At 53.2% G+C, this 277,926-nt stretch overlaps 8 protein-coding genes across 16 annotated transcripts in view; 6 read left to right on the top strand and 2 right to left on the bottom strand.

Moving 5' to 3' along the window:
* PAK6 (p21 (RAC1) activated kinase 6) overlaps nt 1-31,600 on the top strand; it is a 40,136-nt gene extending 8,536 nt beyond the window's left edge. Inside the window, exons 1-11 of one of the 5 annotated variants that reach the window (XM_057430598.1) lie at nt 5,299-5,493; nt 6,099-6,163; nt 6,668-6,749; nt 15,628-15,836; nt 20,696-21,313; nt 24,648-25,139; nt 25,796-25,929; nt 28,318-28,444; nt 28,652-28,777; nt 29,393-29,527; nt 31,382-31,600. In XM_057430598.1, coding sequence (XP_057286581.1) covers nt 15,633-15,836; nt 20,696-21,313; nt 24,648-25,139; nt 25,796-25,929; nt 28,318-28,444; nt 28,652-28,777; nt 29,393-29,527; nt 31,382-31,549 — 2,004 coding nt within the window. In that variant the 5' untranslated portion in view covers nt 5,299-5,493; nt 6,099-6,163; nt 6,668-6,749; nt 15,628-15,632 and the 3' untranslated portion in view covers nt 31,550-31,600. Of the gene's footprint in view, nt 1-5,298; nt 5,494-6,098; nt 6,164-6,667; nt 6,750-10,983; nt 11,128-15,627; nt 15,837-20,695; nt 21,314-24,647; nt 25,140-25,795; nt 25,930-28,317; nt 28,445-28,651; nt 28,778-29,392; nt 29,528-31,381 lie in introns of those variants that run through there. The other 4 variants (XM_057430597.1, XM_057430601.1, XM_057430596.1 and 1 more) reach the window with 4 other exon arrangements.
* Nucleotides 31,601-39,123: 7,523 nt separating this feature from the next.
* PLCB2 (phospholipase C beta 2) lies at nt 39,124-83,080 on the bottom strand. Of its 3 annotated transcripts, XM_057430588.1 has the most exons (32): nt 82,667-83,075; nt 78,260-78,337; nt 75,890-75,958; nt 66,050-66,190; nt 65,237-65,316; nt 64,567-64,620; nt 62,279-62,354; nt 61,545-61,645; nt 60,956-61,122; nt 60,630-60,776; nt 60,203-60,360; nt 58,215-58,297; nt 57,743-57,827; nt 56,329-56,500; nt 55,619-55,716; nt 54,400-54,496; nt 53,450-53,534; nt 52,820-52,944; nt 51,690-51,844; nt 51,105-51,269; nt 49,679-49,778; nt 49,094-49,198; nt 48,058-48,143; nt 47,867-47,960; nt 47,308-47,361; nt 45,124-45,334; nt 44,772-44,940; nt 42,697-42,773; nt 40,965-41,060; nt 40,446-40,503; nt 40,010-40,096; nt 39,124-39,435 (listed from the first exon to the last, which is right to left on the bottom strand). In XM_057430588.1, exons 1-32 carry the CDS (start codon nt 82,748-82,750, stop codon nt 39,163-39,165), a joined length of 3,630 nt encoding a protein of 1,209 aa, XP_057286571.1. In that variant the 5' UTR covers nt 82,751-83,075; the 3' UTR covers nt 39,124-39,162. The 3 variants fall into 3 exon arrangements, 2 of the variants coding, with proteins under 2 accessions (XP_057286571.1, XP_057286572.1); XM_057430589.1 differs by lacking the exons at nt 39,124-39,435; nt 40,010-40,096; nt 40,446-40,503; nt 40,965-41,060; nt 42,697-42,773 and having other exon boundaries at nt 44,798-44,960; nt 82,667-83,079; XR_008975076.1 differs by lacking the exons at nt 39,124-39,435; nt 40,010-40,096; nt 40,446-40,503; ... (1 more) ...; nt 42,697-42,773; nt 44,772-44,940 and having other exon boundaries at nt 45,294-45,334; nt 47,867-47,958; nt 82,667-83,080.
* Nucleotides 83,081-94,962: 11,882 nt separating this feature from the next.
* On the top strand, nt 94,963-95,538 carry INAFM2 (InaF motif containing 2). The gene has a single exon (XM_057430579.1). The coding sequence runs from the start codon at nt 95,068-95,070 to the stop codon at nt 95,464-95,466; it is 399 nt and encodes a 132-aa protein (XP_057286562.1). The 5' UTR covers nt 94,963-95,067; the 3' UTR covers nt 95,467-95,538.
* A 5,967-nt stretch (nt 95,539-101,505) lies between these two features.
* Nucleotides 101,506-165,062, bottom strand: CCDC9B (coiled-coil domain containing 9B). Of its 3 annotated transcripts, none has more exons than XM_057430559.1 (14): nt 164,892-165,062; nt 151,747-151,912; nt 142,327-142,440; nt 140,693-140,797; nt 139,377-139,541; nt 130,593-130,742; nt 122,153-122,227; nt 119,222-119,406; nt 117,853-117,902; nt 117,293-117,346; nt 116,761-116,854; nt 112,195-112,252; nt 111,046-111,848; nt 101,506-102,911 (listed from the first exon to the last, which is right to left on the bottom strand). In XM_057430559.1, exons 2-13 carry the CDS (start codon nt 151,819-151,821, stop codon nt 111,078-111,080), a joined length of 1,896 nt encoding a protein of 631 aa, XP_057286542.1. In that variant the 5' UTR covers nt 151,822-151,912; nt 164,892-165,062; the 3' UTR covers nt 101,506-102,911; nt 111,046-111,077. The 3 variants fall into 3 exon arrangements, with proteins under 3 accessions (XP_057286542.1, XP_057286544.1, XP_057286543.1); XM_057430561.1 differs by lacking the exons at nt 151,747-151,912; nt 164,892-165,062 and adding exons at nt 139,933-139,995; nt 146,902-147,125; XM_057430560.1 differs by lacking the exons at nt 151,747-151,912; nt 164,892-165,062 and adding an exon at nt 146,902-147,123.
* On the top strand, nt 164,234-183,027 carry DISP2 (dispatched RND transporter family member 2). The gene is made up of 8 exons (XM_057430553.1): nt 164,234-164,388; nt 170,618-171,064; nt 173,842-173,871; nt 175,885-176,008; nt 176,671-176,786; nt 177,255-177,373; nt 178,255-178,352; nt 179,221-183,027. The coding sequence occupies exons 1-8, from the start codon at nt 164,309-164,311 to the stop codon at nt 182,638-182,640; spliced, it is 4,434 nt and encodes a 1,477-aa protein (XP_057286536.1). The 5' UTR covers nt 164,234-164,308; the 3' UTR covers nt 182,641-183,027.
* Nucleotides 183,028-185,869: 2,842 nt separating this feature from the next.
* KNSTRN (kinetochore localized astrin (SPAG5) binding protein) lies at nt 185,870-189,858 on the top strand. Its single transcript, XM_057430573.1, has 7 exons — nt 185,870-186,002; nt 186,153-186,209; nt 186,364-186,463; nt 188,107-188,221; nt 188,542-188,603; nt 188,739-188,813; nt 189,693-189,858. The coding sequence occupies exons 1-7, from the start codon at nt 185,872-185,874 to the stop codon at nt 189,822-189,824; spliced, it is 672 nt and encodes a 223-aa protein (XP_057286556.1). The 5' UTR covers nt 185,870-185,871; the 3' UTR covers nt 189,825-189,858.
* A 1,971-nt stretch (nt 189,859-191,829) lies between these two features.
* IVD (isovaleryl-CoA dehydrogenase) lies at nt 191,830-206,682 on the top strand. Its single transcript, XM_057430572.1, has 11 exons — nt 191,830-191,937; nt 193,867-193,918; nt 196,581-196,750; nt 198,945-199,038; nt 199,502-199,638; nt 200,725-200,821; nt 203,792-203,885; nt 204,893-204,974; nt 205,313-205,417; nt 206,220-206,292; nt 206,415-206,682. The coding sequence occupies exons 1-11, from the start codon at nt 191,860-191,862 to the stop codon at nt 206,546-206,548; spliced, it is 1,116 nt and encodes a 371-aa protein (XP_057286555.1). The 5' UTR covers nt 191,830-191,859; the 3' UTR covers nt 206,549-206,682.
* Nucleotides 206,683-231,252: 24,570 nt separating this feature from the next.
* Nucleotides 231,253-272,021, top strand: BAHD1 (bromo adjacent homology domain containing 1). Its single transcript, XM_057430556.1, has 7 exons — nt 231,253-231,482; nt 259,251-260,891; nt 264,710-265,071; nt 267,497-267,656; nt 268,639-268,715; nt 270,049-270,140; nt 271,577-272,021. The coding sequence occupies exons 2-7, from the start codon at nt 259,268-259,270 to the stop codon at nt 271,764-271,766; spliced, it is 2,505 nt and encodes an 834-aa protein (XP_057286539.1). The 5' UTR covers nt 231,253-231,482; nt 259,251-259,267; the 3' UTR covers nt 271,767-272,021.
* Nucleotides 272,022-277,926: the final 5,905 nt, after the last annotated feature.

Raw genomic sequence — 277,926 nt, 5'->3', positions numbered from 1 at the left:
GAGGAAGTTTAGATTGGATCTAAGGAGGAAATCCTTTCCTGTGAGGGTGCTGAGGCACTGGAATGGGTTGCCCAGGGAGGCTGTGAATGCTCCATCCCTGGCAGTGTTCAAGGCCAGGTTGGACAGAGCCTTGGGTGCCATGGTTTAGTGTGAGGTGTCCCTGCCCATGGCAGGGGGCTGGAACTGGATGATCTTGGGGTCCTTTCCAACCCAACTGTCCTATGATTCTCTGATTCTTGCCTGTGTTCTCAGCTCTCTGCTCCAGCCCTGAGGCCTCAGCCTGGCAGAATCTGCTCGTCCCAGCGCTGGCTCTACTTGGCTCCCCCATTGGAGTCGCTGGGTCGAGCAGAGCCTGGCTGTGGTTCTTGGTGCCACAAGAGCCTGAAGCAGCACAAACTTCCTTCTCTCATGTGACCCAGTGTGGGTTGCACTGGGTGATGTGCACATGGTGGAAAGGGGCTCTGAGCTCTCCACTGCCCCACCAGGGTTGAGTGCAGGAACGTGCCCTCGTCTCGTGGAGCCTGCGGTGCCCTGGCAGAGGTGATGGAGTGGCTAAAGAGACCTCCAGGTCTTCATGCTTGGGGCATTTGTTTCTCGTTTTGAATTGGACCAAAAGAAACGGGAGCTGGCTCGGTCTGTAAACCTTGAGCCACTTCCCAGCACACCGAAGCAGCTCGTGCAGATGCAGCTCTGCCACAAAATCACAGCATCCCAGCCTGGTTTGGGTTGGAAGGGACCTTAAAGCTCCTCTGGCTCCAAGCCCAACCCCTTCCACTGGAGCAGCTTGCTCCAAGCCCCTGTGGCCAACCTGGCCTTGAGCACTGCCAGGGATGGGGCAGCCACAGCTTCTCTGGGCACCCTGTGCCAGCGCCTCAGCACCCTCCCAGGGAAGAGCTTCTGCCTAAGAGCTCATCTCAGTCTCCCCTCGGGCAGGTTCAAGCCATTCCCCTTGGCCTGTCCCTACAGGCCCTTGTCCCAAGCCCCTCTCCAGGTTCCCTGCAGCCCCTTCAGGCACTGGAGCTGCTCTCAGGTCCCCCCTTCATGCAGCAGAAGGGGAGAATTCCCTCCCTGACCTCACGCTCTGGGGTTGCAGCCCTGCAGACAGGGGGGTTCTGGGCTGCTGCTGGCTCATGCTGAGCTTCCCATCCAGCAGGACCTAGTGGATCCTACTGGGATCTCCAGGACACTGCCTCCGTACTGGCAGCAATGCACCGTAAGCAGGAGGATAACCTGAACATGACAGCTAGCAAGTCAAATAGCACTCCCTCAAAATGCTCTTCCCACCTCTGCAGGCAGCAGCCTTGGGGAAGGCAGCTGAGCTGTAAGCACTTATTTAAAGTGAAACTGCCTCTGGATTGCTCCCTCCTTATCTCCAGTCCTGGCTAATGTCATGTGTTTGATTAGGAGACTTGCAGGCTTGATTCCTATCTCGTGCTTCTTCCCACCAGCCGATGCTGATGCTCTGTGGAGTTGCAACACAGCCCAAGTCCCAGTCCTTGGTGTATTTTTAACCTTCCCTGGCCAGCTTGCTCTGGACCTCAGGAGTTCTGAACGAGAAGAGGGACCACACTCCTTTGATGGAAGTGCATTTGTGCTTCCTGGCGAAGCCCAGCGCTTGGAGGAGCCCGGCTGGGAGGTCTGGCTCTGAACCACAGCCCATCTCCAGCGGATGAAATTGCCTTAGATCTTACTGGGACTTCCTGCCTGCCTCGGATTTGCTGTGCTTTGGTATTAGGCTTCTCTGGAAGCTTTGGTGAAGCAGGATTCCTTTTTCCTAACAGTTTGCCCGGGTCCCACAAGCTCCAAAGGGTGCCCAAGGACATTTCTCCTGACTGAGGTAGCAGAAAGGCTTTTTGTAGATGGTAGAATTGGTGGGGCTGTTCAGGCTGGAGAAGAGAAGGCTGCGGGGAGACCTCAGAGCAGCTTCCAGTGTCTGAAGGGGGCCTATAGGGATGCTGGGGAGGGACTCTTCATTAGGGACTGCAGTGACAGGACAAGGGGTAACGGGTTCAAACTGAAACAGGGGAAGTTTAGATTGGATCTAAGGAGGAAATTCTTTCCTGTGAGGGTGCTGAGGCACTGGAATGGGTTGCCCAGGGAGGTTGTGAATGCTCCGTCCCTGGCAGTGTTCAAGGCCAGGTTGGGCAGAGCCTTGGGTGCCATGGTTTAGTGTGAGGTGTCCCTGCCCATGGCAGGGGGCTGGAACTGGATGATGTTAAGGTCCTTTCCAACCCTGACTATTCTATGGTTCTATGATTCTGTCTGAAGATTGGAAGTGCCTGTTGGCACGTTAAAATGTTGAAAAGGGTTTCCTTTTCCCTCACAAAATTCTGTTCCAGTAGAGAGGAAATGGGTTGAAGGGGAATCAGTAACAGCAACAGCCCAGGACATGAGGTCCTGGTGCCTTCCTGGTGCAGGGACATGAATGGGCAGGGTGAGGAAGGAGGTGAGGTTTGCAGTTCTGATCTGAATTGGCTGTGCTTGGTGTCTGGGGAGGGGACGTGGAGCACGGAATAGCCTTTGCTGTGCACGCAGATAAATCAGGCAGTCTGCAGTGCAAGCAGTTAGTCAATGTACCCTGCAGCACTTCTTGCTTGCCAATTCTGGCTGCCATAGCCCAGGCAGACAGGACCTGAATGAGCAGCATGGAGCAGAGCAGCCGTAGGAGGAGCGGGGTGTGCGTGTGTGTGGTTATAGAGATGTGTGAGTAGCATTACTTACATCATCTCGTGCAGCTCCCGAGGTAAGAAGGGAGCAGTGGGCAGGGAAATGTTTAATATTGGGCAGTTGCTAAAGAGGAAACTTAGAAATGCATCACTTTTGACTGGGAAATTTTTCTTCGCAGAGTGTAGGACTGCTGGGACCAAACCTGTGAACAGAAACACTGGGAAGTGTCCTCGTTTTTCATTCAGACCGTAGGCAGCGGAGGTTCACACCAACTCAAAGCTGCCTTGGTTTCGTCTAAACTTGGGTCTTGACGAGTAAAAATCAGGCTCTTCCGTTTATAAAGCACTCGTGTCTTGCTCTAGAAGGCTGTCTTAGCATGTAAGCCCATGAAATGTAATCCTTATGCAAATGTGAAGCCGGTTCCAAGCCTGGCTGACTCCTTGTAGCATACAAATGGCATTTCTTTGTGATGCTCCCAAAGCTATGGTGGTGTAGACGTCTCCTCACTGACTGGCGCATCAGCAAAGCAGAGATGCAACAGATGACAGCGACTTTGCCCTCTCCTCCACACCTAGCAGGATTATGCTCTGTTTCCTCATCTCTGATCCGCCACCAGGCTGCTTCTGCCTTGCAAGTTCCAGTCTTCTAGAGAAAGAATGTGGCCCCCTCTCTTGACTGTAGTTTATCTACTGCTATTAACGTGGACTTCTGATTACATCTGTGCACAGGGCCTGCCCTGTGGGAGACAAGCTCATCCCCAGACAGAAAGGAACCTGGCTACCTCTATTTCCTATAGCCTAGGGATGCTGCTGTGAGGTAACAGGCAGGAAACCTTGGTCTCTTTGGCAGGCTCTGGCAGGCAGGGACCTGCTGGGTAACGTCGTAGTGGTGACAGCACTTTCAGGAAGCAGCTTTCCACAGCTCAGCAGGTCTGGAGATGGGGATTAGGAACCTCAGATCACCAGCTACAATGCCAGGCTTCCCTTTATGTTCTCTATACGAAACCCAGTCCTGTTCCGTCCCTGTGATACTGCTAGGCCTGCGTTCCCAACCCACAGATCTGCATCCCCAGTAGATCTGTGACTCTGGCTGCTGTACAAAGACACCACAGCCTAGTTAGGTGGGATGAACAGGTAGGGAGGAAAATGGGAATGGGGAAACACGGCTGAAAGGCCGCTGGGCTGGCCTGCCTCTGATGGACAAACCTCTGCCCGCAGAAGTGGCGACAGCCTCCTGCTTATTTGTAGCATGCCCTTTATTTACTTTAAGGGTGGTTCAGCAAAGGTGGATTTTTAGGGCTTTTATCTCTGCTCTTTGGACCTAAGAGTATCCGAGGGTTAAGCCAGCATTGTCAGTTGTTTGCAGAGGCCCAGAACCCTCTCTGTTTGCAGTGGAGCACTGATGGCTTTGCTGACACGCACCCTGACCTCTCCCGGGTTGTAATCCCCCCCGTGTCCCCTAACGATGCCCCTTTGCAGCCCTGCCCATCCCTCAGCGCTGGCGGTGGAGCTGGTGTCCCACGGACCACGAGCTGCTCGCTGGAACTGGCTGCTTCCAGGAGCTGGCGAGCCCCGGGGCACGGCATCGGGCTTGCAGGGTGATGCCAGACTTCAGCCCTCGCAGCACTGTCTCACGCCAGGCAGCGACAGGGGAGAAGTAAAAAGCACCAGGTCCTGCGCTGCTCATCTGCGATGCAAACACATGGGTGAACTCCCCTATAGCCCGGCCACAGAGCAAGAAATCAAAGCCTTCCTGCCGGGCACGACAAGGGGATCGGGGCAGGTCCTCGAGTCTGCAGCCAGGCAACGCTGGCGGAGATGCTGGGTTCGTTCGAAGCCGCAGCAGCTCCAGGCCCTGGGGCTGTGGAGCAGAGAGGGAAGAGCTGACGAGCTTTAATAAGCGAGCAGCGAAGCGGGGCTGTGCAGAAAGGATGGAGGGGAACAGGAGGTGATCTCCGCAAGGCTCCAGCAGGACCTCAGTGCCCAGGTGTGACTCTGAGCTCTTTCTCATCCCCTCTAGGGACCAGAGAAGGAGAAGACGATGCGAAGGAGGCAGGGGGGTCCCGAGAGGCTCTGCTGCCGGCGCCTGTCGTTTGCCTTGCAAGAGGGACCTGAGGCTTCCCGGCGCTAGGAGCTGCTGCGTCCCATCTGCTACCACGCCCTGAACTCAAACCGGGCAGCGTAGGTGAAGCAGGCACTGTACAAACATGTCAGACTTGCCTCCACCCCTTTTCCTCCTCCCGCTCGCTCCCGCCGCCTTTCCCCCGCCACCTTAGCGGCGTGTCAGCGGATCCCGGTGGCGGAGCGCCCGCACCTCAGCCCTGCCTGCGGAGCGATGAGGAGCCGGGGGTAAGCTCCCTCCTGCAGCTCTGGGGCTCAACACCGGCTTGCTCGCTGCGGAGCAGGAACCGCCCGTGCCCCGATGGCTGCTCTTCCTCTGTTTACAGAGGACTGGGTTTGTCAGTTTGAGCTAACGTCTTCGCTCCCCGGTGGCTGTGCTGCTACGGCTTAACCCCTTCCCTCCGGAGCTAAGCCCCTGCCAAGCGTCAGCCTGCGCTGGCAGCGCCAGGCTAGGGCAGAGCGAGAGGGGAATGGTTTCAGGGGGTCATGACATTTCTTCTCTCAAGGGATGGTCCTGGAAGGGGAGAAAAGCCGGGAGCTGGATTCCTTTGGGAAGGACTTTACTTCGTCTTTACTCCTATAGCCCAGCAACACCGTCCTCCAATCGGCTTTGCTGCATGACAGTGGGAGAGGTTCCCCTCCGGACCCTTCTTTCTCCTCTCACTTGGAGTTGTCCTCTACCGGCATTGTTGCAGCAGGACTGCCAGTAAGATCTTGTGTTTCTTTACTTCCCGGTGTCTTGTAGGTGGACCAGCGTTTGGGTCTGTGGTGCCCGGGGTTTAGAGCCTATCGCCCCTCAAGACTATGGGGAATATGGAGAGGAACATGCATTGCTGAATCTTGCGGGGTGATGCTCTTAAACCACCGCGATAAAGGAGGGGTTAAAAATGACTCTGGATGATGCTTGGGAAAGCAGACAGCATGTCAGGAACATGCATGCTCATTGCCTTTATGGGAGACGTAGCAGCATCTCCTCCGAGATCTCTTGTATCTGAAGGACCGTCATCGTATCTCGTGAGGTCTTATTGACTCCCTGATTAAAGCCTGCATGTCTGTACTCCTGACCTCTGGCTGCTGTGCCCGCCAGGAGCCTTTCAGCACACCCACTAAAACTCACCCGTAGTACTCATGTGGGTATGGGCACGTGAGCGGATTTTGGCTACCTGAAAGCTGCCTCACCTCCTCCTGGTTAAGCTACCCTGGGCATTTGTGCTTCATTATTTGTGCCAGGTAGTAACCAACATAAAGAGCAAGGTATTTACAGCTGCAGAAAGGAGGTTGGCTGATGCTTTTGCTTTTTCTCTTTGCCAGGACATTAATGCTTTAATGTGTTTGGGGACAGAGTACTGACAAACCAGAAGAGAAGTTTGTGGCTGGTGAGTGTGAGCTCTCGGGTGAGGTGGAGGGCGATGTACATAGAGTAAATGATATTTGCTGAGTCTTCCTCTGCTTTTATGAGTTCTGTGCTTGGGTAAAACCTGAATCAGCCCCTACACTGGGGGAAGGATCCCTGCTGCATGACTCTCTCTGAACCCCTGTCCCACTGAAAAGTCTCATTCTCGACAGCGTGATGAACACTCTACACTGCCTTGGTATGTACATCCTTTGTGCTAAGTGTGAGCAATGGTTTATGTATCTAGTAGCAAAGCTGATCAAATAGCAGAAAGAGCTCTCAGTAACCCTGCTTCTGGTCTGCTCCTTGTACAGGGCTATGTGTGTACCCGGGTCCTGCTGCCTAGGCTTGCAGGAGTGAGAACCATCTCTCTTGCTTGGTCACAAAATGGTTTTGGTTGCCAGGGAGAAGCAACTATAAAAGTTTTGCTGTCCTGCCTCCAATCAGAAGAAGAGCACTTCCTAACCTACTTCTCTAATGTGCTTAGGGAAATTCGCAAGCAGAGGAAGGAGCGAAATACTTAGTGCAAATGGCTTAAAGCAGCTTGGACTTACCTACACCAACTGCAAGTAAAAACCCAGGCAGGTTCTGAAATGCGCATCGTGGTTTCTTGAGGGTGCTAATAGAGATGCTGAAGTCTGGTCACATCCAGAGCTGTGCATCAGTACATGGACAGGAGCAGCAGCTCTGAGGTCACCAAGAGCAGCTGAAGGCTGACTAGCAGGTTGTGCTGCACAGCACTGATAGCTTGAGAGAGGACAGGAAGCTTGCAGGGAGGTTTTGGATAGGAGACCTGCTTTCTTCCTGTTCTACTAACCCTGCTCCTGCACCAGTGTCACTGGCTTTGAAGTTACTATGGACGCAGCACAGTGGTGTACAGAAGTGGGACTCGGCTGATGCAGGTCTGGTTTAAAGGGTTTTCTCAGTATGGTTTGAGAACTGATGCACTGACGTTTGGTCGTTAGTGATGATGTCGTTTTGAGACCCATCTTCCGTTTGCCTGGCATAAGAGAGCAATGTGAATGTAGGGTGCTGAAAGAGGTTTGAACTTCGAGTTCAGAAAGTGCCTCCAAAATCTCAGGGAATTCCATTTCCCCCCAGGCTGAGCCATTTTAACTTACAGTGTTAGTAATGAGATTCCTTTGGAATTAAGTGATGCACAGTGTAACTGCAGACAACAGGTATTTATCTTTACTTGGGTTCTAAGTGCACTCAGGTTTTAATGTCTGAAGCGCCCTGTGAACACTCGTACTGATGGTGATGCTCTTCCTTTCCAAGCAGAACAGAAAACCCGATACTCCCAGGGAGAAGACTTGTCTGATTTCCCTCTCGGGGTTGACAGCAGTGAGGAGGAAGGCACTGAGTGTCAGCCAGGTTGTGGGGTCTGAGCTCGTCTGTCTCCTCCGCGTTTGGGGCACACTGCCTGGGCTGCAGTTTTCCCATCAATCATCCGGTGGGAATAGCAGGAGTAAACTGCCTCGCAGGCTGTTGACAGCAGTGAAACGTGTCCATATCACTTTGAGTGAACACGGTGATCATAAATAAGGACTCGGATTGCTTAGTGTGGTTTGGAAGGCAGTTTAACTCTTGCGTCTCGGTACTCGGGTGCTCCAGGGCATCACTGAGGTGTCTCTTCCAGCCCTTTGCCATGCTGCTGGAGTGAGGACTGTGTGTGGGCACCAGTGCCTCTGCTGGGACAGGTCCGGGTGCAAGCCATCGGCCGTGCTTGCTGAGTGTGCCGCTCTTGCTCGGGTCCCGCCTGGTGCTTCCCCACTGTAAGGTTTGTGCCATGGATATTAGCAGCTTCCCCCCATAACCCAGCGTTCCAGAGGCAGCCCGCTCTGTGACCCATGGTGTGGTAGGGGGGTTACAGGGCTCGGACAGAACCGCAGACCGTGGCAGCCAGCATTTCAAAGTGCTTTGCTGGAAGGAGCGTGTTCACCAGCTGCAGCCCAGCGCCTTGGCTGGCCAAGAGCCAGCATGCCAGATGTGGCCCCTTGCACTTGTCCCAACATAACCTCCTATCTGATACGTAAGATGTTGCTATTCACGTGATTTTTTTAGAAGCAGAACCTTAAATGTTCTTACTCTAATCTTGGTGGTATTTTCATGCTCACTTTGAATGGATCTGTCACACAAGACAGTGGAGAGTGAAGCCCCACAGCCTTTAATCCCTGTCTTGAAGCTTTCTGATATTCAGGATTAACAGCCAAATACAGCCACTTGTTTTTAACCCTAACGCATCCTTCATGGCACAATGATGCCAGTAAGCCCATTGGAAATGATGTCAGTAAACCCATCTGAAGCAATGCAGATACTCTTTGGACGTGGAACAGTGAAGCACGCATGGGTAAGACTCGTGTCAAAAGGTGATGTGTTGCACGGGTTTTTGTCTCCAGAACAGCTCACAGCCGCATTTAAAGGCATTTGAAAGGTGGAGGAAAAGGGTCATTGTTGTTTTAATGGCTTCTGCCTCAGCTTTATGCCTGCAGCACTCATCTCGCTGGCTGTGGGTGAGGAGGCTGTGAGCTGCAGCCCTCCCTGGGTGCCGCGGTGGTATCTGTTAGCTGCAACCCTCCGAACACCCAAACGCAGATGGCAGAGGCTGATCTCATAATGAAGGCAGCGGCTTGCACTCGAGGTTTGGGTGTGATTCCTGGTTTCTGTCACCGTGTCGAGCCCTGCGTGCTGGTGTCGAGGTGAAACGCGTGGTCAGAGCATCTCTTGGCTCCCCCCCGTGCTGCGCACCCATGTTTTCTCCCCGTGGAAGCCAGGGGGTGTTGGGCCTGGATCTGGCCTTGCTATGGAGTTAAAAAGCAGCCAGGAGCCATCCCTAGAAGCTCTTTTTGCTCTGCTGATCGAGACATAGCTGGGAAGAAACTGAGCTACTCCTTGTTGTCCTGTCTCGCCTGCAAATGGGGATAATAATAATTCCTTTTCCTTACCTTTTGTCTGGTCAGATGAAACCTCTGCAGGGTGGGGCCCAGCTTCAGAGACTGGCGAGATGGGACAGTGACTTTGAGCTGGGATTTGGAAGGGGCTGGAAAGAATGGGAAAACTGGGATTTGCCAAGGGAGAAAGCCCATTAGCATTTGGGACGCGCCTGTACTGGTTTGTGAAAGTTCGAGAGGTCTTTGCAAGTGCTTTTCTATGTCCCAGAATGGATTTGGTCTAAAAACACACCTAAAAGTATGTCACTGAGCAGCGTCCAAAACAGGCTTTGCAAATAGGCGTTCACTGCGTTCCAGGCTTTACTCCTAATTTATGAGCAAGGAAATGGAGCAGGAGGAAAAGAGGCAGCACCGTGGCCTTCAGAGCTTGTTGAGAGTGAGCACAGCAAAGGCCATCCAGCAGCTGTGTTCTCTTTCTCATTTGTCAAGCAGAACCCCCCCGATATAACAAATACATCTGCCCCGAAGCTCATTTCTAATGTAATATTAATCTGTGCCCTCGTGTGTGTGTTTGGGCAGGATTTAGAGCATTGCATCAGTTTGCTGCGCTGCTGCTTTGCTCTAACACTGGTGGGGGCTGAGAGAGGAGGGAAAGGAAAGGACTCGAAATTGGGGATGTGGCAGCACAACAAGCAAATATCCACTCTTCCTTGAGGAGAAATTGAAGTTCCTAACCCAGAATTGCACACCAATGTGGAAGGTGCCATCGTGCCAAGCTCCCTGCTCTTAGCTCCCGTTTCCGACATCAGCTCATTCGCTTTCCCCCTTTTGCTCACCCTCTGCTGCCATCCCTCGCTGTGGGAAGTGGCACTGAGGTCCTTAACTCCCCAGGGAATTAACCTGCATTTCCCTTGGCCTCCCGACTGCTCTGGACCTTTATGGCTTGTCATAAACAGGAGCCACATCAGAAACCACAGGAGGGCAAGCAGTAGGGTCTGGGAGGTACCAAACACAGTGAAGTACCCCGGGTGCACGCTCAGCCGTACGTATGCGGGAGCGCGTGCAGCGACAGCAGCCTGTTTAACTTGTGCTGCGTTTGAAATGCAGTACGTGACAGTGACCCGTGGCACAGTATGCAACGGGTTTCCCTTTTCATCGCTGGGTTCTTCGGGATCTTCATCTTCCCCCTCCGAACCCAGCCTGCAGGTTGCCGTTCCCCAGGTCCTGTAGGAAGGGTTGTCCTCCTCTCCCCCTCCTCCCGTAGCTGTCCTGAGCGGTCTGATCCATCAGCTGAGGAAGCACTTAGAAATCAGGGGAACGGCTCGCTGCAGCCCGGGGACCAACGTTATCTGCTGCGTGGGGAGGGAGGAATGTGGAGAGCGGCATCCAGATCCGCGGTAGCAGAGCCACAGGCACGGAGGAGCGCGGTGGGTTGCTGCAGTGAGCAGGGGGAGGGAAAGCAGCTTATTTTTAACTGGGAACTACCCAAGTGAGACCGGAGTAGCTCTGCTGTCTTGCTGCCATCGAGTGTAGGTGTGGGTGAACGCGGACGTGGATAAGTACAGTGCATCTCTACTAATGGTGTATGGGGGGAGGCAAGTCGGGTGCAATGACAGTGCATGCTGCTCTGTGAGCTTGAACTCGGCTGGCTCACCGGGTGATTCCTGCCAACGTTTGCCTACTTCTGTTTTGCAGCGGGGTTGGCTCTTCCCCGTGCCCTGCTCCTCGGGTTGCCTGGCTCCCAGCCATTCCTCTTTCCCTTCCTAACTCCCATTCCCCTTGCCCTCTTTCCACCCTTATCTTCCCACCCCTTCCTCTCCTCTGAGCCTGACCCTTCTCTCCTCCTGCCCCTCCTTCCCAGCCGATCCCTCCCTCTGCTCTGGATGTGCTGGCTGGGGAGGGGGGGTTTCTCATGTTCCCTGGCAGCTGTGACAGCTCTCGGAACTGTATCCTCTAGGAGCAGCTCTGCGCGGAGCTGGAAAGCCTAACGTGGTTTCCCAGGCAGCAGGAATGGATCGCTGAGAGAATTCCAATCTCCGCCTGCTTTTGTCTCGTGGTAGTGACTTTCCTTCTTTATGTTTGTGCCATGTCGTTTGGTGCCGTTGTCAGCAGTGAATGGAAGCCTCAAGTCTAGGGGATGGTTATAAAGTCAGTGTCACTGGATTTGGGCTGTTGTATGGAAGGGATGCTGTCTGCGTTCAAATACAGGTTTGGCTTGATGTGCAAAACCTCCTCTGCATCAAATGCTGTTCTGCTGAATGAGAAAAGGCCAGTTTTATGTATTGTATTGCAACATGCTTTAGCCGGCTATTGGAAATACAAGTAAAGAGCTTGTGCGTGAAAACCACAAGTGAAAGCAGGCTGCTTAAACCCAGACCTCCTCAATGAAAGGCAAAGCCTACACCGATTACTGCAACCCGTTGCCTTTCAAGTAACTATTTTTAGCGTATTCCTTCCATTTGCTCTCAGTGCAGCGGTACCTTTAAACCACCTGTCTGATACAGCAGCGTCTGTGTAAGCAAAGATTGATGCTGACTCTATAAAGGAAATGTCAGTGGCTACCCTGGGGTATGTTGGGTTTGGAGCTGATTACATTTTGCTGGTTTTAAGATGTCTGTTATAGGCAGAAGGGAGAGTCAGGCCATGTCAGCTCCTCACTCTCAAACTGACCGTGACCTTAGTAGATGCTTCTGGCTGGGTTTAGGAAGCATGCTTTGTATAGAGGATCTAGGTGGAGTCTAGGTGTTGACTGAATGGAAGGACACAAATGTAGTGCTTGTGCTTATGCAAACTGACGTGCTGGCATAGAGCCACTGCTCTCTTTGAGGCCAAAATATCACCTGGGCTTTCCAGATCTGCATCTCGAGTTAGTTGAGCTGGAATCGTTCTCCTTCAGGGGAGATGACTGAAATGTGCAGAAAAGGATGCTACAAGTGCTAATGGTCGTAACACCGCATTTTACTGGCCACCTGAAGCAGATAAAGAGCAAACTTGTAAGACACTGTGTGTTGTGCCCTGAATAGCTTCTCCTTATGGAGATGAGGACTAGAGCTATGAGAGTTAGGAGCGAGAGAAGGGAGGGTACTGGTTGAAACGGTACCATTTCTCTGTCTGGAAATACCCCTGTTCTGGTGGATCAAGGAGCTGTCAGGACTGACATGTAGTCAATGATTCAGAACTGAAGCACTTGATATAATACTACAGAGATATTTCCTGCTTTCCTTGGAGGCTGTGAAAGCTCCTCAGTAGCACCAGCTGTGGGTTTGAATAGTGCTAACACCGTGAGCTATTAGAATACCTTTCCTTTCCACTTGGGTTTCCATACAGAATTGACCTCTGTGTGTTCAAGGCCAGGCTGGACAGGGCTTGGAACAGCCTGACCTAATGGAAGGTGTCCCTGCCCATGGCAGGGGGTTGGAGCTGGAGGAGCTTTAAGTTCCCTTCCAATACAAACCACTCTGTGACTCTGATGCTATGAATCACTGTGAGTAGCTGCAATCCAGACCTGGAGCACAGAGGCAGTTCCCATAATCTCTCCATTAAGATGTAGTTGGGTTTTCATTGGAACATATTTTAAGCAAAGATTACCCTGGCTGTGAAAGCTCTCCTGGGCAGAGCAGTTGCTTCCAGCATCTTCTCTAAGTGCTTTTTTACTTGCCTAACCTTTTGCTTTCCTTTCCAACTCTAAGGTATCTTTAGTAGGCTTCCGGATCTAGTAGTGCAATGGGCATTGCCAGTGTGTGAAGTCTGTACTTTACCAAGGGGGTTTAGATGGTGTAAAGGTCCTTCTGCAACACACAAGACTTCCCATCGCAGTCACTGCAGGCTCACGGCAACCGAACGTTAAGCCAGGGTGTCCGGGTGTTCCCAGGATCCCAGCCCGGCACTAGGAAGCAAAGTTGGCATTGACCTGGTGCCTGCGCTTTGCTCCTTAAGCAAGGTTGAAGTGGAGCAACCTGGAAAATACTGGACAGATTTCAGCGTGGGGTAAAACCCGCGAGGTTTGCTGGGTTTTGAGCCCAGTGTCCTCTGGAGGTGGGCGCGCATCTCCGCAGCGCGTTCTCTCTGTGCGTGTTCTGGGTCTCTGAGCCCTGTAAATCTTCACTGAGCACAAACAGTGAGGTCCTGTGCAGGGGAGGAGTGACCGCTGCGGTGCTGAACGTTACAGAGCTGAAGTGACAAATATTCTCTATATCTGATGTCAAGGAGGAGCCAACGTTCAGGGCTTTAAGAGTACGAGTGAGAAGCAAGTGCTAATGTTAAAGCTGCCAGTGGGAAGGGAAGAGCACGTACAGTTTTCCCCTTACTGGTGGATATGATTGAAAGAAACCTGTCCAGGTTCTTCCCAAACTAGAGAGCTTTAGCACTGCACTACCTAAAAGCATTTTGGCACCGAGTCTGTTTTGTCCCATCTCTGTGATGGCTCCCATTGCCCAGTTCATCCTGTGCACTGACAGCATCTTGGAGAGGAGGTGAAGAGCTGGGGCACACCACTTCCACTGCATCCATAGAACAGTAACACAGCAATCTGCCCATTAAATATGTTTCTTCAACAGCAAGCAGGAAAATGTAACTTGGACTACTTGTAACTTCAAAGCCATCAAACCAGGTGGTAGAATAGAGAACAACTCGGGGGAGAAGGGACCTCAAGAGACCTGGAGTTGGACCCACTGCTCAAAGCAGGGTCTTCTTGGAGAGTCACACCAGGTTGTTCAGGGCTTTGCCTGCAAGGGGAAGCTTGCTCTTGAAAAACCTCTAAGGATGGAGGCTGCACAGCCTGTCCTGCTCAATGCTGGCCTGTCCTGTTCCTGGAGCAAAGGTGTTCTCCCTTCTAGCCACGTGGGACCTCTCTTGTTATGCCTCATCTCTGACTTCTACCACTCTCCCACTGAAAAGCCTGACTCTTCATAGACAATCTCCCTACATCCGAGCGGGTCCTTCATGGGAAGGGTAACTTCCCTTCACCCCATCTTCCCTCTCTGTCTTTTAGGAAGAGATTGTGCCTATCCATCCCAGCCCTCCAGTTACTCCAGCTTCCCCACCTCTGTGATTGCCTGCGAAGCTCCGGTTCTTCCTTTTCCTTTGTATCCTCAAAAAGCTCCAAACCTTTTGGTTTTCTAGCCATCTGCATCTCTTTTTTGGGCTATAAAGTCTAAACGCAGGGTTTTCTTGTCTCTTGTGTTGGGGTATATTTAAGCCTAGCTCCTTTGGCTTGTTGCAGTTGTAATGGCTCTTCACACAAACCGTCTCCCTCAGCCCCCGAGGGAAAGGAGTCTTTGGTGTTAATTTTAGCTTCTTCAGCTACCTGCTGACAGGTTTGATTTCCACCTCCCACCTCCTCCCTCTCCCAGGCCCTCTGCCTTAGCTAGAAATAGCACGAGCCAGAAACCACTCCTGTTGCCAAAGGAAGAGCTGCCCAACCCGGTTGTCTTTAAATGGGAATTCAACATACTTTACTTAACTGGGGTAACCAGGGAGCAGATACCCTGAGCCATGATCATAACCACTCTGCATTGCACGCTTGTGGTGGAATTAACACCGTTTAACTGGCTGGCCTCTAAAGCCATTTAACCCAGGTTCATATCACAGAATCATAGAAAGGTTTGGCTTGAAAGATCATCTCGTTCCAACCGTCCTGCAACGGGCATGGAGAACACCTTATCTCTAACAGATATTTAAAATGCTTATATTGGGTAATATGAATTTGCAGAAGTAAAGGAAGCCAAGTGTAGGAGTTCAGACACAGATAAAGGTCTCTGTTCCTTTTCTGAAATGGGAGCACGGCTTCACAGTGGGCAGAGCATGAGAAAGGTCACTCTAAGTCATAGAATCATAGAATAGGTAGGGTTGGAAAGGACCTTAAGATCATCCAGTTCCAACCCCCTGCCATGGGCAGGGACACCTCACACTAAACCATGGCACCCAAGGCTCTGTCCAACCTGGCCTTGAACACTGCCAGGGACGGAGCATTCACAACCTCCCTGGGCAACCCATTCCAGTGCCTCAGCACCCTCACAGGAAAGAATTTCCTCCTTAGATCCAATCTAAACTTCCCCTGTTTCAGTTTGAACCCGTTACCCCTTGTCCTGTCACTACAGTCCCTAATGAAGAGTCCCTCCCCAGCATCCCTATAGACCCCCTTCAGATACTGGAAGCTGCTCTGAGGTCTCCCCGCAGCCTTCTCTTCTCCAGGTTTACAGCCCCAACTTCCTCAGCCTGTCTTCACGCGGGAGGTGCTCCAGCCCCTGAGCATCCTCGTGGCCTCCTCTGGCCTTGTTCCAACAGTTCCATGTCCTTTTTATGTTGAGGACCCCAGAACTGCACACAATGCTCCAGGTGAGGTCTCACGAGAGCAGAGTAAAGGGGCAAGCCATTGCTCTCTTGTTGTCTCTATTTCCTCACCTGTAAAAACAGCTGATCACGTCTGTCCTTAAAGCGCTTGTCACTGGAGAGCGTTCTTAATATAACGTAATTAAGTGATACAGTTGATACTGATATTGCTGAAGGGCCTGTCGGAGCTGGACGTGCACTGATGGCGTTGCCCTCTCTGCTTCAGGCACCATGTTCCGCAAGAAAAAGAAGAAACGCCCGGAGATCTCTGCTCCGCAGAACTTTGAGCACCGCGTCCACACTTCCTTTGACCCAAAGGAGGGCAAGTTTGTGGGCCTGCCGCCTCAATGGCAGAACATTCTCGACACCCTAAGGCGCCCCAAGCCGGTGGTAGACCCGTCGAGGATCACAAGGATGCAACTCCAGCCTATGAAGGTAAGGAAGAACGCCTACTCTTCCCTGTCCCTTGGGCTTCCCGGCTCCTTGGGGAGGCACTATGCATTTATATGGGGCTAAGGGTGGGATCAGTAAGGAATTCAGTGGATAGCCAGGGCTGGGCTTGGATAACACCGTCCTGAGGCAATAGTAACCAAGGTGTCAGTGCTGTCCTTAGCTGGCATAGTGTCACTGTTCAACCGACCAGCCGGCTGCCTGTCACCGCAACAAGGACCTGTGAAAGCTCCCCCGGTAGCTGCCAGGGCCTGGGATGTGTTCAGCTGTTGCCCATGGAAGCAAAGAGGAGGATTCATGGAGAGAGCCGCTTAGCAAGCGTGTCGTTGTCGTGGGTGAGCCAATCTGGCTGGTAGTGAAGATAACAGGAAGCCCGAGTGGGAGAGAGCGGGGCAGCACTAGCTGGCTGCCCATGGGTGGTGAAGTGAATGAGACCCAACGGGGAGCAGGGCTAAACTGAGGTTTAGGCAAAAAGGGCTTATAAAGCGGGACATAGTAAATAGGAGAACGTCCTTCAAGCCAGTCCTTCAGGAAGGAGAAACCAGCTCCTGATCCCTGCATTGGTACGGGTGGGTTTAGATGGCTGTTACAATGGCACCGGGAGGCTGTGTGCTCCTAAGTGACTGCCGTGTGAGGAGAGGCAGAGTCGTGATGCCCTCTTGGGACCCGAAATGAGAGATTGTGGCAGAGTTATTGCGCTTCCAGTCCTGCTAGCTTGAGGGAAGGGTTTGTTCCTGGTTAATAAAAACCCTACAGGGGCCTCAAATCTGAGTGGCAAGTTGTAAAACGGAGATGATACTACTTGGATTTTAGGAGGGACATAAAAGAAAGTAGGTTTCTGATGAATGTGTAGCGTTTTGTGTGCAGAGGCTCAAGACATAGGGAATAAATGGGAGTACCTTTTGGTATCACGCAAGCATGAATGCAAAATCAAACCTGCAATTCAAATGGCACACCAGGACCTCTGAGCAAAACGCTGGTTTCGAAAGGAAAAACTTACCCAGGAAGAGCAGGTAGAAGAAAAGAGGGAGGAGGTATTGCCTTCTGGTTTCTGGTGTCCTGAATGTGCTTTGAGGTTCAAATGGAGTAGATAGGACCACAGTCCAGAGAAGAGAGAAACTGTGTAATAAGAGGCCAACTTGGTTGGATCAGGAGCTCTCTAATGAGCTTAAACTGCAGGAGGATTGCTCAGAAGGGTGGAAACTAGGTCAAGTTCTAAAGGGCAGATAGAAATGTATGTAGGAACAAAACTGGAAGGCCAAGGCACAAAAAGAGATGCTCTTCTCAGGGAACATAAAGGGCACTATGGAGACATGGTAAGTGCACAGAGGAGGAGAAGGAGGGTGAAGGAAAGACCTTGTCCCTGCTCATTTTGGAAGGAAGTTAATAACAGATGACACTGTGAAGGATCTTCACACACATTGAAGAAGTCTCCCTTAAATGTTTAATGCTTTTTCTTCAGCCTGTTGAAAAGGTTAACTGTGATCAGTGGGGGTAACACAATTAACACGGGCATGATGTGGTGGGGATGCAGGCTGGAGCAAATACATGAACAGAACTGAGACTCCCTAGATGAGTGCCATGTTTTGGAGGCAGCTGGGCCTAATGAAATTCAAGGATCAGTCGGAATAATTTCCATTTCCAGAAAAAGACTGGAACAAATAAGCAAGTAATCTCTTTGCAACCACTTCCTGAGAGCTAGCAGGGCAATAGCCAGGAGCCAGCATGGAGTTATTAAGAGCAAATCATGTCAAGCAACCCAATTTCCATCAATCACAGGGTATCAGGCTTTGGGTCAGGGAGAAATGAGAGCTCTCTCCTGTACCTTGGCTTCACTTAGGCTCTTGATACTGTACCTATGGCATTCCCAGAGTAAACTGAGGACATTTCCTCATGTATTAGGAAAAGTCTGCTCGGAAGGGCGAGCTGTAACTGTCAGAATAGAAACGGATACAAAGAGATTGACTGGAGTTCAGTCAGAGTTTAACACCAGTCAGTACTTTCATGTCTGACTTCTTAAACCTGTGGATGGTAAAAGCTGAGGGGAGGTGAGAATCTTTGAGAGCAGAGATGGAATACCAACAGTGTTGAAAAACTAGAGAAGGATCTTAACCTGATACTGGGGTTTTTTACCCCACTGAGTCCAAGTGCAAATACTCTCCTAGACTGCATAGCTTAGTTGCTTATTTCTGCTGAACTCCATTTGAACAAATTCCTGTTGAATGATACCAATGAATTTCAGATTCTCTATTTATCATTTATTTGAAGTGTTAATTGGCCCTATTAGGCGAAGCCCTTATACAGAGAGTCCTGGATAAAACTATCACAGAATCCCAGCCTGGTTTGGGTTGGAAAGGACCTTAAAGCTCACCCAGCTCCAACCCGTGCCATGGGCAGGGACTCCTTCCACTGGAGCAGCTTGCTCCAAGCCCCTGTGTCCAATCTGGCCTTGAACACTGCCAGGGATGGGGCAGCCACAGCTTCTCTGGGCACCCTGTGCCAGCGCCTCAGCACCCTCCCAGGGAAGAGCTTTTGCCTTATCTCCAACCTGAACTTCCCCTGTTTCAGTTTGAACCCATCACCCCTTGGCCTATTGCTCCGGTCCCTGATGAAAACCCCTCTCCAGCATCCTTGTAGCCTTTAAACACAGCTGCAAAGCACAGCCAGCTCCTGTCCCCTCTGCCCACTGAGGACCGGCTTGATGGACTAGGAGGCAACAGGAGTGACTACAGCCTCATTTAGGAAGGTTTTAGCTAGGAGCTGAGGTGAGCACTGGAGTGGATTTCCTATAAGAGGCCCTGGAGACTCCTTACTTTGAGAGCGCATTAGATATAGGTCTTTATGGAAGGACTTTTGTCCATGTACTCTGGATTAACCGGCTCTGGGTATTTCTTCCCACTTCATTTCGAGCTATCCTTTGTCCCAGTTTGTCGAAACACAGCCTCGTCAGTTGGAGGAGGGCCTCTTTTCTCTCCCATCTGCCCATGCAAGCATGAGCAGGGCTGTGGAGGCATCTTGCTGGGTGTCCTGTGACTTGGGGGTGTGCATATCACGTTTGTCAGGCTCGTTTCGGAGTTAGTGCTCCTAATGGAGTGGGTTATTGATGTAATGGGTACCTCTGGCATATCTAATGGGTGAATTAGAACTGACAGAAGACTCTTCTCACCCCACTGATGGATGTCAGAGGCAGGGTTTCTGACCATTTACTTTTGCTATTACTTTCCCTTCTCAAGTCTGGTGCAGAAGTGATGGAAACAGTTTAGGGAGCAGCGTCCTCAGTTTGCTGTTTGCTTGACAGCAGCCACGGAGGTAGGTAGACATATGGGGTGAAGGAGGCAGATTGCTACAACGGGACTGAAGGGAGAGCTGCATTCCCTGCTGCAGGTGATGGTGTGTATGCAGTGGTAGGAGTTGGACGGTCCTTTCTTCACCTTGTTTGACAGCATCTTCCATTCTGCCTGTCGCTCTCGGGCACTGATGCAGTGGCATTCTATTGAACTTACTGGAGCTGCTGTTTTGCACCAGCTAAGCATTAGGCTCCATGTAATTAATTCAGCATCTTTAGAAGGTCCCTGGAGCTCAGTTAGCAAACAGGAGCTTGCCATCCCTCTAGGGAAGGACTTTCTTCAGGCAGAGATTCAGGAAAGTGTAGGAGTGATCTTATGCTGTGAATTTCTATGAAGAAACGAAGCATTTTGGTTCCCAGCGCCAAAAAAAGCTTCTGTAAGCTTTTCAGTTCCAGAATAAACAAGGTAGAGCAGTGCATAGTACACCGGCAGGTTCAAGTGTCCTACTTGTATTGTGCTGCTGCTTGCTTGGATGGAAGCCTTGCTCTTCATGGCTTGCTTACAAAGCAGTCGTGAGCCGCTGTGACCCTTTGCTCATCACTGTTAATGCTAATAGCTTGGCGGAGCAGAGGAGGATGCAGTGCTGGAACAGCGTGGTCCTCACCGGTGAGGATGAGGATGCATTAGCAAAAAATTGTCGAGAACCAGACTAAGGGAAGCGGATTACAGCACTGTTGAGAGTGCTTCAGGGCAGAGCTGAGCCTCGTGTTGGAATAGCAAGGGGATTTTTGCAGGTAGAGCTTACAACGTGCTGCAGCTTCTGAGAACTCACGTCCTCGGGAGCTTGGTGAGCCCAGGTTAGTGATGTGGCGTAGCACGATCTCGGCCCAGAAGAGTCAGGAGTGCTGAAATAACCCTGGTTAATGCTTTTAGAAGCGGTGTCCTTTACAATGTGACTGCAGCAGCAGAACTCCCTGTTCCAGCTGAAAGCTCCGCTGCCCCTGACAGAAGGATGTAACCCAGAGATGCCTGGGTTTAATTCCCCTCAGTAAAGGACAGGCTGAAAAAGACAGAAGAAGAAGAGAAGCTGCGGGGAGAGCTCAGAGCAGCTTCCAGTGTCTAAAGGGGTCTATGAGGATGCTGGAGAGGGACTCATCAGGGAGTGGAGCAATAGGTGATGGGTTCAGACTGAAACAGGGGAATTTCAGGTTAGATATAAGGCAGAAGCTCTTCCCTGGGAGGGTGCTGAGGTGCTGGCACAGAGAAGCTGTGGCTGCCCCATCCCTGGCAGTGCTCAAGGCCAGGTTGGACACAGGGGCTTGGAGCAAGCTGCTCTAGTGGAAGGGGTCCCTGTCCGTGGCAGGGGTTGGAGCTGGAGGAGCTTTGAGGTCCCTTCCAACCCAACCCATCCCATGTTTCTATGAAAATTCTCTCTTTTTTTTCCTATATTCCTCGAGTCTTCTTTGGCCAGACAAACAAAATCCAACCTTTGCCAACATAAACTGAGCCTGGTTTTCCAGCTCTCACTTTCCCCCCCCCTCCCTATGTGTTTCACAGACCGTGGTGAGGGGCAGCACAGTGGAAGTGGAAGGGTATATCTCCGGGATACTCAACGACATCCAGAAGCTTTCTGCCATCAGCTCCAACACCCTGAGGGGAAGGAGCCCCACCAGCAGGAGGAGAGCGCAGTCCCTGGGGCTGCTGGGGGAGGACAGACCCCCCGACATGTATCTTCAGAGTCCTGAAGCAGACTGGGCGGACAAGTACGGAAACTACCTCAATTGCAACGGCGGGAGCAAGGTGACCCGGAGGCAGACGATGTGGCCCGATTACAAAGCCCGGTTGGAAGGGCAGGCTCATCCCAACGGCATGGTGATGAAAGCCCAGTCCCTCGGGCCCTCCGAGTTCCAGGGTGCTGACGGCAGCTGCCTGCAGCGTGCCTCTGGGTTGCAGCACATGCCGACCGTGCCGGGGGACAGCGAGAAGGCAGGAAGGAAGAGCTCGGATGAGTGCTGGCCTCAGCCTTGTCTGCTCCGACAGGCAAGCTCCAGGCCCGCAGGGGAGGGCAGCCCCAGCTCCAAATCAAGGGAGAACAGCTTGAAGAGGAGGCTCCTGCGCAGCGTGTTCCCCTCATCGAGTGGCTCCAACAAGCCAGGCCCTTCCCTGCAGATGAAGGTAGGGTGATGCAGTGGGGTTTGAGTGAGTGCCGTGTTGACTTCCCAGTTCCAGAGGTTACTTACACGGCTGCACGAATCTGCTTGCAACATCTATTGTTGTTGTGATTGATGCTGGAATCAAACCAGACCTGGTCAAGGGGAACGTGTAAGGTTGCCTGAGTGTCACAGAATAGGCTGAGCCCAAAGTGGCAACCAGATCTACATGAGAAAGGCTTGTCAGTGGAGCTGTGCTTGCAGGAGGTCGGGGACCTCCTCGGTTTTGCCCCTCTATGTAGTAAAGGCATCACTTAGATGCATTGTATGGGTGTAAATGTGCTTTTGCCATTTGGGAAATTGCCATCATTTACCAGAGTAATGCATTCTTCTGCCTTTGCAAAACAGAACTGCCTCAGGAGAGCTTGTTGGCTGGAGCTCCATCTGCCAAGCTGCCTACAATAGGACTCTCAAATGGGATATCTGACCGTTGGGTTTTGGTGAGGATGGGACAGCTCATAGCTCCATCTCCCCCAGGACAGCTATCCTGAAGGAGTGACTCACTTGAACTAGGAGAAAACCTCTGGTTCCTGTTACTGGATGGGAAATGCAGCCCTTGAGGCCACTGTTCTAATCCATCCCAGTCTAACCCAGCACTCCCTGTCCTTGCAGAGCTGGTGGGTGGTTTCAGAGGTTGGGCTGGTGCTTGGCCAGGCTCATTTCTAACAGATGTGGAGTTCCTGAACTCGGAGAGAGACAACAGGAACCGCTGGTCCAGCAACACTGCGTGTTCCAAAGTGCATCGTGGGGTGGGACTTGCCCTGACCTGGCTTCTTGCAGTGTGCGTAAGGATCAGGCTCAAGGCTTTCAGGCACAGCCTTCTCCCTGCTCATCCCCTTTCTGAGTGAGTGGGGTTTAAAGGACTGCGGTTCTTGCGTAGCACAGACTGCACTCGTTGCTCTCTCGGTGTCTCTGGGCTGATCTATGCTGCTCGGAGGCCAGCCCTGAGTACGCAGGAGAACTGACCCCTTCTGTCTTCTCTACAAGAGTGCCTTTGCCTCAGCACTTCCATGAGGAAGAGCAGAGGTTGCCAGTCAAAGGGGGCGGGCTCCGGGATGGTTGGATTCAACTGGTTGTGGGAGGAGAGGCGTAGGAAAGACCTTGAGGTTTTCCAAACCATTTCCCCGCTCCAGTGAAGGATCTGTGCTGTCACTGGCAATTGTTTGTCCAAGCTGCTCTGATGGAAACCTTATTCTCCCTCCCAAACGGAGGCGGTGACATGTAATTGTGAGGTACGAGGAACGCGTCACCGGAGAGGAAACGCATGGGGGATACAGCCGGCTGAAAGCGGGGCGGTGGGTGCCTTGACGCGCTGCTTGTAGTCACCATGGGAAGGTCGGATGCTCTTTCCTTCCAACTTAACACGAGGGAGGAGGAGTAGGAGGCTCTGAGACACCTCCGAATGCCCAGAGACTGTGTCGACGCAAGGGCGGTCAACTGACAGGCGCAGGAAACAACGCTCGCACGTGGTTAGGCCAACGTGTGTCAGCGCGCACGGGTGTTGTGTGCCCTCTGCGTGCTCTAGGTTACATAAACCCTTCTTTTCTTCCCCTCCTTCTCTTTTCTTCCCCTCCCTCCCGAGACAAAACAAGAGCTGGGAAATAAAGCCCTTGTTGCCGTGAGCGTGTCTGTGCAGGCTGCCGGGGTGTTGCTGCTGGAGGAGGAGGAAGGAAGTTCTGACAGGCACGTTGTGCCTGTGCCCTCCCAGGCCCCTGTGTGCCCGGGGAGCAGGAGCCCTGTGCGAGGCTTGACGCAGATTTCAGTGTCCACAGGAATCCTGATTAAACCCGAAGTGCCCGGAATGAAACGCTCTACAGTGATTTTCTGTCTGAGGCGGGCGCAATGAGAGCCCTTGAAAGGCTTTATCTGTTGGTAGGGCTCAGTGCCCGTGTGCATATCGTTAACTTTATTAAGAACCTGTCTCAATTGTGAGAGAGGAAAAGCTGCTGCTTTGAAGTTTTTATTTTGCCCTCTAACATGAATGCTCGGCTGGCTCCTCCTGAAGTTGCTACTTTGGCAGACCCACCATTACTTTGCATAGAGCTAAGGAGATAATGTAATTTAAAGCTGCTCCACGATGTTGGATTTATTTCCAGCACTCCAAGATCTATCCTCCTTAGGAGCCCTGTGCATAGCGTTAGCATGGGAATGTGTATCCCGAAGCCACATTGCTGCAGGCTGGGATCTTACTGCATCTCGTCAACTAAGCAGGGCTGGGCCAGGTCGGTGCTTGAGTGGGAGGTCTCCAACAGCCCGGAGTGCTTTGGGAAGGAGCACGGGTAACCAGCATTCATCACCACCGCTCGGTGCAGAGCCAACGGAGGTGGATAGTCCTCGGTGGCTGAAGTCTCACCCTGGACACACACAGAGCTATCCTGATTGAAGGCGCTTTCCCAAACCCCAGGGTGAATTCCATGCCTGATCGACACGGATGCTCTGCAGGTACCAGTGGAAGGTGCAGTAGGCAGAGCAGAGTTACCCAAAGGGAATTAGGCCAAGACATCAAAGTGATTTACAGCTTTGGCACGAATCCTTTTATATACAGGAAGATCAGAGGCGCAGAGGGATAAAGGCTTCCTGCACTCTCTGCAGTACAGGTTGCCCTGCGTTCTGGTGGCACGCTCGGAATGCTTTAGAGCAGCTGGCTCTTTCTGGGTTCATTTGGTATTTATTTTTAAAGCATGTGTTTTAAAAGGTCCCTTTTAAACTGCCTCCATCTGGGGGCCCTTAAAGCACAGAACCCGTCCTGTAACTGATCCCTGAAAACCTGCATCCATGGGGCTTCCCCTCGTCATGCAGTGTGCGTTCATAGACTCATAGAATGCCTTGGGTTGGAAAGGACCTTAAGGTCATCCAGTTCCAACCCCCTGCCATGGGCAGAGACCCCCCACGCTAGACCATATTGCCCAATGTTCAACCTGCCTTGAACGTTGTCATGTCCTTAGGCTGAGGATGTCAGACCTGCACACAGTGCTCCAAGAGAGGTCTCAAGAACAGAGCAGAGGGGGAGAATCCCCTCCCTTGACCTGCTGGCTGTGCTCTGGAGATGCAGCCCAGCACATGGGTGGTTTCTTGGCCGTGAGTGCACACTGAAGCCAGGTCGTGCTCAGGTTCTCGTTGACCAAATGTTGGGCAGAGCCCAACAGAGAGAAAAGAGCCCAGAGCTCTTGACTCCAGTCTGCCACAAAACGTGCCAGGCCAGAGCGGGATAACGCACAGCTGGCTCCTGACACTTCTTCCTTCTCGTGAATCTAACCATTGCTTTTTCCTTCCTTCCACTTCACTTGCTCTCCTCAAAGCCGAACGCCTTCTTCAGGCCCCAGCAATGGGGTTCCCCGCGCAGCCCCGCAGCCAAGGCCCAGTCTCTTCCACCGGAGCAGCCTGCATCCGATTTCCCCAGGGTGATCTCAGAAGCTGGGAGCCCGCACAAGTCCCCACCGGTGGAGAAGGCGACGGCAGCGCCGCAGGGCCGGCCCTCCCCTGCCGGCTCTCCTCGGAACAGGCAGACTCAGACGAGCTCCAGCAACCTCCACCTTCCCCAGGACTCCTCTGCGAAGGGGCCGCCGGCCGGAGAGGACCCGGTGGTGGTGACTCACGAGCAGTTCAAGGCTGCCCTGAGGATGGTCGTGGACCAAGGCGACCCGCGGACGTTGCTGGAGAACTACGTGAAGATCGGCGAAGGCTCCACGGGCATTGTGTGCATCGCTCGAGAGAAGCACTCGGGGAGGCAAGTGGCTGTGAAAATGATGGACCTGAGGAAGCAGCAGCGCCGCGAGCTCCTTTTTAATGAGGTGAGGGGAGAGATGAGAGGGGCTCTGCTGCCCACCATGAAGCCATGGTGAAGCCGGTGTGGGAAAGAGAAGGGGAGAGCAGGAGGCATCTCCTTGTGATGGCAGGGGACTGGAGCACCTCCTGTATGAAGACAGGCTGAGGAAGTTGGGGCTGTTCAGCCTGGAGAAGAGAAGCTGCATAGAGACCTCAGAGCAGCTTCCAGTGTCTGAAGGGGGCCTATAGGGATGCTGGGGAGGGACTCTTCATTAGGGACTGCAGTGACAGGACAAGGGGTAACGGGTTCAAACTGAAACAGGGGAAGTTTAGGTTGGATCTAAGGAGGAAATTCTTTCCTGTGAGGGTGCTGAGGCACTGGAATGGGTTGCCCAGGGAGGTTGTGAATGCTCCATCCCTGGCAGTGTTCAAGGCCAGGTTGGACAGAGCCTTGGGTGCCATGGTTTAGTGTGAGGTGTCCCTGCCCATGGCAGGGGGTTGGAACTGGATGATCTTAAGCTCCTTTCCAACCCTGACTATTCTATGATTCTAAGAGAAATGACTGGGGAATGGAGGCTACTGCATTGTACGCGTAGGGTTGTGCATACTTGCTTTGTTAGATAAGACTAGATGTCGTTAGGGATTTGGTGGTGGTGGTGAAGTGTTCACTGTGTTTTTACAGGTGGTGATAATGAGGGACTACCAACACGTCAACGTAGTGGAGATGTACAAGAGCTACCTGGTGGGAGAGGAGCTCTGGGTGCTGATGGAGTTCCTACAGGGGGGAGCCCTCACAGACATCGTGTCTCAGATCAGGTATGAAGCTAAATCCGATGCATCAATGCTTGTGTTCCCCCCTGACAGGGAAAAGCAGGAGAGTGGAGAGCTCTAGGAAGAAGAGTTTCTCTCTGATCTTGTGTCTGCAGTGCCCTGAAACTACTGCACTTCTTAATTGTCATTCATTTGAAGTATGTGATAATACTTCTGATGTGGAAGGGACCTCATTTACGGGACTGATCCCTTTCGATACTTGCTGTTTATCTACTTGATAACCTTCCCTGTAAAATACAGTACTCATAAAGAGGATTATTTACCATTTCCATTGAATTCTGGCCAGGAAGCTCACTGAATAAGTATTAAAGAGCGTACAGAAACAGTGTTCAGTGGTCCAACCTCAGTGAGATTGAATTTGTGGCGAACTCCTCTGGAGAAGCGCAGCAGAGCCTGGAGACCTGGACTCCTTCCCAAATTTCATTGCCTAAAGATAGCAACCACCGGACACTCTCCTAAATGTGTTTTCTCATCCACACCACTTCATATTCATTAAGGCCCCAAGTATTTCTGTAGGGCAAAGAAGCTGTTCTCAGGTGGCCTTCAGAGTCCCAACCACAGGGACTCTACACCCAATGAGGGTGTTCTGGTGCTGCAGTTATGATGGTTGTGTCTTACATTGACCCCGGAGCACCCTTCTCCTGCTCCCAAGCAGTCCTTGCAAGACTGGTGCAGGGAATGCTGATGGGAAGACTGACCAAGGGAGTCTGTAAAATGAATCTGAACGGGATTACAGGTAGGCAGTAGTGCTCACACTAATGGTGTTTACTTCTTTTTCGTCACAGTATGCCTCTCATTCGCTTACGTGCTTTGACTGGCCTTTGCTGAGCCTGGGGTGGGTTTAAGGCCCAGCTCTTGCTCTGTTGGGTTTTGTTTGAAGTGTATGTGTGATGTGTCTGGGAGCCGTGCAAAGCACATTGTCCTCTGTAGCCTCTGCAATCCCCTGGATAAGGAGTGTCTTGGGCACTCGGAGCTGGCCAGGCCCTGCGGCATTGAGTTCAGAGCCACGTCTCCGGCTTTGAGAAGCAAAGTGGAAGCCTGAAGAGTGCTGAGTTGTGGCATTGCAGAGCCAGTGAAACTCTTGCAGCGCTCAGCTGGCATTAGGAGCAAAGGAAGGAAAGATAAACGTCCTGAAGAGGTTTATGGAGGGCCTGTGCAGTTTATACCCGCCAATGAGACTGAATTCCATTGCGGGACCTCAGCCTAGATGTGAGTTATGAAGCCTTCCTTCAAGGCTCTTAATGAATGCTTGTTTTTCCACATAGTGGAAACAGGATCTGTCCTAACCCCAGCATTTATCAAAGGTAAGCTGCAAGCCTTTCTCGGTTTTTCACCGGGAGGAAAATGCCCTCATTCCACTCATTAAGCATTTGCTGAGGCTGATAACTGATTTGCATCTCCAGGAGTGAGGTAATCCTCTAGTAACCTGGTTCACACTATGTAAGCACTTGACTGAAACCAAATGCCATACGTGACAAACTGAAAGCACACTTCTTGTTACCTTCTGGAACCACAGAGCTCAGACGTGCATCAGCTTCTCTCACAGCTCACTGTGAAATGAAAAGCACTGTTTCTACATAGGTTACATTCTTTGTTAGGGTAGTCCCTCCCTTAGCCTTTGCCCTTCTCCCTTTACAAGCTAAATGGAAAGCAGCCCCTGCCACCCTCCAGATGTACTTGCCATCAGCGTGGCACTGTGCGGCTACACGTAATTGTCCTGGTGGGATGGTCAGCTCGGTAGAGTAAGATACGGAATACCAACCAACCAATGGAAGCATACATCTGTCACTGCTTGTACTCAGCGTGTGCTAACAGAGAGAGTGGGAACGTTCAGGGGTGTCCTCCCTGCTTGTAGCCTGTGCTGCCTTTAGTTGGGTATAAGAGCATCCCAAGTGTCTGGCTGCACGACACCTGTAAAGGATCCCCCTATTCCCTCTCAAATGATGTGTTTAGATGCTTTCTGGATAAAGTTGCACAATGAGCCCTGTGAACAATGGCTTTAATGCACTGGCTTAAGAAAAAGCTGTCTCAACAGTTCCTGTGGCACCTTGGCACAAAGAAGCAGGCTTTCCTATCAGAACTGCTTGAAACAGCATCTTACAGAATGAATTGAGAGGCCAGACTTTAAATGCAATTTCTCTCTATTAGACTTATGAAAACTTAAAATTGCTAACCACTGGGGCAGAAATGTTTTCCACAGTAAAAGGCAGTCCTGGAAGAACAGTAAAAGTGAGACAGTCATGGCCACGGGGACCCAAAACGTGTCTGCAGCTCAACTTCAACGTTGCATTGTGCCTCCAAGGAGGACCTGTGGACGAGCACTGTCAACTGCCCAGCGCAATGCAGTTAACCCTCTGTGTCCTTTCCTTTCAGGCTAAATGAGGAGCAAATTGCCACAGTGTGTGAATCAGTGCTGCAGGCTCTGACCTATCTTCACTCCCAGGGGGTCATTCACCGAGACATTAAGAGCGACTCCATCCTTTTGACGCTGGATGGAAGGGTATGTTCCTCAGACAGACGGTTTCCTGCCGCCTGCTGCTGCAGCCTCGGCCTGCCTCCTTATTTCCTTTCTGTTCACAGCCCCTTGTTTGTGAACAAGAGGCTCCCAAACCTCTTTCTCCCTCCCTTTGTCTGCTTCGTCTCTGCTGTTCCCCTCCATGTTGCTTCAGGAGTATTTTGAAGCTTGGCTCCTTTTCTGTTTGTCCAGGTCAAGCTCTCGGATTTTGGCTTCTGTGCTCAGATCAGTAAAGATGTACCCAAGAGGAAGTCCCTCGTAGGTACTCCCTACTGGATGGCTCCAGAAGTTATCGCAAGGATACCATACACTACCGAGGTAAGGGACCACTTCCCCCATGCCAGAGGAGGTAGGAGATCCAATTCTGAAGTGTCACAGGCAAACAACTGCTGGCTTTTCTAGGAAGAGCCTCTCGAGCCTCTTTAAAATACAAATGCAATCATGACTCCACGCTTGATTGGGACGATACCAACATTTCTGGACACAGGAGAAGAACAGGTTGTTCTGCTTCCGGGAACAAGGCTCTATTCTTATCCCTGCAGCCTGGCCTAGGCTTGTACGTGCTCTCGTGTGGACAGATGTTGGCAGGGAGCAGCCTGCGGCACGATATGGATCAGTAAATCAGTGCCATCAAGGGAGGGGAGGGGAGAAGGCACAGATGGGAGCTCTGGTTTTACAGGCAGTGGCAGCAGAATGACTGGTGCTGCTCAGCAAGCAGCCAGGAGCAGCACAAGCAGTCACTTGCAGACCTTTCTGCGTTGCAACATCAGCGTGGCTCAGTCCTAGGTGGAAAGCTCTCTTTGTTAATAGTCCGACAGCAGCCAAGCAGGTTAATGTTTTACTCTCATCGGTCACGGGTGGGTTGTTGTGGAAGCAGCAAAGCGAGGACCTGTTGCTCTGAATCGTGTGTTGACGTGATGTTGGCCTCCACAGGTGGATATCTGGTCTCTGGGGATCATGGTGATAGAGATGGTGGATGGAGAACCCCCCTATTTCAGTGACTCTCCAGTCCAGGCAATGAAGAGACTCCGTGACAGCCCTCCTCCCAAGCTGAAGAACTTCCACAGGGTGAGCATACTGCCATGTGAACCCGATAGTGCTCACGGGGAAACGTCCCTATCAGATCAGATGTTCCCAGTAAAGCCGGTGGGAAAGTCATCTTGCTAGCACAGGTTTCTTGGTGAACTTCTTCGGCCCTGCTGCCTCGGTGGATGCAAGCTGGTGCTGACAGCTAGTGGCTGCTCTGGGGAGCAGCCCTGATAATGTAAGGTCACCTGGGCATCAACCTGGTAATGCCAATCAGACTGCTTCAGGCAGACCCAGCAGTTAACGTCTTGCTGATGTTGATAGAGCAACTCATCTTCTAAGGAAGCGAAGAGGAGGATGCTTGCTCTTGAGAGTTTCCAGCTTCATGGCTTTCAGGACTGCAAAGGCTGCGTTATGGTTTGAGCAGGAGAGCTCAGTGCAGGCAGTAGCTCATGGAGATACTGCAGCCACTCTGAAGAAGAGCTCAGCTTCATGATTCCATAGGCCAAAGTAGCGGTGACGTACGAAACACAGCGATTAGCTTTCAGCCACCACTTAGAGCCAGTCCTCCTTTCATTTGAGCCCAAGGCTCTCAGATCAAACAGCTCTGCAGCATCCCGAGCCGTTGGGCCTTTCCAGTTCCTCAGAGGATCTGCAGCTGCTAGAAGTGAATTATTCAGCAGAGCAGAGTGCAGGACTAACAGCAGACACTCACGCATCCACAGCTGCACTTCCCTCTTCCCAACATGAATCTGCATTTCAAGGTCGGTCACACTCCGGACCCAGTGCTTGCACTCCTTAGCTGCACAGCCTGCGCTGGCTGGGATCACACCCCTTAGGTGGTGAGGTGACCCTGCACGGGCTGTGAAAGCCAAACGTGTTTATGGGTTTGCCCTGCTCCACTTTGTCCTGGGAAGCAAACTGGCACCCAGCACGACCAATGGCCGTGGTCCCCCCATCTCCCTGCTGTCCGAGCAGGATCCCTCCTGATTGCTCACTGTGGTCAACGACTCTAGAACCGGGTACACCAGGTTGAACAGACAGCACTGGGGGCAATCCATGCTGCTTTTCTACAGCAGAACTTGATTTATGGGCAGTGATAAATCCGGGCGCCCGTCCTGAGCTGCGTTGGGCCTCCTGCCTCTGGCAGTCACAGTGAAACCGTTCAAAGCAGTGGCTCAGTGTGAAGAGCATTTCAGGATCTACCTCCACGTTAATCAGAGCTGGGAAAATACCCCCAGTCTAAAGTGGGGGGAATTAGTGGCATTAAAGTCAATACATGCCAGGCTGATGTTTTATTCCATTTTAATGATGCAGAGGATTACCACCAGCAAGAGACGCACAGCCTGCGAGTGGCTCTTGCCTCTGGCTGCCCAGTGGGCTTTGGTGCCTCTTGCAAGGCACAGACCCGCTGAGGTTTCTTGGTACGCTGTACTTCAGCTTCTTGTACTGCACTGAGGTTTCTTGGTACACTGTGCTTCAGCTTCTTCTACTGCAGCATCAGGGCTCCGGGCTGCCAGCACCTCTTTGGAACCCTGTTGAACTGCTCTTTTCCCACAGTCTGCAGCCCATAAAGGACTGAACCCCTCTCACCCAAGGGATGTGCACGGGGTGGGGGGGAGGGACCTGTTGTATTTTTGAGTTTAGAGGCAGAAAAGATTAAATAACAAACTGGGAACTGCACTTAACTGAGATGGAAGGATTTGGGTGGTGTGTGTTGGCTTGCTGTGCCCCGCTACAAACAAACCAGTGACAGAAAGGCGCTGCTGCAGCACGGGCGCATGCTTCCTCATGCTGCGTCTCTATACAGAAGCAGGGCTGGAAGCACCAAAGCCACCTCAGCAGCCCGTTGTTGCACGCTTCCTTGACGGCCTTGCCTTGCTTGCTTTTTCACAGACCTCCCCAGTCCTAAGAGACTTCTTGGAGAGGATGCTGACCCGGGATCCGCTGGAAAGAGCAACGGCGCAAGAGCTGCTGGATCACCCCTTTCTGCTCCAGACAGGACTTCCCGAGTGCCTGGTCCCCCTCATCCAACAGTACAGGAAGAGAACGTCTACCTGCTGACCTGCCCAAGGGAAACGGCAGGGAAAACGATGTTTATTGAACCCGGATTCACCAAGAGCCAGAGGTTTTGTTACTCCCGACCCGTGAACAGGCAGTCTGTCATGGTGCTTGGAACTCGTCACCGGCTGAATGGGAATTGCGCCCTTGCATTCTCAGCCTGCCGTGGCTCCTCTTTCGCTGAAGACAATCAATAGAGACTGCATCCGAACGACAGCAAGTGTGTCTCAAGAGCCGAGCAGGTGTTGGATGGCTTGTGGATGGCTGCTGCTGAAGAGCGGCCTCTTGAAGCTGCGTGTCTGGATGTCTGCGGGCTCCTGCAGACCTTGGCTGCTGACTACTGACGTGGAACAGTATTTCCCCGTGACAAATGTGATCTTTGTTTCCTTGCTTGTACACTGGAGCCCCGAGCTGACTCAGCTGTACCCTGTGGGGCGCAGACCCCTCGAACCCCTCGCACAACGCCCCAGGACTTGACAGGTTTTCGCCTCCGAGACCTTTTGGCAGATGATTTTCCTTTCCTTGCGTGAGATGTGGCCCTCCAAAGCTGTACCCACATTCCTAAGGAGCAGATGTGATACGTGTACCTTTGTTTCTAAATGGCTTTCTTGCATCACCGTGCTTCTCTTTTGAGGAATAGGTGTGGTTTAGTGGTCAATCCCGAATCCATTTCATGATCGTTAACTTTTGGAGGGGGGAACCCTCGGATGCAGGCTTCAACGCAGACTCTGACAACAGGGCTTCCTACCACCAGGAGCTCGTGGTTGGAAGGTCGCTATGTGCAACACCTCCAAGTGCTGCTTGGACTGGGGGGGGAGCTGTGCGAGCTGGTTCCTGTGTTTGCTTTCTCTCCCAGCCCTTACCCAGGGACAGTCACTGGGGAGCACCTTAAGGATGCTCAAGGAGACTGAATGGAAAAGTTTCAGCTCTCCTGCGCACCCCGCGAGGGAGTTTTGTGTTCACATGAGGTGCTTTTTGGAGCCTCTGTCTCCCCCCTCGCTACTGCAGACAACGGGGAGCCGAGAATCCTTTGCTCTATGTTCCGTTCTTGGTGTGCCCCTTCCCCACCATCCCCCTTGCCGCCGCATTTGGAAGGTTACCGGCTGTCGAAACTGCTCTTTTAGCTCTTTTCCAATAGATGTAGCTGTTTGGTATGATACCCCTTCTGATCAGTGAGCTAGCCAAGGGTCGTCGGGCTCGAGGTCAGGACGTGACGTTGTTCAGTAACGGTGCGTGGTGTTGTGAGGTCTCAAGAGTGTAACCTTACACGTGGAGCTCGGATCCTCTTTGGAGGATACAGATTTACTGGGATTCAAGTTATTCCTGGGGCAGTTGTTGTGTCTCAAACTAAACCTCGGAGTCGCAGAGGATGTCCCTAAGCTCTGTCCTCTGCTCCTGACTCCGGTTACAGATCCTGCTTCAGAATTGAAGCCGCGGTTGATTACTTGAAGTAATTTGGGGTGGAATTCATCTGCACTGCTGCCAGCCAGCAAACGGAGGGCACCCAGTCTGCGAGGCACACAGCTTGGCTCTATAGACCGTGGTGAGGGGAGCACCTCAGAGGTGGCTCATCTCTGCTGGCCCAGATACCCGCTGAGGGACCATCGCTGTCTCTCCCACCACTCTGCCTGTGGCCAGTACAGGGATGGGGCTGGTTTGTCTAGACTGGATGTCTGCGTTTGGGGCTGATGAAGTTGGTTGGAATGAATTCATCTGGCTCCTCTTTAGCTGCACTGGAAGGTTTTGATGTAAAATGTTTCTGTATTCCAGATATCTGCTTTTTTTTTAATGCCAAAGAGCAGGGCTTTGAGAAGATTTCTAATTTGAAACAAAGGACCCTGCTCGCCTGTAGTTGTGAATCCTTTGCACTCGTGTTTTAAATTAAAGTAGATCTTGATTTATTCATAACCCTGTTGCGGTGCTGAGATGCTTTAAAATACGTCTGTACTTCAGAGCTGTGAAGGGAATCACAGAACCAACCAGGCTGGAAAAGACCTTTAAGATCATCAAGTGGGAACCTCCGAGGTTGGGCTGACTTGTCTGTTCTGTGGTTATGTGGCTTTTAAAGCAAGAAGGGGCTGTAGCAGGAGCCTGGATCCTGAAACAAACAGTTCTTGGAGTGACAGATTTAACATTTAACACTGGTTTACACCTTGGCTCAAGCCTGAGCGAGCCCAGCCAGGGCCCTGCATTCAAATAGCTTACGAAGTCTTAAACCTCATCATCGTATTAGTGAAGGATGCAGGAAGTCTCCATCCTTCTGCCCAACGTACCGCCAAACACCTGCCTCTTGTGTTTCTCTCTTCACAGTCCGTGCACGGCACATCATCATGGGCTTCAACCCCAAAGCCTGAGATAAGCTTAGATCAGGGAAAAGGCTGAGGATGCATCTCCAGGGCCAGCAGCTCCTTCCCCAGGAGCAGGCAGGCAGGAGGAGCGGAGCGGGGCTGTGATCCGCAGCGCAGCGCACTCGGGAGGGAGAGGTGGCGGGACTGAGCGGTACCCAAGCGCCCAGCAAAAGGCAGCCCCTGCCCTGCGGAGCTCAGAGCCTGCTCCAGGGGCGCTCCCGCTCCGCGTTTCTTCGCGTACCCGCTTCCAGCAAGCTCGCACTCGGGGGCTCTGTTGGTTCGGGCCGAGTTTCACCGGCATCCTCCCCTTTTACGTTCCCTTCCCTCGGCCCCGCAGCTCTCGGGGCTCCTGCCCGCTGCCGCAGCCCTCTCCTGGCGCCAGGGCTCTCTGCTGCCCGCCGCAGCAGTTTATTGGCCCCTCTATCTCGGAACAGCCCCAGTCTGCCTCCGGAGGCTCCCGTCTTTTAAGCAGTGCTCACAGAAGGGCCCTGCATCAAATGAGCCTCCTGACTTCTCATTGTTCCACCCGCTGAGCAGGAGCCTGCGCTTCCCCTGCAGCCTGGAGGCACCGTTCTGCCCAGTCTATAGATGGGGCAATAACAAGTAGGGACTCTTGCCCATGGGGGGGTATGTGAGGGGCAGGGAGAGGGCTCTGAAATACAGTAGCTGCAGCGTGTGTAGCAATGGTTGCGTGTGCATTGCTTATCTTTATTAATGGAGGTGGAAGGTAATTGTGGTGCGTTCAGGACAAACTGAGCCCGAGCTGTAGCTCTCACCTGGCTACGGTGTGTAGGAATATGTAAAGCAGCTCCTGGTACAGCAGAGCGGCAGCTGAACGAATGAAGGCAAGGTTTCCTCCAACGGCAGGGAAGGGAGCAGAGAACTGTCCCCATTGACCATTCCTCACCTAAAGGCTCAGGCGTCGTGGTTGCACAGACTGGAGGGGAATGAGTTACTGCTTACAAAGGAGGAAAGCACGGCCAGGCATCGGTGAGGAGCCATCAAAGGCTTCTAAGTCCCTGACTGCCTTGGGAGTGATGATGGAAACAAAGCTACAGCAACAGCCACATGCGTTTTGTGGGGATTTGCCTCTCAGGGTTTGGTTGGCAGCATCCCACTCACAGCGATCTGCATCTGTCGAAGGAGGTGATCCTGCCCCTCTGCTCTGCTCTTGTGAGACCTCACCTGGAGCATTGTGTGCAGTTCTGGGGTCCTCAACATAAAAAGGACATGGAACTGTTGGAACAAGTCCAGAGGAGGCCACGAGGATGCTCAGGGGCTGGAGCAGCTCCTGTATGAAGACAGGCTGAGAAAGCTGGGGCTGTTCAGCCTGGAGAAGAGAAGGCTGCGGGGAGACCTCAGAGCAGCTTCCAGTGTCTGAAGGGGGCCTATAGGGATGCTGGGGAGGGACTCTTCATTAGGGACTGCAGTGACAGGACAAGGGGTAACGGGTTCAAACTGAAACAGGGGAAGTTTAGATTGGATCTAAGGAGGAAATTCTTTCCTGTGAGGGTGCTGAGGCACTGGAATGGGTTGCCCAGGGAGGTTGTGAATGCTCCATCCCTGGCAGTGTTCAAGGCCAGGTTGGACAGAGCCTTGGGTGCCATGGTTTAGTGTGAGGTGTCCCTGCCCACGGCAGGGGGTTGGAACTGGATGATCTTAAGGTCCTTTCCAACCCTGACTATTCTATGATTCTATTCACTGCAGCAAGCTGCTTTGCTTTAGCAATGACCTCCAGGCTTCCATTGTGTCTGTAAAGATCCCGGTGATGCCAAAGGGGCCAACAGCAAGGCAGGCCCAGGGGAGAGCTGTGATCCCAGTGGCATGGATGTTCCCACTCCCACCAGTTCCCACTGGATTGGTACGAGGCACCAAGGGGAAGCTTTCCCCTGGCCTGAGCTTCTCACCCAAGGGTGGCAATGGCTGCCTATGGGGGTTTTAGAAGGAGTTTCCCTCTCTGCCAGTGCTCAGTTTTCCTCCACGGAATCAGAACAGAGCTCACCTGCTCTTTGTTAGCAATGCTCTTGTGTCAGACAGTCCCCAGCCCAGTCCTCCAGGGCCAGTGCCTGGTGTTTGTGCTCGGAGTCCTTTATGGTTTTAAGAACAAGTTGGGGCTCAAGAACAGAAGCATTTGGGGCAAGAGAATGAGGTGGTGGAGAGTGAGCTTTAGGACGTGGCAGATGAAAGAAGAAAACGTGGGAAGGACCTGAGGTTGTGCCTGACCCTGGTGCTGCTCCAGGCGTGACCAGGCACTGTCGTTGTCCTGTTCAATTTGGTTTCTGTAGGTTGTAACAGCCTTGTTGCAGGGTCCTGTCTGATCCAGCTGCCAGATCACCCTGTGGTCAGCAAGTATCCTATGGGAAGTAAAGCACAGCCATGGGAAGAGATGGAATCATGGAATGGTTTGGGTTGGAAGGGAGCTTAAAGCTCACCCAGCTCCAACCCCTTCCACAGGCAGGGACCCCTTCCACTGGAGCAGCTTGCTCCAAGCCCCTGTGTCCAACCTGGCCTTGAGCACTGGCAGGGATAGGGCAGCCACAGCTTCTCTGGGCACCCTGTGCCAGCGCCTCAGCACCCTCCCAGGGAAGAGCTTCTGCCTAAGAGCTCATCTCAGTCTCCCCTCGGGCAGGTTCAAGCCATTCCCCTTGGCCTGTCCCTGCAGGTCCTGACACAGAGTCCCTCTCCAGCACCTTTGTAGCCCCTTTCAGCTACTGGAAGGCCTCTGTATGTTGGAAGATCATGGAATCATAGAGCAGTCAGGGTTGGAAAGGACCCCAAGATCATCCAGTTCCAACCCCCTGCCATGGGCAGGGACACCTCACACTAAACCATGGCACCCAAGGCTCTGTCCAACCTGGCCTTGAACACTGCCAGGGATGGAGCATTCACAACCTCCCTGGGCAACCCATTCCAGTGCCTCAGCACCCTCACAGTGAAGAAATTCCTCCTTAGACCCAATCTAAACTTCCCCTGTTTCAGTTTGAACCCGTTACCCCTTGTCCTGTCGCTCCAGTCCCTAATGAAGAGTCCCTCCCCAGCATCCCTATAGGCCCCCTTCAGACACTGGAAGCTGCTACGCTCTTTAAGGATGTCTGCGTTCTGTGGGAAGCAGCAGTGCTGGAAGATCAGTGCTGGCATTTCTGCTCCCGAGCAGGTACGTGACCAAGCCCTGGTGCTGGCGGTGAGCCCCGGCGCCGCAGGGGGGGGGCTCCGTTACCCTGCAGCACGGCCTGTTCCGTGCCACGAGTTCCTTCTGTCCACGGCTCCTCTTCCACAGGCGGCACCGCAGTTTGTGTGGGGACAGAGGAGGCACCCGGAGGCTGCTTCCCTTTGGAGGGAGCCGTGGGGATGCAGAACATGGGCTCTGCCCCTCCGAGATGGGGCTTTGGTTACAGTGACTCCTCTGCATGCGCTCGGAGCAGCACACTTGGAAGATGAGGCTTGGGCACGGAGATGGACTCTGGGTGAAACGTTCCACCCGTTTGCCGTGCAGTTCTGCCCAAATCTGCTAGAGCTGGGCCAGGGCTTTGTTTAAGGGCTGCACAACAGCAGCTGCTGGGGGGGAAAGGCTACGAGTCGTCCTGGGGTGTTTCCTGCCTCAAGCTCCAGCCCTCAGAGGGTATTGCCACCATGAATCCCATGCGCCAAAGGCAGTTTTCTCCCCTCTGTGTCCTCCTAGAGCTGAGCTGTGATTGCTTCCTGAAGTGCCCACACCTATAAAAGAGCCTTGGGAAGAGAGCTTTACTCTGGCACTGCTTCAGCCCTTGCTTTGGCCAACCTGTTTGTACAGCCCAAAGGCTGCCGGGGGGTGATGATCTGACTGGAGGTGGTGCAGAGAGAGCTGAGGAGGGCAGAAAAGGTGAGCACTGGGTTGAGGTGAGCCCGGAGTGCTCACAGGCAGCATGGGGGCTCCTACCAAAGGGTGCTGCTGGAGAGCTGGCACAGGCAGCGAGGAGAGGGGCTGGGGGCTGGAGATAGAGGGAATGGGGCTTTGGGAGAGGCAGTGCTGGGTACAGGCTGGAGGGAAGGGGCTGCAGTGGTGGTGCTCTGTGCTAGATGGGCTGCAGGTTGTGCCAGTGCTGTAGGTGGGAGCAGCCCGGTGGGGAGACCGAATGTGCCAGACCTGGCTCAGAGTATTCCTCCTGTCCTGTGCTGTGTGGAGGAAGGGAGCATCCTTGCAGTCACTGCAACTGCTGTTAGGGCCGGACCCTGGCCCTGTGAAATGGGATCTTTGGGTGATGGTGTCGGGGCAGAGAGGAGTGAAAACATCCCTGGGGCAGGCCCTGCTGCTCTGCCTGGGCTTTACCCGTGTGAAATCATCACCATGAGGAGCTTTGACCCCTGTTGAGGGCACTTCTGACCTGTGCTCCAGAGCAGGAGGCAGCTGCTGTGTTAGAGTGAGGCAACGTCACCCATGATGAGGGGGATCGGGAGCAGCATCTGGACTGTGGGTAATGGGTGTGCTGGATCTGGGTATTACACACAGTAAGGAATGGAATGAAGTAGTGCAGAGGAGAGTGTGTGAGAGGGATGCTGTGTCTGAGACCTCTCACTGGGTATTTAATAGCTGTATTTGAGAACTGGGAGCACAGATGATGGAGAACTTGGGTGCCCAACATCCCTCCTGACCCATGGGTGCGCTGGGCACCAGCTGGGACTCGTGCCCCTCCCCACTAACTGCAGCTACCCAAAGGTGAGCAGATGGTTAAGAAATGCATTGCTTTATTGGTTTAGAAAATAAATAAGTCAGAAATGTACAGTCCCTAATTCCAGTATCATGGCAACAGCACGGTGCCAGACCAGGCTCGGAGCATCGTGTCCCTCAGACCCACTTGAGCTGGCTTTGTTTCCTCTAGCAGCACTTCATGCGTTGGCAGTGCAGGTTCCAGGTGTAACTGCTCTTGCAGATCAATCACCATCTGCCATAGGTTTGCCCTGACTCAGCTCACTTTTCCAGCAGCCAGAAACCCGAAGGACAAGCTCAGGAGTGAGGGGGACTTCAGGTGAAGACACCTACAGCTCTGGGGAGAGGAGCACAGCTCTGGTGCTGTCTCAAAGGGCAAAGATTGTACTGACAAGAGGATGGAAGATGCTCCTGGTTTAGACCCTGGTCTCACCCATTTCTCTCCTATGGCTGGGTTAAAGACTCCCTCTCCTGAAGGACTTCAGGGGCTCCCCAGAGAGGGAAGGCACAGCAGTACTTTGTGAAGCTGGTCTTTAACTCCTCCAGGAACCCTGACCCGGCAGGGTAAGTGAGGGAAGTGTCTCTCACAGTACACTTTCTTCAATCTCAACCTCTGCTTCAGCTCGGGGGGGCCCACGTGCGGCTGTTGTCAGCCTCGACACCTCTCCCACTGGAGCCTTTTCTTCCCGTTGTTGTGTAGAGCCTTGCTCTGCCTCGGGAACGCTCTGAACTGGCTCCTTCGGCGGCTCTGGCTCCCCAGGAAAACCAGCTTTCACGTAGCTCTTCACCATCTCCTGCACCTCCGTGTTCAGACTCTTCAGCTTCTCCTCATACTCAGCCCGTGCCTCCTGCTGGAGCTGCAAAGAGACCTCAGTTACCTCCAGACACTGAGGCTGAGCAGATGGGAGGCTGAGGAGGGTACAAAAACCTGCTCTGAGGGAGGAGACCAAGGGGCTGGTGAGACGCTGGTGCCGCACAGGTTGGTCTCAACCTGTTCAGAATGCTTTGCCTGCAGCCCCAGGCAATCCCTGGCGTCCCCAAAGGTGAGAGTGGGGAGGACTCCTGCTTTATAACATCGTGATGGGCGCTGCAGCTTGATGGGCTGAGCCTGCCTGCTCCCATCAGCCTGGGAAGAACGGGAATGTCTGCGCTGTGAGAGCTCAGGGATGAGACTCGTCTCCTCCAGAGACTCATTCCCATCACTCTTTAAATGCAGGGGTTCGTATGATGAGCTGAACGCTGGCGCAGGGGTGCAGCACCTCTGACTTCCAGCAGTGCGGCTCCCGCAGAGCCACCTCCTCAGTCATTCACTTCCTCAGCAGTCTGAGGGGTGGGTGAAGTGGGCGTGGGGGATGAGCGCAGGGATTGATGCTCCGGGAGGGCTGATCCCTGCACTGTGCTGCATTTACCGAGCTCCCTCTTTGCCTTTACCTGGCTTTCCTTCGCCTTGATTGTCCTCAGGTTATCCGCCTGCTTCTCCTCCAGTTTCTGCTGGTACCTGGCTGTCTTCTCTGTCACCTTTCACAAGAACAAATCACACACACACACCCCCCCACCTCGAATTTAAGCTTCTCTAAGCAAAAGCTTTGCAGCAGCAAGTCCCAGGCTTGCAGAGCCCGTGCCACACTGCCACTCCCTCCTTCCCAGGCCTGAGCAGTGTCTGCTGGCTCCCAAGGACTCTCCACACCCTCACAGACCTGTGGTTTAGTTAAGGGGAGCAGCTGCCTTCAGCTGCTCTTTGGCAGCCTGAGGCCCTCAGAGCCTATATAATGGCATTTAAATGGAACTCAGGCTCTGGGAGCCCCACAGATGCTGGACATGAGGCACCCCCACTGCACAGAGAACAGAGAGTCAGGGCCAAACTCACCAGCTTGATGGTCTGCACCACTTCCTGAATGTGGGAGTTGTTGATTTCTTTCTTCAACCTTTAAAAAAAGGAAATGCTCAGGCACCAAAACCCATCTGTTCTCTTTACCCAAAACCTGTCTATCAGTCCTCAAAAGCACCACAGACGAGGCCAGGGCTGCTCTGCCCACCCAGCACAGGTGAGTTACCCTCTCAGCCTCCTCCCACACGGAGAGGCTGCTGTAATTGAACACAGGGAAGTAACACCCTTCAGTTCAAACTGAAGACATAAGCCAAGTGACTGGGTGCAAAATGCTGTCCTCCAGTTACCAGACAGCAGAAGGACCTTGCTGTGAGCTGGAAGCACAGGAGGTGCCGTGCCCTCCCCTGCACCTAGAGGAGGTGAAGCTGTCACAGCTGTGCAGTACTTGATGACACAGGCTCAGCAGCAGGGTATTGCATTGTAACAGCACATCATGTGTCTGGGGCAGGCCAGCTCATGTCCTGCACAGCCACAGCTCAGTACCAGCACCCCCAGTACCTCTCCTGAGCTGCCTTGTCACTGGTATTCCTCATCATGGTCTGGATTCGCTCCACTCTCTTTGCCTCCAGCCTCTTCTTAATGTCCTTGATGTTGCTGGGGAGAGAAGGGAGGAGGCCTGGGTACAACCCTGAGACCAAAGCAGCCCCAGTGGGTGCTCTCAGAAAAGCCCAGTCTGAGCGAGGGTGCTGCAGAGAGCGGGCCAGGAGGAGGCACGTGCCATGGAACTGGGCTGTGTCCCTGCACTGGGCTGCTCTGGAGCAGCAAGAAGCCTGCTGGAAGTGCTGACACTGCTGAAGCAAACAGGGTGAAGGAGCTCCATGGTTGGCAGAGCTGAGCCAAGCACCTGAAGCCAGCAGAGAGGTGCATGAGCTGTGGGATGGGACTTGCAAAGCAGAAACCACAAACATTTTTCCCTCCTCCACCCTCCCAGTTCCTCCTCCAGCCTCTGCATTTCTCTGCCATGAATGGCTCCAGTTCAGTTTTCCTTTTGGACTCCAAAGCTCCCTGCTCTGAGAGGCCAAGAACTGAACTCTGCTGCGTGGCACAAGAGCACCCATAGGGAGAAGCTCACTGTGGTGCCCACATTGGTCTTCTGAGAAGCAGCGAGTAATCACTTCCCTGTTCTTCTCCACAGCAGTCATGGGTTTACACACCTGTGGCACATCCCCCTCTAGCATCTGCTCCCTGAGCTGAGCCCCACTGCACTGCTTCCATGCAGGAATGCCTCCTCACTGCTATCTGCCACCCCCTGCTTGCTCTCTGAAGGCTCAGGATCTTCCCTGGTGCCAGAGCTCAGCCCAGGCACCACTGACCCATGGCTGACTTCTTCCATTCACATTATTCCCTCCATTATTTATTCAGTCTCAATTTAACTGCCTTTTTTATTGCCCGTTGCTCAAGAGCTTTAAATCCTGCTGCAGCTCCTCGCAGCCAGCTGGAGCTGTGACTGGAGCAAAGGCCATTGTATGGTGAGCAAACCATTAACCAGCTACTCAACCTGTTTCTCTTCGTCTTGTCTGCATGTGCTGATAGCTGAGCAAGAGTCTGTCTTGGTGGGGGACATGAAAAGGGGAAGTTGTGGCTGAGTTAGCAGCTAAAGACTGAGAGAGGATACAATGGGCAGGAGGAGTGAGTGAGGATTTAGCTTCAGGACAAAGTTATTACAAGAACAACTGGATAAACGCCTGCCTAGAGACTGGTGAGTTGATTCTGCCACTTCATTCAAGTACTGAAGCCAAGATGCTCAATTCACTCAGGAGCCTGAGCTCATCAGTGCCTGGAAGGGATTATGTGTGATGTGATGCACCGACTGCAGCAGGGGCAGCACCCAGTGCCCAGCAGCTCTTACTGACTTAGTCAAGGCTCCTTCCTGCAGCTTGAACTCGTGTCCTGTTTGTGCCTGGTGGCAGGACCACCGTTCTGGAGATGACAAGAGCTGGCTTCTTGCCCCTGGGCAACTGTGAGACCCTGTGTCACATCCTCCTGCCTCCACTTCTCACCAAAGCAGAATCAGGACCAACCAGGTTGGAAAAGAGCTTTAAGCTCATCCAGTCCAACCGTTCCCCAGCACTGCCAAGGCTGGGCATCTTGACTAACCCATGTCAAGAGCTGTTTCTCTTGCCCTGTATTCACTCCCTGGCTGTAGTCCAATGCTGTGAGAGGTAGCAGCAAAAGCAACCCCAGACCAGAGCCATCCATTAGCAATTTGTTACCCAAATCCTAACTTTACCTTTCTGATGTCTCCTTCAGTGCCTTCAGCTCTGCTGTCTGCTTCTCTCGGGCCAGCTCTGTTATCTTGGTGACTTGCTGGTCAAGGGATGAACACAAGATCAGAACCAAACCAACCAAGCTGGGCTGCAGCACACAGAATCATAGAACCATGGAATAGTTTGGGTTGGAAGGGACCTTAAGCTCATCCAGTTCCACCCCCCCTGCCATGGGCAGGGACACCTCACACTAAACCATGGCACCCAAGGCTCATCATCCAGATCTCATCCCACCAGCTCAGCCTCAGCCCTCCCTACACTGAGGTGCAGGGCCAGCTCATCCCTGAAGCTTTGTGCAAACCTGTGCACCACAGTGGTGAGTTCAGCCGTGCACACAGGGAACACCAGAGCTCCGTGAGCCATGTCACACATTCCAGGTTATCCCCATGGACAGCTTCCCAGCTCTGTGTTGCAGGAGGCAGCACTGGATTCACTGTGCTTGGGGGTAGGTGGGGAACAGCAGTTACCTTCTAAACAAGAGGGGCTGCAGCAAGAGGATGGGACTTGTGCCTCGTGTCTCCTCCTGCTCCTGCAGGTCAGTGTGGTCAGCCCTGCACTGCTGCCTCAGGGGGAGTCCCTGGCTGCTGCTCTGTGAGGCTGTGATTTCCTTCTCACTAAACCTCAGTCTTTGAGAGTTTGAGACAAGAATGTTTCATTCCTTCAGCTTCTCTCTGGTGATGAGCCTCCTTCCAGGTAAGTGACTGCTCCAGAGGCAGGTTTTGTCTCCCCTCAGGGGTGGGACAGGCTGGAGCAGCCAGTCCTGCAGACAGCTTGCAAGGTGCTTGGCAAGCCAAAGTGCACCAGGGAACTTTGGATTTCACACACGTGATGCAAACTGCTCTGGAAAATACCGATAGGAAAAGGCCTCCCAGTCCTGGATCATCGCCCTCCCCTGGGGACAGAGGGTGTACACTCTGTTTGTCACCACCACCTCCTGGACAGCACGTTGCCTCCAGGCCTTACCGTGTCTCTTGCTGGTGTTTGCTTAAGGTGGGGAGGGCACTGATGCACTTGCAGGACTCCTTACAAGGACACTCACTTCCAGTATCTGAAAGGGGCCTATAGGGATGCTGGGGAGGGACTCTTCATTAGGGACTGCAGTGACAGGACAAGGGGTAACGGGTTCAAACTGAAACAGGGAAGTTTAGATTGGATCTAAGGAGGAAATTCTTTCCTGTGAGGGTGCTGAGGCACTGGAATGGGTTGCCCAGGGAGGTTGTGAATGCTCCATCCCTGGCAGTGTTCAAGGCCAGGTTGGATGAGGCCTTGGGTGCCATGGTTTAGTGTGAGGTGTCCCTGCCCATGGCAGGGGGGTTGGAACTTGATGATCTTAAGGTTCTTTCCAACCCTAACTGTTCTATGATTCTATGATTCTATGGCTTCCACTGAGTCAAACGCCAAAACCCTTCCCAGAGTTGAAGAGGAAGGAGATCCTGCCCTGCTGGTGCTGCTGTGGGGTGGTTCTATGAGTACAGTCCCTCACAAGGCTTTCATTTTCTTAGCACCATAGGTACTGTGGGGCTGCTCTGTGTCCCCTGTCCTGGCCGAGTGACAGTGGTGAGTGTAGCTGTCCCCACTGTGTGTCCCCAGTGAACCTGCAGGGCTCCAACACGCACTCGTGTGCCACCTGAGCTCTGAGGGCACAGCATCAAGCAGGGAGCTGTGAGAAGCTGGTACAGCCCCACGCACCCTGCTCCTGGAGGTGGCACCTGGGGTGCATGAAGCCAGTAAACACCACGTTCAAGCCAAGCTGAGCTATCAGGAGAGCTGAAGCAGATGGAGCCTGGTGTGCTCCAGGGCAGTCCTCAATTCCTTTTCAATTGCAACCTATACAAGTGTTTGTGCTGGACTTTCATAGCTTCTAACAAACAAGCACCGCTACCTCCACCCTCCCTCCCCTCACACAGCCCTGACCCTTGCTCTGAGGGGTGTTTCCTGCCCTGAGGCCACATTTCCAAGCTCATGGTCTAGTGAAGAACTTGGGTTTCAGGCAGGGGCTCTCCCAGGCTACATCATCTACTGCCACCGTGGCCCTTACCTCTGCGGCGTGCTGCTCCTTCTTCCTTCGGATGCCCTCGTGGTGTTCCTCCCCCAGGAGCACGAGGTCCATCTCCAGCCGCTCCCTCAGCTCCACAGCTTGGCTGTCAGCACTCTCTGCCGTGTCTATAGGATCTGCACAGGTACCAGCATCACCTCCTGTCAAGCTCCTGCAGAACAGATACAGCGGCTGTGCTGCTTCCAGAGCTGCGGGTGCAATCCTGCCCTTCCTGCCCGCCCCGCAGTGGGAACACTGGGAGCACTCCGTAAGCCCAGGGAGATGGGGCTGCCTGCACCACTCCATGCTACCCCCAGAGAAGGGGAGCCCCTGGTCCTCTTGGCCAGGCCCTTACCTCTTCTTCAGGGTTTTCCTGTTGTGCACCATCCTTTTCTTGCCTCCGTAGCAGGCAGACTCTGAGAAGAGCACAGAGTATTTCTGCAGCAGCTCCTCCCTCCTTTTACTTCCTTTCCTCTCCAGCTCCCTCAGCTCCTTCTCCTGCTTCTTCAGCAGCTTGAGGAAGAGCTTCATCTGCTGCAGTTCGGTGAGGCTGGCTGTCTCTGGCTCTAAAACACAAAGGCAAGAGCCTGTTTTCTCTCCGGCAGCGTATCTGTACCTGTTGTGATGGGGTCACCCAGGCTTTTCCAGCACTGCCTTTGTTCAGCACCACATGGAGCTCAGGTCTCCATCTGGGGGATGTGTGGCTTGGGGGTGGCCACAAGAACTGCTGCCTTTTGGCCAGAGGAAGCCCTGGAGGTGATGTGCCACTCTCTGTCTGATGCCCTGCAGCCCTTCCCACAATTCCAAGCATCCCAACTGCCAAGGCAGTGGCAGCTCCAATGATAAGGGAAAGCTTTGTTATTTCCTTGCTGATTTTTCTGCAGAGCTGAGTTAATGGCAGGCACTTTCATCCCATTCCAGGTCACATTTCTGCAGTTGTGAGGAACAAACAAAAGGGCTTTTGAGGTGAATGGAAGTGAGGGGGACGACGCCTGGAACTGGTGGGGAACGGGTTATCTGGCAGCAGCACGCCAGGCAGATGAGCTTATCTGGGGCACAAAGGCCACAGGGAGTTGTCTGCTCAGGGGGTTCTTTTTGCTTGGAAGATGTAAAACTGAACAGCACTCGGGGGTTGTCTCTGCAGCTCAGCGCTGGGCTGGGTCAGCTCCTGCTCAGGGGCTGATGCTGAGGACAGGGAAGGGTACTGCTGGAATGCGAGGAGTCTGCTCCCAAACCAGAGCCCTCTGTGCCTCCATCCCTTGTGATGCCTCTTACCCGAGCTACAGCAACCACAGCCTGTCCTGGGGAATGTTTTCTTTAGGAGTAACTGTTAAGAACAAAACGCAATGTACACAACAGTTACTTGGCAGCATGTCCTGAGTGCAGCAGTTTGCTCCTGTGCCTTTGGTTCAGCTTTGTGGCACACTGGTTACTAGCTGTTTGTATTGGTTTGTGTCCCACTGCACTAACATGCAGCTCTGGGGTCCTCAACATAAAAAGGACATGGAACTGTTGGAACAAGTCCAGAGGAGGCCACGAGGATGCTCAGGGGCTGGAGCACCTCCTGTATGAAGACAGGCTGAGAAAGCTGGGGCTGTTCAGCCTGGAGAAGAGAAGGCTGCGGGGAGACCTCAGAGCAGCTTCCAGTGTGTGAAGGGGGGCTATAGGGATGCTGGGGAGGGACTCTTCATTAGGGACTGCAGTGACAGGACAAGGGGTAACGGGTTCAAACTGAAACAGGGGAAGTTTAGATTGGATCTAAGGAGGAAATTCTTTCCTGTGAGGGTGCTGAGGCACTGGAATGGGTTGCCCAGGGAGGTTGTGAATGCTCCATCCCTGGCAGTGTTCAAGACCAGGTTGGACAGAGCCTTGGGTGCCATGGTTTAGTGTGAGGTGTCCCTGCCCATGGCAGGGGGTTGGAACTGGATGATCTTAAGGTCCTTTCCAACCCTAACTATTGTATGATTCTATGCAAAGCGGGTGAACACCACTTACTACAAAGGGCACACGTGTGCTGAGGGCTCCGTGTGGCCACATCACCTCTGCTTTAGTCAGCTCCTCAGTAAAGGACCCATCAAACCTGGCCAGAGCAGAACTCACGTGGCAGCTCCAGCCTCCTCCCCTGCTATGAAGCTGCCCTGCTGCAGTCCTGCTGCAGCCAGTGCCCTCAGAGGGCTAAAAGCTCCCCTGCCCTACCCACGCAGGTGACAGTGGCCCAGCTTGCCTAAGCTGTGGGCCACAACTCCAAGCCTCTGCTCCCCTGAGACCTGCTGTGAGCTCCATCCCAGCCTGGTGCTGAGCACACACCACGGCACTTGTCAAACACCTAAATGGTGCTGCAGGCAGGGAACCAGCTCCCTGAGCCCAGAGGTTCCTGTGCTGTGTGTGCAGTGCTGCCTGCCACAGGCAGGGGTGGCTCAGGTCTGATCTATTCGCAAGCAGGCTTCATCTCTATCATATCCCAGTGAGAAACTGGGCAGAGGGGGAATATAAGATGCCTGACAGGGCCTCAGCCCACGTGAACAGCACGAGCAGTTACCTGCCATCTGCAGCACCTCCACCACGTTCTCATCCTTGGCAAATGCTGCTGCTCCTGGAATCACAAAAGAGGTTCCTGTTCATCTGGGATCTTCAGGTTGAAAACAGGCAGGGTAAGAGCTCACCAAGAACATGGGCCACATGTAGGATGTTGGTGTGAACACAAAGGCATTAATTAAGCTGCTGAGATGATTAAGTGCTTGGGAACACTTGTGCTTGTGTTAACAGGCACAGCAGAAAGGGAACAGGCTTCTCTGCCTTGCCAGAGATAAAGGGCATTTGCTGTGTGTTAGGCTGAACGTTGCTGGTGAGAATTTGGCACGTGCAAGGCTGCTTTGACCAGGTGAGAAGGGTGTTCTGGTCTGAAACAGGAGAAAACTGATTTGTTTTGATACCAACACATTTGAAAGGACACGAATCCCTTGATACATATGGAAGAAATAACTGATGAGTTATCAAGTACTGTAACACACATGTGAAGAGAATGAGCCCATCTAAGGGTACGGTAGGGTGCAGAGCTTCCCTTTTGCTTTCAGCTCAGCCCACACCCACAGCTTTACCTGCAGGCCCGTTGGAATGAGGCAGGCTGAATTTCCCACTGGAGTCTGGCATCCCATTCATTTCAGCAGACACGTTCCTCTGTGCGCCCAGCCTCTAAAACAAAGATCAGAAGTAAATCAAAGCTCAGTTATTCCAGGCTGGAGCCATGGGACGTGTTTCAGAGTCAGTGACAGAACGTGGTAAAACTCACCTCCACTGAGCCATCTTTCAACTTTACTGATCTCTTGTCTTGCAGGCTGAAGAACTTGATGGGGTTGGAGAGAGCAATAGTCAGATCTAGAAACAAGGAGGAAATCTTTGCTTGGATTATCACACAACTCACTGTAATCCGATTTCCTTTGCCTTCTGGCTCCCTTCTGGCCAAGGACAGGAAATGGTGGAGAAGGGAAGTTTTGCAGTCTCTATTTGGACCAAGGGATGGGAGTGTTTTCAGTCCCATTCTGAGGGGACAGCTCACGACTGATGCTCAGGGCAGCTGCATGAAGGTGAAAAGTGCACACTGCTCCCAGACTCCAAAGCCAGGTCAAGACTTTCCTAATCTGCACAGCTCCCTGCTCCAGTTCCAGTCCAGTCTGTATAAACCTGGTCTGTTTTAGGAGCATGTGTTTAAACCATCAATTTAATGGGGTTTTCCCCATAAATAAGGTTCATTTGTATGAACACAGAGAAGAGAGACTAAACAGGACCAGTACTCACGAGAATTTCTATTACATTCTGCATGGCTTTGTGCACAACTGTTTAAAGGCTTTGCTGTTCACCTCCAGTGGGGCTTCTTTTCCGATTCACCTCTCACTGTTTGAATATCCCCTTTTTAAAGGAAGATCCCTGAATCTCAGTGTGAGGAAGCACCTCCTGCTCTTCAAACAGGGCAGAAGAACGCTCCTATGCTCCCTAAACCCCTACTGTTGCCAGTCCCTGATAGTTGTCAACTCTTTACTCACAGGGACCTCACTCTGCCTCTGAGTAGAAGCAATAAAAAGACTGACCCGGAGCCCCTTATGTGAGCACTGCACATCAGGCATGTGTGCCTCAGTCCATATGGGACCCACGTGCTTCTGGTGAAAGCAAGGGTGTGACAGGATGCTGGCACCAACTCAAGGCCCATCCTGACAAGGAATTAAGGGTGCAGCAGGAAAGCACACACACACACACCCCCCCCCAGGCTGGAAAAGCACTTCTGGATCCCAGTTTGGCCAAAGCCAGAGCACCCCCCATGTGCATTCTACCTGCCCAAGCATCAGGAACGTAGTCCTTGATCTCCAGGTACACGAACAGGGAGGGCATGGTGAGGGGCATGTTGCTCTCGCTGCGGAGACAGATGTGGTGATAGCCTGAGAACAGAGAGCAGAAGAGGTGAGTTGGATGCTCCAGCACAAACCCAGGAGGGCATGGTGAACACATCATGGAATTAAGCCAAGGCTGTAACAGGACGAATTTGAAGGCTCTACTGCCTCCAGGAATGGTGATTAAGTAGCAAAACATACAAATCATAGAGCCACAGCCTGGTTTGGGTTGGAAGGGGCCTTAAAGCCCATCCAGTCCCAAACCTTGCCATGGGCAGGGACCCCTTCCACTGGAGCAGCTTGCTCCAAGCCCCTGTGTCCAACCTGGCCTTGAACACTGCCAGGGATGGGGCAGCCACAGCTTCTCTGGGCACCCTGTGCCAGCGCCTCAGCACCCTCCCAGGGAAGAGCTTCTGCCTTCTACCTAACCTGAAATGTTTGATAAGAAAAGATGCTTGTGGCTTCCTTTCAGCCTCCAGAGGATGGGTCTCAGGGCACAAAAGCCAAAGGAACCTCCACAAAACTTACCTGAGTGCACTGCAATGACGGGAATGATGCGGTGACCAATGAACTTCCCTCCTTCCTCCCAGGCCACAATTCTGAGAGATGCCAACTCGGGCATCATGATCTAAGGGAAAAACAGAGGAAGTCACCAGTGTCCTCACCTCCACCTCAAACAGCATATTAGCTTCGCTAAGTAGGACCTTACTCTCTCCTCCTTCCAGCAAACCAGTGCCATGCATCCAAGGCTACAGTTTCTCACAGACACAAGTGAAGTCTCAGAAATTAGAACCAGAGAATCCACCAGGTTGGAAAAGCCCTTCAAGCTCATCAAACCCAACCATTGCCCAGCACTGCCAAGGCCACCACTGACCCATGGCACTGAGGGCCTTGTCTATAGGGTTTGTGAACACTTGCAGAGCCGGTGCCTGCAGCCCTGCCCTGGGCAGCCTGTTCCAATGCCTGAGCACCCTCTGGGGCAGGAATTGTTCCTCAGCTCCATCTAAACCTGCCCTGGTGCAGCTTGAGGCCGTTTCCTCTTGTCCCATCCCTTGTTCCTTGGGAGCAGAGCCCAGCCCCTCCAGGCTCCATCCTCCTCTCAGGCAGTTGTAGGCAGCCATCAGGTCCTCCCTGAGCCTTCTCTTCTCCACACTGAACAGCCCCAAGCTCCACAAAACAGGGGCTTCCCAGAGGAGAGGCTGCTCAGGATCACAGGAGGGCAGTTACCTCAACAGGGCAACAAACCCTCCAAACCACAGCTTCCAGGAAGCAATTCCCCAGGGGAGGGAATGAACTCTGAAGGCCAATTTGGCAAACATGGAAACTTTGCCATAAGGGCTCCTGTCTCCCTCCTCCCCCATTCCGACATGACAGAAACTAAGGATTATTCTGCCAGAACTGAAGCCTGAAAAGTGTTTCCTGAAATGAGGACAATATTTATCTGCCACTTCCCAACAGCCTGCAGATACCTGCTGCCATTTCAGTGTGCTTAACAGAGATGAATCCTGTAACGTGTGTTTTGCCTTTGTGACCTGCTGCAGAAAGGCCAAACACTCTCATGACCTTTATCTTAACTGTAGGTGGATCGGTGACTATGGAATTCTTGTGGACCAACAGAGCAGTCTGCCATATCCTGGCACCACCGCCAACCTCCCACTGGTGCCATCACTTCTCTAGTTTGTGTTTCCCCTTTACAGTTTAACCACAGACATTCAGTTCCTGGGGCTCCATCAGTCAGCTCAGCCCGAAGTGCACCGCAAACAGGAGGCTTTTGGTGCCTGTGATTTCCAGGAATGTTCCAGCTGCCCCTTGTCTGTCCGGGGAGATAGCCATGGGGAGCTGGTTTGGATACTGCTGCTTGGATTCCGTTGTCACTGACCTCTCAAGAGGCAGTGCTCGCGTCCAACAGGATCTTTAGGGATTCTCTGTCTAAATTCCAACCAAGTGTTGTTACCTTTTCGAAAACAAAAGCCTCCTCTTTCCACACAGGGTTAATGGAGTTGGCCGTGGAGGTCAGCTTGGTTCTGTACTTGCGCTTCGTGTCCTTTGGCAACCCAAAGAGCTCCACTTCCACGTACGTCTTCACGCTGCGGTCAGAGAGGAACTGACCAGAGAGTATCTACGACGAGCAGAAACACAGTGAGCAGCTGCTGAAGGGAACGGAAGAGCTCAACCACCCCCACCTGCACCCTAGGGTCACCCTCCCACCCCAAAACACCTTTCCTGCAGCAGCAGCTTCCACCCATGTTCCTTGCTCCGGCACTTCCTCCAGCCTCCTCCCTCCCTCCCCATCATCACAGCTTTGGCTTCTGCAGGGGAGCAGATGCTGATTTTTCATTTTCATGCGATTATGATTAATCTGAAGCAGTGAAAAGCCTGGGGGTTGCCATGGAAACCCGCTCCCACAGGACTCCCCAGGTTCATTTGCCACTAAGAACCCTACTGGGTAATACAACAGTGGGGACAGAGATGCCAGTTGGTGCTCGTGGTGCCAGGAGCTGGCTGGCAGGGCAGGGGCTGCCCCGTGGTCTGTACTTGCCGTGACTGAGAGGGTACTGGCCACCACCACGTCAATGCGGTCCACGGAGAAGGGGTCGAACTGCTTGTCTGCCCGCCGCATGAACTCATGCTTGAGCAGATACCCACACTGGCCATTGAACTCAAACAGAGCCATGTTCTGCTGCATGGGGCCATCTGAGACGCAGAGGAACACAGTGAGAAACATCTCTGTGGGACCTCCTCAGGTGCTCGTGTGCTATGAGCGAGCTGAAGGATGCTGTTACAGCCCCTGCGAGCCAAAGGCTCGCAAATCAATTCCAGAAACTAATTACAGCCTCTCAGCACCCTCCAGGGAAAGATATTACAGCAGCTGCTGTAAGAAAGGAGAGTGCTTTGCTTGTAATTGCACCCCAAGTCTTGGGCAGAACTAAATTAAAGCCTCCTCTGAAGTACCCACTGTTTCTGGTGTGAAGTAAACAGTTGTCTGAGCCCCCCTGCTCCTTCTGGGCCTCCTCTCAATCCATCTTCTCCTCTGCCACTGCTTTGAGAACACTGCCTGGTGGTTTCTGTGCCTGTCTCCAATACAATGCCCTCTTCAGAGCCAGCCTTTCACCCTCTCCCTTTTAAAGTGGCTTTGCTTTTTCTCCTCCCGACCCTACAGCTAGTCTCCTACACTCTCTCTCTACTCCTCTGAGGAAGAAAGAGGGGTAAAGGATAGCATTCTCTGGAGGCTTTTCTTCCCTTCTCATGCTGGTTGTGCAGCAAGGGAAAGGCTCTTCTTCCCTGCCCAGGAAACAATAGCATAGAGAGGCCAGCCCTGCAGCCAGGTGGAGCGCTGCCCCTGCCTGGCAAAAGAGGAAGCAGCTTAGGGAAGTGGCAGCCTGTGATGGATTTGTGCACAGTAGTTTAGTCTGACACCATGTGACAGGACAGCCAGAGATGGTACCCAGGCACTGAGTGACAGCAAGCCCCTGTCTGTGTGTATGCAGACAGGTGTGTGCTGGGCCTAGAAAAGTGCTTTTGGCCTGTGGGAGATGGATTCAAAGATGAGCATCACTCTGGAGAAGGCCCATGGAATAAACACACACACGGAGAGAGCAGCAAAGGAAGAGCCAGTGAACACACACAGAGCCTCACCCCTCAGGGGCTGGGGGACAATGTGACACTCACCCATGGTCTGGAAGTTGAGTGCCACCATCTGACAGCCCACGTTCCAGAACATCTGGGGCATGTAATTGGAGGAGTCCATCCGGGTGCCTTTGGGGTAAATCCGGCTCATCTGCCGCTTGTTGTATCTACAGATGTGCTATTGGAAACAAGTCTGAGCCCTCCGTGTGCACCCCGGGGCTACCTCGTGTATCCAGGCTATGAGAACTAAGTGGGAGGTGTCCCTGCCCATGGCAGGGGGGTTGGAACTGGATGATCTTAAGGGCTTTTCCAACCCTAACTGTTCTATGATCCTATGAAGTTCTGCTACCAAATGCCCACAGCCTTCCAGACAAGAAGTGAGAGAGGCCCTGGCAACATCAGGCTCCTCTCCCATACCCTTTCCACTTAAGGACAAGCATCTGGCAGCCGTGGTGTTCACTACAGCCCTATGCATCCTGTCAAGAACCCCTCTGGAGAGCTTCCAAGCCCCCCTGGAAGATCCCACCTGCACGCTTTGTATCTCTGATGAATGGTTTACAAGGTGCTGAACTCGCCAACTAGCTGGAGATGCCTCAGCCTTACCCAAGCTTCAGGTTACTCCTCACACCCCGTACCACCAACTGCTCTGGACAAAGGCTGCCAAAAGGATACTCCACAAACTGCACGGGGAACTTGGTCAGGAGATCATAAGCCTTCAGCTCCGTGAAGGAGGAGATGACATAACTCCGGTTCTTCTCTGGAAACAGATCAAAAAGCATCCAGGAGAAAGGCATTCCCAGCCCCTTCCCATGTGTGAGGATCAGTGGACCCACGTAGCCCTTGTCCTCATCCATTTTCTACCAAGGCAATTTCCCTTTCCCTGGTCCCTTGAAAAGGGACTGAAGAATAGGTGATAAAAGGTGATTTATGTTTACCAGGGAGACAGTGCTTCTGTAGTGCAGGACAGGATGGGTTCCCAACGCTTAACTGGCAATCACTGTGCCCATCTCTGTCTGGATGTCAGTGACATTTAGAGAACAGCTCCTGCCTGGGGTTTTAGTCCCAATAATCCAAATATTCAAAGCTCTTTATTTTGTCAGGTTTCCCTTTCTTCACTCTCCTATTTTCTTCTTTTTCTTTTCTTTCTTCGTCAATCAAATCAGCTCACTCAAAGCCAGACCCAAATGTGGGAAGTGTTCAGAAGAACCCATTCTGTGCCCAGAAATGGAGTGCATTTTCAGTGTTTCACACGTTTCTGTGTCCAATCCCCACAGAAGAGGGAGGCCAGGCATATATATTAAGGAATGCTGGGCTCAATTCTGCCCCCAGAAGCAGCAAAGCAAGCTCAGAGATGACACTGGCTTCTACGCTGCTGCTTTTCATTCTCACTTGTATAACTGGGAGCACTATCTGACATCTCCCTGTCTTCTCCGTACCAATACCTTACTACAGGGAGGAGAGCAGAAGGGAACTGTTTGAGACCATGCATTGTGAGAGAGACTGAACACAACAGGAAGTGGGTGAAGGCAAGTCCCAAAGGCAGGTGGAAGAGCAGCTGAAAGCACTGCTCTCCTGGTGGAATGCAGATACTTGGCATTCTGAAAGGATTCACTCTGACTTACGGGCAGAGACTTCAAAGGAGTCAAACTTGATGGGCTGGATGTAGTTGACCAGGCTGGACATTTCCTCATAGGCTGTCACTTCCAAACCAGCAGTGCCCTGGGGACAAAACAACATCCAAGAGACAGCAGATGAAGAGACCTCGCCTGGAGGTGCAGCAAACCCCACCTGGGCTTCACAGACAGCTCCAGTGCCTGCTCTGATCAGGGCACTTTGATCAGGCTTTGGCTTTCTGGTCCTGCAGCTGCATTGTGAGCAGCATAGCCAGGGGCACAGAGTTCCAGGAGCTTGGCAAAAGCTGACACTGAGGCACAGTGAGAGGCATCAGTCAGTGTGTGAGAAGCCCAGGCACTCCTTAACCTCTCAAAGCATCAAGTGTGGGACAAACAGGGACGTTGCTTTCCCTCCTCTCTGAGTGGCCCCAGGGAGATGGAAATGGAGTTTTTATTCAAGGGATGCTGATCACATTTCCCCTTCAGCAGCAGCACTTCAGGTTTCGGTAACAACTTTTATCAGACTAAGGCTAAGCCTCTCCAAACACCCCGAAGGCAAATGACTACCTTCATATCATGCAGAATATCAAAGGCAGAGTCTAACTCTTCTGCCATACCCTGTGCTTGCAATGTAATTTCTCTTATTCAGTTTCTCCTGCAAAAATCTTCTTGCATGGAGGAAGGATTGATCATAGCACAGCTCATTCTCCTTTACATTTTGGGTTCATCTCTATTCAGTTCCTATAAAGACAAGCTGAGAAAGCTGGGCTGGTTCAGCCTGGAGGATGCTCTGGGGAGACCTTAGAGCAGCTCCAGTGCCTAAAGGGGCTGCAGGAAAGCTGGAGAGGGGCTTGGGACAAGGGCCTGTAGGGACAGGCCAAGGGGAATGGCTTGAACCTGCCCGAGGGGAGACTGAGATGAGCTCTTAGGCAGAAGCTCTTCCCTGGGAGGGTGCTGAGGCGCTGGCACAGGGTGCCCAGAGAAGCTGTGGCTGCCCCATCCCTGGCAGTGTTCAAGGGCAGGTTGGACACAGGGGCTTGGAGCAAGCTGCTGCAGTGGAAGGGGTCCCTGCCTGTGGCACGGGGTTGGAAATGGAGGAGCTTTAAGGCCCCTTCAAATCCAAACCACTCTGGGATTCTATGGATATGGTGAGGCCCTAGAGAAAACTTGAGGCTAGATAAAGACCCAGGCAAACCCCGAACAGGGACAGAACCAGCAGTGACAGTACCTCATCCGACTGCATCTTTTTAATTTCCTCTTCATCCAGGTTTCCGAGATGTTCATCCTCTTCCTCTGGTTCCTCTTCAGCCACATCACCTGCCCAGACTGAGCACACACAGCCCACATCAGCAGCACCCACAGCAGCGCACTGAGACAAGACATTGCAGATTGCTGGCCATGGAGAGCTCTGCAAACCCTCACAATCACCAGGAGCAGTAAGTGGAAGAACAATGGACTTCATGTGCTCCTACCATGACAGGGACTGAAAATTCACTGCTCTACCACAAGTGCCCTGAGCCCAAGAGGTGACAGGCTTGAGGAAGGGAGAAGAGTGGGGCTGAAGGTTCAATAAACCTTCAAGAAGCTCACAGTGAAGAACTAGGCCATGGTGAATTTGTGGTCATGAGAGAGCTACAAGCAGTAAAAGCTGCTTCCCTTCCATCAAAGGAGTGTGTATCAATGAATGACTCATGGAGCCATATGGCTCAGTAGGCAGAAGAGCTGACTGATGGGCAGGGCACAAGTGGGTTGTCTATTTTGGTTGAAGTGTTTGAAAATATTCTGAGGATTTAATTTCTCTTCCAAGCTTGTGCTGCTTCTTGTGATGAGTGAATTAATGACTAGCACTCGCTTGCCTCAAGCTAGTGCTGGTGGTTTGGAAGGTCTCCAGTGGGCCAGACTTGCTCATCTAGCTATACTAGTCCCCTTCAGACATACCAGTATCTTCAGCATCCGTAGGGGTTGGCAGCTCGATGATTTCTGGTTCCACATTCCTCCCTTTCTTCAAAGAGTTCTGCCTCTTCCCACATACAGATTGGTTCTTTTTGTTCTTAATCAGGATCTTCCCTAAGAGATCCTTAGGACTTGGCAGAGGAACTCCTGGCTTCAGCTGCAACAGATCACCTTTCCTCACAAAGGGTTCAAACACTCACCTCTCCTGTCCCTCCCAGTACCATTCCTACGGCCATTTACTGGTGCATGGACCCATCTCTCACCCACTGTACGCTTTATTTTCGCCATCCATCCCACTATATGCAGATTTGTTTTAAGACTTCACCTTTTATTCCAGAGCAGCATTTTGCACCTTACACATCTGCTACCTACAGACACCAGCCTGTTCCCAGCCACCTATCCTGCGCCTCAGCTAAAACCCCATCTACATGGCCTGAAGCATCCACACACCTCTGGCTTTCACATGCCACCTACTTCTCTCATTATCCCAGAGCCTCAGGCCTGGATCAGCACTCAGCCCATATTCAAACCCTCTGCCTGCAGCAGATCTGAAGAGGATCCCAGAGGAGGTGGCTCAAGACAAGGACGTGTGACTCAGACTCTGCTTCCAGACCCACACTCCCTCTACAGACAGCAACAAGACTCAGCCAATGCCCTGAACTGCTTCTCCCCACACACGGCCCCTGTTTCTCCCTGTTGCCTGGACAAGGACCTGGGTCTGGGCAGTGGCAACTGCTGCTTTGCCCACTGCTTCTTTTCAGCTCTTCTTTTGATCTCAGTGCTTTAAAACACGGGCACTGCCTGGTATTTGTAAATGCACGTGCATTCACAAGGCTGCTGGAGCAGCAATGGGCATGGAGACCACCAAGGAGGTCACTGTGTCCACAGAAATACCTGTTGTACAAGTAAGCTGACAACCAGGGTCAAGCAGATCAGGACATTTACTCAGCTATTCTGAGCACAAAGCTTTGTGTGTCACTGTCCTGCCTGTGCCTGAAAGGGAATATTTCCAGGGTGGAAGTAGGAAGTGAGAAGCATTGGTAGGAAGAGCCTGAAATGCTGCTAAGCCCTTGTTCCTGTTTCGTTCCAAAGCAAGTGCTGGCAGAGATCCGAAACAGTACCATGTACAGAAATACACTTGGCTACCTAGAGCCCAGTTTCCCAAGTCACTGAAGTCACAGTGTTAAACAAGAGCAGAGCCAGCAAGTGCTTAGGAAAACCTCTGTGACTGAGAGATCTTCCATCCACTTACTATTTGCTTACCCCTATGAACCAAGCTTATTTGTCCATAGCATCATCTTCTCTTTCACTCTCCCTGTTTGCACCCTCCTAGCCCCAGGAGTGACTGATTCCTTCAGAAAGACCTCTCCACTAAACCTCCCTCCCCAGCTTCACTTACTGGGTATTTCTCCAGTGGCTCTGTCAGCAGCATATCTCCAAATATAGTTCTGCAGTACTCAGCCATCTTCGCCTGCTGCTTGGGCCTGATGAACAAAGAGACCAAATCAGGAGTGAACAGGAAAAGAGATGCCCAAATCCAGACCTTAACATGAACAACCATCCCAAGACCCATGTATGCTACCCAGGAAATCATCTCTTGCCCTCACTCACTATGCAGGCCTTAAAGTCCCTTCCCAGGCTGACTCCCATTTGTCCATACTCTGCCATCCCAAGCTAGAAGGCTGCACAAGTGTGGTCACTCTCACTCTGCAGCTCCGGGCTCATCTTTCAGCTCTGCCCCACCTCCACTTGCTTGAGAAACCTCCAGTGATGTTTCAGATCTCAGGCACTCACAAACCCAGCAGCTCTTGCCTGCACACTTTGTGCTCTGGACAAGAAGAACACAGCTCTCCCGGTCACCGGGTACTCACGAGTCCACGTGGTTCTCAAAGGACAGGATGACAGGGTAGAGAGATGTTTTAAAAGCACTTTCTGCAATGGCCTCAATGGCGTCCTGAATGAGAGGCAATGGGCAGAGAAAAGATGAGCACTGGTTAGTAACAGAGGAATGCAGCTCAGCTCCCACTGAAGAGACTCCAAACTGATCACTGTCAAGGGCTTCTCGTTAAAGTAACTTCTCCCAGTAAGAAGGTGGGAAGTATTTTTTTCCTACCTGCCTGTATTCCAGCTCCAGAGGACACAACATGCACCTAAACTCAACAGACTGCATAGAAAATGAAGCTGAAGATGTAGGAATATGAGTTTTAGAGTTCAGTGTACACATAAAGGAATGTGAAAGCGTCTTGCCAGTGACAAGTCACTGCCACATGCACTTTGAATTGCTAGAGAAAGGTGTCTGCAGTCCCTCATCAAACTGCTTCAAACCCTCTTTAAACTTACCAGTGAACCTGCCCTTTTCTATCATATCACCCACTTATAAAATCCTTCTGTCTAGCAGCAGGGAAAACTGGGATGTTCATAACCAGCAGCACTGACATTCCAATTGCAAACACCATGGAAACCTTCTCAGCATTAATGGTGTAAGAAAAAACAACCATGTTTTCCCTGTTAAACTGCCACAGATTTTCCCCCCATTTTCTCTCCTTGTGCTATCCAACTGACATGGTGAAAAGTGTCATTTGCTCCTTTGCAATTACAGTCCCCCTTGGTCCCCCAAGTCCTGGTTGATCTTAGCACTGAGAGAGTCTTAGCACAGCCACAGCTGCTCCATGGACCACACAGATTCCCTATCACAGAACCCTGCAAGGCTCAGGGGAGGAGAAGCTACAGAAAAAGCTACTAAAAGGCCAGAGGCAATGGCAGGAAAGGGAGAGGTGGAGGGCACGATCCCCATGTTATGTAAAACTAATCCCTGGGCACACGCTGTGTTAACAGGCTCTCATTTCCTGGAGGAACACTCACATGCTGCAGCAGAACTCTGCAATTACAGCACCTCCAGCTGCCATTATGTCTCCTACCTGCAGTGAGCTGCTGTGCAAAGGCAGCAGTGCTGCTGCAGGAGGTGGGGAACCGCTGACAGGGAGTATGACAATAGCTCGCATCTTAACCTTGGGTTTGGGGTTTTTTTCCCATATAAATATGTTAGGAATAGTGAAGCGTGGGAAGAGGGGGAAGAAATGGAACAAGAATAAAGAGCTTTAAAAAGAATCTGAATTGCCTCTGCCTGTTGGCAGCTGCTGAGGAAAGGAGTGCAGGGAAATCGGTGTGATGCATTGCTTTATAACCTGCTGTAACTCCTGTGGTTAAGTGCTCTGGGTTTCCAAAGGAGAAGTAGGCTTTGCCCAGTGCTTCTGAAGCCTGGGAGCTGGATCTTGAGGGAAGCCACCTGCCAAGCTGATCCACTGAGCACATTCCACACCTGTGATGAGGAAGTACCTCAAAGGTGTTCCTGCAAAGCACCACCATGAGGGGCTCTAAGCCACAGAAAGTGCTGCTCACCAGCTAGAAATAAACTCATTTTAACCACCTGTTTTCTAAACCACCATTTGTTTCCTGCTTGTTTCTCTGATGTGCATCTATCCACAGTGCACCTTTCTGTCCATACATCCATCTCACCTCACAGCCCTGTGTATGCAGGCACATCTACTCGACCACCTCTCCATCACTGCTACCTGCCTGCCTGCCTGCCTTTTCTCATTCATTCAGCTTCATGCAGCCAGCAACCTCTCTTCTGGTTCTCCCACGCCAAAAAACTTACACACGCTCCAACCTATTGCATGTTTGTTCATCTTTCACTCTATCTATGTGTTCATTCACTTGTCAGACTGCCATCAGTCTTTTCCTCCCAAACATCTTTGCCCTCAGCCAACCCATCTGACAGCTCCCTCAGCAGCCTCCTCAGAGAGATCAGTCTAAACCCGAGCAGGGGAAGCATGGATGGAGCAAACCCTTTCCGCACCTTGAAGAGGATCTCGGTTGTCATGGTGAAGCCGTGGGTGATGATGGGCTCCTCCTCCGGGGGACGGCCCTTCCAGCAGTCCAGCTCCACGCAGCGGCAGCCGCTCAGCAGCGTCTGCCGGTACATCTCGGGAGAGGAGATGCCAGAGAACTGACCAGCTGGAGGAGGGAGGCTCAGCATCAGCTACACTCAACCTGCGACAGCTTCTGCTGCCCCAGAAACCTCTGGTGCCCTGCCCACGTGGACGGCGCAGACTGACACAGGGTGACACTGCTTCTCACACAGCACTGACAGTGCCAAGCCCCTCAGGGTGTATTACAGCCCTCAGCCCTCTGAACTTCAGGGCATGCATCTGTCAGTATCACCCCTCCACCCCAGGGTGGTACCTACACGTGGGAGCTGAGGCAGCCTCTGGAACTGCCCGTACCTGTTAAATATGTGTTGTGGGACGAGTTGATGAAGTAGTGTGAGAGCGGTTGAGTCATGTCCTGGTACAGCAACAGTTTGTCCAGTGCTATCACATTGTTCTCAGGGCCACAGAGGAACCAGACCATCCCCTCTGGAGACAGCTGCCCTACATGGGAAACAGGGCTGTCAACAGCAGGGAAACAAAGTGGTTCTGACACCTCCTCACCAGGGCACTGCAACACTGGGATTGTGAGGATCAGGCTGATTGCTCCCCATGGGAAGCCAAGGTAGCAGAAGGTGTGAGACCCTCTGCTGTTTTCACACTACCTCTAGAACAAGACTCACCTCTCTGGATGTTAATCCCACTGGGCTCATACTTCTCTATGAGGCTCTGCACCTGCTCGGGTTTGGCTGGAGGGAAGAGGATGTCATTGAGGCGAGAGTCTCGCTGCTTCTTGTTGATGAACTTTGCCAAGTGCTCTTTGGTCATGTAGGGCTTTGCTTTTAAATGGCTGCAGTGAGAGAACGACAGAGGAGCAGAGGTAAGGCCTGTGTATTACCCACAAAACCCATTCACTAAAGAGAGACTGGTCCTTTCCCAGGTCAGCAATGGGTGTCCACAGCCCTGGACCCACAGGTTTCTCTGTTGTCTACATTCCTTCCTGTAAATGATGCTTCCCACTGCTGTGGCCTTTCTTTTTCCTCACCAGTTCAGGGCTGTGAAGAGTTTGTACCGAGGGGAGCACAAAGATTATTTTGAGCCACTGACTCAAACTCTAAAAGGACTTGAACGTCAGTTTTGTGACCTGGTTTCCTGCCCTCCTAAGGCCTGTGGCCAGACAAACCACAGAGCATTAAACCCCCTTGTCCCTCCTTTTGTCTATCTTTTGCCACAAGAGATCAAGTTCTCTGCTATGGCCTGAGGGAAACTTACTGTGAGGTAAATATCTCATCAATCTCAGGCCGTGGACACAGATTCATGAGGAAGGTTTTATAGACGGTCTCAGGGAAGTCCTCTGGGTTGATGGCATCATTCTGATGAATGCAATAAGGACAAGTCAGTACCACAAACCATCATCTCACCTCTCCATTTACAGCCACAGCCCAGCGCTTGTTTGTGACAATGCAAGGAAGAGACTAGAACATCTGGCAAGGTTTTTAGGGAAGAACAGATGGAGTGGAGAAGCAGCACGATGCCCTGCTGCCAAACAGTCATTTAGAATCACCAAATCAACTGGGCTGGAAAAGACCTTTAAGATCATCAAGTCCAACCATTTAAACTGTCCCTCGGTGCCTCCTGTGTGATGGTATAAAGCTGATGCTTGATGCAGTGGTAGGAGCTGTCAGAGGCCTGGACTGTCCTCTGTGGTTGGTAGAAGTGCCCAGATTAACCATCACGTTTGCTGCTTCAAAGAGCAGACAGTGAAACGGGCTGAAGGGAACGTGCTGCTTCTTGTGCCCCACAGTGCAAGGGAGGGAAGTCACAACTGTTACTGCAGTACAGGCAGCAAGAACTGATCCTAGCAGGCCTGCAGCTAAGGCATGGCAGCTAGGGGTAAGGAAAAAAGGTTTCACAGCTGTTAGATGAGCAAGAACACGACAGTCAGGGCAGGCAAAAAGACTGCTGTCAAACAAGTGAGGTCTGTGGCTACCAAGTGAAACCCTTACCTTGCCCTTTGGAAGGTGACAGGCACTTAATGCTGCTTCCACCCTCTTCCTGTCTGCAGGAAACATCTGAAAAATACTGAGCACACAGGGAAAGGACATCAGCAGGGTGCTGCAGGAGTCAGGAAAGTCTGAGTTTGGGTGCTGGGAGCTGCAGCCAGAGCGCAAGACACTCCAAATGCACAGTGGAGGAGGCTCCAGGAGGCTGCAAACATGAACCACATAAAGCACGGATCCCATGTGGTAGCTGGCATGAGCAGGGAATAACTCTGTAGTCAAGACAACATTCAAAACAAGCAAACAAATATGGTGCATATTTGCTGCTTTGAAAGAAGGCAGCATTTTCTGGAACCAAAGGATTGCCATGAGTTCAAGGAACAAAGTCATTACACGGGCAAAGAACCAGGTGTGCTGCCTGATGGAAGCACTGAAGTCTGTGGTGCAGACACCAAAGCTCAGCTCCTATTTAGGAAGCTGGGTAGTGATCTGCAGGGCAGGGAGCACTCAGTCAAGGCTTCAGCCTAAAGCAGCCCCTTTGCTGCACTATGGAACAGTAACAACTGCACTCGCCCTGCTTTCAGAATACCCCAGTCAGCAGCTCTGAGGTCTCCTCATGGATAAACGTGGATGTCAGCTCTGCCAGCTCCTGGCATTCCATCCCAGCTGCTCACAGCCAGAAAGGGGAGCAAAGAGTGCCCAATGTGCCAGGAGGGAAAGTGTTCTGCTGCAGGGGACTTATGCAAACTCAGGGCACATCAGCTCCCTTTGCAAGGCAAAACTGCAGCACCCTTGTTATGATTCAAAGAGGATTTAAATGTCTAAAGGCAGATGCTCAGGGGAATTTTCAGCAGGATTCAGACATGGAGCTTTGAAAGCCTGACATACACCTGCACCTGGAGAAAGGGAACGGGTTTATACATCTGGCTCTTAACCTGCACTATTTAATGGTCTAATGCTGTACACAGTGGAGCATTTTACCACTCTGCAGGACAGACAGGGCAGGGCATTGCAGAGGTACAGCCTGTACCAGGTATTTTTTCCTAGCCTGTTTCAGAAGAATAAGCTGCTTTGCCTCTGCAGCAATGCCACCTTGCTTGCATTTAAAGAGCAATTCAAAGCACTCTTCCCTAGTGTGAGTTATTAAAGCCCTATCCATTTTTAAAAGCCCTTTGATGAATACTCTGGTTTCTGCTGGTTGGTGGTTTCCAAAGCAAACAACAAAAAACATGTTGTTGAGTAAGGCTCAACGAGCCAGGAGCCCATTGAGCCAGCACAGGCTTCATCTAGACCCATTATGCAGTATAACACACAGTAGGGAGTGTACTTATTACCGGTGATTAGTGCTTGCCTCTTGTGATGCTGTAACACAGCAGAAACTAGAAGCAGAGTGGTTCAAAGCTTCCCAGTAAATACCCAAGTCCTTCTTACAAAGGGAGGTGATGTGTGTGCCCAAAGGGAATTCAACATGGCACAGCAGCCTTGGGTCACCCTCTGAGCTGAATCAACGTGGAGGAGACACAGCATCAGCCATGGAGTGATTTTACTGGGTGTCCTGGGTACAGCAGTAGCAGTGGTTCTGGGTTGCCGGCTGGGCTTAAACCATGACACTGGGGAAGACTTTGAGTGGCACAAAAGCAATTCCAGATTGATGCCATGCAGCACAGGGGAGAAGTAACAGGCAGGTCTCAGCTTCAGCAAAGCAGCCTTGGCTTACTGATGCACAAGGCCAACCCTGGGGACAGGGAAGGGCGAATCCCCACTGTTCTGTACATGTACAGCACTAACCCTGGCCCAGAGCTCTGCTCTCAAAGGCTGGTTCCCTCTCATACACACCCAGAGCAAAGACTGAGGAATTGCACCAGTGGAGAAAGGAGCCAAGCGAGAGCGAGGGACCCCTATGTCAGTTTAGCTGAGGAGTCAGGCAAAAAGCTCTCCACAGTTTCTGTATGTGAAAGGTACAATGAGTCCTACACCTGCTGCACCTTTCAATGTAGGTTGCAAATGAAGCTGTGATCAGAACTGCACCAAGGTTGGTTGGTTTTGTTGGCAACAGCCAGGAAGTTAAAGCCATGGCTGTTCATGGCCACAAAAGGTCTCCTTTCAAGACCCAAATTATGTCCCAGGCCCTTCCCTGGTGCAGCAGAGTCCTTTCATGGCCTGAATCCAGAATGATCTCTACCTCTTAGGTGCAGTGAGAGCAGGCAGCTGAAGCCACTGGGCAAGCATCCTCTCACCAGCTGCTCTGCCTTTAGTCTGACTGAACACACAATGAAACAATTATATGGACTCACTTCCTGACAGGAATCTTCCCCTCTGCATTAAGCTGCATCTTCAGCTTCACCAGGCTGGGAAAAAAAGAAAGAGAACATGAAAGTGCACTTGTATAACCCCAGATCTCCTATTAAGTAAAGAGAAAGAAAAAAACATGCCATTTGGAAAACAAGCTTAACAGTTAACAGAATCAGGGTCCTACAGACCATCAGCTCAACCTCAGACAGAACCTCTTCCTGTTTCTTGGAAAGGAGAAACAGGCAGACTGTAAGAGCTTAGATATCAGAAAGATTCCTCTGAAACATAGGATACAGAGACGAGATAATGGCATCCCCTATTATTTAGCATTCCTCAGTGATTCCAGGCTGCCAACCATGCAGTATTAGAGAGCACAGAGAGCAGCGCTTTGCTGGGGTGAGCTCTGTGACTGTGGAGGGAGACCCGTCTCAGGCACAGCAGCTCAGTTTGCCCCATGCCACGTGTGTGTTTGGCCCCAGCAGTCCTGTGCCAGCCAGATGGCCTGCAGCACCTGAGCCAACTACCAAAGCCCCTGGGGCTCCTGAGCTGACACACGACTTGCTTTGGAGGCTGCCAGAGGACCTGGGTGCTAAAAGGCTTTTCTTTCTAGGACAGACAGAAGGGGCAGCACATGAACGTGTCAGAGAACAGCACCTGTCAGAAATCACTCACATTTTCTCTAGGAAGGTGTACCGAGAGGCGTTGTATGTGAGCGGGTTCCGAACGATGGCCATAATATCCTCAGCCCAGCTCTGGGAACGAACACACACACAGGGCAGAGGCAGTTGGGCATTATGGAACTGCACCAAGAAGTACACAGCAACAAACGTGGAAAGGGCAAAGAACCACAGACTGCTTTGGGTTGGAAGGGACCTGAAAGCTCCTCCAGCTCCAACCCCTGCCACGGGCAGGGACCCCTTCCACTGGAGCAGCTTGCTCCAAGCCCCTGTGTCCAACCTGGCCTTGAGCACTGCCAGGGATGGGGCAGCCACAGCTTCTCTGGGCACCCTGTGCCTCAGCACCCCCATAGTAAAAAACCTCTTTATATCCCCTCTAAATCTACCCTTTTCCAGTTTAAAGCCATGCCCCCTTGTCCTGGTAGAAAGGCCTGTCCTGACACTGCGAGGCTCCAGATCCCAATAACTGTGCCCTGGGCTTGGCTCTATCACATTCCTACTGCCTATATATATCAGGAGCTAAAACTCTTCCCCTGAGTCTTCTCAGCTCTGTGTTTATCCACACAAAGCACATGAAGGACAGAAATGATGGACTACATTTCTTCCATTGGTCCTCCTCCACGCAGGGCAGAAGCTTCTAGAACTGTGGAGGTACCACACCTCACTGGAACACAAACCTGCTTGTTTCATACCGTGTCAGCTACACTGACAGGGTTCAGGTTTCCTTTCTTCCCCCCTGCTTTCCTGCTCCCCACTTGATGCCCCAGTCCTGTGTTCCCAGTGCTTCCCTGTCCTCAGGACCCGTTACCTTTCCAACATTCTCCTTGTAGGACACAAAGTTATGGAAAGTGAGGTCAACCATGTCAGGGCCAGACACGATGGTCAGAGTCTTAAGCAGGAAGGTGCTGTGAGGGTAATCCAGGTTAAACACCTCCCGGAGCTTCTGGCACTGCAAAAGAAATTAAACAGATGGGGATGAAGGGAGAATGAAGCAAAACGTACCTGGAAACACCAGGACCCAGTCCAAACATTGACCCAAATCCCCAGCAAGCTTCTCAAGGGTTGCAATTTGCTTAATGCAATCTTCCTTTGCTTGGCTTTCCTGATGTTTCATCTGTGTCCTGGAGCCTGCATCCCCCGGATCCTCCATGGAACAAGACATCGTGACTAACATCACTGCACAGGAGTGCTGTTTGGGTCTGAAAACGTCCAAGTTGGAACAGACAGGAAATTCCTTCTGGAAGTTCAGCCTAAACGTGCAGACAAGTCAAGAGGAGCATCAGAGGTGCACACACCAGAGGTGCACAACCAGGTTCCTGAAGAGCCCTTTGTCAGAACACAGAAAGAAAGTCTTTTAGATTAGTGTGATACCTTTTGCTGTAACCTCTCTGCACCACAAGGAAGACGTTGTTTGGGGCCTGCAATGCCTACCAGCTCTAGAGCTGGGTCACTGGGGAGATGGGCTCCCTCCCTCCAAGCCACACTTCCTGCTGGTTGCCAGTTGCTCTAAGTGGGTTTTTCCACAGCAATCACAGCATCCTCCAGCAATGGCTCACCAGAAGTCTAAGGCTCATCCCATTAGTGGTACTCGATTTCATCACCATCAAAGTATTTCTAGAATCCCTGTAAATGATTTAGCATTTAGTGTGTTCCTCCACAAGGCATCGCTAAGCTGAGCTCTCCTGGAGCTGCTGCTGTTCAGCATGAAAAGATACAATTCCCCCATCCTGGAATGAAGCACAGCAATTCATTACCTAAAGCACAGGCTAAATCCACATCAAAGCAAAGAGGGAGGCTGCCAGAGCACCTGCTCCTTCCCACACTAAGGGCAGAGCTCAGGATGGGGGACTGCTGGCACCGCAGGTCAGACCCAGAACCTGAAGTGGGGCTGGAGTTGAGCTCTCCTGTATGCACAAACCTACAGGCAGACCCAGGGGTGAGTCCCTGCCTCTGAACAGCTTTAAAACCTTACTAACGCTGTAACACAGCCCCCATTAATGCCACCCAAAGAGGTTTTAGCCCAATGACTTCACGTTTGTGTTTGCTATAGACACACATTTCTCTACATTTGGACTCCAACAGCCCCCGATGCTCTTACACCAGCCCCATGTCACAAGCAGAGCTGCAGATGTATTTTATACCAAAGTCCACAGATTTTTCCAATGGAGCATCTGTGATTTTGGCACACCTGTAGCAAACCCCTTTAGGAAGAACTGGATGGGCTGGATCCTAACCCAACATCATTTGACTCCTGTCTCTCCCTTCATGAAAGCCACTCTCCTCGGGGGTTAACTGAAACATGTCTAATCCAAGGGCATTTGGAGGGAGAGAAGGGGAAAGCAGTCACCTGCCCAGGGGATTTGCCTGTTTTCTAATAGGGAACTTCTAAGATGGTTCATTCCTGCTTTGTGAGTAACCTTCCTCTGCAGATGGGAGCACCACGTACCCACACCTTTCTGTGCTCACAGCAACTTCTGGCTGGAGCTTGAGTTTTCACTACGAGTGGCAAAGTGTTCGGATTTCAACTTCAAACTTAACTTCATCTTGCAAAGCCACTGGTGTTTGTTCAGCTTCCTTACCTCCACTGTTGTGAATCAGACCAAGCTGAGACAATAGAGAACTTGTGGTTTATGCTGAACTCATTTCCTGTATTTGTTACAGAAGGCTCCTCCCAGCCCTTCCTTCTCTGCATGCTGGTGTCTCTTGGCTCACCACGTCCCAACGAGATGGAGATCAGAGCCTTTGCCTTTCCTTAGCTGTGCCCCACCAGCCAAACCTGATACCTGTTACCTGTTGGTAACAGCCTGAGAGCTCATCACTTTCTCAGAAGCTTGTTCACCATTAGCCTTTGCTTGTGCTGCTTTTTCCATGCCATGACCTTCATCAGCATTAACTTATGATGCCTCCTAACACCACAGTGAAGCTGATGGCTCCGTGTCAGGAGAAGCAAACAGCAGCAGGGGAAGGATGCTCTTTTAGAGCCCAAGTGTGATGGGGAAGGGCTGAGGGAGCTGGGGGGTTCAGTGTGGAGAAGAGAAGGCTCAGGGGGGACCTGATGGCTGCCTACAAGTGCCTGAGAGGAGGATGGAGCCAGGAGGGGCTGGGCTCTGCTCCCAAGGAACAAGGGATGGGACAAGAGGAAACGGCCTCAAGCTGCACCAGGGCAGGTTTAGATGGAGCTGAGGAGCCAGAGGGTGCTCAGGCATTGGAACAGGCTGCCCAGGGCAGGGCCCTGTGAGTGCTCACACCCTGTGGAGACGAGGCCTCAGTGCCATGGCTCAGTGGTGGTCTTGGCAGTGCTGGGCAATGGTTGGACTGGATGAGCTTGAAGGGCTTTTCCAGCCTGGCTGATTCTCTGCTCTTGTCAGGGATCTAAACTGGGTCATATTTTCCCAGTGACTGATTTCCTGCCTGGCATTAAGCGAGTCACTCGCCTGCTCCACGCTGCCTACTCCACATGGGGATCACGTCCCTTGTGGGATGAACGCAGTGCTGATGGTGCAACACTGAGTGAAGGGTGCTGAGAGGCAACCAAGGACTGTGTCCAAGAGCACGGAACCTGCTGCCACATCTTGGCTCTTTCACAACCTGCACTCCTTCAGCACCTCCTGCTGCAGCTTCCCTGTGTCATTACTCAGTGTCATGTTGTGGGTGGCCATAAAGGAAAAATAGGAATTGCTGTGTGAAAAGCAGGACAACCGTATTAGCCATGCAAATCCACAGGGAAACCATGCTTAGCAAATCCACCTGAACCCCCCAAACACACAACAAGCCACGGGCAGAGCGGCTGACATGCAGCTGCAGCTTATATTTCACTTCTCACCTTCCTCATTTCCCTAAAATCCTCATCTGGCCAAACAAGATCCACAGTCCAGAGAGAAGCAAATTCTCATGCAAAGAGAAACAAAGAGCCAGGCCTAAAGCAAGAGACAGAGGCAGTCCTTTCACTGCCTGGAATGGGATACAGCCAAACTCGAGCTGGGATTTGCCACGCTCACTGCACCCTGACGGCTTTGTATCTTTATGAAACACGGTACATGATGTGCTGCCTGTGCTAAGAGAAGACAGGATGTGACCACAAACCTTCTCTTTTGGAGAAGAAAAGGCTTGTCTGGTTGCCACAAGGGAAAAGGAGCACTAAGTTTATCCAAGCACCTTTGGCTCTGCAGGTAACGCTCGTGTCCTCATTAGCACTGCTCGGTGGTGGGATTCAGCAGGGAGAGGCAGGAAAACCCCAGGCAGCTGAAGCACTCTCAGCTCTCACTGCTGCCTTACTAAAGGCACCGGAAAATGCAGCAGCACAGAGATTCACAGGCACAGAACAAGCTGCAGGCTCTGGAATCAAGCCGGAACTGACTGAGGGAGAGATGCAGGCTCTGCACCCGCAGTTCCTTCTGTCCCTCTGGCCTAAGAGCTCACACTGCTGTGGGAGGATGGAAGAGGCAGAAGGAGGGCCCAGCTCGGTGTTATTCGTATGTGATGCTCCCTTTGCAGGCCACAAGCTTCTACCTGCTTTTCTGCTGCACACACACGTACCAGTTTGTCTCCATACAGCTTCTTGTGATCACTGTTTTATTTGGAGGTCTGGACATCAGACTTTCTTTAGCTCCATCCTGTGCTCAGGCACGTTGCTGGGTCCATGGCATATCACTGAGATGATGCTCCAGCCCCCGAGCTGCTGCCTTCCCCCTGCAAAGCACCAGAGCCACTGACCACCCATGCTGTGTTTAGAGTCCATGGCCCAGCCCTGGCTCTGAGGGTGCTCTCTGCGCTGTTCCTAAACACCACTCACCCCTGCTTTATCACCTCGCTGTTATCATGACATGTGGAATACTCTGGTGTCATTTCCTCCCTTGTACACGTCCAGAGTCTGCATCTCTGGCTCCTATAACAACAGAACGCATGTGAAGGATGAAGCTGGTTTATGATCATGACAGAAAACACAGCTTCTGGGTTTATGAATAATGCTGGTGTCAAAGCCACCGCCTGCTGCTGTGGCTAAACAAACCCCGAGATGAAGCCAACAGCCCAGCCTGGCCTCAACCATCGCGTATTTTGGGCTCAGTTATCCCATTCTGTGTCAGTGCTCTTGGGTCCTGGTGCATCAGAAAAACAACAGTGGAGCAGCCATTGCTGCTCAGAGTTACTGGGAGGGAAACACAGGATTGTGCTGTAAATAACCTCTTGATGTGCTGAGGCAGGCTGCTGAGCTACGTTCAACAGCTCTTTATCTTGCCTCATTTATGTCCAAAGTCTTATCTTTATGACTCCTGACCATGTGCCCAAGCTCATTCTGTTCTGTCTCGCAAAAACATTGCCATGGGGAAGAAACACTGCAGGACACTGAGCAGCTCCCAGAGAAACTAAAGCAAAGGGGGTGAGAAGGGGAAACCCGGACAGGCACAGAGGAGGTCACAGGCTGTGTGCATGCTCCGCGCTCACATGGCCGTCAGCAAAGGCTCGGGAGATGGGCAGAAGAGAGAGGAGAGTGCTCACAGGGAGAGCACAGCAGTGCCTGACTCCAGGCAGGGTCAGTTCCAGGAATCATTCCCTACTGAGCAAACAGCTGTGGCCCTCCTCATCCCCCTGTGCTGGGCTCTGGTGGGGCTGCAGCTTGTGTCCTGGGCTCAGCTCTGGGCCCCTCACTGCAAGAGAGACCTTGAGGTGCTGGAGCAGGGCCAGAGAAGGGCAATGGAGCTGGGGCAGGGCCTGGAGGCCAAGTGTGATGGGGAAGGGCTGAGGGACCTGGGGGGTTCAGTGTGGAGAAGAGAAGGCTCAGGGGGGACCTGATGGCTGCCTCCAAGTGCCTGAGAGGAGGATGGAGCCAGGAGGGGCTGGGCTCTGCTCCCAAGGAACAAGGGATGGGACAAGAGGAAACGGCCTCAAGCTGCACCAGGGCAGGTTTAGATGGAGCTGAGGAACAATTCCTGCCCCAGAGGGTGCTCAGGCATTGGAACAGGCTGCCCAGGGCAGGGCTGCAGGCACCGGCCCTGGGGGTGCTTAGAGGATGTGTGGATGTGGCTCTTGGAGACATGGGTTAATGGTGGCCTTGGCAGTGCTGGGCAATGGTTGGACTGGATGAGCTTAAAGGTCTTTTCCAACCTGGTTGAGTCTATGATTCAGAGGTGGCTCCTACTGCTGCCAGCCCTTAGTGACTTGTCCCTTATTCAGTGTCCCACTCTCTGGGCATTACAGGCTGACTATTACTCGCTAAACACTTGCTGCTCAGGAAGGACATCCCACTGCACGCTGCCTCCCAGCTCGCAGGGACAACGCTGTGACAACACAGGAGTGCGTATGACAGCAGGTCTTTACAGAAGAGGCTTTTAGTGTGGGTGCTGTGGTGTTATTCTTGCTGTCTAGAGAGAGGTTACAAAACCAAACTCCAAACCTCTTGCTTTGCAGCAGTAGGAAGGTGCTACTGAGAGTGGGTAACTCCCAGCATCCACACGACAAGCACCCATTAGCAAGGAGACTCCTTTCACCTACATTGGTCTGAAAAGCTCTCAGCATGGTCCACCCTGAAGAGCCAGAAAGGGCTCTGTACCTTGCAGAGGAGAGGAGCAGGGCACATACTCTCAATAAAGCATTTCCATGTTAATTCCTTCAGCCACAATTCAGGGTGAAAAGCAGAACAAGCTCTGCCCCCCAGAAACAGTGGATTTACTGTGCCATCACTTGCAAAGAAGCAGAGGGGGGGAAAGGATGTGGAGAAGGGGAACAGGATGCACAATTTGCTATTGGTACTGGCTAAAGCTCCCCACAGCTGAGATCTTTTTACTGTCTTAAATACCACCCACTAACCCCTTCTCCTCCATTTCTAGCCAACAAAACAGCAGTTTGTGTTCATCTCAGCAGTTATATCCCACAAGCATCCCAAGCCATTGTTTTGTGATGGGAGGCAGCACCTTTTCATTCTTCCCCCCCCCCCCCCCCCCAGCCTCTAACAAATCTGTGTTTGCTTCATCACATCAGTTTTTCATATTCATACCCTCTGTAATGGCACACGAGACACAGCTGCCCTGCCTGGAGATGTGAGTCATGGGAACAACTTTCCCCTGCCTTCTGCATCCCTTTCAGCAAGTTCTGCTCCCAGGAAAGCCAGCTGGATGCACAGGTGAGGGCAGGAGCATCCTGGAAAGCTCAGCCATGTGTAAGTAAGACATTCCCAGCACATCTCTCCCACCATTTTGGTGCCCACATAACACCTCCCCATCATCCCAGAAGAGAATCATCAAATCCCAGCCTGGTTTGGGTTGGAAGGGACCTTAAAGCTCCTCCAGCTCCAACCCCTGCCACGGGCAGGGACCCCTTCCACTGGAGCAGCTTGCTCCAAGCCCCTGTGTCCAACCTGGCCTTGAACACTGCCAGGGATGGGGCAGCCACAGCTTCTCTGGGCACCCTGTGCCAGCGCCTCAGCACCCTCCCAGGGAAGAGCTTCTGCCTTATCTCCAACCTGAACTTCCCCTGTTTCAGTCTGAACCCAGCACCCCTCGTCCTGTCAGTACAATCCCTGATGAAGAGCTCCTCTCTAGCATGGATAGGATGGATAAGGAGCCAGCTCAGTGCATTTGAGTACGTGTTGTCATAGAAATGCCAGAAAACTGCCTGAAAGGAAAAGGGAAATAAAACTTGTGTTAAAAGGGTCTCTGTGAAATGCAGAATGCAGAAAGCACTCGGGATTTGCACAGCAGAGGCTGTCATCAAGAGCATCGCTCTGCCTGTGGAGAATGCTTAATAAATCACTTGGTGCTTGACCTTTGTCTCTCTGGACAAAATGAGCTGTAGCCAATTCCCAGGACTGTAAAACACTGTCTCTGGGCTATGGCAAAGGATAGAACACAGCAGCTACCCCAGGGCAGACCATGGATCCAACCAGATGCCTGGGGAAAAGTATGACAGGGCAAACAGTGATACGTCCCTGGCACATTTCTGCAGCTTCCTAAAGCAGAGGCATTATCTTGCCTTCAGTCACCCTCAAAGGGCAATTCCTTCTTGTCCTGACTTTCTAACTCCCATGTTCTGGGACTTGTGCATCCCACAGCACAGTGACACGAGGTGTAAACCAGCAGCTCCTCCTCTGCTTGTGCTCAACCTGCCTTTGGAAAATTCCACTTGATGTGGAGCTCTCACACTGGAAGAAACTCTGAGTAACTGCTTTGTGCTCACCTTCTCCATCACCTCCTGATCTTACAGCACAGCACTCTTCCACATCCCCCTCATCTTTCAGTATTTGCAGGCTCCAATCCCAACCCACTCAGATCTCTTCCCACAGTAGCCATCCCATGCTCTCCTTATTCTTGCTGCTCTTCCCTACCTGTTCCAGCACTTGCCTCATTTGACATGAGGACACTAGAGATGCACAGAAATATGGGTGCATTCAGTCTCCGCAGTAAGACTTCCTAATTTCCTTCTAATTCCTAACATAAAACTTACTCTTTTGAGCAAACCTTGCTCTGTTGATATTTTACCACATCCTTATGATGTTGTTTTTGAATAGCAACAGTCAGCTCGGGGCCTGTTATTACACAAGGTTAGGATTGGGTTTTTCCTGTGTGCATTGCCTGATTTCATCTGTGTTAAACTGTATCACTTATTAGACGATGCAGTCAATGAGTGCAAAGCAGCGAGTCCTCATTTTATGACCCCAAATAACTAGGTACCATTGGTCTTGCCTGGTCTCTCCACATCTCCTGTAGGTCACCCATGAACACCCCTTGGGATGCCACAGGCCCAAGCACTGGCAGACTGCTGGTTCTCTCTCTCAAGACACCCAGCAGTAAATTTTCTATGCAAAGATGCCCCTTTTACTCTGTTCTTTAAGACCCTTTGCTTATGATGGGAATCATAGGGGCCACTTTCCAGTTTCACTGACAAGATTCAGAGCTAACTATGGCCCACAGCCACTGCTTCCCCTCTCTGCTTTTTGATACCTGCTGCTGCTCATCCATTTCCCCATTCTTTTCACAAACATCTTTGTGGTTTCATTAAAAACCTCTTTTAAGAGGCCATCATAGTTTCTCCTCTGCACATGGAATGTGGTCACCCCCAAACTGTGGCTCACTCTTTAAAACTGGGGTTGGTCTTGTGAGTAGGGGCTCCTCACAGGAAGATGCTGGTGGAGGAGCAGTTCCTCTGTCTAGAGGCAGCTCTGACACTGTTTGTGCCAATATGTTTCTCTTGGAAGTCTCCAATTAGTCTTCCTTAACCAATTGCTCCAACCCAGGAGATTTTTCTCTGGCCTGCCCGTAGCCACCAGAAGTATCTCCACCTATGGCCTCAGCACCCACTTACACCATCAAGTTATAACCCATATCAAAGCTGAATTCATTCTGTAAACAGGTTATTCCTGCAACTTCAACACCCTAGAAAACAGTGTTGCATGTCTCTCCCTTACGTTGGTCTTCCCCTCAGTGCATTCCGCCTTGACTGCAGCACCCAGCTCTACCAGCTCCAAATGTTTTATTCTCTCAAGTGAAAAACCCAAAGCTTCCAAGAAGGTTTCTCGAACATTATTCCCACAAACCCAATTGCAGGCAAAGTCTGAGGCTGTTGAACCATTTGAGTTTTCATTTCAGTGCATTTCCAAGAAGGAAAACAGTTCTCAGAAGGAATGATGACTTCTAAGAGTTGTATGAGCTGGGGGCTGTTCTGGAACTCCCTGTGCCTTGAGCACCTACTTCATTATGGCCCTTTGAGAACCACGAGGCTCAGGGAGCTCAGAATAGACATTTGCAGAGCAGTATTGAGCAAACACTCATCCTACTTACGCAAAGAGGCTGCTTGAGCCTCTCATTGCAAAACCGTCCCCTTTTGCATTAATCACCTGTGTTACCATGCACAGCCATTATCTGTACTCCCTTGTTTCCTTTTCATGCTCCAGTTTTCCTCTGGTTTTCTCCTTGCCTTTTTGCCATACATGGAAAAGTTAAAAACAACCAAAAACAGATGCAGAAAAAAGTCCTAACAAGGACAACTTTGCTGCAGGAAGCTTGAATTACAACTGAAAGCAAGAACAAAGCCATACTCATGTTCCTCCCTCAGTCTGCCCCCTGCAAGCAGACAACTGGAATTATTTGGACAGAAAAAGATAAAGAAACACTGTTTTTTCTGAAAGTGCATTTTCTTCCCTTTAAAGGGAAAAAATCCCCACCACACACTGTGCTGAAATGTCACTAACTACAGGTTTGTAGCTGCCTTGACTGGGTCTGGGCATCCTCACACAAGAGAGAAGCTCCGATGACTCAATGGAGAAGCATCACAAGTCTCCTGCAGGGCTTCCCAGTGTCCCAGGCCCACATCAAAGCTGGGCAGATGCAGGCCAGGGAGAGAATACAGCTGCTGTGTGCAAGAGAACCGAGCCTTTGGGCAGGCTTTTGGAAGGGGAGCTGTTGTGCACATTGTTCTCCCACAGCTCATACACCACAGTCTGGAAGTACCTTTCTTTTGGGTGCACAAGAGGACCCCTGGGGGGGTCATGGACAAGAGTAAAGACTGCTGATCTATATTTACGTAGTTGTGATGGCAGAAGACAGGGGCCTCTCCACCTTCTTGTAGCAGAAAGGCAGGTAAACTGCCTCAGCTTGTGCCAAAGGCAGCCTTGCCTTTCCCACATGAGCAAGCAGCAGAAGTGAAGCCATGCACTCACCTTGGGGATCTTGGCAAATCGCCCTACTCGAGTATCTCGGATGCTGGTTAGATCCAAAATCTCCATCTCCTACAACAGAACAAGGACAAGGAAGATGAGGAAAGAAAAAGCAGGGAAGACACCCACTGCAGAGCCCCCAGAACCTGCAAAGCAAGTCTCAGTCAGCGCTGCTCACCGGGGAAGAGCTCTCCCACCAGCACAGGGCAGGCAGGGACGCGTCAGCCACTGATGTCCAAGCTGGCCTGGGTGAAGATGACAGTGGCCTGCAGCCCTGTCCTCTTCAGGGTGAGGCCAGAGGCTTGGTGTGGATCACCATGAGAGGGAGTGCATGACATGTATGTGGGTTTATACAGGGGAACATTACCCCAGCTCCAAGTCCACATGCTCATGCAACCCACCCCTGTTCTTAGCCTGTCTTTTGCCTCCAACTTTGAACCCGGAGCAGCTGAGCTGGAAGGCAGACAGGAGCACTCTGCCCAGCTCACTCCCAGCAGACCTTCACCTCATCTGGTCCAAAGCAGCTCCCATGGAGGACATTCCCCAGCCTTCTCCAGGCAGCCCACTCCATGTCCTCGCTGCTGGCTACTTGTCCTGTTTGTGTTGCTTGTTCTTTTAATATCCAACCTGAATTTCCTTCCTCTGTTACTAATGTGCCTCCTCACCATGGATCTGGAGAACAAATTATACTTGTTGCAGCAGGCAATATTTTCCAAGATCACAATAAGGAACAATGTGGATACCAAGTCTTCTGGCTGTAGCAACACTTTATTGTCAAGCAGGATGGAAGTTTTACTCCCAATCCCACTCCTTTCCGAATCCTTAGTGCAAAAGAGGTGCAGTTTGTGTCCTGCTGTTCATGCCAAGCAGATCTTAGGATGAGTCAGCCAAAGATTAATAAAGCCACACAAACTCAACAGACAAGCTGTTGAGTATACCACATCATTCTCTGTATGAGCCCATCTCTTATCCCTGACAAGGCTCATGCCAGCCTGCACAAGACCTCCACAAGCGTTCCCTAGCCCCCCATGATTGCCACCAGTTGCCCCCCACTCCTGCTAGCTCACCCTGCCTGCAGATCCCCTCAGAGGATGGAAAAGATGCCAGACACGTTCTTCTCCAAGGATGTAAAGCAAGCTGCTGCTCCAGTGCACCTCTCTAATGTGTTAACAGTTTAGTTTAGATGATGATCAATGGCACTGCCAGGAAGATGAGACCCCTCAAGTGTGGATTTCCTCATGTGAGCTTTGCTTCCTTACCCCAGCCCCTTTCCCTTGTACCACCAACCTAGGGAAATATCCCACTTTTGAGGGTGATAACAGCTCCTCTTGTCCCATTTTGTGCACCTCCTCCAGTGCTACCACTTCCCACTGTCTGCTGGAAGCTGCACAGCAAAAATCCTACTGCCAGGAGTGGATCTTGAGAGAGGAATGAGAGTGATGGAGATGGCTGAAAAGAGAACACATCTTCTAGAGGATGTGGCAGTCCCCAGCCTCAGGACAATGTTCTTGCACTGGGGCACATCTCCAGCAAAAGCAGAGCTCACCAAACCACGTCAGGTCTCCTGGCCAGGGTGCTGGACAGGACTAATGTCTCTGTCTCTTTATCTCCCATGCCTCTTGAGCATGTAGGTCACAAGGAGGAAGTAGAGCTGAACCACAGCCCTGCTCTGGAAAGCAGAAGTAAACCCAGCCTTCCATCTCCAGGCAGCCAGATCTCTCCACCACCCATTGCTACTCATCACTGAGGAACTGAATTCTCTTTCCTGCATTTGTTGCCTCCCTCTCTCCTCCAGCATCCTGTGGTTTACACATCACCCTGCCCCGAGAGGAGCACAACTCGCTCTCTACACTTGCTGCAGTCTCTGTAGCACTATGCTCACTACCCTTTGCTAAATTAAAATGCCTAAAACCCCCAAGAAATCAGTTAATTATAACACAGGCAGCATGAGGTACACATCAGCTGAAGCTGCATACATGTAATTGCATGTCTTGCCATGATCTTTCCAACTGTACCACTGAACTGGACGGGAGAACCCTTCAGGGTACTGGGTAACGGGATACCAACTCTTCTGACCTCCGAAGTCCTTGGAAGCACATCTAGTGAACTTTGCAAGTACAAGATGCCAGCATGACAAGCACAGAAAGGCCACACATCTCTCTGGCATGACAGCTTAATCTCCTGCTCTTTTCTGGATATCTGAAGACAAGACAAATCTGCCATGGAGGAAGCACAGGACTCCCAGCTCCTCTGTAGGTGGAATGAGTGTGGCAGTCTGCTCTGGAGTGCAGAACTCAAGCACTGAAAGCGTTTCAATCTTACACAAACCTGACCTGGCTATTTGGAGACCAAGTGTGAAGCCTTAGCACTTACCTTATTCTGATAGGTCCAGTATAAGTAAAAGCCCTTTGGATCCACTCGAAGAATCACAGGGGAAGCACTTCCTGTTTCCTGACAAAAAAGGCAAACAGAAGGAAGCAGGTTAACACCTTACCTGACCTGGAAAGCCCATCATGGGGTGCAAGTTTCCAGTTCAGATCTAGACCCCGTTGGGTGAATCATCCTCTGGCTTATGGAAATGAACCAGATGATTTTAGTTCGCCTCCATGTGAGGCTATGGAACCTGATCTCTGCTGAAGCCTGAGTCTCACCTAACACCACCCGTTTAGCTAAAAACTCTCTTGAAGCCTTCTGTACAATGAATTAAGAGAAGAAAGTAGCTGTGGATGCAATTAACTGTTTCATTTGAACTGCCTTATCCCCCAAGGCACTGACTGGGTTCTACAAGCTCCAGGAGTAGCCCAGGCAAAGCAGAGATACCATTCACCAGGGGCACCTTCACACGAGTTATCTGGGCTCTCTTTACAGGGAAGGACCTGAGCCAGGAAGGGTTCAAGGATGAGTCCATCTAATACAGCAGATGAGGCTGCTTTAGGCAATGATTCAAACTCCAAGGACGAGCTCTACACAGACTAGGAAAAGCAGCAGTTGTTTAAACACCCACACCACAGGAGCAAAATTAGATGGAATTATTCAGCGCCAATCCTGACCCCGATACAACAGGGAGCTGAGGCATGTACTGCACATGAGGCCGTGCACTTCACCTCTGGATGATTGCTCTGCCTCTGCATTTTCAGTTAAAGCAGCTTCACAGCTATTCTCAAGGCAACACCCGTTCCCATCTCACATGCAAGCCTGTGGGAAGAGATGAATTAACACGAGCGCTTTGGAGAATGAGATGAAGGATGCTTGGTGCTCTGCCTGGGTCCCAGCCCATTTGCTCATTCAGTCTAGATAACTCCTCACTGCACTTGACCTCTGGTGCAACACAAGACAGGATCACAAGGTCTACCATCCATTGCTGGGAAAGCTTCAAATGCAATCTGTGAAGCTGAAATACCCAGCTACTGAGATGAAACCAGCAGTGGAATTTGGAAGTTGTATCTGTTACTTGCCCTGGGGTTCTCCGGTTTGTTACTGAACTCATACTTTGCTCCAGAGTGCATCTGTATTTCTCAGTTTTCAGACTGAGGATTCTCCACTACAGCAAACTACCCACGGAACAAAGCACTCTATGTTCTACTTTTACCCCCTGCTGCCTTTCTCATGCTGTACCAGGGACACTGTTGACCTGTTTGATCCTGCCCCTCTGCTCTGCTCTCGTGAGACCTCACCTGGAGCACTGTGTGCAGTTCTGGTGTCATCAACATAAAAAGGACATGGAACTGTTGGAACAAGTCCAGAGGAGGCCACGAGGATGCTCAGGGGCTGGAGCACCTCCTGTATGAAGACAGGCTGAGAAAGTTGGGGCTGTTCAGCCTGGAGTAGAGAAGGCTGCGGGGAGACCTCAGAGCAGCTTCCAGTGTCTGAAGGGGGCCTATAGGGATGCTGGGGAGGGACTCTTCATTAGGGACTGCAGTGACAAGACAAGGGGTAACGGGTTCAAACTGAAACAGGGGAAGTTTAGATTGGATCTAAGGAGAAATTCTTTCCTGTGAGGGTGCTGAGGCACTGGAATGGGTTGCCCAGGGAGGTTGTGAATGCTCCATCCCTGGCAGTGTTCAAGGCCAGGTTGGACAGAGCCTTGGGTGCCATGGTTTAGTGTGAGGTGTCCCTGCCCATGGCAGGGGGTTGGAACTGGATGATCTTAAGGTCCTTTCCAACTGAAACCATTCTATGATGTCCATGTTCCCAGAGCTCCTGGTTAGCTCCCTGAGCACATGGCCACAAAAGCAGAACAGGCACTGCAGTACTGCCACCAAGTACTGGGCCATGCTCTAGATTAACCTTATCTCCTGTAAAGCAGCTTTCTTGAAAGCAAGTGAGGCTGCAGTAAGGACTGGCGGGAGCTGATCAGGGTGTCCCCCCTCCTGAGCAGGCACATGGATGGCTGTGGGGTACAGGTGGGCTCTGCTATGGGGAGGCTCCTGTAACAAAGGAAATAGGGAATTCTATAGAAGATGGTCTGGCAGCCAAACTGGCTGCTGCTCACACTGTAGAGTTCAAGTCCAGGGCAGAAAGCAAGCACTGTGTGGTAAAGTCATGTAATCCATAACCTCTGAGAGACAGAAACATTTTTGCTTCTACTATGAGGGCTGAGAGGCAGCACAGAGCCAAATCCACATATAACTGCTCTGCTTAAGAGGTCAGCTACTATCCTGTGCCCTATCTGAGGTGTGAAAGTGTTCCCAAGCTGGTCCTTCAGATACATTATCACACACGTGGTAGGACTTCACCTCTTTAGCCTGCTCAGCAGCCCCAGCTTGGTGGCTGCTCAACAAAGCACAGCAGAGCTGCTCCTTACCCCGAGATGTTGGGGTAACTCCGTGGGACAGGTGAGAACAGCCCCACTGCACTCTGCTCTAAGCAGCACACTGCAGATGCTGCACGAAGTGAAGGCACTACACAAGGTGGCTTTGGTCAAGAAGCTGTCGGGTACAGTGAAGGCTCCACTCCAGTCCCAAACTGTACAGAGGGATGTAAGGAGCCAGGCTCATCTCCCTGCATTCCTTGCCTCTCATACTGTGGAAGGAGTTCAAACCCGTTACCTATGGTAATATGGCCAGGTCAATTCAAAAGGTGGGACAAACCCCACAGGCCTGTGACCCCTAAAGAGCAGCAATCCCACAGCCTGGAGCTCTTACACCATCCTCTGTAGCTTGCCCTAACTGTGGAGTGGGAAAGCATGAGGAGACGGAGCAATGCGATCAGAACAGAACGCTTGTGGAGAAGGCTTTCCTCATTGTTGGAGCTCAGGTCTGTAAAGGACTAAGTCATCAGACAACCTTTGAGGAACACTTAAAAATCCTTACGCTGTAGCAAAAACCCCACACAGGACTGGAGCTCCCTCAATCCTATCGTTGAAGCAGCAGCAAATAAAACACCTGGGGCTTGGAAGCCCAAGTTAACTCACCTTGGGTTTCAAGGGAGCCTCCCTGCCACTGAATTCCCCGTGTAGGACTTAACAGCTTCAAGCTTTTGGGAAGGTGGTCCCCAAGGACTGGGCACAGAAAGTCAGCAGCAATTGTAGATGTTTGGCTGCTGCTGTTCTCAGAAACCAAATCCCTGTTCAAATCCAAAGCAGCCACACATGCACTCTCCAGGCAGTGGGAGACTGGAAAGAATGGGAGGGCTGCACTTTTCACCATGCCCTGGTGTCCTCCTGTTCCTGTACAGCCAGTGCAGTAAGTGCCTGGCGATATCCCATCTGTATCCCCCAGCATCCACCCTTTCTGCTAGCTGTATATGACACTGCTTTATGTCTCTGGACCGCCTCTGCTTACTGTGCACACAAGTGACTGACATCCCCCACACACACTGCCTTGGGACTTAAAACTCTGTTCCAGCTTCACACCCACAAAAGTAGGCACTAATCCCTCCTATTTCTACTGAAGGCTCCTTCTAACACATCTCAGCTGCAATACCACATCACATGTTTCCCCCTGAGCTTGGTGAATAATCATAACCTGGCATGCCCCCGTTTTATCAGCTCATGCTCCACAGCAGACAATTCACACTGCAGACAGAATGGATGGGCAGCTGCTGTGCCCTTGCTCAGGTATGTGGGGACTGGGGTAAATACTCTTTTGCCTTCTTAGAAAGTGAGGAGGGGGCTATCCCACTCTGCTGTTCCCACTTTCTGCTCCTCACAATGAAAGGCAAACAGAGACTGCAGAGACAGATGAAGACACTGAGTTGGAAAGAAGCAGCTTCTTGCAGCACCCTCCGAGGCTCTGGCCCTTTGCTACTCGGCCACTGCACACTTGGTAGCTCACAGACCCACAGCCAGCAGGCACAGGAGGACATGGCTCTCTCACTGTCCACTCCAACAGGGCCATAAGAGGAAGCAACCTGGAGCCTGATTTCCTCTCTGTCTGCAAAGCACGGAGAGTCCTCTCAGTAAATCCTGCCCCTCAGGCTCCTCTGGACAGGTCCGAATGTGCCATTTGCCTCTCACCCCAAAGAAGCTGCAGGCAGTGACACCTTCCCAAGGGCTGGGACCCTGAGGTCCTACACCAGACCCAGTGGCACACTCCATCTACTTCCACCCTCCACAGTAACAAGAGGTGCAGGAGCCACATCACCAACCCCTAACACATACACCCATTGGTTTTCCCCTCAGCTCTCATCCAGACATCATTGCTCTCAGGTACAACACACCATGTCCCAACCCCAGCACTGAATACACGCTCCCAGCCTCCCCATAACCCCTGACCAAAACACAGTGTCTGCCCCATCACCATACATAAAACACAGTGAAGGAAAACCTGTAGTACTCACATCATCCCATTTGATGAAGCGCTCACCCTTGGACAGATACTCCTTCACCTCCGGCGGCTGCAGGACAGGGGTAAGCATTGACATCCTGCCCTGCAGATGTGCTCCTCAGCCACCAGAAGCAATAGCTGCTGCACAGTTTGCTCCTCCTTGGCCCCCTCTGCTCTATCTCTGCCTCTCACGTGGCAGGGCTCTCTGCCATGGCCACTGTTGGCATCAGAAAGCAAACAGCCTCTTATATCCCAGCCAAATTCAGGAGGGGCAGGGACAGGCAGGCGAGGACCGATGAATCTGCATTGTAAATCAACAGCTCTCCAAGCAAGCGGGAGAAGCTGAGCCCAAGGTCACCTAGAGGAAAGCCTGTGATGGGTTGGGATGCCCGTGTGGGCAGCCCTGCATGCACGCTGCTGCTCCAGGAGGGAGCTACTCCTCAGAGTTGTGCTGGTGAAGCTCACGCTCCGTAGTACTTCCGCAGCTGAACTTCCTTAACTGTTGTCTTGACGAAGTGCAGACATCACCAGCCAACACTCAAACTAGTTCAGCAGATGTGCTTACAGAAGAAGTCAGGCTTTGGCTACAAGCAGACTGCCCCCTTCATGCAACAGCCCAAATATCACGTGAAACAAACTCATTCTTTGCTCCCTACAGCCGCCGTTTCTGGGGCCACTTGTTGCGCTTCCAGTCTTTAACCTCCTTCCTTTCTCTCATGGGTTCTTCTGAATGTCAACCTGGAAAGTGCAGCAGAGGGAAATCCCCCAGAGAGATGCAATAAAGCATTGACAGGAGTCCCGAGGACTGAATTATCCCCCAGACTCACTTGGGTCTACTGCGGGAGCATGGAATGGGAGAGATGAGTTAAGGTGAGAGAATGCTGAAGCTGCAGGGAAGTGACAGAAGCAGAACAGAAGGTTAATGGCAAAGAGGGCAAAACCGAATCCCTGCGCTTGACCTTGGTTCAAAGGAACTTACATGTGGGCAGCAGAGGAGAAAAGGGGCTCTGGTGGCAGATGTGGCTAACCAGGGGGAGAGTGGCTTGTGAAGAGGACTGACACTGGCAAGGTTAATTTTAGTCAAGAAGGCAGAGGCCCACATCTAATTAGAAGTGGCAGTAACTGTGTTAGCCCTGCTGTAACTGGATTCCCAGCCACATGGTGGGATTTCAGCCTTGTCTCCCTATGAAGGAGACAAGGTATCAAGGGATGGCACTTGCCATTGCTCAAGAGGGACAAGACAGTGTCAGAAGCAGTGCAGATTCTCCAAGAAGGGTGGACAAAGCCTCCTGCTGTACAAAGGGAGGCAGCTGCAGGGAATACTTCCCAAGAACTGGCTATCCAGGCTAAGGCTGTCAGCTCTATTTTACTGGGGCAGTGAACTGAGGTGGCTTACCCAAGGCTGTGGCTGCTCAGGGCCAAGACCAAGGACATGGAAACCCATCACCCCTGTTCTGATAACCAAGCCATGCTTGCGGTACTAAGCTCCCTTTGCATGTGTGACACGTGCTGCCAGAGCAGCCAACTGACAGAGCACTGGAGTATTCCAGGCCCAGCAGAGCCTCACCAGGAACACCACCCCCTCTCCCCCCTGTAGGGACTGCTGTTATTCCCAAGCAGCAGATGACAGCATCTGCCCAGATCTCACCATCTGAGCTGGAAGCGCTCAGGGATGTCAGCAGCAGCCCAGCATTTGGCATAAATGCCAGTGAAATGCCAGGCTCTGCAGGGCAGGTTTTGTTCTCTGTGCTCTTCTAAGGAACAAACCCTGAGGCCCAGGTATGTACCAAGAGAGGCCACAGGAGCCTGCAGTGAGGGGTGGAAGTTTTCTCTGCCCTTACCTGATCCCTTCTCTAAGCCAGAGCAGTTTTCGTGCTTAGCTTTAACTTAGGGAATAGCTGTGTAAAGGATAAGGAGCATCAATCCCGCTCAGAAGTGCTGCACTCCTCCCATCCTCCATTGCACAGAAAGCACCAAAGGGAAGCCATGGGGGTCACAGGGAGAAGTGAAAGGTGGGATGAGCTTTGCCACCTGGAACTGCCAAGAGCAGGGGGCCTGCAGGGGAGATCAGTCACAGCTACTGGTGCCAGGGGCCCAAATGGAATTTACCACAGTTAATACTGCTTTGTGAACTGTGCCTGCTTCCTGTCACAACCAGGGCCTCACAGACAGGCTGCTTCTGTCCTGCATTCTCTCACACCTGGCTATTCAATACTTTCTCCATGTCTCATCAACAAAGCTAGAGCAAGCATGAATCCTGCCAGAGCTCCACTCCCTTGTCGCTCAAAGTCAGCTTTCCCTAAGGCATAAATCAGGGAACTGCAAATAAAGCCACCATGAAGAGCAGCACCCAAGCCAGAGCTGTCCTGTGAGGCCGCACGGTGCTGCACAGCACCAACGGCCAAGATGCCTGCTTGCATAAAGCTGGTCACAAAAGCTGAAGCTCGCTTCCTTTTGCATAACCCAACCTCCTTATCTTTCATTTCACACTCCTTGTGCTATGTGGGAGCTTCTGCCCCTTGCATGAAGAGATGGCTGACGGAACAGTGATAGAAGAGAGCAGCAGTCCTGCCCTCTGCTGAGAGCTCTGCTATCACAGCAGGCAGCAGCAGCACGTTGAGCAGTATTTACTCTACCACCCTTTATTTTCTCTCTCCTGCAAGGCCCATCACCCCATGTACACTCATGCTATAGCCCCTCTGAGCAGGGCCCTGCACCTCCTTTGCTTCCAGCCCTTCACCGTGCACCCACCACCCTCTATAAGGGTTTTGATAGGCAAAACCTGCCATTTTTTACCTTTTTTTTTCCTGAAGACTTCCTTCTCTCCCTGCCCTGCCTCTTCAGCAGCCCCTACCTGCCACAGAGCCCATGCAGCAGCACAGCAGTCAGCATTACCCTTCCGAGGTTGGCCAAGGCAGGGTCTGTGGACAGTAATTTAAGCCCCGCTTTCCTGACCAGCCTTCACTGGATGGCTCCTGAGTTCTAGCACATTATTGTGTAGCCTCAACCCCAACCTGTTCCCAGCACACACGAATGTGTAAGGAGCCCCTTCCAGCACTGTTCCAGGGGAATTGTGGCTTGCAGTGTGAAATGCTGTCCTCTAGTGAACAGCGATGACACTGCACACACAGCCTTGGGCACTGCCCTCCAACGCCAGCGGGGAATTCACAGCTAAGCTAAGCTGAGGTCACCCCCTGCTCCTTTTCCTGTTGTGCCCTCTGAGCCCCGGCTATCCTGAAAGGATTAATGGCACCATTAGGACCACAAAGGCCAATTTTCTCACCACGCTGCAGAGAAGAAGCGCTGAGGGTGTGGGTCAGGGCATCTTGTGCCCGACTTTGAGCCCAAACCACATAGCCACAGATTTATGACAGCATGACTCCAACTTGACCTGCAAAAGTCAGAGGGCAGTGCACTACAGCACAGAAAGGCAAGCGGCCACAGATGCCACAATACCGTATGAATCCCTCAGAGAGGGCCAGGCCAAAGGGAATGGCTTGAACCTGCCAGAGGGGAGACTGAGCTGAGCTCTTAGGCAGAAGCTCTTCCCTGGGAGGGTGCTGAGGTGCTGGCACAGGGTGCCCAGAGAAGCTGTGGCTGCCCCATCCCTGGCAGTGCTCAAGGCCAGGTTGGACACAGGGGCTTGGAGCAAGCTGCTCCAGTGGAAGGGGTCCCTGCCTGTGGCAGGGGTTGGAATTGCGTGAGCTTTAAGGCCCTTTCCAATACAAACCAGGCTGGGATTCTGATGCTATGAAAAGCAGTGAGGTTTTGTGTAATACAAGTCCCCAAAACTCTGATCAAGCTCTGAGGCACGGCTAGGTCACTATTAACTGCTCACTGCACAGGAATACACAGCAGGAGTATGCTCCACTCCCGGCTCTGACGGCTTTCTGGGCACATCCAGACTGCACAGGCGACTGACGGGAACAGGCTCATGCACTGGTTAAACACCCTACACATCACTGCAGTACAAAGTAACTGCTGCCCAGGGATGACTGAACCATGCAGCTCCTACTTGCTAGCAAAGGAACAAAACTTTCCAAGCTGGGCCATTAACAGAAGAGGAAGGAGGATGAAGGGCAGCAGCACACCAGACCACGTGCCCATCTCATGCTACCTCACAGTAACAGCAGCAGGGGCAGCAAAGAGACTTCTACCAAACCATGGATCCATCCGACTGCCCACTGTGTTTACCCTAACTGGAAAGCAGGATACTGGGGAGGAAGACCCATTTAGCTCCTGACCTCAACTTTTTCTTCCTGCTCTATTAGCCCAACTTATTCCAACCATAAGCTGTCTTCTGTGGATGCACTGGCTGCTGCCACAGCAGATTCCGAGTCCTGGCTGAGCCCCTGATCTTGTCCTTGGGGCAGGATTGAATCCCTGCTTCCCTGAGATAGGCATGTCCACACGTGCAGGTCGGGGAAGATGAGAGCTCTGCTCCTCAGCTCTCCTGGCTGAGAAGCAAAGGGTATCAGCTTGGTTCCAGCACCCCATTAAAGTGGATAATGCGGCCATCCACCCACAACAGCTTTTTGTCAGCACAAATGCACCAAGTTTTCTATGCGGATTTATATAACTGTGTCCATATACATGAGCCCCAGTGCACTGACTTTGAAAGGCAACGCACTCCAGTGAATCCCATTCCAGAGACAGAGGCTCCCACTGCTGACTGCACCCTGCTGCAGCACTATTCAGAGTCACGGATGAAAGAGCAATAAAATCTAAACCAGGCTTCTTTGCATTGTCCCTGCATGCCAATTCCCACTTCCAGCAGCCTCAGACTGCGGCCCAGGAACCACTCTGCCTACTCACTAATGGAGCTGAACAGCTTTCAGCCATGGTCTCCAGTTCTCCAGGTGCTAGGCCAAGAATCTGCACTTGTAATATCCAGCTTCAACCTTCCAGGCATCCTGCTCCTCACTGCAAAGGTCTTTGTGCATCATATTCCAAACTCTGCACCTCCTGGAGGTGAAATGCAGTTGTGAAGCAGTGATGTGTTCAAGTTTGGGTCTGCAGGAAAGAAGGCATTTTCCAACAGGCTGCAAAGGAAATGTCATGTAGGTTTTCAGGTAGGTCGACAGACTCCACAGTTTTAGTGAACAGTGCAAAATCAGACATTCACAAGCTTTTCAAGCTAAGGACCACTTTCAACCTCCACGAGTTTCTCATTAACCTCCATTTAGATCATGGAAGCTATTGCTGACAAATCTCAAAAGGCAGAAAGGCTCCACAGCCCATGGAAGGCACCAAATGGAGCTGATGTGCACCAGCTGATAGCCCCAGCAACTGGAAATATGAAGCTGAAGGGGAGAGATCTTATCTCAGCATTGTCCTTTGACATGGTCTAGTGTGAGTCATCCCTGCCCATGGCAGGGAGTTGGAACTGGATGATATTAGGGTCCTTTCCAACCCAAACCGTTCTATGATTCATGATAATCACCTGTGGGTGGGACGAAGGTTTTATATCAGACCCTAAAAAGATGATGAAACCCGGTTTTGTTCACTTTTGCTCTACTGATACATCACTGCTGCGGCAATATTGCCACGTACACAGGCAGCTGGAGTCAGCCCTGTGCCTTTAACTAACGGGCACACACATACACACACGGCCTGGCCATTGCTTCTCTCCACTGCCACTCTCCAAGAGACTCATCTCACCAGAAAAGGCTCTTCTTGTTACCTTGGTTATGGTTATTTGTCACTTTGACATAGTTCTTCTAGCCCTGATGAGTGCAATCAGTGCAGGATATTTTAAATCATCTCCTGTCCTTCCAGAGGTCAAAATTAGATCTTGAAAATGATTTCTGCCAGCACATTATCAAGCAGGGAACATACACCACACAAACACACAAGGACTACAGACTCTTCGAGAAGAGCTCTCTAGGAAATATTTAACCCTGCTGCAACTCCAGCCATTCTTTTGTTTTCAGAACAGGGAAAAGCAGCAAGTGCGATGGAAATAGCTACTGGAACCACAGAATCAGCCAAGTTGGAAAAGACCCTCAACAAACAGCCTCTCTCCAAGGACTTCACAGCTTCCTTTCCAGTCGCAGCCTGAAGCAGGATGGCAGAAGTGTGAACGCAGTCAGATATGACAAGAAAGAACCAGCTCCAGCAGAGCTGGAAGAGGTTTCAGGCTGCTCTTTTAACTCGGTTAAACAGCCCTCCCTTGCACAGAGGTACCAGGATGAGGCCTGCTGCAAAGCCAAGCACACACAAGCGGAGGAAGTCAAAAACTAACAGATCAGGAAGCATTACCACATCCAAAGCTCCATTATTTTAACTAAGGTGAAACCCCACACCGACCTCATAAAAGAATCTATTTGCATCTTTAAAGCAGTTAAGCTTCGTGTTGCCTTAGTGTACCTCAGCAAGGCCCCAGACCTAAGCTGAGTCAAGCTCACTTTGAAACAAACACATTGGTTGGTCTCATCAAGAGCGTGGCTGCATTAAGAGCCTGGAGCCGTCACAAAATGAACTACTGAATAAACACCCTTCCCCATCCAGAGGGGGAGAAAACTACTGAAACTATCCCAGCCTGAAACCCAGCAGCAACCCAGACCAAACCAGGATCACTCTGGCTTCAGGGCTGCATCATGAGAGTGTGAACAAGGCTTTCCAAGGAAATCCTCTCCCAGTGCTTGTAAGGACAATCACAAGTTGGTGCAACTCTTTATTTGAGCTGCCAGTCTGCAAACACTACAGGTTGTGTTTTCAGACAACCTATGTCAGTGCTCTCCCACACAGACCTGGGAGCAAATACTATATATATATGAATCTGTGCGCAGAAGGGAGAAGCACAACACACTCATTTTCCACATAAAGGTGAGATCAGCTTCTTCACACCATGAAAACCAGGAGCAAAGATGCACTCAGACATCACAGTCATCAATCACCGTTGTCCCATCGCTTCAGAAGTGGTGGTTATGTTTGAAATACAGCCCTCAGAACCCCACCTGGGTGTTCAGGGTGTGAAGGTGCACATTTCCTCCTTGCACGACGAACAATGCAGTGCTGATTTCTGACTCCAGATTCCTGCAGAGCCTGTGACTAGCCACAGCCACAGACAGCCCAGGCTCACAGCCACAAAGAAACTTCTCATTAAACCCCACAATATCCACCCTCTTGCCATTCTGCACGCAGTGAAACAACTCTCCGCAACCTGATGTGAGAACCCTACAGCTCAGGGTGCTGGGAACCTCTGGATTAGAGCAAATGGCAAAGAACCACTCTCCCCACTGCAGTCTGAACCAGTATCTACTTACTGGAGTTTCTGAACATTAACACCAAACCAGTAAATCCTTTTCAGACATACTTTTCACTCTCAAGAGTTTTCCCACAGTGTGCAAGGCTCTCCTGAAGGAAGGACACACTCTTTATACTATGCAGTTAGTTCACAGGATAAGATGATGGCTCAAAATGAGCCTCACCAAACTGGTGATACAAAGATTGAAGCTGATGCACCACCCTATCAGAAGCTTTCTGCCCAAGGCCTCTGTCCTGAGCGAACCAGACCTTGCTGTTACATCTCCAATTCAGCATCACTTTCGCTGTCTCCCCCACCCACCCCATAATCTCTGCAGATCACTTTCCAAGTCAGCGCAAGACAGTGGGTTGTGCAAACTTCACTACCATCGCTAAGTCAGAAACTGAAGGAATTAAAAGAACATCCCCAACCTCCCCCATCTGTTACTGGATTAACAAGAGAGACAGCACCTTCCCACGTATGACAGAGAAGACTGCAAAGCGTAAGAGGGAAGTGCCAGAGAAGAAGAGAATCCGCTTCCCTCAGGCTCCAAAGAGGAGACCAGAACAACAGTGTGGAATAAGGCATATTTCCTTTAGGAAAGCAGACAGGAGAGCACGAGAGACCGTCCCCTGTCGAGAGCAGAGACATCCTCTATGATAGAAGACTCCAGCCTAGCAAAGCTCAAGGACTTCAGCCAAGAGAGAGAGAGAGATGAATTTCTCATAGTACCTATTCCACCCTTTGAACATTAGGAGGCAGGTGGAAAGAACCCATCCAGCTCCCCCCTCCCCAGCACCAAGGAGACACTATAAAAGGTCAGAAAGCAACACACAGCTAATAAAGAACTTACAATTCTTTATAAGGTCCATAAGCTGCCCACAGAGGTCACGCTGCTGGAGGCAGCCACAAAGAACAAAAACCAGGGTTCAGACAAGGCACTGTAGGGCCCCATGGCAGTGAGTTATGAGCTTGAGAGTTACACAGACTAACCCAAGTGGAGTAATCAAACCACACACCTCGTGGAATGCCCTGCTCATTTGTAGAGTGTCACATGGAATTGCCTCCTAATGACAGGGCACAGGAAGGAAAGGCCGAGTAGCTGCCTTTGCTGAATCACAGCAGGGAGGCAATGGGACTGAGGGAATCCATCCAGCCCACCCCATCCCAGGGCAGGATGAGCTGTGACATGCCAGCTCTGACAGACAGCAGTCCAGAGAGCCTCAGGAGGATCAAACAGGAGGGACTTGGCCACCTCCCAGGCAATGCAATCCAGCATCTCACTCCGAGAAGCAAGGGCTGCACAGAGGTAATGTCTTAGGCCAATAATCTTCTTTTAATTAAGTCTTCTCTGTCCTGAAGCACTGGATGCTCTACTCACTCCAAACATGGGAAATCAATAACACAGGTTTATTTAGCTCCATCCTTCAGGGGCCCTTGGAGAGCAAGCAAACATCCCACTGCAACAGGTAACAGCAGAATTCAAGCAGTGCTGTTGTCAGCGGGCAGAACACCCAATCTTCAACAATCTGCCTCAGCACTTGGGTTTTCAGCTACACACAGGGGTAAGGCAGGAACTAGCAGGCTCATAAGTTTTCTAGCAGACCTTCAAGCCAAAGTTTATTAACAATAGGACCCTGAAGAGTACAGTGTTTGCACAACTGCAGGAGGAAGGCTAGATGTTAAAGGGCTATACAGCTCCCCTTTGCTGGCAGGCCTGTGGTGCATCGTGTGCCCTCAACTGCATTTGTCTCAGGTGAGCTATCTCCTTTGTGCTCTTTAGGAATGGAGTCTCCAAGAGGCCCAGTTGGCAAGCTCTGTTTAGTGTGTGACACGTTCAGTGGCTCTACAAGACCTCTGAGCTCTGCACCCCAGAGCTCTATTTCTGCACCACAGGAGCCTACTCAACACACAGCTTGGTATTTCTACTAAAACCCAGATGACAAAGGAAATATCCTTACTGCAGCTCTGGTTTCCTAGCTCTCATTTGCCTTTATGGGTGGTTGTTAGCAAAGCACTAAGTTTAGGAACAGAAGGCACACATGCTCTGGCAGCTGCCTGCACGTGAACAAAAGGACCTGCAGAGAAACACCCATCTGCTTGATCACAGTAGAAAGAAAAGCTTGTACCTCCCTTTAGCAAAAGCCAACGAGACTTAGCAGTTAATGAGTCTTGTCTGAAGACTCTGAATGTCTTTAATACCACCACAGAATTGTCTTCTACAAAGGGTAAGTCTACACCACAGCCAGGAGGCACACTGCAGCCCAAATAAGCAATTAGTAAGTGCAACAGGGAGATGAAGATGAAGGCAGAATGTCTCTAGAATGGCACAGTTCAGTTTTGACAGCTACAGATCTGTAGTGCTGAGGATTAAAGGGGAGGGAGCAAGAGACCTGCGAAGGAAGGAAGGAAGGAAGGAGAGGAACTCGTGCAATCAGCTACTACCACATTTTGTAGTTGGAGCATCTTTAGCTGCTCCTAGAGTTCAAATGGCACGAGGTGTAGTGGGCTCTCAGCCAGACCACACTCACTACCTTTGCTGGGACCATTTCTACACCTCCAGTGCAAGCCCTCAGTCCCCCCAGACTGCCAGGACTCCACTGGTGCAAAGGAGTGCTATGAACTGTTGGATTTATCAACAACGCTTTGGTGAGCAGAGATAAAGGCAGCACCATGAAAGAGCAGCAGAGATTAAGAAGGATCGGTTTCCTTCCCAGGAGAGGGGAAACTAATTTGGGGAACACAGGACTGAGATCTTCAGCTATAATGGCTTTTTATCATATTGATCCCTATCAGCTCCCGTTCCCTTCCGTGCCTATTTCCTGTATTGACTTGCTGACTCTTTTAAACACCCTTTACCAAACTCCTCATAACACCCATGTGAACACCGAGCAGCACCAGAGCTCTCATTCTGTCTGCCACCTTCTAGACACTACAACAGGGTAGAGTTCAGCAATAAAGGACACAGCATTCCCAAGCACAGACTTTAAATGTGGGAAACCAGCAGGGACACACAGCACCAGGCAGAAACTGTCAAGACCTCATTCAACCCCAGAGGAACTGCCTATACATGTCAATCCCCCAAAATCCCAGAACGGGCATTGGGGAAGAGCACAGGGAAGGGCTTGTGGGAGGTAGGAATTCATCATCCTTCAACCACAGACCATGATAAATTGTACCAGGGGCGACATCAGAGAGCACAAACAGCAGAAGGGTCTGCAAGGAGCCCATTTCTGCAGAGACGATCGGAGGCAGAGCTGAGAGCAGACACGCAGCAGCCAGCAAGGCTCTGCCTGCCCTGGCAGGAAAACCAAGGCCAGCGAGAATACGACTGCAGACCTGGAATATCAGTAGGAAATCCATTTTGCTGGAGTTGCTACAAATCCACACATACCACTTCACTCACACATGTACCGCCCAAGGGCATTTGGGTATAGAATCCCTAGACCCCCAAACAAAATGCCTTCCTCTGACTCAGGAAGGCTTTGTCAGTGGGATGCCATCTGCTCACGCGGCTCAGGTGTGTGACTTCAGTGAGTGCAGTCACCTGCAATTCATCAGGCCAAGGGATAAGGGGCAGCTCATGCTGTTCAGAGGCGTGAAACCTGACTCCAGCAAGAATGCAGTCAGCTGTAATTAATGAGGGTAGAGATTTAAGGGGGGGGGGGGGCACAGGAAGGTGGGAATACCTACTAACAAATACTTCCATGATACACAGTCACAGCAATATTTCATGAAAATGGAGTATTTCAGGAGGACAGAGCATGGCATTGCCTGTAGCTCACAATCATTCGGATGGGGAACGACCCTTAAGTCCAATTTCTCTACTGTGGAAAATAATCCCCCCCCCCGCCTTAAAGAAGCAATGAAATCCCTGCTACCCTTACCAGTGTTGGCCACAGCATCACAAAGGGATGCATTCACTATATACATATATAAGCATGATGAACCTATAGATGAGGCTTGTGCCGAGGCCAAAATCCAGAGCACCTCCAACAGTGGCTGGCACCACAGTGTCGCACCCTTCAGCCCTTCCCTCCAGGCAAGGGCAGATCTGGCTTCCTAACATCCCACATGGGAACGGCTGCCCTTAGTCCCCCAGATTCCTCTGCCCTTGGAGGAACAACCAGCCAGGAGCTCCTCGTAGCCCCTTGCAGAAGAGAGCGCCCTGCTCTGCCACAGCATCCAGCAGCCCTGGAGCCTTCAGCCACCACAATCCACCTTTCCCAAGGGCTACGGCTCTTCCAGAGTCACTCCATTTTATTCCCCCTCAGAGCTGCAAGCTCCATAAATCCTCCTGCAAATCTCAGAGCTTTTCCCCCTTCTCTCCCACATTCTTCCTGCTATTGAGAGCCAAACCAGACGGTGACTGAGGCCTCCATCACTCACTTCCTCTGCCGCCCGTGCGGGTGACGGTCATTCCTGCACTGCTCCGGGCCTCCTCCTCAACTGCAGCTCCTTGCTTACGAGAGGCTTCCTGCTGCAGCACACCTGAGATGGAAGGGAAGGAGAAAACGGCTGTACACGGAGACACTAAACCGCTCTCCAAAGGAAACACCTTGCACCGCAAGCGGAGGCTAACCCAGCCTCTGGAACAGCGTTTTCGATGCTTGCTGTGTTAGATGCAGTGCCCTCGGGGGACACTCGCACACAGGGAATCACATCACCCCCTTCCCTAAAGGCTGCTTTAGGGAGGTCGGGATCGGCCCGATGTGAAGGGAATTAAACCCTTTGTTTTGCGAGGGCACCCCCGAGCTCCACGGGCGTTTCCAGCACGGCCGACGACAGAGGCGAGGCCCAGGAGCAGCGGGGACAGCGCCGACCCCTCCTCCGGGAGCCTTCCTCGCCGCCTCCCGCCCCGCGGCGCCAGGGAGGCCCCTGGGGGGCCGCCAGCCCCGTGCCCAGCGCGGCGCTGCCGGCTCCAGGACCCGGAGCCATCGCGGCCCCTCACGGCCGCCGCGCGCCCCCTCAGGAGCGGCCCCCGCGCCGCGCATGCGCGGGGTCGCCCCTCTCGCTCAGCGCCGCCCCTCGCCCCGCGGCACGAGGCGCTCGCTGGCGGCATGTCCTGAGGCGGCGGCGGCGGCGGCGCGGAGCCGGGCCCGCAGCCGGGCCGCAGCACGGAGGGCTCGGTGGAGCAGCGGGCCAAGGGCCGGGCCCCGGCCCCCATGAAGGACAAGGAGGCGGGGGCGGAGCGGGGCAAGCCCGCCACTTACACCGGCGAGAAGAAGGCGCGCATGGCGGCCAAGACCAACAAGAAGTGGGTGCGCCTGGCCACCGTGCTGGCCTACGTCCTCTCCGTGTCGCTGGCCGCCATCGTCCTCGCCGTCTACTACAGCCTCATCTGGCAGCCGGTGCGCGGCGGCTCCGGCCCCGCCGCCGCCACCGCCTCGCAGCCCCGCGCCGCGCCGCCGGGCCCCGCCGCCAGCCCCGCGCCCGGCCCCCCGCGGGACGCGCCGCCGCCGAGACCCGCACCCGGCCCCGGCCCCACGGACATGGACTCGGAGCGTCCGGACGCGTCGCCGCCGCCTCCCGGGGCCGAGGCGGGCGCTGCGGGCGGCCCCTGAGGCGGGGCCGGGCTCGGCCAGGCCGGGCGGACGGGGCTGGAGGCCGGCGGTGGCGGCACCGGGACCCCCGTGGCGGAGGAGCCCCGAAGAGCTCGGGCCGGGACTGTACGCGCTGGTCGGACTGCGGTATCTCCTCCCCACCCCCGTTTTTCCTCAACAGGGAATTCTGTGGCTTCGGTTTTCCCCTCACCAGGGCTAGCGTCTCCCGTGGAACCCGCATCGAATTCCTGCGTTATTTATGCCCGTCTGTTACCTAGGAAGGGATCTCGGTGTCCGGAGCTCCTCGCTGTTGACGGGATCAGCTGGGAACAATACGACTTTAGAAGCTGTAACCCATTGTTTGAGTAACCCCCGTTTTGTTTAACAACGAGCATAAACTTATTTAAAACCATGTGGCAGGTAAATTGACTTGTTTACTATATTAAAGTATTTTCCCAATATGAAAGTCTCTGTAAGGCAGTATGTTTGCGGGGCTGGGGGGATGAGCTGGGCCCGCTGGGTAGCAGAAACGGTTTGGTCACTGTAACGGGTCTGATGGTGATGGTTAATGTTGGTTGGTCTCCGTAGGTGATGCTGGAGAAGCCTCCGTACGTGCTGAACTCCTGGCGATGGTGGTCACTAAGCACTAGGGAGGTTTGAGCTCTGGGGACAAGCAGGTGAAGTGCTGGTGCTGATGGTGTGTGGTGCTCATGGCTTGTTCCCCTCTGCTCCTGCCCATGAGGGATGGCAGAGCTCACAGACCATCCTTGGTGGCCTCTTGGGGCTGGTGCTGCAGGTGCATCCATGCCAGCCCTGATGTGACCCAGGGAGACTGCTCCCAGCTCAGTGTTCTTGTCCCTTGGAGCCTTTGGAGATGTTCTGCGTAGCAAAGACCTGGCCTTCGGTGGCTGTGGGCTGCAGGCGCTGAGCTAGGAGCCATAAGCCTTGTGTCCTCTTGAGCAGCTGCTTGTCAGGTTGATGCTTTCGGTTGAACGCCTTAACTGGGAGGCTGCTGGGCTGTTCTGTCCTGGTGAAATGACCCTGGGAGGGTCAGATTGCCCCTGCTGAGGGATAAAATGTGCTCTGACACAGTGTGCGTGCTTCAGTGGTGCGCATCATGAACGTATTGTAACACACAGCCTTGACTTGTTTAAAGGTGGGGGGGGAATAGGTGTTTCATAGCTAAATCAGCTGCTTTGGACTGGTGGTGGCATGTGAAGCTTGGGTCATCAGCTGAGCGTAGCCTCTGTTAAAGGTACAAACCAGGAGCAGGCTCCCAGAAGGAAGTTAGGAGAAAGGAGAGGGTGGTTTGGATGTGATCTTCCACCCTCTTTTCCAGTGGTCTGGAGAGCACACGGGATCCTGTGTGTTCTCAATGTAGTGCAGAGGAAAGCTGGTGGTGTCTGTTGTGTAGCAGTGGGCGATTTTGTGCTCTTGGTGGATCTGCCTGCAGCTCATGGGGCTGCCACGTACCTGCAGTAGGTGCTCTTGCTGTCCGCAGCGTACGCCTCTGCTTGTAGGGGGAGAGTCCTGCAGCTCTCTGAGGGAGGAATGAGTAAGAGAAACCAGGCTCACTGTTTGGTGCCAGCTGAGTTTAGGCTGTGTCTTGGCTCTGGTACTAAATGCAGAACCAGTTGGGCAGTGTCTCTGGGAGGGAGTTTCACTCCTAAAAGCTTTGAGGATAAATAGAAGCCAGGAGGAGCTGCAGGTATTTCTGTGCCCCTGGCCTCAGCTCAGACCGGGTGAGCCCACGGTGGCTTTGGTAGCACATCCCGTGTGTGCTGGTGTGCATTTGTCACTGTCAATACAATTGCTCTCAGAAGACTAATAGAGCATGGCTGCGTGGAGCAGATGGGAGAGGAAGTGAATTGAATTAAATGGGCTGCATGGCCCTCTTCCAGCCTCTCATGTAACTGCGGCGAGACGTCTCGTCTTTGGGAGCAGCAGCAGCCTCAAGCTCCTTGCCTGAGCTGGGGGTTTGGTGGCAGAGGCTCCCTGGGACAGTGACCGAGTTGTCCAAGGGAACAGACCCGCGGCTGATGGTCGCCTCCCTTTCTGCTGCTAAAAATAGCTGATGAGCCCATCGGAAGAGGGTTGTGGCTGTCTTCAGTCCTGTAGGAGCGCGCAGGCTTGAGGAGTTCCCAGGCTCTGCTGCTGCATCTTCTCCTCTGCTTCCACTGAGGCTGACATGAAACCCTTCTGTGGCTGCACCTGTCACAGCTGGCTGTGGAGCATCCTGGCACTGCGCTGCTGCGGTACTGAGTGTGCCAGGAAGGGGAAACTTCAGCTTGTAAAGATGCAGAAGGGTCGTGGGCTGCTGGGCCTCACTGTGATGTGAGCGCCTTGTTTTCCAGAGCCCTTGCGGAGCTCCATCCTCAGCTAAAATCCCTTGTACATCCCTTCCCTAGCCAGGAATCCCAGTCCTCCAGAGGAAGATGTTTCCTCTGAGATACTGATGCCTGCCTGTAAGAAGCCAGTCCCTGTGCTTGTTACTGTCTTTGTGGCAGACCACAGGAAATCAGTGACCACGTGCACTCTGCAAACACTTCTGGTAACTAAACTAGCTCATCTGGACTGTTGGAGGTGTAACTGGCTTTAAAATTCAGGGATTCCTTGGACAGTAGGTTGGCTGCAACAGGTAACGGCTGGATTGTCATCTCGGGCTGTCACGTTAGGCACTATGATGCTGTCATCTGCATCTGAACATCATCTTTTAGTGCCCTGAAATGGTGCGGTCCCCGGCCTCGGGTAAACCTGAGGTTTAAGAGGCAGACTTTGTTCGCTCCTGTGTTACTTCAGCTCCAGTTCAGCCTTCCTCTTCATTGCTCCTCAGGAAAACAACTCAGTTCGCTTAGTGTCATTGCATCAGGCAGGATGTTGTGTTGCTTCCTAGATAGAAATCACTGTAACCACGATTCCTAATGTTCCTTCGTAGAACCACAGAATAGTTAGGGTTGGAAAGGACCTTAAGATCATCCAGTTCCAAACCCCCCTGCCATGGGCAGGGAAAACTCCTTCCTTGGAGTTGGTGGTGAGGAGGTTGTGAGTGCAGTATCTTAGGCCCTTGCCTTTGCGTCTCAAACCTTCCAGCTGTGGGATGCTCCCAGAAAAGCATGATCATTGTAAGAATAGAGCTGGAATAGTGGCATAGTGCTTCTATCTTTTCATAGCAGTTTTTTACTGATAAAACATGCTCACAATTCTGCGATGCCAAGTTTCCCCCCAAGCTTTGAGTCCCTGTATCAGTTAGGGCCTGGGGTCCAGAAGTTGATGTACATCAGCTTTGAGTTTTCCACTCCTAATCACGGTAACCACTTGAGAGGATGGAGAGAGGACCAGGCCATGTTCTGCTTCTCCTTTCTGACTGAGGAGAGTCTTGGGGAGGAATTCCAATTCCTCCTTCTTGTGAGAAGCTTGGTGCTGATGCTGCCTTGTCCAGCTCTCATGACAAGGGTGACCCTCCAGCCCTGTGTAATGTGGCCTCTGCTTAGATCATAGAATCCCAGCCTTATTTGAGAGGGAAGGGATCCCAAAGCTCCTCCAGCTCCAACCCCTGCCACAGGCAGGGACCCCTTCCACCGGAGCAGCTTGCTCCAAGCCCCTGTGTCCAACCTGGCCTTGAACACTGCCAGGGATGGGGCAGCCACAGCTTCTCTGGGCACCCTGTGCCAGCGCCTCAGCACCCTCACAGGGAAGAGCTTCTGCCTTATAGATCCTGACAAGAGGATTTGAGCTGCAAGCTCTGTCCATGGGAAGCATTCCCTAAACAGAATAAGGTGAGGACTTAACTGATGTCCAGTCAAAGGTGTACCTGGATCAGAGAAACCTTGGTTCTTTCATGTAGGTGCCTCTGGGCTTACACCTATTTACTGACACACACCACTTGCCCTCTGCCTGCACGCGCTGGTCTTGTCGCACTGAGCTCAGTGAGTGCATGTGGTGTACCTCACGTGCAGAGGGATCAGAAGGAAGGGAAATAGCTGGAAAAGTTACTGGAGCATGTAATGCACTCCAGCAGCTGGCTCCTGCTTTCAGCTTCTAAAAGGCACCTTTTCCCCCTGCAGGTTCTCGCGTGGGTTCCACTGATGTTGTGCGACCCCTCTTCATCCTGGAATCCTGGGGTCATGCACAGGGGCCTGAGTCCTGCAGGTACCAAGTGTGTGCAGAGGGGAAAGGGGTGAGAAACAGTCGTACCTGAGCTGGAGCATCAAGGTGATGCTGGGCTGTGAGCTGGGCAGAGCGCAGACCTGGGCTGCTCTGGGGTCGCTGCACTAAGCCGGTGTGAGCCGGGAATGGCTGCGGCATTCCCATGCACGAGCTCTGCACCAGTCGCTGTACAGTGAAGGCAGCAGGCAACACCTGGAACTTCCCCGCAGTCCTGTGCCTCTGGGTGACTTCGGAAGCTTTCACCCAACATAAAAAGCACCAACTGCTGTACCGTGTGCTTTAAATACAGACATTCCTGACTAAATGCCGGTTTAGATTCAGGCTCCTGGGCCATTAGCAACCACCTGAGCTGGAGGGGAGCTGGTGTGGAAAGCAGGGCATGCTGCTGTTCTTTCTGCTTCCAGAAAGGCCCTGTATAGGGCCTGCCTGTGGTCTGCTGCTGGAGGGATGAGACTGCTGAGACAGGGCTGGCACCGCTGAGAAGCTCTTGTGTGGTTGCCTCCTGCAGTGATTGTCTTGGTACAGCTTTGGAAACTGAAGTATCTCCAACTTTATCCGGATGTGTTCTTTGTCCTTGGCTTGAGGGTTTTTAAACGGCTCTCGTTACACAAGAGTTGATTTCGCTGGTATTGAAACCCATTTTGATAGGAGCATCCGCTGCAGAGCTGCTGCGCTCAACCTGATGCTGAATTGTGCCAAGCAGAGGGGTGTCCAGCAGCAAGCGTTCATCTGCTGCAAAGAACAAGGTGTTCTGGGTGCGGTGCTGCCGCTTGCCTGTTGTCTGGAAGAGGGGGAATGACTTCCACCACATCCCTGAGCTCCCCACTGCTGCTGGGAGCAATCAGGTGCCTCTGCAGGCAGATGACTCTGCACTCTGCAAGCTGCCATCATCGCATCTGCCTGCAAGGAGAAGTGCAGGTTGGGAGCTCCTGGGGTGGGTTCGGCCCTTCCCTAAGGGGGGAGCGGTCTGAATTGGAGCTGCTGCTCTAAAAGGCAGGGATTACTGATTCAGGGCAGAAAACTCGACGGGCGGGACAGAGACGTGAAGAAACTGGAGCTTTTCCCTCATTACGACTTTTATTCCATATAAATAATCCCTCTACATCAGCTTTCCAACCTTGCAGTCTTACTGTCAAGAAGAAGCAGCCCCAGTTCTCTGTGAAAACGCCAACCCAGGCACCAGCCAAAGTGCACTGAGCAAAGTAGGAACAAGCAGGAAAAAGCCACTTGGAACAGGCACTGCCTGTGCAGTCCCAGCCCTGGAGCTTGGTACAGACTTCCTAGGTGTCATTATATGCAAAGTTACTTGGATTTGTGGGGGGAAAGGGGGCAAAGGGGGAAAAGTGATGGTTTTCCTTTCAGAAAGGAGCCTAGGGCAGTGAAGAGCAGCAGGGCTGGACCAGGGCAGTGTCAGTACCTATCTACCTGACTGTGTATCCAACTGTTGCCAAGGGGCAACAAACTCTTCATCCGAGACTGTGTTTTGTGTGGACCACGAGGCAAACCAGTTCTGGTGTGTGCTGGTAAGGACTCGCTCTGTCGGGACCAGGCTGAGGTCGGGGCCTGATGTAGAAATGAATAGTAAAATATATAAGCAATCTAAGCAGGTTTTTGAGCCAATCAGATAAGGAAAAGCAGCCTTTACCAGTGATGGAGCATCTCCAGGACCTGGAGCGGGTCTGCAATCTGTCTTCTGTCTATCTGTGCTTTTATCTGTTGGGTAGGTCCAAATAAACCCAGTCTGGATGAAGATGTTTCTGCTGGAAACGCTGTTTCTTGATACTACCTGGTCTGAAGCCAGTAACCTCCCCTGAATTTGACACGTCCAGGAAGTTCCCATTGTCCTTCCTGAGACAGGTGCTGTGGCTCTCAGGTACGTGGAAAACCAGAACGTTTATCTGTGCAAACATTAGTTTATTAAACCAGCATACAGTGTTTCAGTCCACACGTGCCAGCCTTACCCCGAGGTCAGCAGATGCATCCTGCAGTGAACCCCAGTAAATCTCTGCATGTGTTTGCTCCTGCATCAAGCTTTAGAGCAGCATTTCCAAGAGAGGGTAAGAGCCTGCTGTCTATATTACATTGTGTTATTCCGTGTGCCTGGCTTCTGCCTTCTCCTTAATCAGTAACCTTATTTCAGGTAGGACCCAGTTTGCTGGGAATCTCTTAGCTCGGAAATCCAAGCAGCTGGGATTCTTGCACGTTTATGTTGGTTAATTCTCATCCAGACCCTTCCTCTGAAAGGTATCTTTTAAGGCCAGGTCAAAACCGATGCCCTCTTAATTCAAGCACAAGGCTATGAAAGGCACAACCAGGAAGGTGAAAGCATTTGATTGGAAGCCTCAGACCTTCAGCTCCAGCTTGGCCTGGGCCCTGCTGCCATCTCCTTTGTGCAGGGTGGAGAAGGAAGATGATTGTGTTTGTGCTGTCCTCCTCCCAGCCCTGCCTGGCACAAAGAGCTGCAGGTACTGCAGCCTGCCTGACGTTAGGAAGCAGGCACAGGGCTGTGCTGAGCTGCCTATGAGCCCTGCTCCATCTAGCAGCAGCTTCCCTTAGCAAAATCAGTCTCCTGATGTGCTGCTTCAGCCTCGCTGCCTTTGCCCTGCTACATCTAAGAGGAGGAGGGGGAAAGTGAGCCCTTAAAGGCTGATGCTGTGGTTGATGTGTGCTTGTCGAAAGCACCCCCCCCTCAAGAACGCTCCGTCCCCCTTGTGCCCCGCGGCCCACGCCACCGTCACACATCTCTGCCAACACTTCAACCACATACAAACCTCTAGCACAGGAGCTGCTCTGAACACTACTTGATCACCCACCTACGAACTACAACGTAACGCCCTTCACCCTGTCTCCTAAGGCCTTGCTTTGTCAGTCACCCACTCCCTGCCTGGCTGTCCTGGTACCCGCAGTGCCCTGCCAGCCTCGGCAGGGAGAAAGGGGTGGTGTGCCCAGAAACCTAAATCTTAGCTCTAAACACAATTAGTTAAATAAGATAAAGTGCATCCAGTAGACATGTCATTGGCTTGCCACACAGCTGCGGGAGAGGCAAAATAAATACAGAAGGGAAGTGATGGTGTTTTCTTTGTTGCTCGGGAGCATGTGTGTCCTTCCCTGCCCTTTGGTGTACGGCTGGGAACGGGTGATGCCAAACCTGGGAGCAGGGAGTGCTGATGGGGACCCCGTGTGTTGTGACTGGGTGCTGAGGGGCCCAGGGCAGGTGCTGAAAGCTGATTTCATAGAAGGTAAAAGAGGGAGGACAAACTCGTGCTCCTCTTCTCATCCACCACCTTCAGCACGTTCTCCTGTGGAGCAAGAGCAGAGACAGCAGCGGGATTATGAGCCTTTAGGGAACTGCTGAGCAGTAAATTAAAGATGTCTGAGTTTCAGCCTGCCCTTCCTGCACTGCTGGGACTGCTCCAGAGGCACCACTGCACCACAGCCATGCAACCACCTGACAAATCCAATGGGAGCTGAATGTGTGAGTCTGAGTTACACTGGAATACTTTCCTCTTGTCCCAGACCCCATCCTTACGTGTTTTCCTGTGTGCCTGAGCAGCACCTGGAGCAAGAGGAGAAGGGGCTGATCTGGGACAGGGCTCTGTGGTCCTCTCCTGTGTCGGGGGTGCAGCACTTCTGTTCTCCAAGGGCAAGCGGGTGCATCAGCTTTTCTCTAGTGAAGAAACCAAGCCCTGAGCAGAGCTGCCCTGTGGCTGCATCCAGACCCAGATATGTTGGGTTTAACTGAGAAAAGCAGACCTGTTTTCCCCTCTAGCTGCCATATGCCTGGGTGCTGCTCAGAACTGCTGAGCTGGCATTTTCCTGCATCCATGTTTAAGGCCACAGAGCTGTCTTTTGCTGGTGCACATTTTCTGCACCCAAAGCTCCCAAGAAAGGGCAGAGGGAGGATATGAAGTGGAAAACAGATGAAATACCACAAAGCAGGCGAGGTGATAGCAAGCGTGGCTTGCACAGAAAGGACACCTCTAAAGGAATCATTCCAGGGCACAGCCAGAGTTATCCAATGTGGAACTGCACTAAAATCATACCTGACGTACTGAAGATTCCAAGGCTGTTCCTGAAGACATCTTTCATTGTCCTTATGTGTGCAATGGATGGGGCTGGCCGTATCCTGCTGCTGAGGGGTGCTCAGTGCTGCTGCAGCACACTGCTGAGATTTAATACTACTGGAAGCACCAGCACTACAGAGCTGCAGGTGGGGTACAAACCATGTAATGTCCTCTGGTTTACAAGTCTGACCCGGCTCCAGAGCAGCTCTATGTGGATTGCTGATGGCTTCAAGGGGCTGTTTGACAGCCCTGTGCTCTCAGTGCTGGTACCCAGCTCCTGGTTTGCACTATCCCTATGCAGTGCACATCTTGCACTGCAGACACCTTCTCTCTGTGCAGGATGACAAGACACTGGTGGGCTTTAAAGTAATTTTAAACTTCCTCCTAAGAGCTCATCTCAGTCTTCCCTCGGGCAGGTTCAAGCCATTCCCCTTGGCCTGTCCCTACAGACCCTTGTCCCAAGCCCCTCTCCAGCTTTCCTGCAGCCCCTTTAGGCACTGGAGCTGCTCTCAGGTCTCCCCTTAAGGAGCCTTCTCTTCTCCAGGCTGAACCAGCCCAGCTCTCTTCAATACATTCTCTCTTCAACGCACTGATTCTTGCTCCATCACTTTCTGCCTTCATTTGCTAGACTAAACAACCATTCCCTGAACATTCCTGGAGTCCTTCCCCGCGTTCCTTCAGTCCAAGTACATTTCTCTTCATCCTTTCTCACATAATCCCTCTCTTTTCCAATGTTAACAGTATTTGGCCATGTCGTGCCAGGCAAAGGCTTTCCATCACTCCAGAGGTATGAAGACAACTGTGTCGAGTCCTATATTAAGGCACTAATTCTGCATGAGGACTAAACTCCCTGTTTTGGTGGTACTAAGATGTGCACTGAGGATCTGAGTTGCCCATAGCATGATGGTGGGCTCCACTTGTGGGTTGCAGGAAGGACCAGGGAGGACGATGCTATTCAAGTCAAGCCCTTGGGACCTCACCTTGCCAATCCAAGGCCAACTTCCAATGTAACAGCAGAGCATAGAATCATAGAATCAACCAGGTTGGAAAAGACCTTTAAGATCAAGTCCAACCATTCCCCAGCATTGCCAAGGCCACCACTAAGCCACGCCGCCGAGGGCCTCGTCTACACGGCGTGTGAACACTGATGGCCTCTCCTTGTCTCTTGAACCTTGAGGAAACAGGTATGTTCTTTGGTAGCTCCGTAACTGCCCTGAGGAGCGCTGGTTTCTGCTCGTGCTCTTTCCTGCGCCAACCTCCGGCACCGGTTTGCATCAGAAGCCGAGCCCTTCCGACCTCCTCCGTCCTGCAGCACACAGGCCCTGCCTGCCCCCCTCCTGCTGATGTCAGCCGGAGCGGCAGGGTCAGATCCCTGGAGCTGCTCTGGAAACGCACCCCCAGCTGCAGCTGAACCCAGAGCCGCGAAGCTGCCGTTCCTGAGGAGGCTGCTGGCGGGCCGAGCCGCGGCGCTGTGTGCGCAGCGGGCCCTGCTCCGCGCCTCGCTGGACGCTCTCCAGGGATTCCAGGCCTGCACTCCGGGTAAATATTTATCCCTTGTTCTTTGAAGCACAGGATGAAAGCCCCACCACGCTCTGCTCGGCGCCTCCAACGGCTCGGAAGGTGCTGGAGGCTTTCAGGGCCATAAATAGACGTTAGCGGTGGAAGCGGTGCCACGCACACGGTGGCTGCTGGCTGCAAGGCAAGCGCATGAGCAGCATCTGCGGTGGGGAGGGAAATCCGGGTGTTCGTGGTTGGGGGAACATGGGCCCCACAAAGCCCAGGAGCAGGGAAGGTGGGGATGTTGGGCAGTGAAGAGATTCAGAGCAGCCCAAGGAGAAGGACTTGGGGGTGTTGGTTGATGAGAAAATGAACATGAGCCGGCTTCAGTGTGTGCTCACAGCCCAGAAACCAACCGTGTCCTGGGCTGCATCCAAAGCAGCGTGACCAGCAGGTCCAAGGAGGTGATCCTGCCCCTCTGCTCTGCTCTCGTGAGACCTCACCTGGAGCATTGTGTGCAGTTCTGGGGTCCTCAACATAAAAAGGACATGGAACTGTTGGAACAAGTCCAGAGGAGGCCACGAGGATGCTCAGGGGCTGGAGCAGCTCCTGTATGGAGACAGGCTGAGAAAGTTGGGGCTGTTCAGCCTGGAGAAGAGAAGGCTGCGGGGAGACCTCAGAGCAGCTTCCAGTGTCTGAAGGGGGCCTATAGAGATGCTGGGGAGGGACTCTTCATTAGGGACTGCAGTGACAGGACAAGGGGTAACGGGTTCAAACTGAAACAGGGGAAGTTTAGATTGGATCTAAGGAGGAAATTCTTTCCTGTGAGGGTGCTGAGGCACTGGAATGGGTTGCCCAGGGAGGTTGTGAATGCTCCATCCCTGGTGGTGTTCAAGACCAAGTTGGACAGAGCCTTGGGTGCCATGGTTTAGTGTGAGGTGTCCCTGCCCATAGCAGGGGGTTGGAACTGGATGATGTTAAGGTCCTTTCCAACCCTGACTATTCTATGATTCTATGATGTTGACTGCTGCTCTAGATACCTGCTGTGCTTTGGGACATGGAAGATCCACGGCAGGAGGGGAAGTGACCTGGCACAGGGTTTCCCACTGGATGGAAATCCCATACTACCAGTTTGTTAATGGGATGATATTTTTACGTTCCTGGAGGGGCTGGTGGCTTGTGTTTTGCAGACCCCTCTGTTTCAACACTCATTTCCCAAACCTTGCACCATATCGAAGCGGAGTCACTATTGAAAACCAGAGCATGAACGTTTTCTGGTTGGAAGTGCTTGAAGGAGGGCTGCAGTTTGGGTTTATGAAGGGCTGAAGCTGACATGTTTTGGGTGCATGGGTGGTGGTTGTCAAATCCGGGCTGTTCAAAGGGAAAAACCCCAAACTCACTGGGAGGCTGCTACCTCCTGGTAGGAAGTTACTGACCAGCCCTGATAGCCCCTGAGGGGGCATCGCTCCAGATGCATCTCCTCAAGGCTCGTCATAGAATCGCAGAATAGTTAGGGTTGGAAAGGACCTTAAGATCATCCAGTTCCAACCCCCTGCCATGGGCAGGGACACCTTGCACTAAACCATGGCTCCCAAGGCTCTGTCCAACCTGGTCTTGAACACTGCCATCTCTTATGTGGGGCTCAGTTACATTGATCACCCTCCTTTTTTGCCACTAACTCTGTCCTCCAAGCCAATGCTCATCCAGAGTCTGTAACTTGGGTTCTTGGTACAAACTTTGCTCCTGTTTACTCCCAGGCACTCCATGTTTTGTCACTGCTGTAATGTCCACTGGGTACATGGGCACAGCACAAGGAAGGTTTCCAGCTGACCTGGATTTACCAGGACAGAGCTGCTCAATACCTCCTGCAGGTTTGCATAACCACCCACTGACCTTGCCACTGAAGTCCTTCATCTACAGAGAACTTGGGTTACCACCATTAATACACTGTGGGATGTAAAACACTCCTTCTGCTGTAATGGGATCATGTAGTTGAGCTGGCCTGACCTCAGCTGGGCACAGTCAGGCATCAACATCTGCAATTCAGTGTAAGCATTGACTGTTACAAACCAGATGTGAGGCACCAGCACCCAGCCTCTTGGCTGGATTAGGGGCCATTCACTCAGGACTGCCTGTTCCTTATAAAGCACATCAAGCACCGAGTGGAAACAAAGAATTAAGGTGGTTTGGGCACCTTGAATTCATGGTATGAGGCACAAAAGGAATAAATAAACTTCTAATTTTGCATTATAACAATAAAAGTAAAGCTCTTTGTTTAACGCTTGATCTCACTGCGCTTCCAGCTTCCTGAATGATGCTCTTTCCCTGGTTCTTGCTAATCCCAGCTCTGCCCACTGCTGCTGCTGCACTTCTTACTAGAACCTGCCCTAGGGGAGACTGAGATGAGCTCTTAGGCAGAAGCTCTTCCCTGGGAGGGTGCTGAGGCACTGGCACAGGGTGCCCAGAGAAGCTGTGGCTGCCCCATCCCTGGCAGTGTTCAAGGCCAGGTTGGACACAGGGGCTTGGAGCAAGCTGCTCCAGTGGAAGGGGTCCCTGCCTGTGGCAGGGGTTGGGGCTGGAGGAGCTTTAAGGTCCCTTCATCCCAAACCATTCCATGATTCATCTGCAACACACGGTGGTGTTCAGGGAGGGACTCCAGCTGATGCAGAGATGTTTCCCTCGAGGATGGCCGCACTTCCCAAGTCCCTCTGTGGGCCACATACAGTGGCTTTGCTGAACTCAGGTTTCCTCTGGGTTAAGTTCCGGGCAATCCTGTCCCTACAGCATCAGCTGCAGGCATGAGGCTCAATAAGCCAAGAAACCTAAGAGAAAATCCCACCAAGGATTCAAGCCCCCCTCAAAGAGGGGCAATCCTCAGGGATCTGCTTCCAAAGCATTGCTGTGAGATCACACGTTAGGGAGAATTACATGAAAATCAAGTGGAGCTTTGCAGCTTTCTGTGGTCTAAACCTCATCTGTCTGTAGAGCACTAGGAAAGAGGAGCCAAGGGAGGAGGGAAGCGACTGTTAGCAGCCATGGTTATTTCTGCCTGCCATCTGTGTCACTGTGCAGCCTCTCATGTTGATGTGGGAACTTCAAAGCAGCAGCAGGAACTGGACACGAGACCTTTTCACTCCAAACCCTCTGACAACTTGCCAGACTTGAGCCAAATGGGACCCAGGGAGCAGAGAGTTAAAGGCAGTTTAAAGGCAGGTCTCCCTCCTCCTCTTGGCTCTTGTCCCCACTACAGATAAACCATGGCAGAACTCGCTCTGTCTGCAAATGGTCTTGTTTGGGAAAGCCAGCCCTGATAGTGGCCTGTCACTGGTGCAGAGGGAGAGGTCACATTGCTTTGTGGTGACTTCAGCAGACAGGAGGTGATAATGATGCCCTAGAACAGCAATAAGGACTAACAGCCAAGCAGCACTCATGCTCTAAACGCTCTTGCAGTTGATGGAATGAGAAACAACCCTAACAAACCACCAAGAGAAACCCACTGCTGAGATGGGGACACAGACACTGCTGCACTGGCTCATCCTGGTACTGAGGAAAGCAGAGGCTTCAGAGCAGGATGCTCAGAGAGGAGAAGTCATTAGATCTTTGCATTGAGTTTGATTGCTCTGGGGACTCAAAGGAATGAAAATGCATTCTCTTGGTGTAAGATTTGCCCATTCCTGTGATGCCAACGCAGGTCAGGACTGGCACTTTGGTTAAAGGCTCACTGCCACCCATATCCGTAAAGGGCTCCCCTGAAATCAGAAGCATCTCCTGAATTACAGGAAATGTCAAAAAGGAAAGCATCTGCTTTAATTCATCTGCATCCAAAAGTGATGTCTGATGCTGACTGCGTAGTTTAGGCACCCCTGGAAACTCAAACTGTCTGGGAAGAGGGGAAAGTGAGGCAGGAACATGCTCTGGTGTGTGGGCATGCTCAGGCAAGGGAGAAAGAGCATTGCAGCTAGGAAGGAGATAGGTGGGATGAAATGGTAGAGGGTGACTAAACCACCAGTTAACCCCTCATTTCCCCTTGGCATCACTACACTTGGTGTTCCCAAGCAAGTATGTTCAGAGAGCAATACCAGCTCAAGTGCCAGGTTAAGCAGTCCCATACCTGCTTGGCTAAGTGCAAACACCAGGTTAAGGCACCTTCAGTTCTCCAAGACATAAGGCTGTGTCTATAATTAAAGCTTCCCTAATGAAATCCATGAGGAATGATGGAGTAAAGGGCCATGCTGAAGCAGACTCTCTGACCAAACCATGGGAATCTCCACTGCTGAGGTGAACATAAACTACTCTAATTCATTGTTCCCTCTTAGTTGGTGTCTGATCCAAGTTATCCTCATGGAGAAAAGCAGTCATTAATTCCTTCATCCTCTGCTTAGGGGGACTGGGGGTAGATTAGAGGCATGGCCTGGGCAGTAAATTCCCACTATGTGCATCCAAGTGTCTCCTAAATGTTTTCCTAAATGCTGCTGGAATTAACTTCCCTCATTTGAAGGAATTTGAGTTCAAGCACAGAACCAGCTCCTGCTGGTTAGTTCTTGGTGGGTTGTCTTTTCTGCTTGCTCTTCTCCATGCCTTTTGTATAGGACCGGATTAGGGTAAAAGTCCTTTGTTAGCAGCTTAACCACCCCTAAGCTCATTTGTACCCTGGGGATGAAAACTGAGCCATACCCAGCGACAAGCTGCTGGGTTGGGGTCTGAAGGAAAGCCTGCTGGAGCCAGTGATCTGCCTGCCCAGCTTTGAGCAGCCTATTGCCTGAAGTGCCTACTTATGGACTAGAGCTGCTGCTGCTCTACTTAAAGGGTAAAGCCAGGAGTGTCCTGAGAGCAACTGAAGTGTTAGGCAAGCTGGCCTGTGTGCTGGAGATGCTCATCTCTCTCCTTTGAAGAGACATGAAGCCCAGATCGTAAGTTAAGTGTCTCTGTGCTCAGCTTGAGTTAGATGGAGTGACTTGCCACCATTACTGCCCAAACTGGTGGCAGGATCCCAGCCTGATGTACTGGTCTGATCTGCTGCTGTGGATAGGACATCCTGCCCTGAGGGTGACACTGCCTGGAAAACCCCATCTTGCAAAGGTACCAAACGGAGCCAAAGAGCCCCTACCCTCCCTCCCTCCAGTTCCTCCTGATTTCTACCTTACTTTTCTGCCTGGTTTGGTCTTTCTCCTGGCTTTGCTTGTTTTACATTTCCTTCCTGGCAGAAACCTCTTTGCTTGTGTGAAACCTGGAGCATCGCTACACAACCACATCTCTTCTTCCTCCTCTCTGCTTAGCTCACAGGCCTTTCCAACAGGAGCCATCTCACCCTTTGTATCTAGACACTGCCTTGCAGTTACCACATCTGTAACTCCAAGTGCAGCATTCACACATCTTGTACTGGGAAAAGAATCCCACATGCAGCTGACCTTCAAACTACTGACCATGAGGTGGGCCTCTAAAGCTTTGCAAGTGTACTGTAAGGGACCACGCTGACCTCAAGCTATTATAGGTGTGATCAGCCCAGAGACAAATTCATCCCAGTATCCTTTCTGAAGTGATCCCTTTCCAGGAATAGTTTTGGTTTGTGCCCCAGCTAATGCACATCATCGACCAGACTCAGCAATCCAGTTTTCTGTTCACATTGTCCTGTTTGACTTCCCCTTGTTTCCCCATCCACTGCAGGGCAGCTCTTTGGGATGCACAGATTTAGACTACCTGAGGGATCCGTATCACTGCTATTAATCTGCTATCCTGTATTAGTGAATATTTCTGGGTAGTTATCTGGTGTGATGCTGTTCTGGCCACAGCAGATGAAGTTGTGGACCTGTACTATGGCTGAGTGCATTAATGGGATTACAAACACACCATGGGAGCAGGCTCAGGAACTCACCTTCTGCCTCAGGCAAGCCAGTGCAGTCTCTGCTAGTTGAGAGTGTCCCCACTGTCCTTGTCCTTGCAATCCTCAGGCTGGTCCCCTTCCCTGGGCTGTGATGTTGCTGTGTCCTGCTCAGAGTCAACAGTCTTGTCAGAGCTGGCTTTCCCTGGGGGCAAAGGCTCTTTGCCTTCAGTACCTTCAGCATCTTCACCTCCTTTCAGTGCAACTGCCTGCCCCTGCAGGGCAGTGTCTGGGGTCACTTCCTCCCCTCTTTCTCTCACCAGCTGCCTTTGACCTGCATCCAGTCTGTCTCCTGCTGTGTCCACCTTTCCCCCGTGGCTGTTTGCGGAGCCCTCACTGGACTCCCGTCCTGAAGCTGTGCTTTTCTCTAAGGCAGCTCCATCTACATTCACTGCCACAGGCAAGGACAAGGTCTCCTCACTGCCATGCCTGGTGGCCTGCACGGTGCTTGGAAGGCTGCTCTGTGAAGCAGTGCTGTCAGTGCTCTCCTGGGGGCTGTCAGCAGGGTCAGCCTTCCCACTGGCATCTTCCCCAGCCCCTTCATTACTTGGCTTGGGCCCTGGCTCCGAGTCTCCTGCGCTGGCCACAGACACCTCCACACTGGATCCCTTCACTCCTCTGCGCTCCTCCTTCCGACCACTGTGGGCAGAATGGACCTTTCCACCTTTGAGCCTTTGTGATGAGGAGGCCCCATGATCCTGGGGGTTTGGCTGTTTGAGCTCCTCCAGCTCAGCTGTGCAGTTCTCTTCCACTCCCTCCTCACCTCTGCTCTTCCGCTTCTCTACACCAAGGCTCCTCTGAGGAAAGAAGGAGATATAGTTCAGCTTAGTCAAATACCAGGATATGGTATTCCTTGTCTATGATAGTTCTCAAAATGTGAGGAAACGCTTGCAGAGGCCATTAAAGGATGTAAAAGGATGTAGGTGAAGGGTTCAGGTACCAGAATAAGTGGGGTTTGTTGTGCTGACAGAGGGTCAATGCAAGAAGTGAAGCTGCTCTCACATCATCTGGTGAGTGCTCACAAGGGCACATTTACCCCACCACAGAGGTCTCCCAGCTCTGCCCTGGTTGGGAGCCTCCAAGGGCCGTGATAGGGCATGCTCTGAGGGAACTCAGCAGCCAGCCTTGATCTCCTGAGCTCACCTGGCTGTCGAGGTCATCCTTCACAAACGACATGTCCTCTCCTTCTTTTGCGTCCCATCTGTCAAGGAAATAAATGAATTAAAGAATTCACAATTTAGGCCTTCAACTTATAGAATCACAGAATGGTTTGGGCTGGAGGGACCTTAAAGCCCATCCAGCTCCAACCTGTGTCATGGGGGTCTAGTGATGCCTCACACCAGACCGTGTTGCTCCAAGCCCCGGTGTCCAACCTGGCCTTGAACACTGCCAGGGATGGGGCAGCCACAGCTTCTCTGGGCACCCTGTGCCAGCGCCTCAGCACCCTCACAGGGAAGAGCTTCTGCCTTATCTCCAGCCTGAGCTTCCCCTGTTTCCATTTGAACCCATCACCCCTTGTCCTATCGCTGCAGTCCCTAATGAAGAGTCCCTCTCCAGCATCCTTGTAGCCCCCTTCAGACACTGGAAGCTGCTCTGAGGTCTCCACGCAGCTTCTCTTCTCCAGGCTCAACAGCCCCAGTGTTCTCAGCCTGGCTCCATACAGGAGCTGTTCCAGTCCCTGATCATCCTCATGGCCTCCTCTGGCCTTGCTCCAACAGCTCCATGTCCTTCTTATGCTGAACACCACAACTGCACCCAGTGCTGCAAGTGGGATCTCACCAGAGCAGAGTAGAGGGGCAGGATCACCTCCTTTGAGCTGCTGCTCACACTCTCCTATGGCAAAGCCACTCTCCCTGCCTGATCCTGAGGAGGAATTCCGACCAGGGCCATGCATTCCTTGTCTGAGCCCCTTGACCAGGCAATGAGACACAAAGGCAGCAGACAAACCGGTCCAGTTCCTTTTGGCACCTGCTACAGCACTCAGCCCTTCCAGACGCTCATCTGAGACCACTAAATCTTAATGAACTGGTTGTTACAGTCCTAAATGTAATGAAAACATGAAATCCAATTGCCAGAACAGACAGGGGCTGTTAGACTAATAAGATATGTATAAATTTGTTTGTGCCGGTGTCTGCCACAGTCTCATCCTGCTGCCTGACAGTGCCCAAGTGTCCCACATCCCCACAGCAGCAGTCAGAGGCACACAGCAAGGGATAAAATGGCTTTGGAGTAAGCAGCCTGGGAGGCTGGAGACATGGACATGTGCAAGCAGAGCACAAGGATGCCACAGGATCAGCCTGAAGCTCTCTGCCCCTCTCAGCATCACTGGCAGATGCTTGGGTTAGAGTCTGGAAAGAGAGCAAATGCACCTAATGCCTCCCAGTACTCCCCCAGCTTCCAGAAACGTGCAGCTCTGGGATTTCCTGAGCCTGAGATGGTCTCTGTGTTGAGTCATGCTTAGTTGACCACCTCTTCCAAGGATCTGTGCAAGTGCATTTTGACCCCAAATACATTTGCAGCTTCTACAACATCCTGTGCCACAGCTCAATGAAAGGCTGTGATGAGCTGCTTGCTTTTATAGAATCACAGAATGGTTTGGGTTGGAAAGGACCTTAAGATCATCCAGTTCCACCCCCCTGCCATGGGCAGGGACACCTCACACCAAACCATGGCACCCAAGGCCTCATCCAACCTGGCCTTGAACACTGCCAGGGATGGAGCATTCACAACCTCCCTGGGCAACCCCTTCCAGTGCCTCACCACCCTCACAGTATTGTTTGTATTTGCTAACATGGATATAGATCTGAATGTGCCCATGCAGTGCTATTGAGCAGGGAGGGATCTCAGTAACCCTTACTTCTTGTATGTGTGCCTGGTGAGTGATATCACACACAAACACGTATAGAATACACACGTTCCTCCCTGCCCCATACTCAAAGCACATGTGCAAAGATGTGTGAGGTCTCATTCTTCTCTGCTGTTCTTACCAGCCTCTTCACATGGCAAATCTGGATCAAGACACAAGACGCACATCGAGGTGACTGCAGTCAGGCATTTCCAGAGGCAAGGGTGTTACAGTGACCCCCCGTGGTCACAGCCTGTGGAAGCTGTGTGGGATTTCCATCACAGGCTCCACCACACCATCACACTAAGCTGCTCCACACTGGCTTTGTATCCTGCACTGTCCTTAGGGCAGAAGTGAATGGCATTTACAAGCACCTCAAAGCTCTCAGAGCCAGAGGGTGAAGCAGCTTGGAGCAGTCCCACAAGGCTTGGAGACAGACCCAGCACCAAACCACAGCCAGGGGGTCTTGTCCTGAATACACACCAGGTCCCTGCCACTCCTTGTCCAGCTCAAACCACAAAAGGGACCCTTTCTTATAAGCAGTCCCCACCGCTGGTGTTCTGTTTGCCACGGTGCCCTGTAGAGATTCTGAACATCAGCCTGTAGGGATAGAGCTCATCCTACAGAGTCAAGCATGTCAAATTCCAGCACGGGCTGCCCTGGTGATCAGCTCCCCTCTGCACTCAGCACTGATGCTGGTGGGATCAATGACTGCCCTCCCTGGCTGGATATCTAAAGAGAGGAATTACAGGCTTCTGCCTCCCCCTGCTCCAGCACTGCACGGCTCCTGCAGAGCCAGCCCAGAACAGACCACCCACACAGGCCTAAAGATAGCCCACACTAGCTAGACAGCAGTTCTGAAACACTCAGCGTCTCCTCCCCATCATTACCATGAACACACCAGTGTTATTAATGACTGTGAGGCAATGAAATGCTCAGTGTGTTCCCTAGCATGGCCAGTGCTATCCATCACAGATGCTCATATGGGAGCTTGGCTCCAAATTCTTTATGGGTAAGATGCTGCTGGAAGTCACCACCAGATGCTCCAAAGGGGTCTTAGCACTGCTCTTGAGTTGCTTGGACCTAAATAGGAGAGGAATCTAAGCGATAAAGGGCAGATACAAGTGAAGGTAAGGAATATTCAGCACCCCAAGGACTCCCTGAGCTGAGGTTTGAATTAGAGGAGAAGCTTCAGGAATGGCTCTTCCCAAAGAGAAGCAGTGGAGCAAAGGATGCTCTTCAGCTCATCAGCTTTTCTTTCCACGTACATTTTATTGGGATGGAGCTGAGGACAGCAAGGGATGGAATGTAGCACACAAAGATAACTGGATTATTTGCATGCTGCTGATCCCATTCTTCATAGATTTATCAGATTTAAATTGAATTGTTATAAGCATGATTAACTGAGAGGGCTCAGGAAGGCACAAGACACCCCATCTTTATGCTGTAAGTGGATTCCCGGTCTGCAGCACAACCAGCTCAGAGCTATGGCTGCTCAGGTGCATTTCCTCAGTGCACAGCCACTGGAAACAAAAGCAATGTAAGATCTTCAGCCTTAATACAGTGCCAGGCTCTGCACCATAGACCCGCTCCAAGAAACCTGGAGAGGGGCTTGGGACAAGGGCCTGGAGGGACAGGCCAAGGGGAATGGCTTGAACCTGCCCGAGGGGAGACTGAGATGAGCTCTCAGGCAGAAGCTCTTCCCTGGGAGGGTGCTGAGGCGCTGGCACAGGGTGCCCAGAGAAGCTGTGGCTGCCCCATCCCTGGCAGTGCTCAAGGCCAGGTTGGACACAGGGGCTTGGAGCAAGCTGCTCTAGTGGAAGGGGTCCCTGCCTGTGGCTGGAGTTGGAACTGGAGGAGCTTTAAGGTCCCTTCCAACCCAAACCACTCTGGGGTTCTATGATTCTGTTGTCCTGAAGCAGCAGAATCCTGCACACACAGACCCTGCCCAGCACTCTCCATGTCAGCCAGTAACATCAAGCAGCAGCTCACCTCCAGCTAACTCACTTGTGGTGGGCAGCACTGCGAGTGCCCGTGAAGCACATCTCTGCACATCATAGCTGCACGGTCACAACTGACCTGCCTAGCTGAAGAATGCCAACGTTAAATGCTGCTGGAATGGTTTTATATGGATAAATGAAGAGGCTTGTAATCAAGCCTTCACCCTGCTGTTGCCCACTAAAGGGGATGGCAGTGCTGAGATGCCAGTCACTGTTATTAAACTGCTGGTGTGGCTCCAGAAAGCTGGGAACTGCACTCAAGTTTAATTATGAAGAGCAGCAGGGGAGGGGACCCCTGGGAGGATGTGGATGAACCTGTGAAACACACTTGGTTCTGCTGATATTCTGAAATGAATTCAGTGCAAAGCAGTACACTGCTGTGTGCTGCCCACAGCAGGAGCAGGCCACCTCCTCCTCACCAGCCTGGGATCTTCAAGGACTGATTAAGAAGGGGCATCTGTAGCACAGCATCAATCCTAATTACCATCAGTTCGGCTGAGAACTATCTTTGGAGGCTGCTCCTTTATATCAGCAGTGACTGGAAGTCAGATAAGACTAAGTATTCAAGGCCAGGTTGGACGGGGACTTGAGCAAACTGCTCTAGTGGAAGGTGTCCCTACCCGTGACAGGGGGTTGGAGCTGGATGAGCCTTAAGGTCCCTTCCAGCATAAAGCAGTCTGGGATTCTAAACGGAGTCCTGCTAGACATGGTCCCAGCCAACATGAACTCACACAAACAGCTGCTGTTCAGATGGAACCAATATCATTTTTATCTGTCCCTCTTCACAATTCAGCAAGGAATGAGGCCTGGACGTGTGTATCCCAGCCATCAGCTGGGATATTGCAGTGCTGCCAGCCTCCTTACCTCCTGGCTCTGCCGGTCAGCCTGTCCTTGCCTTTGGCTCGGCTGCTCACTGCAGGTACCACTTTTGGACCAGGACTGCTCGCGTTTGCTCCACCTAGAAGACAGGTTGGAAATGCCATGCAGAGGCAGGCACAACCAGCTGATGGACCACAGAAATGGCCAACATCCTTCCGTGACTGGGAAGTACCTCTGGTGGGGCAGCCTCTGAAGCTGTATGCACATAATACATATATTATCTAAAATAATAAATACAAATTGAGAATTTAGGGGTGTTTCTTCTGCAGTTTTTATTCCAAATTCCAATTGTAACTTCAAATCATTCCTTGGCTAGTCTGCCTGGCGCTGTTCTTGGAAGACTTGTTCCTGTTCTCCCTTGCCACATGGCACAGACTGTACCACACAGCTATGAGAGCAGCCACATGGCATGCTCCCAAAAGGCACTCCAAATCCATGAGCAGGCCTGGCAAGAACCCTCTCCATGAGGTGCTGACATTCAGCGGGGTGACAGAACCAAGTCCTGTGGTCTACTCACCTCTCCCATCGGGAGGAAAGGATTTGTGCTGGAATTTCCTTGCGTTTCTTCCCCCTGAAAGGACAAAGCAAAGCATGCACGGAAGTGAGCGAGGCTCTGCAATGGACACGCAGCACAAAGCCTGACGTTCAGGTAGGGTGTCACAAGGGAAAGCTTTGTTCTGCCAGTCCATCTCCTGAGCAACAGGAGTCATGATGGACTTATGCTAGTAAAGAAGCCAGCAGGTGCCACAGGGATCAGAGATGACGTGCTCTGGAATAGGATTGCCTCTCAACCCAGTGTTTGGGAAAGGAGGCAGCGCTGAGCCTCCGCGCTGTGTCGTACAAGGTTACAGAAGCCACTGCTCTCCCTGGGGAGGTAAAAAGCACTAGCACCCAGATGCTCAAATCCCCTCCCCTGAGCACTCTGCAAAGCAGAGAGGGCTGAGACCCCAACACTGCGCTCAGAGGCCCAGAAAGGGAGAGTTTCACAACTGACAGCACGGCGGCTGCTGCGGCACTGGGATCGCAGGATCAGCGTTCACTAAGCGTCAGGACAGAGTCTGGGTGTCCCTTGCCAACCTTTCTTATTGCTGGGATTATCCAAGGCTGGCTCCCCATCCTCTTCAAACCTGCAGGTTAAAAACAGGCATTGTCAGACCTGAGCGTTCTCCTCCAGTGTGCAAAGCATGGGCAGGAGACCTCGAGACGACGCAGGCTCCAGCCTCGGCCCTTCTGCACCAGCCCACTGGCACATAGAGGTTTAGCAGCAGGAGCTGAAGCTGCATGCACCAACCAGGAGAAAGGAGGCTGTGAGGCAATTCTACCCCAAAGGAGAACCTCCAAAACCTTTATGTCAGTACCCAGTTGTACAGACCGAGTTCTGTGAACGTCCATGAAGCCTAGAGGTGCCTGTAGCACAGCTGTACCATGCTCCAGTGCAGCTTCCAAACACAATCTAAAGTAGCTTCAGGACTTGCCATCTCAGATCAGACTCGTTTGGTTGGGTTCTAATCCTGCTTGGTTTGTATTATGGTTTTTCTCTTAAAAATGAATAGATGGGAGAACATAGGGCTCAAAGCTCTCTTGCCAGCAACACTCAGCACCCACTTGAATCAATTCCCCTCTCTCAGTTGGGTCTCAGGAACTGAAAATCTGTGTATTTGATCCTATTCCTCAGCCAAAGCATCATCCCACCTATCTGCCCTGTACAAACTCCTACCAGCAAACCTACAGAGCACTCCCCAACTGCACACCCTACCAAAACCCGTCCTGCTGCAGGTGCCAAGTCATCCTCCAAAGCTCTCCAGCTGCTGAGACCCAGTGGAACAAGCACAGTTAGAGAGACAGTGTTTAAAGCAGGGAAGTGTCAGACCCCATTAGGAGCTCTCCCATAGTGTCTCCTGCATGTCCACATATCACACAGGCAGCTCTGAAGCGATCCCCTCACACTGCAGTGCCTGAACCAGGTCAGTTTATGAGGTGTGGAGGATTTAGGCATATTGGCCTGTCCTGTGATTCAAAGGAGAAACAAGCAGGGCAGTGCGAAAGCCTGTGGACTAGCAATGTGAGTTTGTCCATCCCTGTTTCTAGCAGAGCACCTGCACCCTCCTGCCATTGGATTTGTCCATGTGGAGATAGAATCCTCCAGAAGCTGACTGAGCGTTGACTCATGCTCACTTCCCTCCCACAGTCCAAGTCCTGACTGGACCCAAGGCAGGCAGTCTGTCAGCACGCACTATCGCCTATCAGGGGAGGTGCCCTCAGCTCAGACAGAACACATGAGAATCACTCTGATATCTGGTCCCACTGATCGATGTGGTCAGGAGGAGGAAGAGCAGTGTGGATTGGGTCAGGGAGAGGCACGTGCAGCTCATCGCTGCACATGAGCTCATCACGGGCTGCAGGTGGCCTGCTGCAGACAAAGCACCTGGGACAGAGGAGGACCTACATGTGCTCTGACTTCTCCACATCCCAAGCCCGTCGCCACTCGCCCTTCGCGTTCTTGTGCCGTGCCACTCGCTCCAGGTCAATCTGATCCCGCTCCCGCTTCCAGCGCAGGTACTCTGAGCGCTCCCGTCCTGTCAGGGGGAAACTCGGGTCTCCAGGGCTCTTCGGGCCTGACTTCCCACCATCCTAACACAGGGGAGAGAGCTTCTCGTTAACAACAATGTCCGAAGGAGCTGCGTTCAGGGCGCTTTGTGCTGCCGCCACCAGAGATGCTCAGCAACACTTGGAAGGGGTTGGAGCAAGGTCAGCTTCTCTCTCTGAAGTGATGTGCACACACACAGTGCTTTACCCACAGGCTCAACACACTGGTCCCAGCGCTGGGTGGCTTTACAGGGAGGAAAAGGGAGGCAGAAGAGGTTACAAAGCTTGGATGGAGTCCTGTTCTAAATCCATGCTTAGATCAGAACAAGCCACGCCACCATTCCCTCCCAGGGATGTTCCACAATGAGAATCTGTGGCAGTGGATTCCTGAAAAGTTGTCCCACTTCACCCAGAATACACAAAGAGTGCTTCATTTCAAAGCATTAAAATTGCTTCCACCTAAACCCTTGTATTTTGCCACCTGGATACACTCCTGATGCCTTAATGAGACAGGGCTTCACTGCTATTTCCCCCACCTGAACCACAATGGTTCTTTGGCTTTCACTGCACCAGACCTCCTGATCTGGGAGGCAGATGCCAGAAGATGCTGGTTTTCATTCTAGATATTCAATACCCAATCCCAAACTTTGAAAACACGCTTTAATTCCATGCACAAGTGGCCACAGGATTGATTCACCCCATCTGTACTTACAGTCACTTTAACTGCAGGCACACACTACACAGTGGCTGTGACCTGCTGTGCTCCTGCTCACCTGAAGGTTTTCAGACCAAATGGTCTCAGGTTTTCCTGGAAGAGGCACTTTGCTAAGGTTTGCTTATGGCACATAGCTCCTGGAGTGCCTGCAACGCCTCCCAGCCGACTCTGAGAGGTTGAACTCTCATAGAAGATGCTGATTAGCCCCCTACTTGAACACTTTGGTACACAAAGTTATGCCTTTGAAAGCCTTCATGCTCGTAAGGTCCTGAAGGAAGACAGCGTTCTGTGGCCACCAGGCATCCTTCAGAGGGGCAGTCACAAGGCTGGTGCCAACCCTGCATTCAGGGGATGCAGTACTGTGATGGCCAGGAGCATCCTCCTCAGAGCAAAGGGTCTCTTTGCCTTCACTGCCTTCAGCCTCTTGGTTTAGCACTCCTCCTCATGACACACTAGTTAACTGCTGCCACTGTTCAAAACCTTAAAGCTTAATGAGGAGATAGTGCAGAGCTGATGGAGCCTGGAGGGGCTGGGGGCAGCCCCACTGTCAGATGAATGGCCGTGGTGGAAGCAGGAGCCAAGTGACCATGGTGTGCTGTCAAGCAACACTGCAGCAAACAGCTTAGTGCAGAGCTGAGTCCTGGGGTGCTAATTACCAGCAGCTAATTCATCACTTCTTACACGTGCCTTTCCCTCACCCCTTCCCAAACAGGGATTAACTCCTCCGTGTGGCAGCACGGATAAAAGCAGAGCAGGGAGGAAGGAGGGACTGAAAGCCCTGTTACCAAGGAGACCCACCCGCGTGGGCTGGAGATGGGGTGGCAGTAATTGCTCCTCCATTCATTAGCTGGCAGGAGCTGGGGACCTGAACTGCATCCCCAGGGAGGGGGGGATGAGGTCTGCAGAAAGGCAAAACACACTGGGGCAAAGCCAGGGCAAGCACTGCTCCCTGGGCTGGGGCACAGGCCCAGAGATGCTCCTCCCCACAGCTTCCAGCCCCATGGTATGGTAAGACACATGTCCTACCGTGATGGATCCTGATGTACCCAAAAAGGAGAACCATGCAGAGCTGAGCATCACACAGCAGGGTTCAACCTCTAGAAGGTGGAGGATGAGGAAGCTGCCCTGAGCCATTATCTGGACCCTTAGCAAAGGGGAAACCAAAAGCAAAGGAAAGGCTGAGCCTGATGCCCCTGCTCACTCATGGGTAGATGCAGAGCTGGCTGTGCAGAGCAGGGGAGCTGGTCCCTGGCTGGGGCTCCCCTTACCTGCAGCATAGCTGTGTTTAGCTGGACCACAAGGCTCTTGTGCTCCCCTTTTTTCTGCTCAAGGGGATCTCAGCTGGAATTAATGTTTAAGAGCCCATCTGTGTCCTCCTAATGAAGCACACTGAGGTGGGGTTATTCAATTTGTGCTCCATTAATTAAAGCATCTGCAGGCTCAGGGGAGCCAGACGTCCTCCAGAGTTTGCATTCAACAGTGAGAGGGAAGGTCTGTGCTTTAATTTACCTCCATCCTACCCAGCTTCTGCAGAAATGAGGGGCTGTAGTTCAACAGCCTGAGCCTTTCAACACACAAGCAAATGGTTCTGGGAGAGAAACCAGCTTGGGCTGTGCTGCCACATGGGTGAGCTCCTTACCCTTTGTTAACAGCCCTGCTGCTGTGCTGGGGAATTAAGCAGCCATGACAAGGTGTGAAGGGCAGGTTCCCTGTCACCTCTTTCCAGTGCTGACTGCTTCATAGAATCATAAAATCCCAGAGTGGTTTGGGTTGGAAGGGGCCTGGAAGCTCCTCCAGCTTTCGGGCAGGGACCCCTTCCACTGGAGCAGCTTGCTCCAAGCCCCTGTGTCCAACCTGGCCTTGAGCACTGCCAGGGATGGGGCAGCCACAGCTTCTCTGGGCACCCTGTGTTATCTGCTTTGGGTGATGAGAGGGCTGAACAGTGGGCACCACATCAGAGCACACGACTGCTTCCTTTAGGGCTGAGGCAGCAATTACTGTTTGGGATGTGCATCCTACTGGTTTTCTCTTCCAAAACAAGGATTCCCCCACAAAGGGACACAGGACCCCACTCACCTTCTGTCTATGCTCACTTTCTGGGCCCCTGTCACTGTCTGATCTCCTCTTCTCTGCTGTTCTCCTCTCTTCTGCCTGCAAGAGCACAGACACAGGGATTACGTCAAGTATTAAGCAAGGCCTCCTGGCAGAGGTGTCAGTGCCTGAGCCTGTGCCCACCAGAACATGTAAGAGCTGCCCTGAAAAGGTCAGAAAAAGAGGGAAGATTGGTTTCTGGCCAACACGGTAAAGACTTCTGTCCCTGTCAAACGTGATGCTCTTCCACTGAGGTCCAACACGGTAAAGACTTCTGTCCCTGTCAAACGTGATGCTCTTCCACTGAGGTCCAACACAGTAAAGACTTCTGTCCCTGTCAAACGTGATGCTCTTCCACTGAGGTCCATCCCTGCTTCCTCAGGGTTTAGCCATGCTGCAGGTTCTGCTCTGCTGTTCACAGGCCCCAGCCTGGCAGGTGAAAATCAGCCCCTTTGCCTTAATGAACTGCAGACACTAAACAGGAGGCAGGGCACAGCCCGGCAGGTCTCTGCCCCTGTGTGGGACTGATCATACAGCCACAGCCATGCTGGGACCACAGGGGTCTTAGCAGAACAGTCTGCAGAGCATGAATGCCTTTAAGAAAGGCTTTGTGCCCGGGCTAGGTAAGGCTGTTGGGTGCCACCAGGGGGGCTGCTTGTGGGCAGAAGACGGCAGGGTACCAGCAGGTCCCTGATGCTGCTGAGCCCCCCAGGCAGGGGCTGGTGTGTGCTGGGGGCTCTGCTCTGGGGGCTGTGTCAGCCTCACACTAACACTGCCACAGCGAGAGGCTCCGGGGTGCTGCAGCCCAGCAGAGCCCCCAGGTTCCCCTCCCTGTGAGCTGCGGGGTGGGGGGGGCTGAGGTCACCACGGTGCCATTCTGCAGTGCCAAGCAAAACTGAAACACAAAGAGGAAACAGAGCACAGAGTCCCAGCTCAGCGCTTCCAGAAAGCAGTGGTGCAGGGAGGGCCAGCCCGGGCTGGAACACGACTTTTATCCCAGGCCTTTGTCAGCCCCAGGTTGAGCCCAGCATTACAGGGCTGGGTGTGGGGAGCTCAAGGGGGGACCTGATGGCTGCCTACAAGTGCCTGCCAGGAGGATGGAGCCAGGAGGAACAAGGGATGGGACAAGAGGAAACGGCCTCAAGCTGCCCCAGGGCAGGTTTAGATGGAGCTGAGGAACAATTCCTGCCCCAGAGGGTGCTCAGGCATTGGAACAGGCTGCCCAGGGCAGGGCTGCAGGCACCGGCCCTGCAAGTGCTCACACACCATGGAGATGAGGCCTCAGTGCCATGGGTTAGGGTGGAACTGGCAGTGCTGGGGTAAGGGTTGGGCTGGATGAGCTTGAAGGGCTTTTCCAGCCTGGTTGATTCTGTGATTCTATGAACCTCAGGATTCCAGCCTCAATTCCTGCTGGCTCTGCCCAGCCTCCAAAGGCAGCTCATCCCACTGCAGCCCTTCCCACGTACCTGGTGGGACTGGCAGGGAGCAAGCTGGGGACAGTCTTTTGGGCATTGTCCACAGGTGCCAAGCCTGAGGCAGGTGGGAAGTGGGACCGCAGAGCCAGGGCTCATGGACATTGCACCCAGTGCATGACAGCTTCACGGGTCTGACTGGTGTGCAGCTTGTGTAAATAGATCCTTGGAAACAATGAGGAAGGTGTCAGCTGTATTGTCCTAGGAGTCCTCAGTGAGCTTCCAGTGCCTAAAGGGGCTGCAGGAAACCTGGAGAGGGGCTTTGGACAGGGGCCTGGAGGGACAGGCCAAGGGGAATGGCTTGAACCTGCCCGAGGGGAGACTGAGCTGAGCTCTGAGGCAGAAGCTCTTCCCTGGGAGGGTGCTGAAGCGCTGGCACAGGGTGCCCAGAGAAGCTGTGGCTGCCCCATCCCTGACAGTGCTCAAGGCCAGGTTGGACACAGGGGCTTGGAGCAAGCTGCTCCAGTGGAAGGGGTCCCTGTCTGTGGCAGGGGTTGGAGCTGGAGGAGCTTTCAGGTCCCTTCCAACACAAACCAGGCTGGGATTCTGTTTAGAGAGACTCAAAGAGCAGGAACCTGGGAACTTTGCTCATTGGAGGGGGCTGGCTGCGGAGCAGGGTGCAGATGGATGTTCAGTCTCTAAAGCAGCTGTAAAAGCAGCTCACAAATCAGGAAGAGTCCCTAGGAATCAGCTGCTGTGAAAGAGCTGGAGCCCCTCTGTCCCTGGAGCACCCTGTGTGGGAGGAGGACAGGAGGGAAGGAGCCCTGATTGCCTCGGGCATGCCAACGACAGCTCCTAATGAATGGGGAAACTGAGGCAGGGGGCTGCATGGGCGTGCTGATTGTTTCAGTTCAGCCTGCATACTTCTCATTCAAGCTCATGCGAAGCGTGGTTCAGCTGGGACTCTTCACAATGCCTGACTGTGGGAAGCGGGAAGCCGGAGCACTGCGCCAGGCTGTGAGTAACGGCGAGGGGAGCAGCGTGCGAGCCTCTGCCTGGCTGCAGCTCAGCTCCACTCCGCCTCTGCCTCTGCCAAGGAGCAGCAAAGAGCGAGCCTGCGCCCAGGAACGGGGCTGGGAGGAGACCCAGCCCCTGTGTGTGCCTGCGTCTCGCTCCGGGCTGCCCCGTGCCGGGCACCAGCTCACGGGTGCACGCCACAAACCCCTCCGTCACGGGCACTCTGTGACTCTCCATCCTTTCACACCCGTCACTCCAAGCCAGGCGGCCTTTTCCCTTAGTCTGCTTCTGTTTCTGCTTCTCAAAGGGCCTGGGGAGAAGAGAGAGGAGCAGAAACCCCCTGTTCTTCCCTAGCAGGAATGCTGCTCTGCACTGGACGTGGTCTGCTCGGCTTTCATCCAATCAGCCAGGATGGAGAAGACCTTTAAGAGCATTAAATCCAAGCATCACATTTTGCACGGGCTCAGCAGCCGATCCTCACATTGGCTCCGCGCTGCCCCGGCGCTGCTGTCAGCCTCCCCTGACACACCCAGGCCATGGGGAAGCAAAACATGTTTTTCCCCTCCTTCCTCCTCTCCGCCCCCCAGATGATGAAATCTGACAGTGGCATTGTCATGTCAGGGTTTAACTGCTCCTGCTCAGCGCGGAGGAGACGGGAGGAGGGCGCACAAACCCAAAGCAGGCAGAGATTATGTCTGTTTATCCTCAGATCTGGCCAAAGGTTTCTTGATTTCTCAGCCATGGAGGGGCTCTGGGTGGTGCAGAGCCTGCTCCTAACCAGGATGCAGGGATCCCAAATCCTTCCTGATGCTGGGTCTGTCTGACTTCCTGATACACCCCGCCCGTGTTAATGTGCAGTGGTGACAACGCTGATGCCATTACCCAGCCATCTTGAGGATTGTTTTAGACTAAGTCCAAACCAAAAGCATTATCAGGCTTTGACATCTTGGGGCTTCTTCACTATGTTCTTGTTTTAAGCATAAAGACCAAGAGATGTGCTGAATTAACCTTTTGGTACCCACTTCTCCAGGATGTGGCAGCACCAGAACTGGCATTTCTCCTGCAGGAGGAGACTGTTTTAAGAGCTTGGAGCTGGTTCTCCAGTGCTTGGGTCCCCCGCTGGGATCCACTGGGCAGGAGGTTTGAATCCGGACATCAGAGGGTATTGTTCCTATCTCTTTTGGAAACTCTGCCTCCTGAATGTGCTGCTGAAAGGAGCTGAAGCCTTTTCAGCCCCTTTTCTGCCCAACTTCCCCTCCCATCTGCAGTGTAAAAGCCACTGTTTCTCCAGCAGTAGGTTTGCTTTCTCTCCTACACAAGCACAGGAGTCAGGCTTATCTGAAAGCTGCTTCTGTGTCTCTTGATTACAAAGAGTCATTTCTGATACAGCATCCTGGGAAACTCTGTTAATAAAAGGACAGTTTAAAAGCCCTGAAGCCCTATCAGCTGCCTGTTTAACAGATGATTTGTAACCTGCTAAGTAACCATTGTGCTCCACTGGTCCTGGGCTGCTGGCTCGCAGCTCTGATGCATCAGTGAGCCTGAAACGCTGCCAGGGCACGCAGTGGCTGGTAGGAAAACTGGTGCTAAACGTCAGGCATTACTGCTTGAAGAAAAAGCCCTGATGCAGACATAGGGGCAGCCAGGCAGAGGTGGGAAGAAAGGTCCCAGATGGGGCACCTCCAAGCCAGCAGCAGCACTGGAGGCTGTGGAGTTGCATCAGGTTCCATGGTAGAAGATGAGCAGGGGGGTGCCACTGGAACATGCACTGCTCAGCATGCTCATAAATGGTCTGGAAAAGGAACAGGGAGATGACAGTTTGCCCACAATACTAAATCACCCAGGGCAGAGAAAGTTATTTGCCAGAAAAGAGCTGCAAAAGATGTCGACACTGAATGCGTGCATCATAAAATTACAGATGAAATTCAATATCATAGAATCAATACAAATAACACAAAATAACTCACATGGAGAAAAATGCTCCCTCTTACACACAGACCCACAGGTCCTGAACTGTGACTGATGCCCAGGAATGAAATCTGGGGGTTCTTGTGACTGGTTCTCTGAAAACGTTAGCTCAGTGATATAGAAATAAAGCAAAGAAAGTGCAGAGTTGTTAGGAAAAGAACAGAGAACAAGCCAGAAACATTGTTCTGTCCCTCAGTACATCCACAGCTTGAATTCTTGTACTGAATACAGTAAAAGCAACAAAGGGTAATGAGAGAGTGATCAGGAATACAGAACAAGCTCCTCACCAGCCATGTCTAAACAGGGTGAGTCTCAAAGTGGATGGAGATGAGAAATGGGTCTATAAAACCATCTGTGCTTTGGGGACATGAGCAGAGGATGATCCATGCACTGCTTCCCACAACACAGAAACACCCAGTGCAGTGTGCAGGTAACAAGTGTGAAGAGCAAGAAGGGATGGATGTTTCCACACAGGACATCACTTAACATTGCAGCTCCTGGCTGGGGATAAAGTTCAGGTGGACTCAGAACCAGAGAAAGATTAGAATTCAGGCAAGAAAAAGCCTGATGCTGGTTTTGGCAGGGGAGGTCCCTAACTTGGGTGGGTGTAGGAGGGGAGGGATGAGTGCTGGACCAACCTCCTTCAAGGCCAGGTTGGACACAGGGGCTTGGAGCAACCTGCTCTAGTGGAAGGTGTCCCTGCCCATGGCAGGGGTTGGAGCTGGAGGAGCTTTAAGGTCCCTTCCAAAACAACCCATTCCATGATTCCATGATTCTCTGGTTTTCCCTGATGCTGTGCTGCTGGCTGCTGCTGCAGACACTCAGTGTTAGGGCAAAACCCTGCTGTGATAACACCAGTTAGTGCTTGGCCCATGCTGGGAGGGACCCAGCTCTGCTGCAGTGCTGGGGTTGCTTGGGGCTGCAGAGCCACTGGACACAATTCCCTGTTTGCCAGCTGCTTCCCTGTTTTTCACTTCCCCTGGAGGGAGGCTGTGCTGAGCCACCCAGGACTGCTCACATGCCACACACACTACAACCCTGCTTACGTGGCAGGGATCAGCACCCAGGGCTGCCAGGGTTGGTGGATGCTGGGATCCCACCAGTGCTGCTGGGATTTGGCTTCTATTCCCCAAATGCTTTGCTGTCTTCAACTTCCCAGCTCAGCTCTGCAGGCTGAAGTCATTTAACAGAGGTTGTACAGAGTTTGGAATTACTAACTCTGATCTGCTCTTTGCAGTCTTCCAGCACCTCTTGGAGAAGCTCATTGCTCCGAGGCACAGCATGAGACAGACAGCATCACAGAATCAACCACATTGGAAAAGAGCTTTAAGCTCATCCAGTCCAACCATTGCCCAGCACTGCCAAGACCACCACTGACCCACGGCACTGAGGCCTTGTCTCCACAGTGTGAGCACTTGCAGGGCCAGTGCCTGCAGCCCTGCCCTGGGCAGCCTGTTCCAATGCCTGAGCACCCTCTGGGGCAGGAATTGTTCCTAACATCCAGTCTAAAAACCTGCCTGGTTTCCATTTTGCAAGCACTGTCACCATCAGCAGCACTGGTTTCAAACACTAACCCTTAGTGCACCTTAGGAGCAGCTAAGTGCCAGGATGGGCCAGACCAAACCTCCCTCGACTCAACCAGCCCAAGCTGGCATGAGGCTGTGATGCCAACGTGATCTGTCCCTTCAGGCCCCATCTGCTTCTGTCACTGATCCCGGGAAAAGGTTGGCCAAGTGCACATGGAAGAAAGTAGCTGGCAGAGGTGACTGTGGAATCCAAGCATGGAACTGCCCTACAGCCACATCCTGTTGCCTCACTGTAAGGTGCCTGCGTGCTGAGAGCTGGGTTTGGTCCCGGCTGCTGTAGCTCTTGTCTGAGGTTACATGCCTAAAGTGCCAATATGAAGATATCTTCATTAGCGAGGGATGGGACAGGGCCTGATCTGTCCAGGGAAATCACTGGGAACAAGGAAATCTGAGCTGAGCTCAATTTTGCTGTGCTAGCAAGAAGCACGATGCTATCTATCACTAAATGGGTGCTGCTGGCGATGTCAGTCCACGACTGCTGTTGAGCCAGGCTCTTTCCAGCCAGAAGACCAGAGGATCAAGCAAAACTAATCTTCTTGTTCAGTCTTAATGCTGAGGGTATATACTGCTCCTCAGTAGTGTCAGTCAATAGCTAGAGTTCTATGAAGTCTATGGCTTTCCCGTGCTCTGACAGAGATCCTCCTCTTGTCCAGACAAGGAACCAAATGACTACTACACAATCCTCTCTCCCTGTGGATGCCACACCAGCACCTAGCCTGCCATTGCTAGAAGAGTGCCTAGGCTTCAGTCCTACCCTCTGCCAACTGCACAACTGGGTTTGGATGAAGGGAAGAAACAAGGGAAGGCTTTAACTGAACTCTGGTATCTGAGGAGGAGCAGCAGAGTTGCTTGTGTTGCTGGGGATTATCAGGATTACCTCCTAGCCCAAGCTGTGTGAAGGAGACCACTGTGGTTATGTACAATTGTATGCACAGGGCAGGAGGGCTGACAGGGTTATGGGAGCTCCTTGCACTCTTACATGGAGCTAATTGTATTCATTGGGAATCAACTTAAATGAATGAGCTCAAAGGAATGGTAGCACAGTGGGAGCTGGAAGTGGCAGGAGCAAGACCCAGGACACCAACCTCTGCTGAATGACCAACATCAAATGTGCCAGGCTTTAGGGACACCCTCTGTGCCAGCCTACAGGCTGAAGCATCAGCTCTTCAGAGGTTCAGGTACAAAGCTGTGGGTAGCTGTGGCTCTAAGCCAGTGCAGCTGTAGTCCTGCGCTCTCATACACACCCTCAATCTAACTGCTCTTGGATCAGTGGGAGCAAGGCACGGCCAAAACCACACACACGGACCCTCAGCTTTGCATTTCACATTCCATAATGAAAGCATATGAGAGATTACCTGTTCCAGGCTGTCCATGCACCTAAACCAGGGCACAGGATCTGAAGCCAAAACCTAGGCACTCCTGCTGCTGTCTCCTAGCACAGTCCCAGGCCTGATGGCCTCAGAGACAAGTATTTAAACAAGGCCAGCAAGGGCAGAAGTGGAGATGCTTGCTCTGCACATTACAGAATTACATCTGAGAGCCTCAAGGATGCTTAGACTGAAATAGGTGACATCTGCCCCATGAACCTCTGGAGAATGGTCACTAGTGGCTCAGTCAGGCAGCCTGCATGAGGTTTATGGCATTCAAAAAGCTGCTTGATAGCTATGAGAGAGGAGCACATGGGCTTTCAGAGCCTAGGTAAACCCTGGTGGGGAGGAGAAGCTAAGATTAATGTAGGCAGAGAGCAGATGGCTGGCTGCTGGCCCACAGAGGGTGCTGCATAGGTCTCCCAGCATTCCTGGGTGTGTTTGGCAGCCACGCTAAGTGTTGTTTTCCTTCCTAGTCTTCGGTGACCCTGTTTGCTGCAGGCATTCTGACTTATCTGTGCAAGCTCTCCAATAAAGTATCACATGCCTCCGTGTGTGTAAAGAGGAAGGTATTTGCAATGAAGTATTTGAAATATGCTTCAAAGATTAACAAAGTTCAGGCAGCTCAGCCTGCAGGTTATGGCCAGGCACAGCAGGGCTTGGGTCCAGAAGCAGATATTGCCCAGCCCTGTTAACTTTTAAGCTGTGCAGTGAGTGAAGAGAACAGTGCTCCTGACTCAATGTGCTGTATGGCCCCAAAAAGAAGCTGGTGAGAGACAGGAGGTGAGATTCATACCCCGTATCTGACAGTGCTGTCATCGAGCATCCCAAACAGGTATTACTTCTGGACTAGTGTGTTCAAGAGCCTGCTAGCTCTAGCTAGGATCAGAGAGAAGGGAAAGGACTGTAGCCTTTCCTCTCTCACAGGGATATAAGCCAGTGAGTTTGACGGTGATAAGCTCCACCCTATTAATAGGCAGTGCCCCGTTGCTGGGCCAGCCCCTCCTCTGTCTCCACAGCCCTTCTCACGGCAGCAGAACAAGCGGGTGACAGTGACACGATGCACTCCACTTACTTTTTCCTTGTTATCCATGGTGATGGCAATCTGCATCCTCCTGCCCCGCCGGAAAGCCACCAAATGGTCTGCCTCCTCTTCACTGGGGTCCGGCACTCTGCCGGCGCCGGGGAAGCACTCGGAGCGCTTCTCACTGACGATGCGCTTGCCCTGGGAAGGACGGGACGAGTTAAGGACAATCCCACCAGCCCTAACCATGCAGGGCCCTTCCCAGGAGAGAGCCCAGCCCCACAGAACAGGGACAGGAACCAGAGGGTCAGTCTTGCTGGCACCCTACTTTAAGGGATATGTCGTTTTACACAGACAGGTTTAGCTGAGCACAAGCTAGGTAGGGTGGGATTTATCCTGCTCAGCTGCTTTGCAGCATGACCACTCACGGGTTTCTTTTTGACAGGCAACCCATCTTATAGTTGTGTCTTGGAAACAAATGGGGAGTTGTCCTCTCACCAAACAACAGGTCCCAATACAGTGTGAGGCTACATTGGAGCAGAAGCCTTGAGGGTGGAAGAGAAAGGCAATGCTGAGGCTCTCTCCATCCTTGCCCACAAAGCAGTTACTACCCTGAAGTGTCTAACACTTGTTAATTTATCACCTTCAAAGCTATGATTTATTCAGTGGAATCGTGCAGAAAAGTGATCTATGAACTCCTTGCACAAGGGCAGTTTCCCCCTTTCCTGTATTATTTCCAGCTGTCTGTATCAGTTCAGGGCTTTACTGCATGGATTTACATCTGGTTCTTATTGTGGGAATGATGTCTGGAGCTGGCTCAACTCCTGGCAGTGCCCGGAGCCATCACTCCCACAACATGAGCACATCTCTTGTACAAAAATACATACTTCTCCTCATGTCAAAGGATCATCTTTCAGTTCCATCATGTGCCTTTTTATTGCTGCCTTACAAGGAAATGAGCAACTTCATAAATCATCGCCATCTTTATCGCTGATCTTTTCCTCCCTCTCCATCTGCATGATTCCTCTGCTCCACTGTACCGGGGATGAACAAACCCCAGAAGCTTCCTCTCTAAAGGATGGTGTATTCTCCTGGTTTCTTCCTTAGACTTCCACACCTCTGGAGCCTCGGTTTCAAAGGAGCTCAATATGCCCAGATAAACTTCAGTGAAACTTGGGAACTCTTTGCTGCTACGAACTTGCTTTCAAAACCAAACAGCACGCACTGACCTCTGGTTTGTGAGGAAGCCTTGCAAGCACCAGTGAATTGCCATGACGGATGACATCAAGATGGCTTGCATTAGCTTCATCTTCACTTGGCTCTGCCAGAAGTGCAGACGTGAGCGAGGAGGGAGCCTTGCTGCAGACAGCCTCCGTCAGCAAGGGCTTTTTTATGGCTTGTCCAGTCATCGAGCTTCCTAACACATGCTAAATGTGCTCAGGAGGTGCTGGAGCACCTCCAGCAGCAAACCTTCAGTCCCTTGTTTATTCTTCCCTCACATCTGTGTCATGCTGCTGTCTCAGCAGAGCCAGTTCTCCAGTTGGTCTGGTGCACGTGAGGGGAGGATGCTCTCCTGTGCTGCTGATGGCTCTGCCTGCCCGCACTGGGTGGACACGGTGGGAAGCCTTCACGCGTTCCCCAAGCACACAGAGCTCTGGGTTTAGGTTTCAGCTGTAGCTCCTGACAAGTTCTGCTGCCCTGAGTAGGAGCCTTGCAATTTCTGCTTTGCTTCAAGTAAGTGAAGCCACGTGTTCAAAGCAAGGATCTGCTGCCGATCTGTTCCACCCATTCTAGTACTTTCTGGGTTGTTCTCTATGTTTGTATCAATGCAGCCTCTTTGCCTGCTGCTGAGGACCAGCATCTGTGGGCCATCCCTAAAGATGTCAAGATCCTTTTCCTGAGAGCAAAATCTGATAGTCAAGAGACTAGGCAACCACTGAAATATAAAATGGCTTGGTTGGAAAGGACCTTAAGCTCCTCCAGCTCCAATCCCTTCCACGGGCAGGGACCCCTTCCACTGGAGCAGCTTGCTCCAAGTCCCTGTGTCCAACCTGGCCTTGAACACTGCCAGGGATGGGGCAGCCACAGCTTCTCTGGGCACCCTGTGCCAGCGCCTCAGCACTCTCACAAGCAAGAGTTTCTTCCTTGTTTCTAACCCGAACTTTAAGCTGAAACCCTGTTTCAGTTTGAACGCATCTCCCCTTGTCCTATCACTGCAGTCCCTGATGAAGAGTGCCTGTCCAGCATCCTTGTAGCCCCCTTCAGACACTGGAAGCTGCTCTGAGGTCTCCACAGTTTCTCTTCTATGGAGTACAAGTGTCTTGGCACCTACCAGAGCCAGACATTTTGGTGTACTTTTACCTGCAGCCAGGATCTATGTCCTGGAAAAGTCCCCGTACCTATAAGCTGTGTGAGCCATTTGAAGGTTTTAGCCTCTATCTGTTTAAAGAAGGATACGGTTTTATCAGAGTGGGCAAAACCAGAAAGTTCAAACCAGGATCTAAACTGCTCTGAAATCTGAGCTTTACTCCCCCTCCATGAACAGGGCATTCAATGCTGTCCTTAGTTACACATCCCATTGCAGCCATAACACTACAAGTGGTTGTGCTACTGCAGCTTAGTAGTGACTGCCTGATTACTAACCTCAGAGCTGAAGATGTGATGGTCAAAGGCAGCTTTGGCAGCAGTGCCCAGAAGACAGTGGATTTTAGGAGCCTGAGAGCAGGAATCCAGGCAAGCAGCAGCCTAGAGACCATGGCCTTCAGGAGAGCAGATGTTGAGCTGTTCAGGGAACTGGCAGGCAGGCTCCTGCAGGAAGCTGAGTGGAAGGGAAAAGGAGCCCAGGAGACCTGACTGGTTTCCATGGACAAGGCACAGGCACGTAAGGACGGACCTCCTGCTGTACAAGAACATGAGCAGGTGAGGAAAGAGGCCAGCTCGGCTGAGCAGGCTGCTCCTGGTTGAACTTCAGTGCAAAAAGGGAGGTGGGAAGGGACAGGCTCTCCAGAAAGAGCATGGGAACAGGACCTGAGCGAGCAGGGATTGAGCTGGGAAAGCCAAAGCTCACCTGGAGTTGGAACAAGTGGGAGATGTGAAGGTCAGCAAGGACTCGTGTAGACACATCAGCAGCAAAGCAAACTGTTGGCCTGCTGCTGAATGGGGTGGGCAACACAGTAGGACCAGGGCATGGAAAAGACTGGCCTATGGGCCTCCAAAGATGGCATTATGGGCCAACTTTGATTCAGTCTTCTGCTGGCAAGGTTTGCTCTGAACCTCCCAAGTCCCCAGCTTAGTGGCAGTCAGAACTGCTTCACTCAGCACACTGGAAGATCCAGTTATGGACCATTTAAATCAAGAAGATGGGACTAGCTGGGCTGCATCCCTGTGCAAGGTGCAGATGCATGCAGGTAATGAGTTTAATTTGCAGGTGTGAATTTAGTGCTTTTGCCTGTTTTCTGCAGCTCTGGCTGTTATCTGAGTGGAACCAGGCAGTGCAGACCAGGATTAGGGATCAGTCAGCCCTGAAGCTCACAGGCACTTAGGTCTTGGCTTTTAAGTGGCACCTGCTTCCAAGTGACTGAATCACATCATGGCCAAAGGTGACATATTTCCACTGCCAGAACTAAGCAAACACAGGATGTTTTAAAACACAAGGAATGTCTCAAATCCTGCTCATGTTCTGCAATTCATCTGTTTTAGTCCTCAATTTCACTCAAATTGGAGACTGGAATTAGAATGACCAGCACAGGATTCCCGCTTGCAGTCAGAAACCAATGTGGTTTCTCTTTATGTCAGAGCAAATCCAAGTTAATGGATGTGGGTGGAAGAAAAATTGACCTTTTGAGTAGACTGTCCTGGTCTGGTATTTCAGACCACAGATGTGAAGCTGCAAATCTCTCCTGCCATCCCCTCCGGGTTCATGGGACAATGTCTGTGGCCACAAGAGTATCCTCTGCTCTCACTCCTGTTGTCAGTGATACTGAGCTGATGCAGTAGCTCACACATACAGCATTAACATAGTCACTTTAGGAAGTTGCTGTGCACCAGCACTAACAGCCCACAGAGGTGCTCCTCCTGTGATAAGCAAAGGGAAATGCAGTTTTATTTAACTCTTCCTTTAAAGACTAGGGCAATGGATCCCTCTTATAGGGCACCTTACAAGGTTACACTACTGGATCGTGTCTTCCAGATGTACGAACAAACACCTTCCATCACAAAGAAAAGGTAGTGAACACTGAAAGCTTGCCAGCTGCTCTGGAAACCTGAGCCTTCCCATTTCAGCTGCCTCCCAGAGCTGGAAAGGATGAAGCATTGTCTGTGCCTCACAATTCCCCTTTACAAGGAAAATTAAACTCTGCCTTGTGCTGAGGCGCTGGCACAGGGTGCCCAGAGAAGCTGTGGCTGCCCCATCCCTGGCAGTGCTCAAGGCCAGGTTGGACACAGGGGCTTGGAGCAAGCTGCTCCAGTGGAAGGGGTCCCTGCCCGTGGCAGGGGTTGGAGCTGGAGGAGCTTTAAGGTCCCTTCCAACCCAAACCGGGCTGGGATTCTATGATTATGTATGGAAGGCATGGAAGAGAAGGGCTTGCCAGTTTTTTGAGGCCCCCTACACATCCTGGGGCTGTGACCTAACCCCAGAACCACCAGTGCAGTCACAGCAGGGACAAGTACAGTCCCCCTACTTTGGAACTGGTGTATGTAAGACTGCACCGCTCCACTTTCTCTCCCACACCAGCCTCTCCTCTCCTAAAGCCCTGCTCCTCTCTCATGTCTTTTGGGAAGAAGTGCTCTATAGAGCAGTCTGGGCAACTGAACAAAGCAACCTGGAAAGCAGTCTTCCACCAAAGGATCTCTCTTTTCCCCAGCATCTGCCTCCCTCCAGCCCAGGAGGCTGCCACTGAGGACCTCCACAGCCCATGGAAGGTGCTGCTGTTGCCCCAGCATGCAAACACTCCCCAAGGACGGTGCTCTCCCACCGTCAGAGCAAAGCTTTTGGGAGTCACAGGAATGACTCAAGTCCTGCACAGGGCCCAGTCCTGTGCCACTGGGATGTATCTGAGGAAGAGCTGAGATCCACTGACACCCTCTGAAGGCAGATGGCCATGTTACACCTTGCAGAGTAGGCTCTTAACTGTGCGCTGTCTCCCTGCTCTGTCTGTAGCATGATTCAGAGGCTGGTTCCAGCTTTGGAAGCACTGAATTGCCTGAGTCTGATTGATAGATACTCCAGTGCTGAACTTATTATTCCCAGGAAATGTCTTTGCTCCAGGGATAACCCTGAGCTTCCTCAAGCATTCAAGGCAATACATCCTCCCTCCTTTAAGCCCTGAGCAGGCACATACAGGAATCCTAGGTTAGGTAATGAACTGGAGAACTGAGCTTGCTCTGCCCTAAACAGAGTACTCAATGTAGGTAATACAATACAGTTGTTTAATTGAGGAAGTAAGCCCCGTGATAGCTTAGCAAGGGAAAAGCAAGCTCCTAATCCGTAGCTTTTGCATCAAGCATCAATTCTAGCTGTTCCCTAGAGCTCTGCAGTGTTCAGGTGGTGATGGCCTCTCCTTTCCCCAGTAACATGGTCACAAACACCCCTTGCCAGGGTGGGTGTGTTTGAAGACAGCTTCATCACTTACAGCCTGACACGGTCCTTCCTGAGGAGGGACGTGGGTCCTGAGTGCAACAGCAAACCTGAAAACCAATGTAGCCAAACACACAGGCCCCTGTGCCCAAAAATGCCATGAGCAGGGGGGAAGCCTCAAAGTAAACCACTGGATTTATGGGGTGGTGGCACCTTCCTTGGCCATTAGATGTTAAAAGTCACATTGGGAAGGTTGGCAGTGGGCAATGCCATTAAACCCTGCAGTTTACTGAGGAGATGGCAGGGAAGGCTCAGAGGCTGATACAGGAAATCAGAGCTGTGATAGAGGGACCTATAGGGGCTGGGGGACCACCAGCTTTTCTTTGTCATACCCTCTCTCCCTTGCTCCCACAGTACTAAGACATCACCCGAAGGCACAGTCTGCACAGTGTGCCAACACGTGTCTTCCTTCCCTTGTTTCTTAGTTTAACAGTACCAGTGATCTCCTAGACTGCTTGTCCCACATTGGGAATTACTGGTCCTTGGTTCCCAGCTCCCAAAGCAAGGGATGTCAGATGAGGAAAGCTCCCATGCAGAGCCAACAAGAGCAGAGAGCAGAGCCCAAACAGCCACAACAGGGCCTGGCAGAGCCACCCTGTCCCCTCCACAGGGCCTGTCCCAGCTCACTCCCTGCCTGCACGAGGACTGAGACTGGCACAAGCTCTGCAGCTACAGGCAAACAAAGCTACACTGCTGCCTTGTAGCACTTCACTGGGGAAACTATGTTGAGAAGTGCCCATCTTATGTCAGAGGCATGCTCCAGACTGCAAAGGTAGTGTCAGAAATACCTATCTGAGGAACAAAGGAAAGCTTCTGTCCAGTTTATGCAGTTTTCCACCTGCATTTCCTTTGGGGAGTCTCATTTACAAAGATTTGTGATGTTTAGGAATGAATGTAAAAGGTTTTCAGCACAGCCCAGCAACCCTTGCCATGGTCATAGGAAGGATGGTGATGGTCCATTCAGTCACCCCAGAATCACTAAGCAAGTGCCTCCAAGGACACGTGGTGAAGCTCACTGGGATGCTGGAGCAAGCAACCTACCCCTGGTGCCTTAACAGGGCAGCAGCAACAAATAAGCTTGTGCTCCACATGATACCAAATATAATGTCCAAAATCTTACTCATTTTTCCCTCTCACCCATTACAGCCCCATGCTCTTCCTACTCATTCATGTTGAGAACTATATTTAAAGGTTCTGGATTGATGCCAACGGAACATTCACCACTAAATCAGTCTTCCTCTGTCATCAAGTGAGGCTGCTGGGTTGTGCTTTACACCAACACCCCCGGAGACCCTGGGCGGCTCCTAAGGCCTGTGAAAGGCTCTTAATGCAAAGTCACACATCCCATATAACAGGGAACTTAGGGGAGTTTCCACAGAGGTCTGTGTTGCCAGCATTAAAATCTCAGAGGTCTATGGAGTGGCCACGCTGACACAGAGGTTAAGGCAGCACAGTGCTTTGTGCTACCACAAATCCCTATCTAGGGCTTGGATTCTGAGCTAAAGATGCTGGAAGCAGCTGCAGGGGACATGGCCTGTCGGCAAGAGGCACTCACTCTGCACATGTCATTGCTTCAGAGAGAAGCCCACGCAGAGCTACAAAGCCAGGAGAGACCTTGAAGTAGTTCACCGGCAGAGTTCAGTCTGTGATGAGGATGGGGAGGTTTCTGTGTACCCTCTGTTCTAGGAAAAGCAGAACGTTTCCCCTAGCATCAGGAGGTGGTTTGGCTGTGCTGGAACCAAATGGCATTAGAAGGGGATGTTCTTGCTACTGGTAATCTCTCTGGAACAAAGGAAATAAGAGGCTTCAGTCCCTTTCTCCTCAAAAACCATTCTGAGAGGTGCATTATTTCCTGGATGATTCAGTTCCTTCAAGGTAACACATCATGACTTCATAATGGCACAATCACTGCGGCCTATTTGTTCGTGGAAAGAAGAGGTAACTATGTCCTAGAGAGACAGCAATGAAAAGGCATTGGAGGCACAGCATCAGAGACATGTTTGCAAGCTGCTTCAGAGGGAGAAATTGTTCCCTGCCTCCTGTTTACAGCCAAGGCTCCAGCGCTCCTGCCCCAGGCAGCAGGAAGGGTGGGGTTTGCTTCAGGACCCTGGGGAATGTCTTTGGCTTGGCCTTCAGTTCAAACCCAGCCTCACTTTGTGCACAGAGCATGGTGCTGGGCCCCAAAGGGGACCCACGGGAGCACCATCTGCTGCCACCACTTCCTTTTCCCAGTGCTACTGTGGCAGGAGGTGGTCTCATCCACTCCAGTGTCCCAGCAAGGCTTCCCTGAGTCCCATACAGCTGCACCTGCACATGCAGATACCACGCTTCCAAAGAAGGTGGCACTTCTGATCCTTGCTCCTATTTATCCCTGTGGTTAAACTCACTGTGCCCAGGGAGAACAGGATCAGGGCCCTGAGATACACCCCAAGTGAAGCCCATGCAGGCCCATCCTTCCTGGGATGTGCTGCCAATACCGACTGCCAAAGGTCCATCAAACCCTTCCTGGCAAGTTAAGTCCCGACATGCCAAAGCTGCCATTGGATCATTAATCCTACAGGCACAAATTCCACAGGGAACAGGGTAGTGCCCAGGATGTTCTGGGATTTAAGAAATGAGGCAGCATTTTCTATCCCCTTTGCCTTTTCACATAGTTTTTAATGAAGTCTGCAAGGACTGGGTTGCATTTTCTGCCCATCACATTGGCAGCTGCCACAGATACTCCTGTCACTGGTTTTCCTCCTGTATTTAGGACTGTCTGGAATACATTAACAGGGAGAAACGATGCTGGTTTTATCACTGCTTCCCTGAGAATAGTAATGCAGCTAAGTCTGTCTGAGCTCCACTTCCTCTCATCCCCTTTGCAGGCACAGCAACCCACTGGTGGCCCAGGAGGGCAATGAGTGGCTGATCTCTCTGAAAGGGAACTGGTCACACATGGCTGGATGGAGCCACCGGGGAGGGTCAGCAAGGCCTGGAGGCTGACTCCTGAATCAGATACAGGGAGGGAAGTGTGTGACAACTCGAAATGGAGACTGAGGCTGTGCTGAAGGACTGAGAAATGAGAGAAAGGGTTTATCCCATTTGGAGATGTGGCACCAGGAGACATGCTGAGCAGCAAGCTCGAGTAAGAGGCAGAACAAAAGGTGCTTTGTAAATCAAGAGGCTACAGTGTAAGAGGGATCCTGTTCCCTGCTCACCTTGGCTTTGTTGTCCATGGTGACAGCCAGCTGCATCCTCTTCCCCATCCTGAAGGTGAACATATGATCTGCTTCCTCCTCCTCCTCGTCTTCCTCACTGCCGATGCCGAACACAGGGCTCGTAGTGCAGGGGCTCACCCATTTCTCACTCACCACCCTTTTATCCTGGAAAGCGGAACCATTTCCATTAGGAAATCCAGACCCTTGGCTTAGTGATGGGATTCCCTTCCCCAGACACACCTGCACACACATGGGGAGCCCAGCTACAGCCAAGGCAGCCTTGCCCCGAGGAGGCTTCCCGCGCCTGGCGCGGTGCCGTGACATTCCTTAGGGAACAAGGGGCTCCTTGTCTGCTAAGCACCAAAACCCACAGTTACTGTGGGTCTGCAAAATCCTTTGCACTTACAAATCTGACATTTCAGGCTAAAATGCCAGAGTCATAGGAAACAAATGTCATCCTCATCTCTTTCTGCAGCTGAGTTAGATCGGGAATGCCTAAGTCCTGATGGAGACGGCCTTGGAAGCCAAGGGGATGGCTCCTGAGGGTGCTGCTCACCATCGAGAGGGCTGGGCTATCTTGTCCATAGTGTTCAGTCTGGGTAATTGCATCTTTCAGGTCCTGTATGAGAGAAAAATGTGTGCAACAGTGCACCTCTGGAGAGAGGCAGGGGCTGGGCACGGCTGAGACACGAGCACTGTGCTCGCCTGGATCCAGGAACCAGGAATGCTGCATGGAAGGAGGGTGGGCTGCCTCAGTGAGCTCCACTCTGGCCCTGGCAAAGGAGGTTAAAGCAGGAGTGCTGGGTGGTTTACTGGTTCACCAAGCCCCACGCTGCCAGGAGGGGTGGACAGGGCTGGTCAGACACAGGTTTGGTCCAGCTGGGAAGGAAGCCTGTGACCCACAGCCTTTGCCCCAAAGCAACCAAGAGCTGCTTGCTTTGCTCACCCACAAAGCCTGAGGAGCCTATGACCTTGCCCAGCCTACAAGCATTCCCAGAGGCATTCCTGACGCCTCCAGTGACACACATACACCTCATATGCTCTGCCTATGTATCTGCAGTGATGCTGACACCAGGGACCCGGCCAGGGCCTGTGCACACACTGGTTCATTCACCTGTGGATTCCATTGCTTGGCTGCAGGTGCCTGGGCATGGCTGGAAGCTAAAACCACCCTGATCACACACCTCTGCAGAGGTTTCCCATCCTCCTGCAAGGGTCTAGGAGCTATGTCCTGTGCCTCACAGAGCTTTGTGGTGGCTCCTTCAGAAACACTGCTGGAGTGAGAGCTGGCCCGTGGTGACAGAGGCAGCACTTACATTGTGAGCTTTGGTGATGGTAATAGTGAGTCCATCCTGCTTGGGTCTCCTGGAGGTAACAGCCATTCCCTCCTGCTCAGCTCGCTTTTTGTCCTCTTCTATTTCCTGAAACACACATATACCCTTATCATCAGCCTGTACCAGCATGTCTGCAGGTGTTGTCCCTTTTCCTGATCAGGATTACTCCTAAATGGCTCCACACCTCCACCTCTAAAAGGGAGTGGATCAACCTGTGTCCCATTTATGTGCCCTTGGAAGGGGCCACAGATAGCTATGACCTGCTTTACCTGTTCCTGTGCCACAGGTAAACCTCTTGTTGGCTCAGAGCATTCCCTATGGTCTCAGCACAGGGCACAGGGGTCCCTTCCTGACATGCAGAGAAGATGATCAGTGTGGTATTCAGGACGCATTGGGAACAGGATCTGTGGAAGACTCACCAGGCCTGCAGAAAGGGAGCGTGTGTACAGAAACCATGGTCCCTAGGCCAGCGTGGGGCCAGAGCATCATCTGTGGCCATGGGAAGGTGGCTGAGATCTGGCCATCTACACGCCAGCCTCTTCTAGAAGCCAAGTGCTAGTGGCAGTATTTCATACAGGAGTGAGAGTTCCTCTCCCCCAGCTGCTTGTGACATTCAACCAGAGCTTTCCACTGTGCACCAGTTTTTGCTGCCACCAGGGAAGGCCCAAAATGGCTCCAATGGTACCAAGGGAAATGCCTCCTAAGCAAGACCCAGCCCCAGCCCCACTCAGTCTCAGCCATGGCTCCAACACACAAAGTGTGCTCAGGGGCTTTGGGTTCTTTGCCAGACTCCAGGCTGCCCACCCAGCCAGCAAGTGCTGAAGAGCCCCTCAGGCCAAGTGGCCTTGAGCACAGGCAGGAGAACATCCTAGACAAGCCAAGGGGAATCCTTCTGCCAGGAGCATCCTCAGGCTGTCCTACTCTGTACCGACATTAAACAAATCCAGACACAGCTCTGGGTTAGCACCGTGGCACCCAAACCAGCTCATAACAGCCGGGCTGGATATCTCCTGCACACCTTGGCCAAGAGTTAGGGTTAGGGATGAGGCAGGATCAGAAACCAGGGGGTGTAGCTGGAGTACTTCCTTCTAATCCAGGGTAAAGGTGCAGTAACCAGCAGGCTGCTAAAGCCTTGATATGCCTTCATCTTCCCTCTTTTTCATGGAATCTCTTTTGGAGACCTCTGTGCTCCACAGAAACAGCCAGGGAAGAGCCTCAACCCATACTACTGCCCTGGCAGGGAAGATGAACCCATCAAATGTACTGGGGATGCAATCTCCTATGCATCCAAGAGGACAAACATGAGACATTGGAAAGGATAGATGTGGAAAAGTCAGGGGAACAGGAGATGGATGGCTGGGAAGTGTGGTGCAGACAGAGGCAGACGGGAGGGTGAGAGGAGGTGCTGTAGCAGCTAGGCATGCATTGGTAGGTCTGCTTTCCAATGCAATTCCAGAGCCATGGCTAACAGAGCTCTGCCCAGCTGCTCCAAACGCCTTCCCATGTAAAAATGTTGTCTATTGAACAGTCACCTCAAGAGTGCTCACCATGTCCTTCCCTCTGTGAGCTGGGGACTCCAAAACAGAGCTGGGGAAGGGCAGAGCCTGCAGACTCACCTGGTACCTTCGTATGAGCGCTTCGTTCTTCTTCCGCAGGGCCAAGATCTTCTTGTCGAGCTCCACATCTTTCTGCTCTTTCTTCCTGAGCACTGCATCCTCCACAGCTGCATCCTGCAACAGGAGCAGGAGAGCTCTTCTCAGTCATCACAGCAACGGCGTGAAACCTGCTCCTTCTTTGTACAGGGTGGGCAGTGAAAGAGTCTTTCCCCATCATTTCTCCCCTTGGTCCTCCATTAGAAAGAATATGTATGTTGAAAACAGACCTTTTCCTGACAGAACTGACCTTTTCTTTTGCTCAGCACTGAGACACTTAGGGCAAGAGGCTGATGTCCCTCTTCCACGGCTGGCAGTAGGCTCCAGAGCTAACACACTGCTTGCCTGCACGCAGCAACACCACCTCTCCCTGCGGCTGGTTCAGGTGCTCTCAGGCACATCAGTATCACATTTACATTCAGCCAGCACCTTGGTGACCACAGGGAACAACAAATTGGAGCTTTTCAATTCCAGTGACAGCAGTGCCTAGTGACAACGCTGATGAGGATGGACTCACTGCAGCAGCTGGTCCACACCGTCCAGACTCTGCCTGGTGCTCGAATGAGGAGCAAGAGGCGAGGCTGAGCTCTCCAAGGCACTATACAGGTTTATTTTTAAACAGTGGGTTTGTGCTGGCCTTATCAGCATGGCATCTGCATGAGGCAGAGAGCTCATGTTCCCTCTCCTTCACTCACACAGAGAGCTGGGAAAGATGAAATGAGACTGAGGAGCAGAGGAAAGGAACCCCAAATCTGAGCAGGCTGCTTTGCTAGCATCTCAACTGTGACCACCTACAGGTTACCCCCATCTGCTGCCTTCACCACTAGGTGCTGAGCAGTGCATCTGCAGAAGCACTGCAGCAAATCCAGCTGCTGTGCACAATGCATATTGCCCACAGAGCCAGGGACGTCTGGAGGAATCAAGATGCAAACGGAATGAAAGCATCACCCATCTGCCTACGACTGGATGCTGCTCCTGCAGGTTGTCTCCCTATGAAGTGGAAACAGCCAGCGTGTGCTGGAGAGGCATACAGATGGTCCCAAGAGGTGGTGAAGATCTTCGTGTGCCCTAACGTCCTCTGGGGTCAGCACTGCCTCCCCTGTGGCACTGCACATCCCAGCCCCATCTTCACCCTGGAGCTCTCGAGGTCCCTTGGGCTGGTATCAGACCCTGCTCCAGGACACCTCACCCCAGCCACGGTGTATGGGCAGGGAGAGGGACCTGCCCACGGGCAAGCTGTGCTGGCGATGCATTGGCAAGGCATGTTTTATGTCTATCCCTGTTGGCTTCCCATCAAATTCCTCATAAAACCACCAAGACCCTCCAGAGAACTGTTGGTTTCCCTGTTTCCACAGGAGCAAATCCCCACCACACCCCTATGAGTGAGCACTTCTGCTCCTGCTGTGCCCATCCCGAGGGCTAAATCCCTGCAGCATTCTCCATCCATCTATTGAATCCAACGCATTCAGTGCTGGGAAGAGCTTCTGCACAGGCAGGAGGGGTTTTTCCTTCATTAATCATGACATAGCATCTGTGACCTCCTTAGGGACGGATCTGTCAGGAGCCAGTAGTGGCACTTGGGGACATGGGATCTGGTCTGACACCCACCCTGCACTGGGTAAGCCAGGAGCCAGGGGCCAGCCTCAGGCAGGAGTTCAGGGGCTCACAAAGCCCTTCTCCTGGGAAGGGAGGGTTTCTCCTGGAGACCTCAGTTACCTTTTGCTTATTCCTAACTGGGTCACCAGAGGGAAAACTGGAGCAGCAGAGGTCCAGAGGATGGGATGGAGGAGCACTGTCAAACCCAGCCCTTCTTAACCAGATCAAACATGCAGTGAGAAGCTCAAGGCTTGAAGGCAAAGAGTGAATGAAACCACAGAGGCTGTAGCCCAGGGGGAGGGAAAAGCTTTGACTGTGCTCTGTGTTCCCAGCTACCTTTGTGAGCTCTATCCACTGATGTACAGGGGTTCCAGCCCCCTCAAGATGTGTGTGTTCACTGTGCCAATGCATCAAGCGAGGTAGAATTAAGGGGCTGGGAACCCAACCTTCAATTACTTGTGTGTCATGTAGCATTTTGCCAGGATGGGGACATCCTGCTCAAGATGAGCTGCAGGAATCACCTCCTGAACATGGGGAGGTGCTGAGCCACCTGGGAGATGGACACCAAGGAAGAATGTGGCTGTGTCTGAGCAGCTGCCCTTCAGAAACTAATTCCAGGTAATGTGTGGGGATTCATTGGGGTTGGCATCCCTGCTCTTCCCAAAGCATCACAGGCTCCTGGGAAGCAGGGCTGCAAACTGTCCCCTTGTGTGAATGGGGTAGATCCCTTCAAAGGAAGGGAACCAGCTGCTGAATCACAGCACATCCCTGCAATGCTGGGGCTGCCTTTCATAGAATCCCAGGCTGGTTTGGGACCACAAAGCTCCTCCAGCTCCAACTCCTACCCCAGGCAGGGACCCCTTCCACTGGAGCAGCTTGCTCCAACCCCCTGTGTCCAGCCTGGCCTTGAACACTGCCAGGGATGGGGCAGGCTCATTTCCAGGGCTTTCCATTAAAAAAGCCCCAAAGCTAAATAACATCAGCTGTGATCTGAGCTTCACCTGCACAAAATAAGGCCATGGATAGGGAAGAAGTCTGCCTAGGTCATGTTCTTTGGAGGAAAGGGCCCGAAGGTTGCAAGTGTAATACCATGGCAGAGGATGTCAGAAGTCAGAGAGGGGAAAGGCAGAGGAACCAGTTTGCTGAAGCAGCGCTCAGACCGACACAAGCTCATCCCCCCTCGTGTCCCCAACAAGGGGTATTTAATCACAGCCCTTGCAGAGAGCTGCTCTGCAGGACACAGGCATTTGTGCTCCGGTGGGACATGAGGGACATCGAAACCAGCACACGTTCTCCTGCTGGACAACGGGATCTTGTCAAGGGCCGTGGGAGCAGGAAACGCACTTTTCCACTGCCATCAATCCCTGGGGTACAGGACAAGGGAGTGGGGTGTGCACGAGGGTGCATACACTTCCATGGCCTCTTTGCAAGGCTGAGTAGAGCCGAATTCAGTGCTGACCTGAACGGAAGCTATTCTGTGAGCACTAAATTGGCAGGTTTGCTGTTTGCTCAGTGCTGGGGTGTTGCCTGCTTGAGGGTGGGATCAAAGTGGTGCACGGCCTCAAACACACCCCTTTCATCTCCAGATTCCTTTGAAGGCACACCGACAGAGCTGCGGGCTCAGGAGGGATTTAACAGTTCCTGCAGAGATTGGATTCGTGCCCTGCTCTTTCCAAAGACAAACGATGGCACAGAGCTGTCAGGCTGTTCCCAACACACAGGGCTGCACATTTGTCAGCGTTTTGTCTACGCTGCAACAGAGCTCGTGCAGGGGGAGGGGGGTCTTTCCATTTCCAGCTGGAAACCAGGCACTGGAAGGGAAGTTTTGCTGCTATTGAGCACTTCTCCTGCCTTTTACTCATGAAGACATTGAGGTATTTCTCTGTGCACGCTCTGCTTCAGCAAACACTGGGAGCTGTGGACAAGGGATGGTCCCTTCCCATGCACCCCGGGCTAGAAGCAGCCGCTCTGCCTTGCAGCAGCACCACGTCCCAGGGGATCACCCATTGTATGCTTCAGCCAAGTCAGCGTTTGCTCACCCGCTGCCACCGCTCTGAGCCAGCTGATAACAGGGGACGTGCCCTGCTCTCTGCTTCTGGAACCAACCCGCTACCCCAGCCCAGGCCGAAGCTGATGCTCGGGGTGAAAAGTGGCCACACCGTGCCCTCCCCAGAGCAAAGCTCTTCCGGGGAGCCAAGGTGCCCGTATGTCCAAGCCACAGGAGGGTTATAAATGGCTTTGGCAGCGTACGATGGCTTTGAAAGCAGCCAAGCCTGATGCCTCCTGATTGCAAAGTGAAGGCACAGAAGGAGAGGCCTCTTTCTACTGCACCTACAACTGTCACAAAAGGGGAAACGGAGAGAGAGGGCCTCGTGCTTCGATGAACTGACGCCATCTCGTCCTGTCATGCCCCTCTCACGGGCAGTGCATACACACACAGCTGGGGGGGCTGGAGGACGTCTCGATCCAGCCCGGCTCTGTTTTCCCACACTCTTCTCCCATCTCCTGCCTTCTTGGAGGCAGCAGGGTTGGGAAAGCGAGAAAGGCAGCAGGAGGAGGCAGGGGAGAGGGGAGAGGAGCGAGGCCCGTCGCTAATGCTCCTCTGCGTAAGCAAACGCATCCGCTCTCTTTAAGGGATATCCTCTGGCTTGACAGCTCCTGCTGCGAGCTCCGCCAGGACAGGCACCATCCAGCTCGGCCGCGGCTCGCGTTTGACACCGACCCCGGCCTCCCACCGCGTCCCGCGGCCCCGCCATGGGCACACAGAGCTCAGCACCGCAAATCCCCCCCCAACCCCGAGCACCCGGAGCCGGCCGGCAGCCAGCGAGGAGGGGAACAACAAAGGCGCAGGCAGGGGCAGCCTCCCCCGAGGGCAGGCACAGCACGTCCCGGTGCGGCGAGGGCCCCCCGCGTCCCTCCCGGGCCCCCAGGGGCAGCACTCACGGCTCGGTGCATGGTGGCCATCGGCGGCGGATTCCAGCGCAGAGCTAGAAGGGGAGAGCCATCAGCCGGCCTTTCTCCGCACTGGTTGCACAGCACACAGGATCATGTTTTGATTACAAAAGCCTGTCTGGGCTGCCAGCCAAGAGCACTGGCTGCCTAATATACCGAGCACAGGCAGGGTCTGGAGTGCCTGTGTCCTCCGCTCCAGCCTCGCTCTCTGTTTAAAAGAAACACTCCCCCTTTTGCCCCCCCCGCTCCTGGCTCCTTTTAACTTCCTGATGCCGCAAGCCCCGGTTCAAAGTGGGAGAAGCTGGGAGGACAATGAGAAAGGGAGCAGGCAAACAGCTTGACTTCACCCGGTGGCCATTCACGGGCTCGGGGTATTTGTTCTGCGTGGCCGGTTGCACGCCTGGCGGGGGATAGGGATAATATCGGGGGTCCTGAATGGCTGCTGGGTGTGAGGATGTGCGTGAGCCTCCCTGGGGAAACACGAGCTGGGATTGCCTTTTTCTGCTTAATCGCAGTATCCATTGGGAATGATTTCCCTGCTTTCCAAACGTGCCTTTCCTGCAGGGAGGGAGCAGAAGCTGTGCTCTGGGTGGGCATTGCCAGCCCGCACCGTGAAGCGTGTGTCAAAGGAGAGAGTCCACCGGTGAGTCCCCATCTGAAAGCTGCCAGGATGACCTCCAGCAAAGCAACGAAGTGGGGCTTTGGGGGAGCAGGCAACGTTCATATAATACATAGAATATAGAATATAGAATATTAGATACATGATACTGTGGCTGCCCCATCCCTGGCTGGACACAGGGGCTTGGAGCAAGCTGCTCTAGTGGAAGGTGTCCCTGCTTGTGGCAGGGGGTTGGAACTGGGTGAGTTTTGAGGTCCCAACCCCAACCACTCTGGGATTCTAGGATTCATCTGCTGCCTCTTGGGTTGCCACACTCAAACCCTCATCTCAGCACCGTGTCCTGGCTGTGCCCCATGTGCCCCCCCTCAATGCAGTCTGGCTGCCCCTTTCTTCAGCTTCTGATGGACCCAAGCAACACACAACCACACAGGGGAATATTGTTGCCCAAGGACTGATGCACACCCAACCTTAATGAGGGCTCTGCTATGTTTGTTATGGGAAAACCGAAGGAGCAGGCCCACTGGTGGTACCTGTCCCCTCTAAGAGCTTTGAGCGGGTCAGCTGCTCACAAAATCCACGATGTTCAACCAAAAACCCAGCATGGTTCAAAGGAAGCCTTCAAAAACCTTTGAAGAGCTCTGGATCTGATCCCTCCCCTGGGCATGGCTCTGGCTATGGGACCTCAGGGCTAAGGCACTAAAGGAGCTGGAAGGGTGGCTTGGTAAAGGAGCTTAGAGGAAAAGACTGACCCATATGAATTAGCAGCTACTCAAGTGATGAAAGGAAATGGAACCCATCCCCCAGGCAGTGCCTATGGGTTCAGGCTTGAGGAAGGACGTGGAAGACCCTGCTGTGGATGGAAAACTGGGAAAACCCTACAGACCTCACAGCCATAGCATGCAAGGTCTCTGCTGTTACCAATGGTGGGGACAACAGCAGTGCCATGAGCAGGTACAAAGAGCCCCAAAATACCTTTGCCTTTGCTCAGTAGAGCTGCAGTTCCCTCCAGGGCAGTGTCAGCTACGCCACTGCCCTCAACACAGAGCAGACATTTCTCAGCTCTCCTTTTCCATGTCTGAGTGGTGTAAATGACAAGCATTTACTTTTGCATCATCATCTGAGGCGAATGACAAGATGAATGCTCAGTGTGCACTGAGGACATGGAAACCCAGGGGCAAAAGGGCCCCGTCAAGGGAACAGCATCTGCAGCTTCAGCACTGGGGCAAAACAGGCTGGTTTGGGGACCTGGTTGTGCTCTTGGGACTCTCCCAGGATGCAGAAAGCAGAACCTGCTGAGATTTATGGGGTTATATGCATGCACATATATTTGTCTATTGCTGGTGTCCTGGCCAGAAAGGATTGCAATAACACCATGGCTGTCCTCAACTTGAGGGCTTGCTCTAAACTCAGTGCCAATCCCAAGATGAGCACTGCCTTCCCACGGGATCTGTGCCTAGCTCAGAGTAAGGACAATCCTCCAGAACCATCACCCTGGCATCAGGGAGCACCAAGACCCAGAGGCGTGCACTTGGGAAGGAGAGGACCATCTCCTCCAAGGATGACAGTCCCCGGTCTCCTGCTCCAGTGAGAAGGGTGTACTGGATGGATGACATCCTGCAGGACCTCAGGACACACTGAGTACCTCACCTTGGTGGCTGAAGCACATCAGTAGTGCTCTCTTGGGCAGTTGGTGGCAACTCTCTCCCAGCATGCAGCAACTTGAGAGAGTCCTTCAGACACTGTCTATTACAAATACAACAGGAAGGACATTAGGAGAACAGCTGAATTACTCACTAAGGAATTTGTCCACCACGTCTGGAGTTAATCCCTTTACTCTTCTAAAATCACTAGAAGGTCTTTAATAGGCTGATGACCTGATTCTGGGCTCTTTACTGTGCTTCGGCTGCTGTGCACTGTCTGGTACCCTCTCTGAAGCCTGCTCAGCACAGAAGCCACGGGGTGCACCCATGTAGGTGCCCCAGGTTGGCTCTGTGGTTTCCTCTTCATGGAAAGGGGATGTATCAGCTCTTGCTAAGTGTTGGCAGCCCCTGAGGAGCAGTCCTGGAGCAGACAGCAGTTTGCCTGCAGGAAAGCCTGGAAGCTGGAGCGATCCAGAGGACATAAGGGGGTTTTGCTGCTCTACAGGGGCTCAGCTGAGCAAACTGAGCACAACCTCCTGCTGCTTGCAGCCCCTGCTCTTCACTCAGGGCAAGGTTTGGTGGAGATTTCCTGAGGCAAAGGCAGGAAATGAGGGCAATGACCTGTCCATTCTGTGCTCGTGACAGTGACACAGCCCCTTTATCTAGCTGGGAGCTGCAAAGCCTCTCCCTTTCAGTTTCAGCACAAAGAACCAGGGCAGCACCCAGCAGCCTGCAGCAAGCATCACCCCATATTTTGACAGCAAGAGTTTGTTTCTTACAAAGAAAGAATCTGAGTCCTCAACAAACTCAAACCTGACTGCCCCAAGAAGCATTCCTGGCATCCCTCCATCAGCCCTTCCACCAGCAAGAACCGCTTTGGCTTTCCAAAGGGAAGGGAAAGGAAGGGAAACCGTCCTTCCTTTCCCTTTGCGCTCTATGAGACTCCTCCACAGCCCCTCAGTTCCATGGTGCCACTTCCCAAGGGCACTTCACCCATCTCCAGCTTGGCTTCTCTCCCTTGCTGCAGGACGCTGTTCCAGCAGCAGATGGCACTCGGGAACCGCTGGGACCCGGCTGCCGGGAAGCCCACTGTAGAACCGGAGGGTGAAGTCTGCCTGGTTTGGGAGACACACTCTCTGCCGTGTAGCAGGGCTGTAGGAAGGTTCAGAAGCACTCCTGAACACTGCTGTGAGCAGCAGTGAACTCCGAGATGCTGCTGCCTGAGGCTCCAGAGCAGAACCAGCAGCTCCTCTCCAGGCTGTGGGACAGAGGGATGGGAACATGCAGCATATCCATTCCCATCGGGTCAACCACAGAGCAAAGTTCCCTGCAATAAGCAAACTCCTCTTTGCTCACCCCTGCTCTGGTCCTGTCCCCAGCTCCAAGGGTGAAAAGGCGTTTGAGGCGTTTCCTGCAGGAGAGAGGTCAGCAGATTCCCCAGACTGGGAGGAGGGAGCAGCTACAAACCTTACCCAGGCTTTAGGTGGAGACTGACAGGGATCAAAGAGCTGTGAGACAGTCGGGTTGAAATGTATCTATGGACAATTAAAATTAAAACTACCAAAGCTCGTTAAAAGATGTAAGGGCAGCTTGGTCCTGCTTAACATCAGTTGGTACTTCCCATAATGATACCAGCCACAGCACCAGCACAGAAGCTTCTCAGGACATGCAAAGCAGCCCTGTTCCCATCAGAGGACAAGGCTGTTTCCTCTTTTCCCCCTTCCTGCACACCAGAGAACCACAGACGGGTTTGGGTTGGAAGGGACCTTAAAGATCATCCAGTTCCAACCCCTGCCACGGGCATCATCCTTCAGGTTCTTGCCTCAAGTCCTGTGGGTGAGATCTGTGCCTACCCCTGTTTACTGCCACCCTGAATAACTCATGACCTCACCACCGCATGGCATCTTTTGCTCCAGAAAAACTTGTATCTCTGGTGTAAGGCCTCTGAAGTAGAGACTGAGTGAACAGGGAGAGCATCTGCCCCATCTCCAGACAGGCACAGCAGGGCCAAGTGCAGGTTTGCTGACCCCATTAGCCCAGCCTTTGGATGTAGGACACATGAGCCAGCCTTGGGAAGGGAGCCAGGCAGTGGAAAGTGGCTGGGACAGCCGGTCAGGCAGGTTCCTTTCATCCTTTATGGAAACATATTCCTTGGGGAAAGCATGGAGAGCTGCAGCCAGCGACTGCTTCCCCCTGGGTGAAACCTGCCATCAGCAGTGACCAAGGGAGGCTCCCATCCCAGCCCATGCCTTCAGCCCACATCTAGGAGGACATGGGCAGCCCAGCAGCCTCAACTTATAGCTCAGAAGCTGTAAATGAAGATGCCAAGAGCCAGCTGGCTCCTGACATGCTCATGTGCCCTTTTTGAGCTACAAAACCTCCAAATTATTCTACGCATGGCTGCTTTGGGGCTACTCGAGTGGCAGCACATCCCACTCCCACTCTAGTGCAAGAAGAAGGACGCGTCAAATTCAGCCCCATGAGCACCTCCCATCCTAGCCAAGCTCCATTCAAACCTAACAAAGCCTTTCACTCCCCTTTGCCAGCAGAACTCACAAGCAAGCTCCAGACACCAACCTTGGCTCCAGGGTCTAAGCTGGACTGAAGACTCATCATGGGCTTCGTGGGTGTCGCATCACACTGATGCTGCATGGGTTCAGGTTGGGCTCTGCTCACAGCTGGGCTCCTCCTGTGCAGAGCTTGAGGTGTAGAGCTGGTGTGGAGCACAAGGGCAAGGGACAGCCTGCAAGAGGAACAGAGGCACCTGAGAAGGGAGGGGATGAAAAAGGGAGTCACGGTGGCAATTAGGTTTAAAGGACCAGTCCAACACTAATGAATACTTGGGTGGAGAGAAAGGGCGGAGGTGGCTGAGGTGCCTGTGGACACTCGCTGTGCTGGGCCTGGTTAGCTCAGTGCTCCACTCAGGAGGCAGGAAGCTCTTGGAATTGCAGATAACCCACGCTCCAGCGGATGGAAATCATGAATTGAGAGCATGAGTTAAAACCCAGCTGGAGACACTGGTCCTGCTCCCAGCTATGGTGAGAATTTCACAGAATCATAGAATAGTCAGGGTTGGAAAGAACCTTAAGATCATCCAGTTCCAACCCCCCTGCCATGGCAGGGACACCTCACACTAAACCATGGCACCCAAGGCTTTGTCCAGCCTGGCCTTGAACACTGCCAGGGATGGAGCATCATAGAAAGATAGAATGGTTTGGGTTGGAAGGGACCCCAAAGCTCCTCCAGCTCCAACCCCTGCCACGGGCAGGGACCCCTTCCACTGGAGCAGCTTGCTCCAAGCCCCTGTGTCCAACCTGGCCTTGAGCACTGCCAGGGATGGGGCAGCCACAGCTTCTCTGGGCACCCTGTGCCAGTGCCTCAGCACCCTCCCAGGGAAGAGCTTCTGCCTTATCTCCAACCTGAACTTCCCCTGTTTGTTTGAACCCATCACCCCTTGGCCTGTCACTCCAGTCCCTAACGAAGAGTCCCCAACATCCTTGTAGCCCCCTTCAGACACTGGAAGGCTGCTCTGAGGTCTCCACACAGCTTCTCTTCTCCAGGCTGAACAGCCCCAGCTTGGCCTTATTTCATTCCTTGCACAAGCTCCCAGAGACTCAGCTTGTGATAAAGTAAGATCCCATTTCCTGAGGTCCAAGAAGAGAGCACCCGTGGAGGTTTCCTGCCTGGACACATCCCACCCACTCACAAAATCCCCTGCAGAGCACTTGGAGCCATCACACACTTGTTCATTCCTTCCTTTTCTTTGGGCATCTGTTTGAGGCCCCAGTGGAGCTCCTGGGCGAGGTGGTCCTGCCCTGGGAATGTGGACATGCTGCTGGGCCTCCTGACTGCTCCCTGCGTGTTGCTCAGGGCTGGGGGCACTGTGCAGGGCAAAGACATGGGATGAGGGCAGGATAAAATACAGGGTTTACAACTGGCTTTGTAAAAAGGAAGAATTCCATTTCCTTTCCCCCTGGAATACTGGGTTTCCTTCAGTTCCTTCAGAAGGAATTGATTAAATGACACCCTGCTTTTGACCTGGTGTTATTTAAACCTTTTTTATTGAGAAATGCTTGGAGCAAGCAACTGAAGATGCCTTTTTCTGGCAGCATCATCTGCAATATTCTGAGCATTTCTGAAGCTCAGTTTGTAACCAAACAGAGCAGAAACATCTCAACAATTTGGGAGATGGAACCTTCCCCCTCCTGAGCCAAACCAACTGCTTTTCACCACACACACACACACAGCTCTGATCCTCCTGAAAGGGGCCATTTCAGCCAGTTTCCTCTCCAAGACCTCAACTGGGCCATCCCTGGATGACACTGACTCGCTGGCACTGATGCCATTGGGACGGAAGAGCTTGGGTCCTGCTGAATAGGGACAGGACAAGAGGAAACGGCCTCAAGCTGCCCCAGGGCAGGTTTAGATGGAGCTGAGGAACAATTCCTGCCCCAGAGGGTGCTCAGGCATTGGAACAGGCTGCCCAGGGCAGGGCTGCAGGCACTGGCCCTGCAATTGTTCCCATACCATGGAGACAAGGCCTCCATGCCATGGGGCAGGGATGGCCTTGGCAATGCTGGGCAATGGTTGGACTGGATGAGCTTGAAGGGCTTTTCCAGCCTGGTTGGTTCCATGGTTCTGCAAATCCCATGGGATGAAGATGTGTCTGGACAGGCAGAATCAGCAGCTTATGGCCAGCTCTGCCCACTCCAGTTTTCCTCCCATCACAGGGGACTGTGCAGGAGCCAGACCAGATGTGGTCTGGTGGGATCCAGCTGTAAAGATGTTTATATGTGGCGTGAGTAGGGTGAGGGCTGTTGTTATGAAGCAAAAAGGGCAAATTCATAGCTGGGTACAGGCTGAGGGATTAATCTGTGGTTCATTCTCTGGTTGTGATAGCCCTGGGCATGGATTGGGTCTGGCTGGCATCAGCCCGTGTTGTATCAGTGAAGGCTCAGAGGGATGAGGAAATTGCTTGTACCAACAGCACTAAGTAGCTTATGGGAGGCAAGTTCAGAGCAGCTCAGCTCTGATCAGCAATTAAAACAAGGAGCAGGGATGGGGCTGACAGCTCAGCCCCCAAGGGTGGGATGTCTCCATCTTTTGCTGGGATCTGCCAGCCCTGTGTGGGCAGGAGGAGTTTCTCCTGGCAGAGGAAAGACCTTGTCAGTGCTACCTGCAACAGCCAGGGTTAGGGCTGTGGTTCAGTGTTCTTCTGTCCTTCCCCATACCTGGTCCTATTCCCAGCTGTGGCTCTGATCATGACCTTCACAACAATCCAGAACCCACAAGAGCCACCAAGCTGCCTTAGGGAAACCACCCCTGCTAGCTCTAGCTTTTCCCAATGAGCTTTTATGCTTGCATTTTAAACTCATCCTTGGCAAGGCTGTAACATTCCTGTGCTGAAGGTGTTGGCGCAAAGCTTAGGTTCACCAAGATGAAGAATGACACATGAAGGCTGTTAATAAAAAGCTCTCCCCACGTTAAAACCTCCCAGTTAACACCAGTGGTCATTCACATGGCTTTGTTTTCCTCGGTGTGGACAGACTCCTGCAGGCTGGGACTTTCTCTTATCCTTAAGCCTGTTAACAGCACCTTAATGCACCCAAATGAGGACGAGGAGAGCAGGAACCCCTTAAATAAGCCTTGCCACAACAGCAGGAGGAGCACAGTCCTCTCCTCACAGGGCTGGAGCAAGAGGGCAGGGAGTGACCTCCTCCCCAGAGCAACCTTCCCCACTGAGAACTGAGGCTGGTGAGGCTGCAGGCCTCCTGGTAGCTGTCTCCTCTGTTACCCAGGGTGATAACACCAGGGTTGGGGCAGCCTGCAGAGCCACCAGCCAGAAACACTGGTGGCACCTGGCACCTCCTGCGAGCGATGCTGCTAGTGAAGGGGGTGAGCTCAGGGCTGCAGGACCCCGGCTGAGGGGGAGATGCTGGAGCTGCAGCGGGAGCATCACACACAGTGTGTGCAGTATGGGGTGGCAACCTGAATGCACTCTGCTGTCTGTGGCACAGGAGGGCTCTATGTAAAGCACAGAATTACACAATCCCAGCCTGGTTTGGGTTGGAAGGGACCTTAAAGCTCCTCCAGCCCCAACCCCTGCCACGGGCAGGGACCCCTTCCACTGGAGCAGCTTGCTCCAAGCCCCTGTGTCCAACCTGGCCTTGAGCACTGCCAGGGATGGGGCAGCCACAGCTTCTCTGGGCACCCTGTGCCAGCGCCTCAGCACCCTCCCAGGGGAGAGCTTCTGCCTAAGAGCTCATCTCAGTCTCCCCTCGGGCAGGTTAAAGCCATTCCCCTGTCCCATCACTGTCATCAGCTGGTGCTTTTGCCAGCAGTGGTGCTCTGCTCATTGCGAAGGTGAGGTACATTAACCCACAAGGAGCCTGTTCTGCTCTAACCAGACTGCTCAGGTCCATCACCCAGACTGTTTAAAGCTTGCTAAAGCAGGGACAGAAGTCCCCAAGGGCAGCTCTACCCCCACCTACAACACTTGAGGGAGTTGGAGGAGTTTTAATAGGACTTTTTTCCCCACTGGGGAAATGTCAGTTCAGGAAGATTTTTCCCACATGACAAGCCCTGTGCCAGCAAATCTGGTTCAAAGAACAACTGTAGTCGGAAATCTTGGCGCTGTGGCTCTTCTTGTGCTGCCAAGCCAGTGCCCAGACCCACAGAGAGCAGGAATGGGCTCATCTCCCACTGCCTGTTCCTCAGCATCACTCAAAATCCCCCTCTGTGCAAAGCTGTGCCACTGTACAGCTGAGTCCCACGGTCTGGCCAGCACATGGTGCCTCCTGCTGTCCTCCTACAATCACAGAATAGAATCATAGAATAGTCAGGGTTGGAAAGGACCTTAAGACCATCCAGTTCCAACCCCCTGCCATGGGCAGGGACACCTCACACTAAACCATGGCTCTGTCCAACCTGGCCTTGAACACTGCCAGGGATGCAGCATTCATGACCTCCCTGGGCAACCCATTCCAGTGCCTCAGCACCCTCACAGGAAAGAATTTCCTCCTTAGATCCAATCTAAACTTCCCCTGTTTCAGTTTGAACCCGTTACCCCTTGTCCTGTCACTGCAGTCCCTAATGAAGAGTCCCTCCCCAGCATCCCTATAGGCCCCCTTCAGACACTGGAAGCTGCTCTGAGGTCTCCCCGCAGCCTTCTCTTCTCCAGGCTGAACAGCCCCAACTTTCTCAGCCTGTCTCCATACAGGAGGTGCTCCAGCCCCTGAGCATCCTCGTGGCCTCCTCTGGACTTGTTCCAACAGTTCCATGTCCTTTTTATGTTGAGGACACCAGAACTGCACACAATGCTCCAGGTGAGGTCTCACGAGAGCAGAGCAGAGGGGCAGGATCACCTCCTTGGACCTGCTGGTCACGCTGCTTTGGATGCAGCCCAGGACACGGTTGGTTTCTGGGCTGTGAGCGCACACTGAAGCTGGCCCTTGTTCATTTTCTCATTGACCAACACCCCCAAGTCCTTCTCCTTGGGCTGCTCTGAATCTCTTCATCTGCCAGCTCCTGTCATGGTCACTAGAACCTGTCCTGGAATGAAAACGTGGTGCTGAGACTCCCTGTCCTGCAACACTCCCTTTCCAGCAGCAACTTCCCACCTCCAGCCGGGAGCAGATTCAATCCGAGCAGAGCAGGGTGTGCAGAGATGCAGTAGACAGAGCAGCCCACCTGTAGCTTGGTGAGCTTCGGCCATGTCCTGCTTCCTCCCTCATCTCCTACCAAGAGGGCTGGGATTATTTCTCCGCTTTGAGAGTTCAGGTCTCTCAGATGTGCTGGGTTTCCTCCACACTCCATAGGTTCTCCATCTCCTCCCTCCCAGTCTCTACTGGGCTCAGTGCTCCTAAGTGGAGCTGAGAGATCCAAAGCCTGTGTTACCACATGGGTCACACCTTGCACACAGCATTTCTCCACCTTCAGCAGACCTCGTATGTGCTGCCAAATCACAACTGACAGCACATGGGAAGACTCCTGTTTCTGGGACAGGCACAGGGTGTACAGAGAGGGACTAACACCATAGCAGGGCTTTCCTGAAGACTCAACCCCTTCCAGAGAAGTAATCCTACTCCTTCATTTATTCTTAGGGTGTAAAAAGAGGGCGTTTGCTCCATTTAGTGCATTATCATAGAATCCCAGCCTGGTTTGTGTTGGAAGGGACCTGAAAGCTCCTCCAGCTCCAACCCCTGCCACGGGCAGGGACCCCTTCCACTGGAGCAGCTTGCTCCAAGCCCCTGTGTCCAACCTGGCCTTGAACACTGCCAGGGATGGGGCAGCCACAGCTTCTCTGGGCACCCTGTGCCAGCGCCTCAGCACCCTCCCAGGGAAGAGCTTCTGCCTAAGAGCTCATCTCAGTCTCCCCTCAGGCAGGTTCAAGCCATTCCCCTTGGCCTGTCCCTACATCCCTTGTCCCAAGCCCCTCTCCAGCTTTCCTGCAGCCCCTTCAGGCACTGGAGCTGCTCTCAGGTCTCCCCTTCAGGAGCCTTCTCTTGTCCAGGCTGCCCCAGCCCAGCTCTCTCAGCCTGGCTCCAGAGCAGAGCTGCTCCAGCCCTCACAGCAGCTCCATGGCCTCCTCTGGCCTTGCTCCAACAGCTCCAGGTCCCCCTTGTGCTGCTGCTCCAGAGCTGGATCAGGGCTGCAGGGGGATCTCCCCAGCATGCAGCAGAGGGGCAGGATCCCCTCCCTGAGCTGCTGCTCACGCTCTGAGGTTGCAGCCCAGCACATGGGGGGGGTTCTGGTCTCAAGCGCTCACTGAAGCCAGGTCATGGGGAGCTGCTCCTCACCCAGCAGCCCCAAGTCCTTCTCCTCAGGGATGCTCCATCCCATCTCCCCCAGCCTTGGGATTGCCCCTTCCCTGGTGCAGGACTTCCTTCAAACTCTGCTTGGCTCTTGCCCCTGCACTGCAGCAGTGGGGTTGCTGCCTGTGCCCATCAGCACACACCATCAGCCAGAAGCTGATTCTGTCTCCCTGTTGTCATTTAGGGCATTACCACTCTGTGACCTCTCTGTGCTTGGCCAGTTTGTGAGTGGTGGAGCAGATCCTGGTGCTATTCCAGGAGAGGTATGTGCTGATCCCAAGCTTTCATCCCCTTACAGAAAAACCCCAAGAGTGAGCAGGAAGGATGAGCAAATGGGCTCCCAAACTGCTTTGATGCTCACAAGGCAATTCTTTCAAGCTGAGACCATCCTTCATCCAGAGGAAGGTTTTCTTCCACAGTGCCTGGCAAAGCAGGATGGTGAGTCAGCAGGCTGGAGGCAGTGCTCTGGATCAATCTCTATGGGGAGGGATGAATCCCTGCCTCCCTCCCTGCAGGCAATGGGTCTCGGGAAGACCTCTCTCAAAGCTGGCTGCTCGCAGTGGCCACACCGTGCTGGTTTGAACAGTTGGAGTCACTCATGAGGTGTGGGCACTCAGAGTCACCACGGTCAGGGCTGTGAGCCCAGAGGCTGCCTCGGGCTGCAGCAGGCTGCTGGTTTCCAAGCACTGTGCGGCGGCTCACAGCTCCGCAGCCGCCTTCACCCTGGCCGGGCACTGCTCATTGGAGCCGTAAAGCAGCAGGAGCATTTCAGGGCTCAGAGCCAGGGCCGGCGCGCCAGGCACCGCCCGTGCTGGAGGATCTCCATGGGGACAGCAGCATCCTGGCCTCTTCTGCTTCACAAACCTGCTGCCTCAGCCCCTGAACTTGCTTCCTTTGCCAGAGTGCAGGTCCAGTTGCTGTGTCAGCAAACAGCCCTATCCACCTTCACTGCCCACAGCCCATTGTACAGGTGAATGGAGCTACCCTGCTTCTGCAACTTCAGGGGCTTTGATTTAGAGACAGAAATGTGCTTTAGTCATGGACTGAATCCCAGAATCCCAGAATGGTTTGGGTTGGAAGGGACCTTAGAGCTCCTCCAGCTCCAACCCCAACCCCTTCCACTGCAGCAGCTTGCTCCAAGCTCCTGTGTCCAACCTGGCCTTGAACACTGCCAGGGATGGGGCAGCCACAGCTTCTCTGGGCACCCTGTGCCAGCACCTCAGCACCCTCACAGGGAAGAGCTTCTGCCTTAGATCTTGGCCCCAAATGGCAAGACCTGAGTCAGACTTGTTCATCTGAACAGTCACTTACACCTAGGCTGACACTTAGGCCAAACCCCTGTGTTCTGGTGCCTATTGAGAAAGCTCTGGATGCAATAAAAGTCTCCCTTTTAGAGCTCCTGGTCCATGCACCCATCTCTTTCCTCCTTGTGACTCCATTTACAGGAGTCAGCTGAGCTGATCCAGGCTTGTAGGGGCACTGATGCTGTGAATCCTTAGAAAAGTAACTACTGGAAAAGCAGATCTAGTGTCTATTGAAAGCTGGTAGTGACCACTCTGTCCTGGCGTGGGCTTGGAGGAGCTGTCAGCATCCAGGATTTGCAGAGTTCATAGGAAGCATCCTCCCCAGTGCAGGCATTGGTGTAAGGCACATGATTTCAAAGGGACAGAGGAATCAGGCTTCCAGGGCAATTGGAATGGCCAGTTATTTCTGTGTGTGCTGGAGCATGGCCCACACCAGCACAGGGAGGAGAGGTCCATGCAGGGCCCTCCTCTGCTCCTCAGGGTGGTTCCTGCAGGGCTGGAACCTTGGGGTAGCTGCTGACACAGCACCATGGGCTAAGAAGGTACCAGGCATATGGCAATTAAGGTTCTGGGCACCAGCACACTGCAAACTGAAGCAGATAAGAGATGTGATGAGTTTGGTGTGTGTTTGAAGGGGCAGGAGACCCATGGAGACCTAATCCAGTACTATCATGGCAGGGAAAATCTGACTGTAGCTGCCTTGTACCATGTCGTGCACTGCCTCGTGCTGGGAGCACAGCCACGTTTGCTCTAAGCAGCCCATATGTTCACACCATTGCCCAGTGTGACTGAGAGTGAGCCCTTCCCTCAGAGCATCCTCACGTATCCCACACTGAGTCATCCTTTGGAATAAATATTCTTCTTAGGAGAATCTGGGACATGAATTCTCAGCCTGGGGAAGGCCAGAGAAGATTTTGGGCTGTACCAACACACCTCCCTTACCTGTGCCTTTTCCAATGCCTGCCTGAGCTTCAAAGAGGTTTGAAAGTCATGGCTGAAAATCCTGCAAGCAGCCTGCACACGGTGGTCCTGCAGGGCTTGGCTGAGCCCTTGTATGAACCCAAGCCCTGAAAAAGCAGCCATTCGTTTCCCAGGCTCCTGCAGCTCACCTGAGACCCACATTGCAAGATTGGTTGTGCAAACTGTGCTATACCCAAACGTCTGAGAGCACAGGAAAGCCTGGCATTGCAATACCCCTGTCTGGAGCATAGGAAGGGAGATCTGCCCCTCTGCTGCGCTCTGGAGAGAACCCCCTGCAGACCTGCATCCAGCTCTGGGGAACAGCACAAGAGGGACAAGGAGCTGGGTATGATTCTGATTCTATGGCTCTATGAAAGGCACTGCCTGCAGGTGGGTGTGAGCCCAAGCAGCAGGTCCAGGCACAGGTCTAGCAGCAGCTCCGTGCCAGCCTTCTCCTTGGATGTGGACAGCACAGCATGAACATAGCCATACTTGCAGCAATCTGGTGGTGTCGGCTGCCAGAGGACTGCAGGACCTGCTGGCTCTTTCTCTGTGCTGGCACTGGCTGCTCACAGACCAGAGACACACAGCAGAGCAGGGAAGCAGCAGAGCCGGTGTCTGGCAGAAGGGCAGGGGCTTGGTTTGGAGCATCACTGAGCATAGCTGCTCCGGCTGGTGGGAATGCCTCAGCTGGGATAACCATGTGGTGTGTACCCAGTCCTGCTGCTGCCTGTCAGTCGCTTCAGCCAGGGAAAAGAGCCCTGGGATTTGCCCTGACTGGAAGGAGTACCAGTGTGTAGGAATATTTCCATCTCATTTTTCTGCCCAGGTGCTTGGGGCATCCACCCAACCACTGAAACGGATGGTTTAAAGCCCCAGGGCCCTAAGGGGGCAGGAGAGCACCACTTGCTGAATAGCAGAGCTTCTGCTTGTGGCATGGGGTTGGAACTGGATGAGCTTTACAGTCCCTTCCAACACAAACCCCTCTATGATTCTATGATATCCCCCAGCCTGTGTGGACGTGGCACTGCCTGTTCCTGACAATCCAAAGAGGACCAGGTCTTCCTGGAAGCAGAAAGGGCAGCACACAGCAGGGATTCCTTGTGACAACATCAGTGGAGATGAACCAAAGTGATCTGAGCCAAAACAGCCAACGGCAAATGGTAGCCAAGAGACTGCAAACCAGCACAAGCATGGGAGCACTGTGCTCCAGCCCCTGCCCTGCTGCAGGATGGGCATCACGGAGCCAGTGTGACCAGAGGGGGGAACACTTGGCTCTGCCAGCAGGAGCCAGGACACTGTGAACCGAGATCGGTTCTGCCCGAGGAAACACTGATTTATAGTGAAGGGAAACGAATTGTACTGAAGGTAGCTTTGCTAAGAGAGGGCCCTGTGAAATGAGCCACATGCACTTTGACTGGTGCAGAGCAAATCCATCATGAAATGCCTTGGTCACATCTGCCAGCTCATCATGTTAAAGCCTTGGTGTGCCTCCTTAGAATTCACTAAGGATGTGCTTGGCTTGTACTCCTAAAGGAAGCCTTGCTGTTGACTTGGGTGGGAGGGGGAGAAGTGCAGACTGGGGGTCTCTGCACACACGCAGCAAGTGAAGTGTTCACTTCTGACTCAGACTTCTCACAAGACAGGAGAGCTGCAGAGGCACTCTGCTTTCTGTCTGTGAAAGAAATGCAAGTGCATGGTGAGCAGGAGGGGTGGGAGAAGGAATGAGCTCTACAAAACCAAGAAAGAGATGCTTCAAGTAAAAGTGGATCAAAGCTCAAATACAAAGGTTTCTTCCCTTCTCTTTCACAGGTCAAGCAGGAGAGGCGAGAAATCTGTCTTCAGTAGGAATTTGTGTCTCCTCCAGGCTCTATTCCACAGCCCCCGTGGCAACCTTCCTCCCATGCAGGTGAAAGGCAGGAGGTGCAGAGGAGGCCTTTGCCCAGCTCTCCTGGGAGCAGTGCTTGCTGACCTTTTCCATGTGTGAATTCCTAAGCCTCTCACAAGCAGAGGTTTCCAACCCTGCCTGAGGAGCTCAAGCCCTGACCCAGCAGGCATCCTGCTCCAGGATGCCTTTCATGGAATGAGGAGCAGCTGATGGATCCCTGAAGTTTCCCAGTGGCAGCAGCAGCAAATTGCTGTCTCATAACAGAGGGGCTTTTGCAACACAGCAGCTCCATAGTCACAGAATCACAGAGCGGTTTGGCTTGCAAAGGACCTTAAAGCTCCTCCAGCTCCCACCCCTGCCATGGGCAGGGACGCCTTCCATTAGACCAGGTTGCTCCAAGCCTTTTCCAATCTGGCCTCATTAACCTGCCTCACCCCTCAGCCACCTCCACAGCACCCCCACAGCATCTCTGTCCCATCCACCTGCCCATAGATTTCCCCTCCCAGTCCCCCTCTCCCCTTTCTCTGCTCACCAGCCCTTTTCTCTTTTCCACATGTATCCACTGCTGTCTGTTGGCTTTTGACATTCCTGACCCTACACCTCCTTTGTTTGCTATTTTCCTCTTTGCTTCCACCTTCTTTTGGTCACATCACTGTCCTTCTCACTCACCCTCCCTCACCTCCCTTCACATCAGAGGGACACCGGGGACCAGCTGGACCCAACTGATGCTGGCAGGTCTCGGATGAAGGTTGCTATGGCAAAGAGCCAGCTCCCAATCTGATGAAGAGCAGAATGAAGCCAACATGAGGTACCAACCAACTGTTGCAGGCCTGTGTAGCAACAGCCCCAAGAGGGAAGTGAAGCACTGCTTCACATTGAGCTGGAAGCATGATCTCTGCCTTAGACCCTGCTTAAGGATAATTAAAACCCCATTAATTCATGTGTTGAATTATTTGCAGGGCCCAAAGGAAACTGCCAAGCTGTGGGAGTGAGGAAGTGTGATCACCCCCGCTTCGCAGACAAGGCATACGAGGCTGAGCCAAGCTCAAGGCTGTGAGATGTGGCTGTCTGTCAGAGCAGTGGGATGTTTGCAGTCCAGCCCATCCCACCATCCCTTCAGCTCCCAGGGATTTATAATTATCATCACTGTCACAAGTAGTACCATTTAGCATCGAAAGGAAAGGAAATAGCACCCAGGTCCTGTCAGCATGTTAATGCCAGTCAAGCTCTTCAGTAGGTTTCTGTCTTTCCCGTTGGGCCACATCATCCAGACTCCTCACACGGTACCTAACCCTCCCAGGCAAGCAGTGTTACTGTGCAGGGCTCACACAGAGGCTGGTCCCCACGGCCTCCAGCCCGCACTTGGAAAGTCACCCACCCTGGCATTAGGAAAAGCTTTCTGTTCTTTCAACTGTCTCAGGCATTTAAGTCTTTAAGGCAGGAAGGGCTTATTCTAAGCAGCTAGAGGATTACTGGGAGTTACAGGATACTTGCTGGTCTAATACTCTTCCTTTTTGCTCCAGCTTTTATGTAGCATGAAGAGAAGCTGCGTGGAGACCTCTGAAGGGGACCTACAAGGATGCTGGACAGGGACTCTTCCTGTATCAGCTCAGTTCTGGGCTCCTCACTACAAGAGAGACATTGAGGTGCTGGAGCGGGGCCAGAGAAGACCAATGGAGCTGGTGCAGGGCCTGGAGCCCAAGCGTGATGGGGAAGGGCTGAGGGACCTGGGGGGTTCAGTGTGGAGAAGAAAAGGCTCAGGGAGGACCTGATCGCTGCCTACAACTGCCCGACAGGAGGATGGAGCCAGGAGGAGCTGGGCTCTGCTCAGGGGTCAGTGGTGGCCTTGGCAGTGCTGGGAACGGTTGGACTGGATGAGCTTGAAGCTCTTTTCCAACCTGGCTGATTCCGTGACTCAATGATTCCATGCCCCGCGGTGCCCTGCGCAGCTCCAGCCCCCCGGGCCGGGCCGGGACAGAGGACGAGGTCTCGGCCTCGGTCCTGGCGCTCCCCCCTCGCCGCTCTCCCCGGGGCTCCCGGCAGCGCCCCCGCACCCGCCCCGCGGCCATTGGCCACCCGCGCCGGGCCCGCCTCCGCGGCCGCGCAAGCGCCGCCACCGCCGCCGCCGGCTCGGGAGCGTTCAGCACCGCGGGTGCGGACAGCGCCCCGCGGCCATGGAGGCCGCGCCGGGCTCGCCGCGCCGGGAGCCGCGGCCCGGGGGGACGCGCCGCGGCCGCCGCCCCGACTCGCCCAGGTACGAGAGCGGCGTGGACGGGGCACCGGGGCCGGGGGCAACGGGGCCGGGCGTTCCCTCCCTCGCAGGCAGCGCCGACGTACCCGGAGTGAAGGGCGGGCGAGGTCCGGGCTGCGCTCGGTGCGGCGGGCGGGCGGGGGTCCGGGCTGTGCCGGGTGCGGCGGAGCGGGTGCCCCGGCGGGTGGGAGCTCCGCGAGGGGTGCGGAGCCGGGCACGGCCCCGCCGAGGCGTGCCTCGTCCTCCCACCGAGGGCGCGGCAAAGCCCCGAGCCGCTGCCGAGCCGCCTCCCCTTGCAGAGGTGCGCTGCCGGGGCTGGGCTCGGTGCCCCCTGGCCGGCTTTCAGCGGTGAGGCCCCCGGTGCCGCAAGGGGTGGGCTGCAGCTGGTGGTGAAGCCCCGGGTCCCCCCTGCGCTAGGCTAACAGCAAGCGCGGTTTTCACTCCAAACATCTCTGTAAAGCTCTGCAGCCCCCATCGCCTCCCCCCGGTGCCGTATGTTCCCTTACCTGGTGTCTCAAGCCAGGCTGGTGGCCACAATCATTGTCATTGTCTGGAAACGTCAACAAGCCGATAATCATGGGCAAGGAGCCATCCCCAAATTTGCAAGCACATTGCATTCGTTAGACCGGAGGCAACAGATCTTCTGAGCTCCTGGGATTCTGTTTGACCAGAGCCTCCCCGAGGCCAAGAGCACACAAATTCCTTCTGAAAGGCAGAGTTTCAGTGCTGCCTGGTACATCCTGAGACATCCCCACCTGCCTGGGGAGCCAACAGGGCAATCCCTTCCCTTCACACAGCTCTGGAGAGCTCAGCCAGAGGCTGCTGGGTCTCGGTGGTGGCTGAGAGACTGCGGCACAGTCCAGTGCTGGTTTGGATCCTGGGCATTCCACAGGGTCGGGGCTATGTCGAGGCAACATTAGGTTTGCTCGCTGGGGTAATCCCTGCTCAGTCAAACAGGTGTTTTGACATGGATGCTCCAGCCTGTAAGAGTTAAAAGAGATGAGTTAAGCCACCTGAAACAGGGGTATTTTGAATTTCACCCATGCTCAAGAACTCTGATTTCTGGCAATAAAGCCCAGTAAAGCTGCCGCTCCTGGGCTTGCCTATACCCAAATGCTCCTTTACTCAAGGCTCTTCATATGGCTGCCAAAGGGCTCTGCAGTCCCATTGCCTGCTCCCAGCCAGTGCTCTTCATCACCAAAGCTCAGTCCATCATCAGAATAATACAGAGGTTTGCAAACACCCTCCCTGCAGTCCTGGGATAGGAGGTGGTGTTTCCTTTCCCTTTTCATTACATTTATCTTCAAAACAAGGCTTACCAACCATGGCTCTCCCAGTGCATCTTATACTGCCTGTGCAGACAGCAAATACACCCAGAGCTGTCCTGATGCTGAAGGCTGGGCATGGATCTTGGCTCCCTTGGAGCTGGGTGTTGGGTGAGGAGCAGCTCCCCATGACCCGGCTTCAGTGTGCGCTTGAGACCAGAACCCCCCCATGTGCTGGGCTGCAACCTCAGAGCGTGAGCACCAGCTCAGGGAGGGGATCCTGCCTCTCTGCTGCACGCTGGGGAGATCCCCCTGCAGCCCTGATCCAGCTCTGGGGCAGCAGCACAAGGGGGATGTGGAGCTGTTGGAGCAAGTCCAGAGGAGGCCACGGAGCCGCTGCGAGGGCTGGAGCAGCTCTGCCCTGGAGCCAGGCTGAGAGAGCTGAGCTGGGGCAGTCTGGAGAAGAGAAGGCTCCTGAAGGGGAGACCTGAGAGCAGCTCCAGTGCCTGAAGGGGCTGCAGGAAAGCCTGGAGAGGGGCTTGGACAAGGGCCTGGAGGGACAGGCCAAGGGGAATGGCTTGAACCTGCCTGAGGGGAGACTGAGCTGAGCTCTTAGGCAGAAGCTCTTCCCTGGGAGGGTGCTGAGGCGCTGGCACAGGGTGCCCAGAGAAGCTGTGGCTGCCCCATCCCTGGCAGTGCTCAAGGGCAGGTTGGACACAGGGGCTTGGAGCAAGCTGCTCCAGTGGAAGGGGTCCCTGCCCGTGGCAGGGGTTGGAGCTGGAGGAGCTTTCAGGTCCCTTCCAACACAAACCACTCTGGGATTCTGTGATCCCATCACACATACCTGTGCCTGCAGCAGCAACAGCTGTTGGGGAAGGGTAAAGCTGCTCAGAGGAGTCAATGGGAAGGGTTGTAAAACTAAACTCCTCTTGGCAGACTACGTGGGAAGCAGTTTTGCAGTCTCATTAATTTTTCATGCTGATTTAACGTACTCAAGAGCCTCATTAACAAAAGGATTTTAGGTCTGCTTAAGGATACACAACCAAAAAAGCCAAACGGACTGGAACCACACAGAAATGTTTCAGTGCACCACAGTTTGCCATAGCCCGGGGAGGAGATGAAGTGCTTGCAAGGTGCCTGTCTCTCCCCATCAGCTGGACAGGGAGGGAGATACCACAAACCCATCCCTCATCTCTGGACAGGGGCACTCATCTCCCTAAAGAACAGAAGTAAAGCAGCTCTTTTCCTCTAGAGCTCCACTGCTGCTTTGCTGTGGTGTGTTCCAAGAGAAAACCTCTATTTAAATCCCATTAAACCCCCCCCATTCTTAAAGTCACTTAGAGCTTTCAAAGAACAAGTCCTTAATCTAAGTGGAAGCTGCACTATAGAATCAGAGAATCCCAGATTGGTTTGGGTTGGAAAGGACCTTAAAGCTCATCCAGTTCCATCCCCTGCCATGGGCAGGGACACCTTCCATTAGAGCAGCTTGCTCCAAGCCCCATCCACACAGTTTTAATTCAGAGAGAATTTATGTTTCTTCTTTTGGGAAGCCTGTAGAGCTGATACACAAGCAAAGCCTTGCTGGAGTAAGACTATAAAAGCGAAAGAAAATAAAACTACCTTCTTCTGTTATGAATTAGATGTTTCAGCATTAAATCGAGCAAAGCTTCCTGGGGATGGGCTGTAGGCAAATACAAACTCTTGCCCTTTCTCCCCCTTGTTTTTCTCCCTCCTGAGATTCTATGTCAACAGGAGGGGCTGTGGTTGTGGTTTGACTCAGGCATCAGACTCCATTCACTCGGGAGGTGTTTCCCATCTTTCATATGCAAAGTGCTGCTTTCGTGAGCCTCTCCTTAGTATGCAAAGGGTGAGAGAACCTTTCTATTACAGAAAGAGAAGTGCTTACAGAAATGGTTTTGGGGATGATGGTGGAATTAGGCAGAGCAAGAAAGGAACCATCCTTTCAAAACACTGTGTATTCTGGGCTGTTTCTCTCAGAGACACACACACGTTCTCCTGCTATGTGGCTCAGAGGGAAGCAAGACCTGAGATGTGCCAAAGAAATGGAATGGCTGAATTAAAAATGACCAAATGTCGTCATTCCCTGCCCTGCCAAGCTCCCTCCACCATTCCCTGCCCTGCCAAGCTCCCTCCACCATTCCCTGCCCTGCCAAGCTCCCTCCATCATTCCCTGCCCTGCCAAGCTCCCTCCATCATTCCCTGCCCTGCCAAGCTCCCTCCATCATTCCCTGCCCTGCCAAGCTCCCTCCATCATTCCCTGCCCTGCCAAGCTCCCTCCATCATTCCCTGCCCTGCCAAGCTCCCTCCATCATTCCCTGCCCTGCCAAGCTCCCTCCATCATTCCCTGCCCTGCCAAGCTCCCTCCATCATTCCCTGCCCTGCCAAGCTCCTTCCATCATTCCCTGTCCTGCCAAGCTCCTTCCATCATTCCCTGTCCTGCCAAGCTCCCTCCATTATTCCCTGCCCTGCTAAGATCCTTCCATGCGCTGGCTGAGTCAAACCATCCCAGGGGAGGGAGCTGGGACAGGCAGGAGCTCGGCACCTTGCCCACAGCCCTCTTGCTGGAGTGGGATGCTGAGGTAGGTAAAGCCATGTCCTGCTGAGGGGAGCAGTGTCCAAGCTTCCCAGTGGGATGCTGCTCTGTACAAGGACGAACACAGCCCATGGCTGGGGGTGCACTCTCTGCATTCAGCCCTTGGTGCCTCCCACTACTCTGCATCCCAGCAGAGATGGGATGGCAGAAAGGTGTCTCCTTGGGAATCTTGGCCCCTTTTCTGGTGGGAAGAAGCTTCCGGCCTTTTGCTGGTGCCCCACCTGAGTTAGGCTGCCCATGCCCTGGTACTCATGTCACGGCTGCACTCCAGTGGCTCAGGCAGTGCCATAAACTGGATTCAGGTGCTGTTCAGACATCTCAAGGGAAAAGATGGGGAAGCAAATCAGGAAAATAAGAAGAAAAGCCTGAGAAACACAACTCATTGCTGTGGGTAGCAGGAGCATTTAACTCCTAACTTGCCCTGCACCTCCCTGTTCTCTTTTTGCCCAGCATCTCTTTGGTTGCATCCAGCTGAGCCTGAGGAATGAACTGGGGGGTGTCTGGCTGCCTCCATGAGCTTTTCTGTGGCTGAGACACCATTTCTGCCCACTTAACCCCCAAGATGTAAAACATCTGACGTGGCTCAAACTGGGAATGAACCTAGGTTTAATTGGGAATGTTAAAAGAACCTGTTTCTCTTCCCTGCTGTTACTGTCAGTGCATCAAGCAGAGTCCAGTGTGGTGCTGTGCCCACCCGCTGTCCTGTCTGACAGTGAACAGACAGCAGGAACTCCCCCAAACAATTTTCCAGCACAGCTGGGGGTCCTGTGGGCCCAGAACTGTAACAGCAACACGGCTGCAGGCAAAGAACCAGCCCACATCGCTGCTGCAGAGCTCAGCACATCAGACGTTAAGCTCAGAAGCACTGTGGCTAATTGGGAACATAGCAAGTGAAGCCTTCCATCCTGCAGCACTGCCAACAGTGATTACCCAAAGCCATCATTATCTGTGAGCTCCAGGTTTCCCTGGAGATTCTGGATAACCGAGGTCACATCGTCATGGAGCTGGGGAGAGATGAGCGTAAGGCAGCTCCTATCCAGAGGGTGATTGACAGAGCTGTAACTGTTTGGTCTGGAAAGGAGATAATGAAGAGTCACAAGTGAAGGATTTGAAGTACCAAAGTTATCCTAAAATATGAAGTCACTGCAGGGGATTAAGAGACTGCATGGGAGGAAAGAGCAGAACTTGATGGTATTATGCAGCAAAGATGGTAAACAAGAAGAGTGGGCTTCATGGGAAGCATTAGAATCAAATGCATTAGCATAAGTGCATAAAGACTGGAGGCAATGTGTGATATCCAGGAGTCTGGATCTGCTTTCCCCACCAGGTTTGGTAGCTGAGGGGCCTTTGCAGGAGGAATTTGTCACTTTGTGCTTCCTGCATCTCCCTGACCATCCTCAAAGCCCGTTTTGTGGTCCGTGCAGCATTACACATTCCTCATCAGATGAGGCAGACCCAGCAGGACAGCCACCACACTAACCCAGTCTGGAAGCCTCTGCTCCCGTCTCCTGTGTGGATCCAGTTGTTGAAACGAAAAGGAATTCTGGGTTCGCTTTGAAACAAAAAAGAACACAAATACTGTGCAGGTCTGGGAATACCAACAGCACAGATTGCCGGGGCAGCAGTGACACTGGGAATTATGCATTGTAGGAACCAACACCTGCCTGAAGCATACAAAAATTAGGGAAAAATCAACAGGAATAAGGTAGAGGGAAAACAGGAACTCAGAGGCATCAGAAAGGGAGTGAGAAAAGGTCTAGACCTTGCCAAAGCACAACACCACAAGCCCAACTCGCTGGTGAAACCTCCCTGAGCCACGACTACTAGTACAGAACCACAAACCGCAGGTAAGATGCACAGGCATGCCAGCCATTGGGAAGAGTGGGAGGAATTACACTTCAGGCTTGAGCATGGATTGAGGGCCTCTCCAGGTCAGCTCCCCCAAACTAGCTCTGCCCTGTGGCTCCCCAGAGCCAAGGGGATGTGGTCACATGCAGCCTCCTTTGGTTTCCATTTCCCGGGGTCTCTATAATCACTCTGGTCATGCCTTAGGACCCTGCCATTACCATCAGCCAGTGCCCCTCCACAGTGAAGCATCTTGGAGAATTATTTGAGGGGCTATTACCCAATTTTCCAAACTTCTGGAGCAACATGCACAAAGATGTGTGTTGGAATCCCTGAGTGAGTCATGGATGGCTTTATAAACCCAGCTCAGCCCTGAGGCTGGCTCTTGCTACAGCAAGTAATGAGCGAGCTTTCCCACCCTGTGGTAGTCTCCTATGTGTAGGACACTGTTCCCTGCACAGCGTCCCTCCTGCTCTGCTGTTTCACCATGCCCTATTTTCCCTCACAGAGAAAAGCCAAATGCAGGACCTTGCCAGACCTGCCTCGCCATGCCAGAGATCGGGAACACTGAGCCCAGCTACAGCGGCACTTCCTGGGAAAGAATCTGCCCGGTTCATCACTGCCCTGTTCCTGCATCCCCCAGGCTGGGAGCAGATCATCTGCCCTCCTCCAGCCACACGCTGGGACCAGTCTCCACCCAGTCCAATGGCCAAGTGCCATCAAGCTCTCTGGACTCACAGCAGCATCACCTCTATTACCCCTGCAGCCAGCAGGAGCCTGGAGGCAGCTATGGCCTGCCCCCACTGCCTGGGCATGGCGAGAGGCCCATGCTGTGTTCCCACCTTTCCAGCGGTGATCCTGGGCCAGCTTCCCACCACGAGGCCTCAGAAACCCCCTGGAAACAGTGGTCCCCAGGGGAGCGACGGCCGGTGCAGCATCACGTTGTAACAGTCAGGTAAGAGGCACGGGGAGGGCGGCTCAGGGGCCTTCAAAAAGCATCTCCTGAGCTTTGTGGTGGGAAGTGGGAGGATGGGGAGGAGCTGGGTGGGGATGTATGAAACATGGGGTTGCTCTTCAGCTTGGGGGAGCTGCTGCCCTCACACCAGGGAGAAGCAGGACTGGCTTCTCAAGGGGACTCACTGGATAAAGCCAAGGTCCCTCTGTTGCTCCTAGATCATGCCTCTAGAATGATGCCCAAAGCCAAGGTCCCTCTGTTGCTCCTAGATCATGCCTCTAGAATGATGCCCATCTTCTTGGATCTATTTTCTCCTTTTGCACTGTGAGACATCCAGCTGCTAATCCTGTATCTTGACAGAGTTTCTCACCGATAAGAGCAGTTAATTTCTCTCCCTGTCCCCACTGAAGCCGCTGCTTGTGCTGGAAGGGAGAGGCAGCAGAGGGTGAGCACTGGCTTCAGAAAAGCAGCAGGGAATACAGTAGCAGGGAAGGTGGTTTGGGTTTCCAGGCTGGGCAGCACAAGGTTGTAAACTCTGTATTGTCCATGAGAGTACCAGGCAAACTCCATCCATGCATGGAGCACCACAAAGACTTGCTTAGCTGGTGGATGTTTCTTGGCCAGAACACACAGGATGGGTTTTCCCAGCAGCCTGAGTGAGCAGCTCTGCTGCATCCAGCCAGCACCACCCTCCTCTCTGTGTGTGCCTTCTGGAGTCCACTGTTGGCACTAAAGACCATAATCTCTTTGCTACCACAGCAGAAGCCACTGAAGTCTGATATAAGATGGCACCAGAATCCTTCCTTGCCTATGTACAGCAGGGCAGGGTTTGGCACAAAAGCCCCTTCTGGTCTCATTTTGAGGGATGTGGACCTGCTTGAGTGAATCCAGAGGAGGCCATGGAGATGCTGTGAGGGCTGGAGCCAGGCTGAGAGAGCTGGGCTGGGCCAGCCTGGAGAAGGCTCCTTAAGGGAAGACCTGAGAGCAGCTCCAGTGTCTAAAGGGGCTCCAGGAAACCTGGAGAGGGGCTTGGGACAAGGGCCTGGAGGGACAGGCCAAGGGGAATGGCTTTAACCTGCCAGAGGGGAGACTGAGATGAGCTCTTAGGCAGAAGCTCTTCCCTGGGAGGGTGCTGAGGCGCTGGCACAGGGTGCCCAGAGAAGCTGTGGCTGCCCCATCCCTGGCAGTGCTCAAGGCCAGGTTGGACACAGGGGCTTGGAGCAAGCTGCTCTAGTGGAAGGGGTCCCTGCCTGTGGCAGGGGCTGGAACTGGAGGAGCTTTAAGGATCCTTCCAACCCAAACCATTCCATGATTCTATGATTTTCTAGCCATTAAGAGAGGATTTAATTTGCTTGTGTTTGAAGCATAGAGCAGTTGCAATCAGAAGAGTGGAGCTTGGATCCTTTTTAGCTACTACACCACCAACAGGACTGTCAGCTGCATTCTCTGTAACAGGTTATTGCTGTAGGACAGGCAGCTGGATTGTGAATCCCTGGCAGAACGTGAAGCACTGGCAGACAGAAATGCAATAACATGATAGCACTAGAATGGGGCATTTAATCCAAGCAAATCTGCTTGAGGAGCTATTGTGAGGGAATTAGCACAGGATGGGCACTGTGCTGCCAGAAAGAGACCTCTCTGTCATGATCTGGTGAGGATTTGTCTTTGCTCCTCTCTCCCAGATCTACAAAGCATTAGTGCAATGGGGGACACATAATGTATTACACGTGCCCCTGAGTGACTCTTCCATGGGGAACTCTCCTCCATTGCTTTTTCCTTTCTTCCATCCACAACAACCTGCCAGGAAGGATGAGATGCCACAATTCACAAGCTGGCTGCTGGGATGCAGCAGAGCATCTGCCCCATGCAGATACTGGCATGCAACAGGAGCTTCTCCCAGTTTAAGCCAAGAACACAGAGGAAGGGTGAAGGGAGGAGGAGGAGCACTCGCTGAGCTGAGCTTGGCATGGCTGTGGAGAGGAGGAAGCCAGGGCTGGGAGCAATTCACTGGAAGCTGCATTGCAAGCCAAGGCCATGCCAGGCTGGGGCAGATTTCAAGGGGGCATTTTAGTGTAACCAAAGAGAGGTCCTTCAGATGTGGTGAAGGACCACCGAGGTGCTGCCTTGCTGTTCAGTGTAAAGCTTGTGCAGCAAGGGACTCATTAACAAACATAACCTTGCATCCCTGGGGAAGTCTTATTCTGTTCCTCAGAGCCCTACAGGTAGGAATGACACATGCTCCTCTGTGAAGGAAGCCCTGGTGAAATGCTTTGGCCTTCTGCTCCTCCAGGTTGGACACATGCTGTCTTTGGAAGGGACACGGAAACAATGGGACCCTCTTTCATGGAAAGCCCTTGCTGAATGGAACAGGAAATAAAAGCTATCTATAGGCATTGCTAGCCCAGCTCATGAAATTCAATGAAGAGGTTTGCTTTTGTCAAGAAAGGATGGAAAAATTCAGAAGGAAAGCACTTAAACTAGAGAGGTTTTCATGGATAAGAGCTGCAGTGTGATTCCCATGGGATTGCATTGCTCGTGTCTGTTACTTCCTATGAGGTTTTCTTAGAGGGGCAAAACTGAGGAGTGACTCCGTGTCTTCCCATCCCGTTTAGTTCAAATGCCAATGGAAGAGGAAAAGACCCTGTTACTCATTCAACTCCTCCATGTAGTGCCAGTCCTGTGTTAGCAATGGCTCAGCTTGGTGCTGTGCAGCCCCTGGCAGGGCTTCCTTGCAGAAAAGCAATAAATGAACACATCTCTTTTCCTTCTGTCTGCAGACACGACAAAGCTTTCAGGATGCCAAAAAGGTATGTTTGCTCTCAAAAGCTTCCTGTCCTTCTCCCCTATTACCATTGCTCCCCTACCCTGCTATTAGGAGATGCAGAGTGTTATTGTTGGTGACATCCCAGCAGGCCCCGCTTCAGAGGCAAGGTCAGTGCTTCCCTCTCAGGCCTTCCCATCCACCTGGGAAATCCCAGTTTGCATGTGGGATCAGTTTAACCTGCCTTAATGAATAGCAACAGTGTTGTGATAGCTGTTCTTGGGCAGTGCCTGACTACTCCACACAATCGCTCTATATACATATAATAATCCCATATGCATGTGTGTGTATGTGCATGTGTGTGTATATACATATATAGAATTAATCCAGCCTGACCCACCAGATGAGCAATCAGGACATAAAATCCCCATCCACAAAATAAGTTCACCTATTTCAAAAGACAAGAGGATTTTTAATCCATTTGCCCAAATTAATCTGTTTGCTTTCAACTGATTTTTATAGGCCATGTTTTCTGAAGGGTTTGGGTGTCTTCTCTCAGCAGATACTGTAGCTCATTCTTCTTTTTCCTCTTCCTTTTTCTTCCTGGCAATTGGACATGGAATCACCCAAACTAGCCTCCAGAAATTAGCTATTCTAACATATGAAGGGGCAATTTTTGTTCATTTTCATAGCAAAGACTTTATCTCTGAAAACAAACTCAATAAGGCAATCTTACACTGAAAGGAATACCTGACCAAAAGTGATGTGGAAAGCTCTTTGAAGGGTTGTGATGATTTCTAGTGATGAGGAAGAGTGCATGATTTGACTCACTGAAGTCAGGAGCCAAAGAACAGGCAAGCAGGAACATCACACCCTGAGGCAGATGCTCATAAATATTTCAGTGCCCCATGAAGCTCAAATATTTGTCAACTATTTTGAACAAAGACTTTGTTCTATTTCAGAAGTAGATCAGAATACAGATGAACTACCTACAACCTGCCAAAGCAGAGCAGGAACCATTCTGGTATCTTGTATCTCAACAGATATTTCTGAGGAAGACAAAAATTTCCCTGCAGTAAAACCTGCACTGGTAAAACATTGTAGGATAGGAACTTTGATAGATCATCCTATAGGAGAGACAGTTTGTCCCAGGAGAAAACAGGACTTGGATGGAAACTTTTAGACTAGCTCTTAAGAAGTAACTGGTAAAAATACTTTCAGACGAGTAAGGTGCTTCTCTGGAAAGGGTTTGTTTGTATGGAAATGGCATTAAAATTGTGTGTGCCACACTGAGAGATGTTCCAGGCAGAGCCAGGCCATGGGCTTGTGTGTGCTCTCCACACCCTGAAGGGTACCTGCTCTGCTGTGTGTGCAGAAGCTCTTGTAGGTTCAGGGACTGGTTTTGAGGCTGAGATCAGGAGTCAGGATTCACTCACCAGGGTGCAGAAGGTGCCTGCCTGAGCTGTGACTGCTGTTGGCAATCCTCCCATCAGTTACACATCACCTCAGCAGCTTCCATCCTTTATTGCCATGCAGATGTCCACACAATTCCCTATGAAGTGAGGGAATTTAGCCCAGTGACAATGGACTTGAGTTAGTTTTCTTTAAGGAAAACTTCAGATTAGCACAAAGATTCCCCAGGGTCCACAGACTGTGAATGTGCTGGCCAATGTGTCAGCTACAAGCTTACACTGCAGAGCTAGGGGGAAAAAAGGAAGAAGCTCTTTTTAAATGCAATCTGTCAAAGTTAAATATGCAAAGCTTCATTTTGCCCTAGGATGCAAGAGTCTGGGTTTTATTATTTCTGATTGAAAAGGCAGGGAAATGTAGGGAGGCAAAATGTAATTCCCCAAGTTAATTACGATTGCCTGCACACATGCAGTTGGAGGTGTAACATGTTCATGAATCACTGCACAAGAGCCTCCGAGCTTTGCAATGGTCAAACCCAGAAAGACCGAATTCTTTGACTTCCTTTTACTCACTGGTTGCCCACCAACAGGTTTGTGCTAACAGCAGGCCACATTAACAGCTGTCTTTTCCCTTCTCCCGCTGGTTCCAGTTACTCCCAAGCGGTGGCAGAGTGGCCGGTGGCTGTGCTGGTGCTGTGCTCAGTGGTGGCTGTGGTCTGCACCGTCACTGCTCTGCTGGTTGGGAATCTGCCTGACTTTTCAGAACCCTTACTGGTAAGTGCCTACAGATCATACATCGACATGAACGTAAGGAAAATCCATGACCAAACTGATATATTCTTTCTGCCATGTAAAATGAGCCTTTAATTTCCTTCCCACACAAACCAGGATGCTCCTCTTGCTCCCCTTCCACTGCTGGAAGGCTGGGGCTGCTCAAAAGGACTAGCTGGGCTGATGGAGATAGGATGGAGGATCTGGCTTTGGCTCCTACAGCCTTTATGTGAAGCTCTTGAAATGGGGGGACTACCCCATTTGAGCACTGCTGCACAGGACCTTAGTTTCTGTGCAGGATCCCACATTTTCTAAAGTCATCCCTGTCTCTCATTAATGAAGAATCTGGGAAAAGTAAGAATAGACTAGAGTTTGCCCAGGAAGAGGAAAATGACTCCCATTTCTGTGAATGACTATTTTACTTGAAGAGGAGAAGAGCCTTAATGTTCTCAGGGAGAGAGAACTGTAACCATCCTTCCCTAGACAGGAAATGGGATTTTTTTGTCCTGTCAGCTCTGGGAATGCAGTATTTCCAGAGGAAATTCAATTTGTGCCTCTCTCCAAGATGCAGTAATAATCTCATCCAGTTTCTGTTCGAGGAGGAGGATTAAGGAAAGCTGAGCTAAACTAAACGCCAATGACAAAACCCCTTTGCTTGGCTGCAGGGTTTCAAGCCACGGGATACCGACATTGGCAGAAAGCTCATTGTGTGGAGGAACATTGAGAGCCACACAGGCTACAAGAAGACCTTGTCCCTTTCTCCATATGCCAAAAAGAAAAGGTATGTTAGGTGGTTTGCGAAATTGAGAAAGATGCTGGCTGTAAAGATACTGATTCAATGTTGCAAGATACCTATGTGAGTTACAACATACATGCCTTTATTTAAAAGCAAGCAAGGCACTGCAGAGTTTCAAGTCTCTGCCTGCAGCGGACTTCCTATTCTGGAAAGCAGGAATTAGCCTCTGAGCTTTTCCTACCTTTACTGCACTGATTACCTTTAAGAGACTGCAGAGGCGACTGAGCATGTCTGCACAAGGGGATGTGGTTTCCCACTCAGTCTCATGAAGATCCCTTTAAAGTGGCACAGCCACCCTGATACTAAAAATCTCCCACCCAAGCAATGCTCTTTGAGGGTTGTGAGGACCCTTAATGCTGCAGTAGTGTTGTGTGTGGCACCAGAGCCTTGTCAGTGAGTGTAACTCAGAGCCAGATGATCCCTAGTTAAAACAATGATCTGATCTCTTGCTAGCTATGATGACATCGACATTAGCAGAGGACAGAAAGCTGCTCAGGGAGAACAAGAAGTGAGGACACGGAGAATGGTGGAACAAATCTATGGAGCAGATGGTTTCTTCTGTGGTCCCCCAGGTGAGTGAAGTCTTACTGAGTATCACAACCCCAGAACTCAACAGCACCCAGAACTGTCAGAGAGGTTTAGGACACAAGGAAATGTTCTGAATATGCTCTAAGAAAGCAGCGTGTCCCAGCCCACCCTGTGAGAGCTATGTCACCTTCCAGGTAGAACACACATAGGTAGAAATAAACCTTATCTACACACATAGAAATACACCTTATATACCTACACAGAAATATACCTTAACAGCACCAGTAAAAGGACTAATACCACCACATACCCATATCAAAACTGAATACTCTGAAAAAAAGGCACATGCCCACTCCCTCTCTGTTCACATTCCCTCTCTGTTCTTTCTTTTCTTCTTAAGAAACATAAATGGCAGTAAAACCTGGAGAGAAAAGTAGAAAACTCCAGTACTCCCCAGATTTGTCCCAAAATGGGTGCTAGTAAGTAGAAAAAAGAGGAACAGCATGCAGATACTTTTATTCTCTTCCCTGCCTCTACACCCCCTCTGAAACCAAACCCCAAACCTGCAGGTCCTTGGGGGATGCTGGCTGAACCCAAGCTCCTCACTTGGAGCAGGGATGCAGAACCAGACACCAGTCATCACTAGAAGCATGCTGACAGCATGGAGAGTGTGTTTGAAAACACCCCAGTGCTGCTCTCCTGCTGCTGACAGATGGGAGAGGAGCAGAGGTCAGGTCACACCAGGCAGATGCTACCACTCACTACAAGTCTGTGACCTGGTTCCCATCAGGGATCCTCCACAGCAGTTATACAGACAGTGATATAGATGTATTTTTTCCCTATGAACAGTCTACACAAGCAGCTTGGCTGATTCATCCTCATTATCTAATCCTTTTTATATATATTTTTTTTTTCTTTCTTTCAGAAAAGAGCTATTCCCAGCTGGTATTTATGTCCACAACTGCTGGGAGCTTATGGAACTTACAAGCTATTCAGTCCATGTGCCAAATTGAACAAGACAAGGTTAGTAATGTCAGGAGGAACATAGATACATGCTGTCTCTTTTCCAATTGCTGTGATCTTTAATCTCTAGCTGAAAGGGAGCCAGACAAAAATAACAAAAGCTGCAGAACAGGTTTGAGCCCAGAAGACTCCAAGGCATTGCACCTACTTAGCAATACACCTTCCAACCCAAACCATGCTGTGATTCTATGAGTCTATGATTCCACCTGCCCCTAAAGTCCAGCTGCAAAGTTGCCATTAAACAGGAATAACCAGACACTGCACAAGCACTTGGTCCAGGAGCCAAAGGTGTCTGCCAGAAGCCGCTGAGAATTTGGGGCAGCAGAACCTAATTACTAAAATGGAGCTATAATTTTGGAGGCTGTGACAGCAAGTTTTGTGAGTGGGAAGTTTAACTGGATTAGCTGTATTTGCCATAGGACCCAAAGTTCCACATTAGAGGTTACAAACTATAAATCACAGAATCCCAGAATGGTTTGGGTTGGAAAGGAGCTTAAAGCTCATCCAGCTCCAACCTCTGCCACAGGCAGGGACCCCTTCCACTGGAGCAGCTTGCTCCAAGCCCCTGTGTCCAACCTGGCCTTGAACACTGCCAGGGATGGGGAAGCCACAGCTTCTCTGGGCACCCTGTGCCAGCGGCTCAGCACCCTCCCAGGGAAGAGCTTCTGCCTAAGAGCTCATCTCAGTCTCCCCTCTGGCAAGTTAAAGCCATTCCCCTTGGCCTGTCCCTACAGGACCATGTCAAAAGCCCCTCTCCAGAGGCATGACTGCCGCACCTGGAGGGGAGGGCTGCGCAAGGAACAAGGAACACTGTGGCTCTGCGTGCAGAGGGGGCCTGACATGACACCCCCCCCCATCTGTTTTTCAGATACGCTCCCATGTTCACTTTAGAGACCTCTGCCAACGTACTGAAGCCAACGAATGCTGCCCAAGCTGGTCCCTGGGGAACTACATTGCTGTCCTGTACAACAGGTCTTCGTGTCTGGAGATAACCCAAGGAGACATCTCCCATACCCTGGCTCTCCTTCGTGCCTGTGCTCCAGACTACCACAAAGGTATCCTCATTCCATCCTGCATAGGTCCTGAGCCTGTGAGACAGAAACACTCTCAGTGTGCCCAAGTCCCAGAAAAATGCACCCGTTTCAATGCCATCTACCAGCTTCTTCACTTCTTGGTCGACAGGGACTTTCTCAGTCCCCAGACAATGGAGTACCAAGTGCCATCTCTCAAATACAGCCTGCTGTTTCTGCCTACAAGGAAAGGTGCATCTATGATGGGGATCTACTTAGACAATCTCGAATCTTGGGATCTGTTTGATAACTATACATCGATCACTGGAATGGACCTGGGCCTTAAACAGAAACTATTCCAACACTACCTTTTACTGGATACTAAGTACCCAGTCCTGGCAATAGTAGCTATTTTTCTAAGCATTTATTTTTATTTACGCTCAGTCTTTATTACCTTGATGATCCTGCTCGCTGTTGTCAGCTCCTTAATGATCTCCTACTTCTTGTACAAGGTGGCCTTCAGATTCACCTATTTCCCTTTTGTAAACCTGACGGCAATCATCATTCTCAGCAGCATTTGTGCCAACCACACCTTCGTCTTCTTCGACCTCTGGAACCTCAGCAAGAACCAGAACCCTTCTGCGGGCCTTTCTCAGTGGGTGAGTCAAACCATGCATCATTTTGCATATCTCATGCTGGCATCTTGCTTCACAACGGGTGCTGCCTTCTATGCCAGCTACATTAGCAACATAACCGCCATCCGCTGCTTCGCCATCTACATGGGCACCGCCGTGCTGGTGAACCTGGTGTTCATGGTGACCTGGCTCCCTTCTTCAGCTGTGTTGTATGAGCGCTACATAGCAACCACCTGCATTTACAAGCCAGAAGACTACTGGAACAACAGCGGCCATAAGAGAGTTACTCTCTCCCTCCATTACGTTCTCAGGGGTCTCCAGAACACGCTGTCTGAAACCTCCAAGCTGCTCTTTGAGAAGCTTCTGCCTTGTGGGGTCATCAAGTTTCGGTACATCTGGATCTGCTGGTTTGCTGCCCTGGCAATAGGAGGTGCCTACATCTCCTGTTCCAACCCCAAACTCAAGCTTCCAACTCTGGAGACGTCATCTCTCCAGGTGTTTAGACTGAGCCACCCCTTCGAGAGGTACGACTCTGAGTACTGCCACCAGTTCATGTTTGAGAGGCTGGAGCATGGAGAAGGGCAGCGCATGCCTGTCACCATAGTCTGGGGTGTTCTGCCCGTGGATAATGGGGACCATTTCAACCCTAAAAGCAATGGCACCCTGGTGACAGATGTCACCTTCACAATCCAAAACCCTGATGCCCAGAAGTGGCTCCTTGAATTCTGCCAAAAAGTGAAGAACAAAACTTTCTATTACCCTGATGCAGAGCAGAAATCTACTGTGTGCTTCATGGAGGAGTTTCTCAGGTGGATGAACAGTCGCCAGTGCTCCCAGCGAGACCACAGCTTCAACCTGTGCTGTAACCAGTTCTCTTTCCCGTATGGAAGCGAAGTTTTCCTGCACTGCATCAAAATGATGCTCCTGGAACAGGGCAGGGAAGGGGCAGAAACGTATGACCTGGGCCTCAGGTTTGATGGGGAGGGAAATCTCGCTGCCTTAGTGCTGCAGTTTCAAACTATTTATCACTATAGCTTCAACTACAGCAAAGCCAAACAGTTCTATGAGGAGATCGACCTCTGGGTAACAGAGGAAATGAAAACTGCCCCCATGGGGCTCCAGAATGGGTGGTTTACCAGTAAACTAGAGCTATACAACCTCCAGCACAGTCTCAGCACAGAAACGATGGTGGTCATGGGGCTCTCCATAGCCATTTCCTTTGTGGTGCTGCTGCTCACTACCTGGAATGTTCTCCTCAGTGTTTTCTCTGTTACTGCCATTGCAGGCACTGTCCTGGTAACCATTGGCCTTTTGGTCCTCTTGGAGTGGCAGCTCAATGCAGTGGAGTCTCTCTTCATTTCAGCTGCAGTAGGTCTCTCTGTTGACTTTACAGTCAACTACTGCATCTCCTACCATCTGTGCCCCCATTCGGACCGACTGAGCCGCGTGGCCTTTTCCCTGAAGCAGATGAGCTGTGCCACTGCCATGGCAGCTTCTGCTCTCTTCTCTGCAGGGGTCATTATGCTGCCTGCTACAGTCCTGGCGTACAGGAAGCTGGGTATATTCATCATGATGATCAAGTGCATCAGCTGTGGCTTTGCCAGTTTCTTCTTCCAGTCTCTGTGCTGCTTCTTTGGCCCAGAGAAGAACTGTGGGCAGATCCTTTGGCCTTGTGCCCACACCATGAAAGACTATTCTGATGACTCGGGGCTGAACGGAAGCTTTGCTTGTGGGGGGAGCGAGAAGCAAAACCGGTTGCGGAAGGTGCAGGAATCCAACACTGCGAACGAGCAATACGAGCTCCAGCCCTTGTCCAGGAAACTCAGCGACAGTTTTGACAACAGCACTTCCACAAGCAAGCTGTCCAACCGGCCCTCAGTGCTCTCAGAAGACACGCAGGTTGAAGACAACAGATGCCCCCGAACAGGAATGCACCCCTCCCTTGAGAGAGACAGACGGAATCTGCAGGACACCCTTGGAGAGCAGCAGGTTGGCCTGTGCCAGTGTCCTGCCCTGCAAACTTCCTCTCCTTATAAGCACAGCAACTCAGAAGCAGAAATTCAGAGGGAGAGACTCTGCCGAGATTGTCGATGTCGAAAGTATGGCCTGAAAGCTTGGGATGGGTCTGGGCTGGACCACGTCCAGCCGGCTGCCATGAAAGAAGAAGGGCAGCTCAATAAATCACAGTGCTGTAGTGACACTGCCCAGCAGCAGCCAAATTATACCTCAGACAACAGCCATCTCCCTGCTGCTGACATCTACAAAAATCACAGATGCCTTTGTTCTCTCGGCAGCTCTTTCGACATGCTCAACATCTCCAGTGAGACGTCGATCAGCGATTTGGAGCAAGGCCTAAAGCTTGCTGAATCAGCCAGTTCTTGTCCTGATGTCTTAGAGCTGTCTGATTCGTACAGTCAAGCAGAGAGGGGTTACTTGAACGGGAAGAGAGATACCCTGCGGCTGGACCTGAGGGAGACTGTCTTTGATATCTCTCCAGCAGCATCGCAGCAGAACAGCTCTTCGTGGAAGAATCGATTTGGCTTAGGGAGTGAGAGTCCAGTTGTGCTACCAAACAGCCAGCCAGACATGCCTGACGTTTGGATCAAACGATCGAGTGCACAAAGTTCCGGTTACAACAGCTGAAACCTTGCAGAAAACAGAAGTGTACTCTAGGGAAAGAGGAAGTCGAAATCTTCCTTTAACTGTAAATATCAGTTTTTTCCTCCCACCTCTCCTGGAGCTGAGACTGTTTCTAAGTATTTCAGCTGTGCAATTACCTGTGTTTCCACAGAACCAGCAAATCTGATATTAGAGAGGATGTGAGATCAGTCTTGATGGAGTCCAAGCCCTTTGACCTTCCAGTGTCTGGTGCCATATTCACAGCTGTACTGCAAATGTTATTGAGTAAACCTGTGTTGTCATTCCTTACAAGGTGATTAGATTTTGTTTTCTTGTCAAGGTCACATAGGAGAGAAATAATGAAGTGAATCTCCCCAGATATTTAATGGCTGAGAAAGAGAGCTTGGGGGAGGGGGGAGAGAAAAAAAACCTGCAGCTATTGCAAATCTGGATATTAAGTAAAGAGTGTGTTGTTAATGAAGTTGTTTTCTATTGAATCAGAAACTACTTTATGTGAAGTGCAGGTTCACAGATCTCATCAGACAGTCCAGATGTTCTAAACCAACATCTGAGTTGGCACAGTCTCTTCCTGACCCTAGGGGGGAGGGCTGCAGAACCCAGCCCCCTGTTACTGTTCCCAGTAACACTTTCAGTCTGGTTTAATCAGCAGCAATTCCGGTACTGCCAAAGATGTTCGGTGTGAGCTTGCCCCTTTGAGAAGTGTCCTCGTCTCTCGGTGACTCAGGTGCTTCGTGTGTTGTCTTCACAGGCTGTTTCCACTCGAGGCATTCCCCACAAGTGTGTAGCTCTCAATGAAGTTTATCTGGTGAAGCTTTACTTTTACATCTTCTTTTACGAGAAACGAGCAGGGAAACAAACCCTTCCTTGCCTTGCTCTGTTGAACAACAGAAAACATTCTCTAGACAAGCTGACGTAAAATAAAGGCGTATGGCAAACTTTCCTAAACCTGAGTGATGCTTCATTTGCACCAACACCTAGCTTCATTTTCTCCATCTTTCAATATGTGTTCCAGTATAACCACCAAAAGGAAAGCATACATCTGAACAAGATCTGCTCCCTCTGACACCCACAAGTAGTTTTTTGTGCTCTGTGGGAGACAGGCCACAGCTGCCTGATGTGCTTTGGGAATACGCCTTCTTACAGCGAATAACCGTGTTTGAGATACACGACGCGTTCAGCTTCACGTTTCCATGGTGCAGTCTTAACCCTGGGCTTCCTGGTGCTCCCATACTGGGTGTCCTGGTGCTCCCATACTGGGTGTCCTGGTGCTCCCATACTGGGTGCCCTGGTGCTCCCATACTGGGCGTCCTGGTGCTCCCATACTGGGTGTCCTGGTGCTCCCATACTGGGTGTCCTGGTGCTCCCATACTGGGTGTTCTGGTGGGTGTTTGGCAGCCGGAGCCACCCTCACGCCCTGGCCGAACCCTGCTCCACACCAGAGCTGTTGCTATTTGCGGGGATTTCTCACCCGTTTTGAACACTCTGCTGTAAACCACTACAAAAACACCCAATAAAGTCCGTCAGCATTTTACACAACGCCTCTTTTCGCCTTACAGCGCGTGTGAAGGGTAACGTAACCGCCTCAGACACAAGCAGCACTCCTCACACCCCGATGGCACAGGCGGGGAGGGCTCCACAGCCCAAAGCCCCTTGAGGGCTGCCCGAAGGCACAGTGCAAGGCAGCGGGAGCCCATGCCCGCCAGCAGCCGGCTCCCCTGAGGGCAGATGTGAAGGGAACCAGCTCCAAACTGCCCACAGAACCCGCCACGCCCGCGGCGCCCTCCCTGAGGTGACTGCCGCCGAGCCGCGCGTGGGCTGTGGGTTTTTTTGCTTCCACTACTGAAAAGCTTTGTTTAGAACCCTTTGGCATGATGTCTGCTTGATGCTGAGACCTCCTTTATTAACATAGAATCACAGAGTGGTTTGTGTTGGAGGGGAGCTTAAAGCTCCTCCAGCTCCAATCCCTGCCACAGGCAGGGACCCCTTCCACTGGAGCAGCTTGCTCCAAGCCCCTGTGTCCAACCTGCCCTTGAACACTGCCAGGGATGGGGCAGCCACAGCTTCTCTGGGCACCCTGTGCCAGCGCCTCAGCACCCTCCCAGGGAAGAGCTTCTGCCTAAGAGCTCAGCTCAGTCTCCCCTCAGGCAGGTTAAAGCCATTTCCCTTGGCCTGTCCCTCTAGGCCCTTGGCCAAAGCCCCTCTCCATGTTTCTTATAGCTCTTCCTTGGCTCAGCTGTAACAGTCATTCTTCTCCTTCATAGAAGCTGGTGCAGTGCTGTTTTTTTTGTTTTAGTCTCAGAACAACAGTGATAACACCGATGTTTTTAGTTGTTGCAAGTAGTGTTTACTCTGATCAAGGACTTTCCAATCTCAAGCTTTGCAGTGAGGGGGGACATAGGAAGCTGGGAGGAAGCAGAGACAAGATACCTGACCCAAACTAGCCAAAGGAGTATTCCATACCACAGCACATCATGCCCAGTATAGAAATGGGGGGAGTATACCCAGGAGGCTGCGTGGGTGAGGCTGGGAATCAGTTGGCAGGTGGTGAGCAATTGTGCTGTGCACCACTTGTGTTCATTGTTTTCTTTTCCTTTCCCCCCTTTTAGTTTTATAGTCTCTTCCCTTGTTATTTCCCTTATCGTTATTATTGGTGGTTGCAGTAGTGGTTTGTGTTATATCTTAGTTACTGGGCTGTTCTTATCTCAGTCCCTGGGATTTACATTCTTTCGATTCTTCACCCCATCCCTGCATGCTTCTGACTTACCGGCTCAGCTTAAAACATGACAGAGCCCTTTAGGCACTGGAGCTGCTCTCAGGTCTCCCCTTCAGGCGCCTTCTCTTCTCCAGGCTGCCCCAGCCCAGCTCTTTCAGCCTGGCTCCAGAGCAGAGCTGCTCCAGCCCTAGCAGCATCTCCATGGCCTCCTCTGGACTCGCTCAAGCAGAGCCTGGATTATCACTTTCAAACTTTCCCTCACTATTGCTAGCCTGGTAACTGGGTTTTAACACTACTGTCTCACTTATCTGTGGCTTGTTCTGGACCCTTAATCCCATGTAACCTTTGAAGACTGCCCTTAGTTGTCACTACCTTAAAATGTCCATTCTAGGCAGACATAATTGTGATCCACCTCAAATTGAAGGTTTAAGATCTCCAGCAACTCTGTGTGTTCTGGTGCCCTGTTTTCAGCCATCGTTTGTAGGCTGTGGTGTTCTCACTGTTATCTTTTTCTTGCAGAAATGCAAATGGCTTTTTTGTCAAAGAAACAATGTGTCAGCAAAAGAACAGACCTGGAGTTCAACAAAGGTCCTGATTTTAACTTCAGCTCCAACATCCCAGCAGATGGTGTCTTCAAAGCGACAAGCCAAGGGTAAATAGAAGTAAAATATCGATGGATTTAGTACTTGGCAAATCTCCTAAAGCTGGCTGAGCATTCTGCAGAGTTTGTCAAACTAACAGACTCGGTAACATGCAAGGATGCAGTGGCCTTCTGGTAACTGTATTTTACCCATCTTTTAAGGTTGCCTAAATCTGCCAAGAAAGGGGAGTCGCTTTCGAAGAAGCCAGCTGCAAGAGGGTATGTTTCCTGTTAGTCTCCTTATGCAGTAATGCTCCCTTTTGGTCAGAAACAAGAGCAAATGCTTCAGAAAAGGGCATTTTTGTGGAAACACAAGAGGAGGTGTGTACTACTGATAATTTTGCCTCTCAGTCTTTGATGTTCGACTCTACAGACCTCTCAACAGATACAAACTAGAAGCAGAGTTGAAGACCAAGAATCAGGTATTGGAAACAGCCAAGCAACAGCTACACTCCAAATTAACAGAAGCACAGGTAAGGAAAGGGGAAAATAAATCATTGAGGAAGTCTTATATTCTGATCCCTGCAGGGTCAGATCAAAGGGCTGTCTTGCTCCTTTTCCTGTCTTCATCAGAAGTCAGCAGAGTTCGGCTGGGTTTTCTCCTCTGACACGCGTGGTATCTGCTAGAACTTCTAGATCAGAATTGCTGCAGATGTGTTTGGATGGAGAGGGCATCCACATCAGTGTTAAATAGTCATCAGAACTCTAATTCCATTTTAAACTCATTGTGGGAGAGTATTTCAAGTTCACAGCTATACACTTGATTCAAGTTTTATTAAAATGGCCTTGATATTGCCAGATGCTTCTTAGTTACACCAAGAGAAACTGTAAATAATCGCTTGCCACTGACAGTTTGAGGTCTGTTAGTTCTCTTTCTTATGTAGCTCCTAACATATGGTAGATAAACTATTCAATTTCCTTGTTCCTTTTGCCCCATGTCTCCCAGCTTTGTTAACCCCTCACACAGTGTAGTGTGAGAGCGCATATGGTACTGAAGATGTGTGTTCAGGGATGGGTATGGTCCTGTTTTGGTACAGAAGAACATTCTACCTGGATTTTGGTCACTGCTGGGCACTAGGTTTTACAGACAGTGTTCTTACTCTCTTCTGAGTATGTAACACAGAGCTCAGTTTATATGAGCTTATGTTTCCTCACTTGCTATCATGTCTGTTGGTGCCTGACCTTTCACTGCATTTCTCCTGCAAGTTTTGTCATGTCTGCTCAGCACTAGTGAGGCCAAACCTGGACTGTTGTGTCTGGTTCTGGGCTCCTGGTGCTGTGGAGGGAGTCCAGGAAAGGGCCACTTTGATGATCAAGGGACTGGAGGAAAGGCTGAGCGAGCTGGGACTCTTCAGTGGACTTTCTTGAATAGAGTTGAGATTGAGAATCGATGCCTCATTCTCTACCTCTTGCAGATTACTCTAGGACACTTAGCACAACTTCTGCCATATGTAAGAAGCCCAGCTGGTAACCTTCAGCTGTAAAAGCTCACTTTATTTCCTAGCTGTCAACCCGTTACTAATCCAGGAGATGATCATTCCTCTCATCTCACAGCTTGATTTCTTTAAGAGCCTTTGAGACCTCCTACGAAATGTTCCAAAAGCTTCTGACGCCATCAGCTGGATCAGCCTAATCCATGTGCTTATTGATTCTCCTGGAGAATTGCATTCCACTTGTGAGGTTGATCAGCTTAATCTGATTGCCTGGTAATACCTGAATTGTGTAAGGACTAATGCTAGGGCTTAACGAGTCTAAGAGGCCCTTTTCTTCCCAATGTTTATGTGCTCTTCAGTTCACCAAATGCCTGAATTATTTACAGATATGAGAGGGAGCATGAGAGCAGCTATGCCAGCGTTGCCTAAAAGGAATTTGTCTCTAGGATCCAATTTTTCCATTAATTATGATGACATGTGGACATGACAAATGTATTAATCCTGTCAAGAAGCAGGAGTAAGGATCTGCAAGAGACTAATATGCTGTGGTGCCTGGGACAAAGGGCAAGATCTAAGTCATGGTGTTAGTGGTATTGCCGCTGGTGTCACACTCCGTGTTACTGACTAATGAGGAGACAATCTCCTTGGAAACATGATTCACTTACAGCCTATGTTAATGACAGCGCATCATAAAGGGCCTAAAGGATGAGAAAGAAGGCCTGGTACAAGAAGTTGAGAAGTTCAAGAAACTTCAGGAGACTTGCATGGTGATTTTGGAAAGCAGAAACATTGATCCTGGTAAGGACCATGTGCCTCACGTGCCATTCTGGTACTCGTGCTTTGAAACACATTTGGTTTTCACCCTATCATGACTCTTCATGAGACATTTGGACTCTGCTTCCTCATTAAGGGAATACTGTTGTAACTCCAGGGGATTTTTTGTTTCCCCCCCCTAGGTTTAGAGAAAAAGCTGCTTCCTGGAGTAGACCATGTCCTGGATAAACATGGAAAATAATTTAATCTTTCTTGCTGTAGAAAACTCACTTTGCAATCATGTTAGTTCTTGCAGGCAAAGTTACCTGGGTCTTAGAGGTTCACTAATGCATCTCATACCTTAGTTACAGGCAGCACCATTTTGGAGGAGGAAGAAAAGACTCAGGAATGCCAGAGGCAGACAGTGGTAAGAAACTTCTGAAGTAGCACTAGGAGTTAAATGGGCTTTGAGGGGTCCATGTCCTGCTGCCTTTGTAGGAACAGCTGCTGAGAGCTCTGTTTATTTGCATTGTATTAAACTATTTTCCTTTTGGCTCTTCAGCTGTTAACAGAGAAGCTCATAGAAGATTTGAGGCTATTTAATCAAATGGCTGCAAAAGAAAATGAGAAACTTCAGGTAAGATGGTGACTTTGACTTGATCAGGTAACAAGCGCCTGGTGCTGAGTGAAATCCTGAGAGGTGTTTTGCTCCTGATCCCATTCTAGTCTCCAAATAACCAAGGCTGAAAGCCTGCAGTATTCAGCTTCTGGTGTAAATACATATTGAGAAGCTGTATGTATTACTGCCCTTCCAAACAGAGGGTTTAAAGCTGAGTTTATGGTGGTGGGGCAATGTTAATTCTCATCAAAGTCACTTCAGGTTGAATAATCTATGACTGAACTTGGAACAAGTTAGAAGGTGAACGTGATACTAAAGCATGAGAGCTTTCAAGTTAGACCCTGTCTGCTCTGAACTGATGGATGTCAGCACTGGAAAGGGGCTTGCTCTGCTTAGACCAGCTCCTCTCAAGAGAGAGTTTCTTGAGGCTGTTTCAGGTGCTTGTAAGCACTCAGCAGAGCACTGATCCCTTCCAGTCTAATTGTTACATGGGAATTCAGGCGATTTGGGCTAACTTGGAACCTGTTGCATACTGAAGACCTCAGGCTCCCTGGGAAATCAGAGGTATGTGAGCACACACAGCTTCAGTAGTATCGTCTATATACAGGCCAAAATAGACATTAAATTGCAGTTCTACAATCCTAGTAAGACTTTGAAGAGCTAACCAGTGAAATCACTATTATACAAGACTGACAAAACTTCAATTAGAGATAAATTGCCACTTTCCTCAAGGAACTGAGGTGAAAGACATGCCAATCAAGGTGGACTAATCCCAGTTTAGCTGGGGCTAAGACCCCGCTGAGGAGTTAAAATGCTTTAGCTGGACCTGTTTTACAACGTGGCTTTGCTGTTCAGTGCTTTGTTCATAAAACACAGTGTACACTGACTTCTCTACAGACAGCGACAGTGAGGTGGGAAGCAGCGGAAGAAGAGAGGCAGTGCTCCCTGGAGCAGCATTCATCCTTCCAAGCATCCATGAAGGAGTGTTCAGTGGTCCTTGACCAGCTGGAGCTGCTCCTGGCTATGTGAGGAGTGAGGATGGACTGTACTGCCCGGTTTTGCTGGTTCACTCCCAGTTCAGTGGGCTCTCCTCGTCAGACCTCACTCTCACATTGGTGGTGAGAACTGATGCACCATCGCTGCTCCACGGCGCGCCCCGGACACGTGTCAGTGGGGAGCCGGGACCCCATGGAAGGCAGAGCCGGGTATCTCCGGCTTTTCCTCGTCGGGGAACGCACCTCTTCACGGTGAAATACCGCATAACGAAGCACCGGAGGAGTCCACGGCGTTCACGATGGGCCGGTTTGGTCAGAAGTCGTAGGGTCCGAATGGTTTGGGGTGGAAGGGACCTTGAAGATCATTTAGTTCCAATCCCCTGCCGTGGGCAAGGACACCTTCCACTAGACCAGTTCCTTGTGGGTATATGATCAGCTATGAGTATATTTGGTAATACAAGCAATCAGAAATACAGTCATCAGAGAAGCAAATTTGGCCTCGTCAGATCCTCACAGAAGAAGTGTTGCCGCTTTTCTAGCTCGTTCTCTTGCCCAATAGGAGACCTCAAGATTTAGAGTGATAGTTCACAGCTTTACTGTTCTCTGTGTTCAATAGCCCCCTGGCGCTAGCTATTACACCACTTGCTCCCTGCTGTCCGGGGCATGGAGTGAAAGGCAGTGCCTTTCAAAGGGCTGATCCAGACAGGCTTCTGCAATGAAACTGTTTTCCCTGGTGCTTTTTAGCCCTGGAGCTGTAGCCTTATATTCCAGATAATTATGGCAGTGCACGCATAGGGATGTACAAACTAAACGTAACCATTCTTATTTCTTTCTTACTACAGATTTACTCTTTGCCAGGTTTGTCATCATGGTTTATAGCCTCAAATTAACTTGATGTTTCTTTGTGCTTCTATATTCAGCACATGTAAAAGGAGGAAAATATTCTTGTAGCTCGTACCTACCTGGTGGAAAAGCTAAAAAAGGATCAGAAATAGATATTTAGTAATGTCAAACTGGGAATTAGTGGTTAAAATCTGAATTGGCTGTTTTAACCTGGCTTAGAGTATCAGGGGTGCCCATCTGAGTCTGGCCATCAGTCTTGAATTGATAAAGGTGTTTTAATTATGGCTTTTAAGCTTTATTCTCAAGTTTACTGCCTTCAGCTTTGTTGCAGTGGAAACAGATGTAATGTGGTTTGGTTTTGTTTAAAGCTTTTAAGACTATCAGTGAGGGCAAAACTCATTCTGTGGTACCAGAACCCAAGGCCAGGGTAGCCATAGAAATGAAGATATCTTGTTCATTGCAAAAAAGGGGATGCTTTGGTTGTGGGGTTGGGAAGGGCAGAGAAGCTTGGGCATGTTTTGGGTTGTTGCTTCTGCCCCTTCGACATGTTCTGGTTAAGCAGCAGAGGGTTTCAGTCTCTAAAACTGTTCCTTCACCAGCATTAATCTGTGGGAATAAAGAACCAAAAGGGAAAGGGGGATTATTAAGCTCTACCTATAAAGCTCTAGGCAGTTTTTAAATCTTCATATGAAACCCACTTCAGCTATTGTATGTAATTTCTTAGGATGTCTGCAGAATACACATATGTAAGTGTTTAGACTTTAGAACTTAGAAAAAGATTTTAACGCTTGGAATGCTTATTAGAGGCATCTGCTTATAATTAAATGAAACTATAAGCAGCTACTGGGTGGAGTTAATGCATTATAAACTCTGCTCATCAGCTTTCAAAGTCTCCTGCCCAAAAACATTCCCTAAAACTCTCGTGTGGGCGTGAGTTCTGTAACATTTGCTCATGCTGGGGTAAGATTGTTAAGGTTAAATGCTGGGAGGAACTTGTACGGGAACTTAAGTACATCAGTATCTTCTCCTTAAAACACTAAAGGGGCTTTCAAATGGTCTAGAAACCTGCAGCATTGATTTCCTTATGGGCTTGTGCTTCTGGGTTTGGGATCCTGGAGTTGCCTGGCAGGGAATGTTGGCAGTATCCTAGGGAAGAAGATGACAATATATTGACGAGATGTAACATACGTGTTTCTCCTCATCTCTTTTCCCAGCTTAGACAGACCATGACAAAGTTCTGTCAAGAGCATTTGGCTCCCAAGGCCCAACAGATTGACCAGGAAAACGAATTCAAAGACATGCGGGCAAGTATTTCATGTGTGCATCTCATATAGCTGGTAGTGAAAGCCTGTCTGTGCTTTGATCTGTGCGGTGATCCAGACACAGCATCCCAGCCACACCACAGGAACATGTGCAGTAACTTTTCAACCCTGGAAGTCATAGAAAACCCAGGTTTTGATTTCCTCTTTTGTTAACAACCTTCAGCAACCTGGGGCAGAACCCAGGCAGGGTGTGAGTAAAAGGAATTGACAATGGTCTTGTTTGGATTCTCATCGTGGTATTCCCGCTTGGCTCTGCTCAGGCTCCCTCTCTAATGGGTGCTTTGTGTTCTCCTAGCCAGGAGCCTTTCTTGGCTGGCTGAGTTTCCTCTCAAACTCATGGTGAAAATCTTGTGTGCAAACAGTGAAATGCAGCGTTTGAATCGAGCTGAAACTTGCCTTCCTGATAAACCCACCAGAGTCTGTGCCACGGGCTGCTTTGATTGGTGAAAACGAGACATCTAACTATTGGTTTTCATAAGCTCCACAAGACTTGAAAAGCTCAGAACATCTGCTCGGATTTCCCAGGGCTCTGATGTTGATGTTTTCAGGGCTGGATGTGCAGCTTTGAAGTGAAGCGTATAAATTTAGCCTGGTGCACCAGATGTCATCTGGAGCTATTAAATAATGCTTTTTGAAGTCTCCAGGGACTATTCACTGATAATTATCTTATTGCTGGACACCGGGGCCATCTGACAAGCATTTACTTGTGTGTCTATCGCATAGTGGAGGAGAGGCAGAGAGAGATGGCCCCTCCAGGATGTGGTCCTCCCTGGTGACACCTTTTGCTACTGCATTACATCTTCCTACTCTGTGATGCCGTGTGCCAGGCACAGCTGATGTGTGTGTCCCTCATCAGGCAGTTGCTCTGTACCTCCATTGTGTGGCTGTCACCTGAGCAGTGGCATTGCCACTGATAAATCTGGGTAATGGACAAATAGAGGAGTTGGCAGTTAAGGAGGACAGCTTGTCCTCTAGCAGTGAACTTTGTAGCATGCATGTTCAGCCATGCAAAACTCAGTACAGTAGTGCTATTCAATCCCTATGTGTGTCCTGAGAACCTACAGGTCCTTGAGTGGCCCTTGTGGATTGATCTCCTTTAGCTTCACAAATCCAAGGTGGTCACAAGTTCTCTGTTATGGTCACCTTTAGTAACTTCTCTAGTACCATTGTCAAGGCAGGAACCACCTCTATCTGCCCTGGCTGCAGCATTCCCCTTTTTCATCTCTCCTAAGAAGGCTTTCTGGGCTTTACTTACCAGTTTCTGCTTTACTAGAAGAGTTTTAAAGTGCCAGCAAATAGCAACTCTCATATATATATATATTTATATATACACACACATATATATATATATATATGATTGCAGTCACTGTAATACATATATATATCTCCAGGGTTTCATCCATGGATAGCTTCTGCTAACTGCTATTTGCAGCACAGCAGGCTGATAGGCCTACACAATGCTGCTAAAACAGTGACAAGGATGTGTGGGATAAAAGACAAGCATAAATTTAAGTCATAACATCCTAAAGAATCCTTAGCAAGAGATAGTCTGTGAAAGCCTGGACGCGCTGGTTTTAAATTAATGGGAGGGTTTGAGTCATCAAAGTTCTCCTTAACCAGGACAACCAGTTACATCTCAGGCCCTGTCCTTCCAGAGTTAAGTTTAGGCTTGTGAATTTTCACTGAATTCAGCAGGCTCCTCTCCTGTGGAGCATAACTGATGTCCTGAAGTCTGCTTGGGCTCCTAGTCCCAAGGATGGAGGTGCTCATGCAGGAGGAATTAGGTATCAATGCATTTATCTCTGAGATATCACCAGGATAAGGTAAACTGATGAGTCCAGTGAGTTACCTGGGACAATTTCCTATGCCAGTGCCCTGAGCCTGCACTGATTGCTTGTTCTGTATTTGTAGGAGTTTTGGAAGAAGCTCGGGGCACTGGGAGTTCTGGGGATCACGGCTCCTGGTAAGTCTGCTCCCACCTTTCTCCAAACCAAGCAGGCTGCTGTGAACTCGCCCTTTCCAGTTCATAGCAACGTGTCTGTGATGGGATGTCCAGTTCATCCAGGAGCTTCCAGCTTTTTAAACGCTCTCCCACAACTTCTGCTATTCTTCACTGCCTCAGAGTCCTTGTTCCTTGTTAGACTCCTGGATGAGTACAAAATGCCTCTTACCGTTGTAAAAGCACTCTTCAGGAGTGGCTTCTCCAGCTATAAGCCACTCAAACGCGTTTGCATCTCTCTACTATGAAGCATTTACTCAAGTTTTGGAGAACAAGAGCTAGAGATAAAGGTATCCTAGAGCAAGCATCCATCTCTAATGGGAGAAGTTAAAGGCTCTAAAACAACCCCCTGGAAAGCTGTGATAACTAATGGTGAGCCTACCCCATCCAACCAGTCAGAAAGAATCAGGGTAAATCTTATTCAGCCTCCCCCAGGTTAGCTGAAAAGTGTTTTGATTCATGTTAGAGCTGACGGAGGCTGCTGTGGTCATGCTGAATGCACTAACACAGTGTAATGAGGAGAAGCCCTTAGTGCAGAAAAGCGGGCAATGGGGCCTTTATTTCCCCATCGTAAAGTCTCCGCTTCTAGATGCGTGTGTGCAAAGGCTTGTGCAGCGGCAGGCTGAATAGCAATGCCTCCGAATAATGCCTCTGCGTTTCTTTCAGTGCCACCGAGTCTGCTTGAAAGAGTCTGGATTTCTGTTTGCCCAATTTACTGCTGCTCCTGTTTTTTCTCACTCTTACCTTCTTTCTTCTTTGATGTTGTGCCCGAGGCTTACAGCAGTTTCCCACACTATAAATAAGCTATCCCCTCCCGAGTCCTGTCCTTTTTGATTTCCTCCACCATTTACCCTGCAAACCCTCCTATGCCCAGCAGTTTTGCCCTGGTTTTTGATTGTAGAGTTGTGTGCGCTTGCTTTGTTGGCATTGGTTTTGTTGTGGGAGGTGGAGGCTGGGATTTAGGATGTGAAGATAATGTGAAAACTTATGCGGGCGTATGCTCTGTTAAATGGCGTGTTTGGGCACCGGTGGCTCGAATCTGTTAAAGGAGCATTTTAAACAGCAGTGCTTTCTGTTTTCTTCTTAAAACTAATACAACTCTGTTGGTTTGTAATTTTACAGTTGTTTTATTAAGACCTGTGTTAGGAAATGCAAATACTGAAGCTACCATGCAATGATAATATAGGCATGTCATATAAAGTAGTTGTGAAAGGGCAGCATCATTCTAAATCACACTGTGATTTGTATTGCACAAGAAGCTGTCTGGCAGGATTATTTTCTTGTACCTCTTGCAGTACAACATGATCCTAGGCCAGTATTGCTTATGGCAGGCAGTTACCTTTCCTATCTCGAGGCACTAGCACTAAGCCCATCATTCTGTAGGACTGGATTGAAAACTCCTGGTTTGGCATATGTAAGAAATGGTTAAACCTGTCAGTTAGGGCTTGGGTAGTAGAAGCCTAAACTCTGATTTGTGATGGAGAGGTAATGTCAAAGGATAAAGAGCCCTGCAGATAAACACAGGAGTCAGAATGAGTGACATGGGAGGAAAGGTTGTGCTGCTTTGCTGCATTAGGGGCAGTAGACCTCCCCGAGCCCAGGTTACACACTCAGCTCTTTGGTCACTCTAGACTTACAAACACATTTGCTGTCACCATTATTGCTGCTCACTTCCAGCATTCACACTGATGACCAGTAAGTGCTCCCAGATGGACTCCCTGACTCCTTTGCAGTGTTTCTGTCCTCCTGTTTTAGTTCTCCTCGTAGCACTGCAACCGCTTGCTTCTTGCCTGTAGAACAAAGCTTTTACAGGAGGATATGCCTGTGTTTGTGTGTATGTATCTGTATATACACGTATATATTTATGTAGGCTGTCAGCTGCTCAAAGCCGTGCTGCATTTCTCAGCCTCCTCTTTTTTTCCCTGCCTTCCCTCTCTCCCTGTTCTGTTGTGTGCCTTTAATCTTCACCACCAGTTTAAGCACTCACCATGCCTAGCTAGATCCCAGCTACAGTGCTGCTGCTGCTCTGTCTCACTTCATCCTCTCTTGAAACCCACATCCTTGCTAGTGGTGAATTGCAGCAGTTACACTTATGGATCATTCTCCTTCTGAATCAGCCACCCATCAAAGAGCTGGTCTTCTGCACATGTAGGGGCTTAGAAAAGTCCCTGGTGCCCCACTTATTGAGCAGTTTGAGAGGTCCTTGTTATGACAGACATGCACGGCCCTTTACAGACTTTGCCTGTGTCCTTTTGTCCTCTCACCTAATACAGGTTGCCACTTGGTGATTTCATCTTGATGGTAATATGGAGGTTGCAAGACAGACTCATTATTGTGCAGGTGTTGGCAGCATGTTTTAGATGTATCCTAATGCACCTTTTGTGCAGAAAATTATGATGTACAAGTAAATTATTGGTTATGCTGAAGAAATAATACCACTGATACGGAAACTGAAATCAGAGGAGATGGGGAAAGCCAGAGGTGCTCAGCTCAGGGACAGTGTCAGTCAAAGCCAGAAGCTCTCTTGTGTCTTGGATCTCATTCAGGACTGATCCCAACCCTGGGATCTTGTGCACGTGTGACATACGCCACGGTGCTTAACGTGAGGTTTCTCTCCTCTTTTCAGTGGAATATGGTGGCTCTGCTTTGGGGTACCTGGACCACGTGCTGGTGATGGAGGAGATCTCTCGTGCATCAGCGGCTGTTGGGCTCAGTTACGGTGCCCACTCAAACCTCTGCATCAACCAGCTGGTGCGTAACGGCAGTGAGGCCCAGAAGGAGAAGTACTTGCCCAAGGTGCGTGGCTGGAAGAGGGGGGGAGGCTGGGAAGCATTTGTGTTTGGGTTCATGCAGAGATGGGCCTCTTTCACAGCATGGCCCATGTTAAGCACTAACTGATTTCAGTCACCCACCCTTAGGGAATACACTACTTGCCAAATTTGCCTTTCATTTTTGTCCTATTAATCCACATTATAGAATCATAGAATAGTCAGGGTTGGAAAGGACCTTAAGATCATCCAGTTCCAACCCCCTGCCATGGGCAGGGACACCTCACACTAAACCATGGCACCCAAGGCTTCGTCCAGCCTGGCCTTTGAACACTGCCAGGGATGGAGCATTCACAACCTCCCTGGGCAACCCATTCCAGTGCCTCAGCACCCTCACAGGAAAGAATTTCCTCCTTAGATCCAATCTAAACTTCCCCTGTTTCAGTTTGAACCCGTTACCCCTTGTCCTGTCACTGCAGTCCCTAATGAAGAGTCCCTCCCCAGCATCCCTATAGGCCCCCTTCAGACACCAGACACTGGAAGCTGCTCTGAGGTCTCCCCGCAGCCTTCTCTTCTCCAGGCTGAACAGCCCCAACTTTCTCAGCCTGTCTTCATACAGGAGCTGCTCCAGCCCCTGAGCATCCTCGTGGCCTCCTCTGGACTTGTTCCAACAGTTCCATGTCCTTTTTATGTTGAGGACCCCAGAACTGCACACAATGCTCCAGGTGAGGTCTCAGGAGAGCAGAGCAGAGGGGCAGGATCACCTCCTTGGACCTGCTGGTCACGCTGCTTTGGATGCAGCCCAGGACACGGTTGGTTTCTGGGCTGTGAGCGCACACTGAAGCCAGCTCATGTTCATTTTCTCATCGACCAACACCCCCAAGTCCTTCTCCTTGGGCTGCTCTGAATCTCTTCGCTGCCCAACCTGTAGCTGTGCCTGGGATTGCTCCGACCCAGGTGTAGGACCTTGCACTTGGCATGGTTAAACTTCATGAGGTTGGCATCAGCCATCATTCTGTGTTGAAGTCCGTGTTGGCATCTCCCGGTCTGTGCTGAGGTCCATGTCTGTAGGCAGCATAGTCCAGCTCTCTGGAGCTGTGTTACCACATGAGGCTTTGAGGTGACACTGGGTGATATTCTTCCAAATTCCAAAGCGTTTTGAGAGTTCTGAATGAAAGTCACTGCTTTCCTATTTTATACTCTCCATTTCCCACTGCCCAAATGCCTGGTTTGCCTTGCTAGTTAGCTGCACATGGAACTTCTTCATTTGGGGCAGTGATGTTTGTGACATGTTAAAGAGATTTCAGTTTCCAAATGCATGGAAACACTTAGCCAGGACATTGAGTCCCAGCTACTGAAATTATCAGCACCAGAAACTTGATTTAAACCACATGCAAAGTCCAGTGGCGCTTCCTCAAAGCAGCCTGCTCATATGTAACCTTCAGTTGTCCTCATTGCTGCTCCAGTGTATATTAATGCCTTCATTCACTGCCTTTCAATGGGGTTTGTGATCACTGTGGTTCTTGTCATGGTTCATGACAGACTACTGGTTTTGAGCAGATCATGGAGACTTCTGTAGGAGTGCAGTGATGGATTGAGTTGGTTCAATGTGTATCTTAAGCATCGAGTCTGGTTTTAAAAAGCTAAGAGATCGAAAGGAGGAGAGGATGGATTAAAGTGCACAGGGAGGAAAAAAGAAGTAAGGAGGAAAGGGCAGGATGAAAGAACAGTGAAGAGAAGGCAACAACCTGGTATGAGCAGGCGCAGAAGGAAGGTGTCCAGACACTATTGCAGTGTGAGTGTGGGAGGACTGGGCAGTGAGAACATTGCTAAGAACTTTGCAATCTCTCTTCATCCCCTCCTTTTGTGTTTAACAGCTCTTGTTGATGTAAAAGGGCAGTCATCAGATGCAGCACAAGGAGCTTGTGGAAGGCGTATGGCTGCCTGCATGGTTCTCTGGCACCTTCCTGGAGGTGGTGTTGTGTAAGCAGGGCTCTGCTCATCTCGCTCATCCTTCTCATCCCACTGGGCTCTGGATCTGTTCCCTCAGCACAGGGAGCTCTCTGCCTGGACTGTCAGGACCAGCAGCTCTCACGTGTGGTTCTCACATAGAACAGCTACTGTGGAGGTTCAGTGCAGTAAAAAACCACCCCAAAGCAGGCTAAAGAGGGAACAGAAACACTGCTGCTTTCTCTCGTTCTTATATTTGTCTTTTCTTCCAGCTAATCAGCGGGGAGCACATTGGAGCCTTAGCAATGAGTGAACCCAATGCTGGATCTGATGTTGTGTCCATGAAGCTGAAGGCAGATAAGAAAGGTAGAGCCTCTCGAGTGCTGCCTGGACAGATAGCTGGTGTCAGTAGCGGCCCCTGTAAACTCAGATTAACCTCCCCAGCACCACTGGGTTACAGTGCTTAGCACTGGGTATAGCAGGTGGTGTTTGCAGGCTTGGGCTGCCTCCCAGGAGGTTCAGTGTGGGATAAAGGCAGGGAGTGAAGACACGAAGCGGATGGTTGAAGGACTTTTGGTTGTGGAAGCTGGTGGTATGACGGAACCGGTGGTAGGTGCCTTGCTTTGTCAGGCATTTGTTAGGCTCCAGGAACTAAAGAAATGAGTTTTCTTCAGCCTAGGAAGGGTTTGTACGTGGTGTTCGGGGGGCATTAAAGAGCATCCTTGGAGGGCATTAAGGAGCATCCTTGGAGCCTGCCTTGAAATAGGTGGAGGGAGGAGATAGGTGTTGCTCTTTCCTGAGCTAACAGGTTACTGCTCTTTGCTCCTAGGAGACTACTTTGTTTTGAATGGGAACAAGTTTTGGATCACCAATGGGCCAGATGCAGATGTTCTCATCGTTTATGCTAAAACCGATGTTAACGCTGTTCCGGCCTCCCGAGGTATAACAGCGTTCATTGTGGAGAGGGTAGGTCTGATAATGCTCACAGGCTTCTTGCAGTGTGCTTTGTGAACGAACTCCTTCCCCCTAACTGGCTCCTGTAGAAGCCACTTGAATGTCTTTCTATAGCTGAATTGCATAGACCCATATCCAAGCATGTAGCCAGTCTTTAGGGCCAGAAATGTAGAGAGAATGGACAAGATTCTAATACAAAAAGGTTTGCTTGTTGCCAAAAATTGTCAGAGCTATTGTCCTACTATGCCTTTATCTAACTTAGTGTGGGGGGGGGTTTAGTTTTGGTTTGGGGTATTTTTAAGCAAAGACATTAAAATAGCTTTATTCATTTCTTTCCCCCCATTTCCTTGCACTGCCCCCTTGGAATCCAAAGCAGAGCCTGCCAAAGGGAGCAGAAACAGGCTGTTCAATAGGGAGCCCTTGGAAAACAGGAGTCTATTGGGTTTTTTTCTTCCCTCCTAATTATTTGAGGCTATGCTACACACAGCTCTCACCACAGGGAGGATAGGAAGCTGTAATAAAGTAAATGGCACTTGAAATATAAAATCTCAGCGATCAGTGAACCATCTGATGGACTTAACCTGACTTAGAGATTGGAATGGCTGAGTTACTGGCAAAATAGCCCTTACTCCAGGAGAGTCAGTGTTGGCTGCTGTGCCCATAATTCATTTGTTTAATACTTATGCACATTAGAAAACGGGTGCACTCAGCTCATATGTGCCCCTATGTGCACGTGTTTCTCTGCTCATCTGCTTCCTTTGCACTTTGCTTTGACTCCTTGCTGGTACCCTACACATGCTTCTGTAGTCAGGGCACTTTAGAATCATACAATCATAGAATCATAGAATAGTCAGGGTTGGAAAGGACCTTAAGATCATCCAGTTCCAACCCCCCTGCCATGGGCAGGGACACCTCACACTAAACCATGGCACCCAAGGCTCTGTCCAACCTGGCCTTGAACACTGCCAGGGATGGAGCATTCACAGCCTCCCTGGGCAACCCATTCCAGTGCCTCACCACCCTCACAGGAAAGAAGAAGCTCTCTGGGGTCTCTCAGAGCTCAGATCTCAAATGTGGTTTTACTGCTTCACTTGGCAGGGAATGCCAGGTTTCAGCTCAGCCCAGAAGCTCGACAAGCTGGGGATGAGAGGCTCTAATACCTGTGAGCTCATCTTTGAAGACTGCAAGATCCCAGGTGAGCTGGGCTCCACTCCGGGCAGTAGGAGTGTGGTGGTTTCCTGTCTTCATCAGATAAAGGGGAGCACTAATTGCAGGCCTGTTTGGGCTGTGACCCGGAGGGCTCTGCAGATGGCTATCTGCTGGTTGGCAGCATTGCAGGAGAGCTGGTGAAACTGCACAAGGGCAGTCAACGAGCACATCCTGTGCTGGGTCACTCCTCGTCCACCTGACTCTCACCCACTGCTTCTGCAAAGCCTTGGTGAGCCTTCCAAAGAAACTTGTTTGTTTCCATTAGAGCTCCTCATCTCCTGTCTAGGAGAGAGCTCATTTGCCTTGACATTCTCCCCCCCAAGTCACTGGAGATTATCCAACAGACTTTTGGGTTGCCTGCGACAACTGAGTCCTTGATGGGGGTCAGTGCTGTTAGTTACTACAGCAGGAGCCACTGTAATGGCCATTTCTGTTACTCCAGTGGCTATTTTTGTAGATAGAATGACCTTCTCCATAGGGCAGGTGGAGGAGGCCCCTTATCAGAACTCAGGAAAATCCTAATTGCTTACCTGCAAAGCAAGTGACTCTCCTGCTCCCCGGGCACCAAAGGCTGCTCTGCAGGAAGTGGATGAGTTTCAGCTGCAGTCTGACATTTCTGACTTCACTGGGTCCCTCTGCTCCGAGATCAGTCTTCACATCATCTCCTGGGCAATCACTATCCAGAGCAGCAGGTTCTCATGGTAACGGGATTCCCATTTCCTGATAACTCAGAGCAGCACATCACTGCAGTGTTGGCTTTGCACTCTGGCTCTTAATGCTGCTTCTGATCTCCTGCCTTGGAAGCTGAGCCTGTCTGATGCCATCTCCTGTGTCTGCAGGATGATTCTTTCAGATCAAGATGCCTCTAGCACTGCAATTCCATCCACTTCCACATGGGTTTTCTGCCAGCCTGGCCTGGGTTCAGCAGTAGCAGTCACTTTTCTCCTTCTTAGTAGCTGGTGCAGTGCTGTGTTCTGACTCTCAGCCTGGGAGCAGCACTGATAACACCGATGGTTTTAGTTGCTGCTCAGTAATGTTTACTCTGACCAAGGACTTTGTGAGTCTCCTGCTCTGCCAGGGAAGAAGGGAAAGCTGGGAGGAAGCAGAGACAGGACACCTGACCCAAACTGACCAAAGGGGTATCCCATACCACAGCATGTCATGGCCACTCTATAAACCAGGGGCAGCTACCCAGAAGGGTTAGATCACTGCTCGGTCAGGCTGGGTATCGGTCGGTGGGTGGTGAGCGGTTGTACTCTCTTCCCTTGTTATTTCCCTTATCATTGTTATTAGTGGTGGTAGCAGCAGTGGTTTGTGTTATACCTTAGTTACTGGACTGCTCTTATCTCAACCCGTGGGGGTTACATGCTTTCCATTCTCCTCCCCATCCCTCTGGGAGCAGGGAGTGGAAGGGGGGGCAGTGAGCGAGCGGCTGCATGGTTCTGGGTTGCCGGCTGGGTTTAAACCACGACACAGCCACACTGCAGTGAGTGGCTGGTGGCTTTCCCATAGATGGTGTTGGCCATGGGTGCAGTCAGTCGTGTTGCACTGGTGAAGGTTCAGAGCCCCAGCAGTTCTATTTACTCACATTTTCTTGCTGTGATGCACAACCGGCAGCTCTGCCCATCTCGTGCAGTCAGCAGCTTGTCCTTCAGCTCACCATGTACCTATCCATCCCTTCTCCCTGGGATGCAGTGAAGTGTTCAGGCTCTCCAGTGCTTTAGCTGTGAGCTGTCATTACTCACCAGCAGCTTTGTCACTTTATGATTACTGATGCTGGCGTTTATGTTCTGTTCCTCAAAGTAATGTTTGCTATTAGTGTTTTTCTGTCTTGTCTGGGGGCTTTGGAGCTTCATTCTTCTTCTTCCTCTTTCTACCTCCAGCATCATGATGCTGGCCCTGCAGAGGCTGCACTTCTCCATATGCTACATCAACGTGCTCTTCAACAAGCAGGAGACAATGGGGTCCGTGAGCTCCTGCCACTGAAAACCAGATTATTTCTTTCAGGAGACAGTCTGCATGTGTCCGTGTCCCGTCTCATTTTCACTTTGCATATCGCACCTCTCAGATCTCTTGTGATCAAAGCCTGAAGCATGTGTCAGCTCTCCTGTGTGGCGTGATCAGTGCATAATCTGTCCATCTACAAAGCACAGTTGTGAGGCTTCAAGTTCTTCCCTGATTGGAAGAGTACAGCCTTGCTGAGATGAGCTTTTTGTTCCTGCTTCTCTTTGTGTACTTGTTAACAGCAGCGTGTGCTTCAGCTTGTCCCAAAGCGAAGCAGTTTCTCAGCCCATTATCTAATGTGGCCATTTTCAGGTCCCGTTTTCACAGGAGTAAGGCTTGTCTTTTAAACCCACTTATAACAACTGCAGTGTTCTGCTCAGCCCCTTCACAGGAGGGGGGCAAATGACTGTGTTCTCCCCTCTCAGACTCATACACACCGCTCCGATGTGGTAGGTGCTGAGCTTTGCCTGTGAAGCTTCAGTTCCTGTGCTGGGAATGCTGAGAGGTGACCCAAGCACATCAGAGCAGGATTTGCATTCATTCCAGAGCAGTGTTCGGTAGTCACCAGCTGGCAACGCTGCCAGTTTGGGTTAGATACAACCCAATGGGATGGTGAAGGGGGTCCCAGGCTGTTAAGTCTCCTGTTCTTGTTGGCACAAATGCTGAGCTCTCCTCTGGAGAGCATCTCCCTCTGTAGAGAACTGGCAAGAGAATAGCACTGATTGCTGATGTGATTCATAACCCTTTGCTGCCTTTTCCCTTCGGGCTTTGATTGGATTGCGAAGACTGCAGTGGTAGGGAGTATACATCCAGCTCATCCTCAGTGTTTCCAGCCAAAAAGGAAGGTGAATCAGACTGAAGCCTGAATCTTCTTCCCAGTGACCCCAGGCCTCTGACGACAGCAGAGCTTGGTTTTGCACACGAGTAAATCACTTCTCTTTGCCAATTGCAGCTGAAAATGTCCTGGGAGCACTGAGCAAAGGAGTCTACGTTCTGATGAGTGGATTGGACCTGGAGAGGCTCGTGCTGTCCGGGGGGCCGCTGGGGTAAGGCTCTGTCATCTCTTGCAAGGCCACCCAGCGCAGGGTCTGCAGCTGGGGATGGAGCTCCCAGTGGAGAACTGGGACACGGGGCAGGTTCTGAGGGGAGAGCAGAGGCTGGAGCAGGGAGATGCCGTAGCTGCTGAGTGCTCCCGGAGGGAGCTCGGCTCAGCACTGCCAGGCAGCTGCAGCTTGCTCTGTGTGGGCTCCACCTTCGCTGTCGCTCTCCCCATGCAGTCTGAAAGCACGGCTGTGGAGCACCCACCGAGGGGCAGGGGATGGAAACAGCCAAGCCAGAGAGGCAGTTTGCAGGCCTCTGCCTCCCAGTGCAGCACCGGCCACAGCCCCTCCACAACGTGCTTTGGAATAGACTGGGCTTGACAGAAACCCTTCCAGAGGTGGTGGATGTGCCTTGGTCCCCAGCTGCTGGGGGGGGTGTGTCCCTCCAGCGTGTGTTACCCTGGGAATAACCAGCTCCTTTGTGCTACTGAAGCCTTCAAATCCAAAGCACTCTCCAGATTGTCACATACCCCTGGCCTGGGTAAAGGCTTTGCTCTTCATTTACCCACTTCTTAAGCTCCCCAGTAATTACTTTGACCCTACAGTCCCTTTGTCCCCCCTTTTGGGGCTCTGTCCTAATCCTCATGTGGAAAGACCATCTCCCACAAAGCAGAAGGAGGATTTTGTACCCTCCTTGTTCTTGCCCATGGCTAGCACTCGAGTTGGTGGCCTCTGGAGATGCGAGGCAGCACAAGGCTGCAGCCATGAGAAAGCTCTGCAGCTCAGTGCCCTGAATGAAGAAGGTAAGACCTTACCACAAGATGTCCTAAAAGAGCAGCATGTCGAGCACTAGGGAATAAAATAGGACCTTTGCATTTCACTCTTTGTGGGGCTCTAGGAAGGCAGCAGCATCTCAGTTTAGGGCTGAGAAGCTTTTTGCCTTAGCTTGTGCTTCCAAGGTTTAATTATTATTAAGTAATAGTTGTGTTGTTTTCCTTCCCCTGTGCTTTTAGGCTCATGCAAGCTGTCCTTGACCACGCAATTCCATACCTGCATGTAAGGGAAGCCTTTGGGCAGAAGATTGGCCACTTCCAGGTGAGGCAGAAAGGGAATTGGATGGGTTTTGTTGCCTTGCTCTTCTCTTTTAAACTGAGGAGACAAAGAGCTCTGTCACGGGAGGCTTTGTATGGGGTTTGTGCTGGGGATGCGCGACGTGATGAGAAGGTGAAAGGATCTCTGGGGTGGGTGAGGGACTGGGGCTGACGTTGGGAGCTTGTGGATTGGCACGGCCTCCAGCTCCATCGTGTGCCTGCTGAACGCGGGTCTTCTGAGCTCTCTGGTTCCTCTGGAGAGGAAGGGGTGAGCCCCAGATGGTGCAGGAATCAATCTTCCCCTCGCTCCTGTTGGCATCCCTCTTGTCTCCCTCAATGCAGCTCATGCAGGGCAAGATGGCCGATATGTACACGCGCCTGATGGCCTGTCGGCAGTACGTCTACAACGTGGCCAAGGCCTGTGACCAGGGCCACTTCAACGCCAAGGTGAGCTCACCTCTGCCTGGGGGAGCCCCTTTCCCTTTGGTCCCACGTCATGGGCAGGGTGGCGGTTCTGTGCTGGGGTTCAGCTCACTCACTCGCAGCAAAAAGGGCTGCTTTTTTCCACCCCAAATGGAAAGAAAACCTTGTTCTGCAGATTTAGCAGCTTCAGGAGGTGTTTAGTGGAAGCCCAGTCACAACGTCATGGCTGTTATAAGAGGCTGTAGCAGTCATGCCGAGGTGGAGTCATCTCCCCAACCAGCACTGCCACCGCATCTCTGAAAGGAGAGGAGCGAGCGTTTAACAGAGCACAGAGCCCTGCATCCCAAATCAGTTCACATTGGCCTCCTGTGGGTCTGATGTGAGAGCCCACACCATGCACTCTATTTGGTTTACATTTTCTCTCTTCATGTGGCCTTTCCAGACCCACCATGAGTGTTCTGGAGTGACAGAATGACCCCTGCAGCTTCTTGCTTGCTGGGGAATGAATCCTGAACCTTTGTGATCCAGGGGCTGACCACAGGCTTCTTAGCAGATGTCCGTAGAGTAATGGCAAGGTCAGAGCAACGTTTAGATGGGACACAGGCAGGGTGCTGAGGCGCTGGCACAGGGTGCCCAGAGAAGCTGTGGCTGCCCCATCCCTGCAGTGCTCAAGGCCAGGTTGGACACAGGCTTGGAGCAAGCTGCTCCAGTGGAAGGGGTCCCTGCAGGGGTTGGAGCTGGAGGCTTTAAGGTTCAAACCCAAACCATTCTGTATGTCCATGAGGTGACACCTTTCCTGCCCATCATCACTGTGGTTCTCCTTTAGGACTGTGCTGGGGTGATCCTGTACTCGGCAGAGTGTGCTACGCAGGTGGCTCTGGATGGGATTCAGTGCCTGGGTAAGTCACTGGCAGTGATTGCTTCTGTGAGTGATTGCTGGAGACAGCCAGGAGCAGTTCTGTGTCCTGTCCCACCTCAGAGCAGGGAGGAGAAATGACTTCTGGCTTCTTTTTGCCTGCAGGTGGGAACGGTTACATCAATGACTATCCCATGGGGCGCTTCCTGCGGGATGCCAAGCTCTATGAGATAGGGGCAGGCACCAGTGAAGTGCGCAGGCTCATCATTGGCAGGGCTTTTAATGCCACGTTCAAGTAGCACCCACCAGTGGAGGCACAGCACCCTGACCACCACGAGGCCTTTGGCTATAGAGGCTGCAGCGCACAACTCTTCTTCCTTCTGCTTCTGATTCTGGGATGGCCACTTGCGGACTCTCTTCTGCCTGGTCTGCAGGCGCATGCTGCTGGACTGGACTCTGACAAAGTGAATCAGATGGAAGGAAGAGTGGTTTTCCTCCTCTCATGATCATCCTGACTCATCCTGGTCGTAAGCCATCCTGTTCCTCAGCATTTCAGGGCTGAGCTTCATCCAGGGGACATGCCACCACCAAAGCAGGCTGGTGAGCACCGTGCCTGAAAGCAGAGGCACAGGAAGTCAACCCAAGCCCCCCCCAAATGCACAACGAGGGGATGATTTTCTCCTTTAAAACAACCAGTGCCGTTTAATAGCAAGTGCTCAGCACACTGCCACTGGGAGGTGAAATTGCCCATCGTGACCTTCCAAAGGGATTAATAACTTCTATTCTGGGAGCTTGACGCCAACCACATCGTGGGGGTGGCTGTCACGAACGCTCACTCATCGATGCACAAGCAGTGGTTTAGGTGATGAGCCCTAAAACCTTGTTAAAACACCACATCTGTTTCTTTCCTACTGCCTTCCCTATCCCTCTGCCACGGCCACACAGCCCCGAGCTGCTGTGATTGACTGCCGCCCGCTGGGTTATTCAGCCAGAGGTGTCAGCATCCATCATTGTGGGAACAGTTAAAGCTCAGACCTGCATTGTGACACCCGTGAATGGGGCAGGCAGGAGGAGGTTGACTTTTGGGGTTGGGGTTATTTGGTATTTTCCTTTCTGGAGGTTGTTCTTTTGGCAACAGCAGCGCTCGCGCTCCAGCTCGGGTTGGCTGGAGTCGGGGCGAGCGCGGCCGTGACTGAGGGTGTTTTCAGTGCATGGTAGGAGCAGCAGATTGAAGTGGAGCTGGCTTGAGTAGAGCAAATGGCACAGCAACGTGCCAGTGAATCACAAGAGGATGCTGGAAATATGACACAACAATTAATTAAACACTTGCCACGCAGGCAACTTCCCACCAGCTTCAACAAACCCAAGCTTAAAGCTTTGTGTGGTTTTAGGCTGTAGTTGGGGCTGACAGCAGGGTGACAGAGGGGTTTGGAGTGCTGCAGATGAATCATAGAATCATAGAATAGTCAGGGTTGGAAAGGACCTTAAGATCATCCAGTTCCAACCCCCTGCCATGGGCAGGGACACCTCACACTGAGCCATGGCACCCAAGGCTCTGTCCAACCTGGCCTTGAACACTGCCAGGGATGGAGCATTCACAACCTCCCTGGGCAACCCATTCCAGTGCCTCAGCACCCTCACAGGAAAGAATTTCCTCCTTAGATCCAATCTAAACTTCCCTGTTTCAGTTTGAACCCGTTACCCCTTGTCCTGTCACTGCAGTCCCTAATGAAGAGTCCCTCCCCAGCATCCCTATAGGCCCCCTTCAGACACTGGAAGCTGCTCTGAGGTCTCCCCACAGCCTTCTCTTCTCCAGGCTGAACAGCCCCAACTTCCTCAGCCTGTCTTCATACTGGAGATGGAAGGGAAATTCCTTTCCTAGATCACCAGGTAGGTCACCAAGTGGTTATGGATGTGCCAGAGCTTCACTGGGAGCTGCTGCAGCCAATGGTGGTAGCGCCTTCATCTGAAGCTTCACATGGGCTGAGGCACGGTGGTGGCTCCCACCCTGGCAGTGTCCCAGGGCTGGATTTCCAGCTTTAACCTCAGGCTGGAGGCAGCAGAGAGCAGGCACAAGCGGCCGGGCAAGGAGATCTCATTGAGCTTGGACCTGAGGATGCTGTGGGAACGAGCCTCGAAGCACAAGTGGGGTGCACCTCACATCTGAGACTGAGTGCGTTACTGGACATTGAGTTTATTTATGGGCTCAGACACGTCTGGTTTATCCCTGAATGCCTACAGGTGTCATCTCCTGTACGTGCAAGTCACAAAGGCACTGTGGTTGCTGCGCCCCAGTCCCGTGTCCTGTGAAAGGCAGCATCTCCAGCCCCAGAACCTCCTCTTTGACCTGAGGGTTCTTCAGCTCTTTAGTACAGGGGTGAACCCCTGCACCTTTCCCTGAAGGCTCTCCAGGAAGGAGCTGCATCCCTGTGTCGTGGTCTCTGGCCAGAGGAGCTTCTCTGGCAATGCCAGAGCCCCATCAGGATGTTGTGAGATCCAGGCTGTTAAAACCAGGCTTCCTAAGGTGTCCTCAAAGAGGGGAGAGCTCTGATTTTAATGCACCTGATAAATAACTCCTTCACTTCCCAGGCTGGTCCGCACCTTGGAGCTAAAGGTGCAATGCATCAATGTCTAATTCATCACAGGACAGGGCTGAGGGAGAGGTTCATAACTCAGACAGGTTCATCTCAGCACTGCACTGCACTGCACGTTCTCCTTCCCCTTGCACCAAGAGGGCTTCACTGTGGACTAAAAGGAAGGACTGGGAGGGCTTTGCAGGGGGAAAAGGGTTCAATCCTTACAGGACACTGAGAAAAGCAGCTTTTGCTGGGAGGGCTGGGCTCCTGGAGGTGCTTCCCAGCGGTCCTTGCCTGGTCCCCACTGCAGCACATCCCGGCTGATGCAGCAATGCAAACAGCGCTGCTTCCCTTCCTCTCCCTCCCTCCCACCAGCCCCAGCTTTCCCCCCTAACTCTCGTTCTTATCAAGGAATGTATTTCCAGTGGTACACGAGGCTGTGCCCCTGGAGAGCAGCAGAGCTAACAGGGACAACGGGGGCCCCGTGCCTCTGGGCACGAGCTTAACAGCATCTGCTGTGGGTCTGTCATAGAAACTGGCCTGGGCTGATAAGCCCCGGGCTGGTGGCGGGGCAGGGCGAGATGTGCTGCACCATTCCTGCTTTTCCAGATGCTTGCCCTGTTTGCAGGCTGGGCACTCGGCACAGAAAGGGAGGGAACAGTTGTGAAGGTAAATGTAGGGTTTATTTTAGCAGGGTGTGTGCAATGGGGGGATTTTGGATGAAGCAGGTGCATGAAGAAGCATCTCATAACTTATTGGGGATCCACAAATCCTAGAACCCCAGCCTGGTTTGGGTTGGAAGGGACCTTAAGCTCCTCCAGCTCCAACCCCAACCCCTTCCACTGGAGCAGCTTGCTCCAAGCCCCTGTGTCCAACCTGGCCTTGAGCACTGCCAGGGATGGGGCAGCCACAGCTTCTCTGGGCACCCTGTGCCAGCGCCTCAGCACCCTCCCAGGGAAGAGCTTCTGCCTAAGAGCTCATCTCAGTCTCACCTCGGGCAGGTTCAAGCCATTCCCCTTGGCCTGTCCCTACAGGCCCTTGTCCCAAGCCCCTCTCCAGGTTTCCTGCAGCCCCCCTTTAGGCACTGGAGCTGCCTGTCCAGGGAGAGGCCAGCCTGAGCCTGCCCCGGTGTTAGGTGGTAGCAGAGCTCTGGCTCCGTTTGGTCTCTTGCAGGTGAATGTTGCAGCTGCAGACGCTCCACTGTGGAGCAGGGGATGTGCTGATCTCAGCTGGCTGCAGAGGCGTAAGGGTGAAGCCACAGTGAGTGGGTTCTTGACGTGCTCTGAGCACTGGAAGGTCTGGGTTGTGCCCTCCTGCCCATGGATGCTGCAGCTCTGCTGTCTTCAAGCCGTGACAAACGCAGCATTTACCCCGACAGCTTGTGCCACGTCTTCAGTGGATGCCCCTTTGCTCTGTGTCCCCTCTGGAGCTGCCCCCAGGGAAAGGCAGCCTGTGGGAAAGCCGGGCGCTGGCAGGACAGGGGGCTGATGCCACAGCATGAGCATGAGGTTTGCTTCATAACACCCCAAGGACCCTTGGGTTCATGCATGTCTGCAAGGTAGAAACGGCCGCAGAGGGGTTTGGGTGCAGTGAGGCCGGCTCTGCCCCATACTGAGCGCTCTTTGCCCACGGAGTTATGGCCACAGCATGGGGCTGAGCTGTGGTTAAAGCTAAATCTCCTCTAGCCTGGCAAGGTCAAACCGTGCTGGGGTGTTCAGGATGCAGGAGAGCATCCCGTGTTTGTGCAGCATCCCCAGCAGGGATGTGCTGGTCCCCAGTTCACAGCAGGGACCTGTGTGACCCCAGACTGTCTCCCAGTTCCCTCAAGTGCCTGCTGTGGGTGCCCAGTGGGATCTCCAGTCTGTTGGGGTGCCGTAGGGTGACCTGTTTGCTTGCAGCAGCCCCTTGGATGCCCCTGTGCCCCCTGCTCCATCCCATGCCTCCCCTGGAGAAGGCAGGAGCCGTCACCCCGCTTCAGTGGCAGCAGGGACTGGGTGTGCATGTGCAAGGCAGAGGATGCGGTTTCTTACCCTTGGGGCTGCTCTGTGAGGGGAAGGGAGGGCTTTGATAAGCCATGGGGAGGAGGATGTTTCCCTCCTGCATCGGGCTTTGCTGAGTAATTCCGGTACAGGGTGACACATAACAGCAGCGCCTCGAGTCCCGTTTTCACCGTGCAGAGATGTGCTGAGGCTGAGCCCCGTGAGCATCCTGCAGCTCACTGCTCCGTCCCTGTTCTAGAGCACCCCTCCTGCTCCTGCCTACCACTTGCAGCACAGAGCAATGCAGTATTCAAAACCTCTGCTTGCTCAGGCTCTCGCCTGCCTTACACCCTTCCCAAGGCAGAGAAATCGAATCAGAAGAACCGTTCCCTCCTGCCGGCAGAGCTCCCTGTGGTGATGGAGCAGAGCCCTGCTGCTGTGTCCCCTCCGTGCCTCCCACGTGTGGCTGAGCCGCTTTCTTTGCCAGGGTGAGCGCTGGAGCATCCCCATGCTCCTGCTGCCAGGATGCAGGGGCCGAGGGCAGGATCCCTCCATCCCCACGGCACTCGGGAAGGCTGCGGGCAGCTGCCGAGGAGGGAGCGGATCCTCCCCTTGCAGCGCGGTGCCCGCTCGGCCCCGGCCCGGCCATTGGGAAGGGGTTTGTATTCACTGTATAAAAGAATTCACAACTGTGAAGGGGAGACAAAAACATTCTTGAGCCGAGGGGACAATATTGAGCCGGGGGGGCCGGGGGGGAGCGGGGATCGCGCCCGCACCGCCTGCACCTGCTGTTCGCTGAAAGGCTGATGCTGAGCAACCAGCAGCTGATGCTGAGGCCCCGTTGTCGGCTTGAATGGGGGGAATAAAGCCCCCGAGCGGCGCTCGCCAAAGGGGATGGCAGGCGGCCCAGCGCCGGCCGGCGGGGGCAGAGGAGCCGGGGCCGCGGCACGTGGAGCGCCCGGAGCAGCGGCTCCAGCGCAGGGATCATCGTTCCGAAGGGATCCGGGAGAAACGGGAGCCCCTGAGCAGCTCAGCCCCCCCTGAGCCGAGGCTGCTGCAGCCACCGGGAGCGGGGCGGTGGTGGTGGTGCCCCCCAGAGCCTTTGAGGCAGGGCTGCTGCAGGCCACGCTGCCCTTCACCACCAGCATCACCCCGGGAGGATCCTGCTGCTCCTCGTCACCCTCGCTGTTAGGGTCGGACGGGCCCTGCCATGAGGACCATTGGGTGGTACTTGCATCCCTCAGCGTCATCACCCAGAGGTGCCTTGGGGCAAGCCTGGATCTCTGTGGGTTCTATGACGAGCACCGAGACACCCCACTCAGCACAGACCCCATTGGAGCATCGCTGCTGGCCAAGCTTGAAGCAGGGCAGAGAGGGGAGATGGGGTTTCAGTGGCCCCATCCTGCACGGGGACATCCAGTGATGGAGCTGGGGCACTTCCAGCCCTCAGGAGCGTCGGCTGCAGCTGCTCCCTTCAGAGGCAGGGTCTCCCTGCAGCTGCTGAAGGAATGAACGTCGCTGCTGCGCTCCGGGGGGCTGCAGGGCCAAGGGGCTTGTGCTGGATGGAGCTCTCCCCATGAGCCAGCCACCCAGGACCGGCTGTGCGGGGCATTAGGAAACACACAACCCGTGCCCTCCCCATCCGTCGCTGCCGAGCATGGAGCTTCCCCAGCGCAAGAGCAAGCCCATCATTGGCCTGGAGGAGCTTGAGGCCCCAGGACAGGGAAAAACAGCAGCGGCCTCCTGGTGAGTCCGGTGGTTGCTGTCAGCCCAGCGGGGTCCTGGTGTCACTTCAGGTGCTCACACTGGTGTGAGGAGAGGTCACCGTGCACAGGGGCTGGCCTGCAACCGGGAACCTGCTTGGGAGACCCTTGGGGCGGGTTCCTTTGCAGGAAGTGCAGCCCCTGGGGTTGGAGCCGGAGCCAGGGCACGGGGCAGTGTGATGGGCTCCATCAGCCCAGCTCCATCACCCCGGCTCCATCACCCCGGCTCCATCAGCCCAGCCCCATCACCCCGGCTCCATCAGCCCGGCTCCATCACCCCGGCTCCATCAGCCGGGCTCCATCAGCCAGGCTCCATCAGCCCAGCTCCATCAGCCCAGCTCCATCAGCCCTGCCCTGTGGTCCAGCTCTGGGGGTGTCCTCAGCTCTGGGGGCTGTTTGCAACAAGCAGAGAGTAGAGAAGCCCGGAGGCTGCTCTGCTCTATGCAGCTGCCCACAGCAGCCATCTGCATAAGGATGTGAGACCTCACCTGGAGCATTGTGTGCAGTTCTGGGGTCCTCAACATAAAAAGGACATGGAACTGTTGGAACAAGTCCAGAGGAGGCCACGAGGATGCTCAGGGGCTGGAGCAGCTCCTGTATGGAGACAGGCTGAGAAAGTTGGGGCTGTTCAGCCTGGAGAAGAGAAGGCTGCGGGGAGACCTCAGAGCAGCTTCCAGTGTCTGAAGGGGGCCTATAGGGATGCTGGGGAGGGACTCTTCATTAGGGACTGCAGTGACAGGACAAGGGGTAACGGGTTCAAACTGAAACAGGGGAAGTTTAGATTGGATCTAAGGAGGAAATTCTTCACTGTGAGGGTGGTGAGGCACTGGAATGGGTTGCCCAGGGAGGTTGTGAATGCTCCATCCCTGGCAGTGTTCAAAGGCCAGGCTGGACAAAGCCTTGGGTGCCATGGTTTAGTGTGAGGTGTCCCTGCCCATGGCAGGGGGGTTGGAACTGGATGATCTTAAGGTCCTTTCCAACCCTGACTATTCTATGATTCTATAATGTGGATTAATAGGACAAAAATGAAGGGCAAATTTGGCAAGTAGTGTATTCCCAGGTGTTACCAGCAAGTGAGCCTGTGACTTGCTACTAAAATACTGCATGACCTGCTAATAAACTATTGAGTAACGTCAGGCCTGCATCCAGGGAGCCTCCTAGGTCTGTGGTTGGGGTTTGTCATGGGGTCACTGGATTGGAGGAAAGGCCCCATTTGAGTCTACCTTAGGGTGGCTTTCTTTAAGCCATGTATGTGGAAGATGTCCCTGCCCTTGGCAGGGGCTGGAACAAGATGATAGTTAAGGTCCCTGAGACCCAGCCCAGTCTGGGATTTAGCCTGGAGAAGAGAAGGCTGCGGGGAGACCTCAGAGCAGCTTCCAGTGTCTGAAGGGGGCCTATAGGGATGCTGGGGAGGGACTCTTCATTAGGGACTGCAGTGACAGGACAAGGGGTAACGGGTTCAAACTGAAACAGGGGAAGTTTAGATTGGATCTAAGGAGGAAATTCTTTCCTGTGAGGGTGCTGAGGCACTGGAATGGGTTGCCCAGGGAGGTTGTGAATGCTCCATCCCTGGCAGTGTTCAAGGCCAGGTTGGACAGAGCCTTGGGTGCCATGGTTTAGTGTGAGGTGTCCCTGCCCATGGCAGGGGGTTGGAACTGGATGATCTTAAGCTCCTTTCCAACCCTAACTATTCTATGATTCTGTGATTCTATATTTTGGGATTCCCCCATCAGCTTTGGATGCTCCTAACAGTGCGCAGAGGTTTGTTGGATGGGAGGTGGTGGCAGATACGTGCAAAGGGGAGGAGGGGATTCTGCAGCCCTGCAAATGGAGAGGGGGCTTTCGCTCCATCAGCAGCCCTGACTCCTGCAAGTGCAGCTTCAAACACCCAGCGCTGGGGCTGGGGCTGGGGCTCGGGAGGAGGCAGAGCCCCGCGGACAGCGGCTGCCTCTGGGCAGAGCTGAACCCCCAGGGCTGGGGCAGGGCAGCAGCTCCCGAGCCCTGCAGGGGAGCTGAAAGTGCCCGTAATGACTAAGCCCAGCCGCGGTGCTTCCCCTGTCTCAGTCGGCAGCTCCCGCCTCTTGCTGCCGCTCCTTTCCAGGCCCACGAGAGCGACAAAGGGAAAACAAAGCTGCAGGAGCCGTGAGATGCTGAACCCAAGCCTGCTGCTGGGATCCAGCCCCTCTGGGGACCATCGCCAGCATCACCCGTCTGGGTGCATGAAGGGGTGGCTCAGGCTTGAGCTGCTTCTGCCCTGAGCCCTGTTTTGATTGTTCTGGCATCAGGGTGATGCAGGGTCAGGGTGATGCAGGCAATGCTCATGTGGGTGCTCCTTAAGGGGAGACCTGAGGGCAGCTCCAGTGCCTAAAGGGGCTGCAGGAAACCTGGAGAGGGGCTTGGGAGAAGGGATGTAGGGACAGGCCAAGGGGAATGGCTTGAACCTGCCCGAGGGGAGACTGAGCTGAGCTCTTAGGCAGAAGCTCTTCCCTGGGAGGGTGCTGAGGCGCTGGCACAGGGTGCCCAGAGAAGCTGTGGCTGCCCCATCCCTGGCAGTGCTCAAGGCCAGGTTGGACACAGGGGCTTGGAGCAAGCTGCTCCAGTGGAAGGGGTTGGGGTTGGAGCTGGAGGAGCTTTAGGGTCCCTTCATCCCAAACCCTTCCATGATTCTCTGATCTGGACCAACCCCGGACCCAAGGGAGCTGCTTGCTTGAGTGAGGCTGAGCTCAGCCCCTGAGCCAAGGGCCCCTTCTGGCTTTCTGTGAAAACCCGAATCGAGTGCAGCCGCTGGTGTGCGTCTCATCCCGGTGCTTTCCAAGCCTGAGCACAGGGGAAACCCGCTGGGGCATCGCCTGTGGCCCAGGGAGCTCTGGACCCTGTTTATAGCCTGATTTTCCAAAGCAGCGACCCAGGCAGCGTCCCTGCTCCCTGTCCTCATGCACATCCATCGCTGGGAGCAGGACACCGGGACAGACGGAGCTTTGCCCTTGTCCTCATGCAGCCCCCCCGTTCCCACAGCCGGACATTTGGGATTTGTCTTTCCACTTTTATTAGAGAGGTTTGGGAGGCAGACCCTGACCTCACCGTGAATGGGGAGCCTGCTCCCAGATGCAGGGTGTGATGAGCACTTTATTGCCTGGATCCATGGGGATCCCTCCTGCTCCCCAGGCTGGCTCCATCACTGTTCCCACCCAGCTCCCACATCCCTGCTGAGGCACGGTGCTGATCCCTCCATAGGGATTTCCCTGCCCATGGGAGCAGCCGGTATCCCCTGGGAATGCTGGCACTGTTGTATCCCCGGAGGAGGCGGCTGCAGTCACAGCCCACCGAGGCTCCCACCCTCCTTTACGCTGACTCAGCACAATTTGGTAACCCAGCTTTTGCCCCCGGCAGAGACGTCCCTGCAGCTTCCCACCCGCTGCTTTTGCTGTTAGAAACCCCTTCATGGCCATGCAGCTCTTGTCCTCATCGCAGCATCACTCAGGACCTGGGCAGGATCAAGCCCCTTTTTGCCCTGTGCCCTTCATACACCAATCCCCTGTTGCCCTGATGCTGCTTCTGGCATCCCATTGGGGTCCCCCCAGCTCTGCCCCATCCTGGGCTGGATGGGACCTCCTGAGCCACCCTCAGGGGTAGGAGCCCTTTGCCTCCTGCTTTCGGCTTTACTTTGGTTGCTCCCAAGGGCTGGGTGCGTGGAGGAGGCTCTGCTGCAGCCCTCGCCCCCTCGCCAGCAGGCTGAGGGAAGCAGAGGTGAGGGGATGGGTGCCCTGCAGCAGGGCTCGGGGCAGGGCTGCAGAACAAGCTGGTTCCTGCAGAGAGCAAAAAACGCCACAAACTGAGGCAAATCCCACCTCTGGGCTCTTATTTGAGGGGCACCGAGCCCCAGATGGGCGGTGTTTGGAGGGCGCAGGACAGGACAAGCCCCAGCATCCGGGACTGCAGCATCCTCAGGGATAGGGGGCTCGCAGAGCAAGGGCTGGGACTGAGGGAATCATTAACTCCATGGCAGCCATGGGGCTGCCAGGTGAATGTATTGAACCCTGCCCCATCAGCAGGGACTGAGCCGTGCTAAGAGGTTCAGAGTCCTGCCCAGGGCTCTTTGGAGCAGAGCAGAGCCAACCCCCCCTGTGGGCTTCTCCATCGCGGTCGTTTTGACCCATCCCTGGGTTAGAAACCACAGCTCGGTGCTGCCCGCTCTGGATGTGTCCCCATGGAGCCTTTCCTCTGCCCCTGGGCCATTCCCGTGCTTTCTGCAGCTCCCCCTTTCCCTGCAACCCCTTCCCAGGCTCAGGCTCCCAACGTGCACGCTGCGAGGTCAGTCCTGGACCGAGAGAGACTGAAATCAGCCCCGTTTCCTTCTCCCTGCCTGGGGATGGGGAGGGATGAAGGGGCAGAAAGCACAGGCAGCCTGAGCAGGGATCACGCAGCCAAGTCACTGCTGCCCTTGGAGCAGTGGCTTTAATCGCTGCATCCTTCTGCCTGTGCCCAATCCCAGGTGACCACAGCGGACGGTGGCCTTGAAATCAATCACGTCTCCGTTCGGAGCCACCCGGCCTCTCCTTCCTCCGCTCGACAGCCACGAGCCCCATCATTTATTCATCCTGGGCTGCACTTAAACACCTGCCCCGGTGCCGTTGGAGCTGGGCACAGCATTGGCTTTATGGAACACGGGGCAGGCGGCGCAGCCAGAGGTGAAGGGTGATGATCGCAGCAAAGCCCGGCTCCCCCCAGCTCCCTCCGGCTCAGGAGGAGGGACAGGAGGGAAGCTCCCAGGGATTTAGTGCCCACGGGGTCTGCACACCCCCTGTGCTTCCCTGTTTTCCCGTTCCTGAATGGACTGGGGGGATGTTACATCCTCGCTGCGCTCGGGTGGGTGCTTAAGGAAGGGGAGAGAAGAGCATCTGGTGCTCGCTGGTCCTCGGGGGGTTGGTGCTTCGTTATTGCTGCAGCAGGAGTCTCCTGGCAAGGGGTTACCTTCAGTGGGTGATGTGCCTGGGAAGAAGACACCTCCTTCCTCCTGCCCACCTGAGCGGGACCGACAGGAATCTCATCCCCGCGTCCCTGACGGGAGGGAGGAAACGGCGCCGGAGCCATCTCACATCTGCGTCTCCAGCCCTGGCTGCAGGGAGGTGGCTGCTGGAGCGATGCTGGCTGCAACCTCCCGTGTGCACCTTCTCCAGCACCGCGCCACCCTTTCCCCCACGAGTGCTTCCAGCCCACCATAAAACGGCAACAGACTGGAAGAGGAACCCAGTGGAAGGCAGTGCTGTGGGAAGGGGCTGCAGAAGGGCAGGGTCCTGAGCGTCCCTCTAGGGATGCAGTGGGAAGAGGAGGTGTTTTCTTCCTGCTCCCTCTCCTACCCCAGCTTTTCCGTCCTCAGTTTAAGCAAACCGGATCCCATCACCTTCTCCCCAGGCTCCTGATGGAAACAGTAATGGAAGTAGTGGGACCTTTTCCATTTTCATTCCCAGGTGCCTTAAAGTTGCTGGGTTATTTCCTGGGGCAACGAGGGATGCTCATGGGTCCATCCCGGCTTATCCCAGCAGGATCTGCCTGCGTTTCCCTCTCCAGGACAGACCTGTCAACAGAGGCTGTGGGGATGCTCTGTGCTGGGGCTGGTACTGCTCTTGCTTGGCCAAAAGTCAAGGGGGTCTGACCTGGTCCATAGGTTCTGGCTTTCTTTTAACTTACCGTAAAACCAGATCTCTGTGTCCCCCCCATTCCTGCCCACAGCACAGAGCTGCAACCCCCCCGGAACCACATCCATTCCTCACAGCGGTTCCCTGTGTTTATAGCTAATGGAGAGAGCTTTGGAAAGAAAATATTTGCTTTGGCAATTCCCCTTTCCTCTCTTAACCCCGCTTCCCGCTGCCAGGATGGAGGAGAGAGGGAGGGAAAGGAAGGGGAGGTTAGAGGGGATTTGGAGCTCCGCACACCTTGCTTCTGGGTCCGGTGCTCTTGATGCTGAAGAGCTTCAGGATCCAGGGATTCCTGACCCATCGGGCATCCCAACCCGCGGCGGCAACAAGAAGGAGGGCAGATCCGCTCCTCTTCCTCTTCCCAAATGTCAAGAGGAAGACCAAGGGGATTAAAGCGCTCAGCTGTGCTTTGATGCTGGGAAAGCTGCAGGAGTACGGGGGGGGATTTAAACCTCTTTAAGCCCCTGGAAGATAACAAGATGATAAGAAGCAGGCAGCGAGTGTCTGTGAAGAGGAGATCCCATCAAACCTCCCGGATTTCCCTCTTTGACGAGGATGCTGCTGAGAGGGTGAGCAAGAAGCCCCAAAGGGGGCCATGCTCTGACTTTTGGGAAGGGAATCGGGCGCTTTGGGCCAGACCTGGTCCCCACCACACAGCACAGCTGGAAGCATCTCTCCCAACGTTGGGATCCTCTCCCAGCCAACGGGAAGAGGGGATCCCCATGGAAAAGGGGGGATCTTACAGGCGCTTCTCCAGGGTACAGAACCCAGGGGCTGTGTTTCCAGACCCAGGCGGGAGCTCCCAGCCCGGACACGGACGTGATTTGCTTTGCTTGTAACTTGGTTTTAACCAGTTTCATCTCCCCAGGCCTGAACAAACCCAACAGCTCCGCATCCCCCTGGTGCTGCTGCCCCAGAGCAGGATCAGGATGCAGGGGGAGGTCTCCCCTTCAGGCGGCAGAGGGGCAGAATCCCCTCCCTGAGCTGCTGCTCACGCTCTGGGGGTGCACCCAGCACAGGTGGGGGGGGGTCTGGTACCCTGGGATGGGAGCAGTGGGAAGGCTGCAGATGGGGCGAGCCCAGAGAACTGCAGGTACCGGCGGACCCCAAGGGACAAATCTCAGCACCTTTGGGTACCTCCAGCTGAGCCGGGCTGGCTCGGGGCTGCCGTTCCGAGCCAGAAACCACATCTGGCGCCCTCATTGCGATGGAGAGAGGTGTAACTTCCCTGGCTGCCAGTGTTCAATCCAGGGCAGCCTTCCCTTTGGGAAGCATCTTCTCCCACCTGTGCGGGCAGGAGCGGCTCCGCTGATCGGGGCCGCGGCATCATTCCCATAGCAACAGCCTGGGAGGCTGCAGCAGGGGCATTCTGAGCCTGTTCCCGGCTCTGGCACGAGGAGAAGCCGGGCTTTACGGGATTAGGCAGATCCCAGCTCAAACACGCAGGGTAACACTGCTGGGAATAATGAACGCTAATAGCAAAATAAAGGGCTTTTGCTACAAGGCTCTGTCCAAACAACGATTGTTTCAGCTCGGTCACTGCTGGCTTGGTTTCCATGCTGTGTGAGAACCCTCTGGGGTGGGGTTTGAGCTCTTTGCCCACCCACCCCAGCCTCTGGCACGACTTCCTGACCACTGCAGTCAAGCCAATTGACCCAGCTCACACCTCGAGTGCTCCCGTGCAAGGACCGCTTTGCCCCAGGCAGAGGATTCAAGGTGGGTCTCCTCCCATAGAGGACCAACACAGGGGCTCCACCAGCCCTTCCCCATGGACAAACCCAGCCAGCCCATGTGCTGGGACGGGGTGGTCCCTATGACCAGGCAGTTAAAGCACAGCAATGAGCTGGTGATGCAGGGGGTGGTGAAAGGATGCAGGGGGTGGTGAAAGGATGCAGGAGGTGGTGAAAGGATGCAGGGGGTGGTGAAAGGATGCAGGAGGTGGTGAAAGGATGCAGGGGGTGGTGAAAGGATGCAGGAGGTGGTGAAAGGACGCAGGAGGTGGTGATGGATGGAGACTCAGATCAGAGAAACACAAGTGACCCCCTCATTCCTCCAGTGTGGATGCGGGGCTGGGACAGAAGCAAGGGGCAGAAGCTGGGATTTCATTGATACTTCCGAGGAATAAGTAAGTTGTCAGATTTGAGGCCAAGAGCAATCATTAACACCCGGGGTCTGATGAGACACTGCTCCCCACAGGCTCTGGCACCAAGCCCATGTCGATGGCTGAGGTCACACCTTCTTTATCTTGGTGTCAAGGGAATGAACCCCTTCTTTAGATGAATGTCGTTGGTCATTAATCACCCTGGTGGCTCAGAGCTTGTGCTCACTGCCCAAGGCGCGCTCAGCTCCATTTGCCAGCCAAGAGTTCAACAGAAAACTGCCCCAATGCATCCAAGTTCCCTTTTCTCTGGGTACATTCCTGCCTCCAAAAGGCAGAAATCTTCCCACGGTGGGAATATTTCACCTGGTGGAGTACAAGTCCTCATGTGAGTATCTAATGAGGATGCTGGGGTTGATAACTACTTCTGCAAGGGCTACAGCAGCCAGGACGTTGGTTTAAGCCTCTGACCCAGCTCAGCCATGGGGCAGTGCCTGCAGAAGGACCCACATCTTCCTCTGCAGCAGCACCCCATCATCCCACATCCCCATCATCCCGTACTCCCATCATCCCACATCCCCATCATCCCATACTCCCATCATCCCACATCCCCATCATCCCATACTCCCATCATCCTGCATCCCCATCGTTCCTCATCGCCATCATTTCACATCCCCATCATCCCACATCCCCATCATCCCGCATCCCCATCATCCCACACCACATCATCCCACATGCTGCCTTAAGCTGTGAAAACTGCTCAGCTCATCCCTCTCGCTTCTTCCCTGACTGAATCCCAGCACAAACCAGCCCTGTTCCTCCCCAGCTTTCCATTATCCCCCCCAGAACCCCCTTTTTGCCCAGCTGCGCCATGGCAGCACCTCCAGCAGGCTCACGGCAGCTCCTCCACCTTTGCTGAAGTCACTGCTGTGGTTTCTCAGGTTATTTGCAGGGAGCTGAGCTCTTCCCGTGGCTCCTTCACAGTCCAATGTTCCCCAAGGAACAGGAGGCTGGTGGATGAGCAGCAATCCCGGTTCTGCTGCTTGCAGCGCACTGAGCATGGGGAGCTGTTTAGTGCCATTTGCTGCTCAGCACCATCACGGGGACAAACCAGGGCTGGGAAAAGAGGAGAAGAAGGGAGAAGTGACCAGAGCTACGGTGGGAAACTCCTCATGGGCATGGGCCTGAGGCTGGTGGGGAGATGGGAGCTGGTCTGGGGGCTCTCTGAGGCAGAGGCTCTTTCCCAGGCAGTAAAGCTGCTGTGGGTTTTCTTTCCCCATCGGATCAAACCCGATCCCGAAGCTGACGTGTGTCCCAAAGCCTGGGAGGAAATGGTGGATTCCCTCTTTATCTCTTTCCTTTTTTCTCATTGTAATGAAGCAACAACGAGGAAAGATATGCGAAGGGAAATTGAAGAGGAGCCCAGTGCTTTTCCAAGGGACACCTGCTGAGCACTCAGTGCTCATCCCTGCTGGAATTACATCAGGTTTGAACCAAGAGAAAGGAGAGAAATGGGAATTGAACTGGAAATCTCGTGCCTAAAGGGGCTGCAGGAAACCTGGAAAGGGGCCTGGGACAAGGGCCTGGAGGAACAGGCCAAGGGGAATGGCTTGAACCTGCCCGAGGGGAGACTGAGCTGAGCTCTTAGGCAGAAGCTCTTCCCTGGGAGGGTGCTGAGGCGCTGGCACAGGGTGCCCAGAGAAGCTGTGGCTGCCCCATCCCTGGCAGTGCTCAAGGCCAGGTTGGACACAGGGGCTTGGAGCAAGCTGCTCCAGTGGAAGGGGTCCCTGCCGGTGGCAGGGGTTGGAGCTGGAGGAGCTTTAAGGTCCTTTTAACTCAAACCAGGCTGGGATTCTCTGGAAAATACCACTTCGGTCACACACACTCCATATTTAACCTGCACATTCTTCATGTATGGTTTATTTTCACTTTACGGTGTGGTTTTTATTCTCAAGAACATAAATGTGATTGATAGAGCACAGGCTGGTGCTCTGAACTGACCGGGGAGTGGCCCGAGGATGCTCTCAGAGCATCTCTGTGGCCTCCTCTGGATTTGCTCGAGCAGCTCCACATCCCTCTTGCGCTGGGGCCTTTGGAAACGTGGTACATCTCTTCACCACGTGCATGCAGGGCCACCGATTCTGTTTCCCTGGTGAACTCTGTCACTGGGTGTCTTCGCCCTGCACACGAGCTGCTCACCATGAAGCCACTGCGGCTCCGGGACGGGGCTGGCTCCATCGCTTGCATTACTCCACCGAAATCTGAAATGGGTCCAGGTTCACTTTGGGTCCCTGAGCTGAGCGGGTAGGAGTGCCATGCAGAAAGAGAGAGAGAGAGAGAGAGATAATAGATAGATAGATAGATAGATAGATAGATAGATAGATAGATAGATAGATAGATAGATAGATAGATAGATAATTGATAGAGATGGATGGATGGATGGATGGATGGATGGATGGATGGATGGATGGATGGATGGATGGATGGATGGATGATAGATAGATAGATAGATTCCATTAATATTATATATCCACAATTTCAGGTGTGTGTGCATGTATACCAGTTGTAAATAAACCAAACCCCAGCCCTGGAGGTGAATTCAACCTGCCCAACAAAGGCTCCCTGCTCTCCTCCACCCCAATGGGGTCACCCCTTTCCTTACCCCCTCCCCTTGCAGTGGGGGCATCACGGCTGCACCGAGCAGGGCTGCGCCACACACACACCGGGGGGCGAGGAGAGGTCCCCGGGGACCAATGGGGCAGCGGGGGATAAGGGAAGGATGGTCGGGGGCACAATGATCAAGGCGGGGCTCTTCAGGGGGTTGGATGCTCGGGGGGACGGGGATGCTTGGAAGTCGTGAGGTCGGGGTCGGATGCTCGGAGGGACAGCGGGATGATGCTTGGGGGTTCAGACGCTCGGGGGGTCTGGGGAATGATACTCGGGGGTCAGGGGGTTGGGAGGTCGGATCCTCGGGTGGACGGGGGGATGATGCTCGGATGCTCGGGGCGGGGATGGGATGCTTGGAGGGACGGGGGGATGATGCTCGGATGTTAGGGGGTCGGATGCTCGGGGCGGGGATGGGATGCTTGGAGGGACGGGGGATGATGCTCGCGGGGATCGGATGCTCGGGGAGTTGGGGTTCGGATGCTCGGGGGCGGCCGGGGCGCCGGGTCCCGGTGCAGCCGCCGGGGAGGGCCCGGCCCGGGGGAGGTGTCGGGGCTCAGGGCGGGGAGAGCGGGGACAAAGAGGGGAAGGGGCGGAACCGGATCCGGGGGGGGGGGGGGTGGCGGCGATCGGCGGCCCGGGAGCGGGGCGGCGGCGGGGCCGGGGGGGGGCTCCCGACACCTCCAAATAGCGGACAAGGAAAGTTTCTTCTCAGGAATCCTCCGCTTGGGTTCGAGGGGGAGCCCCTGGGTCCATCCTCGGGCCGCGGCTTAAACAGCAGCCGCCGGTAGACACCCCCCGGCCTGCGTCTGGGAGCGGGGAGCAGCCACATCCAAGGGGTCTCCGTCCGTGCGCACATCGGCACCAGCGGCTTCGTGTGCCCGTCTCTGGAGGCGGCTTGGGTGGGTTTTCCCAGCCCACGGTCCCTCGGGGTCTCCAGACACAGCACATTGGGGCAATGCTGGAGCAATCCCACAGCCCATTGAAGCCAGTGTTCACCTGCATCCAGCCACCCATGCACTGGGCTTTGGATGGAAAGGGTCGCCCACCCCAGGTTTGTTTAGACCCCTGCAGCACCCATCAAGTCTCCAAATCCCAAAGGTCTGGCTCAGAGCTGTGACCATTTGCTGTTGTAGTCATTCTTCTATGTAAAAGGAAAACTCACTGCTGGCTGCTTCATTCTCCTCTTGCCCCCACGCTCCCAGTGATGCTCAGCACTGCGAGGCCCACCCAGAGTCCCACTCAGAGGTGATCTGATGTTTTCAGCCCCGAGGGTTGCGTCTATTCCGTATGTTCAGCTCGAGGAGGCAGCAACGCTTCCATGGGCGATTTGTAGAGAACAAGCCCCAAAAGCCTCATTGAGGCAATAACAGCTGCTTAGTCAGGGAATGGCGGTGCTGGAGCTGGTGCGAGGAGCAGCCGGAGCTCCAACCCCAGCCCAGCCCCTTGCCCTCCTCCTCCTCTGCCCCCAGCCTCCCTCTCACCTACCCGAAGGTCGATCCTGGCCAAGGCAGCAGCGTCAGCACCGCCCACGGGTACTCCGCTGCCTGCGCACCCCCTCGGGGGAGCAGAGCACCACGGTCCCGTCTGTGGGAAGCCTGGGGAGCCAGCGCTGCCGCAGGCGGGCTGCAGGGGAGCCGCTGCAGGGGTTCCAAGGGCCGCCACCCCGAAGCCTCCCGGCTTTTCCCCAGGCCATCACGGAGGGACATCACAGACCTCAGGTCACCCAGTCCAGCCCCCCGAGCAGGGCACCCAGGAACGGGTCCAGGATGGGTTTGGGATGGCTCCAGGGAGGGAGACTCCACAACCCGCCCCAGGCAGCCTCAGTGGAAAGAAGCAGTTCCGCACGTGGAGGTGAAACCTGTCGTGGTTTAGTTTATGGCCGTGGCTCCTCATCCTGTCTGAGAAGAGCCTGGCACCATCCTGCCAGCACCCACCTTTGGGCTCTTGATCTGCTGATGGATGAACCCCTCTCAGGCTGCTCTTCCCCAGCCCAGCCAGGCCCAGCTCCTGCAATCTCTCCTCATCAGGGGGATGCTCCAGCCCCTTCAGCATCCTCGTGGCCTCCCCTGGACCCTCTCCTTGTCTTTCCTGTGCTGACGAGCCCAGCACTGGACACAGTGCTCCAGCTGTGGTCCCACCAGGGTCGAGCAGAGAGGGAGCATCACCCCTTTGACTGCTGCCACACTGCTCCCCATGCCCCTTGTCCCTCCCTGCCACCAAAGCAGGTTGTCTTCATGCAGCTACCGGAGCGTGGAGGAGCAGATGCGGTCCCCTCTGCCATGGGCAGGGACCTGAGGAATGTCCCTGTCACATCCGTGTGCTGGCAGGAGCTCCCGTCCCACCTCAGGGACACGGAGAGAAGGGGCTGAAGTTTCTACCGGAGCTGCAGCTGTTTCCTATGGAAACACGGATTGGCCGGGCTGGTGCCTCCGGGATTTCTCCCTGGGTTTCCTGTATTAGCTCTGTGCAAGGAAAAAAAGCCCCTGTTTGAAGTCATAAACACAGCGATGGGTTTGTTCCCACTGCCTGATCCAAGGGAATGCTCTGCCCCGAGCCCAGCATCCGAGCGGGGGGCGAGTGGTGCTGCAGCCCCATCCCGCAGCAGCGCCGGCCACAGATGGTCCTGCAATCACTGCTTGCTTTCCCATCGTGTCTTCCTGGGACATGTGTTTCGTGTTCCCATTCCTCCAGCCTCCCTGGTTTTGTGAATCACACTTCATAAAGCAACGGCTACCTAGGGAACGTGAGGCAGAACATTGGATTCCTCCCCTGCAGAGGAATTTTTCACTAGCGCTGCCACGACCCAGCTCATAAAGCAGCATCCGTGGCTTTAATCCGTATTTAGCAATACAGCCAAGCACACACCTACATCCACCTCTGTCCGTGATAACGCTCGGGCATGGCTTGAACTCTTCCTCCCGTGATGTTCTGCTTGCCTTTAATCCAGGTCTCATTTCCTGGTCCCCACCAAGCTCGTCTCCAGGATAACTCCTTGCCCCTTCATTTTTAGCCTCCATCAACGGATTTGGCTACTGGCGCTTACGTATTCCTCACTAAGGCACTTGAAAGTGTTGAGATGAAGGGTTAAACAAAAGCATAACAGCAGTCCCCTTCCTTCTGCAGTGCACATGGGCTGGGCTTCCCTGGCACCGCTGCTCAGTGGACGACCGGAGCTGACAGAGGCAGCGTCAACTACGACTGAAATCAGACATAAATGAAACCCTCCTAGCAGTAACCAAGCTGAAAACTGCAGATGATTCCCTGAGACACACGCACAGCGCTTTTCCTTTGCCATTTTCCAGGCAGGTAATGAGCTAGGGATGAAACCTCCGGGCTTGGCAGACCCCCCTCATCTACCCCAAATCCCTCCTGGCTTCTTTCGGTGGAAAAAGGGAGTATTTCACTCAACTAAGAATGAGCAAAAGCTGATGTTTAAGCTGAAACCTCAAAGGAAGCTGCCTGTGTAACCACAGCTGGGAAGCTGCATCCCTAAATACTGACAGCCAATTTGCTCTTTTGGTGTAATATAATTCCAAGTCAGTCAATAGAGCTCCACCAGGGATTCATTTGGCCTTTAGTATTTACAGGAGCAGGGAAGAAAAGGAGGGACCACTAAAACCCATCTCTCGTGCCACCGGAGACAGTGCAGCACCAGCACTTTATATGCTGAGACATGGGGTGGGAGGGGATAACTCAGCTGAGTGGGATTTGGGGATGTTTCCCCAGTTCAGGAGGTGCCTGGAAAAGGTGGAGAACACAGGGATGCAGCTGATGGGCTGGGGTAAAGAAGGGACATGGAGCTGCTGGAGCGAGGCCATGGGGATGCTGCAAGGGCTGGAGCAGCTCTGCTCTGGAGCCAGGCTGAGAGAGCTGGGCTGGGGCAGCCTGGACAAGAGAAGGCTCCTGAAGGGGAGACCTGAGAGCAGCTCCAGTGCCTGAAGGGGCTGCAGGGAACCTGGAGAGGGGCTTGGGACAAGGGATGTAGGGACAGGCCAAGGGGAATGGCTTGAACCTGCCCGAGGGGAGACTGAGCTGAGCTCTTACGCAGAAGCTCTTCCCTGGGAGGGTGCTGAGGCGCTGGCACAGGGTGCCCAGAGAAGCTGTGGCTGCCCCATCCCTGGCAGTGTTCAAGGCCAGGTTGGACACAGGGGCTTGGAGCAAGCTGCTCCAGTGGAAGGGGTCCCTGCCTGTGGCAGGGGTTGGAGCTGGAGGAGCTTTAAGCTCCCTCCCAACCCAAACCAGGCTGGGGTTCTGTGGCTCTTAACCCAGCCCCGGGACCCTCAGCCGACGGGGTGGGTTTAACCCCACATGGGGGCTGTTTGGGAAGGTGGGAGCGGGCGATCCTCCCCCTTGCAGATGCACCGTGCCTTTCCCTTAAGCCAAGTGTTTTCCCGAGGCCAGACCAAGGATCCGGTCAGCGCAGGCTCCTCCAGGCTGCCGCAAGCTGCTTGCTCGGATTGAGCCTGCCGCTAACGCTCCCGTGCCTGCTTGCAGGCTGCCTATGGGATGGGAGCCCCCCATGGGTGCTGCGGGGGTGCGGGAGGCTCTCGGGGCCGCGTTACCAGGCGGGCAGTGCCTCCCCCCTTGTGCTACAACAGGGGGGAGCCTGCGAGCACAGACCCCGCAGCTCGAGGTCCCTTCCTGTCCTCGCAGCGTTCCGGGGGGTGAATTCCTTCCTCTTCTCCCACTTTTCTGTGACTGTTTGAGCTCGCCCCCACCGTTCCGGCCCGCGGGAGGAGCTCTGGGTGTTGCTCTGGGGGTGCACAGTGCAAACACCCCTTCTCCCAGCCGGGGTTGCTGACCTGCAGTGAGCAGGGGGGTGCTGGGGATCTTCCCTTTCTCTCCCGTGGGCCAAATTGAGGTTTTACTCCTGAAACCAAGAGCCAGGAAAAGCAGAGATCCTTTTCCCTGGCATCCCTGTGCTTAGTGGCGACATCCTTTTATCTTAGTGGTGAAATTCTCTTTTCCCTCCCCGGCTCAGCCATTTGTGTCTCCCACCCGTGGAGATGAGGGGTGCAATGGGACAGAACTGGGCCCTGAATCTCTGCTGCTGCCTGGCCCGCGCTGGAGCTGCTCCAGCTCCTCCTATGGCTGTGGGGCTCTGCAACCTCTTGTGCCAAGCGGGACAACCTCAGCAAGTCACTGCTGTAGCCCAGGGATGCGATGGGGAGCGGTGGCTGCTCAGGCAGCAGGCAGCAGAACAGCCCTGGGTGCTGTTCCCTTCCCCAAACCCAGGCCAGGAGTCGGGGTGGGAAGATGCTGTTTTGGGGCTTCAGTGGTTTGGGCTTCCTGGCTAATGAGGAAGGAAAATCCAGCCCCATGTCTGGTCTGTGCCTCTGCACTGACAGGGTGAGGAACAGCAGACACCAGCCACGCTGCGCTGTCATCAGCAGTCAGCATCGGGGGTTTTCCCCTCATCCCTGCAGAAAGGGACGAGGAAAGACCCCACTTCAGAAGAAATCAGTTTCTATAAAGGAGAGGGAGCTTTTTTCACTCGAAAGTGGTGTGCTTCCCACTCTTGTGCAGCTCTAGAGCACACAGTGCTCCATCCTCAACCTGCCCGTGCTCCAGTGCTCTCCTGTTCCAAACAGCCGGAACAGGGAAAGTGGCCTCACCTCCACCTCCACCGCTGCGGGCAGCTGTTAAATGTCTGATATCTGTGCTAACCTTTGGCATCAGTTTGTCCCGAATGCTGTGAAGCTGTAGGCTCATTGCTGATGTTGCAGTGCGGCTTTGGCTGAGCCTAACGCGCATCAGGCACAGCAGCAGGAGCAGGTTGGGGTCTACCAAGGGACTGCTGTGAGGCGTCCCTGCCCACGGCAGGGGGCTGGATCTGGGTGATCTGAAGGTCCTTTCCAACCCAAAGCATTCTGTGAGTCTGTAAGATGTGGGGTTCATTTGTGTGCTGTTTCTTCCTGAAGGGCAAGGGCTCATGTGTGTGTGTGTGCGTGTGAGGGAGGTGTTTGACACCGACCCTGTCAGCCCACACCACAAACTGCTGAGCAGGGAGGGCTTTACAAACCACTCCAGCAGCCGGCGCCCGGGATCGAGGTCCCCAAGCCCCTCAACTCCACGTCCCAGCTACTTTCCCCTCTCATGTTCTGCTGTGTCCACGGCGTGTTTGGTAACTGCTCATCTGATCGTGATCTGGGGCGGTCTCACAAACACCCCGTTGCCTGAGCGCTTTCCCACTTGAATGCTGCCTGATGAGAAGGGAAAGCTCGTTGCTCAGGCCCATACAAACACAGGTTATCTTCCGAGCACACTAAACCAGGGGCTCTGTGATGATGGGGAGGTGCAGAAGCCTTGTGGGCTTCCAGGGTTGTAGCTGTTTGGGTTATTCACTTTAGCTCCGTTCCTTTTGCTGCAGCCCCAGTGACTGGTGCTTGTTTTAGGCTTACTTGGATGTCACACTCGGATACAGCACTCGCTGCTGGGGACTCCTGGGCCAAGCTCTCACCCTCTTCCTGGGCCTCCTCATTGCCTAGGTCACTCCAGAAACACGATGGGAGCACATTTTATCCTCCCAGCTCACACTCGGTGAGCTCACACTCACATCAGGTGAAAATCACCGATCCCTTTCCTACATGTGCTTCCCTACTGGCAGTCAGCACTGCCAAGCCCGTGTTGTCCATGGGGTTACTCAGTCACCGTGATGGAGCTGCTGCTCCTTGGAGCTGGCAAATACTGGTGGAGAGCGGCTCTCCTCCTCTCCACTGAGGAAGGAGGAGAAACTTCAGCTTCAAGCTCCAGATACAAAGGAAACCACGCGCTGTTGGAGCTGGTGCCTCCAAGCAACTGAGTTTCCCCTCGATCTTCCCCTGCATAGCATTGGGGTCCTGCAAAGATCACAGCAGGGACCGATCTTCTGATCTTGCTCCTGCTTGTGGGATCCTTGCAGACCACAAGTACAAGGCAGTATTTTAGTGGGGCTCCTGCAGTTTAGCTGTATTTCAAGCAGACCCTCGGGACCTGGGGGAGTTTAATGCCTTGTGTGTGCAGTTTTCTCTCCTGGTGCACTTTGGGTTGCTTGTCCCACGTGCTGGTGTCCCGCTTCCAGAAGTTTCCTAGCTTTAAAAGAAATAGGACAACAAAAACCGCCCGTTCCGCAGCTAAGGGAGGAACTTCAGCAGTAGGGGACTGTGGTCCTGCCAAAGCCACCCCATCACTGGTCAAATAACTGCCAGGGCTTGTTGGAGCTCTCTCCTTCGGGTGTTTAAACCCGGTTTTCAGGAGAATATGGAGAGTTCCGGGCACTGTCCTGGCTGGGATGAAGAAATCACTGCTGTGCCTCAGGCCTGTTGGTGGAGCCCATGAAGACCACGTCTGGTGAGGACACAACGTGGTGCAGCAGGGACGGGCTACACGGGGACCCGCTGGGCACCGGGTTACCCCCCACTGACCTTTTCCCCCGCTGGCGTTGCACCGATGGGGGTTCCGGGGCCGCTCGGAGGGAAGCACCCACACAGCGGGGCCCCGACCTTCACCTACACCGGTGCCTGTGGAACGACGGCCGCGGAGCCCCCGTGTCTTCCCTCCCTCCCTCCTCCCCGGCAGCTCCCGCACCGAGCCCGGGGCTGCACCGCCCCAGAGCCCCCGGGCACAAGGACGCGGTTGCGGGGACCCCGCCGGGATCCCCGCGGGGACGCGGCTCCGGCCCGCGCAGGCCGCCGGTGACGGGGCAGGGGGCGGCCGGTGCCGGCTCCGGGGTGCGGAGGCGGCTCGGGGGCCGCTGGGGAACGGCCGGGGCGGCGCTGCCGGGCGGGAACGGGGCGCGCCTCCCGCGGAGGAGCCCGCGCGGGTCGGGGGCTTCGGCGGTGCCCCCTGGTGCCCGTCCCCCCCGGTGCCGCCCCCCCCCGGCCCGGCCGCGGTACCGGGGACTGGGGGGGAACAGGAGCGGGGGGGGGGGGGGGGGGCGGCACCGGGAGGTAGGGGGGGGGCAGCGGGGCGGTGGAGGGGGGGATGAGGGGCGGGGCCAGGCGCGGTGATTGGCCGGTGGCGGCGAGCAGGAGCGCTCTCGATTGGCCGTGGCGGCGGAGCGAGCGGCGGAGCGGCGGGCGGCGATTGGCTTCGGACGAGGAAGTAGGAAGGAGGCCGGAGGGGCGAGCGGCTTGCGGGGAGTTCGCGGCGGTGGCGGCGGTGAGCGGCGCCTCCCCCCCCCCGTCCCCTCCGGCTGCGCCCCGCGGCCCCGGCGCCCGCCCGCTCCCCCCCCTCCGCCGCCCCGGCCTCTGCGCGCCGCCCGCCCGGGCCGCGCCGGATCGCGACGCCCTGCGGCGAGGGCGGGCGGCGGCGGCGGCGCCTCATCCCCATCCCGCAGCCGGAGAGGCGGAGGAGGAGGCGGCGCTGACGCAGCAGCGTGGAGCCCGGGACTCGGGCGCCCCGGCAGCGCTCCCGTCGCTGGATCTCTCCCGAGCCGGGGCCTGCGGCAGCCCCGCGGCACGGCAGCGAGCCCCGGTGAGTCCCCACGCGGCCGCGCACACCGGCCCTGAGCAGCCCGCGGCACCGCCTCGGACCCTGCGCCCGCCGTGGCTCCGGCGGCCGGGAGCAGGTGCCGCCCCGGCGGGGGTGGGGGGGAGGCCGGGAACTTTTCTCCTCGCCCGCGGGTGAAGGCTCCGGAGCCCCGGGAGGGCTCCCGGCGGCGGCGCCCCGCGGGGAAGCGGCCTCGGCGGCAGGTGGGGCCGGGCCGGGCCGGGCCCCCTCAGGTGCGGGCGGCGGTTGGGCGCGCGCGGCGGCCGTTAACTTGCCGGGTCCCGGCGGCGTGAGGCCGAGCCCGGCCCGGGCCCACCCGAGCCCCGTCCCTCGGCTCCTTCGCCGCGGGTCCTCCCGCGGGGCGAGCCCCGGCGGCTCGGCAGGACAAAGGCGGCGGGGCGGGGGCCGGGCCTCCGGGCCGGGGAAGTTGCGGGGGGCCGGTGCGGGCTCGGGTCTGTGCGCTGCGGGGTGGGGGGGTGGGGGGGGGGGTGCGCTCTCGCCCCGGGGGGCCGCGCAGCGGGGACGGGAAGGGTTTGGTTTGTCGCGGCATCGGAGGCGATTCCCGTGGGCTGGCGGGGCCGCTCTCGCCGCTCGCTCCCTGCCGGGGCTCCGGGGCGGCGGCCGACGGCGGAACCGGCTCTGCCCAGCGAGAAGTTTGCCCGGGGCGGGCGGTGCGGGGAGGGTTGCGGGTGTGTGTGTGTCCGTGTGGGACGGGACGGGACACACGACCCTGGCCTGGGCGGCCGTTAACGGAGCGGGCGAGTCGTGCGATGTCCCGTGAGGTGTCGCGATGCGCCGGGCGCGCAGGTGGCATCGAGCGGGGCACGGCGGAGGAGTTGGGATCTCCGCGGTGTTCCGCCCGCCCCGGGCCGCGCTTGCCGAGTGTTCCCCGTGGCTCTGGACATGCCCCTGTTCCTGTCGGTAGCTCCCGTGGCCCAGAGCTCGTTTCCTCCTCTCCTTTTGTGTAGCCGTGGCTCCTCATGGAGGCAGCTCCGCTGGCTCCCTCTTTTCCAGCTGCTTCTCCAAGGCGCAGGAGCCAGCACATGTGACTGGGCAGATCTCAGCAGACTGGCGAGTGCTCCCTGGGCTACTGCAGAGAGCAGCCACCGGCACAGGGATGCTCACACCGGGCACGGGGACCCCCTCGCTTCCCTAACAGCAGCCCCCATAACTTGAATGACAGCGTTTGGGATCGGTTCTGTTTGCCTCCTCTTTTATTCCTTACCTCCCCCCCCCCCTTCCCTTTCCTCTTTCTCTTTCCACGAGTGCTTATCTGAAAGAGGTTCTGGTTTTGTTGTGAAGAATACAGCTGCCCCTGGTGCTCGCTTTCCATCTGAAGTCACCATTGCCAGCACCTCGAAGCAAAAGGCTTTTTGCTCGCCTGGTTAATTGATCTGTCCATCAGTTTGCCACAATTAGGGAGCTTTTGCTCCAGCCTGTTGGGCTCGGGGTGATCTTTGGTGCTGCGGTTGCAGGGTTGTGTTCTAGGGGCTTGTTTTAAGGGTTTCAGCTCTTATAGTTGTGAGAGGGAGCATGACACGAGCTGGGTGATAGACGGATGCGTTTGAAATCTTAATGTGATTTAAATGCCAGCACGCTACTGATGGCTTTAACAGAAATACCCTGCTAACATATTCATCTGGAGCCATCCTTCATGTTTGTCATGTCCTGGCTACCTGAGTCCTTCTCCAGCTTCAGCTGGAACTGCCTAAATATTTGCTCACGATAGGAAGCTGCGTGTTAGTGTGATTTAACAGGACAGTTTGGATTGAAGCATTGATTTCTGTTTGTTTTCCCAATGAATTCAGTGCAGCGTTTTTAAACAGAGCAGCGGTGTAGACTTTGCAGCTGCTCTGCTCGGGCAGAACTGTGTTGCCGCCATGTGAAGCGGAGCATCACTTACAGCTGCAAATCCACCAGGAAACACCAAACCTGCGGGTGGAAGTCAGTCCTCCCTCTTTGTGAGGGGTGCATCCTTTCGGGGTGCTCTGTGTGCTGTGGTTTGGCGGTGACAGTTGCACAGAACAATATAATGCCACTTAGAAGTGTGGCTTTTGGGGGGAAACCGGTCACAGCCTCGCTCCTGTGGCAGGAGTGTTGTTATTTCCGAAGCCACTGAGGTTTTTCCATCCAGCTCCACCGGTTGGTCCGATGGTGGTGCTCTGTCCTTCTTGCCAGGCATCTGCATCCCCTTTCTGCCCAACAGCCTTATTTAGTTGGGGTTATTTGCCCTCTCTGGGCAGAATCTGAGCCGATTCTGTTAGCTCTGAGGGTGTGAAGTGCGGCTGCACAGCCGGTGGGACACGTGTGCTGGTGCAGTCTGTGGGTATGGTTTAGATAGCACTTGGTGATGATCTGGGGGGAAATACCCCTTTCAGCAGATGCTACTGCCATAGTACTGCAGTGCTGAAAACAAGCCCTTGGGAGCAAATCCATCCGAAGTAAACAGCTGAAAAATAATGAGGCATCATAGGCAAAGGCACATGTACTGTTTGGATTAGGAGGAAATGAATGATTACATCTGGGGGGGCTACAATCCAGAGGTGTGCTCCGATGGGCAAATAGTCCATCCAAAAGCCCTTTCTGCCTTATCTACTACTCGATTAACCCTGGTGATACACCCCATGGAAGTAACAAAAGGAACAACCCCTGCTTCATGCCCAGCCACCCGAACTAATCAAGTCCCAGGTATCATATTGTTCCCAATACATGAAACAGCAGGGAAGTACAGAAAAAACCCACCCAAAATAAACCCTCCAAAGCAGTTGTAAAACTAAAAGTAGCTTTGGACACGAGCTGGTGCTCTGTGCCATCGGCTCTCGGGGCCAGCACAGCGTGTGTGTGACACCAGGGACACTTGATGGTCCCTGCCCTCTGGTCTGCTTCGCCTCAGAGCCTGGCTGTGAGCTGCTGGGTAGCTTCGTGGCTGTGGATTTGTGTCTGCTGGTATTGCCTCAGAGTGGAAGGCTGGGGAGTGGTTGGAGCTTGTGAATGCAAACTGTATTTAAAGGGGAAGAAAGAAAAGAGGGAGGCTTTGCAGGCAGGCCCTGGGGGAACTGTGCTCTTTGCTTCAGCATCATGGCCCTAAGGCTTGGGGGAAGGAGAGGTGTCTGCAGAATCGCTCATTGCTGGCTGGCACAGCCATCTCCTTCTCATTTGGACCAAAGGCAGGGGTTTAGTGGCAAAAAATCACAGGGTCATGGAGTGGGTTGGCGGGGACCTTGAAGCTTATCCAGTTCCACCCCCTGCCATGGTCAGGGACACCTTCCACTAGATCAGGTTGCTCCAAGCCCCATCCAGCCTGGCCTTGGACGCTGATGGGGACGGGGTAGATTAAAACTCATGGCCAGGTTGCTGCTCTGAGTGAATGAGTTGGCTGTTACAAGATTATTACAGTATAAGCTTTCACACTTGCAGCCCCCGCACCAGCAACCAGTATTCTTCAAACAGGGAAAATGCACTTAAATGTAATACTGCTACTTTTCTTTCTTAAGACAGAAAGAAATGTGATTGTGTGGGACAATGCAATAGGCCTTTATCCACTTAGTGTCCAGGGTTGATATTCTAGCATGAAGCTTTATTATAGAAACATAGACTAAAGTGGAGTCACAGTGATGTTTCACCTGAGAGTATAAAACATCTTCTTATAGAAGGACAGCACAGTGGAAATCTTTATCTTGCTGTAAAGAGAAAGGAGGGACTGATGTTATCATTGAAAAGCCAAACCAAAGGATGTCATTAAGGAGAATAAGTCTAAATGTGATTTAAAAGTCATCATTTTGCCCATTCGCTGTCCCCTGTCAATATTTGTGCCATTGGAATTTAATTCATCTGTTACGTGTTATTTCGTGTCGGCAATGGGGGTGAAAACCCACATGAAATAGAGCGAGCATGGAGAGCTGGTGCGATGTGAAGTGCAGCCAGCTGGGTGAAGAGAGCAGCCGGAACCTGTCGTACAAGGCTCTGAGCTGTCAATATTCCAGTAGTATCATTTACAAAGAATATTTCCAGTTAAATTGTGCTGGAAGCCCCTCAGGTGGGTTCGGCAGTGCTGGGCGCTGCTGCTGGCCATGGGCAGCTGAAAATGAAGATAACTTGTCTGGAGAAGGAAATGTATTTCTCACATTCCCCTAATCACACATCCCAAGATGAACTCTTGGAAGGGACCTTAAAGCTCCTCCAGCTCCAGCCCCTGCCACGGGCAGGGACCCCTTCCACTGGAGCAGCTTGCTCCAAGCCCCTGTGTCCAACCTGGCCTTGAGCACTGCCAGGGATGGGGCAGCCACAGCTTCTCTGGGCACCCTGTGCCAGCGCCTCAGCACCCTCCCAGGGAAGAGCTTCTGCCTGAGAGCTCATCTCAGTCTCCCCTCGGGCAGGTTCAAGCCATTCCCCTTGGCCTGTCCCTACATCCCTTGTCCCAAGCCCCTCTCCAGGTTTCCTGCAGCCCCTTCAGGCACTGGAGCTGCTCTCAGGTCTCCCCTTCAGGAGCCTTCTCTTGTCCAGGCTGCCCCAGCCCAGCTCTCTCAGCCTGGCTCCAGAGCAGAGCTGCTCCAGCCCTCGCAGCATTTCCATGGCCTCCTCTGGCCTCGCTCCATCAGTTCCAGGTCCCTCTGGTGCTGTTGCCCCAGAGCTGGGTCAGGACTGCGGGGGGGTTTAATCCTAACCCTCGACCTGCTGCTGCTCAGGTTCCTTATCACTGATATACATTGAATTTCATGGAGTCTTCCGGCCAGGGTGTGTGGTCATTAACTCGAGGTGAGTCAAAGCTAAGCTGAGGGACACTTCTCATTCTTGCCTCAGTTCCCCCAGGTGTGACCCTGCTCGCTACTGACGCAGCTGTTAAACGTCCTCTCGGTGGTGTGCCACCGAACCAGTCTTTCCTCAGCCAGCTAAAAGCCTTGGGAAGGCGCGGTTTAACACTCCGTGAGCCCCGTGGCACGGAGCGCTCCCACTTGGTGCCTGAGCTGTGCCGGTAGCAGTGGAGTCTAGCAAATAAACACCTATTAAGCTGGGGAAGGAATGTGTGTCAGCTCCCGGAGAGCACAGCGTGCTCAGGGCTTTACGTGCTCGCTTTTCACACGTGGCAGGGCTGGGAATGCTGCTTTTATCACCTTTCCTTACCCTTCTGACCTGGGCTGTAGGTGCATCTTCAGTGAAGATGCTCCGTTGAGTTCTTGCGGGGGGCTGCCTTCAATCATGCCTTTTGTAAGGCTCCTTCCTTTGCTGTTTCAATGTCCCAGTGCGTTTAGAGATGGGCAGTCCAGGGGTTTGAGGGGTGTTTACTGCAACACGTGCAGCCACGCACGAGGATGGAGAAGGCTGGTGGCAGCTCAGCTCAGCTCATCACTGGCCCATTGAGTCTCACACCAGTGCTGGAGACCAGCCTGGTGCGGGGAGGCTTTGGGATTCCCGTGTTGTGGCTGTAACCTGCTGCTCAGCTGTGTGTTAGGGATGAAAGCGCTTCCAGAAGCTGCCTGGGGAGCAGGCGGGCTCCTGGGTGCCTGAGCGGAGTGGTTTCGGGCATGGTGTTAAACGTGTTGTGGTCAGGACTAAGATGATGCTTCCTTCAGCTTAGGGCTGTCAGCTGCTGTGCTCCTCGTGTCCCCCTTCTCTCAAACAAAGGTGTGACTAAACACGATGATTTTTATATCTCCCCCCCCTCCCCTCCCTTTGTAAGCCACATCCCAGGAGTGCTTGTGGCACCCATTGTTCTTCAAGGCAGGTTTCTGAAGGGCTTTCTCATGTTTTGAAACCACGCAGCTTGCCCAGCTCAGCAGGCTTGGTTATTTGTATTTAAATAGAAGCTCCTGGCTTTTAGCGACTGCATCTCTATCAATATTTCAACTTATTTACGATGCTCTTAGAAATAAAAAGGAGGCATTTTCTAGCATCGATTTGAATAAAACCGCTTTGCTGGCAGCTTAGGCTTTTTCTTTTTTTTTTTTTTCTCCCCAGCATCTGAATTACCGTCCTTTAACTAAAACCCCAGTGCTGGGGGAAGCATCGCGATCCACGGGCATCGCTGCTTCCTACGTACACGGTGCATGGCTCTATTGTTCCTGGCCGTGGCCTGTGTAAAGCACTGGAACAGCGAGCTTTAGCCTGCCTCCCCGCAGCACCGCGGTGTCCTCTGCCGCTTGTCTTCAGTGGGGCTCGGAGCGCAGAGGACCTGGACTGAAGGCTTAAACAGGCAGCGGGGAGAGGAAGGGGGGGAGCGGGGTCGAGTTGCCTTTGGCAGGCGGGGAGGGACGAGGCGCCGGGGCGGGCGGGCGGCTGCGGCAGCCGCCCCTTGCCGGAGCCCAGGCGGATGCTGCCCGGGCCGGGCAGCGCCGTCCTCAGCGCCGGCTCCGCGCCGGGGAAGTTCCTTCAAGTCCGGAGGCTGTGGATGGAGGTCGGGGGGGGGGGGGGGGGGGGGGCCTTGCGGGTTTAGCGCTGTGAATCCCGTCGGAAGGATGGAGAGGGGCATCGAGGCTTCCCCCTCCGTGGGAGGAAGGATGGAGAGGCAGCGGGGGAACGCAGGCGGTGAGGGCTGAGCAGCAGTGATCACATCGTGATAAACAGGGGAGATTTGGGAGGCGGAGGAGGAGGAGAGCAGAGGCTTGGGAAGGAAATGAGCGGGCAGCAGGAGGTTTGGGCTTGGTTTAATTTCAAACGCAGCAACTACAAGCCAGATGCAAGAGGCGGGTTTGGTTTGGGTTCTTTGTTTAGTTTGGGCAAAGTCGGTTCAAGGAAGCCAGGTTGGAGGTGGTTCAGAGTAAGGAGATGCAGCAGAACTGCCCAGGGTGAGCAGGGCAGCGAAGGAGGAGGCTGTGGCAGCTGTAATCATGTACATCGTGTACAGAGAGAAGGATTCCTCCTGAAAACCCTGGCCGAGCTGCAGGTGATGGGACAGGTAGGGAAAACACTGGCAGCTCGGACAGGTGATTCCCAACCTGGGCATTCCTTGGGTTGCAGCAAATTGCACAAGCCAGGGAAGTGACCCAGGCGTTCTGGGGCTTTGTGCCGTAGACAGTCACTTTATAACCCCAACTCCTGCACACCCCTAATTACCTGGAAGTGGGACATAAAAACCCCAGCGTGTCCTGGGTAGTGCCTGGTGAGGCAGAGTGCGGAAGCGCTGTCTGCCCCCCCTTTCCCTCCTGAGAGCTCCATCATCTCGGCTCTCCCTTTCTTACGTGCTGGATTCCATGAAAGATCTCTAGGGACGCAGTGATTTGGGTTTTCTGCTGTGTCCTGGTTGGAAAGAGGCGACTCCTTTCAAATCCCATTAGAGCAGTGTGATTGGGAAAGCCTTCCGTACAAAGCCATTTTCCTTTCTTGCCGTTTCCCTTTCTTCCCATGCAGCGGAAGAAGAGCCAGGGAATAATTCCCACTTCAGCATAAATTACCAGCTTGGCTGAAATCACAGTCCTGACACCTCTGGGGCTCTGGAGGTGTGATTAAAACCTTCCCCTCTCCGTGCTGGGAAGAAGGAGCTGTGGGTCAGCATCGATCCTTCGGAATAACTTCAGGCTGGTGCTGAAGTCTGTGATGCGGAGAGCGTGATTACAGGGCAGACTGGGCATTGCTACCTGCAGAAGGCACTTGCCTGCACTCAGAATGTGTGATTTCCGTCATTCCTCCTGCCTGAAACCACTGATGAGCTTAAGAACTCCTCTGTTTTCTTAACAAAGATGCGGTCCTTCCCTCCAGACAAAACTGCTGTCGCGTGCTGGGCCCGATGCTTTCACTCCAACACAATGGCTCATCGCTGACCTTGCCTGCGATGCCACCTCAAAGCTCATTGCTAAGTAATGAGGCGATCCTTAACCTTTCCCCAAAGTTTGGGGACCTCGGGGAGGGTGGGGTTTGCATTGCTAAGTGATGCCTCCCAAGACTCGGCCTTGGATTTGAGGCACGGGGCTGTTCCAAACTCCATCTGTCCACTCGGTGAATGTCAGTCCAATTTAAGCTTACATATGTTTCCAAGGAAACCATCAGAGGCGATGGTGAGGAATGGACCACGGAGGGTGGGGATGCCAGCCCCACAGCAGCTTCCTGCTTCCCGGTACTTTACCATGACTAAACCCTCCTTGACTGTAATAGCCCCGTATAGAGCCGTGGTTGGAGTGCTTGGAGCTGGTAGAGTTCCTCTTGGAAGGGTCTGTTGTGTGTAAATGAAACCTGGGCAATTTAAAAGCACAAGAAGAAGGGGAAAAGTGGTTCCAGGTGCTGCCCCCGAGGTCTCATTCCACCTCTTGGGAGCTTTGCACTTTCCCGTACAGATCCTGGGTTTGTATTAGAGCTTTGCACTTTCCCATATAGATCCTGGGTTTGTATTAGAGCTTTGCACTTTCCCATATAGATCCTGGGTTTGTATTAGAGCTTTACACTTTCCCATATAGATCCTGGGTTTGTATTAGAGCTTTGCACTTTCCCATATAGATCCTGGGTTTGTATTAGAGCTTTACACTTTCCCATATAGATCCTGGGTTTGTATTAGAGCTTTACGCTTTCCCATATAGGTCCTGGGTTTGTGTAGTGTGATCCTCCTTGATCCTCCTTTTCTTTCTTTCCTAGCAGGCTGGCAAACTCGTGCAGTGTATAAAAACCTGCCCAGCCCCTCAGCTGAACAAAGCAAGCTGTAAATGCCAGCTCCCTGTTTAGAAGTCTTTATTTGGGGGGGATCTCAATATACGTCTATAAATTGGAAGCCTTTAGGTAAATGGACGATCAGTGTCATGACCACGTTAAAAAGGCAAGCAAGCCTCCTGCTGCTGCGCCCTGGTGTGTCCCTGCGCTGTTCCGGGGGCAGCAGTAGGGATTGCAGTGCCCTGGTGTGTCCCTGCGCTGTTCCGGGGGCAGCAGTAGGGATTGCAGTGCCCTGGTGTGTCCCTGCCCTGTTCCTTTATTTGGGGGCAGCAGTAGGGATTGCAGTGCCCTGGTGTGTCCCTGCCCTGTTCCGGGGGCAGCAGTAGGGATTGCAGTGCCCTGGTGTGTCCCTGCCCTGTTCCGGGGGCAGCAGTAGGGATTGCAGTGCCCTGGTGTGTCCCTGCGCTGTTCCGGGGGCAGCAGTAGGGATTGCAGTGCCTGAGGAGCAAGGAAGCAGCGGAATATTCGGCTATGGGCTTGATCCCTCAGCCCAGTGAAGGTGCTGCCGTGCCCCGAGGGCTCAGCTTTTATCTGAGGGGTGAGAGTTCCCAAGCACTTCCCAGGCTCAGCCCTTTAGAGATGGGAAAGGAAGCCTGTAAGGTTAAAGGGAGCGGATCCCACAGCTCGTGCCGTGTCCACAGGGCTCTGGGAAGCATCACTGAGCTCTGCACGGCAAAGCTCTGAGCGGGGTGGGAAGCAGCGGGGCTGGAGTCTGAGGGGCAGAGTTTGTGCTTGGTTTCTGGTTAGAAGAAATGGGGGTGTTCTTCTCCCCATTTAGGTGACTTCATCTTTAATTGAGAGGTTAAATTCTGGAGAAGGCAGGCTTGTCACTCTGCCTCCCTTCCCAAGGAGCAGTGTTCCTGCCTGTTAATGCAGCCGTTAAACAGGACATTTATCTCAGTTATTGAAATGGGCTGTGAGGTTCTCACTCTGGAGCTCTAAACCAGGACATTAGCTGTCTTTTTAGTTTAAAGAATGCTGCTGGCACGCTTGGGCTTCACATGCTTTACAGTGACAAACAGCTGAAGGAGGAGCTGAGATTCTGCTACCCGGGGATATCCTGCATGGGTCTGTTGTATCCTTGTGCCTTGTACCGGTGAGATGAGGCAGGAACTCCTCGGCTCAGGGCTCCTTGCAGCTGTTGTCCAGCGTCAGATCCCCTTTGGATCCAGCCTCCTGGGATGTGGACTGCCGGCAGCAAGGCTGGCCCTGGGGAGGCGGGTATCCAGGTGCTGGGAATTGGCCTTGGGGCTGAGGCTCGTGGTTGTGGCCGTTGGTGGAGGGGACTTTGCAGCGCGTAGCTCCTTATCAGCTGTTTACCCTCTGCATGCGGGCACAGCATGGGAAAGCAGAGCTTGCTGAGGCAGCCTGGTGTCTTCAGCAGCTCCTCCCTGCTCTTCTGCTGCTGAACGGGTACCTGCAGGCATCTCCTACTGCCACGTGGGCTCTGGTTCGTCTGGGTACCTGTGAGCATCTCCTGCTGCCACTTGGGCTCCGGCTCATCTGGGTACCTGTGAGCATCTCCTACTGCCACTTGGGCTCTGGTTCGTCTGGGTACCTGTGAGCATCTCCTACTGCCACTTGGGCTCCGGTTCATGTGGGTACCTGTGGGCATCTCCTACTGCCACTTGGGTTCCGGTTCATGTGGGTACCTGTGGGCATCTCCTACTGCCACTTGGGCTCCAGTTCATGTAGGTACCTGTGGGCATCTCCTACTGCCACTTGGGCTCCAGTTCATGTGGGTACCTGTGGACATCTCCTACTGCCACTTGGGCTCCAGTTCATGTGGGTACCTGTGGGCATCTCCTACTGCCACTTGGGTTCCGGTTCATGTGGGTACCTGTGGGCATCTCCTACTGCCACTTGGGCTCCGGTTCGTCTGGGTACCTGTGGACATCTCCTACTGCCACTTGGGTTCCGGTTCCTGTGGATACCTGTGGGCATCTCCTACTGCCACTTGGGCTCTGCTCATCTGGGTACCTGTGGACATCTCCTGCTGCCACTTGGGCTCCGGTTCATGTGGGTACCTGTGGACATCTCCTACTGCCACCTGGGCTCTGGCTCATCTGGGAACCTGTGAGCATCTCCTGCTGCCACTTGGGCTCCAGTTCATCAGGGTACCTGTGAACATCTCCTACTGCCACCTGGGCTCCGGTTCATGAGGTACCTGTGGACATCTCCTACTGCCACTTGGGCTCCGGTTCATGTGGGTACCTGTGGACATCTCCTACTGCCACTTGGGCTCCTGTTCATCTGGCAGCTCCTACAGCTGCAGACATCCCTCTATGGCCTCGCTGGTCAGATGACCATGGGCTAGCTTTGGCTTTGCCTGCCTGTCCCCCAGCCTGCTGTATGTGTAGCTCTGAACTGTTTGCACCTTTACCCTGGTACTCTTGTGCTGGTGACTTGGATGTATGAGGGTGTATTCCCCGTCCATCTGCTCCATGTGTGGAACACCTCGATGATCTCAAATCCTGGGGATAACAGCAATGACCTTTTTGTTTCTCCACTCAACAAGTGCTAAGAGGTCCTCAAAAATTTTGTTCTTTATTCCCCATTACAAATACATTCTCTTTGAAGCCAGAGTTGGAGGGAGCACCAAGCTGGAGGAGGTTGGTGTTCTCAGACCATCAGAGGAAGGGGTGAAGAGCAGCTTGCTGAGCACTTGTAGGACTCTTGTATCCGGTACTCAGCACGCTCAGATGCGGCTGCCCCATCCCTGGCAGTGTTCAAAGCCAGGTTGGACACAGGGGCTTGGAGCAAGCTCCTCTAGTGGAAGGGGTCCCTGCCCATGGCAGGGGTTGGAACTGGGTGAGCTGTGAGGTCCTTTCCAACCCAAGCCAGTCTCTGAATCTTTGATTGATTCATGTCTACCTGTGTATAGAAAAGCTTGAAACAGTTGTCGTCCCCCTGCTGTGGGGCAGGGGGTGAGCTGAGCCAAAACCTCTCTGGCAGACGTTCTTCTGACCGTTTCTTTTAATCTCAACTTCTTCAGGCTTTCTCCTGCCTTTTCTCGCCCAGCGGGAGGGAAAGCTGTAATAAAAGGCTTCTAAGTCTCCCTAAGTGCAGTTTAAATCCTTTCCTTCTCCTCTCATTCCCTGGAGGAAGCCCTATCACCGTCTTCTTCCATCCTGTATTCAGCACAGCGTGGAAGGCCATGGGCCAGCTGGAGCTGGCTCCGGGCTGGACTCCTTCCATGTGTCTGACACGCAGCTCTGGGCTCCTGTTGACTCCTCCAGCTCCTGCTCCTCGCTGCACCTCGGCTGCCTTCTGGACCGTGCCACCTTGCTGCTTGCTCCACACTGGATGATTCTGCTGATTCCTGCCTGTCTGGTGTTCAGGTTGGGTGTTTGTCCCTGGTGGGGGGCTCTGAGTTAGGTTCTGTAGCTGTCTCTCTGGTCCATGAGGGCGGTGTGCGGACCCATAGCTTGCCTTCTGACTTGCCGTCTCCCCCAGGTGTTACCAGCAAGTGAGCCTGTGACTTGCTACTAAAATACTGCATGACCTGCTAATAAACTATTGAGTAACGTCAGGCCTGCATCCAGGGAGCCTCCTAGGTCTGTTGTTGGGGTTTGTCATGGGGTCACTGGATTGGAGGAAAGGCCCCATTTGAGTCTACCTTAGGGTGGCTTTCTTTAAGCCATGTATGTGGAAGATGTCCCTGCCCTTGGCAGGGGGTTGGAACAAGATGATAGTTAAGGTCCCTTCCAACCCAGCCCAGTCTGGGATTTAGCCTGGAGAAGAGAAGGCTGCGGGGAGACCTCAGAGCAGCTTCCAGTGTCTGAAGGGGGCCTATAGGGATACTGGAGGGACTCCTCATTAGGGACTGCAGTGACAGGACAAGGGGTAACGGGTTCAAACTGAAACAGGGGAAGTTTAGATTGGATCTAAGGAGGAAATTCTTTCCTGTGAGGGTGCTGAGGCACTGGAATGGGTTGCCCAGGGAGGTTGTGAATGCTCCATCCCTGGCAGTGTTCAAGGCCAGCTTGGACAGAGCCTTGGGTGCCATGGTTTAGTGTGAGGTGTCCCTGGCCATGGCAGGGGGGTTGGAACTGGATGATCTTAAGGTCCTTTCCAACCCTGACTGCTCTATGATTCTATATATCCCTGGCTGGCTCCCGGGAAACAGCAGGAACAGCTGAGGAGCAAACCCCAGCACTTTATTCCTTGTTCGCAATGGTTCCTGGTTTTTAAGTCAGCTTTTCCTCCCGCAGCTGGGCAGACGCCACACAAGGTAAGCGGTGCTTTGGGCTGATGCAGTTTCAATGGTTGCCTCGCTTGGAGAGCTGTGTGTTTAATTGCTCCCTTTCTGAGCGGCCAGAGAGCGTCACGCCTGTGTAGGCAGATAAATGAAATCAATGAGTGGATAGAAACCAGACTGCTCCCAGCGCGGGCCTGCGAGTGCTGTCCGGTCCACGTCAGGGTGCTGCGTGGTGCCACGACGGACCAAGCCTGGGGCACAAGCAGATGTGTGTGTTTAAATGTTCCCCTGATGAGATGCGAAAGGATGAAGGAGCTGGGGCAGCTTCTAATGGGACTTAAATGGGCTCTCGTGGAAGCAGCGTTCCAGTGATGGGGCTTCTCGGTTTTGAGAGTGGCTGAATTGCTCGTGTTGGGCTTGTGGTTTCTGTTGGTTTAATACCACTTAACAGTTCTTGTTGGAAGATAGGCTGAGAAAATTGGGGCTGTTCAGCTTGGAGAAGAGAAACTGCGTGGGGACCTCAGAGCAGCTTCCAGTGTCTGAAGGGGGCCTATAGGGATGCTGGGGAGGGACTCTTCATTAGGGACTGCAGTGACAGGACAAGGGGTAACGGGTTCAAACTGAAACAGGGGAAGTTTAGATTGGATCTAAGGAGGAAATTCTTTCCTGTGAGGGTGCTGAGGCACTGGAATGGGTTGCCCAGGGAGGTTGTGAATGCTCCATCCCTGGCAGTGTTCAGGGCCAGGTTGGACAGAGCCTTGGGTGCCATGGTTTGGTTTGAGGTGTCCCTGCCCATGGCAGGGCGTTGGAACTGGATGATCTTAAGGTCCTTTCCAACCCTGACTGCTCTATGGTACATAACAACATCCAACTGTCCTGCTAGAGAGTTGGCTGCCGACCACATCATTCTGGCTGCTGGGCACCAAAAATGCTCTTCTGGCTCTGCGTGGGACCTCTGGCAATGCAGACGTTGAGTCCCTCTGCTTTCCAGGGCTAAAATGATCCAAAGGAAGTTTGTGCAGGGGTCCCTCTGCCCTGGCCAGGAGTGGTGTGGCAGCAGCCGTGGTGTTGGAGGTGGTGAATGGCCCATGTGCAGTGCTTGGGTTCCTCCAGCCCAGCTCCTGGACCTCCAGTAACTGTGGGAAGAGGCAGTGCTGGGCACTTCAGGCCTTCAAGTGCTCATTGCTTAGTAGTGCTTAGTAATGAGAAGTGTAATTGCCAAGCAATTAACTGTAAGCACTTCATGGCTGGTGGAGGTTCAGGCTGCTCTGGCAGAGACGTCAGTAACTTCGGGTGTCAGCCTGAACTCTCATCCATCTGCCTGCACGCGTGGGGCTTCCCACGTGCTCCCCCTTGACTCGTGAGAGCCCACTTGCAGCCCTGGGGGCAGTTCTGGTGTCCTCAGCATCAGGAGGACCTGGAGCTGTTGGAGCAAGGCCACGAGGATGGGCAGGAGCTGGAGCAGCTCCTGTATGGGGACAGGCTGAGAACACTGGGGCTGGAGAAGAGAAGCTGCGTGGAGAGCTCAGAGGGGGCTATAGGGATGCTGGGGAGGGACTCTTCATCAGGGACTGCAGCGACAGGACAAGGGGTAACAGGTTCAAACTGAAACAGGGGAAGTTCGGGTTGGAGACAAGGCAGAAGCTCTTCCCTGGGAGGGTGCTGAGGCGCTGGCACAGGGTGCCCAGAGAAGCTGTGGCTGCCCCATCCCTGGCAGTGCTCAAGGCCAGGTTGGACACAGGGGCTTGGAGCAAGCTGCTCCAGTGGAAGGGGTTGGGGCTGGAGCTGGAGGAGTTTAAGGTCCCTTCAACCCAAACCAGGCTGGGATTCTGTGATTCCCAAGTCTGTAAGCGCCTTCCACCTCTCTCCCCGCTGCCTTGCCAGAGGTGTATTCCTTCTTGCTAATTCCCACAGCGGAGAGTCCGTTCATAAACTGCTCTTCAAAAACCAAAGCAACAGCAAAAAACCCTTGTGTGAACGCGGTTGTACAGGTGAGCGTGTTCACAGCACCTGCAGCGTGAGGAAACCTGTTCTCCTCCGAGACACGAGGTGTTGCAGCATCATCCAGTTGTGCTCATGGCTTTTGGGGCTGACCTAACACTTTAAACCAGGTGGGTTGTGAAGTGTTGAGGAACTCTTCCACTTCCCTTGTATTCATTTGTAAAGGCTGTGCTCTCGCATGGAAAAGGAGGAGGAAAGGCTTTGCAGTGAGCTTGGTGAGGGCTGGCAGCTTTGCCTTGGTCAGAACCCTGACTATTCTGTGACAGCTGTGCTGCTAGAAGCTGAGTGGACGTAGACCTGTATGTGTGGTGTTGGTTGATGCTGTATTTTGTGAAGGAGAAATAGAATTGTGTGTGTCTGAAAGGACTTTGTGTAGTTATCTTCACGGGGGCAGGCGTCCTGAGGGAACCTGATGAGGTTTAGGTACTGGAACCGGAATGGGTGCTGTGTGCAGCCCTGAGGAGAAGGACCTGGGGAAGCTCCCCATGACCTGGCTTCAGGGAGTGCTTGAGCCCAGAACCCCCCAGTGTGCTGGGCTGCACCCCCAGAGCTCAGGGAGGGGATCCTGCCCCTCTGCTGCGTGAAGGGGGGACCCCCCCCTGCAGCCCTGACCCAGCTCTGGGGCAGCAGCACAAGAGGGATGTGGAGCTGTTGGAGCGAGGCCAGAGGAGGCCATGGAGCTGCTGCGAGGGCTGGAGCAGCTCTGCTCTGGAGCCAGGCTGAGAGAGCTGGGCTGGGGCAGCCTGGACAAGAGAAGGCTCCTGAAGGGGAGACCTGAGAGCAGCTCCAGTGCCTGAAGGGGCTGCAGGAAACCTGGAGAGGGGCTTGGGACAAGGGATGTAGGGACAGGCCAAGGGGAATGGCTTGAACCTGCCCGAGGGGAGACTGAGATGAGCTCTTAGGCAGAAGCTCTTCCCTGGGAGGGTGCTGAGGCGCTGTCTGTGACTCTGAAACCTGTGATTTTTAGGTACTGTAACTTTACTCTTCCCTGCTTGGAAGAGCTTTTTAAACCCGCAGAAGTTCTGCCCAATTTGATGAGAATACATTGAGCTTCAGCCACATAGAACCATAGAACAGTCAGGGTTGGGAAGGACCTGAAAATCATCCAGTTCCAACCCCCTGCCATGGGCAGGGACACCTCACACTAAGCCATGGCACCCAAGGCTCTGTCCAACCTGGCCTTGAACACTGCCAGGGATGGAGCATTCACAACGTCCCTGGGCAACCCATTCCAGTGCCTCAGCACCCTCACAGGAAAGAATTTCTCCTTAGATCCAATCTAAACTTCCCCTGTTTCAGTTTGAACCCGTTACCCCTTGTCCTGTCACTGCAGTCCCTAATGAAGAGTCCCTCCCCAGCATCCCTATAGGCCCCCTTCAGATACTGGAACCTGCTCTGAGGTCTCCATAAGTTCAAATGCAGCAGTTTAGCTCCTCTCACTGCTCAGTGCAGTGCTGTGGTTTGTAAGCCATACAGGGAAGGAGAGTGTTTGCTTATGGGGATTCCTGTGGGAATGCAAGAGCTTTGTAAAGGCTTTCTTTGGCTGGGTTTCTGGATTGGGATTAAAGCTCTCAGATGGAAAACTGCTCAGCAGCAGTCGTCTTCCTTCAGCGGTGTCCTCAGCTGGGGAGCCTGGAGGATGCGGTGTTTCAATGATGGTGGGAAAGTGAGAATGGAGAAGTACGAAGTCTGTTTTCTCTTGAAACATCTGTTGCACTTTGAATATAAAGAGGAATCAAAACCTCTGATGGGGGAAACTTGAAATCCCACAAAGGTGTTGTGCTTTATGGACAGCTTGCTTTGGATAGCCCAAGCTGTGGTGGAAGTAAGGCGATACTGCTTTCAAACGGAGGAGCAATAGGTATTTCCAAGTGAAAGATGATACTGTCCTTAAGTGCTTATTCTGGAGCTGGAAATACATCCAGATTACAGTTTTAGCCTGAAGAGGTGGTTCTGGTCAACGTGTTTCAGCTGGGGCTGAGTCAGAACACAGGAATCCTCAAAGGTACTACATGAACTTGTTAACTGAGCATAGCCCTTTGTGCCTGCTGGGTTCAGGGCTTCTGTGGATTCAGGTTTAGGTTACACACATGAGTGTCTGTTGGATTGTAAAGTCCAGTCTCTTTCTGGCAGTGTTCATCTCATCCATCCCTGGCAGTGTTCATCTCATCCATCCCTGGCAGTGTTCAAGGCCAGGTTGGACACAGGGGCCTGGAGCAAGCTGCTCCAGTGGAAGGGGTCCCTGCCTATGGCAGGGGTTGGAGCTGGAGGAGCTTTAAGGTTCCTCCCAACCCAAACCATTCCATGACTTTTATTCTGCATTCCTCTCGGAGATAACTGATAGGGTCAGTACCTGGAGCTGCAGTGCCCAGGGTTTGAACACTGAGGTGGAGCACTGCGTTATTAGTTTTGAGGGATGCTCTGAGGTGAGGGAAATAGGATGAAGGTTATTTAAGGGAGGGGGGAAGTCGTTGTCAGAGTTGCAGTTGGGGTCAGATTTTAGGACGGTTGGTTCGCTGTTGTATCCAAGGAATGCCTTCCCCTTCCCTGAATTCCCTGCATTGCTCTTTTCAATCCCCTAACGCAACTTCTGAGCCTGTTGAGCAGTAACATCTTGTTTGGACCTCAGAGGCGCTGTCCTGACAGCTTCTAGTCAAAAGAGTGGGGAGGGAACGGAGACCTTTGCGGAGAGGATGAACCAGAGAGGGGAGCAGGGAATTCCAGATCCAACAACGACAGCTCCGAGATGGAGGGGAGCTGTCAGGGCTCCACCTGGCCTGGAGATTCCCAAAGGCAGCGTGGTTCGCAGACGCATGTGTAATACATGAAATCCCGGCGCATCCTGAATCGTTGAAGCCGAGCAGCTTGGAGGAGGTTCCTGAGGCGGTTGTGGAAGTGTGTGATTATAATAGCTGGAAGAGCTTTAATAGTCACTACCAAAAAAACCCTTCCACCTTGCTCCTCAAAATAAAGCCTTGGAATGAATGTGTTATTCCATTTGGGCTGCCGAAGCGGGAACGGTGCCAGGGCTGCGAGCGGAGCGACGCGTGATTGATGCTTCACCAGACTCAGCCTTCTGCTGTCAGGGAAGTGAGTCTGCGTTTTGCATAGCTGGCAAATGAGAGGAGCGGGGGCTTGGCGGCCGGGTTTGTGTTTCTAGAGCTTGATTAAGCTGATTGGCAAAGCTTGTGCTCCTTCTGAAAAGACAACTGTCAAAGCCGCCCTGAGATCCCATTGACGTGGGGTTGCAGACTGCTCGCAGACAGCTCGCAGGGTGGTGCTGGCGGAGCTGTCACGGAGGCGGCTTTCTGCTGAGCCTATTTAAAGCTCTAATAGGCACCTCTTTGTCAACGCCGGATTCTTCCTGTAGCTCCTGTTTGGTGTGGAGTGGAAGTTGCTGCGGCCGTTCTGCGGCTGGGGGATTTGTGAAGAGGTGCGGGTGCTCCAGCCCTGGCACCTCCCGTCCTCCTCTTGCCTCATCCCCGTCCTCTGCCTGTCTTCGTTAACAGGAAGCCTTAATGACTGCTTCGGTGGGGAGGGATACAGCAGAGGCCGCAGCGGCTCATGCATAAGTGCTCTCACTCAAAGTTGTCAGCCTCAAGGCAGGTTGAACCTGATTTTCCCCCCCACCTCCAGCCACTCATCTCCTCCTCTCGCAAATGCCAGGGCTTTCCTTTGCTGTACGTGGGCTCCGATTGCAGCAGCGCGGCTGGGCCCGGTTACCTGTGGTTTTCCTTCCCCCCCGCGTTGTTCTGAGCGGTGGGGAGCTGCTGGTGGGCTTTGCTCTGTGGGAACAATGACAGTGTTTGTGCTGGCAAAGCAGTGATTGCTCTTGGAGGAGGGCTGGCTCTCCGTGTGCAGCTTGTCTGCTCGTGCCTTTAATGGCATGGCTGCGCGTTGCGTGTCCCTGGAGCCCCTTGGTGCACGGAGTACCGAGAGGAGCATCCAAAGGTGGTGGCTGCTGGCCTCAGCGTTTGGAGTGGCCACAGGTTCCTGTGCTGCAGCTGGGAGGCTCCCATAGGAAGCACCCTGATGAATGCAGAATTGAAATGCTGTTTGGGAGTTGCTGTGCTCTGTCACTCTTGAGACATCTGTTCTTAATAGATAGGGCAAGGGGGAATGGCTTGAACCTGCCCGAGGGGAGGCTGAGCTGAGCTCTTAGGCAGAAGCTCTTCCCTGGGAGGGTGCTGAGGCGCTGGCACAGGGTGCCCAGAGAAGCTGTGGCTGCCCCATCCCTGGCAGTGTTCAAGGCCAGGTTGGACACAGGGGCTTGGAGCAAGCTGCTCCAGTGGAAGGGGTCCCTGCCCGGGGCAGGGGTTGGAACTGGAGGAGCTTTAAGGCCCCTTCCGACACAAACCAGGCTGGGGTTCTGGGATTGCTTCCAATTTTGCCTGGGTTTGGGATGGGTTTGGGGTTCTGGGAGGCGAGGGTGCCCTTGCTTGTGGGTAAGCCCAGCTTTTGCACCCCTTTGCCAGCGGTCGATCATGAACCTGTGCCTGTGGCAGTGCGCCTTGGCTCTCCCTCCCTGGACCAACATCCCGGTGCTGTTTGCAGGCTGTGAACCAGGCTCTGAGCCCTCCCAAGACAAGCACTGCTTTGTGGGGTCACGAGCAGCAGGCTCCCGGCAGCTCCTCGGTTCTTACGGGCCATAGGAAGTGGGTTTCCCAAGTGTTGGCTGTGGCTCTGCAGACGGGGCTTCAGGGAGGGCTTTGCGCTCAGAAACCTGGGCTTTAATGCAGGTGAGGGAAGAGCCTGGGCCTGCCAAGCTTCATCTGGGTTTGGGGACTGACGTTTGACTTGTGGGAAGGAAGATGTGACCTCAGCGTTTATTCTTACCGAGCATTCAGCCTAAGTGGCAGCCTTTCAGTGCAAGCAGTGACAGGGTTTCTTAGCATCAGGAATGGGGGAAGGAAAGCTGGTGCCTTTCCAACCGGGAACATGCATTAGTCCCCAGACGATACATCTTGCATTGGTTTTGAGGAGACATCATCCTGCTCTCCCCCAGACTTGGACGTGGTTCTTTTGCACTGGTGTTGACAGGCTGGCTTCTCTCACCTAGAGAGGAGCTGCGTTCAGTACTCTGCTCCTAGGGGAAAACCTTCCTCAGCAAGCGAAGTTAACCAGAGAACCATAGGATCCTTTAGCTTGGAAAGGACCTTTCAGATCATCGAGTCCGACCATGAATCCAACCCGGCCAAGTCCTTCACGGAACAGTTCCTGATCCAGCCTCTTCTCCAGACAGTGTTAGGCTGAGCCTAATCCTCCCATGGCTGTGGGCAGAGGTGGGAGCCTCCGCTCTGCCGGGCGACGCGGGCATTGTGAAACCCTTCCCGATCCTCCCCGGGCTCTCCGCGTGGCTTTGGACTTCCACTTTGTGCATTCGAGGCTTTAAAAGGGCTGCTTCCCCCCGGGGCTGGCACGTTGTGTGGCTGGGCTGCTCGTCAGTGCTGCCTGGAGAGAGGGAGCTCAGAGCCTGGCCTTCGGGAAGCATCTCCTGCCTGGGGCTCTGTGCCCGCTCCGGCTGCTGGAAAGGCTCGGGTTTGTTGGGCTCTCACGTGCTCCCGTGGGGCAGCACGGGTTGCTTTTTCCCTTTGTTTTTCCCCTTTTCCCCCCCTTCCTTGTGACCTTGCTGCTTGTTGGAGCTGTGCAGTGTGAGACCGGCGGGAGAAACCGAGTTCTGGCCTCCCTGCAGAGCACTATCACCAGGCAAGATCCAAAGGCAGATAACGGCTTCCCTCCCAGGGGAACGTCCCTGCTGGGCTGTTACCAGGTCTAGGTCTACCTCGTGCTGAAGCAAGTGGTCAGCCCTGCAAGCAGGGACTGCACCCCGGCGTGCTTCCTCCTCCCTTACCACTGCTTTGAGACAGGTACGGAGCTCCTGGCTCCTGATTGCACTCGTTTGAGCGCTGTAATTCATCACGGCCGCACATGTTCTGCAACCCTGCCAGCTATGTGGCTGGAGCGCTGCCTTTCGCAACGCAGGCGGAATTGCCGCTCTTGGAGCAGGGAGGGGAGCACAGCGTTGGCCCATCAGCTTCCAGGCATCCCGACTGCCGAGAGTTGCCCCAGATCCCTCTTTGCAAGCCACGGGCGCGGGTCTCGCCGGGCTTTCAGGAGGTGCTGGCCAGGGGTTCAGGCTGTGTTGATGAGCTGAGAGAGAAACAAGCTTTTCCTGCAGTCTGATGAGCCGTGCGCGCAGTTTTCTCCGGAGCGCGCGGATGATGGAGCTTGCGATGGGCCTCCGGAGGAAAAGCGGGGCTGGACGCCGGGAAGACAAATTGCAGCCTGCAGCAATTACAGCTTCTCTGGGTGTCTGAGACCGAAGCGATGCTTCCGCTGCTGGGGCTCGCGCAGCCTGTGGGTCATCCAGCCCGGGATACCTGATGCTTCCATGGTTTATCCGGATTTCCGAGAGCTCCCGGGGGGCTTCCTTCGTGCACCGCGTTCCTCACAGCCCCGCGAGCGAGTGAGCGGTGAGAGCAGCAGGGAGAAGGAGCCAGGCCTCCAGACACTTCCACTTACAGGGCTGTTGTCGTAGCGTAAGCTGCGCCAATTGAAACGGATGCAGCTTGTTCAAGTAACGGGCTCGGAGGCGACCCGGGGAGGATTGGTGCTGTCCGAACTCTGTGTGTATTCCTGACGTGCCGGATGGATTAGGAGCTTTAAAAGCTTTACGTTTCTGTGCTTTTTGGCATCGTCTCCTTGGAACCAGTGCGTCTCCGTAGTGAAGCTTTGGAAAGGAAAAGGTGCTTGAACGGGGAGTCCCAGACTAGTTGCTTCTCATTGCACTTGCAGTCGAGTGACAGAGGGGGAGAGACAGATGCTGCAGCTGCGTGATTACAGCAAATGCAGCTGTTAAGACACTTGCCTGTTTTCCTCCTAATGAGGCATCAGCTCTCTCCTGGTTCTGATCTTTGGGTACTGGCTTTATTCGAGCAGCAAATTGGCCCAGTGCTGGGGGTTGATTTTTCCTTGTTCTGGTGCAGTTTGGGTTCAGTTGTCAAGATGATTTTACACAAGGAGTCCCGTTTGAGGAAGGATGCAGCACTTCCAACTAGCTTTGAAGTGCTTGGTGGGCTCCGGGTGCAGCTGCTTGGACTGAGCTGCTCGGAACTCGTCTCATTTCCGATGGAGCTGTAGCTAAGTCTCATCACCGTTAATCCAGTTCCCCAGCTGCAGGCAGCAAATGGGGAGTTCTGGCTTCAGGCTCTTCCAGTTCTTCGTGGTTTCTTGGAGGTTTCTGGGCACAGTTGGTTTGTCTTCCTTTGCTTTGTGAAGCCATCCAAAGGTGGCAGGAGGATGAAGAGCCTGACACTCTCCCTTCCCAGCTGAAAGGAGTACAGTGCTGACTGTAAGTAATCTTGCTTGACTCTGGAGGCACGATACTCTTGACTGTCAGAGGGTTCAGTTTGAGCAGCACTCAAAAGCTTCACTTCTATTTTGTGCTGGGGGAAGTAAAGGGGTTGCTAGATTGTGGGTAAAGCAGTAGTATTCACTGCTCTGTGCTTTTTGTCAAGGAGGGGATGAGCAGGAGCATCCCTGTCCTGGGTTCAGCAGTAGCAGTCACTTTTCTCCTTCTTAGTAGCTGGTGCAGTGCTGTGGTTTTGACTCTCAGCCTGGGAGCAGCGCTGATAACACCGATGGTTTTAGTTGCTGCTCAGTAATGTTTACTCTGACCAAGGACTTTGTGAGTCTCCTGCTCTGCCAGGGAGGAGGGAAAGCTGGGAGGAAGCAGAGACAGGACACCTGACCCAAACTGACCAAAGAGGTATTCCATACCACAGCATGTCATGGCCACTCTATAAACCAGGGGCAGTTACCCAGAAGGGTTACATCACTGCTCGGTCAGGCTGGGTATCGGTCGGTGGGTGGTGAGCGGTTGTACTCTCTTCCCTTGTTATTTCCCTTATCATTGCTGCTAGTGGTGGTAGCAGCTGTGGTTTGTGTTATACCTTAGTTACTGGACTGCTCTTATCTCAACCCGTGGGGGTTACATGCTTTCCATTCTCCTCCCCATCCCTCTGGGAGCAGGGAGTGGAAGGGGGGGCAGTGAGCGAGCGGCTGCATGGTTCTGGGTTACTGACTGGGTGTAAACCACGACAATCCACTTGCAAGGCATTCCGTATGGAACAGACAGTTCTGTGGGCATGGGGATGCTTCTTGGTGGTCCAGCACGCTAAAGATGGCTTTTGTTCAACAGAGTAAACAGTAAGATGGTTTGGTGCCTGTTGCTGGATGTGTGCTTGCCATGGGAATGAATGTTAGGTGTTTTTCTTCATGCCTGTCACAGTACCTCTCCTCAACTGGCAGTGGCATCACTACAGCAGACCTGCAGCAGGCCCTCTTTGATGCAAGGCTTGGCGTGGCAAATCGTGGAGAATGGAAAAATGCATGGAATATTTGTCCCTGTCAAGTTTGAGACTGGAGATTGGGAACAATTCCTGCCCCAGAGGGTGCTCAGGCATTGGAACAGGCTGCCCAGGGCAGGGCTGCAGGCACCGGCCCTGCAAGTGCTCACACCCCGTGGAGATGAGGACTCAGTGCCATGGGTTAGGGTGGCCTTGGCAGTGCTGGGGTAAGGGTTGGACTGGATGAGCTTGAAGCTCCTTTCCAGCCTGGTTGATTCTGTGGTTCTCCAGGCTGAGGGTGACTTCTGTGGAGAGGTGAGAGAGCTTCTCCAAAGGAGGTGTCAAGGAACAGATGTAAACCACTGAAACACTGCATGAGTAGGACATGGAGCAGCTGTTGGTTGGTACCTCCTTTCTCTCCCTCTTGCTCACAACTTAAGGCCCCTTCTAAACCAAACCATTCTATGGTTCCATACTAAATTCACATTATACATGGCTCTGGAATAACAAGGCTCATCAATGATGCTGAACCTGGTTGTTCCCACTGTTGGATTCATATGTCAGAGGAAGGACCTGGGAGGATAAACGGTGAACCACTGTGGGTCATGGCAGTTATTTTATCATGGTGATATCAGGGGGAAGTTCCCTGTGGAGAAAATGCCCCTTTTTAACCACACTTGGTAACTGATCCACTCAAAACTGGGTTATTTATGCCAGTAACATACCCAGAGTGTTGGGCCAGTGCAGAGCAAATGGGACTTAGTCGTGGGTTTGAAGAGGAACAGAATTCACCTGCCTGTGGGTTGATAGTGGGGTCTGGAGGAACAGCCCTCTCCTGGTCTCCAAGCTGAGTAGGTTGGGAGAAACTTGGCTCAAGTTTTTGCTTGGTTAGCCAAGAAATTCCTTGTGGAGACTTCGGAGAGAGTAAATGTCACCTTCTGCCATTGCTGAAGTTACTGCGATTGTATTTCTGTGGCTTGTTCCCTGTTTCTGCTGTAAAGCTGGATTTGGGAGGGTTCCCGTAGGGAGAGAGGCTGAGAAAGTTGGGGCTGTTCAGCCTGGAGAAGAGAAGGCTGCGGGGAGACCTCAGAGCAGCTTCCAGTGTCTGAAGGGGGGCTATAGGGATGCTGGGGAGGGACTCTTCATTAGGGACTGCAGTGACAGGACAAGGGGTAACGGGTTCAAACTGAAACAGGGGAAGTTTAGATTGGATCTAAGGAGGAAATTCTTTCCTGTGAGGGTGCTGAGGCACTGGAATGGGTTGCCCAGGGAGGTTGTGAATGCTCCATCCCTGGCAGTGTTCAAGGCCAGGTTGGACAGAGCCTTGGGTGCCATGGTTTAGTGTGAGGTGTCCCTGCCCATGGCAGGGGGTTGGAACTGGATGATCTTAAGGTCCTTTGCAACCCTGACTGTTCTGTGATTCTGTGTGGAAGTGTTGCTGGATGGTGCTGCTGGTTTCCTTGCTGGCACTTAAGGGATTCACTTGGCTGTAAATGCCCGGCTGGGTGCAGTTGGCTTATTTTGTCTGTCCACGGGTTCCTAGGTGCTTCCTTCTTCATCTGCAGGTCGGTGCTTCCGAGTATTGGAGCAGCTGACCTGTGGGAGGGAGAACTTGGGGACCAGATGCCAGGATTTATGTAGATATAATCTCCTTTTATTAAACCGTAATAGAACAAAGCTGCCTGTGATTGTTTGATTGCTGCTCGTGCCGGAGAAGCTGTCGTGGCAAAGGGCTTATGTGAGTGAGACGCTTAAAACAGATTGAGCTGGGTCCTGGTGCTCTTCCCACTGTAATGCGGTTTTGACTCTGTATCTCTGTTGTCATCTCTGCGTGTCCAGCTGGAGTGTTCCTCTTGACATTCCTGGTTGCAGCCTGTCAGTGCTGAAGGCTGGCTTTAGAGGATTAGCTGGAAATGTGTCGCAGCAGGGCAGGATGCTGCTGTTTGTTCCGCACTGAAAGGCGGGTCTTGTGGCCAGGCTCAGGGGAGAAGGAGATGGATTTCGTGCACTTGGAGGATGGATGCTCTCACTCATCCGAACCCTAACGGCTTATGAAAGTCCAGCAAGTGAAGGATGTGCAGTGAGCGCTCAGAAGGTCTGGCTGCTGCTTCTGGAGGCTTGAGCAGAAAGAGGTGGCTGATGCTGTGAGCTTGGTGCTTCCCTGTGAGGGTGCTGAGGCGCTGGCACAGGGTGCCCAGAGAAGCTGTGGCTGCCCCATCCCTGGCAGTGCTCAAGGCCAGGTTGGACACAGGGGCTTGGAGCAAGCTGCTCCAGTGGAAGGGGTCCCTGCCGGTGGCAGGGGTTGGAGCTGGAGGAGCTTTCAGGTCCCTTCCATCCCAAATGGCTCTGTGGTTCTTTGCTGGTTTCTAAGGCAAGCCATGGGTGTGTGTTTGGGGGTTCTCACCTCTCCGCTGAGCACCTCTGCCAGAGGCTCAGTTTCTGTGTAGGGACAACAGAAAACAGGATGAGAGCTGCAAGGAAAGCACTGGCCCATAGAGTGTGGGAAGTTCCCCTTCCCAGGGCATGGTGTCGTTGGGTGCGTGGTCTGCCCCTGCCAAACCCTGCTCTGCCCCGTGTGTTACTGACCTTACAGCCCCCTTGCAGAGCCCAGAGGTGCTGTGTGGTCCCTCGGGCCTCTTGTGCAGGTGGAATTCCAGCTCTGGAGGTCACAGTCTGCATCCCCCTCATGCCCAGAACCTCTTTCTCTTACCCGAAGGACATGGATATACAGGAGTGTTTGCTCCCCACAGAGCACTGCCGTTTGGGCACAGCCATGGGGTGCACCCTGGCTGTGATGGGCTGTAAGGAGTCAGTTATCCCGAAACACGTTGGGAAGAGCCTGACATCTAGAAAAGCAATGAGCAAACCACAGTGGTTTTCAATTCCTGAGTTTCTTTTAGTTAATGCATATGTAAGCAAGTCAATTAAAACACACTGGGCTTATTTCAAATAGATAATGTAATTATCAGCTTGATTAAGCCATATCAAATGAGCAGTTGTTGTAATTCAGTAGCTTGGTTCTAATCGCTGCAACAGCAGTGGTAGCTTTAATTAAAAGCCTCCAAGTGTCAGATCAGTGTCAGTGGTGTCGATTGAGGGCTGGCCCAGCCAAATACCTGGTTGCAGGGCAGATCAGACCACTCCTACATAGATGGTGATACAAGGATCAACTCCTTGATACCCATAAAGGGAATCTGGGGTTTCCTAAATACCATTAAACACAAGGAATTGTCCTTTTCTGCTGTTCCCAATGCTCAGATACAGACTTAATTGAATCTCTTCCTATATCCCTCAGAAAGGCTGGGATGGACTCACTGCGTGACTGGAGCACACAACCTCTGCTCCTGGTGCTGTGGGTGTAGGCAGCCAGCTCTTGTCTCCGTTTCTGCTGGGTTTGATGCCTCCTCCTCACCCTTCACAGAATCACAGAGTAGTTTGGGTTCGAAGGGACCTTCAGCACTCATCTAGTCCGGCCCCCTGCAACGAGCAGGGACACCTTGGCCTAGATGAGGTTGCCCAGAACCACATCCAGCCTGGCCTGGAATGTCCCCAGGGGTGGTGCATCCGCCACTGCTCTGGATAACGTGCTCTGCCTCTTGCACTGAGGGCTTTGGAGCGAGCCGAGCTGGTGCCGAGGCTGCAGTGCCTTGTGCCTTGCAGGACAGGTTCCCTCCTGCAGTAAATCAGTGCAGGACCGTGTCTGCGATGTTCTCCCCGCGCGGGAAAGCCCAGATGTGCTGAAGCCATCCCATGCGTGGCAGCTTGCTGAGGTGCTGCTGTGCTCAGCCCTGCCCTCAGCGAGGCGGGTGCAGATCCGTATCTCGTTCTAGCTCGGTAATTGGTTGGGGTTGAGCAGGGACTTGACACGGCATCTCCACGGGAAGTCAGGAATGCCCTAGAGCTGAGGCATTCCTTTTCCTCCCATGGATATCTTCTTAGGGCCTTCCTGCTGAACGTGGGGATTTAGTGGTTTGACATCCACAACTTCTGTAAAATGCAGCTGTGGGGAAGGACAGGAGCAGCAGGAAGCCAGGTTCTAACCTGCAGAGAGGGATTTAGTTTATTGATGTTGGCAGATCTCAGCTTCATAGACCACGTTTGCTTTTGCTGCGAGTAGGTGGACTTCTTGTTTTCCTTCTGATTGTTTCTGAAATGACAAGGAACCAAAGGCCTGTATCAACATGCAGGCAAATACCTGGGATTTGCTTCTGGACCAGCGCTGGGATGAGCTCCGGCAGCTTTGATGAGGATTTGTAACGTGTTCGGAGCATCGTCGGTGCGAGAGGGATGTGGGCTGGGGCTGCTGAAGCAGCTTTCTGGCCATCCCCTGCTTTCCCAAGGTGTTTGTTGTCCCCGCCTTGCTTTTAATTACTGTCGTGTTCTATGGCTTAATATTAAACCCCATCTAATTGTATCCCGTCTCTTAATAGGCTTAACTGCCCATCACCCAGAAAGGCTGTTCTGTGTGCAGAACCAAGCTCCCCAAATCTTTCCTAATTGGCAGGTGGTGCCTTGTGAGGCGCTGGGTCCCTCGCAGTGACGTTAACAGAGGTTTCCTTCTGTTCCTTGCAGGATTGGGCAGTGATCCTATGACGCATGCCCGGAAGAAACAACTTTTCCTTCTGAAGCATCCAGCTGGTTCTGCTGCCCGAGCGTCTGCACCCGCAGGCAGCAGGAGGATGGACAGGAGCGGCGCCGAGGGCGGAGAGCAGCGGGATGGAGACGCCTGCGAGGCTCCCGACTGCCCCAGCGGGTTTGTGGGGACCAACAGGAGTAAGAGCCTGCGCGAGGTGCGGAAGACGTACCCGCTGCGCAGGCGCCTGCTGCCCTCCGTCAACAAGAAGACCTGCAAAGTGCTCCTCACCCGGCTGGAGGACGTGGCCGGATCCCTGTCCAAACAGCCCCAGAGCTGTAAAGCCAAGGCTCTGCCCAGCTGGATGGGTCTGGGACCCGCTCTGTTCTCGGAACAAGCTCAGCCTGGGGGAGCAGGGAAGAGTGATTCACCTGGGGAAGCGGGCACCGTAACTCCCGCAGGGACGGGGCAGGGCCTGGAGCCTGCTCCGTCCGAGCCCCGCAAGCGCCGGCTGGCCTCGCTGAACGCAGAGGCTGTGAACAACCTGCTCTTTGAGCGCGATGATGGCTTGCTGTCCGGCCGGCGGTTCCGCAGGGACTCCCTTAAAGCCGGTGGAGACTGTGCCGGGAAGAGCTTGCAGTGCAAAGCTGGCGACAGCTGGCCCGCGCTCGACAAGCCAGCTGTGAAAGCAGGTAAAGGCAAACAGCGGCACGAGCCCGGCCAGAAGTGCGGTAGCTGTGACCACGCGCTGGATGAGGTCTTTGACGATGGGACGAAGAGGGAGGACGCTGCCATCTCCCATCATCCCACCCCAAAGAGACTGGCCAGCCTCAATGCTGTGGCCTTCCTGAAGCTGACCCATGAGAAAGACCAACCCCTGAAGCCGAGGAGTAAATCGGATGGAGAGGGCAAGTCCGAGAACCACTGTTCCAAATCCACGCTCAAATGGGCTAAAACCAGCAGGAAGAATTGTGTCAGATCCAAGAAGGAATTGGCAAGCTTAAAATTGGAAGGTCAGCACGGCTGGCCAGGACATGCTCTGGGAAAAGGGGAGCAGCAGGACTCCTCAAGGCTCTATGGGACAGCAGAGCCTGTCCCGTACGAGTCCCTGTCCAGCTCCTATGCTAGCACGGAGGGTTTCTACCACAGACTGCCTTTGCTTATGGGTGGACAAGCTTCCATGAAGCCAGAGTATGGAAGACCTGGAGAGAAATCCCCGACCCCCAAACAGGAATTCCATCAGCCTTCCTTTCCCGTGCAGCAGTTCCCTCCTTTGCCCGTGCCCGGCAACCACACGGATTGCGGATGTCTCTATGAATCCTCGGATGTGACTCCCTTGAATGGGTTTTATGTTTATTGTGGCCAAAGCGGGTACGGTGGCTACTCTCACTGCTCCGGTTACCCCAAGGAGGAGCTTTCGCAGTCCGCGGCCTGCGAGGGGCTCTTGGTATCCCCCAGCTCCCTGCCGTCGGGTGCTCCCTTCCAGCCGCTGCACTGGCGCAACTCCCCGTACTGCTGCGGAGAAGGGACGGCGCTGAGCACCTACAGCCTCTGCGGGGTCGTGCACGTGCCCGAGGGCAGGATCGGCAGCGTGCACGCCAGGCGGAGCAGCTACCCCTTCAAAATGCCTTTTGCAGCAGGTAAGGTGCGGGCTGCGGGCTGCAGGCGCGTCTCATTTGGTGCTGCAGGAGAGGAGGGCTGCTGCCGGAGGAAGGGATCTCGGTGGTGCCAGGAGGCAAGCTCCTTCTGCACGCGGTGCTGCTTGGCTTGGCAGGCTCGGAAAGGAGCCGTGTTTCACCTCCTCTTCCATCGTTCTGAGCCCTCAGGGGGTTTGCCCCACTCAAAGGTCTTCTTGGTGCGGAAAGCCCAGGATCAGGGAGAGGGTTTGGGCAGTGAGGAGGTGACTCATGACCTGTCATGCTGGAGCTTCGCTTTGATCTGGGTGAAGCGAGGGGGGTTTAGTTCCTACATGCTCTGCGAGGCTTCTGTGCCGCTTCATCGGGCTGAGTTACTCCTCCGCTCCCAAAAGCTTGCTCTTGGGACTGGAGCATCCTTATGGAGCGGTGTGGGGAAGCAGAGGGGGCCTGTCCGGCTCTTGCTGCTGTGAGGCCTTTTACAGTTACAGGTCAGGGCTGGGCAGCAGTTCAGTTTGAGTCTACTCTTTGGACCGATGCTCGCTGGTATCTCGCTGCGGTGGTGAAGGTGCCGGGTACACTGTCAGCTGGTGAGGACTGGGCCCGTCTTTGCTCTTAATGTCTGACAATGAGGCATTGAAATGAGAAAAGGCGAGGGCACAGGAAGTGGGGAGTTGTTTGTGTGGCTCCCTTCTGGCCCCTGCCCCTGTTCCAGGCCTTGCCTGAAGCGCTTTATCCTGAGCTCTGCCTCTGCCATTGAAAGCACCTTTGGTTGTCGGGGTGGTGTTCATCAGGCACCAGCACCTTGTGCAGCAGCCATCAAGTGGTCCCTACAGGAGGCTGCTGCTTCACCCGCTGGGCGCGTGGACACGAGCCTGTCCCTTAACCACACGTTCGAGTCAAGCAGGGCATCACCTACCCGCTTGGACCAGGTCTCCAGGTGGGAGGCTGAAGCCCGGGTCCGGTGCTGGGTTTGAGCCGGGCTTTGTCACCTGTAGGAAGCTGCTGAAACCCAGGAGTGTTTGGTCGCAGGAGAATTCCCTGTCCCTGGAGCCGCCGCTGTCCCCTGTGGCTGCAGGTCCCTTTCAGGTGGAATGCTCTCCAGCCAAGCTCGGCAGCAGTCTGACAGCTCCCCAGGTACTGCCCCAGGTCACAGTCTGCTTGGCTCCTGCACTTGGACGTGCTGGGGCCTCCAATGCGCTGCAGCCAGGAGGATGCAAACACCGTGGTCTTCAGCGTGCAGCCCCCTCCATGGCCTTGGTGACTGCTCCCGGTGCTGGCAGCGGCAGTTGTGGCTCTTGGGGCATGTATTTACTGCCCGTGTGTCACCCCACTGCCAGCATCTTCCCTGGTGTGGTCTCCCTCCTGCGAGCTTGTAACATCCGAGTGGTTTAGACTTTGTTCTGTGGGTTGAAGCGTGTAGGGAGGACTCCTAGGATATAAACGGGAATTAAGCTTTGGAGCTCATTTTCCTGTATGTGTGCACCTCGGGCACCTCAGCCTTCCCTGGAGTGGGTGATTTTAGGGAATTAAAGGAGGACTTTGGCTGCAAGCAGGAGGCTCCCATCTGAGAGCGCTGCTCCGAGGGGATCCAGCTGGATGTGCCTTGTGTTGTATCTGCCTGTCCTGGTGTGTTCAGGGTGAGTTCAGGACTGACAGGCTGAGAACACTGGGGCTGTGCAGCCTGGAGAAGAGGAGCTGTGTGGAGACCTCAGGGAAGCTTCCAGTGTCTGAACGGGGCCACAAGGATGCTGGGGAGGGACTCTTCATTAGGGACTGGAGTGATAGGACAAGGGGTGATGGGTTCAAACTGAAACAGGGTTGGAGATAAGGCAGAAGCTCTTCCCTGGGAGGGTGCTGAGGCGCTGGCACAGGGTGCCCAGAGAAGCTGTGGCTGCCCCATCCCTGGCAGTGTTCAAGGACACAGGGGCTTGGAGCAAGCTGCTCCAGTGGAAGGGGTCCCTGCCCGGGGCAGGGGTTGGAGCTGGAGGAGCTTTAAGGTCTTTTCCCACCCACACCAGGCTGGGATTCAGTGAGGTTCATATGGAAGCATCGCTGTCTGGTGCACATGGAGGGATCAGGCTGCCAGGTGTTTTGCAGGAGCAGTTTGGTGGGATGAGGTGGGGCAGGCTGGGGGAGATGCTGCCTTCCTACTGACGCAGGGGCTGGGAGCGCGTGCAGCCAAGCAGGCAGCCTCGGGCTCGGTGCTGCTGCCCTCAGCTGCTGTAGATGCCTTTGTGGAGCTTTGTCCTGCTTTAGCTCAAGCTTGCAAAGTGCTTTTGTAAGCAAGATCCTCCAAGGTGATTCACTGCTCTGGGAGGCCAGGCGGGACCCGAGCTCACGGCCTCATTTCTCTGCTCACTGCAGGAGCGTTTGCTGCTGGGGCTCAGCAGAGTCTGGGATGGTCTCTACCAGTCCTCACGCTCCTGGTCCAGCAGTGCCCTTGTTGCAGCCCTCGTACTGAGGGTCAAGCGGGAGCCTGGAGGCAGTGATTCCAATGGGAAGGCAGCAGTTACTGAGCTGGAGCCTGGTGAGCTCAGCTGGGTTCTCACGTTTAGGTGTTCAGCAGCCCCATGGCAGCCCCATTCAGCACGCTCCGGGCTGGAGGCATCTCCTGGGGGTTGCCTGGAGCCACCCTCGTGGTCACCCCAAAGGGCTTTCAGGTGTAGGAAGCAGGGGTGTTTTATACTGGCCTGGGAGCTTCCTCCCTGCTGCCAGAAGGTAACTGAGATCCTCCTTGCTCTTGTGCTGCACGCCCTGGCCCGGGTTGAGGGCTGGTTTTGTGCCTCCTGGGGCGGTGTGAGGTGTTCTTGTGCTCCCGAGAGGTGGAGCCAGGCGAGGGACCAACCTGTTGTGGGACTGAGCCTGCTGCAGGGACCTGGCTCTGCTGGCGGCAGCAGCGTGATTCATCTTACAGAGCTTTGTTCCACCTTGTTTGATGCTTGTGGAGCTCATTTGGAGGATCTTCATTTTCCCTGGTTGGAATTTGGCTGTTTGAAGGAAGCCGGCTTCTTCCTCAGTGTGGTTTAATCCTTCCCTCGTTTTGATAAGCCTTTGAGTTCTTTTATACGTACTGAGATGCCAGAAGTGCTCTGGACACCAGCCAGTCCGATGTGTGTTACTGACTGGTGTGCCGTGGGCCATTTCAGATGGGTTCGTTGTGGTGTCGTCACTGGCACCGGAGCAGCACAGAGCTGCTTAGAAATGTCCTTGCTTTTAGAGTCCAGTGACAGTGCAAAACGAAGTTACAGTGGGAAGAGACTGCACTGCTGTACTGCAGTAAAGGGGATGATGCTGCGAGGGCTGGAGCAGCTCTGCTCTGGAGCCAGGCTGAGAGAGCTGGGCTGGGGCAGCCTGGACAAGAGAAGGCTCCTGAAGGGGAGACCTGAGAGCAGCTCCAGTGCCTGAAGGGGCTGCAGGGAACCTGGAGAGGGGCTTGGGACAAGGGCCTGTAGGGACAGGCCAAGGGGAATGGCTTTAACCTGCCTGAGGGGAGACTGAGATGAGCTCTCAGGCAGAAGCTCTTCCCTGGGAGGGTGCTGAGGCGCTGGCACAGGGTGCCCAGAGAAGCTGTGGCTGCCCCATCCCTGGCAGTGTTCAAGGGCAGGTTGGACACAGGGGCTTGGAGCAAGCTGCTCCAGTGGAAGGGGTCCCTGGGGTTGGAGCTGGAGGAGCTTTAAGGCCCCTTCCAACACAAACCAGGCTGGGGTTCTGGGATTCCATGGATTTCAGGTGGAAGCGGTGGCAGCTGGGGGCACCCTCGTGTAGTTTTCTGTATTTCAGATGGGCTCCCTCTGGGATGTCTCTTTTCTCCCCCCCGTCAGAAGGCTGCAAGTCTCTGGACCAGCTGAACCTCACAATCCCCGTGGCCGGGCACCCCGCGTCGCCTGCCCACCCGCTCTCAGGATGCCCTGTACCCAGCGTGCCACCGGCTGCAGAGCCCGTTCCTCATCTGCAGACCCCCAACTCTGACCCTCAGACCATGGCCCGGGAATGTCCACAGAGCTCCAAGCCTCCCAGCGGCTCCAAGTCCGGCCTCCGCAATAGCCCGGGCTGCCTGCACGCCTCGGACAGCAAAGCAGCCGGAGGCCACTGCCACCCGAAGCAGCAGCGCATCAGCAGGAGGAGGGCGACCAACGGCTGGATTCCCGTGGGAGCAGCCTGTGAGAAGGCTGTCTATGTGGTGGTAGGTGCTGGGGGGTGCTGGGCGCTGTGGGTGCAGCTGGACCCCTTTGTGCCTGCAGCAAAGCTGGAGAGGGGCTTGGGACAAGGGCCTGGAGGGACAGGCCAAGGGGAATGGCTTGAACCTGCCCGAGGGGAGGCTGAGATGAGCTCTCAGGAAGCTCTTCCCTGTGAGGGTGCTGAGGCGCTGGCGCAGGGTGCCCAGAGGAGCTGTGGCTGCCCCATCCCTGGCAGCGTTGGAGGCCGGGTTGGACACAGGGGCTCGGAGCAAGCTGCTCCAGTGGAAGGGGTTGGGGTTGGAGCTGGAGGAGCTTTAAGCTCCCCTTCAACCCAAACCATTCCATGGTCTTCATGAAGACTTGAGAGTGTTTTGGGCCTTGCTTCAGGGTGGAGGTGCTCACTCTGTGCCATCTGCAGGCTCTTGGAGGCAAATGGTGAGTCAAAGCAGCAAACAGTGCCTTTTGGCTGGGCTGCAAGGCCAAGCTGCTGCTGGCCTTGTTTGCTTTCCTGCCCTGCTTTTACCTCCTCGCACAGCAGGACTGGCAGCTGGGGAAGGGAGGGGAAGCTGCTGCTTGCTGCTCCTGTGCTAGCATCGGCTCACAAGCCATGTGGACACAGGGGCTTGGAGCAAGCTGCTCCAGTGGAAGGGGTCCCTGCCCGTGGCGGGAGTTGGAGCTGGAGGAGTTTAAGGTCCCTTCAACCCAAGCCATTCCATGGTCTTCATTGGCTTTGGTGTTTGCAGGGGTGGCACCTGTGGCACGTGAGTCCATCCTACAGAGACCTCGTCCTCCGGCTTCTTCCCCTGGCATTAGGGCAGACCTCTCTGGGACGATGAGGGGTGGTTTAGCTGCACTGTGAGGAGCGGTTGTCTAAAGGCGGCTCTTGGAAGGTGTTGCTCTCACTGAGGGTGTCTGCAGCCCAGCAGGGCTGTCCCAGAGAGCAGTGTCCTGCTTCCCAGATGGACCTTTTCTAGCAAGCAGCATCCCCTTTCTTATGTGGTGGCATGGCCAGTCACTCCTTCCAGGACTCCTTGTCTGTCCTTGGCTCCTGCAGGATGGGAGATTTCCTGCTAGGGAATTGAATTAACTACAGCAAAGTCCACTTTGATTGAGGAAGAAGGTGATACCCATCGTGTTATTAAAACATCAGAGCTGTGGCCTGCAGACCTGGACCCCCGTGCTCTCTGGGGAGGTGGGACAAGGCGTAGACCATGCAGTAAGGTCCAGGCAGATGTGTCTGTGCTGCTGCTGGGTGCAGTGGTGTAAGCTGGAGCTGCTGAGAGCATCATCCAGGACAGGTTCTGTAGCTTCAGCTCTTCAGGCTGCATATGGGCACCATGGGCTGTGCAAGAATGAAGCTTGCCTCTTGCATCCGTCACTCAGACTTTGATACTTGGAAAGGAGCAGTACACCCTTAATCTCCTTAAGTCCTGGCACTTGAGGCTTCCGATTTTTGCCTGGGTGCTGTGGCAGGAGGTTAAACCCGTCCTGCACAGGCATTCCCAAAGGAGTTTTAGAACAAAAGGAACATAAATCCCTCTCATTTATTGTCCAAAAAGTGATCATTTTGTGATGTTAAGAGGCCATGAAGGAGGTGTTGGGAATCTTAAGGAAAGCTTTATGCCGTGGCCTCCCTGCCCTGGTTGTGTGAAATACCTAATGCTTTATTACGACATTTGTATCAGGTAAATGCATATTATTCAAAATACATCTTGTTTTCTGTAGCTCTGAGTGTGGCAGAAACGCCTGTGAAATGAGGGTGTTAATTCCATCCATCCCTGCTCTGGGAGATGTGCTGTCCTCTGGGGAGCTGCTCCTCACTGCCAGCACCGGGCAGGAGAAAGGTGTGTGCTGCTCCATTTGAAACCAGTGTGACCTGCCAGCACCTGGGTGCTGCTCCCTAGGGAACTTGCTTTACCTGTGCGTGCCCTGCCCATGGAAGAAGTGACTCCTTTGGCCTGGCAAGGGGAGATGGGTTCAGACTGAAACAGGGAAGTTCAGGTTGGAGATAAGGCAGAAGCTCTTCCCTGGGAGGGTGCTGAGGCGCTGGCACAGGGTGCCCAGAGAAGCTGTGGCTGCCCCATCCCTGGCAGTGCTCAAGGCCAGGTTGGACACAGGGCCTTGGAGCAAGCTGCTCCAGTGGAAGGGGTCCCTGCCCGTGGCAGGGGTTGGAGCTGGAGGAGTCTAAGGTCCCTTCCAACCCAAACCATTCCATGATCTTTGTCATTATAAACCAACCCGGTGGGAACAGGGATGCCGTGAGTGCTCTTGCGCTGTGTGACTTCTCCTGAGCACTCAGCTCTGAGCAGGCTCAGGCAGGTTTTGCCTTCACAGCAGGACCAAAGGGTTCTCTGGTCGGGGTGGCAGACACTGCACCACCGCTTTGCCCGTGCACTCAGGCTGCTCTGTTTCTGTGTTCTCATGGTGCAGAATGAACCAGAGCCGGCCGTTCGCAAGAGCTACCAGGCTGTGGAGAGAGACGGGGAGATCATCCGGGTGCGAGACACGGTCCTCTTGAAGTCAGGACCCCGGAAGAAATCCATGCCCTACGTGGCGAAGATATCGGCGCTGTGGGAAGACCCCAAGACAGGTACCGAGCCAGCAGAGCGTCTGTTGTGGCTGTGCTGGAGAGCTGAGCTGGAGCCCGGGGGGTGATGGATCTCGGGAATGCTGCAGGTGTGTTTGGGGAGCTCCACTGCTGCCAGCCCGGGTGATGAAGAGGCAGAGATTAACTCCATGGCTTTCATTCAGGTCGTTCCCGGAGCTGAATGCTCTTTAATCACAAGCCTGGGACTGGTTATCAGAATCTTCCTGGGCGTGAGAGCACAGAATAGCTGCCAAGCGCCCATCTTAGCAACCATCTCCTGTATTATTTCATTGCAGCAGACGTCTCGGGAGCTGCTGTTTACTCAGATGCTCTCCCCAACATCTGGGCTGGGAGCTGGTGTGGAGCACGGGCTTGTCTGCAGAAGCTTGTGATGGGACCCAAGGAGAGGTGGTGATTGGAGCAGTGTGGGTTTGGTGCTCTGGTCCCGGCTCTGAGTAGTGATACTCGAGCCAAGGAAGCTGTGCCAGAGGTTGCAACGCACAGGTCTGGCTTAAAAGCAGAAATGAAGTTAGACAGAAAAGTGATCAGCGTGTGGTGAGGCCCGTCTTGGTCACATCACCCTGCAGCAGCGATTCGGCATTAACGTGGAGTTCATGGTGCAGGCGCTGAGCTTTGGATGAGCACCTCTCCCAGCTTGTGTCCAAGTGGATACTTCCCTCAGATGGAAGGGCTGGATTTTTGTGTTCTGTTTCATTTCCGTGCCTCCCTGCCCTCTCTGTGGCAATGCAACGCACGTAGAAAGGGTGAAGGTGTGAGAGAGTAGCAGCGTGACGACTTCATACAGCCTCTTGCTGTAACAAAAGGACACCTCTAGTTCAGCATGAAATATTTATCACAGCACAGCTGCCTCTCCGTGAGCGCAATGGGAATGAAAGGGATGGAGCAGGAGGAGGAGGCTGGATATTAGTGGGAAAACACTCCGTGAAAGCTGAGGTTTGACGTGTTTGAATGCATCTTCTTGCAGGGGAGCTGATGATGAGCCTCCTGTGGTACTACAGACCAGAGCACACGCAGGGCGGCCGCAACCCCAGTATGCACCAGGTGAGACAGACGGACAGGACACTGGGGGTGAGAGCATCCATTGCCTCTGCGCTGCTGTGGGGAGAGGGGATCAGCCCAGGGTCTCCCAGGACCTCTGGCTGGGCTCAGACTCGGGGCTGAGCTGCTGCTTTGGGTGAATGGAGCTGTCCCTTGGCTGGGAGGCAGCTGCTGCCAGGTGCTCCTTGCTATGAGGGTGCTGATGTGCTTGTCCAGAGAAGCTGGGGCTGCCCCATCCCTGCAGTGTTCAAAGCCATGGAGCACCCGTATCTCATGCTGCCTTTATCATAAATCCCTTAATCTGCTCCTTAAACTCCAGCAACGTGTTTGTGTTGTGCAGAAGTGGCTGCGTCATCCTCCCCTGTCCAGATTTATGATGAGAATTAAAGAGTGACTCGGGGCTGTTGTGCCACTTTAATAGTTTGCTTCTTAAAAGTAAACCCATGTGAATCATTATGGCCTCACACCTTGCTCTGCTTTGCATGGGGTGACAGAACAAGCTGGGATTAACCGGGAATGGAGAAGTGACTGCTGCTTGTAACCCATCACATGCTTGGTGCCTTCTCCCTTGTCTTGCTTTCTTAACTGAGGGGATGAGAGCTGGGAATGGCACCTGCCTGGATGCAGGGCACAGCTGGGTTTTGAAACCAGAATGTGGTACCTGATAGTTCCCTGCTCCATCAGTGAAGCGTGACTGTATCCAGTTGCACTTCAGTGCAGGGAGCACTGGAAGCCTGGCCAGGAGGAGCTGAGCCACGTTTGTGCACAGCTGCCTCATTACACAAGACTTCAACTGCGGGTGCAGGGTTTGGGCTGAGCAGTGGGGATGGGCTTGTCAGAGATGACTCACGTAGTGCTGATTGAAGGAGTAGCCCAAAACCCCAAGGTGCAGAGCAAGGTGTGGTGGTTCAGGTTCTCTGATGAACATCTCATAGAACCCCAGCCTGGTTTGGGTTGAAAGGACCTTAAAGCTCCTCCAGCTCCAACCCCTGCCACGGGCAGGGACCCCTTCCACTGGAGCAGCTTGCTCCAAGCCCCTGTGTCCAACCTGGCCTTGAACACTGCCAGGGATGGGGCAGCCACAGCTTCTCTGGGCACCCTGTGCCAGCGCCTCAGCACCCTCCCAGGGAAGAGTCTCTGCCTCAGATCCAACCTGCTGCTAGGTGAAATTCTGGTGCACACTGTAAATAGACCCAGAACACCCGGAAGGCGTCTGGATTATGGCAGTGCTGGCTCTAAAGAGTGTCTGCTATGGACATGCTTTGATAGACTCCCCTTTAGGGTGCTGGGTGAAGGTGTGGGCTCCGGGGTGACCTCTTCCTTCCTTCTCTTGCAGAATGAGATCTTTGCATCCCGGCATCAGGACGAGAACAGTGTTGCCTGCATCGAGGAGAAATGCTACGTGCTGACCTTCGCAGAGTACTGCAGGTAGGTGGTGCTCTTTGCTTGCTGCTATAGAATCACAGAATCATAGAAGTTCGGGCTGGAAAGGACCTTAAGATCATCCAGTTCCAACCCCCTGCCATGGGCAGGGACACCTCACACTAAACCAGGTCACCCAAGGCTCTGTCCAACCTGGTCTTGAACACTGCCAGGGATGGAGCATTCACAACCTCCCTGGGCAACCCATTCCAGTGCCTCAGCACCCTCACAGGAAATTCTTTCCTCCTTAGATCCAATCTAAACTTCCCCTGTTTCAGTTTGAACCCGTTACCCCTTGTCCTGTCACTGCAGTCCCTAATGAAGAGTCCCTCCCCAGCATCCCTATAGGCCCCCTTCAGACACTGGAAGCCTTCTGGGACCTTCATCTGCCTCCAGCTCTTGTCAGTCTTTCCCTTCCCAGTCATCACCCAGCAGAACGGTCCCAGCCCTACAGACTCTGGTTGAGCTGGAGCTGGATGAAGCACAGTCTATGTACGAGTTGTGTACTGCAGCATGCGAGTGCTGCTTCAGCTCCAGAGTCATTCCGAGTCTGGTTTGGGCAATGTCACAGAACCAACCAGGTTGGAAAAGACCTTTAAGATCATTGAGTCCAGCTGTTCCCCAGCACTGCCAGGGCCACCACTAACCCATGGCACTGAGGCCTCGTCTACGTGGGTTTTGAATGTATGCTTTATGGAGCTCACAAACATTTGTACTTGTACGACCCTGGGACGTCAGTGGAGGACAGTGCAGGAAAATATAACTTGGACTTAAAAGCTGAGCAAGGCAGGAAATCATCCTTACATATGCCTGTGTATTCTGTAAACCTGTGCGAGCAGCAGCTCAGGGAGGGGATGCTGCCCCTCTGCTGCGCTCTGGGGAGACCCCCCTGCATCCTGCATCCAGCTGTGGGGCAGCAGCACAAGAGGGATGTGGAGCTGTTGGAGCAAGTCCAGAGGAGGCCATGGAGATGCTGCGAGGGCTGGAGCAGCTCTGCCATGGAGCCAGGCTGAGAGAGCTGGGCTGGGGCAGCCTGGAGAAGAGAAGGCTCCTGAAGGGGAGACCTGAGAGCAGCTCCAGTGCCTGAAGGGGCTGCAGGAAACCTGGAGAGGGGCTTGGGACAAGGGCCTGTAGGGACAGGCCAAGGGGAATGGCTTGAACCTGCCCGAGGGGAGACTGAGCTGAGCTCTTGGGCAGAAGCTCTTCCCTGGGAGGGTGCTGAGGCGCTGGCACAGGGTGCCCAGAGAAGCTGTGGCTGCCCCATCCCTGGCAGTGCTCGAGGGCAGGTTGGACATAGGGGCTTGGAGCAAGCTGCTCCAGTGGAAGGGGTCCCTGATGGTGGCAGGGGTTGGAGCTGGAGGTGTTTAAGGTCCCTTCCACCCCAACCCATTCCATGGTTACGGGCAGGTTGGTGCTAACTCTTTGCTGCAACTGCCTTGCAGATTTTGTGCCTTGGCAAAGCGTCGCATCGAAGGGATCCCGGGCAGGAAATCCATCATGGTCCCTCCCTCGGAGGAGTACTCCACCCCCCTGCACCGCAAGGTGCCCGAGGACACCGACCCCGAGCTGGTGTTCCTCTGCCGTCACGTCTACGACTTCAGGCACGGGCGCATCCTGAAGAACCCGCAGTAGCCCGGTCCCCACGGAGCGCGGGCAGGAGGAGCGGCCCCGGAGCGCCGGCCCAGCGGATGATCCCGGATATCTGAGTGCTCCTGACGCCCTCCCTTGTGCTGCTTGCAGACGAGAGCGCCCAGCGCTCATTCCTCGGACTGAGGCGCGTGTGCCGCAGCGGATCCCTGAGGAGGAAGGCAGCAGTTGAAAGCACAGCACTTCATTAAAGCATAAATGAATATATACGTATAAAATAAATATATGTATATAGATATAGGTACTTGCATATGTAAATCTATATCTATATATGTATCTAGAGATGCATATATTGGGAGGGGTTCGCAGGGAATGAAAGCCAGTAAACTGAATGCAGAGCCATCGCTGGTGGGAACGGTGGAGAGCGCAGGAGGGATGCTGTGGTGCGCTGGACGAGTCAAGCTGTGACAGCTCTGGGGTTTTGGTGCCCTGATGTGAAGTGGGAGGACTGAGACCATGGCAGAGCACGGGAGAGTCCCCTTTGTCCCACTGTGAGGATTCCCCGTGGGCAAGAGCTGCTTCGAAATACAGCCGATGCTTTGGGAGCTGCCTGGGTGCAGTGGCCTTGTGTTGTGCTTGAGTGGGTTTTGCTCCATCAGAGGAAGAGGGGACCCTGTTTTCCTCTCATCTTTCTCTGCCCTCATCTCCCTGTTCTGTGTTTCACCGCCTGGACTGGGGCCTGGCAGCCAGGCTTGGAGACCTGCTCCATGGCAGAGCAGAGGGAGCTGCAGGAGCAGAGGCTTCACATCCCAGAGCAGCGCCATGGAGAGCTGAGCCCCTGTTGGGGTGCCCAACCTCATCCTGGAGGATCTCCTGCCCCAGAAAGCCGGCTCTAGCTGGGAGCCCCAACTGGGATCTGCTGGTGAGAGCCATGTTTTCCCTTCCAGCTGTTGCTCTTCCTCCAGTGGCCGCCGTGGTGGAAGTGGGTTGCTCTCTCTTCCCAGTTCGTTTCCCTGTAACATCGTTTTCAGTCCCGGTTTAACCCCACGTGGTTCCAGTGCGCAGCAGCCGGAGGGGAAATGACAAACCCCTTCCTTGAGTGTTCTTGGCTTTTGTCAGCATTGCCCCCTCCCCTCAGGGTCGGTCCTGCCCTGTCTGTCCTGAGAAGCCAGCAGCAGCGCTGCCATGGAGCAGTCCCCCTCCAAACCCATCCCGGTGCCCGAGCGAGCTCACCAAAGTGGCTTTGTGGCTCCCGGAAGGAACTGAGCATCGGTGCAGGTTGCATGGGCACATGCGGCCCCAGCCCCACAGATCTTGCCTCTTGCCTTACGTGTACAGGTCCTACACAGACCTTGGTTTATCTTCACACCAACTGCTGGAGTCGATGCTAAAGCAAACCAAAGGACAGTGTCACAGCCCGAGTCACTCGCACCAAGCTGGGCGGCCGCTTCTCGATTGCACTAATGTGAAGAAGGAGAATTGGCACCATCTCAGCCCATGTTCCTGCTGCCTGGAGTCACTCAATGGAAGTAGGGCTCTGCATCTTCCCAGCCTGCTGGGCCTCCTGAGCTCGTGTGAAGTGTTCAAACTGCTTTAATGCTGTCCTGCCCGTGCAAGCAGCACTGCCTGGACTCCTCATGGATGCAGCACACTGGGCTCCTTGGCTCTGACCACTGCACCCCTCCTGACATGGGGAGAAAACCCCACAGCAAGTCCATGACGTGGAAGTGGTGTAACCCAGGAGCTCTCCGGAGATCTGCTCTACATACCAAAGAGGGGAACGTGTCCAGGAGGCGATGACTGGAGAGGAGGTGACACAGCAGGCGAGCAGGGCAGGCGTCTCTCAGCCATCGGTGGATGGTTCCCACTCAGTGTTGCAGAAGATGCTGGAAAAGCCCCATTGATCCTTGCCTTGCAAAGCCCAGCTCCAGGAGGTTTGCTCCTTGGTGTGCAAGCAGGACTTGGCGGGTGAAGCCTCTTCTCTCATTTATACCTCAAGATACTGTTAGTGTCAAAGTGATTGCTCAGATTTCTCCTTAACAATTAACTTGGGCACTGGTGGTCTCTTGGAAGGAGGTGGGTGGGCTGTGGATGTGGTGGTGCTGTGCTGGGGTGGGAGTCACTTCTCAAGTGGAAGTGCCACGGGGAAGTGAGGAGGTGGTGGAGAAAACGGTCTCTGATGCTGCAGGGAGAGGGATGAGGAGGGGAGGATGCTGGAGGAGCGGAGCTGCTCCTGCCCGTTTTGGATGAGGGGGTCATCAGGGGATGGAGCAGCTACCTCCAGGGCTCTGGTGCACAGCGGGGCTGTGGCAGGTGATGGGAAGCCCTAAATGCACATGCTTGGCTCCCTAGGGACTCCCTGAGGCAGGGAAGTGCCCGTGGCTGCCTTCCCTTAGGAAAAGTGCCCTCAGGGGCAGGATGCTCCAAAACCCACCTGAGCGATGCTGCACAGGCAGAGCAGGGCTGAAACCAGCCCTGGAACGACAGAACCCCACCGCAGCTCTGATCCTGACCCCTTTTCCCCCTGCTCCCACCTGAGTCCTGGCTCCTCTCTGGGTAGAAGAGAACTTGTACTTGCCCTGGGGCTGGAGGGCACAAATCGTGCCTCTCCTCCTGTTAGACCCTGCTTCGGGCCGACAGCGTTGGTCGAGGTTCACGTGGTTGCTGATGCTGTTGTGCAGACAGCATGTAAATGAATGGAAATGTCTTATCCCTAATGAAAAGATTTCCTGCTTTTTTAATCTATTAGATATGGAACTATTTTTTGAAGCTGAAGAGATGCAGGCGGTAGAATTTAAACGGAAGCCGTAATACACGTAAAATCTATTTTAGTTGAGAATTTTGTAACATGCACTTTTTTGTGTCTCTTCCCTGGCTCCCCAGATCTGTATTTCTGTGTTTACAGCTGGAATGAGGACATTCCCGAGCCCTCCTCCGCTCAGAAAGAGATATTAGAAGTAATTCCTACAAAATAAATTTGAAGAATGGTATTGATTTAGAAAACGAGCCCGCGCTGTGCTGTGTTCCTGCCCCAGCAGGTTCAAGTGCTCGGGAGGGGATGGGGTGGGAGCGGATCCGCGTGTTCAGGGGCTGCAGTGAGTGTGACCTGGGTGCAGCTCTTGGGTATCCAGTGAAAATGGGGTAAGTGAAAGGAGGAGCAGGACTTGGGGTATTGAGAGAGGAGCAGCTCCCCATGACCTGGCTTCATGAGCCCAGACCCCCCACCCCCATGTGCTGGGCTGCACCCCCAGAGCAGTGACTGCCCCATCCCTGGCAGTGCTCAAGGCCAGGTTGGACACAGGGGCTTGGAGCAAGCTGCTCCAGTGGAAGGGGTCCCTGCCCGTGGCAGGGGTTGGAGCTGGAGGAGCTTTAAGGTCCCTTCCAACACAAACCAGGCTGGGATTCTGTAACTGAATGAGCAGGAAGTCATGTCTGTTCCAATGCTGAATTAGCTCCTGGTTATAGAGGGGAGCAGGTGGCAAGTGGGCTGTGGGATGGATGGGAATGGGCTGGGCAGGAGAGCCTCATCCATAACACAGCTCAGGTCGCTGGGACATGTAAACCTGCATTCTGGTGTGGTGCCAGCAGGGATGATGTTCCTGCTCCCATGGCCTTGGGGTTTTGTTGGAGAACCACCTTAGAATTGTCCAGTTGGGTTTAATGTGACGGGGCTGCCCGGAGGCATCAGAAGTGTGCCAGTGATGGAGCAAGCATGCACCCTGTGTGTGTCCCACACGTCCCAAGCTCTGGTGTAAAGACAGTGTCTTTAGGGGTCAGTTAAACAGAGAAAGCTTTCCCGTCCCAGCTCTCCCGCATGGCGAGCTGTCATCGATGGATAATCTGCAGCAAGCTGAAAAGTTGGGATTAATGTCAGGCAAAATTGGATTTGGTGCTGAAATCTGCCACCCGAGGGAGCTCAGCTGCATCCGGCTCTCCTGTGTCTGCCTTCAACCAACTCCTGCTCTTGTACTGCGCCTCATGGTGCCAGCGACCTTCTGCCAGCGCCCTGGGGGAGTGCCACTGGCCACGGGGCTGTCCTCGGGGGTGACAGACGCTGTGATGGCCGAGGTGGGCTCACCCTGCTGGGAGCAGGGGTTTGTGTTGTCACTGGGATCCTGCACTGCTCTGCCCAGCTGAGGCCCCGGGGGGCTGGCTCCACGTCTGGTTTTGATGACCCAGCGGCGAGGAAGGTAACTGGCAGAGCCGAGCTGCTGCGTTGCATCTCCCCTTGTCTCTGTGCAGTGTCTGGAGGTGACAGAGAAAAGGGATTGCAGGGGGAAGGTGGCGCTTGGGGTGCTGGGAAGGAGCAGGTGGGGCTGCAGGCACCTTGGATGAGGTTTGGGCCCTGGGACAAGCACAGTGGATGGGTGGGAGATACTCAACAGCACATCCTGAGGTTTGGGAATCAATCTCTTGGGAAGCACGGGATGGTTTGTCTGCATCATTTCCTGCAGCCGGGGGATGCTGCTGCAGCTCTTTGTGTTTGATGCTTCACTGTGGACTCTCCTTTGACCAGGGAAGGTCCCAGTGGGGGCCCTGGGGTGTTTCTCACTCCCCACATCTCCCATCCAAGCAAACCCAAAGCGTCCTTCGGGACCACCTCCGGCCGCTCAAGTCTCTTCCCACCCAGAGCAAAAGCCCCGATCTCCCGGTTATGTTTAACTGCTGCTTCAGTGCTGCTGCTGACAGCCGGGTGTAAGGGTGCCAGACTGCATCACAGAGCTCTCGGTCACCTCCCGGCGCTGTCCCCCTGCAGCGGCTGCTGATGGATGAGCCGAGCCGAGCATGTGGCTGTGTGAGCCTTGTGCCATCGCCGGTGTCACCCAGGGGAAGGGATCCCATGTTACCAGTGTCCCGGGGTGATTCCCACTTTTCCTGTGCCCTCCTCGTGCTGCCGGTATAGAAAAGCACTTGGTTCATGGAGCTGGGGGCTTGGCATAGATAACGGAGCAAACGCTCTCTCATCCACGCTGATGCTGTCTCTGAGCACTTCGGCTGCGCTCCAGCAGCTAAAGAGGCAGCAGCTCCGCTCAGCACAGGCTCCATCTGGTGGGAAAGCACCAGAGCCCTCGAATACAGCCCTTTTGTATTGCTCCCCCACTGGCTGGTCCCTTTGGGGCTGGATAAAACCGAGGTTGAGCTTTTAATGTTCATCTCCAGCTGCTGCTTCTGCTGCATCCCTGTCCCTGCGCTGCCAGGTCCGGAGGCTGAGCTGTCTCCTTCAGGGAGCAGCAGGAAGCTGCAGCTCACCCGGCACGGCAACGTGTATCCAGGACCACCAAGATGGGGGTTCCCGGAGGCTGCTTCCTGCAACAAACTCCATCAGAAAGGTAATTCCCATCCATCCCTGGGGAAGGAGCCGTGCTGGGTGCTTGCACAGCCCCTGGTGCACCCAGCATTCAGCTAAATCAGCCCTTTCTACAGTAATGCTCCCCCCAGCACCATGAGGGTGTTTAAGTGCAGGGGTGAAGGCATCTTCCAAACCCCAGGTCAAGATCTCCACAGGGCCCTTTGCTTGAACCCTGTGACTGGGTCTGGGGATGGCCACCAGCAACAGGGAGCTCAAGAGCCAGCACAAGGAGTTGGTGGGAAAGCTGAGGAGATTTGTTGAGGAGAAGGAAAGGAAGGAGCCCAAAATCAGGGGAATGGAGGAGAAATGAGGTCACACTGCTGGGCTGGCCGGGAAACCCACAGGGTGCTGGAGAGGGACTCCTCATCCAGGGCTGTACTGCCAGGCCAAGGGGAATGGATTGAACCTGCCCGAGGGGAGACTGAGATGAGCTCTCAGGCAGAAGCTCTTCCCTGGGAGGGTGCTGAGGCGCTGGCACAGGGTGCCCAGAGAAGCTGTGGCTGCCCCATCCCTGGCAGTGTTCGAGGCCAGGTTGGACACAGGGGCTTGGAGCAAGCTGCTCCAGTGGAAGGGGTCCCTGCCCGAGGCAGGGGTTGGAGCTGGAGGAGCTTTGAGGTCCCTTCCAATACAAACCAGGCTGGGATTTTATGCCCACTCTCCATACACAGGATGGGACCCACCAGCCTTCCAAAGGAGCTGCTGGCACAATGTGAAGCTGTGATGCTGTAGCAGGTACCAGCCTTGGGGAAGGAATTAATGATGGGGATGCTGTGGTGGTGATGACCTCACTTGGAGCACTGTGTGCAGCTCTGGTGTCCTCAACATAAAAAGGACATGGAACTGTTGGAACAAGTC

This window comes from Pezoporus wallicus, unplaced genomic scaffold (genome assembly GCF_028554395.1).
Source record: "Pezoporus wallicus isolate ANWC-B61680 ecotype Strahan unplaced genomic scaffold, APGP_CSIRO_Pwel_v1 contig_8824, whole genome shotgun sequence".
NCBI classification, from domain to species: Eukaryota; Metazoa; Chordata; class Aves; order Psittaciformes; family Psittacidae; genus Pezoporus; species Pezoporus wallicus.
Note: the sequence above shows the minus strand (reverse complement) of the source record. Positions and strands in the feature narration are given on the sequence as shown.

Bases quoted from the DNA above. Each gene is read 5' to 3' on its own strand.
- PLCB2 (XM_057430588.1), bottom strand. From the start codon at position 82,750: ATGTCAATGCTTACCCCTGTCCTGCAGCCGCCGGAGGTGAAGGAGTAT. The intron at 57,828-58,214 runs GTGAGTACCCGG...TTTGTTCATCAG, and splicing joins TTTGAGAACCACGTGGACTC to GCCCAAGCAGCAGGCGAAGA. The intron at 55,717-56,328 runs GTATGTCTGAAG...GTGTGTGCTCAG, and splicing joins TACGGATGCTGAAGATACTG to TCTGGGCAGGTGATGTGGCT.
- INAFM2 (XM_057430579.1), top strand. From the start codon at position 95,068: ATGAAGGACAAGGAGGCGGGGGCGGAGCGGGGCAAGCCCGCCACTTAC.
- CCDC9B (XM_057430561.1), bottom strand. From the start codon at position 146,922: ATGGCCACCATGCACCGAGCC. The intron at 140,798-142,326 runs GTGAGTCTGCAG...TGTGTGTTTCAG, and splicing joins CGCTCATACGAAGGTACCAG to GAAATAGAAGAGGACAAAAA. The intron at 117,903-119,221 runs GTAGGTCCTCCT...TTTAACCTGCAG, and splicing joins GTGGAGAAGTCAGAGCACAT to GTTTGAAGAGGATGGGGAGC.
- DISP2 (XM_057430553.1), top strand. From the start codon at position 164,309: ATGGAGGCCGCGCCGGGCTCGCCGCGCCGGGAGCCGCGGCCCGGGGGG. The intron at 171,065-173,841 runs GTAAGAGGCACG...TTCTGTCTGCAG, and splicing joins CATCACGTTGTAACAGTCAG to ACACGACAAAGCTTTCAGGA. The intron at 173,872-175,884 runs GTATGTTTGCTC...CGCTGGTTCCAG, and splicing joins GCTTTCAGGATGCCAAAAAG to TTACTCCCAAGCGGTGGCAG.
- KNSTRN (XM_057430573.1), top strand. From the start codon at position 185,872: ATGCAAATGGCTTTTTTGTCAAAGAAACAATGTGTCAGCAAAAGAACA. The intron at 186,003-186,152 runs GTAAATAGAAGT...CCATCTTTTAAG, and splicing joins TTCAAAGCGACAAGCCAAGG to GTTGCCTAAATCTGCCAAGA. The intron at 188,814-189,692 runs GTAAGATGGTGA...ACTTCTCTACAG, and splicing joins AAGAAAATGAGAAACTTCAG to ACAGCGACAGTGAGGTGGGA.
- IVD (XM_057430572.1), top strand. From the start codon at position 191,860: ATGACAAAGTTCTGTCAAGAGCATTTGGCTCCCAAGGCCCAACAGATT. The intron at 196,751-198,944 runs GTGCGTGGCTGG...CTTTTCTTCCAG, and splicing joins AGGAGAAGTACTTGCCCAAG to CTAATCAGCGGGGAGCACAT. The intron at 199,039-199,501 runs GTAGAGCCTCTC...CTTTGCTCCTAG, and splicing joins GCTGAAGGCAGATAAGAAAG to GAGACTACTTTGTTTTGAAT.
- BAHD1 (XM_057430556.1), top strand. From the start codon at position 259,268: ATGACGCATGCCCGGAAGAAACAACTTTTCCTTCTGAAGCATCCAGCT. The intron at 265,072-267,496 runs GTAGGTGCTGGG...CTCATGGTGCAG, and splicing joins AGAAGGCTGTCTATGTGGTG to AATGAACCAGAGCCGGCCGT. The intron at 270,141-271,576 runs GTAGGTGGTGCT...ACTGCCTTGCAG, and splicing joins ACCTTCGCAGAGTACTGCAG to ATTTTGTGCCTTGGCAAAGC.